General features: G+C 42.0%; 2 protein-coding genes and 1 pseudogene across 2 annotated transcripts; all 3 read left to right on the top strand.

The window, feature by feature from the left end:
• The first annotated feature begins 99,183 nt into the window (after positions 1-99,183).
• LOC128568766 (ribosomal protein L18-like) lies at positions 99,184-99,706 on the top strand (annotated as a pseudogene).
• A 12,804-nt stretch (positions 99,707-112,510) lies between these two features.
• Positions 112,511-265,078, top strand: TRPC7 (transient receptor potential cation channel subfamily C member 7). The gene is made up of 12 exons (XM_053566632.1): positions 112,511-112,713; positions 120,655-121,432; positions 171,018-171,200; positions 198,956-199,120; positions 208,277-208,493; positions 230,958-231,191; positions 234,652-234,916; positions 249,066-249,261; positions 254,602-254,823; positions 255,459-255,536; positions 262,103-262,178; positions 264,418-265,078. Coding segments are annotated over exons 1-12 (2,586 nt in total). The 5' UTR covers positions 112,511-112,711; the 3' UTR covers positions 264,588-265,078.
• A 17,050-nt stretch (positions 265,079-282,128) lies between these two features.
• On the top strand, positions 282,129-283,796 carry SMIM32 (small integral membrane protein 32). The gene has a single exon (XM_053566962.1). It carries the CDS (start codon positions 282,757-282,759, stop codon positions 283,066-283,068), a length of 312 nt encoding a protein of 103 aa, XP_053422937.1. The 5' UTR covers positions 282,129-282,756; the 3' UTR covers positions 283,069-283,796.
• Positions 283,797-288,358: the final 4,562 nt, after the last annotated feature.

The following is a 288,358-nucleotide window of genomic DNA, read 5'->3' as shown; positions in this document are numbered from 1 at the left end:
TATTTTGTTCTTTTAGAAGACCTTTTTCTCTTTTTAAAATGACAAAGGAGAAGAAAGAAGTAGGGCTAGAAAGCATTTCAAAGCCATCTTGTCAAGTGCTGGCCTGTGTGGGAACATATTTCCAGTTGAGCCATTTTAGACAATAATTTGTTTGGACACGAATGCAAAGGCATTCAAACAGATAGGCAAGTCTGTGTTGCTCCAGACACAAGAGGTGCTAAAATGAAGAATCATGAGATTTTGAGCATGAAACATATGTTAAGTCAAGGCATAAAAACACTAGTTCATTGATTTTTTTTGTTGTTGTTGGGGATTCATTGAGGGTACAAAGAACAAAGTAACACTGATTGCATTTGTTAAGTAAAGTCCCTCTTATAATTATGTCCGGTCCCCAAGAGACCCCCCATGTTAGAGAAAAATACAATTAAATTCAAATGGGGCAGAGGGGGTAGAAGGGAAATAGGAAAGGATAGGGGGGTGGGGGATTTGTAAACTCTAACCTAATGGGTGCAATGTAATTGTGTACTGAACACTCCTGGGCGAAGAGCTCAACTACAGCTGCAAGCTAATCATTTGTACCCTTGTATTAATCTGAAATAAATAAATAATAATTAACAGTGTTATATAAATATCTAATGATGGGGGAAATGAAATAACCCAATAAATTAAAAGGTATATTACCAATCTTTAATAACTATTATATTTATCAAAACAATTATAGCATTTATCGTAGGGTCTTGGAATTAAAACATTTTCTTTATTTTGTTTATTTTCTATTTTCTGTAATGAATCTGTATTATACATTGTACTTGTGGCAGTAAGACATTAAAAGTATAATACAAGAAAAACATTTTCCTCCTCTCTCTGCCTCTCAAGTGAAAACCACACAACAGTACCTAAAATTCCCAAAAAGTTTTTTATTCTGTATAACATTCCATTGATTAAATCACACAAAAGGTCAGTAGAAAATTCCCTGGTCATTGTTAGTTTATGTTTAATTTAGTTTAGACAAAACAAAAATTCAAAGAAGAATATAAATTGAAAGAAAGCCTCAGAATGTAAATGGTACAAAGGAGTAGATGTTTTCATTTGTATTAAGAAATAGTATTTCAGAGGTCAATTAGAATTTTTGGTGCTATGGGAAAACATAATATGACATGATCAAAAAGCACCCTCTATGGTTGTCTAGGACTCAAAGTCCCTCCCCGCTGAATGATGCCTTCAGAGTTGAGTGAGACACATGGCTGCGAAGATCCCCGTTAAGATGTCAAGCTACTATTGGGGGAGGATCACTTGCTCAAGCCAATGAAATCAATGGTGTAGCACCAATAGCCATCTCTTTTTATGAGTTGATGTCAAGCTCACTGTCTTACTCAGCTCAGATTGCTATAACAAAATCCCATATACTGAGTGGCTTAAACAATGAAAATTTATCTCTCACAGTTCTGGAGGGTGGGAAGTCTAGGATCAAGGTTCAGACAGATTCAGTGTCTAGTGAAGTGAAGCCCTCTTCCTGGTTTGCAAATGGCCACCCTTTCACCATATCCTCACATGGCAGAGGGGGCTCTGATATCTTCCTTATCTTATAAGGGCACTAATTCCATCATTGGGCCACACCCACATGACTTCATCTAAACCTAATTATATCCCAAAGGCCCACCTTCAATTATCATCATTGGGGGTTAGAATTTCAACACATGAGTGGGGCAGGGCTGGAGGGGGCACAAACATTCAGTGCACACGACTCATTCTTGCATTTTGCTCAATTCTAGCCAGTTGGAGATGCCAATATGACTCTGAGGACAAGAGGGATGAATTGTGAAAGCACAGCAGGTACAGGACAAAGCCCAGGGTATGGAGCTAACTGGGGCATAGCAGAGACTAGGGTGATGTGTTGGGAAGGAAGACACTTCCAGAAAAAAACAGAAGGTAGGAGCACTGTCTTAGGACCCTCCAGGTGCAAGGCACTTCTTCCTCTATTATTTGTTCCAAGCCTCACACAATTGCTGTGACCTGGAAATGGTCCACATTTTACCCATGAGAAAAAAGAGGCTCAGGCAAATTAAGTCACATAGCTAAGAAGTGGGGAGATTGATTTTAGAACCCAGAGCTGGCTGGTCCAAAGCTAGTGCTCTTTCCATTTAATTATGTAAATTGCTGGAATTTAATTTCTATGAAAGCAGGGATCTTTGTTTTGGTCACTGATGTATTCCAAGCATCTAGAATAGTTCTATACACAATAATGAGTGTTCAGAAAGTATTTGTTGAATAAATGAATAAATGAATTAATCAAGACAAAACTACAAGTTGCATGGAAATATCAAAAGTCTCACATCTTTTTTCTTGAGCTGAGTTTTCACAGACATTGCAGACTAAGCCCATTAAAATTGGGTTAGCTGTCTTAGCTTATAAGGAGTTCAGAGTGACAAAGCACATGTCTCAATATCGTTCACAAATATAATTAATTGCTAAAAGATGAAATGGCTAGAGAAATATCCATTCTAGTTTTGGGGGGTGATTCCCAGCTGACAGCAACAACGTGCCGCCCCTGCATGTTCCTTGTCTCCTGAGGCTGCCCCTTCAGACCTTCACCTCAGTGCAGCTGCCCACTGGGACAGGAGAACTGCCAAGCTGAGTTATGACCAGGGCAGGATGGCACTAGCTGACGCAGCCAACTCAATGTCTTCTTCTTTTGCAGCTGGCTTTACACTTTTTATTTCAACTCTGTCCTTGAATACAATGCAAGCAAAGTGGTTTAACGTTTTAGTCAGTCTCCAATTCAGCACATTCCCAATTCAATTTAAATGATGCCAAACAGCATTTATAGTCATCTCACATAGGCGGTGGCTCTGAGTAGTTTCATTAGAAATCCTTCCCCATGCAATTTCTGTTGAAGAATTTCTTTTAAATCCCCACTCAAGGGCTGTAGAAAAGACCAGAATTGGCTAAACTCCGATAGATTTGCTCTTATACGTGGGTGTCTAGGACAGGGCTAGATTTCTCAACCTGTGTACATTTGTGTTGGTACCTAGAATCAACACCAAGAGCAAATTTTCTTTAAGCCAATGGTAGCAAAATTACAATGTAACTTTGAACAGAGTATTTGAACTCTGTAAGGTTCAATAGTTGTAAGTGTTAAAGGAAATCATGTGGTGTCTGGAGCCTCCTGTCACAGGAGCAAGCATCAAGACCCTGCGAGGCCCAGCGGCTTCCTCCAGTCCCACTGTGGGAGAAAAGCTATTCTGGGATCAGTTCAGTCCCTAACTGTATGCTCACTTCCCATCTTGTCACACCTGCTATATACTTCCCAATTTAGATGGGAATTAGAGTACATTTTATATCATATATGGGCAATAAGTTTAGTCCAAAAAGCCAACCTAGTATTTTTCTAAAGAAAGAACAATATACAAAAATATTAAAAATGATTTATAGTCTTTTATTCTCAGGATGTTGAGATACTTCATTTCCCTTTTGCATTATTTTGTTGGTCATAATATGATCCTGGAATATAATTATTGCTTGCATTATTCATTGACTAATAATTTATTCTTGGTTCAAAAAGTAGGTGCATAGAACATATTTTAAAATTTTCCTACAGGAAAAAAGTTGCAATTAAAAAAAATTAAATAAATATTCCCAAACTTGGTACTGCATTAAGGTAAATTCGTACTGCCAGATATTTTAGTAAATATTTAGACTCAGTTAAAATATTATTTCAATAGATTCATAGGAAATGCCTAATATTTAATAATAAAGAGACTCTATTATGGGCTATTCACTTTTCTTGATGTGCAACTACATTGCGGAATTCCCAAATAAATTTTCCAATTACTCACCATTTGAAATCACTAGAAATACTCAAGGAACACGGGAACAAGCCAGATGCCAAGGAGCCTTACAACTTAGACCACCTCTCCTGGCCCCTAACCAATCCTGGTAATAGTTCAAACCATTGTCTAAATATTAGACATTTGATTCTCTAAATTGTGTTTCCCACTTGATGCCAGTGCCAATCTGGGCCAGCAGCGGAGTGTATGCATCATGACTTTCTCACTGTGACTGCTGTCACAATATTAATAAGCATATAGGATGTGCCAACACCTTGGTTTAGGTATATGAAGTGCACCACATCGTGTTATCCCCAATGAGTAGCCTATTCTGGACATGCTGTAGAAGGGTTTCCAGCATCTCTGATAATTCTCAGATCAATGAGGCACCAGGCAGGATGTATTCCACCCCCTCTACCCACCCTGGTGCAAGGACTGCATACTGGATAAATTCATCAGAAATGGTACTTGCAGGAAGTAAATGTGATCATTTGCTAGAACCCTGGAAATCAGCAAAGCTTCCTAAAAATCCTTCAGCATTTAGAAAAAATAACAAGTTACTTGTAAACTAAAAGGAAATATCATCCTTCTACTGTGCACAAATGCTATTGTCTATCACTGGTAGGGAATAGGAAGGCCTTATGCTACATAAAAGATGTTCTTATGTTCTTACCTTGCTTCAATGTGAAGCCCAGCATGGTATGTTTTGACCACAGGAGTTTTCCCCCTTGCCTTTTCTCACTGGCAGGGAAGAGATGAAGTTCTTTAGAAAAATGTAGTGCTGAGATCCTCTTGGTACATTAAGGTGAAATGTCTTATTGAATTTACAACTTTATAAAACCTGGATTATAGTGTGAGTACTACCTAGTCCCTCCCTGATCCATCTTCCTGGAGAAGCACAACATTTTTCCTGGCCGTTTCAAAAGTCTGCTGGTTTGCCTCCAATCTAATTTGGAAGCAATGATTGCAAACAATCAGTAAAAATTGGGCCTTTGTGATTCTGGGTCCAGCCACACAGCCATAACTCACTTTGGCAGCACAGCATTCATCAAATGGAAGCTTGTGGAAGGGTGGCCATTAATCTCCACAGGGCTTCCCTTTCCATAAATTTTCAATCCTGGCACTAATGCCTAGGATCAGGATATGGTATGCAGCCAGCTGGAACTCCCAGACTAATCCCTGCAGGGTGGATATACATTAGGTCCCTTGGTAAAATATCACTCCCTACAACAATGGAATAAAATATTACCAAGCAGAAGCTATAAATTTTATGTAATTTAACAAATACGTTATGATTTCCTACTGGCTTTACTTGACTACATATTAGATCTGTGAACATTTGGGAAAATTCCCAAGCCTCAGTTTCTTCATCTTTTATGAGTTTACTCATATATTATCTTTTCATAAGGTACTTGTGAGAGTCAAGATCAGAATGAATATAATAGAGGTCCAACAGTGCTAAGGGAATTTCAGTCTAGCACAAAGCTCATTAACACCTAATTAACATTCCAGACATCCAGCTGAGACACCAGAAAGTCTGAGCCTGAGGAGTACTGACTCCACTCTAAAGTAAGGCATACTCTAGGTTCACATTAATAAAGCCTAACACCATACCCATGGCCTGACAAGATCTGGAAAGGGAGACAAAGTTTGGGGACTGGGTCCCATCAAGTCAGAGTGCTAAGGAAACAACTCAGGCTTACCACAGACCCATCAAAAAGAAAGCATAACACTAACTCCACACAGGTGGAAAGTGCTCAGTCAGTAAGTGAACTGCCCATCAGAACAAAATTAACACTCTTCAGAGGAAGATAACAGACTCTTGAGTTTCTTAAATATATAACTGTCAATATCTAGTATGCAATCAAAAATTACTAGAGAGAGAGAAAGAAGAGAAAATGAAAATATGTGACCATACTCAAGAAAAGAGCCATCAAGAAGAACCAACTCTAGATGCTGCATTCAGCAGAGAAAGATGTTAAAGCATTTATGACAAATATGTTTAAAGAATTAAATGAAAGTATATTTAAAGAAATATTTCCTTCATGAATGAACAAGTAGGAAATCTCACTAGAGAAATAAAACTTAGACAAAATCTCCAAAGAACTTAGAACTAAAAAGTATACTATTCAAATGAATTTTTTACTAAATGAGCTTAACAGTATAATGGCAATGGAAGGGGAAAAAAAGACTCAGTTAACTGGAAGACAGAGTAATAAAAATTACTCAATTTGAAGAACAAGGAAAGAAAACGAGAGAAAAGTGATCACAGATTCAGGGCCCTGTGAAAAATCATCTAATTTATGGATAATATGGGCAGTGAAAACAAGACAGAAAAAATATTTTAAGGAGTAATAGCTGAAATATGCCCAAATGCAATTTAAAAATAAAGTTATAGAAATGAGGAGCCCATAAAACCCCAAGAGGTTTAAATACAACAACAAATCACATCTAGGTACATTAGAATAGAAATACTACAGACAAAATATAAGGAGAAAATATTGAAAGCAGCCAGAGGTAGAGGCATAAAAACATGCATAAAGGAAAAAAAAATGGAATGATTACTAACTTCTCAGAAATAACAGAATGCATAAATAAAGTAGTGAAAAAAAAATAAAAATCAACTCAGAATTTCAAAATTCTATATCTAGCTAAAATAATCTTTCATTAAAATAAGAGTAATGGGTGGTGCCTGTGACTCAAAGGAGTAGTGATCCAGCCCCATATACCAGAGGTGGTGGGTTCAAACCCAGCCCTGGCCAAAAACTGCAAAAATAAAATAAAATACAAGTAAGATAAAGATGTTTCCGGGAAATGGAAACACAGAATTCAACACCAGCCAACCTGTACAGCAGGAACCACTAACCCTGAAGGATGTTCTTCACACCAAAAGGAAACTTGGAAACACAGGAAAGAAAGAAAAAACAAAAGAAAACCAAAAACGGTCAATGGATGTATAAAATGAAAAGCTATAATTGCTTTTCTTCTAATAATTTCTTTACAAGACAGCTATTTAAAGCAAAAAAGTAAAAAAAGGAACATTGTAAAGTAAGGTTTATAACATATTAATAGAAATAGACAAGATGACAATAATACTTAAAAGCACAATGGTGTTAGCAAAGGGAATTACTGTGGTAAGGTTACGACATTTATGAAGTGGGAAATGGGAAATCAGACATGTCAGGTGAAGTATGAAGTAGAAAATGTGAGACATCAGGTGTGAATTGTGAAGTGGTTCTATCCTGGCTGCAAATAAATAATAATGACAAATCAAAAATGCATACTATAATCCTTATGACAATTGCAAAAAACTAAAAGTAAAAATAAAAAAAGATATAGTACCTAAACAGAAAAAATAAAATGGAATTTTTAAAGTATTCAAAAGAAAGAAACAAAAAGAGCAATGTGGTAATAAAAAAAAAAACAAAAACAAGGAACAAGTGGGAACAAGTTAAACAATCTTAACAAAAACAATGTAGAATGTAAACAAATACTTTAATGAAAACATAGAATTGTCAGATTGGCTTAAAAAGTCATAGTGCATGCACTTTCAAAAGACATACATAGATTGAAAGTAAAAGGATCGAAAATGCCATGCAAATAAATAGTGAACATAAGAAAGTTAGAATACCGGCCGGAGGATTAAAGATGGCGGCCAAGTAACAGCTTCCCTGCAACTGGGAACAGCGAGTCTGGGGAGACAAGACTCCAGGCATCTCTGGCCGGTGGGATCTGCCTATAATCATCCCTTTGAGGATACAGGGAGCCAGCAAGAGACTTCTAGACCCCAAGAGGAGGACAAAAACAGTGGAAAACTGGGCCAGTGGTTGCATGTGCTCAATCGACCTAATCACGCTGGCAACCGTAAGCACAAGCAGCAGTGAGACTGCAAACCGGAAAGGCCTTACCTGTGAACTGTTTCGGTGTTCTTGGACTTGGCACTCAGTTGAACTGCCTTGGGGAGAGCTTGAGCAGGACTGTGGAGAGCTTTGGGCATTGTCTGGAGCCCCAGACTGAGCCACCGAGCTGGGCGCATGAAGCCATTGTGAAAGAACTGCCCCGGCAAGATCCGCCCTCAGGGTCTCAGAGCAAGGATTGGGCGAGTCAAAGTAACCTACTGACTGAGCAGCCTAAAGGCGGGGACTGAGCTGCCTTACAGCCTTAATCCTTAGGGGCAGAGTGAGACAGTTTTGGCACACTGGAGCCTTGGGCTGTTGCCCTGGGTAGAGTGCCGTGATGTCACAGCTCATAGCAACCTCAAATTCCTAAACTTGGTGCCCCCCAGACCTCCATAAGAGCTGTGCAGCGACCCCCGACCCGTGACCTGCATCCACCAGGCCTCCACATTCCCTGACCAGGAACTGCGGGAGCCACGCAACCCTGCATCCTCCCTCCTGTGTCCTCCCAGCTTCCACACTAGCCCGTTCATCTGGACAGGGACTCTGGTAGCTGCGTGCCCTTTGGAGCCCTCCCTGCCTCTGCGCAGAACTCTTCTCCTGGCCAGAGACTGCTGGAGCCTTGGGCTCTCTGTGCCAAAGTCACTGGGCGCCTGGCACTCCCACAACTGTGCACATCACTGCCAGCCCTGTTGCTGGATCCGGGTATGTTACAAACTGGAGCTTCTTCTGCAACCAGAACTCCCTAGCTAGAGCAGCCCCAGAGGAACTACACGGGGTCACTCCCTACAAAGATCCAGCAACAATAGAGTCATCCCGCTGTGGTCTAATCTTGGAGTGACACCTCCCCAACTCTGAGGACAGCCAGAGGCAATGGTGAAAAACAATCATGAGGTGAAATCAACAGAAAAACTCTGGCAATATGAATAATCAGAGTAGATCAACTCCCCCAAGGATCAATGGGGCAGAAACAGCACAAGACCCCATGCACAAACAAATAGCTGAGATGTCAGAAATTGAATTCAGGATCTGGATAGCAAATAAGATCGAATTAGAATTCCAAAAGTTATCTCAAGAATTCAACGGATTCAAAGACCAAATGACCAAAGATTTCGACACATTGAGACAAGAAGTTGCATCCCACAGAGATCTGAGAAACACAGTAGAATCCCTCAGTAACAGAATGGAGCAAGCAAGAGAAAGGATTTCTGACACTGAAGACAAAGCTTTCGAATGCTCCCAAACCCTCAAAGAAGAAGAGAAATGGAGAGCAAAAACAGACCACTCTCTCAGAGAGCTTTCAGATAATTTGAAGAAAACCAATATTCATCTTATAGGGATCCCCGAAAGTGACGAAGTGGCTTCACAAGGCACAGAGTCTCTTCTCCATGAGATTATGAAGGAGAGCTTTCCAGACATGCCAAGAGATTCCAAAATTCAGATAGCAGACGTTTCAGAACTCCAGCATGACTCAACCCAAATAAGACATCCCCCAGACACATCATAATCAATTTCACTAAAGTTAATATGAAGGAGAAAATTCTGAAAGCTGCCAGACGAAAGAAAACCATTACCTACAAGGGGAAGAATATCAGAATAACTGCAGATCTCTCTGCTGAAACCTTTCAAGCCAGAAGAGGATGGTCATCAATTTTTAATCTCCTAAAACAAAATAACTTTCAACCCAGGATCCTATACCCAGCTAAACTGAGCTTCATTTATGATGGAGAAATTAAATACTTCAACGACATTCACATGTTGAAGAAATTTGCCACAACTAAACCAGCTCTCCAGGACATTCTTAGACCTATCCTCCATAAAGACCAGCGTAATTCTCCACCACAAAAGTAAACCCACCCAAAAAAATTTGATCAAATTCCAACTTCCACAGTCACAAAAGGATTAAAAATGTCCGCTGGTCTCTCCAAAGGCTTATCAATACTCTCAATTAATGTGAATGGTTTAAATTGTCCTCTAAAGAGGCATAGGTTGGCGGACTGGATACAAAAACTCAAGCCAGATATCTGCTGCATCCAAGAATCACATCTTACATTAAAAGACAGATATAGACTCAAGGTGAAGGGATGGTCATCTATATTCCAGGCAAATGGAAAGCAGAAAAAAGCAGGCATTGAAATCCTGTTCGCAGACGCAATAGGCTTTAAAACAACCAAAATAAGGATAAGGATGGACACTTCATATTTGTTTAAGATAATACTCAATATGATGAGATCACAATTATTAATATTTATGCACCCAACCACAATGCACCTCAATTTATAAGAGAAACTCTAACAGACATGAGCAACTTGATTTCCTCCACTTCCATAGTAGTTGGAGATTTTAACACCCCTTTAGCAGTGCTGGATAGATCCTCCAAAAAGAAGCTAAGCAAAGAAATTTTAGATTTAAACTCAACCATTCAACATCTGGACTTAACAGACATCTACAGAACATTTCGTCCCAAAAAAACTGAATACACATTCTTCTCATCAGCCCACGGAACATACTCCAAAATCGACCACATCCTAGGCCACAAATCTAACCTCAGCAAATTTTAAAAAATAGAAATTATTCCTTGCATCTTCTCAGACCATCATGGAATAAAAGTTGAACTAAATAACAACAGGAACCTGCATACCCATACAAAAACATGGAAGCTAAACAACCCTATGCTGAAGGATACATGGGTTATAGATGAGATTAAGAAAGAAATCACCAAATTTTTGGAACAAAACAACAATCAAGACACAAATTACCAGAACCTCTGGGATACTGCAAAGGCAGTCCTAAGAGGGAAATTTATAGCATGGCAAGCCTTCCTCAACAAAATGGAAAGAGAGGAAGTCAATAACTTAATGGAACATCTCAAGCAACTGGAGAAAGAAGAACACTTCAACCCCAAACGCAGCAGAAGAAAAGAAATAACCAACATCAGAGCAGAATTAAATGAAATTGAAAACAAAAGAATTATACAACAGATCAATAAATCCAAAAGCTGGTTTTTTGAAAAGATCAATAAAATAGATAAACCTTTGGCCAACCTAACCAGGAAAAAAAGTAAAATCTCTAATTTCATCAATCATAAATGGTAATGATGAAATAACAACAGACCCCTCAGAAATTCAAAACATCCTTAACGAATACTACAAGAAACTCTACTCTCACAAATATGAAAATCTGAAAGAAATCGACCAATACCTGGAAGCACGCCACCTACCAAGACTTAGCCAGAACAAAGTGGAAATGTTGAACAGGCCTATATCAAGTTCTGAAATAGCATCAACTATACAAAATCTCCCTAAAAAGAAAAGCCCAGGACCAGACGGCTTTATGTCAGAATTCCACCAAACATTTAAAGAAGAACTAGTACCTATACTACTAAACCTCTACCAAAATATAGAAAAAGAAGGAATATTACCCAGCACATTCTATGAAGCAAACATCACCTTGATCCCCAAACCAGGGAAAGACCCAACAAGAAAACAAAACTATAGACCAATATCACTAATGAATATAGATGCTAAAATACTCAATAAGATCCTAACAAACAGAATCCAACAACACATCAAAAAAATTATACACCATGACCAAGTCGGATTTATCCCAGGGTCTCAAGGCTGGTTCAATATATGTAAATCTATAAATGTAATTCAACACATAAACAAACTTAAAAATAAACACCATATGATTCTTTCAATTGATGCAGAAAAAGCTTTTGATAATATCCAGCATCCCTTCATGATCAGAGCACTTAAGAAAATTGGTATAGAAGGGACATTTCTTAAACTAATAGAGGCCATCTACGGCAAACCCACAGCCAATATGGTATTGAATGGAGTTAAATTGAAATCATTTCCACTTAGTTCAGGAACCAGGCAAGGTTGCCCATTGTCTCCATTGCTCTTTAACACTGTAATGGAAGTTTTAGCCATTGCAATTAGGGAAGAAAAGGCAATCAAGGGTATCCACATAGGGTCACAAGAGATCAAACTTTCACTCTTCGCAGATAATATGATCATTTATCTGGAAAACACTAAGGATTCTACTACAAAACTTTTAGAAGTGATCAAGGAATACAGTAATGTCTCAGGCTACAAAATCAACACCCATAAATCTGTAGCCTTTATATATACCAACAATTAGTTATATAGGTTGGCCGAACAAACAGTCAAGGACTCTATTCTGTTCACAGTAGTGCCAAAGTAGATGAAATATTTGGGAGTATACCTAACAAAGGACATGAAAGATCTCTACAAAGAGAACTATGAAACTCTAAGAAAAGAAATAGCCGAAGATGTTAACAGATGGAAAAACATACCATGCTCATGGCTGGGAAGAATCAACATTGTTAAAATGTCCATACTGCCCAAAGCAATATATAATTTTAATGCAATTCCTGTTAAAGCTCCATTGTCATACTTTAAAGACCTTGAAAAAAATAATACTTCATTTTATATGGAATCAGAAAAAACCTCGAATAGCCAAAACATTACTGAGAAATAAAAACAAAGCAGGAGGCATCACGCTACCAGACCTGAGACTGTACTATAAATCCATAGTGATCAAAACAGCATGGTACTGACACAAAAGCAGAGAAGTAGATGTCTGGAACAGAATAGAGAACCAAGAGATGGATCCAGCTACTTACCGTTATTTGATCTTTGACAAGCCAATTAAAAACATTCAGTGGGGAAAAGATTCCCTATTTAACAAATGGTGCTGGGTGAACTGGCTGGCAACCTGTAGAAGATTGAAACTGGACCCGCACCTTTCACCATTAACTAAGATAGACTCTCACTGGATAAAAGATTTAAACTTAAGGGCGGCGCCTGTGGCTCAAGGAGTAGGGCACCAGTCCCATACGCTGGAGGTGGCGGGTTCAAACCCAGCCCCGGCCAAAAACCACAAAAAAAAAAAAAAGAGTTTGTTTGGCGGCGCCTGTGGCTCAAGGAGTAGGGCGCCGGTCCCATATGCTGGAGGTGGCGGGTTCAAACCTAGCCCCGGCCAAAAAAAAAAAAAAGATTTAAACTTAAGACATGAAACTATAAAAATACTTGAAGAAAGTGCAGGGAAAACTCTTGAAGGAATCGGCCTGGGTGAATATTTTATGAGGAGGACTCCCCAGGCAATTGAAGCAGTATCAAAAATACACTACTGGGACCTGATCAAACTAAAAAGCTTCTGCACAGCCAAGAACATAGTGAGTAAAGCAAGCAGACAGCCCTCAGAATGGGAGAAAATATTTGCAGGTCATACCTCCAATAAAGGTCTCCAGAATCCACAGAGAACTCAAACGTATTAACAAGAAAAGAACACGTGACCCCATCTCAGGGTGGGCAAGGGACTTGAAGAGAAACTTCTCTAAAGAAGACTGACACAAAATCTATAAACACATGAAAAAAAGCTCATCATCCTTAATCATCAGAGAAATGCAAATCAAAACTACTCTGAGATATCACCTAACCCCAGTAAGAGTAGCCCACATAACAAAATCCCAAAACCAGAAATGTTGGCATGGATGTGGAGGAAAGGGCACACTTCTACACTGCTGGTGGGAATGCCCACTAATACGTTCCTTCTGGAAGGATGTTTGGAGAATACTTAGAGACCTAAAATCAGACCTGCCATTCGATCCTATAATTCCTTTACTAGGTTTATACCCAGAAGACCAAAAGTCACAATATAACCAAGACATCTGTACCAGAATATTTATTGCAGCCCAATTCATAATTGCTAAGTCATGGAAGAAACCCAAGTGCCCATCGACCCACGAATGGACTAGCAAATTGTGGTACATGTATACCATGGAATACTATGCAGCCTTAAAGAAAGATGGAGACTTTACCTCTTTCATGTTTACATGGATGGAGCTGGAACATATTCTTCTTAGCAAAGTATCTCAGGAATGGAAGAAAAAGTATCCAATGTACTCAGCCCTACTATGAAGCTAAATTATAGCTCTCACATGAAGACTATAACCCAACTATAGCACAAGACTATGAGGAAAGGGCCAAGGAAGGGGAAGGGAGGGGGGAGGTTTTGGTGGAGGGAGGGTAATGGGTGAGGCCACATCTATGGTGCATCTTAGAATGGGTACAGGCAATTGCACTAATGTACACAGCTATGATTTAACAATAAAAAAGAATAAAAAAATATAAAAAAATTAAAAAATAAAATAAAATTTGTCAGACTCTCGCAAAAAAAAATAAATAAATAATAAAATAAAAATAAAAATAGATCTGCCATTCAATCCTGTAATTTCTCTACTGGGCATATACCCAGAAGACCAAAAAAAATCACATCATAACAAAGATATTTGTACCAGAATGTTTATTTCAGCCCTATTCATAATTGCTAAGTCATGGAAAAAGCCCAAGTGCCCATCAATCCACGAATGGATTCATAAATTGTGGTATATGTACACCATGGAATATTATGCAGCCTTAAAGAAAGACGGAGACTTTACCTCTTTCATGTTTACACGGATGGAGCTGGAACATACTCTTCTTAGTAAAGTATCTCAAGAATGGAAGAAAAAGTACCCAATGTACTCAGCCCTACTATGAAACTAATTTATGGCTTTCACATGAAAGCTATAACCCAGTTACAACCTAAGAATAGGGGGAAGGGGGAAAGGGAGGGGAGGGAGGGAGGAGGTGGGTAGAGGGAGGGGGATTGGTGGGATTACAACTGTGGTGCATCCTGCGAGGGTACATGTGAAACTTGGTAAATGTGGAATGTAAGTGTCCTGGCACAGTAACTGAGAGAATGCCAGGAAGGCTTGTTAACCAGTGTGATGAAAGTGTGTCAAACGGTCTGTGAAGCTAGTGTATGATGCCCCATGATTATATCAATGTACACAGCTATGATTTAATAAAAAAAAGAAAGTTAGAATACCTATAATAATATAAGAAAAATTCAATATCATGAGTATAGCAAGAGATATGGTAAATTTATACAAGATATGTCATAAGTTATAAGAGATACAATAAAAGGGGCAGTTCATCAAAAGACAAACAATCCTAGACATGTATACATCCCATAACAGAGCATCAAAGTTTATGAAACAAATAGTAATACAATTAAAGGGACAAAAAGAGAAATGAGCAATCACAGAGATTTTATCATCCTCTCAATAACTGACACAAAAGACAAAATATCACTAAGGGTAAAAAAGACAGGAACAATGTTATTTACCAACTTGACTTAACATACAACACCACTCGCAACTACTTGAAAATACGTATTTTTTTCAGGTGCACACATGGAATGTTCACCGAGATAGCCTATAAATTGGGCCAAAAGGTAAATTTCACAAGCCAGGGCCAAGTATGTCCTCAAACCAGTGTGGTGGCAAAGAGCTCTTGGCCTTCTGTGACCTGATATAAGACATTTTACATACATTTTATGATGCATGATTTCTTATACCTTGCATCTGTCCTTGTGTTTTGTAGTTGTTTGTTACATAAAATTTTGTATACCATATTATGTTAAAAAGTAAATGATAATATCATTTTGTACTACAAAAAACAAGTACCTAAATATAAACAAATAAACATTTGGAGAACATTCTCCTAACTATCACAAGAATGGAAAAACAAGCATCACATGTACTCAACACTAATTTGAAACTTGAAGATTAACAACAACGTGCTCACATAAGAGAAAAACTCAATTAAACATAAGAGGAGGGGGGTCGGCAGTGGGTTCCTCCCTGGCAGGAAGAACGTGCAGGTAGATGGCACCCTTCCTGGGTGATGAACACAACCACAACTTAGACTTTACCTGACAAGTGCAAACAGCGTAACCTAATTGCATGGACCTGCATGTTCACTGGAAATTACAAAGAAAATTTTAAACAAAAGTTTTTTTCCTGAAGATTTGGGCCCAAAACATGGGTGTGCATTATACATAGGATTGCAGAATATGTAGCAAAATACGCTAGATACTTCACTCTCAAAGAAGAGGAACATAAACCCCCATTCTTTTTTATTTTATTTTATTTTTTTTTGTAGAGACAGTCTCACTTTATGGCCCTCGGTAGAGTGCCGTGGCCTCACACAGCTCACAGCAACCTCCAACTCCTGGGCTCAAGCGATTCTCTTGCCTCAGCCTCCGGAGCAGCTGGGACTACAGGCGCCCGCCACAACGCCCGGCCATTTTCTGGTTGCAGTTTGTCTGGGACCGGGTTTGAACCCGCCACCCTCGGCATATGGGGCCGGCGCCCTACCGACTGAGCCACAGGTGCCGCCCTAAACCCCCATTCTTTAAGTGTGGGTTGCATACAGCGGTTTTATTTTTAAAAGTACAGTAGGGTAATGGAGAAAAAGAGTAACTTTACAGCGAAGAAACCTGAAATGCACCAGTGAACAAGGTCAATATCTACAATAATAAACCATGTTGACCCTGTGTACACTTCATAACATGAATATAACAATTTACTTCTGTGCTATTCCTTTCAAGAATACATAATCCCAGTCCAATCAAAAGAAAAACATCAGACTACTAAATGTAATCCTGGATTAGATCCTGTAACAAAGGACATTAGGTAAAACTAAGCAAATGTGAGTACATTATGGACTTAGTTAACAATGAAGTATCAAAATTGTTTTAAAGTATGATGTTGATAATGGAGCAAATTAGTTGTGAGGTACACGGAAACTCTCTGTACTATCTCTGCCATAGTTCTGTAAAACTAAAACCGTTCTAAAATAAAACATACATTTTAAAAATGTAATACAATTTATAATTGCATAAACCCCACAAAATTCTTAGAAATAAATTCAACAGAAGACATGTAAGATTTCTACTCTGAAAACTAAACCTCATTTCTGACAAAAATTGACCTATTCAGTCAATCCCAATCAAAATCTTGGCAAGATTTCAAAAAAAATTTCTAGCTGATTTGTCAAAGGTTTATATACAAAGTTAAAGACCAAAGAATTGTTTAAGTATTTTGAAAAAGAAGAATGAAATTAGAGGACTTTCATTATCAGATATCCAAGACTTATTAAAAGCCCTAATAATCATGGGACTGCAGTATTAGTGAATGAACAGGCACACAGATCAGTGGAGCTGCGTAGAGACTGCAGAAATAGACCTACATATATTTGATAAATTACTTTTTTTATATAAGTGCCAAGGTAATTCAATAGGGAAAAAATAGTCTTTTTGTAAAATGGTACTGAAACATTCAGATATTTGTATGGGAAAAAATGAACTTCATGCCATACACAAAAACTAACTCAAAATGATTAATATACCTAAACTTAAAAGCTAAAACTATAAAATTTCCGGAAGAAAACAAGGGACGAAATGCTCATGACTTTCAGGTAGTTGGAAATATTTTAAACAGGATACCAAACATTAATAAGAAGACAATCCAATAAAACATGGGTAGGTTATTTGAAGAAAATACAACAAAAAGGAACATATACAAATGAACAATAAATACATGAAAAGATTTTCCACAAAACGGGGGAAAGCAACTACTACCTCAATGAGAGACCACTACACACCAACTTGAATTGTGATGCCCTAACTCCATCCCTTTTGAGCAAGTGAACCAGACTTACTCCATTTTGTGAGCAGCTTGCCCACCCACTCCCTAACCAAAATAGCCCCTTGAGCAAGGAGCGACCCTGCAAAAATAGGAAGGAATTTTAGCTGACAGCTGCAAAATCCTGTGACAACTGAAAAAAATCTTGTGGAAACCACAATCCTGTCACAAATCTGTCTGGTCTGTCTATGTGCAGTTTTTAGACTCCCGTAAGACCCCTCCCCATAGCTCTAACCTTGCCGATATTAGCTTCTCTAAAAGTCTGCTTAGGCTTGGCCTTCCCATCCCCCGCCAGAAGTGCCATATAAAAACTTTACACCCTCGCTTCAAGGGGGTCAAGAGACTTTATGGCATGAGCCTGCTCTTGACTGGCAGGCCCAATAAAGGACCCTTGCTTAATTTGAACTCAGTGTGCTGGTGTTTCTCTGTAATTCCACTCACAGCGGGTACAACAGAATGACTCCAGTTAAGAAGACTGATAATATCAAGTACCGGCACAGTTATGGAACAACTGGAACTCTCCTGTGTTGCTGGTGGACCCACACATGACACAATCACTTTCAGGAACACTTTGGCTCTCCTTAGCAGGTCACACAGAGACTTACTCTAAGATCCAGCAATCACCTGTTGCTCCACAGTATTGTATCTCCTGCTTTATTTACTGTCTTGGTCTCCTATCCCTTCAAGTTTCTCTTCCTACAATTCTTCTCTTAGGTATTTTACCTAAGAAATGAAAATACATATCCACAAAAAGACTTTTGAAACTACATTTATCGTGGCTTTATTTAAAACAACCTTAACTGGAGGCAATCCAAATGCCCATCAACAGGTGAATGGATAAATAAATTGCAGTTTATAGGTTGAGCAGCCCTAATCTGAAAATCCAAAATACAAACTGTGCCAAAATTTGAATCTTCCCAAAATTTTTGAGAACCAACATGACACCACAGCAGAAAATTCATGTGACTTCGAGTGATGGGCCACAGTCAAAATGCAGGTGCAAAACACACAGTTTATTCAGCATCCCCAAGAGAAAAAGACCTCTCAGCCACTTAAAAAGTCCAGCTAGCAGAATTCCTCCTGATCCCTCAACTGGTCCCTCATTCCTGGTCCCTCAACTGCTTCTGATACTTCTTACCTTAAAAATAGTAATAATAGTAATAATAATAAGTTACAGTGTATAGTAACCTTTTGATTAAAACATGGCATTGCAAGTAGGGACTGAAAGCCTGTCATTATTCATGTGGCTGTTGTTTAGTGGCTGATGCAGGCATTCTGGAGGTGCTACTTGATGCCTAGGTATCCAGAACGTATTATTTTTTCACATTGTTCATGGTATGTCATATATTTTAGGAGTAAGTATTTATGTGTAAGTAAATGCAAGGAAAGGATTGCTCATCAGGAGCACATAAATTCAGAGTCAGGAATAATAATGATGCCAAACAACCACAGATTGCCCACATGGGTGGCTGAGCTAGTGACACCTTTGCTTGTGGTTGGTTCTTCATACCCAAACTTTGTTCCATGCACAAAATTACTTTTAAAAATTATATAAAATTCCCTTCGGTCTTTGTGTATAAGAGGTATATAAAACATAAATGAATTTCAAATTTAGGTTTGAATCCTATTCCCCAAATATCTCATGTATTTGCAAATATTCCAAAATTAGAAAAATTCTAAAATCTGGAATACTTCTTGACCCAAGTATTTCAGGTAAGTGATACTCAACCTGTATTTATGCCATAGAATACTACTCAGCCAAAAAAGAAAAGAAAGAAAGAAAACTACTGATACACACAGCACAGATGACCTCACAAACAGTCTGCTGTGTTAAGAAGAGAGAAGCACAAGTGTCTACATACTGTGATTTCATTTACACCAATCTTTAGCACTGGCAAAATTAATCTCTTAATAATAGATAACAGGTCACTGTTTATCTGTAAGAGAAAAAACCAGTTGACTGCAAAAGACCTGAGGGGACTTCCTGGAACTATTAAAATGTCCTATACTTAACTGGGATGATGAGTCATTGTATGCATTGTTTTCAAAATTTGTACATTGAAAATACATTCATCCTATTGTATATAAAAAACACCTAAAAAGTGATATATCAGTATTTAAAAACTCTACCAGGGGAGAAGTACATGGAAATACCCTCCTATGTCCCCTGTGCTCTGAGAATCCCATACCATGAAGTCAAACACAATCCCTGCCCTCCCTGGCACCACTTGGTAGTGAGCAAACAATTAAACACACGGAGGAAAATGTTCTGATAGGACCTACGTAAGTGTTATGAGAACCCGGGAGAAGACAGCTAACTCTTCCAACAGGAGGTCCTCAAGGGGAGGTGACAACCAGAGCTCTGGAAGAAAACATCCAATATGCTTGGAAGAAAATTACAGGCAGGGGCAAAGGATCAGAGATTGGCATATCTGGTTGGGGAACAAGTTAAAAATGTACACAGTAGAGGTGGCAATGGTAGGGAAACATGGACAAAGACTTGTGGCCAGCCCCCACATCAGATAACGTGGATTTTCCTCTGGAAGCAATGGGGAGGCTTTAACCTAAGAAGAATGTGATCAGATTTCGACTTCCAGAAGCTCATAGTGGGAACTATGGGACATGGGTTAGAGAAAGAGCAAGATGAAAAACCAGAGACCATAAAAGACTAAGACAGTGATGGAGGCAAGCGATGGTAACCAGGAGCAGCAGGTGGATGAGCAGGTGGTAATGGGAGGGGCAGAGCTCAGTATCTGCCAAAATCCCGGATGCAGGTCACAAATTCAAGTTCATTATCTCTCTCAAAATGAAGTGTGTCCTAACATCTCAACTTTCCTCAGCCATTGAAAAACTACCCTGGGACATCCAGTAATAGAGCCATTAAGTGGCACCAGAGCCCCACTGTGACCAGAAAGGAAGGGAGCTCCCCTCAGAACATTAGCTCATTCAAACTTTCCTTTATGCCCACAAACTTGACAAGAATTTCAAAATAGTGGTCACTCCTATGTTCTTGGGTACTGCTTGCCCTTCTACAACATGTTGGATGGGAAATTCTTGCTTCAGACCATGCCACTTGCTTTTTCTTCACAGTGGACTGAAATTCCTATGCACATCATAGTTGTTCCTGAATCTGGACTTGACACCTAAGCTTGACATTCATTTTTCTCCCACATTCCCAGGAGTAGGCTAATTCTTTTTATCCCAATGAGATCCAGATTGCAGAGCTGTACTGCTCTATTTAGCATCTGGTAACAGCTTGGACAAGAGGTTATCCCCTCATGTCATGGCATGTTTAACTACTCTGACAAAAAAACGGAACAATAGATGGGCACTCATTCTCTGAATATTTAGTGTGGATGGAAATAACCCAAATCATCCTTCCAGTGAGAGTTCTGAGAATGAAGAAACAATCTACTACCACTCAAATGGGAAGTGTGGTAATGACTTCACCTCCAAGTTTTGAGTATTCATCCGTCCCAGAAATGACTGAGCCCTGTGATACTGCATTGTGCACTGGGGTCACCAGAGGATAGGACAGCAGAGAGCAGCTCACATGCAGCTGAGCTCTCTGAAGACACCCAGGTGCTCCCCAGCTATTGTGAACTGCGGGGCTGGCTGGGATCCGAGGGCACATGAGGGCAGAGCCTGACAGATGCCCCTGTCACTCAGAGCAGGGAGAGTCTCAGGTCAGAGACTCTGATGTCCTGGTATGTTCCTGAGTGGGAGTAGAAAGAACTTTCTATAATTAGGGAGCTGCAGAAGAGATGAATCGGCGCCCCTGAGGCTCTGAACACCTGGACTTCGGGAGGAGGCCAACAAGAGCACGGACATGCCTTTCCCCCACCTAAGCTGCTTCACCTGTAGAGGGCCCCTCCTTCCCCCTGGGGAGCCTTCCCTCTCTCTCCTTGCTGCCTGCTTACCTACGCAGACTCGGCTCTGTCAGAAACCCCTCCACAAAGCCCTTCCGATAACCCAAGGCAGAGTTAGATACTCCATCCTCAATACTCTTACAATCCTTGAACATCAGGAAGATGGCACTGTACCTGGGCTGAAAGAATGGGTAAGATTCTGGAAATATTGTGCATACCAAATACACACAGGGGCTAGTCACAGCACGAAGTCTTGAAGGGGTGAAAGCAGTCGCCACTTAGTCACTCACGCATTCATTTAACACATAATACGGAGCTCTGACTGGGTGCCCGGGTCAGTGCTCAGCACTGAGGGTGTGGTGGGCTCCCGAGAGGCACAGTGCTGGCCTTCACAGGGAGGTGAACTGGTGAGCAAATCCTGGCCTATCTCATGTGAACACTTGCTTCAGAAAACAGCGACCCACTGCACTGGCAACTGCAGCATCCATGTCATCCTGACCTGCTGGTTCAGTCACAGGAAGGGTTGGGGTTTTATAGCAGAATAATAGCAAAACCCTACAGAGATCCGCATGCAGAAGAGAGAACCACAATGTCTATCCTATTCTTACAGATAAATAAGGCTTTTTCTTCTCTGTTCTTGCTATATGCTGGATAAGAATCTTCTTAAAAAGTGTCTTACTTTGGAGCTAAAAGCAGGGTGTATTTTTCTGGATTCTTTTTCCATTTATTTCCCCACAAAAAGAAATATTTGTTTCTAAAAGAAAAGAAGATCTCCTGATGAATTACGTATCCTCTGGAAATACAGAGCAGCTCAATTATTCTGATTGAGTTGAATGCTGCAGGATGTATCACAGTGGAAATAAAGACCGAATATGATTTCTCTTTGAGAACTAGTCATAAAATCCAGAGAAGATATTTTCACCTCTTCCTATCAATTCCTAGTGTTGGGTGGCTTTGACCTTACCTAATTTCATAAAAGTCTTTCACAGCCTCCTGTTCAATGAGTTATATAGCTTATTAATCTTCAAATAAGTGGACTAAATATAGTTTTCTTTGGGAGGAATATATGTAGCTTTTTGAAATAATGGGTGGTTCCCTGGAGGGTGAGAGAATGGTCAGAGGGGAGTGGCTGTGGAGAAGCCGGACCGTGCACCACTGCTGAGGGTAGAGTTGAGCAGCCCCTGCCAGCCACCAGGCCAGGCGCGGTTTGCGGGCTGTTGGGGAGCCGACAGGAGACCCGCAGCCTTTGTTCAACCCACATTCTGAGAGGTCCTGTTGAACTTTGGCCCTAGGGGGAAACTGCGAGGACCCTGCCTGGTGCAGAGGTGGGCGAGGACCTGGGGAAGCTCCAGTGGGTGGGTCAAGGGCCATGGGAGAAATAAGCCCCGGCTGTCAGAAGACAAGGCCACTTTTCCTCTCCCAGGGAGGAGGGAGAGGTTTAGTGAAAAGAAAAAGGAAAAGATGATACTTAAATAAGCCTCAAAGGGCAAATGGAAGTAAACCAAGTGAAGAGAGTCTATGACATTCCGGAAAAAGAAAGCTGCAGTGCAAAAACGTGGCACGTGAACAGTTCATGTTGCAAACTGTAAGTGTCTCTGGTTGGTCAGTGGAGGCATGAGGAGTGTGGGAAGAAAGGGGCTGGCAGTATTGTGCCCACCTGTTAAACATTACATTTAATTATTGCCAGAACCCAGCCAACAACCAACTTGAGAGTCCTTCTGGGTGAGCCTGAGCAAGTGACTTCACCTCTCTGAGCCTCAGTTTCCTCATCTGTAAAATAGAGGTAATAGCAGCAATAGTAGTCACTGTAAGAGAAAGAGACCTGCTGTCAAAGATTTAAATTCTGGTAAGTACCACGGGTAATTTGCTTGGCCCAATGACTAGTGTAGTGTTAAGCCCTTAAAATGTTATGACTGTCTTCTGTCTTCTGTCTTTTACTTTTGATCACTATTATCAGTATTATTGCTCTTGGCCTTCTCTCAAAAGAGAATGTCCTTCCATTCATTCTCATTTCCTAGGCCTCCCCTCAAAAAGAAGCCCACGTAAAAGCCAATCAGATTGCTCTAGCTTCAATTCATGCCTTCGTGTGAAAATATTGCCTTGTGTGACTATTTCAGTGATAATTAGGAAGCACATTTATTTCCCTTTTAATTGGTAAATTACAGACATCCTATGGGGATAGACATGAACTATATAGAGAGTAAAACTGTTTGTAAAAAAAAAAAACTGACCCGTATAAATTAACAAGAAAATTAAATGAACTGGAAAGAACTTCCTATGTTCCTCCTGAGTTTTAAGGAAATAGTCTGTCAATCTGATATTAACCAAAGTCATAAATAAAATGTTAACAAATGAAACCCAGCACTGAGTTTAAAGACTAAAAACTGATGTCAGTGCCATAATAGTCCCATATTAGGAATGTCTTAATATAACTAATCATATTGATATATGGGGAGATGGAATGAAAATGACTGTTTTGATAATGCCAGAGCAGTTTCTGTTGAGAGGTTGAGACAGAAGCTCTGACTGCAGTGGGTCCAGGTGTGACCCAGAGAAGGAAGTGGAGACAGCAATTGCAGGAGAGTCTTTCAAGACTTGCACAAAGGGACACAGGAAAGAAAAAGATGGGGCGGGAGATAAGAGACAAGGGCACAGGGACAAAGGATATTGTGGGATGTGTGTTTTCAAGGGTCAAATATTAGAACACATCTATTGCCTGTAAGATAGGAGCCAGTGTGGGGGGAATACGTCAATATTGGGAAGGGCTGCGGAGGAGAAGAGCTGGGAAGGGAAAGGAGACAGAAGGGCAGGGAAAAGGAAGAGTAGGGAACTATCCAACTTTCAAGCATTTCATAAGTGGTTAAGAGCACAGAAATGGAGCCAGACTGATGCGTTTGCATCCTCTCTACCTCATTTACTGTCTGTGTGATCTTGAGCAATTTATCTTAACTCTCCTGAACATTTATTTTCTCACCTGTAAAATAAAACTACTAATGGTGCATTCTCATAGAGTTGCTATAACGATTAAATGAATTAATATTTATAAAGTTCTTAGAATAGTATCTGGTAATGTTGGTTAAACAAATAAAATTGATATCTTCTACAATACTAAATAGTACATGGTACTACTGATTCTTATTACTACTAAAGTATTAAAAGATAATATTATATTATATTATTATATATTATTTCTCTCTGGCTGAAATGTATGGAAACAAGGAATTGAGAAGATACCAGAAAATTAGAGAAAGTGAGATCAAGAGTTGCTGATGCAACCAGGTGTAATACTAGCACTTTGGGAGGCTGAGGCAAGAGGATTGCTTAGGCCAGGAGTTTAAGACCAGGCTGATCAGCATAGCAAGATTCTGCCTCTACAAAAAAAAATTTTTTTAATTAACCAGGCATGGTAGGATAGGCCTGTAGTCCCAGCTATTTGGAAGACTGAGGCAGGAGGCTTGCCTGAGCCGGTGAGTTTGAGGCTGTAGTGAGCTATGATCATTGCACTGTACTCCAGCTTGGGCAACAGAGTGAGATGATGTCTCTTTCTTTTTTCTTTTTTTTTTTTTTTGAGAAAGAGGCTCAAGGTGTCACCCTGGGTAGAATGCTATGGTGTCAGAGTTCACAGTAACCTCCAACTCTTGGGCTTAAGTGATCTTCTTGCCTAGTTTTTCTATTTTTAGTAGAGATGGGGATCTCACTTTTGCTCAAACTGGTCTTGAACTTGTGAGCTCAAGCAATCCACCTGCTTTGACCTCCCAGACTCCTAGGATTACAAGTATGAGCCACCTTGCCCAGCCTAGATGATGTCTCTTAAGAAAAAAAAAGAAATCAGGTTTGCTAACACCACCTATAGTCATTGCCAAAAACAGAGCTCCCTAGAGGGTTGAAGACAATGAGTCAAAAAGAAATCCCAATTTTGCTTTCCCCTAGGATCACTATAACTCAACAAGAAGGGTATGGGGGTCAAAGGCAGAGCAGACTAAACCAAGACCCAGAGGTGAGGAGAGAGTGCCTACAAGCAGAGCCAGGAGGCAAAAGAGAGGCCTTCATGTTTTCTTCTATATACTTCCGTATTACTGACTTTGTGGCAATGAACAGTGTGTTAGCATAATATTTAGGTAGTTATAATACCATTGGGGGAACTGAGTAAAGGGTACACAGGAGGGTCTCCCTGTACTACCTCTTACAACTGCACCTGAGTCTGTAAGTACCATAATAGAGATTTCAGTTTACAAAAGAAAGGAAAACAAGATGTGCTTAAAAAAAACAGACATTGCTTTCCTGGCTGTGATTGCAGCCACCACAGCAGAGTGGAGCAGATGGGCACATATTTTATATGTAGAAGTTAAAAGGATGAGAAAGACATAGCCCCTTGTACACATGGTGACACGTCATGGAGAGGCCGGCACTCAGTCCCTCCGCAGCCTGCAGCATACGCTTCGCTTTAGTCTCTTTGCTGGGGTCCACGGTCCTTCAGGGTTTTTCAACCCAGAATCTTGATGTTGTCAGCGTGCCTAGAACTGACGAGCAGTCAGAGGTGGACAAATAGGAGCCAAGTTCATAATACTGACTGTAAACTGTGAGCCAAGTATACAATGAATCCAGGATGACAGCACAGCCTGAATGCTAAGGATACAGGTTTTACTAAGAGGCACGGTTGAGTTCAAATCCTTCTGTTGCCACTGACAAGCTGTGTGGCTTTGGGCAATTTTATTAACCTTTCTGGGCCTCTTTTTCCTTATGGGTAATAATAGGTTACAGTATCACCTAATATTTGGAAGATGAAATATCAGGAGACCTCATGATAAACCTAGTGGATTGAATAAATATTTTGATATCTACTCCTCCCAAAATTTTTGAAGATGACAGTTAAGAAATAAAAGACATATGATATACAAGGTCAAAGAGCACAAAGAGGACAAAGGGGAGGGAGGTGTCAATGATCTTTTGGTATATTGGAAACTGTTGACAGCAGGTAACAAACCAGATGGAACAGAGGAGGTTGAAACCTCAAAGTGTCTATCCAGCCTTCTTTGTAAACTCCAAGTATTAAAAAACTAAAAGGAATTTTAGCAATCAAGACTCACTTTTTTAAATGGGGAGACTAAACCCCAAAGAAGGACTGTGATTAATCCAGGGAGACACAGCAGCGGGTAACTGAGCTGACACAAACCCAAACTTGGCGTTTCAGAGACTTCCCAGCATGCTGTCCAAAGTCAGAAATTTTCTGTTTCTCTGAGTCTGGGGCTCTAGAGACCAGAAAGGGAAAGTGAAAGTTACTGAGATGGGAAGGAAATAAGAAGTCTTGGGGCCCAGGGGGGCCCCAAGGCACCTGTATGACCAAACAATCTTGGCAGTCTGCTTGATTTTTCCAGAAAGCACCTGCAAAGGCCGAGATGGGTGCCCTGCAGAAGACAGCAACATGAAGGAGGCCTCTCTTGATGTATGAAACTGGTGGAGGTTCTGAATGAATATGCAGCTCCTTGAGCCTCAGGTGATAGCACTGCTGGAAACCTGAATGAAGTTCAGCAAATTAATCTCGCATATTTTATGGGTCCTGAATGCACAGCATTTCTGATGTTGATTATTGCTCTGCCAGCACAGAGGGGATTTGTTTTATGATGATTTCAATTACAGATAACTGTTATACCCGGAATCACACATCAGCTGCTTGTAAACCAGAACATAGCATGAACACAGGCTGTCAAAGGCCAAGGGGTGATGAAAAATAGAAAATGTTTGGTTGCTTTCAGGTTTTGTGTGCTTTCCTGCGGCCCTGTCCCTGCTTTGGATTTGGAATGACAAATGGAAAGTGACAGCATTGCTGCTTCGTGCTCTTTCCCGTTTCCCACTGAGAATAACTGGAATTTTAGTGTTATTTGATGTGCAAACTTGGGTGGAGAGAAGTGACCTGGCAATTGTGACACTCTCAAGATGAGTTTTCTCCTGGCTTCTTGTAAGTGACCCATGAGGAGAGCTGTCAGTGATGCCCAGAGACTCCAGGGAGTGCTATGGAGAGACAAAGGTCCTGGAGCTTGCTGGGCTGCCTGGGCAATAAAGGCCTTTTCACTGGTCACGCTTGGGCACCTGAAAGCCAGCCCTCCTCTGCCTAGGCCATTGATGTGTGCTAGCCAAGGACAGTACTCTGAGCATCTCAATGTGAAAGAGACCAGATTTCAATGACAGTTTCATCACTGAGGCCTAGAGCATCACAAGTAGAAAGGAACAGGTGCTAAGCATAACCTCTTGTTTCATTGAGGGGAAACTGAGGCCCAGAGGGGGCCAGGATCCTCCTCAAGGTCACAGGGAATAAGGAGTCTTACCTTGAACTAAACTCTGATCTTAATGTGCCAAGTTCAGAAACCCATTATTTGCATTTTCTAACTGGTTCCTCATACCAGAGTCTCTGAAAAGGCAAAAGGTGTGTGAATTTGTTCCTACCATCACATCTTCCATCTCTTGTATTTGTCACCAAATAGCAGCTATCCCACCCCAAGAACGAGCGCTGGCAGTAAAGAAGAGGGACAGAGAGCCAGCCCTATGACCCTTCAGCATGTGTGAGTGTATGCAACACACTTGTTTTGCTTCACCTACATATGCATAGGTTTGAGATTGTACACATCAGTCCTAACCCCTCTTAACCTTTGTCTTTTTGGTCCGAAGAGTAGTTTCTGCATTCTCCATTCCACAGCCCTGGCAAGAATCCCACATACTAATGTAATCGATTTTTATTTTTTTTTATTTTTTTTATAAAGAAAAATAATATACTGTAGAGATCTGTGGGATTCCCCCTGGAAACCAGGAATCCACATCCTTACCAACCTATGACCATAAATCAAAGTTACTGTTTTTATACCTAAATTATTAGAGCATAAACTCCATTAATATACATTCCTCTAAGAAATTCCCAGTAATTTCTCCAAGCTCTTTCTGTTAGACCCCTTTGTCCAGCCAGACACAGTTGCCTCTTCCTCCTGGTATCTGCTGGTGATGACATCATCACAACTTTGGGGTGAGGACATCATGCTTCCTAATCCCCCATTGCACAGCTGTGATGTTAACAACCAGTACAGGTTTTGGGAAGCATAAGTCTTCCTGAAAAGGAGCTGCATTTTTTTTGGAGCTAACCGTTCTAAAGGCCCTGTGCAGGGCTGTTCTCTCAGCGTGTAGAGAGCAGCTGGCTGGTCCTCCCTCATCTCCCAGCCTGGCTCAGGTGGCAGGGCCCAACTTATTGCTTTCACTGGGATGCTCTTCATGCTTATGGCCTCCCAAACACCTTTTACATATGGCTCCAGATTAAGGACAAAGTCCTTCTACACCTCCCTCCAATGCCAGCAATCTTCCTGCTCTAGAATTAACATCCTTCCATGTTGATGATGGAAACCTCTACCTTCCTCAAGAAGCCACCCAGAGACACACCCTGGAAAAGAAACTCATAGTAGCTGATAGTAAATTTAGTAACATCTTGCCCCTTAGTACAATAAATAACTGCATAATAATTATACCAATGGGCCAATATGCCCTGTCTAAGCTCAACTCTAATCCTTTTCATAAACTGTCCTCCATCCAAAAAAGATGAGTCGAAGCCTGGGTCCCAGCTATCCTTGTCTGGTCCTAGCTCCCTCTTTTGTGATTAGATGCCAGAGTGAGAAGACTAATGTGTTTTTCAAGACCAGGCCTGAGCAGGCCAACCGCAGAGGTAAGAGCAAACCAGAGTTATCCAGAGCAGTTCTCTAATGGAAGGGACACATGGCGAGTTACTTTTTCAGAACAGAGGGCTTAGAATCTCAGCCACTGTTCATACTATTTTTCATATTACATGACTGGATACTTTCTGGGAAGCCCTCATGCTTCTGTTTCATTCTTTGGTACATATGGGAGATTCTCCAAGAAAAATGAAGGTATTATTAACTCCCCTCCTTCTGCATGGCTGAAAGGGTCTCCACTAAAGAGATAGTCCTCCCGGAAACTTAGGAGGATCTATCCACAGGCAAATTACAGTGTTCATTCAGAAATGTTGAAACTTTCTTCAACTCTTTAAATAGCAGAATGACTAGCTTCTAAAAATTGTGTAGTGTCTGCCATACTTTCTGTTAAATTCAGATGACTCTTTCAGTACTGTTCAGATGGCAGTGCCAACGTGGGTGTTTCTAGGTTCCTGTCCACAAGGGGTTTGCTGAAAATGTAGCTATGATTAAAATTAAAAAAAAAAAAAACCAGCAACACAGCATGACCAGGTCTTAAAGTACAGTTTTTGGTAAATTGAAGCATTTAAGGAAAAAATGGTACAATAAACATGATGGCCCAATTTGGCATCAATTCCTTGAAAATGCTTCAACTTTTTCTTTACAAATAGAGAAGCAAACTTATAGCACTAGGTTAGTAGGAGGTAAGAAACTAATATTTTATTACATGGTCAGCCAAAAAGGAGAAAGATGAGGACTCAACAATGCTCCAGACATTAGGAAGGTGCTCAGTTTAAAGGCCCAGGAGAGCTGAATCTCACCATCAGAGCTACACCACCCTGAGATTTGGGCCAAACAGCACCCTATGAGCTCCACATCTGCTTCACCTCAGAACCATTTCCCCTGGGCAGCGCCCCGCTGCTGTGCACACCTGTGGTTCTGAGAGCTCCACTGCCTTGCCCAGACCCTGCCACCACTTCTAAGTGAGGTCCCTGGGTGCTCAAAATAGTAAGCAACTGTAGGTGGGTGGGGGATTTATGTACTCTCAGAGGGGGCTGGAAACAGTTGTCCTCGGTCACCTCTGTTTGGCCCACTTCCAGCTGCCTTCCCCCAACCTAACAGACATGCCAGCATAAGCCTGATGCCTAGTGGGCATTAAGTTTGAGTGCCCCAACCCAAACATATCCACTATCCATACATCCATTCTTTTGGAGAGCTCTTGAATTTCTCAAGCTCCCACGGGTACCTTGTATGTGCAGTCTCAGCCTCAAGGAGTTTAGACTGTAGGAAACACTACAGACAAAACTTCACAAACACCTATTCAAGAAGTATCAAGACATCTCTATGGGAAGCCTTAAGGCTCTACTTAGCACTAGAAGCAGCGACTATCCTGGGCATACAGGTTCACACCTAGCTTCACCCATTTCTTTGTCAAATTTAACTTTGTCCCTTTTTACTGGTGAGGTCTAGATGCCCTTTCATTCCTGCCTGGATTGACCAGGAAATGAGCTGATAGGTATAATCTTTCAATAAAGAAAGTACATATGGGAACATATGTTGTCTCTATAAACCAACAATCTCCATTATAACCATTAAGTGATTATTTCCTATATTTCCTCAAATGCTCCATGGGGAAGCCACCACCAGAAGGGACAGAGTGTGAGGACGGAAATCAGACCTGAGGAAAAGCAAACACTCTCTTCCTTTGCATCTCTGCCAATGTCACTAACTTTATTGATGGCATAATTGGGAAGTTTGGCTTTTCGCCTTTGCTGCCTTGTGAATGAGGAGTGGTTGGGGAGGAGCCATAAAATGTTAACTGCTCCATGTGGTGGCTCAGGGCCAGCTGCCCTGTGCTCCTGCGCTGCATCCATCCACTCAGGCCCTGATGCCACCTGGCAGTGAAGAGGAATAGTAAACTCTGACCTCCTCAAGGCATGGCAGCTCCCATTTGCACAATTAACATTTATAATACATGCCTTATGTTTTTTCCAATGCTCTGGAAGCTCCATTTCCCAGACTGAGAGGCTGAAAGTGCCTCAGTTTCTAAGCATACAGAATGAAGCAGTGGTTGGGCTAACAGTTCCACAAGGACAGCCAACAGTTCCAACAGCCCCATCTGTTGTTACTGCTGAATCCCTAGCCCAGGGCTCAGCCCCTGGCCCTGAGAAGAAGCCCAATAAATAGTCAGTCTCAGCCCTCTAGCTATTGCCTGAAGTTCCCCCCTCAGCTCTAGACCCATGGACACATACAGAGACCCACAGATACCCACGACGCTCAGCCAGACACCCAACAGCACACACAAACAGATGCAGCCTATTCAGCTATCCACACATAAACAGGTGTGCACACACCCTCACAACTCACCCATACTCACATACACAGAGACATCTTTACCTTAATAACAAGACATGGGGATAGATTACCATCACTTCTCTCATGAGTTTGATACTTCACTATGCTGGTGAAAATATAGCAATTTAGGAAGGGGTATGGCATCAGTTTGGGGGGAGGATTTGGGGGAGTTTTTACACATAAAGCACATTGTTTATATTAAGGGATAAGTATATATGCATTCACATGCATAGAAAATGCCTGAGGCAGATGCAGCAAAATGGTAACAGAGACTACCTCTAGGAGGAGGGAAGGGAGGCAAAGATGTAGACAGTCAAGAGATTTCAGTCTCACCTGCACATTAACAGCGTTTTCTAAACAAGTAGTATGTGTTTGTACATCACTTATGTAATCAAAAACCAATTTTTAAAAATACCTTAATTTCTAGTCTATAATAAAGGTACCAAGGCTAGGTGAAAGACATATTGCAGATTATATAAAGGAAGGAGAGAAACTAACATCAGCTGAGTGCCTAACATTTGCCCCCCACCCGATTTTTACAAGTAATTATGGCAGTGATGATGATGGTGTTAACAAATATTATTGAGTTAGAAGTAGCCTTGACTTCAACTGTTTATCTATATTAACCTAATTTAAGCCCTGTTACCTTATGAGATGGGCACTATTTTTTATTTCAGATTCATATGAGGCTACACACAATTAATTAGGTTACATTGTTTGTATTTGTGAGGTGAAGTCCAAGTTGTAGTTATTTCCTTCACCCATGAAGTGCTCCATATACCTGAGCATTGCTTGCTTTGCTGGAGAACTTGTAGCTCCCCCTCTCCTCTTCCCCCTTCTTTTTTTTTATTATTAAATCATAGCTGTGTACATTAATGCGATCATGGGGCACCACCCCTTCTTAAATTCAACTGAGTTTTTCTCTCAAGCAAACACATAATTGTTAATCTACTAGTTTCAATTTAGTATTGTGTATATGTGATGCTTATTTTTCTGTTCCTGTGATACTTTACTTAGGAGAGTGTTCTCCAAATCTATCTAGGTCATTTCAAAAGATACAGGATCTCCATCTTTTTTATAGCTGAGCAGTATTCCATGGTATACATATACCACAGTTTATTAATCCATTCATGTGTTCAAGAGCATTTGGGTTGTTTCCACATTTTTTCAGTTGTGAATTAGGCTGCTGTAAATATCCAAGTGCAAATGTCCTTTTGTCTCTCGGGTTGATACCTAGTCATGAGACTGTAGGACAAAATGTTAGGTCTACTTTTGGTTCTTTGAGGACTCTCCCTGCTTTTTTTCATAAAGGCTGTACTAATAACTTTCAGTCCCGAGTGTTCCCTTCTCTCCACACCCACGCCAGCATCTGCTGCTTTGAGACCTTGTGATGTGGGCCATTCTTACTGGGTTAGGTGATATCTCAAAGTGGTTTTGATTTGCATTTCTCTAATAATTAGAGATGATGAGTATTTTTTCATGTGTTTGCTGGCCATTTGTCTGTCCTCATGAGAAAAGACTTTGTTCGGTTTTTTATTTTTAAATTTATTTCCCATTTGCATTGGAAGAGCCACTGGGGTTTTTCTAGGCCAATCTCATCATTTTAAAGGTCAGAAACCTAAGGCCCACATTGAGCAGGGATGGGGGGTACTGCTTAACCAAATCAGAGATGGTCAGGAATAAATTGGTTCTCTGCTTCTTAAGCTAAATTGTCCTCCTGGAGATGACTTCTCAGCCATTGCACCTACCACGGTTAACCTGGTAACAAAAGGGGCCACCATTTGTTAAGTGTCTTCCACTTACAAAGCACAGAACTGGGCCATTAACACACATTATCTCTAATCTCAATATCAACACTGCAAGGTACATACTGTCATCTCCATCTTAGCACTGAGAAAACAAAGGTTCAGGGAGGCAAAATACTCAAATGAGCCACATAAAATTGACAATATTCATTCATTTTTCTCTGACAAAAGTGGCAAATTAATAATTTTCCAGAGCAGGTAAGGGGCTGAGCCATGTTGTGCCTTCCTTCCCCTCTCTTATAGCTTCTCTGAATCTCCAGCCCAGGTCCCTGGCTCCCCTGGCACCCACACCGGTCTGCCTGCCAGGCCTGCTCTCTCTACTGCCTCACCTTGGCTGACTATGCCCACCCTCTACTCTGCACAAGTAATCTCCATCACTGCTGTCATCTGTCTTTTCTGATCTCAGCTGTCCTTGCTTTGAAACTTTTCCTTTCTCATCAGGTCTCTCAAGTGTCATTCATAAAGACACCTGTGCCCACCACTGACCCTTCCCTGTGCACACTAGCCTCGACAGCTCCTCTCCTCTCTGGGACTGATCCTCATCTTAACTCAGAGCCTCTTAAGCACTTATGCCTCACATTGTTGCAGTTTACTTTGAGCATGGATACTACTAAGGCTTTAAAAATATGTCCACAAATGTTTTAATACTCAGCTTTCAAGAAGTGCAGCTTAGCTCCCCTCCCCTGGAGTGCAGGCTGGACTGAGTAACTGGTTTCCAACAGAGAGAAAACAGCAGTGAAGGTATTCTACTTCTGAGATAAGTCTATAAAAAAATCTACTTCTAATTGTATTCTCTCTTGCTCTGGGAGAAGCAAGACACAGCTCTAAGAGAGGCCCACATGGTGAGGAACTGAAGGCTCTTTCAGATGAATGAGCTGGGAAGGGGGACCTGCATCCCAGTCAACCCTCAGAGATGCCACTTGCCAACAGTTTGACTTGAGAAACTACAGCTACCCAGCTAAGTGGCTCCTGGATTTCTGACCCATAGAAAAACTTTGAGATAATAAATGTTTGTTGTTTTAAGCAGCTAAGTTTGGAGGAATTAAATAAGAGGTCCCCAACTTTCTAGTGCCAGGGACTGTTGACACAGTCACCAGAAGACAATTTTTCCATGGACTGAGAAGGGGATGGGGAGGGCATTAGATTCTCATAAGGAGTGCATAACCTTGATCCATCATGTGCACAGTTTACAGTAAGGTTCACACTTCTATGAGAATCTAATGCCTCCACTGATGTGACAGGAGGAGGAGCTCAGGCAGCGATGTGAACAATGGTGAGTGGCTGTAAATGCAGATAAAGTTTTGCTCACTTGCCTTATGCTCACCTTCTGCTGTGTGGCCCAGTCCTTCACAGGCCATAGAACAATACTGGTTGGGGACTGCAGAATTAAATAACTAACAGGGGCACCTTTGGCTTTACTTGGTGGAAAGAGGCCACTCCCTATTGACACTCACATATTGTATAATAGATAGCATTCTCCCTAATTATTCTCCACACTGCCTCCTTAGCTTAAAAGTGGCATAGAGTGCCCCCTTACCAGTGGCCTTTCTTACCAGGTGCTCATTGCTTCTAAGACCTAAGATAATGGATATTTACACTAATTTGTTTTTAGTACTAGTTAGCTATAAAGCAAACAAACTAATGAAAAGTGAAATAACATTTCCAAAGCTATGATGTTCCTATCTGATAAGAACATAAGCTGCTTCAAAATTACTGACATACATACAGCACCATTCAAAACATCTTACTGCTTTGTTTTTCATCTCTAACTTTGAGCTACAAGATGAGAATTTTCCAATCCACTGGAATGCATACTGACATTAAAAACATGTCAGAGTGGAGACAGAGACAAATGACTTGAATGTCTGAAAAAATTGAGTTTTATTCTCAGGAGCATGCACCTTCCCCTGTGTGGGCAAATTATTTGAAACATTTATGCAGGGGTAAAATCCCACAACTGTGAACGTGTAAGGCCCCTCTGGGTTATTCAGTGGTCATCGAATTCTGCTGAATAGAAGTTGATTTAATGTAAGTGGAGTGTGAAATCATGCTGGGAATTTGGAGGCTTTTACCACCAGAGCACTACTTGACAAGGCAGCTTGTACTTGCTCTAGGCCACTTGAGGTGTGTGTTCCTGGCATTTTCTCTCAGTGCACTTTGCTCTTTTTGTCCCATCCTTCACTTCCACTCCCTCATCTGAGTGTTAAGCACTCCAATCTTTTCAGAAGAGTTAGGGACAAGTTTCACTACTTGTGGCAGGTCTATCACCATGGAACCTGAGGCATTATCCTCTCCTTGTTTGTGGCACATTTAACCAGGTCTTTAAATTGACTTAGAACAATATTGTTTCTAGCCTTTGGAAAACAGACAAGAAAATTATGTTGAGCTTTATAGTTGCTTCACCAACAGCTCATAGTTAATAGCTTTGGTTGTGGGGTACCATCACTCCCCATTCTTGCCAATTTCATCCCCTAGCCCTTGTCTGCCCCCAAGTGAACCACAGCTCACAGTCATCTGCATCTTCAGGAATCCAGGGCACTGGGTGGGAGTTGATGTTAAAGATCTGCTCACCCTTGAAGCTCCCAGGCCTAAATCTCTTCTCACATTAGAAATACACTGAGCACACTGCCTGCCTCAGAAGTTCAGCCTCTCCAGTCTGACAGACCCCAGGTCCACAGCCACTAAGACAGACGGTTATCCTATGAAAGATGTGACATCATCTGAGGTAAGACACAACCAGAGAAGGTCACATGAAGTGGATAAAGCAAACCTTAATTAGAGACAAAAATAAGCCTGTTAAATTTGCTTTTGGAATTGCAGATAAGGGAATTTCAACATACAGCCTGTATGGGCTTCTTCTACTCATCAATCCACTGACTAAATGGATTTATGAAGCAGCCAAATGGAAATGTAATCCGTATTTCAAGAAAGCAAAATTGCTTTCATCCCTCAAATTTGGTGATTTAGTGTCAGCACACATGCTGAAGCATGAAAAAGAGTGAAACAATTTGAGATCAAAGCCTGAAAGCACAGAGATGATGAAAGAAAAAGCAACTGGGCCCTATCAGGGACACCCCTTATCATCCCAACTATTAACCAACTTTAGGATTTAACTATGGGATTTCAGTTTTATTGAAGAGCCCAGTGCGAAATCCCTGCCCTCCGGTGGGAAGGGGAAATATGGTATGGAAGACCCGCTCCCTGGCGCCGCTCTCAGGGGTCGGTGGGGGGAGGGGGAGGCTCCAATGGGGTGAGAGGTGGGATCAGCGGGGGGACTGCCCCCCACCAGTCAGCGACCAGCCACTGCCAGGCGCATTTTTACCGTGGCAGTGTGCTGCGACCGGCTTGGGACAGCTGGGAAGACCCGAGGGCAAAGTGGCTCAGGGCCCCCGTCCTCCCGAGTGTTACAGCCTCCCGCCAGGTCAGTTCCGGGTAGAGCCAGCCAATCCAACAAACACTCCTCTGTTCTCACAGCCTCTGGGCGGGGTCAGTTCCAGGTAAAGCCAACCAATCAGGAACCTCCTAAGTTACCTCAGTCCCTGCGTCAACCAACCCCCCAACTCCACCAGATTTACCTCGGGAAAGTTATCCCTGCATTTTATTTCAACCCAAAATGCAACATGCTGCAGAGTATAAAACCTACCTTCATTTCTACCTCCTGGTCCTCCTCTGCGCAGAGTACTGCCGGAGGCACGGCCCGAGCATATGCTTGAATAAAGTCACTCCTTTGTTTTTACATGTGTGTCTGGTGGTCTCTCAGTGGCAGAATTTGGTCATAACATTGGCGTTTCCACCGAGATCCCCACTTCTGAGACATCACCGCACACGGAGTGCTCCAGGAACCGGCTGGTGAATTATGAGTCTTGGGTGAATGGATGTTTAGTGTCCCGTAACTGTTTTGTTGGGCCTGAGCGGACGCACTGCAGAAGGGTTCCCACGGTGAGTCACGAGAGACGTCGGGTGGATTTTGTATCCACGGAGCCTGGTTTCCTGGAACCGGGGAGGTTGGCTCGGTCTGGTTGTTTGGTTAAAGGCGTCTGAGTGATTAATTAATTAGTGTTTGTGTTTGTCCTGGATGGAATTAAGTGTTCATGTGTCACTTTGGTGATTATTTTCAGCTCTTTGTTGGTGCTCTGCTGGAGGATTGGTGGCGCCCGCTGGCACTCAACCCGGGTAGTGTGTGCAGGTGAGTAGCAGACCTCTATCTTCAGGAGACCTTGGGAGACTTCTCCCCTGAAGAAACTGGGTTATTAACTTTCTTCCTACTCTGTATCTTGGACCCTCACCCACTTGGGGCATTCTTGGCTTGGCACTCATTGTGCTCTTCGTCCTTGTCATTGGTGTTGGGCTTGGTAGCACCCCTCCTTTGGATTGGTCATTCAAGGGACACGTGGCTTTAGTCTGCTTGTATTACCTTTTGGCAGTTTTGTTTGCATTTTTAACCCTGTTTAAAGAATTTTTCACAGATAGGTCTAATTCCTCTGCTCTTCCTTAAAATCTCTTTAATACCTCTCTGCTCTGTTCCTTTGACTAGCCATGGTCCAAACACAGACCACCCCCTTAACCCTCTTCCTCGCCCATTTTGGAGACATTCAGGCCCAGGCCAGTGATTTAGGCCTAGTAATAAAAAGAGGCAAACTTGCCATTTTCTGCCGCAATGAGTGGTCCACCTTCGGCGTTGGGTGGCCGGAGGAAGGAACTTTTGATCTCCCCACTATATACCAAGTGAAAGACATAGTTTACAGGAAGCCAGGCCACCCTGACCAGGTGGCTTATATCACCACCTGGCAGGTTGTGATGGAACAGCCCCACCTCCCCCCCACCCCCGGCCTTGGCTGAAGCCCTTCCTCCCTCCAAGCCCCGCAGTCCTCACTCTGAAGGAGAAACCACGGAAACACCCAACCAAGCTTTCAGCCCCACTTTATCCAGTTCTCCCACCCACCTCTGAGCCTCAGAAGGAAACGCTTCTGTTGAACCCTCCACCATACCAAACCATTGGGGGTGGAGAGGCCGAGGCAGTAGAGGCCGCAGGGGGAGGGGAGGGCCCTAACACAAGGGGAAGAACTCAAAGAGAAAGGGCCCAATGGGCCAGCTCTGAGCCGGACTCAACAGTCCTTCCTCTTTGAGCCATAGGGCCCCCTGATGCACAAGGAAGCCAAAACCGTGTCTATTGGCTGTTCTCAATGAGCCACCTCTATAATTGGAAAATGCAAACATCATCATTCTCAGAGAAGCCTAGTGATTTAATCAATTTGTTAGATTCCATCCTATTCACACATCAGCCTACCTAGGATGATTATAGTCAACTCCTCCAGATCCTCTTTACCACCGAAGAAAGGGAGAGGATCCTGGAGGAGGCTCAGAAGCTAGTCCCCGGGGAGGATGGGACACCTACCTTGGACCCTGAGCATGTTGCTGAGGGATTCTCCTTGTCACATCCCGATTGGAATGATAACACCTCTGAAGGTAAGGAGAGGATCAAAGTTTACTGCCAGGTTCTCATGAAGGGGCTCCGGGCAGCGGCCTAGAAGCCCACAAATTTGGCTAAAGTTAGTCAGATTAAGCAAGGTAAGGAAGAGGCACCTGGCGCATTCCTGGAACGCCTCTTAGAGGTGTACTGGACTTACACCCCCATGAACCCAGATGACCCCAATAACCACTCTGCCGTAATCATGGCCTTTGTTAATCAAGCAGCACCCAACATTCGTCGGAAGCTACAAGGACTAGAGTGCCTGGGGAATAAAACTGTCTCTGAACTTCTGGCGGTGGCAGAAAAGGTGTACAACAACCGGGAGGCACCGGAGGACAGACAGACCAGAACGTTGATTGCTGCTAACAAGAGACACACCCAGGAACTGGCTAAAGTTCTTCTAGCCACCACTGCTGGAGTAGAAAACAGGACACAGAGATGGGCTCAACGGGCTGAAGGTAAGCCGGAGGACCGGGAGGAAAGGAGAGCCCTCCTTGGAAGGGACCAGTGTGCCTATTGCAAGAAAAAGGGGCACTGGATAAATGAGTGCCACTAGTGGTCAGGAAGGCCACGACAGGGCCTGGCCCGAATCCTGGAACTAGGGGAACTGAGTGATTAGGGGAGATGGGGTTCGAAGCCCCTCCCCGAAACCCAGGGTAGCTCTACAAGTGGAGGGGAAACCCATAGAATTCCTGGTGGACACTGGCACTCAGCATTCCATCCTCAAACAGCCTCTCAGAAGCCTATCTAACCATAAGTCATGGGTCCAAGGGGCTACAGGGAATAATCAATATTCATGGACTACTCAAAGGACAGTGGATTTAGGTAACAACCGAGTGTCATACACCTTCATGGTCATTCCTGAGTGCCCCTATCCACTGTTGGGAAGAGACTTGTTAACCAAAACGGGAGCTCATATCCACTTCCAACCTTGGGGAGCTGAGGTCACTCAGGCCGATGGGGAGCCCGTCTGTGTGCTAACAGTTTCACTATCAGATGAGTATCAGCTCCATGAATGTCAGGCAGATCACCCCTGCTCATCCCCTGATTTGGAAGACTGGCTAATCGAGTTCCCAAATGCTTGGGCAGAGACTGGAGAAATGGGTTACACTTCATGCTGCCCTCCAGTGCTGGTGGAACTCAAGGCAGGGGCCCTGCCAATACGGGTAAAACACTATCTTATGCCCCAAGAGGCCCAGGAAGGTATTACACCCCACATAAAGAGACTAAGGCAGTTGGGAGTACCGGTTCCCTGTCAGTCGCCCTGGAATACACCCTTGTTGCCTGTCAAAAAACTGAACTCCAATGATTATCGGCCAGTCCAGGACCTCAGGGAGGTCAATAAGCGGGCAGCTGACATCCACCCAACAGTGCCTAATCCCTATACACTGCTCAGCACTCTACCTCCTACTAGAAAACGGTACACAGTTCTAGACCTAAAAGATGCCTTTTTCTGCCTGCCACTGGTACCTGCACGTCAGCCCATGTTTGCATTTGAGTGGTGTGACTCCGTGGATGGTTTTAACGGATAACTCACTTGGACCCGGTTACCACAGGGCTTCAAGAACTCACCCACCATTTTCGATGAGGCCTTGCACAAGGACCTCAGTGAGTATCAGAGAAATAACCCTAGTATAAGTCTGCTTCAGTATGGTGTGGTGGCAGACAGCCAGGACGAGTGCCATCAAGCCAACCAAAACTTCCTTCAGACCCTTGGGGAGCAGGGGCATTGAGCCTCGGCTAGGAAGACTCAGACCTGTAAAACCCAAGTAACCTATCTCGGTTACAAATTCAAGGGGGGTTGAAGGTGGCTATCAGACTCTAGAAAAGAAACCATCTTAAAAATTCCCAGACCCAAAAACCGGAGGGAAATCAGAGAATTCCTAGGGTCAGCAGAGTTTTGCTGGCTGTGGATCCCAGGGTTTGCTGAAAAGGCAAAACCATTGTACAAGGCCACCCAAGGACAGGAGCCTTTGGTTTGGACTGAGCCAATGACTCAAACTTTTGAGACTATTAAAGCTGACCTCCTGCAAGCCCCAGCTCTGGCTCTCCCTGGCATCACCAAACCCTTTCATCTGTATGTGAACGAGAGGGCGGGAGTAGCAAAAAGGGTCCTAACCCAAGCCCTAGGGCCCTGGAAGTGACTGGTAGCTTACTTATCAAAAAAAATTGGATCCTGTAGCCGCAGGATGGCCACCTTGCATGCGCAGTATAGCTGCCACAGCCTTGTTAGTCAAGGATGTGCACAAACTAACTCTGGGCCAGGACATGACTATAACCACCCCCCATGCCATTGAAGGGGTGGGGTGCTCAAACAGCCACCTGACTGATGGCTGACCAATGCCAGGCTAACTCACTACCAGGCCTTGCTATTAAACCCATCAAAGATCCAGTTTACTTCCAGTGCCACCCTCAACCTGGCTATTTTGCTACCCAACTGGACCTGGCACAGCTGCTCCATGACTGTACTGAGATCCTGAGCCAGGTCCATTGCATCCGAGGCAACCTCCAGGACCACCCCCTACCTCATGCAGATGCCACCTAGTACACGGATGGCAGCAGTTTCATCAAAAATGGCAATAGGTATGCAGGGGCAGCGGTCACAACAGAGACTGAAGTGGTCTGGGCAGAACGTTTGTCCCCCAGCCCGTCGGCCCCAAAAGCAGAACTTATAGCCCTCACCCAAGTCCTCCAGCTAGGGAAGAATAAGCGGCTAAACGTATACGCAGATAGCCACGCTTTTGCCACAGCACATGTGCACAGTGCTTTCTATAAAGAGAGAGGACTGTTAACAGCAGAGGGAAAGACCACCAAGAACAAGCAAGAGGTATTAGACCTAATACAGGCACTCTGGTCCCCAAAAGGATTGGCTATCTTACATTGTTCAGGGCACCAGAAACCTCTAACCCCAGTAGCTAGGGGCAACTGTTATGCAGATGCCACATCTAGGGAAGTAGCCTTAGCACCCGACACCCTAGCCACCTGGGTCCTGATGGCACAACTATCCCCCATACCTGAACCCACCCTGCCTGAGCCCAAATATACCAAAGAAGACCTGACCGCAGCAAGGTACCATTGTGCTACCAGGAAAACAGATGGTACTACACTCCAACTAAAAGACTGATTCTCCCTGACAAACTTGGCCTAAACCTGTTTACCAGATCCACAGCAGCACTCACATGGGCCGGTGGAAAATTGAGGATTTATTGCGCAGAGGCCCCCTCAAGAATTTAATCTCCAGGCCAAAACACAGTCTGTCCCTTCCAAATGCAACACATACAAACTGGTAAACGCTAGGGCCAGCACGGGACTACCCAGCACAAGAGAATGAGGGACTAGGCCTGGGACTTACTGGGTAGATTTTATTGAAATAAAACCTGGAAAGTATGGATATAAATACCTTCTAGTTTTCATAGATCCTTTCTCAGGATGGGTGGAGGCCTACCCCACGAAGACTGAAACTGCCACCGTGCTAAGCAAAAAATTACTGGAAGACATCATCCCCAGGTATGGACTTCCCACTCAGATAGGATCAGACAACGGCCCAGCATTTATCTCCCAAATACAATAAAACTTAGCTTTACTTTTGAATGTTAAATGGAAACTGCATTGTGCATATAAACCCCAGAGTTCAGGACAGGTAGAGAGAATGAATAGAACTTTAAAAGAAACATTAACTAAATTAATCTTAGAAACTGGTGGTAACAGGTAACCTTCCTCCTCTTTGCCCTCTATAGAGTAAGGAATTCCCCCTATACCTTTGGTTTGACTCCTTTTGAAATATTATTTGGTAGACCCCCTCCAATCTTGCCTAATATAAAACCAAAATTGCTAACAGATTTTAATTACCCAGACTTCCGTTTCTCTCTAGACTTACTGTATATTGTTCAGCAACAGATGTGGCCTCAGCTATGGGCTGTGTATGAAAAAGACCCTCCACCTGAGCCGCACAGATATCGACCAAGAGACTGGGTGTATGTCAAGCACCACCACAGAGAAACTCTCGAACCAAGGTGGAAAGGGTCATACGTCATCATCCTGGTTACTCCCACTGCCATCAAAGTAGACAGGATCACTGCGTGGATCCACCACACCCACGTTCGACCTACGGACCCTCATCCAGAAAAAGAAGACTATCAGCCCACTTGGAAGATCCAGCCATCAGAAAAACCACTGAAGCTTAAACTGCAGAGATGCAAGCCCGACAATGCTGCTTCATGCTAATGACTTTATTTTTGCTGCTTGCTATACTCCCTTCTGCCACAGAGAATCCACAGGCCCCGGTCAATGTCACCTGGAGAGTCGTTAAGTGCTATCACAGCCCACATTGTAAACCAGATCTCAGGCCTCTACCTGCACCATACCCGGTGGCTGGCTCTCCAATTTGACTTGTGTGAACTCGCAGCCGGCACCTGGGATGTACATGATCAGGCGATTGGGGGAGCTTGGGTCCCTGGCTGCACCCATCCATCCCAGACAACTGCCCTATGAAACACTTACTTTTATGTCTTCCCCGGAATGGACAGGGGGCGGGATTGGGTAAGAAAGTGTGGAGGCCCCCAGGACTTTTATTATTCTTCATGGGGATGCGAGTCCAGTGGCTGGTTCAACTGGGCCACCCCTGTCAAAACTGATCTCACTCAAGTCCAGAAAAGTGCTGGGTCAACCACTGCTGGGTGGGGAATCACCAGCAGAGGGGGCCTTGGAGGACCATGTACTAGCTCCCAATGTAACTCCCTAACTCTAATTTTCACAGATCAAGGTAAAAAGACCTGCAGGTGGGAGATAGGAAAAACATGGGGATTGAGATTGTACCAGTTTGGATATGACAATGGACTCCTCTTCACTGTCCAAAGATTAGAAAATCCCTTTACAGCTCCCATAACTACACCTGCAGGGCCTAGTTCATCCCTAAATCCAGGACTACAGAGGAACACCCCTAACCCAGAAATTATAACCCCTAAATCAAGAAACCACTGTAACTCCAGTTTCCACCAAAGCAGAGCAGGTCCACTTAATACCCTACAGAAGCAGATCACATCTGGAGATTGCTCCAGAGGTACATACCAAGGTACATACCAAGTCCTGACCGTTTCCCACCCTGACTTTACCCAGGAGTGTTGGCTATACCTCAGCTCCTGACTACCATTTTACCAAGCTGTAGCTCTCAGTGAGATTCCCAGCAAAACTATCCATGTGAGTTCTTGTCAGAAAGGACAGAGAGCCAGGATAACCCTCTAGGAAGTTTTAGGGAAAGGGACTTGTTTAGTCTCCTCAAAATCAACAGTCTCCCCTCTTTTCATGTGCAACAGCACTCAATCAGTTAAGAACAATACCTATTATACCCCAGCACCTGGCACCTGGTGGGCCTGCACAACAGGGTTAACACCCTGCGTACATGGCAGGGTCCTGAACCAGAACCCAGGATATTGTGTCATGGTTCAACTATTAACCACCATAACTTATTATTCAGAGGATCAGGTGGAAAGTGCCTTCTCTTCACCCCCTGTAGACACCTGAGTGAAGTAAGCCATAGGGGCTGCGGCAGCGCTTCTCTCCTCCCAAATGGGGCTAGGAATAGCCGGAGCAACTGGCATAGGGACCTCAGCCCTCATCCTACAGGATAAAAATTACCAGCTACTCAAGACAGCTATTGACTTAGACCTAAAAGGGACAGAAGACTCTATCACCGGATTAGAAGAATCTTTATCCTCCCTAGCAGAAGTAGTGTTACAACATAGAAGAGGGCTCGACCTACTCCTTATGCAGCATTAGGAGAACAATGCTGTTTCTATACCAACCATTCAGGAGTGATAAAAGACTCCACATTCCAACTACGCAGAAGGTTGAGAGACAGGGAACCAGAAAAACAACAGCAGGCTTCCTGGTACAAGTTCATGTTTAATTGGTCCCCATGGTTAACTACCTTAATTTCCACCCTCACTGGCCCTATAGTTCTTCTCCTCCTCTTCCTAACTTTTGGCCCTTGTATCCTCAACAAATTAGTGTCCTTCATCAAAGAACGGTTAATACAGTACAACTCTTAGTTGAAGCACAGCTGGGCCCATAATTAGGCCCAGTCACCCTCAAACTCAAGGGGGAAATGAAGAGCCCAGTGCCGAATCCCCGCCCCTTGGTGGGGCGGGGGAAATGTGGCGTATGGAAGACCCAGTCCCCACTCCCTGGTGCCACTCGCGGGGGTGGAGTTGGCACCCCGCCCACACCCCACGCCCGTGACCAGCCGCTGCTGGACGCATTTCCACCGTGGCCGTGCGCTGCGACTGTCTCCAGGACAGCCGGGAAGGCCCAGTGGGGAAGGTGGCTGGGAGGCCCTGCCCTCCCGAGTGTTACAGCCTCCTGGCGGGTCAGTTCCGGGTAGAGCCAGCCAATCCAACAAACACTCCTTTGTTCTCATAACCTCCGAACTGGGTCAGTTCTGGGTGAAGCCAACCAATCAGGAGCCTCCTAAGTTACCTCAGTCCCTGCATCCATCGACCCCCGCAACTCGCCCAGTTTACCTAGCAAAGTTACTCCCGCATTTTATTTCAACCCAAAATGCATCACGCCAAAGAGTGAACTTACTTTCATTTCCACCTCATGGTCCTCCTCTGCGCAGAGTACTGCCGGAGGCACGGCCGAGCATATGCTTGAATAAAGTCGCTCCTTTGTTTTTACATGTGTGTCTAGTGGTCTCTCAGTGGCGGAATTTGGTCGTAACATTATTACATAACCTCTCTGTGCCTCAGTTTCATTACTTGTAAAATGGAGATATTAATAGAATCTTCCTTATAGTGTGATCTAAGGATTAAATAAGATCGCACGTTAGAAGAATTCCTGGCATTTAGGAAGACCCGATAAATAGCTGCTATTATTACTGATGTTGCTTTTATTATCCTCTCATTTTGCCTCCATAGGCAAATCCACTTTGGAGAATCATGTCATAGTCACAGCGCTGCTGGGTGAGCATAGGCTCTGCACATTAGGGTGGATCCAGTTTGTAATGGGATCAGCCAGGAAGGCCAGGTGGCCCTGCTCTATGTCACAGGAAAGACTCTATCAGTTGGGCCAGGATATTCGGAGTCTCTCTCAGAAAGCTGTTTCTATTCTGGTCAGATGAGTACTCTTTGTGCATCCTTTTGTCTCTCTTTTCTCTGCCATTCTTTCTTTTCTATAAATAAAACATTCTAGAGAGTCTTTCTGAATGGAGAATCACAGCTGATTTCCTCTAGGCCTCCATTTTCCTCTGTTGTGATCAGTTTGCATTAATTGTAGCCATTTTTTCTTAAGAGCTCTCTTACTTCCTAGTCCTTGGTTCCTGGTTCTTCCTACTTCACTTCCTAGTTCTTGCTGGGCACTATTCCCATCCCACCCCCACCAATTTTTATTTTCTTTCTTACTGGCAAATCTTTTGCCAACAAAAATTTTCTGGAAATTGAAAGAATTCAATTTACATATTTCACATATTCTTATACTCTTATTCAATATTCTCTTTTCTGAGTTGGATGAAGGCAATTTGCCCTAAGATTTAGTATTGTTTATCCCTACTTAAAATGAAATGAGAAATAGATCAACCACAGTGACTTAATTCTAAGGAGACTTAAAAAAAAGAAGCCATCATTATATATAATCCTGCTAGAGTTTAGGCGGGTCAGGGGACAATACGGCATAACTACCTAAGGAACCTCGTTTGAGATTAGCAAAAGCAATTGAGAAACACCAGGAATAATAGCTTTAGTTATTTTTTCTAATGATATTTTTCATTACTTTTTTAAACTGCTTTTATAAATAATCAGATGATCCTGAGCCAAATCAGACTGCCATATCAATTGTAGACACAAAAAAAAATCCACTTTCTCTGAAATGTCATTCTAACATAAACTTGGTCAGGGCAAAGGTTTCCGGCTAATACTGAGAAAGATATTTCCACATGCTGAATTCTTCATGCGTGCTGCACCAATAAGTTTATACAACAAACCTTTAAGGTGGGTATTGTGTGAATGAGGCAAAGGTCTATTAATTAATCAGAACTAGTATGACGTAGAGTTGGGGGGTTTTATTTTCTAGCCATAATTCAACTGGAAAAGCAGAGGCCACTCTAGGTACAACAAGTAGAGTAGGATTTAGTAAACAGAACTAAGTTTTAAAAATTAGTGGGAGGGCTGGAGAGCAGATGGGGTCATGGAGCAATCCACAGATGAAGAACATCATGGAATCATCATCCACTCCTTTTCTGACCCATGCTGTTCTGCTGATACCTTCACAGGCACTGCAGACCCCCACTGTTGCCACTGCTGCCAAGGCCAGATGAGAAAGGTCAGTTCTCCCTGTCTGTACCTAAGTGCCCAAGTATTCTCCCATTGGAAGAATCCAGATGAGAACCCTGCTGAAAAGGAAGTCTGGAAAATGAGTTTACAGAGAACTAAGAGGCTGAAATATGGAAGGGAATTCAGGGGCCTCACAAACTTAGATGAGGAAAATAACATTATTACCATTTCACTTGCCTCTTACTGAAATTTAACATACATTTCAACTATGGGTCCCGATAACTATCTACAGAAGAATTAAAAGTACTGTGACATTTTTACCAATAGAAGTCACAGGTGGGCATTAATAAAGAAACAGATATATCACCGCATCACAAATTTATCATTTTATATATTCTCATAGCCAATATCATTGGTTTCTTAAGAAATTTAGGTATATTATTTTAGTCTTTTAAAAGCATTACTCTGAAAGGGAATCCACAGGCTTCACCAGATGCTGAAAGGTCTGTGGCTCAGAAATCTTAATTACCTTTGGCCTAGAAGGGGACTGACACACAGAATCCAGAATATGAACCCCTTCTGTTCAACTTTAGAGTATGGGCTTTAATCATCACCCTTTTCTGGGCTTTGAGAGTTACAGTAATCCTTTTAGGTTTTCTGGATACCATCAAAAACCGGAGTGTTCCCAGCTTGCTTGGCAGTGATGCAGCCTTGGTAATCCCCAGTGAACGTGGCAGGAGCAGTTTTTCATCCAGAAGATCAGCCCTTTCCAGGGGGTGTGAGTGAGGATATCGCCTTTCATCATCTTTAAAGAATTTCTCTCCATTTCCCTACACTTTGCCTTTTTATTTGCAAGGTGTCTATTTCAGTGGCTTCATTAAAACCTCTCTAAACAACATAACTGACTCCTTTCTTCATCAGGCAAAGTAATATGTGCACAGATTAGATGTGCTTAGAAGAAGAAATAAGGGTTATTACAAGATTTTTTTTCCAGTAAATATTCAACTCAATGTCTATGTGTAGTTTTTTTCCTTTCTGACAGGGCTTCTACCTGTGATTATGTTAAAATTTGGATGATCTGTTTGTCCTCATACATCTGAGAATGACAGAACTAGTAGAGACCTCATTTACCAGAGAAAGAAATCAAGAAAAATAGTGTGTATTTAAGAGCTTGATTGTTGTGTCAAATGGTCTTGGGTTTGAATCTTCATTATTTAATACTATTGGTGTGACAGTGGGTTTAAGTCCTAGTTGGAGAGTCAGAGAGTCACTTAATCAAGAGGTCATCACCTATGAAGTTCATCTGATACATAATCACCTTTCAGCATCTGGTGAAGCCTGTGGACTCCCTTTCAGAGTAATGCTTTTAAAAGACTAAAATAATATACATAAGATTTCTTAAGAAAACAATGACATAAAATAAAAAGATATTTTCTTTTTGAAATAATAAATGAGATAAAACATGGGATAAATGAGATAAAACTAGCACATGCAGTGAGTATTATCGGCACAGAGATGAGACTCAAGGTCTAAGGGCCACAGATTCAGGCTTGTTATGCATGTCTTTTTCTGTGCAAAAATCTTCTATGTGACAGATTCCTCTTCTCTAGGACTTATCTGGGCATCTGGTAAATTTCCTGGCCCCTTTCTGGCTTGTGCCTACGGAAGGAAAGGTATATAAACAGCATGTTTATATAATAATCAGGGACCCCATAAGCCAAGATTGCTTCTTCCATCACCAGAAAATGAAAGAATAATAGTGGATCAGCCAAAGACAGACATCAAGGGAGCTTTTAATCTTGTACCTGCTAGTAATCTGATTTTTAGACTCTAAGCTCACTCTGATAAATCGGTTGTTCTCTTTTCACCTCTCTGTCATCCATTTGCAGCGTATGCACAGCCCTGTCTTTGGTTCACATCATAATCACCTTTGGCAAACTCATTTCCAGGTGACTCAACAGACTTCTGAGAGAGGACATGTTTCAAAGTCATTCTGTCATTTACCTGGGGCTCCCTATCCCACCCACTGGGCTGAACTGAGTCAGAGGAAAGCATGTGCTCAGGGATGTCACAGTACAGAGCAGAGAACATGCACATAGGTTGTGACAACATAAAGCCAGGACTGTAGTGGATACACGGCAGGAGATCTGATCTTAGTGAAAGGCAGTCAGAGAGAGCTACCCGACAGAAGGCACGTGCACTGAGGAGCAGTGCAGCAGGGAAAGAGGAGGAAGAAGACATGCGCAACGAGGAAATAGCATATTCCAAGGCCCAGATAAAAGAAGTGAAGTGGGTGGAGAAAATAAAAATTGAAATTAAGAAAATACCAACGAAATTAAGAATATAGACTGAAAGGAGAAATCACCAGAGATGAGGTGCAGAAGTGGGTAGAAGTGTAAAGGACGTTACCTCAGGGAGCTGGACTATTTCCTGAGGGCAAATGGATGCCATCATCAGGCTTTACACAGAGAAAACACCATTCTCAAGAGGAGAGTGGAGGAGAATAATTGTGGCTTCAATCGGAGCCAATTTGGCTTGGGAGCCCAATCTACTAGAGCACTTTGGACATTTATGATGGAGTCAGTCTAAGAAGCCAAATGCCCCAGCACCCTCTCCTCCCACGTAACTCTTAACTCTCTTCTTGCTGCTACTGATCTCTAATGGTTTCAAATGATCGCCTAGTTTGTCATCACATCAGCTCTATCCTTCCCTAGCATCTGCAGTGGTTCCCTGTTACTTGCCAAACATCTGGGCCTGCTTGGCAGATGAGACTTTCCTCTGCCTATTCTCACCCTCTTTTTGAGCCTCTTTTGAGTTCATGAACATCATGTTCTTGCTGAACTGATTGGTTATCTTTTGCTTCTCTGACCTTATTCCTATAGTCCTTTGCCTATAATAAACTCCAGTGCTCTACTTGTGCCATTCTTACCCATTCTTGCTGCATCCGTCCTGCTCTGAACCCACCTTAGCATCAATCTGAACCTCTCCTGGAGCATTTATTACATCCTGTCTTGTATGTGTATTTATGTCCTGGTTTTCTGTCTTTTGGATGAGGACCATTTGGGATCTTCCCTAGACAGAAGAGATACTCCACCAAATTGGAATTTAAATTTTGCGAGGTTATGGAACTTGTGCACATGCAATAAAACCTTACATCTTAGATGAAGAAAGTTTTCTTTCTTTGTTCCTTAATTCCCTGTTTTATGCATCCTCAAGATAGAGCAAGCTATTTCCAGAGTGAAAGGACCATCCTTTTGAGTCTGTAGCATAGCTGAGGAAGCAGTGATGAGCTCTCACTAGCTGCTAGGGTCTGTGTGAAACATAGTAGGGGCCTTCGTGGAGACCACTAGGCTAGGCCTGGTAGCTGGAATGGCCCCCTGAAAATTTATCTCAGTGAGAATGAACCACACAGGAACATGACAGCATTCCCACTGATGGTGCCTCCAATGGACTCCCTGCTGGAGAGATTAACCAGAGGTGGGGCTGGTTTTCTACTGAGTCATCCACAGTCTCCAGAAAGGTCTTGGTTGCTGAAGGTAAGAAACCAAGTAAAGATCTGTTGACTCAGCCTAAGGTGTCAACTATTCTTTGCCCAGGACTCAGGGGTTCTAGGAACATGAGACTTTCAGTGCTAGATCCAGGAAAGTGACAGACAAACCAGGACAAGTTGGTCACCCTAGTTCAGCCCAGTACCATACCAGTGTACCACTCTTTGTGAGGCCCCAGGCTATATACTAAAAAAGTGGAAAAGACATTTACTGCCCTTGAGAATTTCAGAATGTTGTGGAAAAGAGAAACCTGTCACCAAAATAAATCCTGGGACCACCCCCCATGCAGCCTTATCTTGATTAAACGGTGAATTCAAATAAACAAGTGCAACAACTGCTAGTAATTAAAGTGTAATTCTAATCTAGATTTATATCTCTCAAAGAATATCAAAATGGACTCCGGGAATTTCACATTTTTTTAATCTCTTTTTCTTAACTATCTCTGTCCCACTTTGTCCCTGAGGCTCTGGGATCATTCTCACACTCAGCTGCCTCCCCAAGATTTCCTTGGCTCCTACCTTCAAGGGCTCCTCTTTCTTCTCTCTTCCCTAAACATGAAACACTATTTCCCCACCAGGGAGCCTTCCAGGACCGAGCCTTTCCCTGGCCATTCAAGGAAGGTGACAGAGCTCCCAGGAAGTGTAACTCTTTTCTCACCTTCTCACCGTGGCAGCATTTCTTGCAAGAAATTCTTTACCTCATTTCATTCACATAATCAGACCATTTCAAACTGCTCTGCTAAGTGCCGTGATGAGAACAATGTGTGCACAGGGATATGTGTGTGGGGATACGTGCAGCCGCACAGGTGGGCACTTAGCCCAAGAGCAAAGCAGACACTGGGTTGCAGGAACCGGATTTAGGGCTTCTCACAGTTCTGGACCCAAAAGAGTTCTAAATGTGGGGAGGAGGACTTTAAGATTCCATCTATCCAACTCACAAACAAATGAGCTTGAAAACAAAGTGAAATGTATAAACTGAGCCCATGGTGCTCTATTTTTCTGAATGACTCAAGAAAAACACAGCTTCTTAAAGAGAAATCAGGCACAGAGGTAAATAGATCTGCAGAAGATCATCTATTTGGTCACTAGACATGTGGATTAATTCTGTCCTTAAAGAAACACAAGCCCTTGCCACGTATATGCTAGCAAAATATTGGCGGTGGGGGTGGGGTGCATTAAAGTTCATATTTATAACCCAGGGCTCTTTGTCCTTTATGGAACATCACTGTGACCTTGAGGCAGGAGAGGCTAATATGGAGCCGGACTACCAGGGTTTAAATCCACTGGCTGGCTATGAGATCTTGAATAAGTTATTTCACTTCTCCATGCTTCAGTTTCTACCTCCAGAAAGCAAAGACAGTACAATTACCAACTTCATAAGATTACTTAGAAGATTAAATGAGGTAATATCTGCAAAGTGCTTAGAATTGTGTCTGGTACTTAGTGAACATCACATAAGTGTTTGTTAAACAACTTTATCATTTTGAGCACCATTTAATTTTGGTGCTTTGCGGTTAGCACTATTCTAACAATTGTTCCAAATGACAGGCAGTTTAAAATTATCTCTGGCAGACACTGGAGCCAAGATGGTAGACTAGAAGCAGCCTGCATGCTCGACTCTCACAAAGATTGAAAGTGGTGAGCTGATAATCACCTTCAGATCAGTCATCTAAGAAAAAGCATTGTGAATCGAAAGAGAGGTGACAGGACATACCCAGAGTGAAGGAGAAGGAAGACCTGCTCTGTGCTTTGGAGGCACACAGGGAGGATGAGCACAAACAGGGAAGGCACAACAGAGAGAGTCCCAGGGCTCCACGCTCCCCTCACAGTTAAAGCTATCTGAGCTGCGAGAAGGACGCTCCAGTGCAAAAGGCTGCAGGACTGACATAGGGAGCTATCTGGAGATTATGCAGCAGTGTTGCTCTACAGAGAAGGCATAACACAGAATCACTAGTGTGTGAACCCCAGGAATTGTGGCTGGGACCATTTCAAAATCTTAAACACAGACTGCTGCCTCTACCCAGCAATCAAATCCATTGCTGCTAACTCTCAATCACCTCTGCCAGTTGGGGAGGAGGGATCAGGGAGGCCAGACAACTTCACAAATCCCATGGGCAGGAGCTGTACACCCCTACTGCCTCTAAGGGACCTGGAGCCTCCTGTCAACATGGGCGGGGCTGCCCTCCAGCCTGATTCAACTGACAAACCCATCTCCCAAGAACCTGAACAGAGCAGCTCTCAAACTGATGTGGGCTAATAGTCACCACTCGTTACAGGTGTGGGCAAGGCCAAAGGGCTCAAGCCAAAAGGGCCGACAATCTCTGCTGCCCAGGGATTTAACCCAGACAGCTCTCAAGCCTATATGGACCATCAATCACCACCACCCACGGGTGTGAACAGGGCTGAACTCAAGCTAGTACAGCCTGATAATGGCAACTGCTGACAGAACTAGGTGGGGCACTTGCTCACTCTGCAACATGGGGACCACCAGGGACAATGCTGGGGGAACAGCGAAGCTGAGACACAGGAGAGCAGCATTGTCAAACGCTCACAGTGCATCTGTCTATTTCGTATCAGGTCAATCCTCCAGAGTAGGATGCAAGTGTGACATCTAGGGACCTTTCTTTCTTTGCCCTAAGTATGAAAGTTCCCAGCAGAAGAGAACAGGTATACTGTAAGCTTGTAAATACAGAGCTGAGAAAAGAGATTTTGGAAAAGAATCTCAAATAAGAACTCTAGAAATATGAAAAAGCAAGCTGTTTCAATACCTTCAAAGGAACATCTAACAGGACTCCAGTAATGGACCCCAACCTAAAGGAAATTGCCAAAATGTCAGAGATGAAATTCAGAATATAAATGGCAAATAAGATGAACGGGATTGAAAAGAAAGTTGAAAATTAACACAAAGAAGCCATAAAAAGGCATTGGGGTGTAAATGGAAAAATCTGAAAATTCACTAAAGCACTAAATAATATAAGAAAAGATATAACACAATTATAAGAAATTAAAGTCATTTATGGAAGTTCAAAATTCAGTAGACAACTTCAACAACAGTGTAGACCAAACAGAGGAAAGAATTTTAATCTTGAAAACAAGGTTTTTGAATTAAGCCAGTGAGTAAAAGATGAAGAAAAAGAATAAAGAAGAAAAAGCAAGCACTCAGAGAAGTATGCAAAGCAGGACAATATAAGAATTATAGGTATCCCTGAGGGAGAAAAAGAAAAATGAAAAAGCATAGGAAATTTATTCAAAAAACTTACTTAGGAAAATTTCTCTGATTCAGATATCCAGACACAAGAGGGTCATCAGACACTGGGAAGATTCATAGCAAATAGGAAATCACCAAGACACATAATCAGCAACCTGGCCAAAGTCAAAATAAAGCAGAAAATTCTACAAGATGCAAGGTGAAACCAATCACTAACCCACACAGGAACACCCATCAGGCTAAGAAAAGACTTCTCAGCAGAGACCTTACAAACCAGATGGGATTGGACCCTGTTTTTAGTCTTCTTAAACAGAACAACTGCTAGCAACGAGTTTTGTATCCTGAAAAACTAAGTTTCATAAATGATGAAGAAATAGACTTTTGCAGACAAGCAAACACTAAGGAAGTTTGTCATTAATAGTTCTGGAAATAATCAGAACTGCATTATACATGGAACAGAACTATAGGTACCCACCCATATACAAACACCTGAAAGTTAAAGCTTACAGCTCTAATGAAACAATAACACAAGGAAAACAAAATAATAAAGTATTATCAAACACGAGGAACAGAACAGTATCCTACACATTAATACTAACACTGAACGTGAACAGTCTGAATACCCCCACTTAAAAGATACTGACTGGCTGAATGGATGAAAAAACACACCCCAAGTGTGAGCTGTCTCTAAGAAACGTTTAACTCACAAGGACTCACGCAGACTCAAGGTAAGGGGATTGGAAAAAAATTCCACACAAATGGAAACCATAGTCTAGCAGGTATACCCACTGTCATATAAGTTAAAATAGACTTTAATTCGATTACGGTAAACAAAAAAAGACAAAGATAGTCATTATATAATGGAAAAGGGAGCAATTCAACAAGCAGACATAACAACCCTAAATATATATGGACTTTAAACAGGAGCTTCTAAATTCATAAAGCAAATTCTACTAGATTTAAGCAAAGAAATAAACAGTAACATCATAATTGGCAGGGACTTCAACACTCCACTGTCAGAGCTAGACAGATTATTGAAGTAGAAAATCAATAAAGAAATACTGGACTTAAACAGGACTCTAGAACAAATGGGCCTAACAGACATTGACACAGCATTTTACCCCCAAACTACTGAATACACACTTTTCTCATCAGCACATGGAACATTTTTCAAGACTGATGATACTTTAGGCCACAAAACAAGTCTCAGAAAATTCAAAAGAATTAAAATCATACCATGTACCTTCTCAGACCACAGTGAAATAAAACCAGCAGTCAATTCCAAGAGAAACACTCAAATCTGCACAAAGTCATGGAAATCAAACAACCTGCTGCTCAACAATCCTTCGGTCAATGCTGAAATGAAAATAAAAATAAAATTTCCTCAAACTGAATGACAAAGGAGACACAAGCTTTCAAAATATATGGCATATAGCAAAAGTAGTCCTAAGAAGAAAGTGTATAGCCTTCAATGCCTACATCGAAAACACAGATATATCACAACTTAACAACCTAATGTCAAATCTCAAGGAACTAGAAAAGGAAGAATAAACCAAACCCCAAATCAGCAGTAGAAAAGAAACAACAAAGCTCAGAGCAGAACTAAACAAAATGTAAGCAAACAATGCAGAGTATCAAAGAAACAAAAAGATGTTCTTTGAAAACAGAAACAAAATCCATGGATCACTAGCCAGAGTAACCATAAATAGAAGAGAAAGGATTCTAATAAGCTGAATCAAAAATGAAAAAGAGGACATTATATCTGATATCACAGAAATACAAAATATCAGCTGTGATACTATGAAAACTTCTATGCACGCAAACTAGAAAACATAGAGGAAATGGGTAAGTTCCTGGAAAGACATAACCTCTCAAGACTGAATCAGGAAGAAACAGAAATTCTGAACAGACCAATAGAGCAACAAGATGGAAACAGTAATAAAGTATCTATCAGCACAAAAACAAAATAAAACAAAACCGACCAGATTCATAGCCAAATTTTACCTGACCCATAAAGAACAAGTATCTATCATATCAGAAAATATTTCATAACATTGAAAAGGAGGTAATCTTTGATAACTCACTCTCTGAAGCCAGTATTACCCTGATGCCAAAGCCAGGAGAGGACACAAGTGAAAAGGAAAACTCACACCAATACCCATTATTCGATTCTTTGAACATGGATAAAAAAATCTTCCACAAAAATACTAGTAAACAGAATTCAGCAGCATATCAAAAAGAAAATTCACCATGAAGGATGTTCTCTAGTTCCATCCAAACTGTTGAAAAAGGCATTATTTCGTCTTTTTTGTGGCTGAGGAGTGCTCCATGTATATTTATACCACATTTTATAAATCCACTCCTGAATTGATGGGCACATGGATTGATTCCACATCTTTGCAATTGTAAATTGTGCCACAATAAACATTCAAATACAGGTGACTTTTTGATAGAATGACTTCTTTTTCTTTGGGTAGATACCCAGTAATGGAATTGCTGGATCCAATGGGAGATCTGCTTTTAGTTCTTTGAGAAATCTCCATACTGTTTTTATAGAGGTTGTATTAATTTGCAGTCCCAACAACAGTGTATAAGCATTCCTGTCTCTCTGCACCCATGCCAGTATCTCTTGTTTTTGAACTTTTTATATAAAAGCCATTCTAACAGGAATAAGATGATATCTCACTGTGGTTTTAACCCTTTCCAATCCAATTTTTCTGCCACCTGCATACTCCTCAGATCTTAGATTACTTGTAATTGCCCTGGAGTTTTAGAAGAGAAAAACATAAATATGAAATGTAAAATAATTGAAGCAGTCACCAGGGTGCAGTCCAGGCTTCCCCTTGCATGTCTCACAGTAGAAAATGGTTTCTACTCTTCTACCTTTCTAATTTCTTCTGCTGCAAATAACAACATCCTTTGTTGATTTTTTTTCATTTTGCATTATAAAATTCATCTTCCCATTTGCCTTTCCACAGCGTCAGAAGATGATTATCTTCCCTTCTTTCTTGAATTTCTTTTCCTCACATTGCTCACAAACTGAATGATGAGATTTCTCTTGTAAGAAAGGTGTGTCTGCACTTTTTCTCCACTCTCCTTACCTAATGAGTAATGTATGCAGCTGTTCACAACTGCAACTACCATCATCCAGAAGTATAATTTTTTCTACCATTTGTAGAACCTAGTTGTAAATCTGTAACATCCACAGTACTGATCAGCTTTGTCCACTCTTCCCATAAACTTTATATATTCTAAAATAACTACTGGTTCATCCAATTAAATAGGCTGTTTCTTCCTATAACCAGTGATCAGCCAGGTTTGAGGGCCAAAGAATGCACTCAGCATTGTCACTAACCTCTTTTCATGGAATGAGAGGCACATCATTTTCATATCACATTGACAGGCACATAATTCATATTCCTGAAGTTTATTCTCTGTCATATCACTTGGAAATCCTTCCTAGAAGTCATAATTGTTCTTGTTATATGTATTTTCATTTTATACAATTCCCAGGCAAGTTGAGGGCTTGCTTAGAACCTGTCAGTGTAGATGTGAGAGCCTGAACCACTCGTACGTGTTTGCAAAACTTGTGCCAAATGAATTACTATTCAAGACATAAATGGCAAATCAGGATGAGTAAGACTTTCTGTTGTTGTCTTGCAGAAATAGGGAATGTGAAAAAACACTTAACCATTTTCTGAATCATACGAGCAAAGAATTCACAGGCCCCACTTTGTGAACAAATGCAAAATAACAACAATAACAAAACACATCAGACGTCTTCCAACACCACAGTGGAACAGGAAAATCATTATATTGGATTTAGACAAGGTCCAATATAAGATCAGAAAGGGTTAATTTGCATTTTCCTGATGATTAGTTTTTTTCAAGCATTTTTTTTTTCATGTGCTTGTTGGCCATTTGTCTACCTTCTTTTGAAAGCTTCTGTTTATGTCTTTTGCCCACTTTTTAATGGGGCAAAAGTTTGTTGAGGGGTATTTTTGCTGATTTGCTTGAGTTCTTTGTAGATCCTGGTTATTCACCCCTTATCAGATATACAGCCTGTGAATACTCACCCCCATTTTGTAGGTTATCCATTTGCTTTCTTGATTCTTTCCTTAGCTGTGCAAAAGCTTCTTAGTTTAATTAAATCCTTTTCATTTATTTTTGTTGTTGCTATGATTACCATTGGGGTCTTAGTTATAAATAGTTTGCCTAGGCCAATATCTAGAAGAGTTTTCCTACATTTCCCTCTAGAATTCTTATGGTTTCTTGCCTTACATTTAATTCTTTTATCCATCTTGAATTGATTTTTGTGAGAAGCAGGGGTCCTATTTCATTCTTCTGTTTGTGGCTATCCAGTTTTTCCAGCACCATTTATTGAATAGGGCCTCTTTTCCCCCAGTGTATGCTGTTTTGTCGAAGGTCAATTGCCTGTAGGTAGATGGTTTTATATCTGTGTTCTCTATTTTGTTCAATCGGTTTTTATCTCTATTTTTGTACCAATAGCATACTATTTTGATTACTACACCCTTGTAGTATTGTGAAGTCTGGTAATATGATGCTTCCAAATTTATTCTTTTTGCTTAAGATTGCTTTGGTTCCTCAGGTTCTTTTCTAGTTTCAAACTAAGCATAGAAGTACATTGATATTTTAATAGGGAATGCAGTGAATCTGTGAATCACTCTGGATACTATGACATTTTAACAATGTTGATTCTGCCAATCCATGAGCATGACGTGTTTTTCCATTTCTTTTTGTCCTCTGCAATTTTTTTCCTCAGTGTTTTGTAGTTCTCCTTGGCTAAATTTACACTTACCTGGTGCAATGCATATATTTTGGGTGAAGGGCACACTTACATGTTAGACTTAAAATGACCAAAACAAATTAAAAATTAAAACAAAATTACAATTATAAAACAAATTTAAAATGTGTGTACCCTGTAATGTTCTGAAATTAAAAAATAAAATATGAGATACCGTCTTACCCTGTCAGAATGGCTATTATTATAAAGTCAAAAAACAATAGATGTTGACATGCACACAGAGAGAAAGGAACACTTATACACTGTTGGTGGTACTACAAATTAGTAAATACTCTATAGAAAACAGTATGGGAATTCCTCAAAGAAATAAATGCAGACTTACCATTGATTCAGTAATCCCACTGCTGAGTATATACCCAAAGGAAATGAAGCCATTTTATCAAAAAGATACCTGCCCTTGAATGTTTATTTCATCACCATTCACAACTGCAAAGACGTGGAATTAACCTAAGTCCCCATCAATTCACTATTGGGTCAAGAAAATGTGAGATACACATATACACATACATAGAGTACTGCTCAGCTATGAAAAAGAATGAAATAATGTCTTTTACAGTAACTTGGATGGAACTGGAGACCATTATCCTTAGTGAAGTATCTCAGGAATGGAAAAACAACCACTACATGTACACTAAACTCCCCATTATCCAGAACTCAAGATCTCGCATAAAACCCAGCCAAGAAAAGAAAAAAAAAAATCATAGTTTAACACACTGCACCTTGCTGTCAGTAAGCCAACACTTTGTGCAACAGTCCTACAGCTCCCATGTCTTACAGAATATTAAACAAATATGGTAGTGGAGTTGAAAAGTGTATTGGCTACCATTTAACTAAAATTGTACATTGCATTTACAAATATGTGTATAATACAGTAAAACGGTGTTACAGTAAGTGAATTTTGTCTTTATTTGTCTTAATTTACTTTTAATCTGTATAAGTCAATGTTAATATCAAGTTGATACAGAGTTTATGGTATGGTATGTTATAGCATGGGGTATAGAATTAGTTAGGCTTATTTTTTTTTCTTTTTTGCAGTTTTTGGCTGGGGCCGGGTTTGAACCCACCATCTCCAGTATATGGGGCCAGCACCCTGCTCCTTTGAGCCACAGGCGCCGCCCAGGCTTATTTTTAATAGTAATTCTCAAGCAACAGGAAACTGTATTTATCTGGACTCTACCAATCCCCCTGGGTGCTGAGTAACGGGGAGCATACTGTACCTTCTAATAACTGGGAGCTAAACAATGGGCATACACAGGCACACAGGGATGTAAAGGATATTGGAAACCAAGAAGGGGTGAGGGGAGGAAGAGGTGAAGGGTAAACACTTACCTATCAGGTACAATGAACACTGTTCTGGTGATGAACACACTAAAAGCCCCCAACAAATGCGTTATGTGTTAATGTAACAAAAACATTTGTACTCCCTTAATATTTTGAAATTAAGAAAAATAAAGTGAGGAAGACACTCAGCCGACTGTAGTAAGCATCTCTTACCATTTGTCTTGCTAATGAACATGTATTTATATTGTAAGTTAAAAGAAATTAATAGATAAACAAAAATAAAATTATCTCTGGCTGTAAGCCAAGGAACTGAGACTCAGAGAGGAAAGAAACTCATCCAGATCATATGGCTGATAATTGGCAAAGCCAGGAGCTACTCTCAGGCCCATCTGACTTCCAAGCCTGTGCCCATTCTCTGTGGCCATCCTCACCTTCCACCCCAAGTTTTGGAGAACTATGTTTGGAGAATTTTTCTAAGTCCCTACCTCCCCTCAGGTTCCTCAGAAACCTGAGGCTGTGTCTCACATGAACCTCTGGAAGTTGCAGAGGAGAGACACAGCCATGGGGCTGACCAGCCTCCACCTGGCTCCTTGCTGGCAGGGTTTCAAGCTGGTCCCCCATCAGCATAAGCCCCTATTGGTATGTCCATGTGAGAGCAGTGTCATTCTTGTTGAAATAATCTGCTCCCTTCCAGCCACCTTGCTAATTATTCACAAAAGTGCCTCCCTGGTAAAGCACTCAGTATCCCCATTGCCAAGTGACCAAGAGAACCTTAGGTTCTTTGAACCTTCCCCATCTAGCCAGCCCTCATCCCCAGAGGAGGGATTCTATTTCTGACCCTGAGGGCAGCTCCAAGGAGAAGCTGGAACCAGGACAAAGGACAGAATGATTTCCCAATCTAACACCACAGCTGTGTCTGAGGATCAATAATAAGAATAGTAAATATAATAATGAATATAATAGTAATGATAATAGAAAGAGGAATTAACATGAATTGCAGGACCTAAAGCGACTTGCACACATACAGTATATACTACACATGCCTGTCACCACTGTCCCATGCGTCAGAATAAACAAAGGACAACACAACATGTCTTGTTATATTCCTAGGCATCTCCCAGAAAGTTATGGGCAGAAACCCTCTTCCTCAGGTTGTCCCCAAACCTACCTTGATGGTAATCCATGCCCTCTTTAGAACACATCCTCCCTAGAACTTATCCCCGAGAGTCCTGGGACCCTTTCTAAAGGAACAGCCCAGTGCTTATTTCTCTTGCCTTCCCTCCAACTCTCCTCCACCAACCCAGAAAATCTTTTATGGAACAAGATAAAAAAATCTGATTCAGATGTCTCGACCCTGAGTCCCTTAGAGGCAAAGAGTTTTGGAATCCCAAATTCCTAAATGTTTAGAATCCAAAGGACTTTTCTTTCAAATTGTTCTCTGCACATTGAGTTTTCAAACATATTTTGAAACTCAAAAGCCAAGATTTAATTCCTATATCTCTCTGAGCTCTGCTGTAACAACTCTTCCCTGAGGCAAAGAATGTCTCAAGGTCTAGTTTGAATAGGGAATGTGCCATAGGACAGCAAAAAAAAAGAAAGAAAGAAAAGAAAAAATAGAAAGAGTGGCAAGCACATGGAAATGGTATCCCACTCCTTCTGTCAACCCCCCTGATTCTCTGACGGACCAAGCTCTCAGAAAACAATTGCAGTATTTCATATGTCTCACTCATGCTTACTATGTGCTCAATGAAGGTTGGGAATAAATGAAACATGATTTATTTCTGTTCACCGTGTTTGGAATTTCAAAGAACAAACAGTGCAATAGACTATTAAATGGGGTTTGGATTGTTAAAATCTTCAGACAAATTAAATCCAACAGAGTTTAACCGAGCAAAGAATAATTCACAAATCAGGCATCCCCAAGCCAGAACAGGTTCAGAGGGGCTGCTACACGATTAGATAATATTCAAGGACAGAAAAAGGAAAGTGATGCACAGAAGACGGAAGTGAGGTACAGGAACAGCCGGAAGGGTTACAGCTTGGCGTTTGCCTTATTTAAACAGTTTGAACAGATGGCTGCCTGTGATTGACCAAAACTCTGCAACTGGTACAAAAGTAGAAGACAGTCTGTTTATACAACAGGTTTGGTTACAGTTCACTATGTATGAGAAAACACTAGGCAGAACTTAAAATATGAAAGGAGGCAGTTTTAGGCTGAGCTTAATTTACAGATATGAATAATACAAAGGGAGGAAATCTCCCTAGAAAAGCTGTTAGAATGGGGAAGACAATTGAGTGAACATTCTTGATTCTTCTGCATGCTTTTTTTCTTTCTTTTTTTTTTTTTTTAGATAGAGTCTTACTCTCTCTTCTGGGCTGGAGTGGAGTAGTGTCCTCACAGCTCACTGAAACCTCAAACTCCCAGACAGAAGCTATGTCCTATCTCTGCCTCTGAAGCAGCTGGGATTACACACACATGCCACCACTCCTGGGTATTTTTTGTAGGAAATAGGGGTCTCACTCTTGCTCAGGATGCTCTTAAACTTCTGGCCTTCAAGTGATCCTCCCACCTGGGACTTCCAAAGTGCTAGGGATTACAGACATGAACCACTACTCCAAGCTTGCATGACAATTTTTTAAAAAGCATTTATTGAGCATTTACTATGGGTTATACACTGTAGATGCTTTATATATATTATCTCATTTAATTTCCATCTTAGAAAGGGGGGAAAAAAAGAATTTCCCAGTTTATAAGACTTCCTAGTGTTTGGGAGCTACTTTTCTCACTGAGATGGGAGGTGTTCTTTGCCCATAGAATGGCTACTACTGTCAAAAGCTCAGCAGCTCAAGTGGAGTAAGACAGGAGACATGGGAAGTTGCAGGAGCTCAGCATGTTTTTAGCATCTTTGCTACTGACTTCATTAGATCTGCAAGAGGAAAACCTGGGAACATATTTGTCCTTTCATTTCATGCTTTGTGTGATCAACTCTTGTGCTGAAATAAATTCATGGAAGTTAATATAGGGAAGCTGGTAATAATTTCAGGAAGGCTCTTGGAAATCTCATATTGCATTTGCTGTGAGGCTTGTAATTTGACTTTCGATCAACACAGCTGAAATACATAGCATAAAATTTTTATAGCAAAAGGAAAATGTGTGTGCGAAGACTAACCTCCTTTATGAGTTTATTATTTATTTTTAAAAGGAAAAATACCGCAATATAAATCACAGGTGCACTGTTCCTCATGTTCTGACTGGAGCATGTAGATAACTGTGCTCTCTAAAACAAAATGTGCTCATTTATTCAGATTTATCCTAAAGCTACTGCTGTTCAGCTGTATTGTCAAATTGGAAACTAAGGAAGAGGCAATTTGGTGCTGGGAAATAACTGCCCAGAAATGAGTCAAAAAAGACTCAAGTTCAAGCCAGGACTCTCTCCCTCCTCACTTGCATAGTCACTTAGTGACCCGAACTTTTCTTTTCACCTCTTCCTTGGGTATAATAATATCAATCCTACATACAGCACATGGTCGCTGTCAGGACCAAATCAACTGATACATGTGACAGTTTTGTGCACTGTAAAATGCCACGCCCTTGTGAAAGGAGAGAAGCGGCCCTATCAGGCTTGTGTTTCCTATCCCTCCTGTGGGAATGATGAGAGTAACAGCCAACACGTCCATGTGCTCTCCAAATACCAGTATTGCTGTTGAGTGGTGAGCCTCAAACAACTCAATGTGACAGGTACTTGTTATTATTCCCATCTTATAGGTAAGGAAACTGAGTCGTGGAAGGCTGTCACTTGTCCAAATTCACTAACTATAATGCTGTGATTCTAACTCGGGCATCTGGCTCCAGAATCTCTCTTCTCCATATTCTTGGTATAGATGCCTTCCAACCACTTGCAGCCTCCCCTCAGATATCCTTGTTCATTGATCTACTGTAAGGCCACATTTCTTGGGCCATCAAATAGCTATGAGAAGAAGATCTCTCTGGAACAGGGCCTGCCTTGGGATCTAGTGCCACTACCCCACTCAGAATTGTATTCACAGATCCTATGGAGATACGACTTCTCCACGCTGGTCCTCTCTCTGCCCTCTGAGGCCATGCAGAACAAGGTGAGTCCCTTTCACATGGGAACAGTTCAGATCCTGAAAATAATCCTCAAATCCCCTGTGAGCTTTCTTTAAAGACTGAACATTCCAGTCCCTTTAATTTATTCCATGGGTGGATTTTTCCAGATGTTCACCAACCATGTCTGTGTTTCTCTGATGACTCCTGATATTGGGTTGTTGACAATTAATCATATGAACAAACACAGAGGCAGTCTGTCCAGGGCAGAGTCCAGGTCTGTTCACAACACACCACCAACACTTCTGAAATACATGCTTGACTTTCACGTATCACTGTACCTATTTGAGCTCAGCTTCCCCTTAAGCCTCTATGGTTTGGAAGCTCTTTCAGGTAGAGAACAACTTTCCAAACTGAGGAAGGCTCAGCCAACTTCCATCAACGAGAGGTTGATTATTGTTTATAAATTATCTCCCTTCCCACCCCCCCATAACAGTTCTCCTCATTATCCTTCCTTTAGGCCTCCTTTCTAAAGTTTCTCTAATCATTTATTCATTCAACAAATATTTATGGAGACTCCACTAAATAAGGGCCACTCCAGAAACTGGGGTCAAAAAATATTAGTTCTGAAGAAGGTGGAGATCCACTATTTATTATTTATTGTTGTTGCTGTTTTGTAACATTCAACAAGTTGAAAGGTTTTGGGTTTTTTTTGTTTTTTTGTTTTTTATTGTTAGGATTCATTGAGGGTACAAGAAACCAGGTTACACTAGCTAAAGTCCCTCTTATACTCGAGACACCCCACTTCTCTCCCTCCTTTCCTCTCTCTGCTCTTCTTTCTCCCATCCCTCTCCCTCCTTCTCTCTCTCTGCTCTCCCTTTTCCCCCATCCCCACTGTGTACTAGGTCATTAATTGTCCTCATACCAAAATTGAGTACATAGGATTCATGCTTCTCTGTACTTGTGATGCTTTACTAAGAATAATGTGTTCTACTTCCATCCAGGTTACCACAAACAATGTAAAGTCTCCATCTTTCTTAATGGCTGAATAGTATGCCATGGTATACATATACCACAGCTTGTTAATCCATTGGGTTGGTGGGCATTTAGACTGTTTCCACATTTTGGCAATTATAAAATTGAGCTGCAATAAACAGTCTACTGCAAATGTCCTTGTGGTAAAACGATTTTTTTCCTTCTGGGTAGATGCCCAGTAATGGGATTACAGGATCAAATGGGAGATCTAGCTTGAGTTCTTTGAGGGTTCTCCATACTTCCTTCCAAAAAGGTTGTATTGGTTTGCAGTCCCACCAGCAGTGTAAAAGTGTTCCCTTTTCTCCACATCCATGCCAGCACTTGCAGTTTTGAGATTTTGTGATGTGGGCCGATCTCACTGGGGTTAGATGATATCTCAGGGTAGTTTTTGATTTGCATTTCTCCAATAATTAGGGATGATGAACATTTTTTCATATGTTTGTTAGCCATTCATCTGTCTTCTTTAGAGAAGGTTCTATTCATCTCTCTTGCCCATTAATATATGGTATTGTTGGCTTTTTTCATATGGATTAATTTGAGTTCTCTATAGATCCTATTTATCAAGCTTTTGTCTGATTCAAAATATGAAAATATCCTTTCCCATTGTGTAGGTTGTCTCTTTGCTTTGGTTGTTGTCTCCTTAGCTGTACAGAAGCTTTTCAGTTTAATTAAGTCCCACTTGTTTATTTTTGTTGTTGTTGCAATTACCATGGAAGTCTTCTTCATAAAGTCTTTTCCCAGGCTGATATCTTCAAGCGTTTTTCCTATGCTTTCTTTGAGGATTTTTATCATTTTATGCCTTAAATTTATCCACCTGGAATCAATTTTTGTGAGTGGAGAAGGTGTGGTTCCAGTTTCAGTATTTTACATGTGGATATCCAGTTCTCCAGCACCATTTATTGAATAGGGATTCGTTACTCCAGTGTATGTTTTTGTTGGGTTTATTGAAGGTTAGGTGGCTTGAAGGTTTTAGTTTCATTTCCTGGTTTTCTATTCAATTCCAAATGTCTATGTCTCTATTTTTGTGATAGTACCATGCTGTTTTGACGACTATGGCTTTGTAGTACAGCCTAAAGTCTGGATGCTGATGCCACTGGCTTTGTTTTTATTACTAAGAACTGCCTTAGCTATACAGGGTTTTTTATGGTTCCATACAAAATGAAGAATTATTGAAGGTACACTGTTGGTATTTTAATAAGGATGGCATTGAATCAGTAGATTGCTTTAGGAAGTATTTTACATGACTGGTATGGTGTGAGTGTGGTATGTTCTTCCATTTGTTAATATCCTCTGCTATTTCTTTTTTTAGGGTTTCATAATTTTCTTTACAGAGGTCCTTCACCTTCTTTATTAGGTATATTCCTAGGTATTTCATTTTCTTTGAAGCTATGGTGAAGGGAGTTGTGTCCTTAATTAGCCTCTCATCTTGGATGTTATTGACATACAAAGGCAACTGACTTATGGACATTGATTTTATATCCTGAGACATTACTATATTTTTTGATGATTTCCAGGAGTCTTGTGGTTGAGTCTTTGGGGTTTTCAAAGTATAAGATCATATCATCAGCAAAGAGGGAGAGTTTGACCTCTTCTGCTCCCATTTAGATGCCCTTTGTTTCCTTCTCTTGCCTGATTGTATTGGCTAGAACTTCCAGCACTACGTTGATAAGTAGTGGCAATAGATGACAACCTTGTCTGGTTCCAGTTCTAAACATAAAAGGTTTCAGTTTTACTCCATTCATTAAAATATTACCTGTGGGTTTGTAACAGATAGCTTCCATCAGTTTAAGAAATGTGCCACCTATGCCTATACTCTTCAGTGTTCTGCTTAGAAAAGGATACTGGTAGAAATTATGCATGGCACCCGCCCAGACCTCTGTAAGAGCTAAGCCAGGATCCGTGACCCTTGATCGGCGCCTGCTCGGATCTCCATAAGAGCTGTGCCACAACCCGCAACCTGTGTCCGCCTTGATCCCAGGAAGAGCAGGGCCGCGACACGCAACCTGCAACGTGCACCTGCTGGGCAGTCGCACACCCCGACCAGGAACTCAGGGAACCACGCAACCCCGTGTCCTCCTTCCTGTACCCTCCCTGCCTCCACACCTGGCGCTAGTCTGGCCAGGGACTCTGGTAGCTGCATGCCCTCCGGAGCACTCCCTGCCTCTGCCTGGAGCCCTTCTCCTGGCCAGAGACTGCTGGAGCCTTGGGCCCTCTGTGCTAAAGTCACTGGGTGCCAGGCACTCCCAGAACCATGTGCACCACCCCTGACGCTGTTGCTGGATCCGGGTGTGTCACACTCCGGAGCTGCTCTCACAACCAGAACTCCCTGGCTGGGACAGCCCCAGAGGAGCTACACAGGGTCACTCCCTAAAAAGACCCAGCAACAATAGAGTGATCCCACTGGGGTCTAATCTTGGAGAGACACCTCCCCAACTCGGAGGACAGCCAGAGGCAACGGTGGAAAACAATCATGAGGGGAAATCAACGGAAATACTCTGGCAACATGAATAATCAGAGTAGATCAACTTCACCAAGGAACAATGGGGAAGACACAGCACAAGATCCCATGCACAAACAAATAGCTGAGATGTCAGAAATCGAATTCAGAATCTGGATAGCAAATAAGATCGAATTAGAATTCCAAGCAGTAACCCAAAAGATGTCTCAAGAATTCAATGAATTCAAAGACCAAATGACCAAAGATTTTGACACATTGAGACAAGAAGTTGCAGCCCTCAAAGATCTGAGAAACACAGTAAAATCCCTCAGTAACAGAATGAAACAAGCAGAAGAAAGCATTTCTGACATCGAAGACAAAGCTTTCGAACGCTACCAAACTCTCAAAGAGGAAGAGAAATGGAGGGCAAAAACAGATCACTCTCTCAGAGAGCTCTGGGATAATTCGAAGAAAACCAATATTTGTCTTATAGGAATCCCAAAAGTGATGAAGTGGCTTCACAAGGCACAGAGTCTCTTCTCCATGACATTATGAAAGAAAACTTTCCAGACATCCCAAGAGATTCTGAAATTCAGATAGCAGACAGTTTCAGAACTCCAGCATGACTCAACTCAAATAAGACATCCCCCAGACACATCATAATCAATTTCACTATAGTTAATATGAAGGAGAAAATTCTGAAAGCAGTCAGACGAAAGAAAACCATCACCTACAAGGGCAAGAATATTAGAATAACTGCAGATCTCTCTGCTAAAACCTTTCAAGCTAGAGAAGAGGATGGTCATCAACTTTTAATCTCCTAAAACAAAATAACTTTCAACTCAGGATGCTATACTCAGCTAAACTGAGTTTCATTTATGATGGAGAAATTAAATACTTCAATGGCATTCACATGTTGAAGAAATTTGCCATAACTAAACCAGCTCTCCAGGATATTCTCAGACCTATCCTCCATAAAGACCAGTGTAACCCTCCACCACAAAAGTAAACCCACCCAGAAAATTTTGATCAAATTCCAACTTCCACAGTCACAAAAGGATTAAAAATGTCCACTGGACTCTTGAAAGGCTTATCAATATTCTCAATTAATGTGAATGGTTTCAATTGTCCTATAAAGAGGCATAGGTTGGCTGACTGGATACAAAAACTCAAGGCAGATATCTGCTGCATACAAGAATCTCATCTTATATTAAAAGACAAATATTGACTCAAGGTGAAGGGATGGTCACCTATACTCGAGGCAAATGGAAATCAGAAAAATGCAGGCATTGCAATTCTATTTGCATATGCAATAGGCTTTAAACCAACCAAAATAAGGAAGGATAAGGATGGACACTTCATATTTGTTAAAGGTAATACTCAATATGATGAGATTTCAATTATTAATATTTATGCACCCAACCAGAATGCACCTCAATTTATAAGAGAAACTCTAATAGACATGAGCAACTTGATTTCCTCCAGTTCCATAGTAGTTGGAGATTTTAACACCTCCTTAGTAGTGCTGGAAAAATCATCCAAAAAGAAGCTAAACAAAGAAATTTTGTTTTTTTATTATTTTTTTTTATTAAATCATAGCTGTGTACATTGATATATTCATGGGGCATCATCAACATCTGGACTTAACATACATCTACAGAACAAAACTGAATACACATTCTTCTCATCAGCCCATGGAACATACTCCAAAATCAACCACATCCTAGCCCACAAACCTAACCTCAGCAAATTTAAAAAAATAGAAATTATTCCTTGCATCTTCTCAGACCATCATGGAGTAAAAGTTGAACTCAATAACAACAGGAATCTGCATACCCATACAAAAACATGAAAGCTAAATACCCTTATACTGAAGGATAGATGGGTTATAGACAAGATTAAAAAGGAAATCATCAAATTTTTTAAACAAAACAACAATGAAGACACAAATTATCAGAACCTCTGGGATACTGCAAAGGCAGTCCTAAGAGGGAAATTTATAGCATTGCAAGCCTTCCTCAAAAAAACGGAAAGAGAGGAAGTTGATAACTTAATGGGACATCTCAAGCAACTGGAGAAGGAAGAACATTCCAACACCAAACCCAGCAGAAGAAAAGAAATAACCAAAATCAGAGCAGAATTACATGAAATTGAAAACAAAAGAATTATACAACAGATCAATAAATCCAAAAGCTGGTTTCTTGAAAAGATCAATAAAATCGATAAACCTTTGGCTAACCTAACCAGGAAAAAAAAAACAGTAAAATCTCTAATTTCATCAATCAGAAATGGTAAAAATGAAATAACAATAGACCCGTCAGAAATTCAAAAAATCCTTAACAGAATATTACAAGAAACTTTACTCTCAGAAATATAAAAATCTGAAAGAAATTGACCAATACTTGGAAGTACAACACCTACCAAGACTTAGCCAGAATGAAGTGGAAACGTTGAACAGGCCTATATCAAGTTCTGAAATGCATCAACTATACAAAATCTTCCTAAAAAGAAAAGCCCAGGACAGGATGACTTTACATCAGAATTCTACCAAACCTTTAAAGAAGAACTAGTACCTATATTACTAAACCTCTTTCAAAATACAGAAAAAGAAGGAATACTACCCAACACATTCTATGAAGCAAACATCACCTTGATCCCTAAACCAGGGAAAGACCCAACAAGAAAAGAAAATTATAGACCAATATCACTAATGAACATTGATGCAAAAATACTCAGTAAGATCCTAACAAACAGAATCCAACAACACATCAAAAAAATTATACACCATGACCAAGTGGGATTTATCCCAAGGTTTCAAGGCTGGTTTAATATACGTAAATCTATAAATGTAATTCAGCACATAAACAAACTAAAAAAAATAAAGACCATATGATTCTCTCAATTGATGCAGAAAAAGCTTTTGATAATATCCAGCATCCCTTCATGATCAGAACACTTAACAAAATTGGTATAAATTGGACATTTCTTAAACTAATAGAGGTCATCAACAGCAAACTCACAGCCAATATTGTATTGAATGGAGTTAAATTGAAATATTTTCCACTTAGATCAGGAACCAGGCAAGGTTGCCTATTGTCTCCATTGCTCTTTGATGTTGTAATGGAAGTTTTAGCCATTGCAATTAGGGAAGAAAAGGCAATCAAGGGTATCCACATAGGGTCAGAAGAGATCAAACTTTCACTCTTCACAGATGACATGATCGTATATCTGGAAAACACCAGGGATTCTACTACAAAACTTTCAGAAGTGATCATGGAATACAGCAATGTCTCAGGCTACAAAATCAACACCCATAAATCTGTAGCCTTTATATATCCCAACAATAGCCAAGCCGAAAAACAGTCAAGGACTCTATTCCTTTCACAGTAGTACCAAAGAAGATGAAATATTTGGGAGTTTATCTAACAAAGGACATGAAAGATTTCTATAAAGAGAACTATGAAACTTTAAGAAAAGAAATAGCTGAAGATGTTAACAAATGGAAAAACATACCATGCTCATGGCTGGGAAGAATCAACATTGTTAAAATGTCTATACTACCCAAAGCAATATATAATTTTAATGCAATTCCTATTAAAGCTCCATTGTCATATTTCAAAGATCTTGAAAAACTAATACTTCATTTTATATGAAATCAGAAAAAAAACTCGATTAGCCAAACCATTACTCAGAAATAAAAACAAAGCAGGAGGAATCACACTACCAGACCTGAGACTGTACTATAAATCGATAGTGATCAAACAGCATGGTACTGGCACAAAAACAGAGAAGTAGATGTCTGGAACAGAATAGAGAACCAAGAGATGGATCCAGCTACTAACCGTTATTTGATCTTGGACAAGCCAATTAAAAACATTCAGTGAGGAAAAGATTCCCTATTTAACAAATGGTGCTGGGTGAATTGGCTGGCGATCTGTAAAAGACTGAAACTGGACCCACACCTTTCACCATTAACTCAGAAACACTCCCACTGGATAAAAGATTTAAACTTAAGACATGAAACTATAAAAAGTACATTGAAGAAAGTGCAGGGAAAACTCTTGAAGGAATCAGCCTGGGTGAATATTTTATGAGGAGGACTCCCCAGGCAATCGAAGCAGTATCAAAAATACATTACTGGGACCTGATCAAACTAAAAAGCTTCTGCATAGCCAAGAACATAGTAAGTAAAGCAAGCAGACAGCCCTCAGAATGGGAGATAATATTTGCAGGTTATACCTCTGATAAAGGTTTAATAACCAGAATCCACAGAGAACTCAAACATATTAGCAAGAAAAGAACAAATGATCCCATCTCAGGGTGGGCAGAGGACTTGAAGAGAAACTTCTCTAAAGAAGACAGACACACAATCTACAAATACACGAAAAAAGCTCATCATCCTTAATCATCAGAGAAATGCAAATCAAAACTACTTTGAGATATCACCTAACCCCAGTAAGAGTAACCCACATAACAAAATCCCAAAACCAGAGATGTTGGCATGGACGTGGAGAAAAGGCCACACTTCTACACTGCTGGCGGGAATGCACACTAATATGTTCCTTTTGGAAGGATGTTTGGAGAATACTTAGAGATCTAAAAATAGACCTGCCATTCGATCCTATAATTCCTTTACTAGGTATATACCCAGAAGCCCAAAAATCACAATATAACAAAGACATCTGTACCAGAATGTTTATTGCAGCCCAATTTATAATTGCAAAGTCATGGAAGAAGCCCAAGTGCCCATCGACCCACGAATGCATTAGCAAATTGTGGTACATGTATATCATGGAATATTATGCAGCCTTAAAGAAAGATGGAGACTTTACCTCTTTATGTTTACATGGATGGAGCTGGAACATATTCTTCTTAGCAAAGTATCTGAAGAATGGAAGAAAAAGTATCCAACGTACTCAGCCTTAACTTTGAAGCTAATTTATACCTTTCATATGAAGGCTATAACCCAACTATAGCACAGAATATGGAGATAGGGCCAAGGGAGGGGAAGGGGGGGGGAGGTTAGGGTGGATGGAGGGCAATAGGTGGGTCCACACCTATGGTGCATCTTAGAATGGGTACAGGTGAAACCTACTAAATGCAGAATACAAATGTCTACACACAATAACTAAGAAAATGCCATGAAGGCTATGTTGAACAGTTTGATGAGAATATTTCAGATTATATATGAAAGCAGCACATTCTACCACTTGATTGCACTAATGTACACAGCTATGATTTAACAATAAAAAATAAATATATAAAAGAAAAAAAGAAAAGAATGCTGGATTTTATTGAATACTTTTTCTGCATCTATTGAGAGGATCATACGGTCTTTTTTTTTGCTTCTGTTGATATGGTGAATAATGTTTATGGACTTGCGTATGTTAAACCAGCCTTGCATCCCTGGGATGAAACCTACTTGACCATGAGGTATGACTTTTTTGATGATGAGCTGTAGTCTCTTGGCTAGGATTTTGTTGAGAATTTTTGCATCTATATTCATTACTGAAATTGATCTGAAGTTCTCCTTTTTAGTGGCGTCTTTTTCTGGTTTTGGTATCAGGTGATGTTTGCTTATAGAACATATTGGGGAAGATTCCTTCCTCCTCAATTTTTTGGAATAATTTTTGCAGTAGGGAAATAAGCTCTTCTTTGAAAGTTTGATAGAATTCTGGTATGAAGCCATCTGGACCATGGCATTTTTGTGTGTTTTTTATGGTGTTATAGGATATCATATTGCTCAGACTAATTAAGGTCTGTTTCAAGAATCTGGGAGCATTTAAGTTGGATGCATAAATATTTAGAATTGAAACGTCTTCTTGTTGTATTTTCCCTTGACCAATATAAAGTGTCCATCTTTGTCTTTTTTGACTTTAAATCCATTTGTATCTGGAAACAAGATCGCAACCCCTCTTTTCTTCTGAATTCCATTCACCTGAAAATTTTTCTTCCAACTCTTAACTTCGAGTTTTAATTTGTCTTTTGAGGCTAGGTGTGTTTCCTGCAGACAGAAGATGGATGGCTTGTGTTGTTTGATTCAATCAGCCAGTCTATGTCTCTTCAGTGGGGAAGCAAAGCCATTATCATTTATTGAGATAATTGATAAGTGTGGTAGCGTTCTATTCATCTTATTTTGTGAAAGCCCATTGCTTAGTTTTATCTTTTGCATCATTGTAGAAGCTAGGTGCTGTTCTTTAATTTCTAGGTGCTTACTTGCTGGTGGTCCATTGTGATGGTCCGTGTGTAGAACACAGGTTGAATTATTTCCTGTAGAGCTGGTCTTATTGTGGCAAATTTCCTGAATGTTTGCATATCAGTAAAAGATTTGATTTCTCCATCAATTTTAAAGCTTAGCTTAGTGGGATATAGAATTCTAGGCTGGAAATTGTTTTGTTTAAGTAGATTAAAAATAGATGAACATTGTCTTCTGGCTTGAAAGCTTTAATTAGAGAAGTCTGCAGTCACCATGATGGATTTGCTCCTGTAGGTTAATTGGCGCTTACTCCTGGCAGCTTGAAGAATCTTTTCATTTGTCTTGACTTTGAACAGGCTCATCACAATGTGTCTTGGAGAAGCTCTATTTGAGTTGAGGCAACCTGGGGTCCAATATCCCTCTGAAAGGAGCGTGTCAGAATCTTTGGTGATATTTGGGAAATTTTCACTTATAATATTCTCTGGTATGCCTTCCAATCCTCTGGGGCATTATTCTTCCCCTTCTGGGATACCTATAACTCATATGTTTGAATGCTTCATAAAGTCCCATAATTCTGTCAGTGAACATTCTGCTTTCTCTCTTTAATGATCTGAGTTATCTCAAGAGTTTTATCCTCTACCTCTGATATTCTTTCTTCTGCATGGTCTAACCTGTTGTTGTTACTTTCTATTGAATCTTTAAGTTCCCTAATTGACTGCTTTAATTCCTTTAGCTGTGCCATATCCTTTCTATATTCTTCATATTGTTCATCTCTCATTTGATTCTGTTTTTGGATTTCCTTTTGGTTATTTTCCATTTTCTCAGCAATGTCCTTCATTGTTTTCATCATCTTTATTTTAAATTCCCCTTCTGTCATTTCTAACATTTCATTATAGGTGAAATCCTCTGCAGTAGCTACCTCACAGTCCCTTAGCAGGGTAGCTCTGGACTGGTTTTTCATGTTGCCAGGATTTTTCTGCTGATTCTTCTTCATGAGTATTTTCTTTTATCTGTTTCCTTGCCCTAATTTTCCTTTCACTTCCTCTTGCTCTTTAAGTTACCATGCCTCTTGGCTAAGGCTTTCATGAGTCCTTTTGGTATGGGACTAAAAGGATGAGAAGACTGAAGAACAAGAAGGGGAAAAAGATTTACAAAAAAGAAAAAAAGAGAAAGGAGAGGGGGTGAATAAAAGGTAATATTGACAAAAAGAAGAGAGGCATAGAAAGAGGAGTAATAAAAGTATATAGTAGGGTACTTGGAGCCATACCTTAAACCCCCACCACCACCTCTACGGATGCTGGGTTGAGTGGTTCCCTTGAAGTCAACAGCTCTTTGGCAGCCTGAGCAGAACAGTATACCCCACCTCCACCCAATAGAGAGGAAAGACAAAAATACTATAAATCAAACCAAACCAAACAAACAGAAAACCTTACAGGTTAAAATTGGGGGGGGAGGGCAAATAATAGGGACAGAAACACTAGCAAAAATGAAGTTCTTCTTACTAAAGAAGGCAACAATGGAATCCACTACTTATGCACTGAAGAATTGCTATAGATTTAATTTATTCAGACTGCCTCTTTGCTTGTCACAGATGTAATCTACCTTTACTTATAAGGAGTGCTCAATAAGAACTTGCCGAATTTAAATAAAGGTGTACATATGTATGACAGGCATGTATCTGATGAGTCATACGGTTTCCAAACTCCTGTTGCACAGAAGGTCATGAGAGATACACCCACCTTACTTTGTGGGCCCTACATTTGTGTATGCCTCTTCCACCTGCACTAAGAGAGTAACAAATCAGGTAGCTTTCAAAGAAATACCTAAATAAAGAAAACCATTTGTTGATTTTTATCAAGGACATCTTTTACTCTGATTTAGTTGTTGACTTCGGGGAGATGTTCAGTACCCAATGGTTCATTTTAATAATAATTTTTTTAGATGAAGGGTTTTCTTCAATACCTTTTGTGTTAATAACAATTTTCTGTAGAACAAATTATTTAACTCTCAGCCAAGAACAAAGAGCAGAGTTGTTGTGATGTCAGTCTATAGTCTTAAGGAGTTATTCACAAACAAATCATTCTTTTAAGCTTTTAATAGAGCATCCTTCTCCTTTTACTACTATAATACTTATCTATCACTGTATCACATACAACCTCACAATTCAGTGGCTTGAAAATAACAGCCATTGCTCCCAATTCTGGGCACTGTCTGGTTTCAGTGTGTATGGCTTGTGTTTGCTCCACATGGACTCAACTGAGAAAATGCCGTTAGCAAGAGAAGATCCCAGAGAGCCTCATTCATGCACTGGGGAGCTCAGTGAGGCAGCTGGCTGGACTCCAGAGGCTCTAATATGGATAAAACTCAGGAAGGCAGAGACAAAGTACCAGAAGCCAGGTCCGCCAAGAAGACAGAGCTCTTTAAACTGAGTAAATGGAAGGGGAAGGAAGAATCCTTGGGAAACATTCCCACAACTGCTGCCAAATCTAGAAGTCTGTGCTTGCTGGTATAAGGGCCCAGATAAGTGAAACTGTGCCAGTCTTTGAGGAGCATAGGAATGGAACACAGTGAACAGAGCTCAGGCCTTGAGTTGGGGTGGCATCTCAGGAGGCCACTGACCATGAAGAGGAAGAAGCAGAAGGCTGAAGTGTGGCCTCCGGAGAGGAAGGGCAGGCTAGAGGACACAAACGTGTTCTCAGCAAGAATATAGTAATTGGGCCAGGTGCACCTATAATCCTAGTGCTCTGGCAGGCTGAAGCAGGAGGATTGCTTGAGTTCAGAAGTTCCAGACCAGCCTGAGCAAAAGTGAGACCCACTTTAGTAGTTTTAAGAATAATAAATAAAAATTAAAATTAAAAAAAAAAATAGCCAGGTATGGTGGTGGGTGCCTGTAGTCCAGCCACTTGGGAGACTGAAGCAGGAGGATGCTTGAGCCCAGGAGTTAGAAGTTGCTGTGGGCAAGGCTGATGTCTCCACACTCTAGCCGGGAACAACAGAGTGAGACTATGTCTCAGAATAAAGGAATACAGTAAGTGCATGCAGGAGACTGCCTTGGGCTCAGCCAAGAATTTCGAATGACAGAGCCATGTCTCATATGCCCATTTCCCATGACCACTAGTGAAAACCTTCCACAATCTGGCTCCAATTTACCTTACAGGATCATCCCCAAAACTAGAACTGCATGGAATAAAGGTACTTATGAGTAGTAAGGAAGTTAGTATACACATGAAATTCTAACTTAGAGCCTGGTCCACAGTTTCCACCTAGTAAATGTTCTGTTTCTACTGCCATGTGCAGTCATTCAGTTGTGCACTGCTCAGAGTTGCTCAGCAGCTCCAAACCGTGTTCCCATTAAGCATGTGTATCCCCAGGAGCACTATTTTCTCATTTCCCCAAACCACTGTATATAAGGGCTCTAAATTACATCCTAAAATTGCATTAGAATTAATTGAAAAAAGTATCCAATGTACTCAGTACTACCGTGAAACCAATTTATAATAACTCACACTTGCATATGAAAAATGAAACACAACTTTAGGCTATGATGAAGGAGGGAAGGGGAATGGGAGAGATTGGGAAGGGGTGGGAGGGATAGTAGGGGATCGTAGTGGGACCACAACTATGGAGCACATTGCAAGTACAAGTTGGTTCTATCATGTGTAGAACACAAATGTCCTAATGCTATAATTGGTAAATGAGATGAAAGCTGTGCTTATTAGTATGATGTAAGCACTCCAATTTGTACAAATAATCAACACACTGAAATGGGCATAAATGTATTTATGATCTACGTACAAAAGACTTAATAAAATAAATAATTAAAAAAATTATGCTCAGCTTAGTGTGTGACAATGATTATGTTCAATAAATGGTTATTGTTATTGTTTTATTATTGTTGCTAATGATATTTAAGCTCTAATCTTCACTTTCTTGTGAAACTGGTTTACCCATTGCTGCTAGACATGGAGTGTGCAAGGGCCACCCAGGTTTTTGCTCAGTCCATCTACCCTGTTTCCCTGAAAATAAGACATCCTCCGAAAATAAGACCTACTTACAGGAAAGCTAAGACGTCCTCTGAAAATAAGACCTAGTGCATCTTTGGGAGCACACCGTAAAATAAGACATTATTTTAGGGGAAACAGGGTAGTGTACCTTCTGACTGCCTTTTGGGTGGTTGAAGGCTTTCCCTGGCTCCAGTTCCCTCTTCGGTTCCTGCATCCTCTGTAAATCCTCTGACAACTCCCACATTCCACTTTTGAACCTCTAGAGCATTCAAATTGTCAACATAATTCACTTGGCAATTAGTCAGGTTTAATCCAGGTTCTGTCTTGTCACAGCTCCCATATGTAGTTAAACCAACTGATGATGCCAAACTGTCCTTGTACTTCTCTTGCTGTTTATGCACCCTCCAACTTTTGAATGTTGAGGTACTATAGCTCCTAGCTCAGTCCTGGCACCTAGCCTTCTCCAGGAGAATTTGGAGAATCACATGAAATATGGTAGTGAGTTGAGAGTTAAAAGGCTATGAAAGGTGCCTATGGAAGGTACTGGGATAATTATGAAAAAGTCTGCAAAAAGAGAACCAGCATATTAATTGATGAAAATATCCATTTCAGGGTGTGGACAAAGCCTAAGTCAGTGGCTCATGCCTTTGTGTTGCTCATATTCCAGGCTACTCCAAAATGAAACACAACATCTGGGAAAGCCCCTGTGATCTTCACAGTGCAGCTCTAAGGAGCACCTTGTTAGCCAAGGGAGCACAGGAGCCTCAGGCCTGACTTAGTGATAGTATTGAAATTGAGGAGACATAATCAATAGAGCGAATAGATACCCTATAGAATGGGAGAAAATATTTACATGCTATACATCTGATAAAGGGCCAATCAGAAAAAAAAAATCAAACAACCTCATAAAAAAGTGGGTAAAAGATATGAACAGAAGCTTTTCAAAAGAAGATAGACCAATGGCCAATAAACATATGAAAAAATGCTTAACATCTCTAATCATCAGGGAAATGCAAATCAAAACCACAAGAAGATATCATCTAACTCCAAGGAGATTGGCTTTATCAAAAAGTTTCAAAACAACAAATGCTGGCATCGATTTGGAGAGATAGGAACACTTATACACTGTTGGCGGGACTGCAAACTAGTACAATCTCTATGGAAAGTCGTAAGGAGATACCTCAAAGAACTACCTTTTTTTCTTTTTGCAGTTTTTGGCTGGGACTGGTTTTGAACCTTCCACCTCTGGTATATGGGACCGGCACCCTACTCCTTGGAGCCACAGGCACTGCCCAAAACTACCTTTTGATCCAGCAATTCCACTATTGGATATTTACCCAAAGGAGAAAAAGCTATTTTATTAAAAACACTTATACATACATACTCGAATGTTTATTAGAGCACAATTCATAATCGCAAAGATGTGGAATCAACCCAAGTGCCCATCAATACATGTGTGGATTAATAATCGTTGCCCATGAATACAATGGAGTACTACTCAGCCATTTAAATAAAACGGTGCCTTTTATAACAACTTGGATAGAACTGAAGACCATCTCCCTAAGTGAAGTATTGCTAAGAATGAAAAAAAAAAAAAAAGACCACCACATATACTCAGCATTAAATTAGAACAAATTTGATCAACACTCATGTGCACATATGAGAGTAAAACTCAACAGAAAGCAGGCAGGTGGGATGGGGCAGGAGGCGACAGGCAAAGTCACACCTAACGGCTATCTATAATGCACACTACCTGGTTGAGGGGCATATTTATAACTTTAATTCAAACTGTATTAAAGCAATTTATACAGCCAAAACATTTGTACTCCAGTAATATTCTAAAATTTAAAAGACGAAAGTAAACAAAAAACAAAAAAGAAAGAAAGAAATTTAGAAGAGATGAGCACTCTCTCCACACCTTGTGCTCCTCTCTCTCACCTAGAACCCTATTCATTGAATAAGTACACATCAACTTCTGGCAAAGTACAGAAGAGGACATGGGACCAAGAGAAATGAGTTACAGACCTTGAGCACAAGAGGCTCAAGATCTGCTGGGGAGATCTTCACACACAAACAGTAGATTCTTGATCAAGCAGCACAAAGTACCAGAATCCTGCCTACATCGGGTGCCCAATGTTGCTGAGGGCAGAGAGGAGACAGGCAGTCCTGTTGGACCCCCACTCCACTATTTATCCCCTCACCAACAAATCATTTCCCACCTCCAAGACTCACTGTAATCCCAACTCCTTCCAGAGCTTTTTCTGGATTCTCCAGCCATAGGAATCACTCCCCTGTTCAGATCACTAAACCCTGTAGGCCAATTCCAAACTATGGATGTTTCCAAAACCTCACCAAGGTTTGCTTCTAATTTCATAAGATGCTAAAGTGCTTGTGGGCCAAGTCGTGCCACCAAAAAACCCAGTTTCAAATATTTATGTTCATCAAAGTTGCCACATCAATTGACCATATCATCATAATGAATGGTATAAATATGATCATGAGAGAAATCTGTATCAACGAAAGGCCACTTTTTTTTCTTCAGATAGGACCCCTTTCTGTCACCCAGGCTGGAGAGCAATAGCACAATCATAGCTCACTGCAGCCTCAAACTCCTGGGGTAAATCAAATGATCCTCCCACCTCAGCCTCCTGAGTAGCCAGGATTACAGGTGCGAGCCTCGGAGCCCAACAAAAGGCCACTGTTTTTTTACAGTGTGAGATCTTGTTTGAAAATGAGTACCACTGCCAATAGCAAAACAAAACAAAATATAAGTTTGAAAAAACTGCTCTTTATCACAATTAACCATGAAGGTCCTGAAGAATTTCTGGTAGTGTTGTCTAGCATTTTCAATATATCATGATTGATAGTATTAATTATTCATTGTGGTGGGTTTTTTTTTTTTTTTACTATTCTGGGAATTAGATTCAATTCCAGAAGAAGCAGGGAGCTGAAGCTGTAAGTTCTGTCATTATAAGAGAGAAGTTCCAGCCCTTCTATCTTTTCTCTGATTTCAGGAATTGGACTTAATCATTTCAGAAGAGTGTATGCAAAAGGTGGAGAAAGTATTGACATTGTTTCCTAAACTTTTACAGAGCTAATGCTCATCTGCTGCACTCCCCTCATCCATCCTGATACTGATAAATTTGTCACCGATGTTTCACCTCCTGGTTTACACAGTGCTTCATCAAGCTGGTGTTTCAGGTCTCCTCCGCCTAAGGAGCCTGCAGTATCTTGTCGGGTTTGTGGAGGCCGAGTTGAAGACTGTTGGGATTGTGTGCCATCCAGATTCTTCCAGTGGTAGAGATCAGCTCCATGGGTTGCCATGTTCTTCCTCAGGTATATTTCAAAATGCTTAACACCAGAAATTGTTTCAGTTAATGGTTAAACTACTAAAAGGTAATTTAGCATAGAGGATAAGCACATTCTGGAATTAGACTAATCTTTATTGCTAGTTTTTCTATTGACTTACAGCATGATCTTGGGAAAATGATTTAACCTCTTTGAGATCCTGATTCTGCCTTAAAAAATAAAAAATAAAACCTGTACCTGCCTCTTAGGAATCTTGAAGATTAAATAAGACAACATATGTAAAACATTCATAGAGAGGATTTGGCACTCAATAAATGTTACCCATTATTTTTAATCAATGAAGTTTATACATGCTCCCATGGGTAAAACCAGTCATTTCTTCAGAGGAGATTCTCAGGATTCAGTGGTGATTTTTCTCTCCCTCCCTCCCTTCCTCTCTCCCTCACTTCCTCTTTCCTTCTTTCCTTCATCTCTTCCATTTTGTAAAGTATAAGGACTTAGACATCATGCCTTGGGTCCAAAAATGTCAAGATGCTGAATAGTAAGCAGACACAAACCTTAGAATCAGAGAGAAAGATGTAGGTCAGAGCCTAGTTTAACCAGAAATTATGTAATCATGGACAAGTTGCTTAATCTCTAACAGTCTTGTTTTTCCCTTCTGTAAATGGCACAGGTAATGTATGCCTTTGTGAACTGTTATCAGGATTAAGTTGAAATATGTAAAGCACGAAAGCTAGATTTTCTTTTTTTTTTTTTTTTTTTGTGGTTTTTGGCCAGGGCTAGGTTTGAACCCGCCACCTCCGGCATATGGGACCGGCGCCCTACTCCTTGAGCCACAGGCGCTGCCCACGAAAGCTAGATTTTCTTTTTCCTGTGTGACACTAACCAAAATAACCTCTGAACATCAATTTCTTCACAAATATTTGAATTAAAATAATCTCTAGGGTTTTTTAATATTCTTATCAAGTCATAATTGATATATGATGAACTGTATCTATTTAAAGTCTACAATTTCATAAGTTTTGAAATAAGTGTCTACTTATAAAACCGTCACTACAGTCAGGACAATGAACATGTGTCCATCCCCCCAAACTGCTTTCTGTCTCTCTGCAATCCTTCTCTCCTGCCCCTCTGCACTCTACCAACCACCCATGAATTCAGGTAACCATTGACTTGATTTCTGTCTTTTAGATAAATGCATCCATATAGCATGTACTCTATTTTTATCTGGCTTTCTTCACTTGGCATCATTATTTTAAGAGTCATCATAATGCATATCCATAGTTTATTATTTTTATTGCTAAATGGCATTCACTGTATCAATATAGCATTGTATATCTATTGGCCTATTGGCTATTTGGGTTGTTTTCAATTTGAGGCTATTCCAAATAAAGCTGCTTTAAGCATTTGAATGTAAGTCTTTGTACATACCTATGCTTTCATTCCCCTCATGTAAACACAGAGTGCTTCACTGGGGTATCATCAGGGAAGGCTTCCTCTTCAGCGTTGTGTCCTGGGGGACTCAGAAAGAGGCCAGCTGTGCTAGAGACCAGGCAGCCCAGAAAAGTTAGGGTTCTACCATCAGAATCCTGGCACAGGCAGGGCCAGCCCTGGCCCCTCACACCAGCTTCCCAGGAAGGAAGCCCATCAGGTTCTCAGTGGAGTAGCTATGAAAATGGGAGGATGTGGGGATGAGGGAGGGTTGGGAGGGGACAACTAGGGGAGGTCAGGCGCTCAGGTCATCCAGACCACTCTCACTTGCTGCCTGGGCTCATTCCCTGCCTTCTGTGCAGGGGCCGGCTCCACACCTCATGCCTCTGACAAGAGAAGGATGAGTCATTGCACAGCCACTTCTGCCCTCCTTTTGCCAAGGTCCCAGTGCTAGGGATCACATGATTGTCAGTGGCATGACCCGCTTCCAAGATGGTGAGGGTGGTAGTATCTGGCGCACTCAGCTGGTCAAGCTGGAGGCTCCCACAGCTGTGGTGCCTGCCCAGTGAAGGCACAGTCAGGGAGGAGGGTACCACAGTGAGGACACCATTACCATATTCCAGGGTATTATCTTGCATGTGGATATCATTATTGCTTTCTAGAGCCACCCTTTTAACACATAAAAGTGTATAAAAGACTTAAAACATGTATAGAGATGGAAAATTAGTACTATCCATGTATAATGCACATCCACATTTTCCCTCAAAACTTTGAACAAAAAAGTATGTATTATACACGGCAAAATATGGTAATCAGTGTGTAGTTGTATTTCATTGTGGTCTTCATTTGCATTTCCCTAATGATTAATCATATTGAGCAGCTTTTCAAACGCTTGTTTGACATCCATGTGTTTTCTTCATTGGAATATATGATCAAATCTTTTGCCCAAGTTTTCAGTGAATTATATTCTATTTTTGAGTTTTCAGAATTCTTCGCATATTCTGAATATAAGCCCTTTATCAGATACAGGTTTTGGAAATATATTTTTCTCAGACTATTGCCTGTCCTTTCATTCTCTTACAGTGGTTTTCAAAGAGTAGAAGTTTTAATTTTGGTGAAGTCCAATTATCATTTTTTTCTTTTATGGATCATGTTTTTGGTGTCATATGTAACACATGTTTGCTTAATCCAAAGTCATAAAGATTTTGTCTATATTTTCTCCTAGAAGTCTTATAAATTTAGTTTTCATTTTAGGTCTATGATTCATTTTTGAGCTAATTTTTCCACGTGGTATGAGATAAGACCAAAGTTGTTTTTAATGTTTTCTTTTGTTTCGTACATAGATTGTTCTAGCACTGTTTGTTGAAAAGACTACTGTTTCTCCACTGAATTGCCTTCGCACTTTTGTCAAAAATAAGTTCTCAATATATGTGGGGATCTATTTCTAGATTCTCTGTTCTGTTCCATTTTTCTATTTGTCTATCTGTGCATCACTAGCATATGGTATTAATTATAGTAGTTTTATACTAAGTTTTGAAAATAAATATGTACATTCCACTGGATTTTCTGTAAGATGGCGATGTTATCTATGAACAAAGACAGTTGTACTTCTTTTTTTCCGGTATGGATCCCTTCACGTATTTTTCTTGCCTGTTTACACTCACTAGAACATTCAGCCACATGTTGAAAAGATGTGATAAAAACGGACAATCTTGTCTTATTCCTGTCATTAGGAAGAAAGTTTTGAGTTTTCCACCATTGAGTATTTGATGGCTGTAGAGTTTTTGCAGTTACCCTTTCAGATGAGAAAGTTGTGCTCTATTTCTACTTTCATGAAAGCTTTTATCAAGAATAGATTTTAGATTATATCAAATGCTTTTTGATCATGTCATTTTTTAGTTTTAGTTTGTGAATATACTAGATTATGTTGAATTTTGAGCATTAAACTCTCCTTGAATTCCTGGAATAAAGCCCTCTTGGGTCATGTGTATTACTCTTCTTATATATAGGGTGACCATTAATTTACAACTTTTTAAATTGCACATGAACTTTATGGTCACCATGTATTGGTGGCTAACAATTGGCTAAATTTTTATTTTAAATTCTTACTTCTATTTTCATAATAGGTAATCAGTCTGTAGTTTTCTTTTCTTTTAATGACTTCTGGTTTTTCTATCAGGTTAATGTTGGTTTCATAAAAACAGAAAATGTTCCTCTTCAATTTTCTGTAAGAGTTTGTGTAAAACTGGTTTCATTTTTTTCCCCTTAATTAAATATTTGATAGAATTCACCAGAAAGTCATTGAACATTGACTTTTCTTTATATGAAAATTTTTTGCTAAAAATTCTGGGTTATTAAAGTTATCTGTTTCTTCTTAAATAAAGATTAGTAATTTGAGTCTTTCAAGTAATTTGTCTAGTTCATCTATGTTGTCCATTTATAGGCATAGAGTTACTAATAATATTCTATAGGTTCTGTGGTGATGTCAGGTCTCTCATTCCTGATGTTGGTAATCTGTGTTTTCTCTCCCCACCTTCATCAGTCTGATTACAGATTTAATTTTATCGATTGCCTCAAAATACAAACTTTTTATTTCATTTTGATTTTTTGCTGTTACTTTTTCCTTTTAATTTCAGTGATTCCTGCATCAAACTTTCTTATTTCCTTTCTTCTCCATTCTTTAATTTTCTTTTATTTTTCTATTTTTTTAAGGTGATAGATGAAGTCATTGATTTTTGAGTTTTTTTTTCTAATATAGGTGCTTAGTTCTATACATAGCACTATAATATTTAGCAGCATCCAACAAATTCTAATACATTGTTTTTTTTTTATTTATTTCAGATGCTTTCTATTTTCCTTTGTATTTCTTCCTGATCCATGTATTATTTAGAAGTATGTTATTTAGTTTACAAACATTGAGTTATTTACAAACATTGAGTATTTTTTTCTGTTATTGATTTCTAATTTAATTTTACTGTGATTATTGAAATACGTTCAAATTTATCGAGACTTGTTTTATGGCCCAGTATGTAGTTTATCTTGCTAAATGTTATTGTGTGCACTTGAAAAAAATGTGTATTCCAGTAACACTGAGAAATGAGCTGTATAAATATCAATCGTGTTGGTTGTAGGGTTGTTTAAGGCTACCAGACCTTGATGTGTTTCCTACTTGTTCTATCAGTTATTGAGTGGGAGTATTAAAATCTCTGACTACACTTATGCTTCTGTTTATTTCCCCCCTTGCAATTCTATAAGTTTTTGTTTTATGTAATTTGAAACTATATTATTAGGTACATAAACAATTAGGATGTTGTGTTCTCTTGGTGTCTATAAATTACCTTCTTTCCTGCTGATAACACTCTTTTCTCTGAAATATATTTTTTCTGACATTAATATTACCTCTCTGGCAAGTTGGTATGCCAAACAGAATTTATTCTATCTAAGATGTCTCAAAAATGCTTCCTCAGACTAGCTAAATTTGAATAATTCTCAGGTTGATGTATTCTAGGGGCTAGCCTTTTAAAAGAATTTTAGAGTACACTAAAAGAATCCTAAAGCAAAATGAGAAGAAGGATGAGGAGAAAGAAAAGGAAAAGAGAGGAAAGGGGGAAAGAGAAGAGAATGAGGAGGAGGAACGGAAAGAGAAGAAGGAGAAAAGAGAAGAGAAGGGGAGGGAAGGGGAGGGAAGGGGAGGGAAGGGGAGGGAAGGGGAGGGAAGGCCAGGCCAAACATTCAGGCTTAAGACCACATTCTAAAATCTTGGTTTTGCGCATGTAACTTCAGAATATATCTGCTATCATTCTTGGGTTTTTTTCACAAGTCCACATTCAGTTCTTTAGATATGCTGAAAATTATTTTTTAGATGTTCAGTTTTCTATTGAGTTTTAGGGAGGAGTTATTTATCCTAGGATAGCTGAAATAAGGAAAGAATTTTAAAACTACCTTTACCATGGTAAGTTATCATACAGATTGGCATGGAAATAACAGAGCTAGGTCTAAAGGAGATGAAAAATAATTACGTTACTAAACTATAGATTTTCGACAGGCATGGTGTCCCACCCCTGTAATCCCAGCACTCCAGAAGGTGGGAGGACTTCTTGAGGACAGGAGTTTGAGACAAGCCTGGGCAATACAGCAAGACCTCAGGTCTACAAAAAAATTTTTAAATTAGCAGGCACATGCTTTTAGTCCCAGTTACTCGAAAGGCTGAGGCAGGAGGATGACTTGAGTCCAGGAGTTTGAGGCTACTGTAAGCTATGATTATACCACTAACTATACTCCAAACAAAGCGATGGAATGAGATCCTGTCTCTAAAAAAAAAGAAAAGAAAAAATTATAGATCTTTTTTATGTCCTTTATGAGCAAAAGAAACAAAGTAATAAACAAAAAAGAACTCTAGAAGGGTTTCATGAAGCTCCCATTCTTGTCTGTTGGCAGATACAGCAGCTGAACTTGGGCAAAATGACATGATTTTGGCAAAGCATTAAATCCTGAAACAGGCAGAATAAATATGGATGGCAGGGAGTGACTTCTTTGACACCATTAATGCAGATAGGCCTCTTCCTACTACAAATTCATAGAAATGCTTAGCAAAGCATTCTTTACAAAAGGTAAAATTCATTCATTAGGATCCTTAACATGTTCTTTTGAGGATGTTTTTGGCAACTATGGTTTGTGCCCCTTTTTGCTGCATGAAAAATGATTATAGTGTTAAATTCTTACAACTTTAGAAACTTACTACAACTTTAATTCAACTTTTTGCTGGTTTCTGTTATTCTATTTAATGGTACTTAATGATTTTCCCAAAAAACAAAGTAATAGAGTTCATGATCATTATATTATACTTATTGTTTTCTTGAATTGAAGTAATAGCATCAGAGTTTCCCAAACTAGGTTTGATGAGCTATTAATAGTTTTAGAGAAGAGTTATTTTTTTCATACTAATTCTTTGTCAAAGATATATATTACAAGTATCTTCTCTCATTTCCTTGGTGTTTGTCACTTTGTAACAGTTTTTGATGAACAAAAAGTTTTAAAATTACAGTAGCCAAATATAACAATCTTTTCTTTGTATTTTGGGATTTTTTTGCTACCATTTTAAGAAATCTTTTCCTGCCTCCAATTATAATATATTTTCCTATTTTGTCTTCTAAAATGTTATTGTTTGAACTTTCATAATTTTGATTGGACTTTAAGAAGGAATTCAAATATATACATATATATTTGGGGTTTTTGTTTGTTTGTTTGAGATAGAGTTTCATTATGTCGCCCTCGGTAGAGTGCTGTGGCATCACAGTTCACAGCAACCTCAAATTCTTGGGCTTAAGTGATTCTCTTGCCTCAGTCTCCCAAGTAGCTGAGACTACAGGCACCTGCCACAACACCCAGCTATTTTTTTGTTGTAGTTGCCATTGTTGTTTGGCAAGGCCTGGGCTGGGTTCAAACCTGCCAGCCCATGTATGTGGCTGGCGCCATAACTGCTGAGCTACAGGCACCAAGCCACAACCATATTTTTAATACATAAATGACCCCAGTACATTTACTTATTGAATAGCATGCCTTTTCCCCCTGGATCTACAATACCAACTTTATTCGAAATTAAGCTTCCATGTATATGTTATCTATTTTTATTTAGATCCATTGGCCCATTTTCTATCCATATGCCAATGCCTCATTACTTATTCCTTATAACTTTAAAAGAAATCTTGATATCTTCTAGAAAATCCCCTCCACCATATTTCTTCCCTTGAGAAGTTTTGGCTATCACCAGCCTTTTGTTGTCCTATGCAGAATAGAACTTAGTTAGAATTACCTTGGTTCCCCAAACCAACCAAAATATACTCCCCACATGCAGAGACACAATGAATATGCTTTTAATGTATATTATTAGTTAAGCTTCATAAAGACAGATAAAAAAATAGAATACTAACAGATGATATGACAATATTAAATTATACCAAGGCAAAATATATCTTTAGAGATAAAATAGGGGCTTACTTAGTGATGAAAGAAAAGTTTCACCCAGGATACATGCAGCTACACAGTCTCAAAATGTATACTAAAAATTAGTAGAAGTGAGAGGATAGATTGATCCAGCATCATTGTGGGATAATTTAACACACTTCTCTCAGAAACTAACAGGTCGAGCAGGCAAAAAAAAAAAAAAATGAGGCAGTAAAAGATAAGAACAACAAAATAAACAATATTGATCCAACCGACACTTCCTACAAACAGAGTAAACATTCTTTCAAGCACACGTTGATAATTCACAAAAATTGACAAAGTTCTAAACCATGAAAGAAGCTTCAATCAAGCAATCAATACCAAATGCTGAATTTTGTAACTACAAGGCAATAAAATTAGAAATCAATGGTGAATTAACAGCTTTTAAAAGTCTATACATACAGCTCTCAGAATTTTTCACAGCTTGCCATGTTTTGGAAAGATACCTTCTTGCTTAAGATGACCTCTTCCTTAAGAATGAAAAAAGACTTAACTCAAGTTAAGCTAAAGCTAAAGCTAAAGACTTAGCTCAAGTAGGCTGCTGAGTCAAGCAGACCCCAGTGGGAATTCCAGCTCCATTACTTAGGGCCATGGAACCTTAAACAAGTGGCATAGGCTTTCAGTGGCACTGTGTGCCCACACTTAGGCTGGAAAGTACCCTTCTCACATGGCCGTATGAAGAGTAACTGAGTAAGACACAGCTCTTGCCAGAGAGCACGACCACATAGATAAATTTAATGTTTGGTATTTGTAGATTTATTTTTTATTTCATTTATTTTTTATTTACTTAATTTCGCATTACTTTTATTATCATCATATTTGCTTCTCAACCTCACAAAGTGAATTTCTCATAGGTTTTCTATACTAGTATCCTTTTTCGAATCTGAATCCCTGATTTAGTTTCAAAGATAGCGTTATAATAGAAGTGGCTAAGCAAAGTAACTTCCTACTAGTTCCTTCTATTTGGGTTCTCTGAACATTTGTGCCTCCTAACAGATTCCTTTCCCAATTTCTATGTTTAAAACATCCAAAGAGGTCATTCAAATTTGGCCAAGAAATTGAATGGACTAATGATCTTCTTTTAGTGCCCTTGTAATTTCTTCCTTGAAATCTTCTGAAGTCTTTTATGGATGTGTGGAAGCTGTGGATACCTTGAATGCTGATGGACTAGAAACAAAGTGCCTTGGGTTAGAAATCCAGCTGTGTCTCACTGAGTCACCTATGGCTCTAAAGAAGTCTGTCTAGCAGGGCAGGTCCTGTTGCACCAAGGAAATGCTGAGCACCACTGGAGGGCAAAGGAAATATGAAATAGCATTTCCGCGGGCTGGCTGGGACCCTGGGCTCCTCCTCTCACCCTCCGTTCAGCCCTCACAGTGCCCAATGGGAAGGGGAGAGGAAAAGAGCTGCTTTATGGAACAAAGTATAAAGAAATGGTAAGTGTTGAATAAAGTCAAATTAGTAGGAATCATGGAGAAAAGAGGGCTGTGGGAACTTGAAAGGCAGTTACCTGTCATGAAGGCGTACCTCTGGCAGTAATGCCAGAGAGACACAGGTCAAGTCCCCAAACACATGCCACCTGGGGAACAGTTACAACCTAATGTACATGTTCATATAATATAATATAGTTTGCCTGGTAAAAATCACATCCTCAAAGATTTAGTGATACCTTGTACTGGGATGTGATCATTATTTTCTTCTTATTTTGTTCTGTGTCTGTCTTGTGTTATACCATACCCATGTGCTACTTCTAGCATCACAGGCTGAAGCCAAACTATGGAAGGTCATGAAGGCCAAATTTAAACACTGTAATTGCCTGTAGTTCATTCTCCCATCTAGTATCAAGAACTCACTGGGGAAAGAGATTGTGTCTAATTTGTGGTTTTATCCCTGTCTTATGCCTAGAACAGGATCTGGGCTTAAAGAGTGTTCTGAGAATGTCTGCCCAAGAGAATGAAGGACTGCATGAATATGTGGGTGAAGGCAGAAGTGAAGAGGAACTTGGATTTGATGAGCAAGAAGGCTCAGAAGCAGAAGCACAGTGTGATGAGAAAAATGCAAACAACATTTCAGATGAGCAGCAACAGTGGGATGTCACCAAAAGCACTGTATTTTTTCTCCTTCTGTCTCCCTCTATTTTTTTCCTTTTTATAATTTTATTGACATATAATTGACTTGAACTGTAAGTATTCAAATCCAACAATTTGACAGGTTTAACACATGTACACACTCATTTAATCATCACCACAACCAACAAAGTTAAGATGTCCATGACCTCTTAACGTTTCTCTCCCTCTTCCCATTTAATAGGCTTTGAGATGTGGATCTGTATGCAGGTTTATCCAGGAGCACTCTCAGGAACACTGGTGAAGAAGTGAGGGCAGCAGGACTGGAGAGAAGGAAGAGCCGGGGTTGAACTGTGAAGCTGTGATGCACACACAGGGATCCAAGCAAGCATAGAGCAGCCCCCAGGGAGCACTAGACGTGGCCCCACATTGACATAAAGAAGCTCAGCCTTTGTACCTGCAAGTCTACCAAGCATGGGAGACCGATATTCCCAGAAGAACCTCAGCTTGGCAGAGCCCCCAGACCCAGGCAATTCCTGAGGAGGAACACAGCTATGAACCTCAGCAGGCAACACTCCAGCAGCCCTTGGAATAAATACCTATACATACATCTGAAGAGAGATGGGTGGAGCACCACAGCATCCTCCTCCAGGGTCAAGTCACAGGGCCCAATGGTAGACAGATATGCTCCCAGCCCTTACCGAGTAGGGAAATAAAGTTTCTCTTTATAAAGAAGAATCCAGTCCAACCAAATCAAAGTTTCTGCCTACGTTGTGTCATGTACTACATTTTACATCTATTACCTCATCATCACAATCACCCCATTACGCCCCATTGCAGTAGAGCAGGCAGCTGAGGCACAGGGAGGCCAGGTAATTGCCCAAGGTCACATCATTAGCAAGCTCAGAGCCAACAATCAAAACTCCAGGCAGTCTGGTCCTGTTTTCAGCTACTATAATCTGCTACCATCTCTGAGCTTGCATTTCCACTCACAATCTGTATTCTATTTTATATTATATATGTTATCTTTTAAAAGGTACTATTTTTGCATTGCATTCAAAATGTGAAAATCACTGCCATCTGCACATCTACAAACTGATTTTATAAATCACTCAATGCCTATAGCAGAAATTATCAAAGTAACGTTTGTAAAGTTACATGATATTTTGTTGCTACATTAGGAAAGGTTGTCATTATAGCTTGTAATTATTGATGAAGGGAAAACACCATCCTACAATTAGTCTGACTCTAAGGAGTTTGAAATAGGGAAAAAATATATATACAAAAATATATATGTGTATATATACAAAAATAATGTGAATAGGGAAAAAATATATATGTGTATATATACAAAATAATGTGAATATTTTTGTATGTGAATATATATATATATATATATAGAGAGAGAGAGAGAGAGAGAGAGAGAGAGAGAGAGACATATACATATTCCACCAGGAAAGAGAACTTGAAGGCCCAGGTACAGAGCCTCATTACTTATAAACCAGGAAAAGGTCATCACTTACTGAATTATCCTAGTGCCTGAGATGCCAAGCTTGAGCTATGCAGGTACTCCAGTCAAACTCATCATTGTATCTGACAATCTCTGTTCAATCAGAGAAGCAAAACCACTAAAGCACATCAGATGTGTTAAGAGATGCATTATAGGGATTTAACCTCACACAATTGATGGAGTTGGTCAATTAGTCTATGGGAAGCCATTCCACCAGTTCACAGACAAGGTCATCAGGAAGAGAAGATGGATGTGAAATAGGGGAACCAAGGAAAAACAGGAACCTGTGAGGATGAGTTAGAAAGGTCTAGTACTACTTCTGTGGAGGAATCCTGCAGGGGAAGCTGGTGCCCGTCATCACAGAGCTAAGCACACATCTGGTGCAAGAGTCAGAGAAGCTGCAGGCAGAAATGCAGAGGAACTGCAGGTGAGCTGCAAGGTTGGCTACGACATGGCCTTGTGCTGCAGGCTGCAGTAGCACTTCATGCCTGGACCTTCCAGGCATCAAGAATACGGCTGCTGCTTCACTGCCATCCGAACATCTATAAAATGCCTCTTAAGGCCCAACTGACTTAGAATTCTGCAGGGAAAGAAATTCTGAGAATGTCATTTTAGTTAAGGTGACCCAATACAAAGCTGTTACCCCTACTCTTGAGAGTAGATCTAGCACAAGAAAGAAGTGACCAGATCTTCTGCCTAAGAAAAGCACCTTAAATCTGCTTAAAGTAGCCGTTGATATCATATGGGCAGGGACTCGGGTTTTTTCAAAGAAATAGTGACCAGCACTTTTTTCACTGCTTTACATCCACTACCTTGTTAACTCTTAAGGTTACTACTATGATTATGATTCCTATTTTAGAAGTAACTTCATTGAAGCTTACAAAGAAGGTGACCAGCTTGCTCAAAGCCACACGGGAACTTTCAAATCTGAGACCCAGCTCTCTGAGTCTACAACTCCTGCCTCTCACCAATTTTTCTCTGGTGTTAGCGACAAAATGATAAGTTAACAAATAATAATAAGTAAAAATTAATTAAACTAAAAGAAGTGTGATCATTCTTTTGATCACAAAACCTAAGTGTTCCTCTGTCTCTGTTATTGAAAATCTTCTCAATTATCACCTTTTATGAAAATCTGGGAAGAGCTAGAGTGTCCTTCACTGCATTGATGTAGCCCTACTTTTTTTCCTGAGTAGACAGAGAGAGAGAGAGAGAAAGAGAGAGAGACCTAGGGAATTAGATCTGGAAGGGAACCTACAGATGTTCTACTCCAATAAACAAATAAGGAAGGAGTTAAGACAACAGAAAGTCCGGGAAGAAACTGAGAGAGGTGGATCACTGTTCTAAACAAGGTAATATTTGTCAAAATGAAAGTGGAAAGAAAAAAAGGCACATAGGCAGAAGGAAAGTACACGTGCATTGTCAAAAAGAAAGAAGGGCTTGTCTAGAGTCAGGAGCAAATAAAGGGCAAATCGGGAATTGTAGTAAGGGCTAGACACAAGTTGCACATCACTCAACCAAACCTCTGTCAACCTGCATTGTCACGGGCAAGAGGGGCCCCAGCTTGACTAAAACCTTAGACAAGTTTCTCCCTGGTTCTATTCTCCCACCTTCCCCTTTCTTAGAGCATTTACTTTAGAAAACTGGTCATTGTAAATCCTTTCTCTGCTCCTTGAGATGTAAATCTTTTTAAAAGCCTCTAATCAGTTTTACAACCCTAGAATGTCTTACGTAAGGACCTGGGAGCCATCTCTTTGAAATGTAAATATTCTCCTACTTAGTATGGTTTGACCTACGTTTTTCCAACTTTATGATGGTGGGAAAGCAATTAGAAATTGCACTTCAAGTACCAATACACTATTCTGTTTCTCACCTTCAGTACAGGATGCAATAAATTACATGAGATATTCAACACTTTATTATAAAATAAGCTTTGCACTAGCTCATTTTGCACAACTGTAAGTGTTCTGAGCACATTTAAAGCATTATAGGTTAAGCTAAGATGTGTAGTAGGTTAGGTGTTTAAATGCATTTTTGACATGATGTTTTTAACTTACAGTGGGTTTGTTAGAACCAACCCCATTGTAAATCAGAGAGCATCTGTATCAAGGGAATATTGAGAGGTCAAAGACAAAAATAAAAATTATCCCAAGACGCAAAACAAAAGGAAAGGGGAATTCAGGTTCTGTGTGGGCAACATTGACTTTTATTTCCATCCCAGTGAACAGGAGGTGAGTTCCAGAAAGAAATCAGCATGTGGGTAACGGTGGATGAGGGTTTTAAACATCAAAAGGGTGAGGGGTTGACATATCCCCTCTCCAGGATGGGACATCCCTTGGAAGGGTGGGGGTTGATTCATTTGGGAGGGGTTCCTACATTTGACTCTATCAATAACACTGATACAGGATTCCCCCATTCAGAGATAGAAAGGAAGCCCCCCATTCTCTAGACCCAGGTGAGCTCAGAAATCAGACCCCCATTTCCAGGCACAAACAGGCTGCCTTTCTAAAGAATAGTACCATAAATAATCACACTTTTTATCTAGGTTCACCAATTGTTTACACTTTGCCTCCCTCCCATTTGAAAATAACTTGTAAAGGTCATGCCTAAATACATCCCCCTAAATACTTCACCATCCATCTCCAAAGAGGAAGGACATTTCTTACATAAATACATTTTCATACCTAAAATATTCAATATTATCTGAAATATTTATATTTCTATCTGTTCAACTTTTCCCCAAACGCCTTTTATTCCTTTTTGTTTTCTGATCTAATACCCATTCAAGGTTCATATCCTTCTCGTGATTGTTCTGCCTCTTTTGTCTCTTTAAATCTAGGCGAATCTGTGTGTTTTTGTGTGTTGTCTTGTTTTTATGACTTTGACTGTGGTAAAGACTCCAGCCCAGTTATCCTACACAATAAATCAGATTCTAGATAAGTCTGTTATTTTCCTCAGTATTAGAGTCAGGTTTCCCAATAACTACAGAACACACATTCTTTTCAAATATACATACAGCATTCACCAGGATAGGCCGTATGAAAACTACAAAACAAGTATCAAAAATGTCCAAGGACTGCAACCTTCCAGAGGATGTCCTCTGACCACATTAGTATTAAATTAGAAATTAACAGTAATAAGGTACCAAGAAAATCTCCAGATATTTAAAAAATAAGCAACACATCCTAACAATCCATAGGCCAAATAAGAATTTACAGGAAATAATGGAAGATAAACTGAAAGATACTAGAAACAGGGTGGTGCCTGTGGCTCAAGGAGTAGGGCGCCAGTCCCATATGCCGGAGGTGGCGGGTTCAAACCTAGCCCTGGCCAAAAACCAAAAAAAAAAAAAAAATGAAAGATACTAGAAACACAACATCTCAGAATTGTGGCGTGCAACAAAGCACAGTGTAAAGGAAAATTCTAAACTTTGAATACTTACAGTAGAAAAAAGAAAAGTCTTAAATCAATAACCTTAGCTACAAGTGAAGCCCAAAGTAAAGAGAATTTTTAAAATAACAAATATAACTAGAAATTGGTGTGAACAGAAATTCATTAATGTGTGGATCTATCCATTGTAAAAGTAAATTTTTCCTTTCACCCCAAATGAAACCAAACGAGAGAAAAATCAATAGACAAAATTATTTGAAAAATGTATAAAAGTTCCCTGAGACTGATCAAGAAGAAATAATAAAGATATATATCAATAAAAAAAGGTACACCGCTGAAAAAGCTCCTTGTTAATGATGAGAACATTATGCCAATAAATTTGACTACTCAAATGAAATGAACAAATTCCTCAAACACCACATTTTACCAAAACTGATCCCAAATTTAGATTAAGCATTTTTTTTAGCAAATATACTATTTAGATGATGTTTTACATTTCTTACTGTATTATTTCAGGAGGCAAATAATTAGATTAGGTTTGATTACTTGATAAAGCTGTGGGCCATCAAATCTACCCCAAATAATCTTTGGGTTGATACTTTGAGATCACATAAATATGCTGTTCCAACAATCTTTTACCCAGTGGTTTCAGCATGCATCAATCATCTTTCTTTGAATCAATTATTACACTAGGGTTGAAAAATGCTGACTTTCTAACTGTATTATTACATCCACATTCATTAGCTAGCATTCTTCTATAAAAAGAACTTCCCTTCTCCTTCATTTCATCACTAGAAAATCATGAATTGAGTTTTTACTCAATATGTTATAATCAATTATCATCATTCTTTTTGATGTGTAACTTATCCCAAGACAGCTTTTGTATTTTTCTTTTTAATGAACCCATTAGTCTTTGGGCACTTGCTAGCTTTCTGACATGAGATTTTTCAGGCTTACCTTGTAAATTCCCTGCTCTGGGTCTAAAAGTAGCTGTTTCTCTAAGGAGTACTTTGGTGGTGATTGGTATTTAGAAATCCAACTATGCTTGTTGTTATTGAATTGGCATTGCCTCAGCAGGCAGAGCTAGGAAGTGTGTCTCTGTTATTTATCTATTCATATATCTACATGTGGTGGTCTCATTCTAATACTTCTGGTTAAAATACAACCCTGTGTAGTTGTCTTTACCTGTGAAAGTTAAAACTACGAATCCCCAAAACATCAATATATATACACATTTGTTTTATCCTATTAAATACATCAAATAGTTTTAGAAGTATACCTCCAATACTACTACCAAGAACAAATCTGCAAAATAAATGTCAATATTTCTTTGTAATTCTTTTTGACCTTACAATATATTCTATTTAGGTTACTTAATTTTTTTCTTTCTATGATTATCATCAATTTGACATGCAGTTAGATTATTTTTTCTGTTTATATTCAAGCTTAGTATCTGCCTTTTTATATTTTATTGTATTTTTAAATATTTAAAATGTTTACATGGTTCAAAATTAAAACTATTTAAAAAACAGTCTGCCAGGAGAAATCTCACATATATCCCTCTACCCTCTATGCCACCCTTACATATCCTGCAGGTAAATATGGTCATTAACTTCTGGTTTATATTTCCTGTTTCATTTTGTAAGAATAAGCAATGTCACCTTCTTTCTTGCACGATAGATAGCCTCTTATATGCACTTCATTGAGACTTGCTTTATTTCATTAAACAATATATCCTGAATTCATAGAGAGCTTCCTCATTCTTTGTCTTCAGCCACTTTGTACACCATTGTGTGGAATGCCATACTTAATTCAACCATTCTCCTTTGAGTGATCATTTAGATTTGTGGCAATATTTTATTATTACAAATTATTCCTTAATAAATAACCTTACATATATGCTGGTTCATATTTGTGGATGTGTGTCTTCAGGGAAAATTTCTAGAAGTGGACTTTCTGGGTCAAAGAGTAAATGCATACATGGTTTCATCAGATGTTGTCAAATCCCCTCTAGAGCAATTGTATCCTTTTGCATTCCCACCAGAAATGTATGGAAGTATGTGAATTTCCACAGCTTTGGCAAGGGTGTTATCTAGATTTTAAACTTTTTGCCAATCTGGTAGGTGAGAAATGGTTTCCCAAAAATGTTCTAATTTGTATTTTGTTATAATTAAAGTTGAATATTTTTTATTGTATTTGAGGGCCATTTTCATTTCTTTTTTAGAACTGTTTAGGATTTTTGTCCATTTTATAATATTTGGCAATTTTATTTTGATTTTTAAGAATATTTTGGTGAGAAAATTGTCCTTAACCATGGTGTAAGTCTCCAGATTTGTCACCAGTCTTTTGATTTTACATGTGGTGTTTGCCATATACACATATTTTCATTATTTTTATGTAATTGATATTATCAATCTTTTCTTATTTCCAGATTTTGGATTATAATTGGAAGATTTCTCCATTCCCAGGTCAAGAGAGAAATTACCCAGGTTTTCCTTTAGTCCTTAAAGGTGTTATTTTTTACATTTAGATCTCTGATCTATTGGATTTATTCCTGTGATTGGCACAAAATATAAACTATTTTGTTTTCAAATGAAACCCAGTTTTGCCAACATTATTTGTTTTTAAATATCCATATTTTCTAAGACAGATGTAATTTGGGCATGAGATAGTTGCATGAGGACAAATGAGCTGAGAAACCAAACAGGGAGCAATGAGGTAGCTAAAATGTTAGGAGCAACAGGAAACTACTTTCACCTATTGGCTCAAGTATCAAAGGGAGAAGAAAATACTCCCCTTGTCCTTGGTTTGAGGCAAACAAGCAAATGCTAACATCATGGTAGTCTATCCAATGAGATCTGAAGGCATCAAGGAGCTACAGTTGCTATCTAGAGAGGGAGGTATAGAAATGCCTCCTTTCCTCCTGCCCACCAATCTCTCACCAAGGATTCCCACTGACAAATCCCAGATGGAAGCCCACTGATAGGGGAGCCTGAAATACACATCCTATAAAGTTTGGCCTCCTTACAAAATAGAACAGAGATGACAAGAGAGGGAATTTCTCTGAAGGAACAGAATTCAACAACAACAACAAAAAAGAAAATGTAAAGAGTTCTTTATCCTTTCATTAAAACAAATTCCAAGAAGACATATCATATAACTTATTAACACTCTAGTAGCCATGCAAATCTTCTCCACATCATTCTAAAGTGAGCACATGACTTTACATCTTTTGTATTTACCTGGATGGATTTGGAGAACACCCTCTTAAGTAAAGTATCACAAGAATGGAAAAGCAAGCATCCAATGTACTCAATACTAATATGAAACTACCCTGTTTCCCCGAAAATAAGACAGTGTCTTATTTTAAGGTGTGCTCCCAAAGATGCGCTAGGTCTTATTTTCAGGGGACGTCTTATTTTTCCTTTAAGTAGGTCTTATTTTTGGAGGATGACTTATTTTCAGGGAAACAGGGTAGCAGATGAACAGGCCCACAGTGGAAGAAAAACACAGTTGTATTAAAAAGGGGGAGAGGAGTGGGAAGGGGGCTTGGAAAGCTCTCACCTAATAGGTACAATGTAGGGGTCTCTGACACACCTCCTGGGAAAAGGGCTCAACTACAACTTGAATTTTAACTAACAAATGGAAACAATGTAACCTAATTGTATGTTCCTTTATATTAATTCAAAATAAGTAGATTTTTTGAAAAAGGTTATCTATTGGCTTCAAGATAGACTCTAAATCAGTCTTCTTATTAGTTCAAACCATCTGTCTTGAAAACAATCTGAATCAGTAAGATTTCTGTTACGTGTGTGTTTTATATAAAGAAGGACCAAGGAAATCAAGTGTGTAGAAATGGATCTAGGAAGACTTAAAAAATAGAATTAGTCCTGTAGAAACTAGAGCATCCAAAAGACTAAGGTTAAGATCAAACTAAAAACAATTGAATAAAAGAATTAAATTACCCTTCAAAACAAACAAAATTGAATAAAAAGAAGCAAAAATAAAAAGCCACATACAATGAATACAGGAGTTTAGATACTCAAAGGAAGTATAAGTTTCTCTTTCACCCTTAGAACTTCTTTAAGTGCTGCATTTAAATGTAATTATTTTAGAAATAGAGCTCTTGGCCGAGGGTGTCACTCTCAATGGGAGTCGATATTCGCCACAAGAAGGACCGAAAGGTTCGTCGCAAGGAGCCCAAGAGCAGGACATTTACCTAAGGCTGTTGGTCCAGCTGTCCAGGTTTCTGGCCAGACAAACCAACTCTACCTTCAACCCGTTTGTGCTGAAGAGGTTGTTTCTGAGTCACACCAATCAGCCACCAGTGTCTCTTTCCCGGATGATCCGGAAGATGAACCTTCCTGGCTGGGAAAACATAGCAGATGATGTGCTGGTTCAGGAAGTGCCCAGATTGAAGGTGTGTGCTTTGCACGTGAGCAGCCAGGCCCACACCTGTATCCTCAAGGCTGGGGGCAAGATCCTCACCTTCCACCAGCTGACCCTGGACTCCCCAAGGGCCATGACACTGTCCTGCTTTCCGGTCCTCGCAAGGGCTGAGAGGTGTACCAGCATTTCGGCAAGGCCCATACTGAACCGTATGTCTGTTCCAAGGGCTGGAAATTCCAGAGAGCCAGAGGCCAACGGGCCAGCCCAGGCTATAAAAACTAACTCTGGAAAGCAGAAAGAGGGACGGAGGGAGGGGGGTGGGGCCTTGGTGTGTGTCACACTTTATGGGAGCAAGACATGATTGCAAGAGGGACTTTACCTAACAAATGCAATCAGTGTAACCTGGCTTATTGTACCCTCAATGAATCCCCAACAATAAAAAAAAAAAAAAAAAAACTAACCCTGGAACCTACTGTTTAAAAAAAAAAAAAGAAATAGAGTTCTAATAAATCAAACATTCTATTTTATACATACGAAATCCATTACACTAATTATCCATACATCCTAATCTAGTAAAATCTAAAAATAATCCCAGTTTTGAATGTTCTCTAGTTGATATGTAAGATATAAAAGAAATAGTTTAATTTTTTAAAGGAATAATTTATTCCCAGAATTGGCCCAATGAGACAAGTTCATTGTAAGGAAACCAGTAACGTATCTAGTAAATCATTTAGAAAACCAGTAACGTACCTAGTAAATATTTAGAAAAAATATTTTACTAATTCACAATTCAGTTATTCAAGAAAACATTTCTCCAGTTGGAGGTTTCTTTGGTGCTTCATTTATTTCTTCTTCTTTTATTTCCTTCCTTATTCTACATGTCCACGTCGTCTTCCGCACTGAATAATGTCACCATTTTAGGGAAGGAGAATTAAAAGAGGAATACGTCAGATCAAGCAAAAACATCCTGGTGCACAGGATGAAATAAATAAAAATAGTATGCGGGACACTATTAGTCATTTCTGTTCTGCACACACCATCTCCAATAAAACCATCTTCACCAAACACCCTTGGATAATTGGTTCCAATGACTAATACATACTCACTGACCCAGAGCTTAAGCAGTGTGAGTGACAAACAATAAACCTGCTTAGGATAATGTGATTGATTATAACTCCACCTGAAATAAATGTAACAAACGGCAATGGCAATGAGCCATCTAGTTAACCACGCAGCACAATTATAATTGTTAAAGTTGTTCATTTCATTACACAGTGTCCTTCTTCTGAATTTTTTTTTTCTGCTCTTGGGATGAGGAATTGTCCTTCACATGGTCACAAAGTTACCACTGGTCACTTGGCTTGTTTCATTTTATTTTGGCGACTGGAAAACGTGGAGCCTATCTATATCCAGTGGATAGGACTCAGGGAGATATATGCATGTTGGCTAAAGCAAGTAATTTTGTCTCTATCCTTATTGTTTCCCTACTCTTTTTTTACCTATTTCTAATTTGCTTTAAATTTTACATATCCCTATCAGCCATCTCTTGCAGGTTGAGGAATCCAGAAACAATGCAGAGATGGAGTTTGGAGTACAAGATGTTTATTTGTAATCAATACTGCTGAAGAGAAAAGCAAGGAAATGAGACTGGACAGAGGGAGAATGTAGGTCTGATCAACCTTTTGCCAACCTAGCAGGGTGCCCATGAAGAGGGTCAGGCCCAAATGCCCAGCATTACTACCCTTCACTCAGTCACCAGGCACAGGCTGCCCCAGCAGAATGTGACCTCAGGCAAGCTAAGTCTCTAGAACTGAGGCTGACTCTGAAGGAGCTGAAACATGGAGACCACTCTGCTGATGATACTACCTTCACTGGGCAACAAGTCCTTCCACGAGTGGGAAGCCAGGTAGTACTTCTATGAGTCTACAACAGACCTCCTCCTCTCCTGCTTAGATCCACATCTCCATATGGAAGGGACAACCAGCTCCTCCAGATGTCTGGTATATCTCTTTCCAGTGGATCTTAGAAGAGAGACGTCAGTGGGATTGATTAACTGCCATGACTAAAGCTGAAGTGCACCTCAGTGTCGCACCTGATACTCCTTGTCTCCTTCCTTCACTAGGCATTTTAGATTCCATGAGTCCTCAACCACCCCTTCAGCTGGCCTGTCTGCTTACTTGTCAGGGTGACTCAGACCTTCAGTCCTAAAGACCTGTGTCACTGGTCACCATGCTCTATGGCTGGAGTCACTGTACCAGTTGATTTACAGGCACAATTAGGAGAGGGAGTACTAAGACAGGCCAAAGTGGATCAGTTGAATTCTACTTTTGTTCCTCCCACCTCTACTGATCAGAGTCAGTTCAGTTACTTGCCAAGATGGTGATTCCTCTTCCTGCCTTTGGTTCCTGGACTTGTCATTTGGTGGGACTTTTGTTGTATCCCCTTGAGAAAGTGGAACCTCTTTGGAGACTAGGACCTCTAACCCAGCAGAACCCAAAGTTATGGGGGGGGGAAAACCACAATACCATCAGTGAGTCATTGAGAGTGATGGTAAGTGGGGCTACTACTCTTCTCACCCCTTAATTCCTATGTCCATGTATTCTTCCTATTGAGGATGAAACACCACAAGAAGATCAGTCATTGAATACATATACTGCATTCTAGAGGATGGGACCCCAACTGTGTAGAGTATTGCCTCTGAGTCTACAATGCTCTATCAGGCTAGCAATTTCTGAGCAAAGCAGTATGTGTTCTGACTCATAAATTCCATGGTTATAGGTCCTTTTGAAAACCTTCTTTGCTATAAAATGGGTCCCTTGGTCTGATGCAGTGTTGTGCAGGATCCCATACCAGTGAATCAGTGAATCAAATACTCTTGATAGTAGTGAAAATTGAGATCATGTGGCAGGAAAGGCAAACTCATACTAGGAAAGCATGTCCATTCTTGCGAGACATCTAAGAATAAACCACTACCCCTTCTAAGGATGAAATGAGCCCAATGTAGTAAACCTGCCACCTAGAGGCTGCTTGGTCTTAAGTACTGGTGTCATATGAACATTGGGCTCTGTTGCTGGCATATTAAATATTCAGCAGTGACCATAGCTAGATAAGCCTTGGAAAGTGGAAATCCAGGTTGTCGGGTCATGCAATTCCATCATCATTGCTATCATCCTTTATGCATCCATTTTACCAGCACTGAGGTGGCAGATAACAGGCTTGTCATCTGCATAGGTCACTTAGTCTGCTTGGTTGTTTTGTATCACTTCCACAGTATATGCTGGCCGGTGGGTACTGACAAGTGATACAATAATCCTCACAATTGGGATCCATTTCCATATGGCTATTCACATGCTTCTACCACACCTTCTTCTCAGCAGTGTTACATTCTTTCTCTTTCCAGGCCCCTGATCAGCTGGCCAGGACATTCATCACTATCCAGGAGTTTGCATATATTTAACCTCAGGCTAGTTCTTCCCATGCAAGGGAGATAATCAGGTCTACCTCTGTGCATTGGGAGAATTTCCTTTGCTTTTGAAGGCCATCTTCGAATGAGATAGTAAGGCAGCTTCTGTTCATTTTGTACTTGTATTTAAATGCTAAGCCAACCTATCTGTACACCAAAGTCAGAAGTTTTTCTTCTCCTTACTTGGTATATTAAATTCTCTACATAACCGTAGGTATGACATAAGGGAGAAACAAATAGTGGTGGATTCTGTGGGAACTGGAGCCACCTGCTCATGCTTTAGCAGCTTGCTTGGGCTCTCTGGTCAACTCAGCACTCAGTCTTAGATGCACAACTTCCATTTTACACTTAACCTTATAACTTGGTGAATCTGACAGGACCCAGACCATAGTAGTTCAGAGATATGAGGACCCAGACCATAGTAGTTCATAGACACGGTCGCTTAGTTTCTCATACACAAGTTATATAATTCTCCACTGCAAATGACATGGCTGTGCTCCAGACCCCAAAGGCCCACCCTGTCATTCTTTCAGAGGGACTTGATGCAAACTATACATGGCATCTTTAGCCAATCACTGATCTGTCAGATTATATGGCCCAAGCAGCAGGTCTGATTACAGCTTAGCCTAGTCCTCTTGGAGTCTTTTCCTGCTCTTGGCTCCACTTAAAACTGGGAACAATTTCATGATTCCTGAAATATGGGTTGGAACAGAATCTCTGAGTATATAATTAGCTAACTACAGAACCCAAAGAGGACCAACAATCATTGGGTTTCTTTCTTTGGGTAAGAGACCACAAGACACACTAATTTGTCTTTTACTTTGGAGGTGATATACAAGCATGCTCCTGATTCCTTGACTCCTATAAATTTTATATTTGGCAAATTCATGTATCTCCTTTGAAGATTTTATCCCCTAACCTCTAGAGCAGTGATTTTCAACTGGTCTGACATGAGAGGATCTTAGGTATGCCACAAAAATTTTTAAAGATCATTCATTAAATTGTTTTTTGAAGAAGTTCAAAGCATATTAAGTATATTCTTTTTTTACTCTTTTGTTTTAATCAACATAATTTCAGTGTGCTACAGAAGTTTAACTATGGATTCAAGTGTACCATGAGATAAAAAAGGGTGAAAAACACTGCTTTGGAGTATATGTGTCTTAGTAAGACCTCCAGCATGCTAACCTCGTGCTCATCTGGCCCAACCAACATAATATCATCAATGTAATAAATCAATGTAAGGTTCTGCAGTATGCTCAGGCAGTCCAGATCTCTTCGTACACTATTATGACAGTAGGCAGGACAGTTAACAAAAGCCCTTGAGCAAAACCAAAAATATATTCTGTTATCCATTCCATGTGAATATTAATAAAATCTGTCTGATTCTCTTTCATGATTGGGACATAAAATGTATTTTCCAAACAATAAGAACATACCTAAGTCCTACTAATATACCCAAAGATTAGATACTACATCTAGTATGTAGGTGTGATCAGAGCTACTATTTGCTTGAACATGAAGTAATCATCCCAAAGCCTTTGGTTTTTGCAACACCAGACTGACCAATTAAATGGAGGCACCTTGGGGACTACCACCTCCGTATCCTTTAAATTCTTAAAACTACCATTAATCTCCACCACTTTACTCCTCTGGGATAACATATTATTTTTAATTTGCTATCTTGCCTGGAGGTGTGGAGGTAGTTTCAGAGCCTCCCACTTGGTTTTCATTGCTGTGATAGTTCTTACCCTATGTGACTAGGACTCAACATGCAGGAACTACCAACTGCCAATATGCCAAACACACTTAATATGCTAGGAGCAAAAAAACGACCACCAGATTGGTTCATGTGCTCAGTGGACCTTCTGAGCTCAACCTTTGCCAAAACTCCATTTATTACCTGGTCACTATATACCATCATCTATCAAGAAGGTCATGATAAAGCTTTGGGTCTCTGGATATTAATGTCATACCCTGAGTATAATAGATACCCCAAAGCCTGGACATTCCCCTTTCTCTCTTTCCCAGGACAGAATAACTCAAAGGCCACAGGACACTTTGGGAAATGTCTAGGGTTCTTTCTGTTGGGAATTAATCCACCTCGTCAATCAGTTCCAGGTCTGAAAACTTGATTAGATTCAAAAACTTGGCAAGGGATCATGACTTTTTTAATAGACCATATTTTTAGAGAAATTTTGGGTTCATGGCAAAATTGAATGGAAAATCTACAGAGTTCTCCCGTACCTCCTACATCCTATATGCACAGCCTCCCAGCATCAACATTACACATCACAATGGTACAGTCCTTACCAACAATGAATCTACATTGACACATCATCATCACCCAAGGTCCACAGTTTATGTTAGGGCTTACACTAGGGTGTTGCACATTCTATAGGCTTTGACAAATGTACAGTATAATGCTATGTATCCATCATGAATTATACTATTATACAGAAGAGTTGCACTGCCCTAAACATTCTCTGTGTTGTGCCTATTAATCCCTCCCTTCCCCCATCTCCTAGAAATCACTGACCTTTTTACTGTCTTCATAGTTTGCCTTTTCCAGAATGTCATATGGTTGGAATCACACAGTATGTAACCTTTTCAGATTGGCTTTTATGTTTAGTAATATGCATTTATGGCCTGGAATCACAACTTTTTATTGGAATAAACATGTTCAGCTTACTAGTCTTCTTTCTTGGTTTTTCTATGGGCACAAACTGAACAGTATCCCAGTCACCTACCTATCTATTTTGTCCCCAGGTATGCCATGTTCTATTAACCATTTCCCTAATTCTGTGGGTTATACTCTCTTTGACTGGCCCTCCGATTTGCTGGTCTCTACAATAATTACAAAAGTTGATTTAGGGTGTTCAAGCACCTCCACCCAGCCTTTATTGTTTCAGGGTTCTGTCATGGCCATTGCTATCAGTGAACCAAGCTCTATAACAGACTGTCTCACTGTCGGCCGTGATGTATAGAGTAGAAAAATCACTGAAAGTTTAAGTGAGTCTGGTGCCCTCTACCCAGTGCCTTTCTTATGTGTTTGGTAAAAGATGTGTTCTCTGGGTCCTATGAATTCCATCACTCATGAGCCTGTTAATCAGCTGGGAGATAGTGGTTATATTGATTCTATCATCCCCACATCCATAAGCTTTTTATTCCCTTCCTTAATCTTTTGACATAAAAGTTCTGTTATTTCAACTTTGTGTAATGTGGAATCATTGAATTTCTCATGTTTCCAGGGACTATCTTATTAGTGCATTTACACCATCCCCTTGGATCCTTGCTAGGGTATTAAATCCTGCAATTCAAGAAAATTTTGCCAAATCAATAACTCTTTACTACCCAATATTTATTTCAGGCTTCCTTGATCCAGCATCCTCAGAATCCAGATACATACATTCTCCCCTAGCTCTCTCTAATACATGTTGGCTGGTTCTATAGTTCATTTGGGGAATTGTCTCTTACCTGCTACAGTCAGGATCAGAACGTCCTCTACTGTACAGTAGGTCTATGGATAATGGATATCAATATCAACTCAGACACTGCAGATAACTTAGTTAACAGCCTTGTGGGCAGGAGGGAAGGTGGTAGGTGTGCTGAGCAGGAACATGGTACTTCCTGGGGGTGAGGCCTTTATAATTTCTTCCAGTGCCAGGTGATAGGAACTAGTTCTTAGTAGGGATGGATGAGCCATGTCTTCAGGGTCAGCGGGTTCAGAGGTACAACTGACCCTTGAACAACATGGGTTTGAACTGCCCAAATCCACTTACATGTGGATTTTTCAATATAAACAGGGATCAAAAATACAGTATTCACAGGATGTGAAACTTGAGTATACCAAGGGCTGACTTTTCCTACATCTGAATGTAGATTCTGCAGGGTCAACCCCAGGACTTAAGTACACACAGATTTTGGTATATGAAGAGGTCCTAGAATCAATCCCCCATGTATACTGAGAGAGGACTGTACAGTTAACCCTTGAATAACATGGGTTTGAACTGCACAGATCCTCTTATATGTGGATTTTGGTTTTAAACCAAATACAGATTGAAAATACAGTATTCACAGAATGTTAATCACATATACAGAGGAACATCTTTTCCTATACGTGAGTTCCACAGAACTGACTGTGGGGCTTAAGTATGTGCAGATTTGGATATGCCTGGAATATGCCCACATATACTGAAGGCCAACTATATATGGGAGACAAAAATCTTCTCAGACATTCATGTAGATACCCTCATTTCATCAGTGTTCTGGATTTTCCCAAACAAGGTGCTAGCGACATGTCAAACTTACCTTGGTTGGGCATTTAGTCATCTGTGAAATTCAGTCACTGTGAATACGACTTCCCAGGCTTAGACCTTGACTTTCTCTGCTCTCCCACTAGAGATGATAAGAGCTTCTTTGTATGTATCTAGGAGGTCCTCCAGCTTTTAAACCTAAACTCCAATTATATATTATGCACCCTCAGCTACTCAACTTTCTGTTGGACATCAGTGGCTTCTAAGATTGCTATCCAATGATACTATGTTTTTAATTATGATTTCTCTTATAGATTTCAAAGGCATGATATCTCACACTTAACAATGCATTCTCTTTCCCCACTACCACCTCCCAATTCATCTCAGAAGACATTTTAACAACTGGACCAACAACTTGTTCCACAGACCATCTGTGCTCCATCTATGCCCAGTGATGGGATGCTCAATGCAAGATAGTGATCTAGCTTCAAAGCCTCATCTTATCACTTACCTTTTTAATCCATCCCTGGCACCAATTAATGCAGGTTAGATTCTCCAGAAGTAGATACTAATATAGAGTTTAAGGTGAAATCTATTTGTTAGGGATCCACATTTATGAAAGGAAGATGGAGGAACCAGGACTGGGCAGAAAAATAAATCAAACTATGATAATTTGACCAACAGAGAAGCAAGACCTAGAATGAGTATTGCTCATAAGAGTATCCCTGAAATGACCTGTATTTTCCTACCTTGTTGAATCACAAGGTATATAAAATCTGCTCCAGGAATGGTGTGGCCTCAGGTAACGCAACTCTTTGTTGCTGAAGCAGACCTTGAAAGACATGACAGCTGGATCTATCAAGTCCTTTATTTAAGGAGGATATCTATGCCAATTACACCATCTTAAATCATTTTCAAGGCAGGACATATATGTCTTAGTCTGTTTCTTGCTGCTATAACAGAATACCATGGAATAAGTAATTTATAAAGAAAAGAGATTTATTTGACTTACAGGTCTGAAGGCTGGGAAATCCAAGATCAATCTGCCACATCTAATTAGAGCCTTCTTGTTGTTGTGTCATAAGATGGCAAGAAGCATCACATGGCAGGGGTCATCCCTTGGTGAAAGGCAAAGGAACAAGCAAGCAAGTGAGACAGAGAGAGAAAAGGGGAACTTAAGTCCTGTAATAACTAACCCACTTCCACTATAACTGCATTAATCCATCAGTGAGGGCTACATGCTCATAGCCTAATCATTCTTAAAGGTCCAACATACCATCACAATGGCAATCAAACTTCAACATAAGATTTGCAGAGAAAATTTAAAACATAGTGATAGGCAAATATTTTGTATTAGTTTCTGAATGCTTTTAAAGAACTCTTTAATAGTTATAGGCCAATTACAGCTTATATAAATCCTATGAGAGCACAACCATTTAAATCCACAAAGTTACAGCCCAACTGAAAGATAATTTTCCATAAAACATATAAATATCAATAGATTTGAATTAATATCATTCTTATCAGCACATTGAGACACAGAGCTATTTCCAGTCACTCCCCACCTGTTTGTGAATAAAGACACAACTTTTTGTCAATTGAGAGTAGTCTAGAGCACAGGGAATTTTGCCAAATCTTGTGCTCACTCTGTAGAAGCTTTGCAGTGATGCTGCCATCAATCAGGATGAGAGAGATCTCCTATTTTTTTGGACATGGGCTCAACACAGTGGCTACTAGCAATTTCAACCAGAATATTTTTCTCTGTGGAAACTGATTTATATCAATTGATTTGCATCAATTTCTTAAGTCTAAAGTCTAACAAATCTGCTTAATATACTTCTATCTAAGAGAAAGAGCCTGTTCAGTCTAGTAACCATGCAATGTTGCATACATATTCTGAGAGGGAATAAAAGAGAGAATGAGTGTCTCAAAGCATTCATTTATTTGAAAATGATCTGTATACTATGGCTGCAGTTTCTAAAACAACTTAGTCATCCAACAGACAAAAGCAGTGTTTCCTCAAAGTTTGATTTATGAATTACATGCATCAGAATCATCTGAGGTTTTTAAAGGAAAAAATGCAAACTTTTCTGGGGAGGAATCACTAGGAATTTGTATTTTCATATTTTTAACATGCTGGCTAGGTAATGGAATACAGAAAGTCTGAGAACGACAGAGCAATAGCATGCTCACTGTTCAGCCACAAAGTGAGCTGGCAGGCAACAGTGAGAGCTGGCATATGCTGAGCTGTGACTGTGGGCCAAGCACTGCCCCAAGCTCCTGGGTTGTCTCATTTCATCCTCACTATAACTCTAAAAGTAAGGACCTATTGTTACTTTCATCTTACAGGAGATCAAACTGAGAGACACATTTGAAGAATGGAAGATTTGGAGTTAAAATACAAGAATTTTGACTAGAAGCTATACACACTCTTCACAACCACTAAACTCTTATGTGAGCATATGACCAGGAAAACCAAAGCTTGCCCCCTTACCCAGGAACCTTAGACATTTCCTAACTTTGAGCATGTTCTGAACTTTCACTGTTGATGGTGAAGTCCTAATTACTTCTGTATTTACATATTGAAAATGATAATTTTATGGACGTAATATCGTTCAAATTATAAGTATTTGCCCCCATTGAACGAAATGTCTGAATAATATCCTCTGGAAGTGATAAAGCACTCTAATAATGAGGACCCAGAGCATCAGATCCTTCATAAAATATCATCTTATCCTACCATTTTTGAAGAGCTATCAGGCCTGATACTGACCTGTCTTCAATTAATTAGTATATCAACAAAATAATTAGCTCATTTCCCCCAACTCTCTCTCTCATCTATAAAAATTATATTATATATACTCTATTATATCTATATTATATATAATGGTTATACTAATATATTATAATAAATATAAAATGTGAGAGAGAAAGCATGATAATTTTTAAAATGTTTGATTTTTAATTAGCACATCATAAGTACAAACAAGAATATAAAAATATGCTTTTGGCTATTTTATTTATTTATTTATTTATTTTTTAGAGACAGCATCTCACTTGATCGCCCTCGGTAGAGTGCTATTGTGTCACAGCTCACAGCAACCTCCAACTCCTGGGCTTAGGCAATTCTCTTGCCTCAGGCTCCTGAGAAACTGGGATTACAGGCACCCACCACAACACCCTGCTATTTTTTTGTTATTGTTGCAGTTTGGCCGGAGCTGGGTTCGAACCTGCCACCCTCAGTATATGGGGCCGGCGCCCTACTCACTGAGCCACAGGTGCCACCCTCTCTTGGCTATTTATTAAAAACAGAAATTAATAAGACTTCATATCCATCATTATCAACACAACGAAGTATTCTTTAAAAAGTATTGCATAATTAAGAGTATGTTAGTCTATACTGATTCCTTAATCATGATGATGAAGAACCCAATCAAAAGGATATTATCACTTGTCAGAGAGAAGCTCCTAACTTTGTAGTTGTGGAAGACATTTCCACTGCCTTTGCATTATACCATGTATTTTGTTCTGCCCTTCAGTGTAATCCTAAAGAGCTCTTAATTCAATAACATGTTATTCAAATGAGGTAACCCTACTTATTTCTGGTTCTAATAAAAATTTAAATTTCCTTACCCTTCAAGACTATCAACTTTTTAAAATAAAAAGTCTCAATTTTATAAAAATTTCTTTTTAGAAAGGTATTTTGTCCAACAAAGCACAATCATCAATCTTGAAACTCTTGTGTGGAGACTTTCAGGAATAACATGAATCAGTTGTCAATTATTTTTCAAGAATTTTGACTATTGAACCACCTTAACTTCTTTTGAGCAAGGAAAGAAGATATGATATTCAAATTTATTATGCATACCTTAAAAATGCCAATTCTTTTGGGCTCTTTGAATGTTATTTCAATTGATTATCATCACAACAATTTGTAAAAGGCATTATTAACCCCATTATTATCCATCATTTATGAAGAGACTGAAGTTCAGTGAGGTTAAGTTATTATGTTCAAGGTTACACAGTAAATAAATGAATCAAAAATCCCAGATCTCTTCTCATACACTGAGAAGAAATTACTGGCAGTATATTAATGAAGTAATGCAATCTGATTGGAATAAAACAAGAATGGCAAAATGCAAAACACATTGTAAGCCAATTCTTTAATCCTAAATATTACATTGCACACAGCAACAGTCTTTACAGAATGTCAGTTAATAATCCATGAATTGGTTTAAAAACATAAGCACTTTGATTTATTGTTTAGCAAACCACGTAGATCCTGGAAGCAATCGTGGTTTTTTTTATATAGGCAATGTTTCAGTTAAGGAGGTTTCTCTTCAATGATTTCATCAAAATACCTCAGTGTTTAAGAATCACAGACTCAGACTATTTGGTAAAATGGCAATTGGTAAGCGTGGGGACTATTGGGGAAATGGATTTTTGTATTAGGAATTTGCCTGTGGCTCAGTCGGTAGGGCTCCGGCCCCATATACCGAGGGTGGCGGGTTCAAACCCGGCCCCGGCCAAACTGCAACCACAAAATAGCCGGGCGTTGTGGCGGGCGCCTGTAGTCCCAGCTACTCGGGAGGCTGAGGCAAGAGAATCCCTTAAGCCCAGGAGTTGGAGATTGCTGTGAGCTGTGTGACGCCACGGCACTCTACCGAGGGCCATAAAGTGAGACTCTGTCTCTACAAAAAAAAAAAAAAATGGAAAGTTACAAATGAAAGCTAGTCCTTTTAAAGACTTGTTACTAACATCAGAGTTAATCTGTATCACTGACCTCTTCCTGATCCTGAAGCATGCTAAAAGATCATGAAACAAAAGGGTAAGGTTAGAAGAAGCATCACTCACAGAAGACAAAATGGGGCATGTCCTTAAGGCTTATTAAAGGAAAATACTTCTGTCACTCTTCGCACTTTTCTGGTTTTAGTTTTCTTCTCAATTCCCTCCCTCTGTAAACATACAGACACAACAGGTAGGAAACCAGCTCATTCCTCGTTTTTATTTATTCAAACCAATGACTATTCTGCTTCAGGAGCCAGAACACGCTGCATTATATAACCAAGGGGTGTGTGTGTGTGTGTGTGTGTGTGTGAGAGAGAGAGAGAGAGAGGGAGAGAGAGAGAATGTGTTGAGTGCTATTCTGGGACAGAGGAGGGGGCAGGTAGAAATCCTCAAGGGCTGTGGTAGGAACGCAGAGTTGCTACTTCGCTTTCAAAGCTACAGTCTGGGAGAGGGGGGTGGGGACTATACCAACCCGTCACCACACTGCATGCCACTCTCACACACAGATGCCTCTCCGTCATGTTCTCTGGAAAATTTCCTCCAGATTAGAAAAAGGACGGTAACACGGGTTACCGTGAAGGCGAGTTTTTACCACTGCAGCACAAAGAACAGCGGAGCGCTCCTTCACATCATTGGAACTCCACTCACTCGACCTGCTCTATACTTCAGCACCACGGAGAGCGGCACAGCCTTGGCTACCACCCATGGGGAGCCACATTCCCTCGACTCAGCACCCGATCCCGGTCATCTAGAGAAGGGACAAGCCTGCGTATTTTATTCTCAATGTAAGCAGCTATGATTCTTTCATATTGATTTTTTCAGTAGTGATTGCGCTCTCACTGAGATATGGCATTGAACTTTTATTTATTAGCCCTCTTTCTCTAGTGCACTGCTTAGATTTTTAGATGTAAGTCTGGATCTGAGATCTGTCTCATTTGTTGAGTTGGTAAAGGGATATTTTTTCTTTTATTAACGTCTAAGTTTACAAAGCCATTTGGAAATAGACAACCCATCCTGGTAGCCTAGTCCTTTTGTGTTGGAGTAGTATAGTTATATTCTTAGAAGACAGTACATGTGTTGTCTCTTACTCCCCTTTACTACTGAGAGCTTTCTAATTTGGTGTTTTTGTGGTTTTATTTATCTCAATAAATAAACGTGGGGGTAAGAAGAGGAAGAGAGCTATATTCTAATAAGAAGTCACCATTAAAGAACTACAGGTGGCAAAAAAAGAGATTGTCATTTTTCCTTTTATCTTATTGAAAATATGGCAGAAGCTATAGATCTACTTTAGATATCTATTTCAAAATAATAAATATGCTCTTAATAAAAGAAGTGCAATCTAGGCAGTTTTGACGTGAGCTTTAAAACTCTGAATCACAGAATGTCCCCTTTAAGTTTGAAGTTGTAAATTCAATTATGTGTGATTGAGTAGACACAAACAAAATGCTACTGCCATTAATTGTAATTTAAAGATTTAATGGATTTAGGGTAGATTTGAAAAAGGCAGTAATGATTGACCCTGTCTGGTGGCACTCAGTGTATTTTTGCCTCAGAATGCCACCTGCTGGTAGGTCCTGTTTCTGAAGCACTGGGCACATCATATTTATGAATGAACTCACATTAAATCTAGAATATTCATTATGGATATGATGCAAACCTGCCCTCCAACATCTCTTTACCAATGACATTAATTTAATTATGTAACAACTTACCAAGGTTCTGTGTCACAATTACACTTTCATAAACATTTATTTCTAAATGCTCCTAAGCTTAGGGGCATGTAGACTAGATAACTCCTTTAGGCAGTAATTAACCCAGAAAAAGATTAGGACTGTGTGAAGCCTCATTGAGGCTAATTGCAGTATGCATGTGGTATCTGAGATGAGAGCTACCAGGAGCTCTTCCTTAGTAAAAGCAATCAGCATTTTCCTCCAGGTAAATATTCAGCATGTTCCCTTTTTTAGTACTGTCATTTCACACTTTAAGAGCTTCTCTTACTTTCTTGGTAGTAGATGTTGTTTTCAGACTCTTATCACAGATCAATGAAACCATTAAAAAAGTTCATTCCAAAACATTTTTCAAAAAATATAACTATTACAACTTGTTGTTTCAGCTCTATCTGGAACTATACATAATGAAATACAAACATGCAGTTCCATAATTTCCCAGTTTTAAATAGGCAAGCAAAGATTTTAAAATAGGAATAAAAGAAGAAGCATACACAAAGCACTAGGTGTATTTGGATAACTAATACATAGGGAAGGTTAAAAATCCTGAGAATAACCTCTTCTCTAAATGATATTATTTGGTGGAAAATAAATTACTTACTAATAGAATCATTTATTCACATTCGGATTCTATTTCATAGTGTAATATGCAGTGGAAAAACTATCCCACATTAGCAAGAAAATATATCTTAATATAATATATTTTAATGAGTAGCAGAGGGATACTTTTCTTGTTTATGGTACAATCTGACTGGTAAGACATATGAACTCATATATATTATGAGGCAACTGGGTATATGTTTTTCTTTTCCTTAAAATAAATATATGTTGTATATGCAAATTATTGCCACTGACAAGTATGAACCTGAATGCACTAGATCCACAATAAATATAATTAGAGTAAACTAAAATGGAGTTAATACTATCCAATGCCACTGGAGCACTTGCTAGGCACTGGTAAGTTATTGATATGCGCTATCTCACCTCAACTTCAACAGAATAAAAAAAGGGGATACTCAGAAATAAGTTAGATGTCTTTGGAAACATGTAAAAATTGTCAGGAATATTATGAAGTAATGAGAATGTCTTAATTTTCTTCCCCAGTCACTCAGGGGACTTAATATGCCCTGTGGTATTAGCTGTTTCATCTAGAAATATATGGACTATCATTTAGAGTAGAGCTAATTGGTAATTGATTTTATTTGGGACTCTTACTTTAAAAGTTTTCAGTTTTAATTAGGACTCTTAGCATATCTTAAAAGTTTTCAGTCACAAACAAGAAAGAATAGTTATAAGATTATATCATTCCTAGATTTTGTAAGAAGGAAGGTATGGGTATAAATATTAATGGCTGTATTTTACGGTCTTCTTAAATGACCAACCTGGATTCAAGTATTTAAGTATCGATTAAGTTATTTGACCATGCACCATGCGGCAGGTCATCAGAAGTGCTGAGTGCCAGGTACATATGCCGTATAAATAAGCAATTCCCTTGCCCTCAAGGATCCTGCATTCTAATAGAAAAACTTAATGAGTCAAAGAAACTTAGATAAAAAATGCAAGAGGAAGATGAATGGCATACCAGCCAAAAGCAGGAACTTTGAAATGAGACAGACAGGCTCTTCATAGGGGGTCCACATCTCACAAGCTGTGTAGCTTGAGAAAAGTGGTTCACTTATTTGAGCCTCATCTCATCATCTGTTAAATGGGAAAGACAGCAGCACCTAATATCACATAGTAGTTTGTGAGAATGTAAAATGGCAATGTATATTCTCAAATTCACCTTGTTCTCTATACATTTCTAATCATCTTTGCCTGATGATTTGTATACTTACCTTCTCTGATGTTTATGTTCATATTTATAATTCATTCATCATTCCATTGTTATTTGCCTTGACAGTGTCCAGCATTATTATGTTAAGTACATATTACATTAAATTCCTCTTCATATGTTATTTGAATAAAGAAATAGAATCCATAACACATGTGAAGTATTCAGCATGGTGGCTGGCACATGGTTAATGTGTAACAAATGCTAGTCATTATAATTAAATAGTCATTTAGAACAATAGTTACGCTTATCGCATGATTATTTAAAGCAATAATTCATATAAAGCATTTAGTGCATTGTTTGGCATATGTTAACTATCAGTATTATCTAGTCATCTAGAAAAACAGCTAGGTTGAGTATGCAGTGTAGAGTAAAATGTAAGCCAGTTCAAATAAGTATGTATTTAAGTGTACTGATACATGAGATTTGGATCATTATTTACATGGACATTTTATAGACGGCTTTATGGTAACCAGGGAATTTAAGAAACATTATTTAATCTTCACTGTGGTCCTGAGGAACATGAAAGATGGGTTTCACCATATTGGTGAGAAAACTGAAACCTCAGAATACATGCTCTTAGGAGAAGATGGCCAGACCAGAGCTGGATTTTCCTGGGTGTTTGATGTGACTCCTGGATTTGGATTGGTTCTATGTCCAGTTGGGCAATATTACACACTGAATTGATTCCAGAGTTGGAAAATCTCCACAGAGACCTTCAAAGCAGTAGCAATTTTAGAAAAAAGACAACAAATACTCTAAAAAGATATTTTGATTAAATGGCCTTTTCCTCATCAGTAATTAACTACAATCTCTGTCTCCAAAAACCCTTAAGTGTATCAGCACACTTGAATACATACTCATTTTCAGCTGGAGTTAGGGTGTAAGATTCATACTTTTCATGGATCACTGACATCTGGCTTCCTTCAGACTGGCTGATGCATCCGTAAGAGCAGCCTGATAAAAATAGCAGCTGAAGGATCAAGAGGGAGTTTAATAATCAGTCCTGCTCTCATATATGGTTTTGTTTCCACTGGAACCCTCCTTCTCAATGACATCAAATGTCAATGTATGCATTTCTGAAAAATGAAAAACACAGTATCTTAATTGAGGTGTTTGAGGAGTTTGATCACTCATTATCTCAATAATATATGCAAATAAAAATGCATTTGCCTTCAAGGTTCATTTTTAAGAAAAATACTAAAATAAGGGCAATCAAATACCAATTGCCTTTTAGGGAGAATCATTTTGCTCATTACTGGTCCTAAAACTGTGATAAGATCATGAGAGTCCAGAGGGCAACATGTCCGATTCACGAGTGTGAGTTCTGGCCACCACCTATTGTAGGTCACATGACCTTATACTTTTACACACCACTTTTTGTGGATTCTTCCCAACATATGTGTATGAATGTTTATGATATTAATGATAAATGGCAAGGATATTGTGGCTGAATTTATTCATAAGTGTATAAATGTTTTAAAAACATCATTAGACAGATATCAGGGCAAGGGAGAATCAGAGCCAATAAGAAGCTCAGAGTGAGGTTAAAAGGCCTCCATCAATATCTGTGGCTCCAGAATCTGCTGTGAAGCTCCTCACATTGGAAGCAATCCCACTGAGTAGCACATGCCATTATATGCTGGTAAACATTCATGACTTGAAGGCTAAGGCTTCATTTATAATGCCAGGTTCTGCTAGGAAAGGAACAGAGTTAATTCTGTAAGCATCCAAATGTGCTTCAAAGTCCAGGTCTTAAAGGCTATGAAAGAGAGGCTTGTTTATTTCTTACTACATCTGGGTATCTACTTTCAAGGTCATTCAGAAAAATGCATGTCAAATTGTGAGGACATATTAACTCCTGACAAGTACTAGCCAGACACATAAATTTTTTTGATAAAACATAATTATTATAGAAACATCTAGATTTATATACGATGCTCTACTTGTGTCAAGAAATTACTGGTCTTAAGGTTTAGTCTTTTTACTTCAACTACTTCAGTTTCTTCACCTAAAAGATCTTAAGACTAATACCTTGCATTTAATGTTTTTCTTTGTTTTTTAATGAGTGGAATTGGAAAAGGATGATTGAATATCCTTTAAGTTTATAGGCTGTGGTGTCTATGTTATTCATAGGCACTGAATTTAGATTAAGTACTTACGTGTTCCTTGTGAAATGTTTCTCTGCTCTGACTTGGTTCAGTAGTTATTAAATTTCCCTTGAGTTAATCTCTTCATGGCTTGTTGCTGTGTAATAGTTGGGTACCCTTGACCTTGACCCTATTTTCTCTTGTGAGTAGATCTCTAATGGAAAAATGACATGGAATCAAGCTAGAGTGCCTGCTTCTCCTAGAACAGCTGCTGTTTCATATCTGACACACTGCTCAGATGCTCTTGAGTAGAAACTGCTTTTTCTCAGGTTGAATTGTGATGGCTAAGTCCAGAGAAGTGCTTTTTAGAGGGGTTGAAGTCTATCATAGGAGAGGCTGAGTAATTCCAAAAGAAATATGATTAGTCTTTTGTGGGCTCAACTTCCACGTATGTGTCTGTCCAAATGACAGTCCTTAAAACTGAGTTCATTACATCCTCTGAAACAAGTCCTTTGGGAATATAAATAAAGGAGCTGCTTAGCTTTCAACTCAGTCACCTCTCTCCTTCTGAAAAACTTATAATAATAAATGCCCGCACACTATTTGTGAATGCTTCTCTCCTGGAAAGGCTTCTGTGGGATTCCCAATCCATAGTCTGCCTTTGGCACATACGAGCGAACTCTCTCCCTGAAATGATGGCATTGTTGAAAGAAATGGGCTCAGAAGGAGCTCATGAACTTGAATTCTCACCATCTGTTCCCCAGCAATCTTTTATCAAAGTGCACTTTTAAAAAGTGGTTGGCAGTTCAGATGCTCTTCCTAAAGGAGTGCCAAGCTCTCTATTAGGATGTATCACCCACAGTTGCCTTTTGAGGGAGTTGCCCATAATTATTCTTTTCAGTTTTTGCAGATGATGAAGCTGCTGCATTGTACAGTTTAGCAGCTTTTCCCAAGGGGAATGTGACTCAGCTCTAGGCAAGACTGGAGTTCTAAGCTCTGATCTCTATTCTTTACTTTATATCAGAGATAGAGCCCCCAAGAGCTAAGACTAAAGGGGTTTAAATAGGTCAAAGGTAAAATAAGCAGAAAACTAGATGGATCTCAAAATTTAAAACTTCACAAGGCTGACTGATATGACTTATTAAACCTCAAAACACTGGGGTTAATTTAAAAGCTTGCCTCTGTGATCACTTTTGTTTGTTTTTTAAAATGTCTTAAGTGAAATGCTGAGTATTGTTTATGCATGGAGAAATAACCAGTAACAAAAGGACAATTTCTGGAACCATAGAAAATAGTTTAAAAAACAAATCCCGGAATCCTATGTACTCAATTTTGATATGAGGACAATTAATGACAATTAAGGTCATGGTGGGGGTGGGGGAAGGGGAGAGCAAAGAGAGAAAGAAGGAGGGAGGGGTGGGGAAAGGAAGAGCAGAGAGAGGGAGGGGGTGGGGCCTTGGTGTGTGCCACACCTTTTGGGGGCAAGACATGACTGCAAGAGGGATTTTACCTAACAAATGCAATCAGTATAACCTGGCTTATTGTACCCTCAATGAATCCCCAACAATAAAAAAAAAAAATCCCTAAGTACATACTTGTTGGAGCAGATACTCTTTTGTTAAAATGTATGTCATTCTAATATTATTTAAATAATGTGAGTAGATTAGAAAAGGAGAATAGAAAATAGAGGAAGGACCAACTGGAAAATCAGAAAAATTTAAGACGTTCAGTTTGGTAGAGGATTAGGAAACATCTGGTCTACCTCCTCTGTTTCACAGTTATCTGAAACCTAGAATCTGGAGACCTGCTCAAGATCTCAAGCCTAGTTGGAGGTAGAACATCATGACTTGAGCTCAAATTACACATAGTTGTTATTCTCTCTACTATGGTATTTTAAAACCTTGCAAACTGAAGTTAGGTATCTTGTCCAAAGTCACAAGACTGGCCAATGGTAGAACCAGGATTCCTTTTCCAGATCTTCAGACTTCAAAGTATGTTGTTCAGCTGCCTTGCTCTGAGTTACCTTCATCTGTGATGAGGAGAATAATAGTGGCTTCCTGATAGGTTTGATGCAAGTTACTGTCTGTGATGGTCTTGGTATAGTGCCTGGCATATAAAAGGTGTCCAGCACTATTATTAGTAGTGTTAACCTCTACCCTATGCCACAATGGAAAGAGCAACAATTTAGAAGTGAATCCAGCTTATAAGCTGACCTATTTCTTCCATCCCTGTAAAAATCCAGGCTCAATCCTAGGAAGCTGAGACTGAATTCTCTTGGGGGGGGGGCGGGGGGGAGCTTTAGTGGCCTTCAGCAAGTGGCAATGACTCTAGTCCAGTTCCCTGCCACATCTTGCCCTATCGTGGGTGCTTAGACTGTCTGGGGACCAGAAAGCACAGTCCACATAGCACAGAATGTGGAAACGGATGTGTGTGGCTTCACTTGCAGCCTGTAGCTGTTTTGCCCCAGTGTGGCAGCTCCTTGGGTGCAGATGCATCAGAACCAAAGGTAGCAATACCTGCAGTGGCCAACTCCACGGGCAAACCTTCGGAAAACTGTGCGTAAAAAGAGACAGAAAGAGATGGGAAAATACCAACTGAGTGCTTTCTACATGCACCTTACCCTAAATAATCCTCCTAGGGACCCCATGGCACACAAAATTATCCATGTTGCACAGGTAAAAAAAAAAAAAATTCATAGAGGTTAAAGGATTTGCCTAACTTTATACCAACAGAAATAAACCCACAACCCCTGCCTGTTTCAGCAAGCCACCACGCCAAGCTCCCACAGCTAGCTCAGCTTTCCCTCGGCCACAGCCACTCTTCAGCTCTGCCACCGTTCCTCCGCCTAGAACTGTACAGGCCACACAACTAAGCCAGGGTTCCCCCACTCGGAAAAAACAGTTGTGTAATCCAATCAGTCTTGATCTCAGGGATTAAGACAATGATTTCTAATAAGATTTCATAATTTCTCATAGATTCCAAGCATGATACTCTCTTTGCTTCTCAACCATTTTTGTTTGCTCTGCCCCTAGGGAATCTGCGAAAGTAACCAAGCATCTTTGCCTTGTTGCCCCACAGGTTGGGGAGCAGCACCTTCAAAAACATGCAGCGCCGGCACACGACGTTGAGGGAGAAGGGCCGCCGCCAGGCCACGCGGGGGCCCGCCTACATGTTCAACGCCAAGGGCACCAGCCTGACGCCCGAGGAGGAGCGCTTCCTGGACTCGGCGGAATACGGCAACATCCCAGTGGTCCGGAAGATGCTGGAGGAGTCCAAGACCCTCAACTTCAACTGCGTGGACTACATGGGGCAGAACGCGCTGCAGCTGGCTGTGGGCAACGAGCACCTGGAGGTCACAGAGCTGCTGCTCAAGAAGGAGAACCTGGCGCGGGTGGGAGACGCGCTGCTGCTGGCCATCAGCAAAGGCTACGTGCGCATCGTGGAAGCCATCCTCAGCCACCCGGCCTTCGCGCAGGGCCAGCGCCTGACGCTCAGCCCGCTGGAGCAGGAGCTGCGCGACGATGACTTCTACGCCTATGATGAGGACGGCACGCGCTTCTCCCACGACATCACGCCCATCATCCTGGCGGCCCACTGCCAGGAGTACGAGATCGTGCACATCCTGCTGCTCAAGGGCGCGCGCATCGAGCGGCCCCACGACTACTTCTGCAAGTGTTCCGAGTGCACCGAGAAGCAGCGGAAAGACTCCTTCAGCCACTCGCGATCGCGCATGAACGCCTACAAAGGATTGGCCAGCGCCGCCTACCTGTCCCTGTCCAGCGAAGACCCTGTCCTCACTGCCCTGGAGCTAAGCAACGAGTTAGCCAGACTAGCCAACATTGAGACTGAATTCAAGGTAATTCCCACTCTCCACCCCGGGCAGGTTGCCAAGGGGGTCCTGAAATGCATGTCCGGTAACCAAGTGGGTTGTCTCCCTCCTAAGGAAGGGCAAAAGCCTCAGGGCCTTGCTGTGCAAGCTCGGGGGGAACAGGAGGGACTCGTGTCACCTGTCAGGCCCCCGAGGGAGGGCCAGGGGGAAAAGCAGCCCAATGGGTGGAATATTTTAAACTACATGTGTGTGGTAAGACATGACTCAAGCACAACCACTCAGTAAAAGACGAGCAACGTGCAGGCAGAAGTATATCGTGGCTCTGGTGTAAATGCCTCAGCTGGGCCCTAGGGAGCTGAGGCATTTCCAGGATACCCAACAACCTTGGGTTTTTTCCTAGTCCAAGGCTTAGACTCCTCAATTGTTTCACATACATGGATTTGATTTGTCTTGTTCACTTCTCTATCCCATCCTGGACTGCAGGACAGTCTCAGTCTAACAGCAAACTGTTGCTTTTATACTACCAATGGGCTGACATGAAGGTACATGAAAATAGAAACAAAGTTGCCTGTGTTCAGTGTAGCCTATCTCCCCCAAAGATGGGCCCTGGGGAAAGCTCTGGAATTCAGTCACCCTGAGAGCACCATAACTCACCAGGCCTGCCCAAGGGATGAAAATTCATTTTTGAAGTCCATTATTCAATGATGTTCCTGTGCTTTTAACACTCTCCCTGAAAGAAAACATTAGAGCTAATGTAGGAAATTCTTTGATATGATGTTTAATAATAACAAGATAAAATATTTAGTGGGCACTTATTGTGTACCAAGTACTAATTGCCTTACCTATAAGATCTTAGTTCCTTAAACATCTGTGTTTATATGAGGGCACAAAAGTAAAGAGAGATCATTCATCTAGTAAGTAATAAAACCATTGTTCTAAACTAGGCACCCACACCCCAAAGCCAGCTCTTAGCCTGTATGGGAAATTGAGGGCTAAGGCCTTAATTGTACACTGAGTTTCTTAGAATTCCACTTGTTTTTATCTGAAAATGAAAGGATTCCTCACTGTAGAAGGTGTGGCTGGAATAGTAGGAGTCACAACTGGGCTTGTTATTTCTCCTCCTGCCATTTGATCGGATGTGCTAGATGCCATGAAGTATCATACACTGACAATTGAGCTGAGAAAATGTCACCTGCAAGTGAAAAGTTCATTATCTAGACAAGATGCCAGTGCAAGAACTGCCCCTAAAGGATACATTTGAGTAACCAAGGATGGGTATCAACTCACAGCAAGGGAGGGCCCCAAGGCCATGTTCAGGGAGCCCTCAGCAGAGGAGATGAATTTGCATTGGGCCTTTGAGCAGGAAGCATTGGATCATGGAAAGAGCGGTAGGCATTTGGGGGAAGCAATGAAGATGAGGCCCAGCATGGCCTAGAGGAAGGAGGAGACAGGTGGGAAGCTCCCTTGTGACAGGAGTCCAGACCTCCTGTAGGCATACAGGAGGAATGCTGAAGAGCTGGGCCAGGAGGAGCTCTCAAAGGACAATGCGCATCCGGCTGAGCACTTTGAATCTGATCCTGTCAGAAATGGGTAGCCCTGGAGAGTTGGTGGTTAGGGGGCTAAGTTATGAAAACTAGAGTTAGGGCAGTTACTTGACTAATAGATAAGATGAACTGGAGAATTTGGAGGGTGAGGCTAATGAGAAGGACGATTAAGTTGTGCATATGTGAGGCAGTGGAGCTCTCTCTGTTGTAAAAGGCTCTTGCCACAAGCCAGGGACAGAAAGTCCAGGCTGACAGGAAGTTGAAAGGCACCACAAATTGTGACTAAAGATCCTTTAATTAAGTTAATTTTATTCCATTTGTTGCTCCATCTAAAATCCATCCACTGAATTAGAGCCACTTCCCTAAATCCCACATTGTTTACGGCCTCATCTGAAAAACTTAATGGATGTGGATATTACCCCCCAAAGCTCTCAAGGAATGTAGCTATTGCCTTTTCTTCTTCGTCGTCTTCTTTTTTTTTTTTTTTTCTGTACAATAAACCTCACCTCCCAACATTATGGTCAAATATCTTCCAAGGAAGGTTGTTTGAACTTTGCTTGCTCCTCAACTGTTAGGCCAATTCTGCAATTCGTTTCCAAATGGCCGAAGAAAGAAAGAAAAAAAAAAAAGAAAGGAAGGAAAAAGACTTAAGCAAAAGAAAAAAAAGAAAAAGAATGGGGGGATCAGATTATCTGGATAATTGCACAATTCTCTACTTACCTCAACATATGGAAGCATGCCAGCCTTACTAAGTAAAACAATGCTAGACTAACATTTGGAAATACATCTGAGCCATTTGTTTTCTATATTGAAACCTAAAGTCTGGCATATTTCGGCATATGTGATATCTAAAATTGGAAAATTGTTGAAAGCATCTACTATGATATTTTGATTTAAAAAGTAAATCACGAAAATTGTGAACAATTAAGAACACTACTAACATGATGAGCAATCCTTTCTACAATGCAGTGATTTACTCAGAGTGAGAGTCAGCATCAATACATTTGCTAGCTATTAACATCCCCCTAGTTACCTTTGTTTGAAGTAATGTCTTTCAAGTTGTCAACAAATGGCACATTATAAATTAACATAACTGTTCCTTCAGAACTTTATTTCTTATTCAACTATCCTTGCATGTGCATTCCTGACATTATAAATCTCAGAGAAGACAGCGGCTTAGCAGGAGAGAAGTCAAATTGTAATAAAAGAATAAACACACTCCTTATGAGTCTGTTCTGCTTTTAAGGGACTGCACATTGCTGCTTGCAGTCACATATTATGAAGATAACCTGATGCCATCAATTGTGTAAAAACCCATCAGCTCCTCACTGGAAATGTTATATATCATCCTCCGCATCCTCTAAAATGCTCATTCTGGGAGAGACTCTTCCAAACTAGAAATCATCATTAAAAACTTGGATTCAGTTGCCTAAGCTATTGTTTTCAGAACCATTTGAATTTATTACCAGAATAGGGTCTGGTCATTAATAAGGAGTACAGCCAATGTCAAGGTCTCCAGTAAATTATGACAGAGTCAAATGCCTTATTTTTGGTAGAGAAATTATACAAGGATTTGTGTGTGTGTGTGTGTTTCTCTAATCTTTCTGGGTCTAGAAAGATACTAAAACTCAGTGTGCTCACTAGATCTTCCCAGTCCCTCGAATGGTGCCCAGTAAACTATTAATAGTAAGCATTCCAAAAATACCTGAAGAAGGAAATGAAGGAAATCCTAAAAAGGTAATAATTTTAACAGAGGAAGCAAGTAATTCCTTTTATCTATGGTTGAAACTTTTCCCAAATGTAATGAATTTAATAGAGGCATTTGATAGATATGGTAAAATGCGGAAGCTCTAAAGAAGGGTGCAAGCTGGCTGAGGGTACAAAGCCCACACAGTAAACAGGTGTGGACCAAGCACATGCTGCTCTCACGGCACATGGTGGGCAAAGTGTCTTCTTGGTCTTACCCACAGTACCTAAAATGAGGTCTGGGAGCACTGCCAACAAATAACATGTTAGTTGATTGGTTTATCTATGTAATAGGAGCTAGACGTTGATTTATCTGTGTAATAGGAGCTAGACACCTTCCCCATAAAGGGAAGACTGGTGTAAACTAGATTATTCAGAGGTGCTTCATCCAGATGATACAGGATTTCTTTGTGTAGAGACACCTGGAGCATCAAGGAAAAATAAAGGATCCATCTAACTCATTTCAGTTACAGCTCCTGCCACGGAGAACACGAGGAGGTCTCTGCAGCTCTGAATTAGCCTGCTGGGTTTTCTTCCCTGGTCATCTTTCTGATAAAATGGCTTAGGATCCTCTTTATTTTGTTGGTACCCTTTATTTGCTTCCCAGTCAAATTCTTGGACATTTGTCTAAGTCTGTTGTTTGTCTATGGAGCTGTTATTTCAAGATGATTAGAGAAGTTAAGTCTTCTTTCAACTCAGTATTATGGAAGCAGTAATGCTGTGTGGGGCAGGGCGGGGATGAGGAAAGAAGGGATAAGAAAGGAATAGTGCAGAGTGAGGTATAAGTTGGAAGGAAAGAGAAAGCAGGATAGGATGGAGGTATCCTTCTTGCTCTCTCATTCTTTGCTTAAATTTAAAAGCAGCTAACTTTCCCAAATCAGGAACCATGGAAGCCCACAAACACTGTATCTCTCAGTTATTTAACAATTATTCATTATGAAGAATAGCAAAGCTACAATTGAAAAGGCTCTTCCTATTGACAAAATGTTAGCATTTAGGCTGCCAATTGTGCTTCACTCACCAGTGATTTATCTTTAGAGACCTCAAAGGGGAAGAAGGGGGCAAGAACACTAAAGCTATAACTTCAACCTGCTTAAAAATGTTAATGACCTTTCTGTTTCTCAATGGGTTGTTAACCACATGTATTATGAAAAATAGAAGATGAATTATGTATCAATGTTTGTGCTGTCATTTTAAAGCCCATAAAAAACTCTCTGGGCTTAAAATACTACAAATTAAAAATGCAAATAATGATATGTCAGGCCAATTTGCCACCTGCTAAGATCTCTAGTGAGATACTATTGTGGAAGGTAAAGATATTAAGATGACATTTGTAATCTGCTTGCAAACTTATCAAAATGGAAAAGGAAAGAGGAAAGGAGAAGGAGTGATTGTGTGTTGGGTTGTCAGGGCTTAGGGCACATTTGAACCGTGGCTGTCTGCAGTCAGGAAGACAGTAAGCTTGAGAAAAGGTGTAGCCTATGCCAGAGACAGTACCAAAGACTAAATAAGCCTGTTGCCTCTGTCTCCAGTGTTTGTACCAGTTGCCTACATGCTCTGAATATTTTTTAGGATTTTTAAATTTTATAGACCAACACCCTGAGAAAATACAATTCCTCAAAGTTTGAAAGCTTAGCTGGTAGTGTAAACAAATTCCTGCTTAACATGCAGGAAATGACTTGAAAACTCTTTTCCATTGGGAAAATATTTTTTAAGTGGTGAAGACTACAGGTATTAAAAGAAAGTTTTGTGTGGTGTGTGCATGCATGTGGGGTGTGTGTGTAAAGAGAATCTGGCAGAGAAGTCTTCAAAGCACTTGTTTACATGGTCAGCCTACATATCCTTAGGTTCTGCATCTGTGGATTCAACCAACTTTGCACTGAAAATAATCAAAATAAATAATAATACAATGATAACAAATAATACTAATAAAAAATAGTAAAACAAGTATTTCCCTAGCATTTACATTGTATTAAGTGTTATAAGTAATCTAGAGATTATTTAAAGTACATGGGCAGATCTGTGTAGGTTCTTTGCAAATATCATGTCATCTTATATAAGGGACTTGCAGATCCATGGATGTTTATATGGAGGAGGTCTGGAACCAGTCCCCAAGGATGACTTGTATACCAATTCAGTTCCCTCCCAGGGATCTGACTTTGTCACTCTAGCCCTGTGTGTGAGGAATTAATGATGCAGAATGTGAGCAGAGGAAAGATTACAGATGCCAGGTGATGAGCTGGTGGGACTGCACTCAGTAAGCAAGTGCAGCTGAGTGTAGTCAGAGCAAGTGTCCTTTTCCACAGGTCCACACTGGGGCAGTGGTCTAGGCCCCACAACTGAGAACATGACCCAGGGACCAGCTTATTTTAGGAAAAGGGACAAAGGTGACTTTTGCCCATGTTAGCTTTGCCTTTTTCTATTGTTCTGCCTTAGTGTCAGGGGAGCACTCTTGCCAGAGCACTCACTAATGAGTCATCACAAAAAAAAGGAGCTAATTAATATGTTCTTTAATGACAGCTTTTCATTGGGTCACAAATAATGCCTGAAATTAGATTACGTGCCTCTTCAAGGATGTGAGCCAAGAATATCAGAGGGACAGTATATGTTGGATGACAGGTATTTGTGGTTTGGGGAGTGGATAGAAGAGTCACTTTGTGCCTAGGGCAGCAAAACTTAGATCCTGGAGTCAGATTGACTGGGTCAATCTCCTACCAATCATATAATCTTGGGAATCTCTTGGAAGTTAGTTTTCTTGATTGAAAAATTGAGGATGAGGTTACGGCACCTGTAGCACAGTGGTTATGGTGCCAGCCACATACACCAACGCTGGCAGGTTTGAACACGGCCCGGGCCAAATAAAGAACAATGACAACTGCAACAAAAAAAATAGCCAGGTGTTGTGGCGGGCACCTGTAGTCTCAGCTACCTGGGAGGCTGAGACAAGAGAATCTCTTAAGCCCAAGAGTTTGAGGTTGCCGTGAGCTGTGACATCATAGCACTCTACCAAGGGTGACATAGTGAGACTATCTCAAAAAAAAAAAAAAAGAAAGAAAGAAAGAAAATTTGAGGATGAGATATGGTCATGTGTCACTTAATGAAAATACCTCCTGAGAAGAGCATGTTGGATAGTTTTGTCACTGTGTGAACATCAGCATGTGCTTACACAGACCTGGAAGGTGCAGTCCACTGCCCATCCAAGCTGTAAGGTATAGCTTATTGTTCCTCTGATTTGTGCACCTAAACTCCTCCAAAGATAGATAAGGTACAGTAAAAATATGGTATAAAAGATAAAAAATGGTACACCTAAATAGGGCAGCTCCATTATAATCTTATAGAACCGCCATTATATACATGTCCATCATGTATCAAAATGTCATTATGTGGCCCCATGACTGTACTTCAGTTGTAACTTGTCAAAAATTGACAAGTTTTGTTGTTTGTTTTCTCTATCCAAATATTTTCTCTTACCCTCTCCTGTCCATTTCTACAAGTGATATCACTATCCACCAAATTGCTAAGAACCTTTCTATACCTTATCCCGGCACATACATTATTAGGTACTTGGTAAATATTAGATCATCAAATAAATAGATGAATGGGTGAATGAATTAATAAATAATGATGTCTCTGGTTGTTGGTGAGCATTAAATGAAATCAAGAATATGTAATTGTTTGAAGAAAACATGACATAAGTAAGTACTAATAATCTTTCACCAGAGATATCAGTGAAGAGTTTCCCAAAGCCCACTCGATTTTCAGTGCCACAGCTTAAATTTCCTCCCAATAAACACAGCTTAAATTTCAGTACCTTCTCAATTCAGAGGATCTTCCTGAATTCTGCTAACTTCCTACCCCCTCAGCAGATCTTTCCAGAACAAGAAAAAGTGTAGCCTGTACATGTGAGCTTCGTGGTTAAAAATAGGCCAAGAGAGTATTTTCTAATTAGAAAAAATGCAGACCACTAAAACTGAATAAGCTTGGAGTGCTGCTAACATATTGCTGTGAAAAGAAGCGATGTGGGCTGGAAAGATAGAGAAGCAAAAGAGGAGGAGGGAGGAAATGGGCAGGCAGAGCTCCTGCCAAATACAGACAGAGATTATTTTTTGAAAAGTATCTCTGTGGAAAAGATTCATCACTACACACCAAAAAATCATTTCCTACACAAGTGCAACTATCAGTCAGAACTATCAGAGATACGGAGAAAATAGAGTTCTTTGAGAATATTAGCCAATGAGTAGTAGCACAAATTAAATCAAATGGAAATGCAGAGATTTTTCTCTGAAAAATTTACAATGTTATATAAATTAATCATAGTAGGGTAGCATTAATCAAATATAGACAGGGTCTATAAACTTACAAATATCAGCACTGATTACAGAGATTTCTGAAAATTCATCATTTATGCAACTAACACTTATTATGTCTATAGTCTGAGCAAGAATCTGGGTTAGGTGCTGAGATAAAATAAACAAGATAAAGTTCCCGCCCTCAAAGAGGTTATTGTCTAGTGGAGGACACAGGCATTCTGCATATAATCATACATTACAAATCATGCTAGGAAGTATAATTTTCAGAACTGACTTAATTGGGAAGTTGACAGTGTGTGTTTAAAGATTTCTCAGTGGAGGCAATGTTTAAACTGAAATCCAGCAGTATAAAAGAGACAAACAATTGGAAATGAGAAAGAGGATTCCAGGCACAGAATACTCATGAAATAGCCCAGTGTACAGAAGGATAAAGACAAGCCCACTCAGAAAGGTGTGAGTAGAATGGGATGGGTTTATTGTAGGCAGTAAATGGGAGAAGTGGCAGGTAATACAGATGCTAAAGAAGAGGACCTCAGCCATGGCCTTACTACTGGTGGCCGTGTAAGAAGATGGACTTCACTGTAAAGTGAATGGAGAGCCATTGGAAGCTTTCAGCAAATACATGAGTGACTGCTGTAGAAAATGTATTAAAGAGCACAAGAATGAGGAGAGCTAGAAGACTTATGTAAGAAGATGAGATCCTCCTGAGAAAGGGGTGAGTGGCACCTGAGCCTAGAAGGACTAGTGCACCTCAGCTAGTGGGTAATTCACTACAGGTGGAGCCATAGCAGTCAGAGAAGGTGGCTAGCTTCTGACTGCCTCCGGGACAGTTTTCTTATATCAAAGCCTTCCAGGACTCTGCTTCTGTTTACCTCTGGGACCTCTTAATACCGCACAGTAGTGACCCAGGCAATGGAGAAGATCAGCTCTTTAACTTCTCCTCCATGGCAGAAGCCCAGTGGAGTAGGAGGAGGGCAGGAGAGTGATGTACACTCTAGTTTTTTACCCTGACCTTTGGAGGTAGAAGAGAGTATGTTTCAGGCTTTGCTAAATTGTTCATTGCAAAGCAGAAATACTAGGAAGTGGGTTCAGAGATTATAACCCTAGAATGAAAAGAATTTCTTTGAATATTTTTATAATTTTATTCAAAATATTAAGGTTATAGAAATGTTTTTACTATGTGGATATCTTGTATAATGCTTATGTCAAAGCTTTTGGTATGCCCATCATCAGATTAGCATTCATTGTACCCAGTAGGTAAGTTTTTCCCCACACCTATCCTCCTGCTCTCCCCCTTCTTGGTTTCCCATCCCCTTAATACCACTGTGTACCCATGTGTATCCATCTGTTAGCTCCCACTCACTAGTGAGAACATGGTATTTGGTTTCCCATTTCTAAGATACCTCACTTAGCATAATGGTCTCCAGTTCCCTTCACATCACTGCAAATAACCTATTTCATTCTCTTTTATGGCTGAGTAGTACTCTATGGTGTACACACACATATACAAGGTGACCATAAAGCTCATTTGTAATTTAAAATAGTGTGCAATTTAAAATTACACACAGTCTTTAAGGCCACCCTGTATATCTCCCACATTTGCTTAATCCACTATTAAATTGAAGGGCACTAAGGCTGCTTTTGTATCTTTGCCATTATTACATGAACTCAGATAAACATTCAAATGCAAGGGTCTTTTTGATAAAATGGCTTCCTTTGTTTAGATACCCAGCAGTGGGATTGCTGGATCTAATAGTAGGTCTACATTTATTTCTTTGAGGAATCTCTATATTGTTATCCGTAGACATTGTACTATATAATTTGCTGTCTCACCAATAGTATATAAGCATTCCTTTCTCTCTGCATCCATGCCAGCATTTATTGGGTTTTGACTAGCCATTCTAATAGGGTTAAGGTAGTTTTAATTTGTGTTTCCCTAGTGATTAATTATGTTGAGCATTTTTTCATGTTTCTTTGCCATTTTTCTACCTTTTCTCAAAAAAACCTCTGTTCATGTCTTTTGCCCACTTCTTATGGGGTTGTTTGATTTTCTCTTGCTGATTTGTTTGAGTTCTTTGTAGATTCTGAATATTAGTCCTTTGTCAGATATACAGTTTGTAAATATTTTCTCCCATTCTGTAATTTATCTTTTCACTCTGTTGGTTATTTCTTATGCTGTGCAGAAGCTTTTTATTTTAATTAAGTCTCATTTATTTACTTTTGTAGTTGCTATATTTGCCTTTTGAGGCTTAGTCATAAATTCTTTGCCTAGGCCAATGTCTAAAAGAGTTTTTCCTACATTTTCTTCCATAATCTTTATGGTTTCATGCATTGTATTCAACTGTTTAGTCTATCTTGAATTTTTTTATATATATAGTGAGAAATAGGGATCCTGTTTCATTCTTCTGTACATGGTTATCCAATTTCCTTGCACCATTTATTAAAAAGGGTGTCTTTTCCCCAGTGTATGTTGTTTTCTGCTTCATTGAAGATCAGTTGGTTGTAAGTAGTTAGTTTTATTTCTGGATTTCCCATTTTTTTCCATTGGTCTATGTCTACACTTTTATACGAGTACCATGCTATTTTGGTTACAATAGCCACTAGCCTCATAGTATAATTTGAAATCATCTAATGTGATGCCTCCAAATGTGTTCTTACTGCTTTTACCAGATTCTGAAGATGACTTTCCTTCTGTTGACTATATGGATCCAATAAGTTATTCATTTAAGTAAAGGAAAATGGCTAAATCTTATCTATGATTTTGTTAAACTGAAGCTTGTTTTAGCATAAATAAAGGCATGAAGTAGACTGCCTCTTCTCTTTCCTCCTTCTTCCCTTCTTGGGACTATGGATGATGAGAATGCCATGCCAGGAAAAGACTAGATGAAAGCAAGGCTTTTCTGAGCATCTAAAAATCCACCTTAGTGGATACCCAGTAAAGTCTAAGTGGATGTATTGGTTTCTAAGCGCTGCCATAACAAAGTACCCCAAAATTGCTGACTTAAAAACAGAACGTCATTCTCTAACATTACTAAGGGCTAGAAACCCAAAATCATGCTCTCTTTGAAGGCTTTAGGTGAGGGTCCTTCCTTGCCTCTTCCTGATTTCTGGTGGCTTCACCAGGCCTTGGCTTGTTGGTGCACTGCTCTAATCTCTGTCTGTTATCACATGGTAACTTCCTATGTGGTTCTATGTTTTTTTTTTTATAAGGATGCTAGTCATTTGGATTAAGGGCCCACTGTATTCCAGGAGGACTTCATCTTAACTAATTATACCTGCAATTACCCTATTTTCAGAGAAGATCATATTCTGAAGTTCCAAGAAAGACATGCACTGGAACTAGGGACACTATTCAACTCAGTATAGTGGAGAAGCACCAGGCTGAGATGAATTGGGAAAGGCTGAGACCAGGAATCCAGGCAGATGCTCAGAGTAGGGCAGGGTAGGCCAGAGGTCATTTATCCTAGGAAGCTAAAGACAGTCCTAACTAGGAGACCAACATGGGGGAAACAGTAGAGATTCTTGACCAAGGCACAAACTGAGCCAGAGATATGGTTCATCCGTGGAAGTATGTGTACATACATGTACATATGCGTGTGTGTGTGTGTGTGTGTGTGTTGTTTGAGGGAACCAGGGCAGATAAGAGGTGGGAGAGCAGCTGACAGACCAGTGGAAGAAAACTTGCTATTGAGGGTACCACCCTCTCTCAAGTGTTGAATTTGAGGATAATAAAAATAAAACACTACTAATTGTATAATTTTTAGAAAATATAGAAAAATAGAGCAAACATAAATGCCACCATAAATCTCACCATCTAAAAATAATTCATATTCTGGTATGTTTCCTGATCCCTGCACCCCAAATACAAAAATTTAAATGAATACTATTACTCAGCTAATGGAACAATTATCAATATATTTTTGTTGCCCTTCATACTTAATCCCTATTTCCATTCTTCTCTCTTTCACTACCAAAGTCTACCCCCTTCATTGTATTTAATGTACTTAGATATGTAGGTATAGGTGCATCGTTCATTTAAGAAACATACAATTTATATCTACTATGTTCTCAAAGTTCTAGAGTCTAGGCTGGGAATACTCAAAAGACCATCAAAACTCTGTAAATCTGCCCTCATAGAGTTTGTATTCTAGTGGAAACTAGGGAAAAATGTTATCATTGTTGTTGTTGTTGTATGTGTGTTAAATTCATTGCTTCTGTGTGCTGCCTAGGATCCCATTCTCCTACATTACAATCTTTCACTTAGTCATTCCCAATGGATAACCAGGCCACTTCTAACTTTGTGTTACCAAAAAGGAGGCTGCAAAGAATATCCCTACACATCTACAGTCCTATCTGAACATTCTTGTATTCCAGACTCAGGAAGTAATACTCAGACTACATCCCAGAGGCCTGCCTTAGTCTAGGCTCCCTTGTGGCCTTTGGTGTGCCACATGCTACCTTCAGGTATTTTCCTGCTTTATAATATTTGCCAGTATGAGGACTGTAAAGTCATTTTAATTTGCATTTCTATAATTGCTAGTGAGGCTGTTTGGCCATGTGGGTTTCTCCTTTCTGTGAATTGCCTCCTCTGGTTCTCCCTTTACCTTTTTTAAAATTTTCATATTAATATGAGGGTACAAATGATTAGATTATAATGTTTGTATTTGTTAGGTAAAGTCCCTGTTGTAGCTGTGTCCCATACCCAGAAGGTGTGCCACATACCCTTACATTGTGCCCACTAGGTGGGAGCACCCCAATCCCCCTCCCTCTTATCCTCTGCCCCACTCTCCCTTCTCCTCCCCACAACTTGAATTGAATTGAGTTTTTCTCCTGTGTGGGCATCTATTAGATCATAGGCTGGCTTCATGTTAGCCTTGAGTACATTGGATACTTTACTAAAGAGAATGTTTTCCGAGTCTATCCAGGTTAATACAAAAGATGCAAAGTCTTCATATTTTTTATGGCTGAATGGTATTCCATGGTATACATATACTACAGTTTATTAATCCTTTCATGGGTTGACGGGCACTTGAATTGATTCCACATCTTGGCGATTATAAACTGAGCTGCAATAAAAGTCTAGTGCAAATGTTCTAACCATAAAATGATTTTTTTTCTTCTGAGTGGATACCTAGTAATGGGATTGCAAGATCAACTGGAAGGTCTATTTTGAGTTCTTTGAGGATGCTCTTTCCATAGAAGAGCATACTTCTTTCCATAGAAGCTGTATTAGTTTTCACTTCCACCAACAGTGTGAAAGTGTTCCCTTCTCTCCACAACTGTACCAGCATCTGCAGCTTTGGGACTTCATGACATGGGCTCTTTTCACTGGGTTTAGATTTCACCTCCATCTTAACAGGATTTATGTCTTGGAGCATTTAAAATGTTCTTTTGCAAGGGTACCTTCTACAACCTAAATACTAGGTCCTTTTCCATTCCAGATATTGCAAATATCTCCTCCCATTGTGCCACTCCTCTGCACAGTAGCAAAAGGGAGTAAGACCTTTCCTCACCCATTACAAGGGGCATTATTGACCCTGCTATCACAAAAGGCAGGGTAACCAGAAAAAGGCATAACAGATTTATTTAACAAAGTTTTACATGACATGGGAGACTTCATAAATGGAGACCCAAAGACCCAGGGAAAAATGTCTATTTTATTTACACTTAGGTTTGATGAAGAATAGACAGTCATATAGAAATGTCATCGGACGAAAAAATGTGATCTAATTGTAATAGATGGGAGCAGAGGGTGGCAGGGAACCTAGCCTGTTTGTTCAGATTCTTCTTGGCCTCTCTGTGTAATATCCCTTGCCCCCTTGGATAGGGCAGGTCTCCTGGAGAATGAGGTTGTTATAAGCAACTTTCAGGCAAGTAGGTCAGAGAAATTCTTCACGTCCACCTCTCACACAGAGAGGAGGGGGAAGGTCAGAATTACCTCCATGCTTCTGAGGCCCTCTCAGTTCCCTTCAGTTCAAAGTATTTTGGGTGGTGTTTTCAGATCCTAAACAACTGTTAACTTTCCTGTTGCCCTTTGTTGAGCTTAAACCTGTATTTTTGAAATGGTTTGTGCAAGAAGAATGAGGACCAAAGACCCCATGCTTGGCAAAGAAAAGCACCCCCAGAAAAGGAGGAAAATTAAAAAGTAAGCTGAGTGAGTTGGAACAAAGAAAAGTCAGATAGTTTACATTTAAGCTAGTCATTGCTAGCAAGGTTCCTGCCTTTTCTGAAATTCTAGCCTTTTGTGGAGCTTACAAACACCCCTGGCTGGATCTGTGAGCCCTGTGACGAAAAATGGCCATAGAAAAGACTATGGCAAAGACCTAGAAAGTACATTAATTGAGTGGTTTCCTGCCTAGTAAACAGGCAAAGCAGATACCCATTGTGGAGATTTGCATTTGCCTGGGACAGAAATCAAGGGAGTAGTTCAGGCCCAGAGATATGGGCAGAAGAGCTTTTATCCCCTATCGCAGAGGAAGATCCTCTGTGGTGGTGATGGGAGGAAAATTCCTCCCTCCCACTGATTCCTCAGAAGAGATGAATGCCAGTGATGTTTTACTCCATGGGGAACTAGCAGAGTTTAACATCTCCCTTGAAATCTGTGTGTGTGATCTCAAGTGGGAGGCTCTCCAATAAAAGGCTCAAATTTCAGATTTCTCAAGCCTACTCAGACCCTTAAATAATAACACTAGGAGCTTATACACTCAGTCAGAGAAACTGCTGGTGTCTTTGTTCCCTCCCTCATCTTACCTTCTGGGCAAACATACTTAAATAAAAGCAGAGTGGAGCAAATACTCTGGGCCATTGCTGGTATCCTACAAATGGGCAATGATGCCTGTATTCCCCCCTTTAATTCTATTCTGTGTCTCATGTCTCTTTCTTTGCTGTCGTTTCCAACTTTTTATTTCTTCAGCCGGTCACCACCAGTTCCACAGGTCTTAGAGGACCCTGCCCCTGGGGATGCATATTCAGTCTTATTAAGAAATCCTTCCCCACCCAAGCTCATGAAGATATTCTTCTATGTTATACTCTATTTTCTTCTTCTATTATCTTCATAGAGTTACCATTCACAAAGCTGTATGGGAGTTTACTTTTATATGAAGAATAAGTTTTTATCAATTTACATTTCACCATAAGGTGAGTTAGTTTCTCATTATCATCTGTTAACTAACCTAACTTTTCCCTAATAATCCTCAATGCCACTTCTATCATACACAAGTTCCCAAATACACATATTTCTGTTTTGGAGCTTTCTATTCCATTCCAGTGTTCCATCTAACTATTTCTCCATTCATTCCTCCACACTTTTATTCCTAGTACTTTGTTTTATGAGCTGTTACCAAAATCTAGTCATTTTTTTCTGGGCATAGATTTTTTTTTTTGTTTTGTTCTGTTATAATACCATATAAGTAATTTGGAATCCTGCTTTTCTCACTGAATATTGTAACTTTGACATTTACCCCATCTCATGTCAACACTTTATAAACATCAGTTCCTGGGAAGTTTATAATCATCATTAATAAAACTAAACCTCTGACAATGCAGTGAGGTCCCACCATAGGGCAACTTCCATGGCCCAGTAAAAGGAAAGAGTGGGCCCCAGGGACTGAGGCAAGGTCATGTCTTACGGGGTAGAGGCAGGTTTCCTGAGCCTTGGCCAGAGAGAGAAAGATGATGAGATGATGCTTGGATCCAGTCTTGGTTTCCAGAGATCACCTTAAGCTATTTATCTCCAAAACAAAACCCACTGCTCCCAGAGGCTAGTGACAATTCATTTAGAAGAAAGAATGATGTTTTCATTTTTTGAGTGCCTCCTTTTCTTACATACCCAGAAGTTGGCATCCCTGAAAAGAATTAAAAGACAGATCCCTGAGATCCTTGATGCTCTGCAGATGGCCCTGTAGGCTGGCTGGGAACAGAGGGAGGCATGTAAGCTCACATCTACTCACCAGCCCAGACTGTGGGTGGACCCTGTGGGAAGGAGGCAGCTTTCTGGGCAGGTTACCCAACAGAGTTTTGACCATACACTAATGAGATCAGATATATTTAAAAGACACTTAAGAGGCCCATGGAAATCACACATTAGTGGTTAAAAAAAAAAAAAAGGAAGTAGTGTGGTGGTGGGGTGGGGAAATCCAGGAGGATGTGAATAAATTACCTGAAGGGGTATTATGAAAAAAATGATGAGGGCTGTTTTCTATATTTCTTGTGGATCAAGAGGGAGCTGAAACTAAAAATTAATGATAAGAGGGCTAAGATCAGATATTTGTTGTTAAAATGACATCAGCAACATGACCCAGATATGCTTAACCTATTTCAAGTGAATGGAGCTAAAATGTAGACAATAACTAAACAGTAATACCCTGTTTCCCCAAAAATAAGACAGTGTCTTATTTTAAGATGTGCTCCCAAAGATGCACTAGGTCTTATTTTCAGGGGACGTCTTATCTTTCCTGTAAGTAGGTCTTATTTTCAGAGGATGTCTTATTTTCGGAGAAACAGGGTAATAATGTGAGGTCCCACATCGATGCAGGCTCTGTACTTGATACAAGAGCTCCTTGTCAGATGCAGGAGCTGAGCTGGGAGCAGTCAACGTTTGGTTTCTCCTTGAGGATTACCCAAATAGTGAGTGACATACAGAAATAAGGAACAAATAAAGAAATCACTCATCTTCTTTTCAGATTGTTAGTGTAAGAAATATATCCTTCAGTAACAGAGTGGAGCAAGCAGAAGAAAGGATTTCTGACATTGAAGACAAAGCTTTTGAACTCTCCCAAACTCTCAAAGACGAAGAGAAATGGAGAGCGAAAATGGATCATTCTCTCAGACAGCTCTGGGATCATTTGAAGAAAGCTAATAGCCACCTCATTGTAATCCCTGGAAGTGATGAAGTGGCCTCGCAAGGCACAGAGGCCCTTCTCCATGAAATTATGAAAGAGAATTTTCCAGACATGCCAAGAGATTCTGAGATTCAGATAGCAGACAATTTCAGAACCCTAGCACAACTCAACCCGAATAAGACATCCACCAGGCATATCATAATTAACTTCAGTAGTGTTATAGTGTTAATATGAAAGAGAAAATTCTGAAAACAGCCAGACATAAGAAATCTATTACCTACAAAGGGAAGAATATTAGAATGACTGCAGATCTCTCTGTTGAAACTTTCCAAGCCAGAAGAGGATGGTCATCGAATTTTAGTCTCCTAAAACAAAATAACTTTCAACCCCAGATCCTGTATCCAGCTAAACTGAGAATGATGCAGAAATTATGATGGAGAAATTAAATACTTTAATGACATTCATATGTTGAAGAAATTTGCCATAACCAAACCAGCTCTTCAGGATATTCTCAGACCTATTCTCCATAATGACCAGCCCAAACCTCTACCACAAAAGTAAACTCACTCAGAAACTTTTGATCAAATTCCAACTTCCACAGTGGTGAAAGGATTAAAAATGTCCACTGGACTTTTGAAAAACTCGATACCCAAAATTTTACCAGACTTATCAATATTCTCCATTAATGTGAACAGCTTAAACTGTCCTCTAAAGAGGCACAGGTTAGCTGACTGAATACAAAAACTCAGGCCAGATGTTTGCTGCATGCAAGAGTCACATCTTACCTTAAAAGATAAATATAGACTCAGGGTGAAAGGATGGTCGTCCATATATCAGGCAAATGGTAATCAGAAAAAAGCAGGTGTTGCAATTCTATTTGCACATACAATAGGCTTTAAACCAACAAAAGTAAGGAAGGATAAGAATGGTTACTTCATATTTGTTAAGGGTAATAATCAATATGATGAGATTTCAATTATTAATATTTATGCACCCAATCAGAATGCACCTCAATTTATAAGAGAAACTCTAACAGACATGAGCAACTTGATTTCCTCCAGCTCCATAATCGTCAGAGATTTCAACACTCCTTTGGCAGTGTTGGATTGATCCTCCAATAAGAAGCTGAGCAAAGAAATCTTAGATTTAAACCTAACCATCCAACATTTGGATTTAGCAGACATCTAAAGAACATTTCATCCCAACAAAACTGAATACACATACTTCTCATCAGCCCACAGAACATACTCCAAAATCAATCACATCCTAGGTCACAAGTCTAACCTCAGTAAATTTAAAGGAATAGAAATTATTCCTTGCATCTTCTCGGACCACCATGGAATAAAAGTTGAGCTCAGTAACAACAGGAATCTGCAAACTCGTACAAAAACATGGAAGTTAAATAACCTTATGCTGAATGATAGCTGGGTCATAGATGAGATTAAGAAGGAAATTGCCAAATTTTTGTAAAAGTTAACAACTCAATGAGACATCTCAAGGAACAGGAAAAGGAAGAACATTTCCAAGCCCGGTAGAAAAAAAGAAATAACCAAAATTAGAGCAGAATTAAATGAAATTGAAAACAAAGAATTATACAACAGATCAATAAATCAAAAAGTTGGTTTTTTGAAAAGGTCAATAAAATAGATAAACCTTTGGCTAAACTAACCAGGAAAAAAAGAGTAAAATCTGTAATTTCATCAATCAGAAATGATAAAGAAAATAACAACAGACTCCTCAGAAATTCAAAAACTCCTTAATGAATATTACAGGAAACTTTATTCTCAGAAATATGAAAATCTAAAGGAAATCGACCAATACTCGGAAGCACGTCACCTTCCAAGACTTAGCCAGAATCAAGTGGAAACATTGAACAGGCCCATACCAAGTTCTGAAATAGAATCAACTATATAAAATCTCCCTAAAAAGAAAAGCCTGGGACCAGATGGCTTCACGTCAGAATTCTACCAAACCTTTAAAGGGGAACTAGTACCTATATTACTCAATCTGTTCCAAAATATAAAAAAAGAAGGAAGAGAACCCAACACGTTCTATGAAGCAAACATCACCCTGATCCCCAAACCAGGAAAAGACCCAACAAGAAAAAAAATTATAGACACATATCACTAATGAATATAGATGCAAAAATACTCAACAAGATCCTAACAAACAGAATCCAGCAACACATCAAACAAATTATACATCAAGACCAAGTCGGTTTTATCCCAGGGTCTCATAATTCAATATACATAAATCTATAAGTATAATTCAGCACATAAACAAATTATAAAACAAAGACCATATGATTCTCTCAATTGATGCAGAAAAAGCTTTTGATAATAGCCAGCATCCCTTCATGATAAGAACACTTAAGAAAATTGGTATAGAAGGGACATTTCTTAAACTGATAGAGGCCATCAACAGCAAACCCACAGCCAATATAGTATTGAATGGAGTTAAATTGAAATCATTTCCACTCAGATCAGGAACCAGACAAGGCTGCCCATTGTCTCCACTGCTCTTTCACATTGTAATAGAAGTTTTAGCCATTGCAATTAGGGAACAAAAGGTGATCAATGGTATTCATATAGGGTCAGAAGAGATCAAACTTTCGCTCTTCGCAGATGATATGATTGTATATCTGGAAAACACCAGGGATTCTACTACAAAACTCATAGAAGTGATCAAGGAAGGAAAAATAAAACACACACCACATAAACAAAAATAAAAAAAAGAAGTGATAAAGGAATACAGCAGCGTCTCAGGTTACAAAATCAACATTCATAAATCAGTAGCCTTTATATATACCAACAATAGTCAAGCTGAAAAAATAGTTAAGGACTCTATTCCATTCACAGTAGTGCCAAAGAAAATGAAATATTTGAGAATTTATTTAACAAAAGATACGAAAGATCTCTATAAAGAGAACTATGAAACTCTAAGAAAAGAAATAGCTGAAAATGTTATCAAATGGAAAAACATACCATGCTCATGGCTGGGAAGAATCAACATTGTTAAAATGTCCATTCTACCCAAAGCAATATACGATTTTAATGCAATCCCTATTAAAGCTCCACTGTCATACTTTAAAGATCTTGAAAAAATAATACTTCGTTTTATATGGAATCAGAAAAAAAACTCAAATAGCCAAGACATTACTCAGAAATAAAAACAAAGCAGGAGTAATCATGCTACCGGACCTCAGACTGTACTATAAATCAATAGTGATCAAAATAGCATGGTACTGGCACAAAAACAGAGAGGTAGATGTATGGAACAGAATAAAGAACCAAGAGATGAACCCAACTACTTACCATTATTTGATCTTTGACAAGCTGGCTAGCAACCTGTAGAAGATTGAAACTGGACCCACACCTTTCACCATTAACTAAGATAGACTCTCACTGGATTAAAGATTTAAACTTAAGACGTGAAACTATAAAAATACTAGAAGAGGGTGCAGGGAAAACCCTTAAAGAAATCTGTCTGGGCGAGTATTTTATGAGGAGGACCTCCCAGGCAATTGAAGCAGCTTCAAAAATACACTACTGGGACCTGATCAAACTAAAAAGCTTCTGCACAGCCAAGAACACAGTAAGTAAAGCAAGCAGACAGCCCTCAAATGGGAGAAGATATTTGCAGGTCATGTCTCCAACAAAGGTTTAATAACCAGAATCCACAGAGAACTCAAACGTACAAGCAAAAAAAGAACAAGTGATCCCATCGCAGGCTGGGCAAAGGACTTGAAGAGAAACTTCTCTGAAGAAGACAGGTGCACGGCTTACAGACATATGAAAAAATGCTCTCATCCTTTATCATCAGAGAAATGCAAATTAAAACTACTTTGAGATATCCTCTAACTCCAGTAAGATTAGCCCATATCACAAAATCCCAAGACCAGAGATGTTGGCGTGGATGCGGAGAAAAGGGAACACTTCTACACTGCTGGTGGGAATGCAAATTAATACATTCCTTTTGGAAAGATGTTTGGAGAACACTTAGAGATCTAAAAATAGATCTGCCATTCAATCCTATAATTCCTCTACTAGGTATATACCCAGAAGACCAAAAATCACATCATAACAAAGATACTTCTACCAGAATGTTTATTGCAGCCCAATTCATAATTGCTAAGTCATGGAAAAAGCCCAAGTGCCCATCGATCCACGAATGGATTAATAAATTGTGGTATACATACACCATGGAATATTATGCAGCCTTAAAGAAAGATGGAGACTTTACCTCTTTCATGTTTACATGGATGGAGCCAGAACATATTCTTCTTAGTAAAGTATCTCAAGAATGGAAGAAAAAGTATCCAATGTACTCAGCCCTACTATGAAACTAATTTATGGCTTTCACATGAAAGCTATAACCCAGTTATAACCTAAGAATATGGGGAAAGGGGAAAGGGAGAGGAGGAGGGGGAGGATGGGCAGAGGGAGGGTGATTGGTGGGATTACACCTGCAGTGCATCTTACAAGGGTGCATGTGAAACCTAGTAAATGTAGAATATAAATGTCTTAACACAATAACTAAGAAAATGCCAGGAATGCTATGTTAACCAGTGTGATGAAAATGTGTCAAACGGTCTATAGAACCAGTGTATGGTGCCCCATCTTCGCATTGATGTACACAGCTGTAATTTAATAAATAAAAAAGAAATATATAATGTAAAATATTCAAATAAGACCCAAGAACACACAGCAAGAAGTGTCTTCCTTAACACTCATCTTTGCCCTAATCTTAGTTCCCAGACTTGATCCTATTAATAATTTTATATGTGAGCATAAATTTTTAATTAATTATACATAGGCATGTGTACATGTGTATATGTAAACATATGTATGTATGTATGGTGTTACTTTTTGTCTTAAATGTGTGAAAATATACCCCACACTTAGTTCCCAATTTGCTTTCTTCACTTAATAATAAAATCTGGCAGAAATGTCTTTACGTATAAACATTTCCAAGTCTACCTCTTTCTCTTGAGTAGCCATGGAGTATGACTTATGTATTATTCCCCACTGATGCCTATTAGGTTAGTTCTAGTATTCTGTTTTAATAAATAGTTTCTGCATTGAACATCCTCAAACGTATATATGTACAACTTTGTGCACTTCTATGAGGATATCTGTAGGCAGAACTCTTCGAAACAAAATTGCTAGGTCAAAGATGATGGGCTTAAATGTTCTTCAATTATGTTAGGCAGAAAGTGAGAGAATCTATTTTTCTCAGTCCTTTGCCCACAGTGATTATTATTGAACTTTTTAAATTGCTGATTGCATAAGTGAAAAATAATATCTCAATGCTATTTTAATTTGAATTCATTTTATTAGTATGGATAAATAATTAATGTTTATTTATATTTTTTCCTGTGAATTGCCTACTGGTGTTTTTTGTCAATTTTTTAGTCTCATACGCCATTTTTTGTTGTTATTGTTGGTAAGAATTATGTTTTTTAAAAAGAAATTAGGGGGGCGGCGCCTGTGGCTCAGTCCGTAGGGCGCCGGCCCCATATACCGAGGGTGGCGGGTTCAAACCCGGCCCCGGCTGAACTGCAACAACAACAAAAAAATAGCCAGACGTTGTGGCGGGCGCCTGTAGTCCCAGCTACTCGGGAGACTGAGGCAGGAGAATCGCTTCAGCCCAGGAGTTGGAGGTTGCTGTGAGCTGTGTGAGGCCACGGCACTCTACCGAGGGCCATAAAGTGAAACTCTGTCTCTACAAAAAAAAGAAAAAAAAAGTTTCAACAGTACTATGTGGTTGTTTTCAGTGTGTGTGTGTATGGGTAAACCCAGTAAGTACATTTATATGTACCTAATCTCTGTGAATCAGTTCTCGGGGTATAACTATAGTACATACTCAGTGAGGTTGTGAGAGGTGAATGAAATTAACACTTTTAAAATGCTTGCAACAGTGATGACACACACACACAAAAAAAAAGAAATTAGGGCCAGGTATGGTGGCTCATGCCTATAATACTAGTACTCTGGGAAGCCGAGGTGTGAGGATCGCTTGAGCTCAGAAGTTTAAGACCAGCCTGAGTGAGAGTGAGACCCATATCTCCTAAAAAACAAACAAACAAACAAAAAGCTGGGTGTTGTAGCAGACACTTATAGTCCCAGCTACTTGGAAAGCTGAGGCAGGAGAATCACTTGAACCCATAAGTTTGAGGTTGCTGTGAGCTAGACTGATCCCATGGCACTCTAGCCTGGACAACAGAGGGAGACTCTGTTGGAAAGAAAAGGGGGCGGGGGGCAAGATGGCAGACCAGAAGAATTCTTTCAGCTGAGCTCTTCTAGACCACTGGGGAAAAGGAGAGAACTCAGCCATAGCTGGCATAGGAACCTTACGCAGAGGTAGCTCAGACAGCACAGAGAAGAAGTGGTGAGCTGGATATAGCGTATGATCTGTAGTAGTAGAAATCTGACAAATTAGGCAAGTGATTGCCACCTGCTGGGATAGGCTTCTCCCCCCCCCCCACCCCCCCAGAGGTCTGGGACAGGAGGAAGCCTTTCTGGAGTTTATAGAAGCTGTGTGTTGAGTGGAAAGCTAGGAAGAGTGGGGCAGACTCGAACAATATACAGCAACCAGATTTGAATACCAGTTGGAGTGAATTTACCATAGGTTTGGTGGCTGACCAGGCAGCCGTATTGAGTATGTCTCGGTGACCAGGAGGCTGCCATTGTAGGAAGGTTGTGAGAAGGTCTAAGCATAGGCCTAATGCACGACTGTCTTAATTTCAAAAAAGTTTAGGGAAGAGGAAACAATATTTTAATTAACCTGAAAAAAATCAGAAGCAAGAGTTTATTCCTCTAAATGGTACCTCTCCTAGAACTGAAAATTTAGAAACCAGATTTTAAGCATAGTGTTGGGTCTATTCTTCACCCAAAGCAAATATTTGAGGAATGTAATTGTGGTAATCAAATTCTGGAGATTACTTGAGGGAACCAAATAGTTTGAAGCCTTGTGGCTTGAAGCCTTTTTGTTTCTCCCAGAAATGGCCTAAGTTACCAGTAATAAAACATCATAAAGGAAGATCCTTTGGAGTAGTACCATGATAGGGCCTTTCAGGTGGGCCTTCATAAACACAGAGTAGAAGGAAAAGGCATTGAGTTAGGAGACTCAGATTCTACCAAGAGCTGCTGTGTGACCTTGGCTTAGTCATTCCACTGTTCTGTAGCTTTTCTTCCTCATTCAGAAAGGTAAGTGCTTGGACTAAAGAATCTCTTGATAACTCCTCACTTCTCTAGCCTTTTCTGCTTCTCATTTCTACAGAACATTTTCATAAACAACACCTAACTGGAGATTCAAGAAAAGATTATTATTGTTCTTGAGTAAACAGACTGAAAGTGGTTAAAATATTTATCAGCAAAGGGTACTCTTCTTTCTGGTTGCCAGATACTGTAGTAGATACTCAGACTACAAGTGGGAGTAAGCTTCAGGCCTTATCCTCAAAGCAAGGTAGGAGCTGGAGTGTAAAGGGATCTTTACAATGTGATAGACTATGTGCAAAGTGCCATGAGATTTCAGAGAAGAGAGCATCAGACTATCTTTCAACGTAAGAGAAGGCTTCATAGAAGAGATGATATTTTGAAGTGGTTCTTGGAGGATGAGTAAGAGTTTGGCAATCAAGAAAAGAAAAAAAGGTGGATGAATGAGCACAAACAGGCTCAGTGCCTTTGGTGGAGAAGAGTGGAGCTTATGGGCATTAATGTTAGTTAAGCATGATGATAATAATGCTTGAGTTTTATCTTCCAGCTTTTCAAGAAAGGGAATGATGGCTTGATATCTGAGTAGAAGACAGGACTATTGTTGGTAAACATACCAAGCAGTATGCTGGTGCAAAAGTCTAGACACTGATGATGACTTAAATTAAGATAATTATTATGGTTATAGGGTATAGGAGTCAGACTTAAAAGATACTTTGGGTCAGAATCTAAAGGCCTTGGTAACTAACTGGCAAAGAGACAAAGATAAACCCAGGATTCTGGAGGCTGAGGAGATAGAGACTTTTCCTAAAGCAGAAAGCAGAAGATCAGGTTTGGGTGTCAGGAGGAAGACCCATATGCTCAGTTTGTGGCATACAAATTGGAAGTGTCTGCAGGACTTACTTGGTGTAGATGGCCACTTGGCAGTTGAACATTCAAATTCGCTCCTTATAAGGTTGAGGTTGGAGGTAAGAGTCTGGGAATCATCAGCACAAAGGTGACAGTTGAAGCTGTAGAGATCAACAACATCATGCCAAACCCTCAAATCATGTCTCTTCATTTGGATATCAGTCCTACTTTCTTGTTATCCAGTCGTTCACTGGATAAATAACTCAAAGCAAAACACTTGAATTTGATTTTTCTGATTATATTTAAATGTATTTAAATGTAATCATTTACTCGTCTTTTACCTATATCTTTTGGGACTTCTAGAAAGTCACTAAAGTCACCTATGCACAATATAATGAGCCTTTAACAGTAAGATTTGGTTTGAAGACCATCTTTTAGAGCCAAGTTACCCCCTCATGGCTCCTGGACCAATTCCCCAGCAAGCACATGCCGGCACTTGTATAAGATACTTGAATCAGAGTATATGTATTAAGTCATTTTATGCAACATTTATGAAGTCCTATAATGTGGCATACCCCAGGCTGGAACATACAAATGAATGAAGAAGATTAGTTAAGTACTAAAGTAATAAAAATACAGAAATTGCTTTGATAGGGCATGGGCCCTGAGGATAAAATACAGTGGGATGAAATGGAGATATAGGAAAGCAATCCTGGGGTTACCTACCACCTGGTCTTGAGAAAAAGTAGGGTTCTTAGAGGTGACAAAGAGGGTATCAGCCCAGGCTTGGGAACACAATGGAGAGAGGCACCACAGTGAAATGTGTGGCATGCTGGTTAAACAGAGAAATTACAGGTACTAATTTGCCTAACTTGGGTTTTGGTTTATAATTAGCAGAACTCTACATTTTTTTTAATGCGATGTTGCCATCTGGCTATTAGCCCCTCTTAGTCAGTAGCATTTTCAGCAATCACAAGCAATTTTTTAAAATTTACTTCTATACATATGGTTCTCTTTAATTACTCGAAAAAAAAACTCATGCACTTTTCTCATTCTGAATGTATAATCAGGTGAGTCATGACATAATCGTTCAGAAGGACATGTTATCCGGTGATGCCAATTCCTAGTTAATGTCTCTCTGAAGTGTTTCCACAATACACAGTTAGTATGAATAAGATGTATGGGCCGCATTTTCTCTGAACCTCTTTTTGGATCTTCTTTAATTTTTTAAAAATGATCCAAGTTGCCAGATATCAAGTAGAGAAGACAGCAAACCTGGCCCAGAGAGTACTGAGGGTGAGTACCTCTTTCTAACACTGGAATTTTAGACTTGATCCAAAGGAAAATAGTCAGACTTAAACACTATAACATACCCCAAACTTTATTCTGATTATATTGGTAGTGGGTCTGTAGGAAATAAATTTGTATATAAGAAGGAAAGAAAATCATCTACAATTCCACTAGACATTAACATGTTAGGGGAATTCATTCTAGTGTTTGATGTTCCAAGCATGTCATATATTGAGCTCTCCCCTTTATTCTGTACCTTAAATCCTGCTAGTACTAAAACTCGCATGTTTCTCCAATCTATTTCTATCCCTGCATCCTTACACCACTGCACTTGACCAGATAGTTACAACAGACCCTACCTGCTTCTTCTATCATTAGGCAATAACACTCTGAAATACTGAGGCTGTTCCAGAAGAATAGTGCCTAGCTATAAATCAGACCACGACATTCTCCCACTAAAAAGGACAAAGGAGGCCCCTCAACTACCTATGGGCTGAAATCCAAGCTCCTTACAGGGAATACAAAACACTCCCTGATTCCGCTCCTGTTTCCTTCTCCAGATTCATCTCCCGCCACCCTCTGCTCTACTTGCACAGTTCCCTGTATATTCATGGGTTGTATTTCTTGTGCCTCTGTGCCTTTACTAGTGCTGCGTCCTCGCCTTGGAATGCCTTTGTTCCATCTCTTGAACTGGGTAACTGATTTATCCTTCAGGGCTCAGCAACATCCCTGACTTTCAGGCAACATCCCTGACTACCCAGGCAGGGCTAAAAGCCCGTCTCTGATGCTGATGTCCTGAAGCTCAAACACTACCTCCACCTTTCATCATGGCAAGGCTGTGTAAACTCAACAGTCTACACAGTGAGCAGTTATTTTCATGTTTGTAAGTCTAAGAGCCAGTGGAAGAGACTGGTCTACATACACATCTCATTCCAGGACCTGAGGTGCGTAGGTAGTAGCTACTTAGGATACACTCTTCTCTCGGCAGCTGTCAGAGGCCACACACAGGCCAAGGGGATGTGCATGATGCTTTGTAAGACCTGAGCTTCACACATCATTTACACCCATATTTAATTGGCTAGAGTAAATTCTGTGACCAATCCCAACATCAATGGGGAACGAAGTATATTCTTCTCATACAAACAGAGAGGCAGAGAAGAAATATCTGCTAAACAATTATCTAACCTAGCCTACTGCTTGTTTTATAAATGCTAACTCTATCTTTCTCATGACTAAGGCTAAAACCTCACATTCATTCTTGTCTCTTTTCCTTTTCTGTTTTCTTACTTCATGTCTATCAATCAATCCTCTTGGCTCCGTCTTTCAAAGACATCAGAATGTCATGTTCCTCCTCTCCTTGACTATTTGCCTCTCCAGTTCCAGCCATCTCTGGGTAATTGCAGCAGCCTCCACATTGGTCTTCCTGCTTTTGCTTTTTCCCCTTGCAAGTGATTCTTTCCCAGAAGCTACAGGGACCCTCTTAGACCATCAATCAGATCATGCCAACTTTGCCTCTGGAACCCTCCAGTGTCTCCCCATCTCGCCAGAGGAAAAGCTGCAGTCCTGAGCGGGGCCTGTTGGGCTGTGACCCTCTATCCCCTGCTGCCCCCTGGCCTCATTTCTCCTGCTTTCTTCTCATCCACTGTGCCCTATATCAGACCTCCCACCTATTCCTCAAAACCCGGATGCTTTCCCTCTCCTGGCATTCTGTTCTTCCCTTTGTTTGCACTAGAGACCCTCTGTCTCTTTCCTCATAATTCTGCATAAGTTTCTCCCTCACCTTCTTCAACTCTATTCAAAATCACCTCCTCAAGGAATTCCTACCCCACCATCTATATAAAACAGCTCTCTCCTCTCTGCAGTTCCCACTCCCCCAGTAAAATACAAACTCCACCAGGGTAAGGACTGTCTCTTTGGCTTATGGCTGTGTCACACAGACTCAGAGTGGGTACCTGGTGAATATTTGCTAAATGAATGACTAGCTCTCACCACATATAATGACCAGCTCGTGTGTGGTCTCCCCCAAAGGCGAGCAGCAATCTCAGCTTATTCCTCCTTGCATCTCCAGCGCAGCCCACAGCTCTGGCACACAGGGGCTCAGTAAGCACATGCTGAACTGGGTGGAACATCTTCACAAGGAAGGATCCCTGGAAACCACCCAAGCTTTTAAGCTAATAGACTCGCAAAGTTTCTGCAGCATACCAATTGGGTTTATTTGGAAGGAAATATTTTCCCAGGAATTACTATGAGGCAGGATGTAAAGAAAGTTAGGTCTAATTTGTACAAAAGGGGAGCCCCTCCTGCCACCTCACTATAGGACCTCCACTGTCTACCTCTCCCTCTGGGCTGTCAGCTTCCTGATGGGCCCCTTTCTGCCTCGCCCTCCATCGTACCTCCAGGGCTCCAGCACAGTGCTCAGCACTCCTGAGATGCTCTATTTGTTTTTTGTTGATTAAATGAATAAATGAATGCCTATGTGAGGTCTTCCAAGAGCCAACCCATGGGCTAAAGTGGCTCAGATGTGCTTTGTGGATGAAAGCTTTGAAAGGGCCCAGGAGGAGGAAGTTTTCAATTCAGCACCACTGTGCAGCCATTGTGTTTGCTTTGGCTCCAACAGAGCAAAGGGACCCACAAAGTGTGCTTACAAAATGCTAGCGCACCGAGAACAGCAGTCCCCAAGCAGCTCTCTTTGGAATTTAGCTGGCACAAGCCAGGCTACTTCATCCCGCCAAACTCTGTTCCTCTGTGTACTTGAGGAATGAGCTAGAAGGTTCCCCAAGCCACTGTAAACCCTCTGCTTACCCATCACCATAACTTCTCACCATGAAGACAGCAATGTTGGATAGAGCTGGGAGACCCATGACAGAATAGAAATCAACCACCTGGTAAGAGCCCTGAGACCAGAAAGGATGTGAAGTGGTGAGCAGACTGGTGCTTTGGTAAGAGGCTTAGGGTGTTGGGAGTAAGAGGAATGCCCTAGCCCATTAGGAACAACTTCTACTCTGACTTTCTGATCGTCAACACACCTGCTAGGAACTTAAGAGTATGGGGTGAACTCAGCTCCCTGAGCTCAGCCAGTCTCACATCCCTGGGCTACTGCTGGCTGTGAAAACCAGGAAGCAGCTTTACTTAAAGTTTAACAACAGGCCCTCACCTTTCTTTTTCTTTTCCCAGGAAAGACCTTGAATGCCCCTCCCACTCCTGCTTTTGAGGATATGTTCAGGGTTTTAGAGCATGTACCATGGCAATTGCTATTTTTATCAAATGAGTACTTACCAGTGTTAGGATCACAAACTTTGGAGCCAGCCCCATGTGAGTTCAGATTGCAGCTGCCTCTGAAGTCTTTGGGCCTCAGCTCCTCTGTCTGCAAAACAGAAATAATGATGACATGTACTTCCTAAGTTCCATGAGAATTCAATGAGCTAAATACAGTAGAACCTCAGTAAGTTGACCACCCCTGGGACTAAAAAACTGGTCAACATACAGAGGTCATCAACATAAGAAACTAGGCCTATTGTACTGATATGTACATGTGATACATGTCTGATCTATGAAAACTAGGTCAAATTAACGAAGTGGTCAGTGTAGGGAGGAGGTCAACTATGGAGGTTATACTATATATGAAGTGCTCAGCCCAAGGCCCAGCACATAGTAAGCATTCAGTGAATGATAATAGTAGCAATAGTCTTATCTTTTATTTATTTATTTATTGGAGACACAGTCTCACTTTATTGCCTTCAGTAGAGTGCTGTGGGGTCATAGCTCACAGCAACCTCAAACTCTTGGGCTCAAGCAATTTTCTTGCCTCGGCCTCCTAAGTAGCTAAGTCTACAGGCACCTGCCACAGTGCCTGGCTATTTTTGGAGACAAGGTCTCTTGCTGGTTTAGGCTGGTCTTGAACCTGTAAACTCAGGCAATCCACCCGCCTTGGCCTCCCAGAGTGCTAGGATTACAGGTGTGAGCTACTGCGCCAATAGTCATATCTTTTAATATTGTCTCCCATTCTAGTGGCAGCACAGACCAATCAATCAGTCATGCTTTGGCCACCTCCATGTGGGAACAGGGTAGGAAGGGTACTGCTTCCATTTAAGTGAACCACAAGGGTCCTGAGGGTCCCTCTTCTTCTTTCTGGGGGGGACAGTAGGTTAACTTTTTTAAATTCAGATTAATATGAAGATACAAACAAGTAGAGTCCCTATTATAGTTGTGTTCCCCACCCAAGAGGTGTGCTATATACCCTAACAGGGTGCCCATGAAGTGGGAGCACACCAATCCTCCTCTCTCCCTTTCCTTCATTCCCCTTCCCCCCAACTTGAATTGAACTGAGTTTTTCTCTTATGTGGGAGTGTATTAGATCATCTACTGGCTTCACATTGGTATTGAATATATTGGATATTTGCTTTTCCATTCCTTGGTTACTTTACTAAGAAGAGTGTGTTTCAACCTCATCCAGGTTAATACTAAAGATGTAAAGTCCCCCATCCTTTTAGGGCTGAATAGTATTCCATGATATATACGTGTGTGTGTGTGTGTGTGTGTGTGTGTATCCCTAAATAGATATATTCATGGAATACTATCCTAAGTTGATAGGCATTTAAGGATGCTTCCTCCACATCTTGCATTTGTAAATTGAACTGCAATAAACAATCTAGATCAAATGATACTTTTTCTTTCAGGTAGATGCCTAGTAATGGGATTGCAGGATCAAATGGGAGGTCTAATTTGAGTTCTTTGAACATTCTCCATACTTCTTTCCATAGAGATTATATTAGTTTGCAGTCCCACTAACAGTGTAAACGTGTTCCCTTATCTGCAAATCCATGCCAGCATCTGCAGCTTTGGGACTTTGTGATCTGGGCCATTCCGTCTAGGGTTAGGTGATATCTAGGGTGGTTCTGATTTGCATTTCTCTGATGATCAGAGATGACCAGCATGTTATCCTAAGTCTGTTAGCCATTTGTTTGTCTTTCTCAGAGAAGATACTGTTCATGTCTTTGTCCTTCTTTCAACTCACATGTCCAGATTGATTTCCTGAGTCATAGCTTGGAACAAGTACTCTGCCATGAAGCACTGACCTGTGGTTGATGGAGTGATATGTGAGTGTGAGAGAGAGAGGGAGAGACAGAAGGAGAGAGGGGGGGGGAAGGAGACACAGAGAGAAAGGTAGGAAAAAGAACCTGAGAGCTTCCCAGGGAAGCTAGGTGGCTATGAGGATGGGCCAAAGTGTACATAGACAGACCTGTCCCTTAGTTTTGGCTTACTGTAGTTCCACCAGGAAAAGCAGAAACTTAAGAAGAGGCTATTCCTGGAGCTCCAGAGGACAGAACCAAGCAGCATGGTTGATATGGATAAGGATGTGCAGAGAGTTGCACGTAAACCCCTCTGAGGATATATAAACATATTCGTCTTTATTTAAATATGAGAAATTCATGTCTCTTGGCCATTGATATATGAGATTGTTGGCTTTTTTCATGTGGATTAATTTGAGTTCTCTATAGATCCTAGTTATCAAGCTTTTGTCTGATTGAAAATATGCAAATATCCTTTCCCAATGTGTAGGTTGTCTCTTTGCTTTGGTTATTGTCTCCTTAGCTGTACAGAAGTTTTTCAGTTTAATGAAGTCCCATTTGTTTATTTTTGTTGTTGTTGCAATTGCCACGGCAGTCTTCTTCATGAAGTCTTTCCCCAGGCCAATATCTTCCAGTGTTTTTCCTATGCTTTCTTGGAGGATTTTTATTGTTTCATGCCTTAAATTTAAGTCCTTTATCCATTTTGAATCAATTTTTGTGAGTGGGGAAAGGTGTGGGTCCAGTTTCAGTCTTTTACATGTAAACATTCAGTTCTCCCAACACCATTTATTAAATAGGGAGTCTTTCCCCCAAGGTATGTTCTTGTTTGCTTTATCGAAGATTAGGTGGTTGTAAGATGTTAGTTTCATTTCTTGATTTTCAATTCGATTCCAAGTGTCTATGTCTCTGTTTTTGTGCCAGTACCATGCTGTCTTGACCACTATGGCTTTGTAGTACAGACTAAAATCTGGTATGCTGATGCCCCCAGCTTTATTTTTATTACTAAGAACTGCCTTAGCTATACGGGGTTTTCCGGTTCCATACAAAACGCAGAATCATTTTTTCCAAATCTTGAAAGTACAATGTTGGTATTTTGATAGGAATGGCATTGAATAGGTAGATTGCTTTGGGAAGTATAGACATTTTAACAATGTTGATTCTTCCCATCCATGAGCATGGTATGTTCTTCCATTTGTTAATATCCTCTGCTATTTCCTTTCTGAGGATTTCATAATTTTCTTTATAGAGGTCCTTCACCTCCTTTGTTAGGTATATTCCTAGGTATTTCATTTTCTTTGAAACTATGGTGAAGGGAGTTGTGTCCTTAATTAGCTTCTCATCTTGACTCTTATTGGTGTATACAAAGGCTACTGACTTGTGGACATTGATTTTATATCCTGAAACATTACTGTATTTTTTGATGACTTCTAGGAGTCTTGTGGTTGAGTCTTTGGGGTTCTCTAAGTATAAGATCATGTCGTCAGCAAAGAGGGAGAGTTTGACCTCCTCTGCTCCCATTTGGATTCCCTTTATTTCCTTGTCTTGCCTAATTGTATTGACTAGAACTTCCAGCACTATGTTGAATAGTAAAGGTGACAGAGGGCAAGCTTGTCTGGTTCCAGTTCTAAGAGGAAAAGCTTTCAGTTTTACTCCATTTAGTAAAATATTAGCTGTGGGTCTGTCATAGATAGCTTCAATCAGTTTTAGAAATGTGCCACCTATGCCTATACTCTTCAGTGTTATAATTAGAAAAGGATGCTGGATTTTATCAAATGCTTTTTCTGCATCTATTGAGAGGATCATGTGATCTTTATTTTTGCCTCTGTTAATACAGTGGATAACATAACTTGCGTATGTTAAACCAGCCTTGCATCCCTGGCATGAAGCCTACTTGATCATGATGAATGACTTTTTTGATGATAGCTATAATCTATTGGCTAGGATTTTGTTGAGAATTTTTGCATCTATATTCATGAGTGAGATTGGTCTGAAAGTCTCCTTTTTGTTTGGGTCTTTTCCTGGTTTTGGTATCAGGGTGATGTTTGCTTCATAGAATGTGTTGGGGAAGATTCCTTCTTCCTCAATTTTTTGGAATAATTTCTGCAGTACAGGAAGAAGCTCTTCCTTGAAGGTTTGATAGAATTCTGGAGTGAAGCCATCTGGACCAGGGCATATTTTGGTTGGAAGCTTTTTTATTGTTTCTTTCATCTCAGTGCTTGAAATTTATCTGTTCAGGAGCTCTATTTCTTCCTGCCTAAGTCTGGGGAGAGGGTGTGATTCCAAATATTGACCCATTTCCTTCACATTGTCAAATTTCTGGGCATAGAGTTTCTGGTAGTATTCAGAGATGATCTCTTGTATCTCGGTGGGATCAGTTGTTATTTCCCCTTTATCATTTCTGATTGACATTACTAGAGATTTTACTTTTCTATTTCTCGTTAGTCTGGCCAGTGGTTTATCTATTTTATTTATTTTTTCAAAAAACCAACTCCTTGTTTCATTAATTTTCTGAATGATTCTTTTGTTTTCAATTTCATTGATCTCTGATTTGATTTTGGATATTTCTTTTCTTCTACTGAGTTTAGGCTTAGATTGTTCTTCTTTTTCCAATTCCATAAGATGGCTTGTGAATTGCTGATGCGCTCTCTTTCTGTTTTTCAAATGTAGGCATCTAAAGCAATGAATTTTCCTCGCAAAACTGCTTTTGCAGTATCCCACAGGTTTTGGTAGCTTGTGTCTTCATTGTTGTTATGCTCAAGGAAGTTAATGATTTCCTGTTTTATTTCCAAGAGACATGAATAGAACCTTCTCTAAAGATGACAGACGAATGGCTAACAAACACATGAAAAAATGTTCATCATCTCTTTATATTAGAGAAATGCAAATCAAAACAACCCTGAGATATCATCTAACCCCAGTGAGAATAGCCCACATCACAAAATCTCAAAACTGCAGATGCTGGCGTGGATGTGGAGAGAAGGGAACACTTTTACACTGCTGGTGGGACTGCAAACTAGTACAACCTTTCTGGAAGGAAGTATGGAGAACCTCAAAGCACTCAAGCTAGACCTCCCATTTGATCCTGCAATCCCATTACTGGGCATCTACCCAGAAGGAAAAAAATCCTCTTATCATAAGGACACTTGTACTAGACTGTTTATTGCAGCTCAATTTACAATCGCCAAAATGTAGAAACAGCCTAAATGCCCACCAACCCAGGAATGGATTAATGAGCTGTGGTATATGTACACCATGGAAAACTATTCAGCTATTAAAAAAAATGGAGACTTCACATCCTTCGTATTAACCTGGATGGAAATGGAAGACATTATTCTTAGTAAAGCATCACAAGAATGGAGAAGCATGAATCCTATGTACTCAATTTTGATTATGAGGACAATTAATGACAATTAAGGTTATGGGGGGGAGGAAAAGCAGAAAGAGGGATGGAGGGAGGGAGTGGGGCCTTGGTGTGTGTCACACTTTATGGGGGCAAGACATGATTGCAAGAGGGACTTTACCTAACAATTGCAATCAGTGTAACCTGGCTTATTGTACCCTCAATGAATCCCCAACAATAAAAAAAAAAAGAAAAAGAAAAATGACACCTCTCAAAAACCACTGTGGTTTCTAAGCACATGTCTGAATAGTATGCAATGAATTTCCAGTTATTTAATGATAGTATATAATATATAAGAAAACTATCTCCACTTTTCAATATTTCAGTGTAGGTCATCCTTTCTTTATTCCTCTTTAGGGAAGGATTGGACTGTCTGGTTGATTTTGAAGGAATTTAAGTAAAATCACATGGCCTTATACTCATTTTATTGTTGGGAAAGGATGTGCCGCAGAACAAATAAACTCAGATTATGTCTCCTGAAAAAAAAATAAAAATAAAAAAAATAAATATGAGAAATTATGTAAAATACCACAAACACTGTACAGAATCTACCCACACACCCATGCTGTTGTTAAAGTCGGCTGACATCCATTACAGTGCACACAAGAACCTTTACACTTAAAAAAAAAAAAAAAAACTTTACACTTGCCCACCCCTCTTCCTAGCATGTCCATGCTTTGCAACCTCCTCTCCTCATACCTGCCTCACCCCTGCTCACTGCTACTCATCCTCAGGCCTCATTTTGCAATCTGCCTCCTTTTGGAAGCCCCCTGATTAGAGATTTAGGTAGCATGCCCAACCCTTGTCTCAAGGCACTCACATCAGCCATGGTCCTCATCCGGCTTCTTGTATTTTTCTCTGGCAAGAGCTTTAGCCCCTAAAGGGCAAAGACTTTGTTTTGTTTAAGTCTGCGTTCCTAGTGCCTGAGTGGGTAGTCAAATATACTTGCTGAAGTAGTGGACATAATGCCTGGATTGCTAATAAAATACCTGAGTTGCTTCTTGAAAGACTGCCTCTGTCCTCAGGCAAGCCATTGAATCCAATAGAGAAGACTTGTTAAAAAACCAACAAGCAGAGCTATGCAGTACTTCTGGGACATCATAAATGTCATGTCAGTGTGCTAAGAAGCCCCTCACAGTGTCAGTAGCTGCCAATTAAGTAAACCAAAACACAGGTTGGAAACCAAAGTGCCAGCAGAGGCCTGTCAGCACTGCCTGGCTAAGGAAGGTGATGCCTGGTCGCCTGCAGATGTGGTGCTCAGCGTCCAGGGGACGCTGCCCCAGGCCCCAGGCTCCACGCTCTTGCCCTGCTGTCTGCAACTCCCACCTGGGGATCCTGAACCCAATGAGGCATTTACCAGCTTTGTTAGATGAGGTGCTCAAAGATCAACCCCAGATAGACAAATTATCCATGTACATTCTCTCTACCTTCCTATACGCCTCAGATCATCATAATATTGGCTACTACTTGTCATACACTGTGTGAAGCACCTTATGTGGCTTATCTTTTTCAGTTCACCCAAAAACAATAGCTCTCTAAAGTGGATGCATTATCATCATCATAATGCGGATGAATCTGGAGCACACACAGAGACCAATATGCACCGGAAATCACACAGCCAGTGTGCAGCAGGGCTGGGATTCAAGGCCAAGCACCAAACACCAGGCATCCTTCTCATGCAAACACTGATCAGGCCTGTGATAAAAACTTCTAAATTCATCCATGACACACACACACACATCTTTCCCAAAGTTAAAAGTACTTAGGACACAAAAGACCCCTTTGGAAAATGCACGGAGTATGTTTGGGATTAGTAAAGGAAAGCCTCCCGCAGACAGCAAATGAAGTCAGAGAGTCAGTGGATAACCAGTGGCAGAACTGGAGAGTCAGACCTTTCAGGGAAGCATTGGGGCAAGGAGCCAGCCTTATCCCACTTTACAGCAGAGCCCTGAACTATGAAGACTGAGGAGTTGCCTAAATCCCCCTGAGAAAGCTGAGGCGAGAAATGCCATGTCTTGTGTACTGAACTGGAACGCCTTCTTTGGGTCTGTACTGGAGACTAAATGCTGAAGGCTATTTGTCCTGACGATCCTTTAGAGCACGGGCTTATTGATAGGGTGAAGGTTAATGAAACAATGACTAACATGCATGAAAGCTAAAATGTAGACTGAAGCTCTTCAATTTCCATCTGCAATAATGAGAACCAGGCTCAGGTTCTTACCCAGCATTTCACATCCATTAATTATTTCAGCGATTCCAGTTACAATTAATAAGAAGTCTGCCATCTGTGTTAAACTGGACCATTCAGAGTTTTCTTGCCCACCGACTGAGTGGGGGAGGTGTGGAAGGAACACATGGGGCAGGATCAGCTATGAAGGCCTGTGCTAGTGAGCGGGTACTGAGAGGGACCTGCGGGCCTGGCCGCCCTGCCACACATGCTCCTGCCCTCCCCTGGGGGTAATTAGGCATTGCAGTCCCTGGTGTATCCTCAGCACAGGGAACATGTCTCCTAGGCTGCCCTCCGCACCTGCGCTCAGTTCTTCACACCCATTACTCCATCCTCATACGACCCTTGTCTTCTCCAGATTCCCTCCCACTTCACCCTCTGGATGTCACCTTGTCACTGACCCTTCCTCGAGAGACGCAGTGCCTTCTTCATCCTAAAGACAGCACCCTTGGTAGCTCAGAGATGGGGTGGGCATTCTTTTTTTTTTGTTTTGTTTTTGTTTTTGTGGTTTTTGGCCAGAGCTAGGTTTGAACCCGCGACCTCCAGCATATGGGACCGGCGCCCTACTCCTTGAGCCACAGGCACCGCCTGAGGGGTGGGCATTCTTCTTGCTGCTCTTTGCCACTTCCAGGCCTTTCTCCTCCTCTCCTGCTGAAGAACATCCCATCTTTGAACCACATTTTACCAGACTTTATCCTCCATTATCCCTCATTGTTGCACTCTGGAACAATGTCATGCTTTTAGTCACTGCTGTTTAGATTCTTCAATATAGACAATCGTCCTTCCAATGCCCCAGTTCAGTTTCACAGACTCATCTTGGCAAGTGGTCTTATCCTCCACCTCACCTTAGTCACCATGAGCCTACCTGAGCCTACACTAGCCACAATCAATAAATGCAAACTTTCCCTAATCTAATCATTACACATCACACTCTCTAAATACCAGCTCTTATTTTTTTCCATCTCCCTTGAATACCAAAACTCTTTCCATCTTTTGCCTCCCTCCAGAACTTTCAACTCACTAATTAAACCATCTTTTCATTTCCCCTCTCCCCCTCAAATCTTGTCTTCCCTTCATACCAGCTTCAATTCCATAAACTATCATTATAATCACTCCCTCATGTGCACCTCTACTCTTCTGCCCCTCTCTTGATTTGTTACACTCTATCAAAAACACAACCCTAGTAATTCTAATTCTCTATCTATCGTGCTGGCACTCTAGAAGGTGAATGTGGTCAGAAAAAAAACAACCACATTAATTGGTCTCATTTTAAATTTATGACCACAAACCTCAAATGGGCTCTTCTAGTTCCCCAGAAATCATATGCTATCTCACTAATCTAGTCATTCTTACGTTCTCCTAAAAACTATCTCTGACTTTTCCTTCTCAAACTCCCACCACCTTATCCCCTATTCGAACTTTCAATTAATAATTTTTATTCCTATTTCACGGAAAAAAATAAAAGCAATAGGAAGAAAATGTCTACAGATTCCCACCATCAATGCATCCACCTTCTATCATCCTCACCTACATACTAAACTTTCCTCCTGTTACTGTAGAGAAACATATGCAATTCTACATAAATTTATTCCTCCACTTACATATGGCCTTCGATCTTCTCTCCTATATGCTACTGAACTACCTGATTAATATAATGATATATTGATTCCACATTATGAGCATCATAATTACCTCCTGGAAAATTCCCGAGCATAAAAATGTGATGGTTTTTCCCATAAAGAAAAGGAAGGGAGAGAGGAAGGGAAGGAGGACACGAGGGAGAAAGCAAGCTTGTCTTGACCCAACTTCTCACATCGGCTATTCATCCATTGCTATGTTCTCTTTTATGATAACACTCCTCAGAAGAGCTATCTACATCCCTGGCTTCAGCACCTCTCCTCCCATTCTCCTTTAATCCTTTTCAGTCATGCCTCCACTCTCCCTCCACTCTTGCTCTGTTAAGGTGACCAATGACCTCCAATTCAATAAATCAATGGTCAATTCTTAGTCCTTTTCTTTAGGGGCAAGAAAATGCTATCAATTTTATAGAATAGTTGTGACTAATGAAATATTAAAAAGTTCAAAACACTATTTTATTGTAAACTGTTAGTGCAATCCTTTCTTTAAAAACTCAGCCTAAATGTATGTCAAAAGTAGAAACATCTCCTAGGTTTGCAGCATGCACACATGTTTCTTTATCTCCATTTGTATTTCAGTTGGAGCTTTCAATAAATATTCCTTCCCCATAACTAGGTCCTTGAGGGAAGGAGAGTGGGGGAGTGGACTTGAAAATCACTCTCCTTGGGCCGCGTCTGTGGCTCAGTGAGTAGGGCGCCGGCCCCATATGCCGAGGGTGGCGGGTTCAAACCCAGCCCCGGCCGAACTGCAACAAAAAAATAGCCGGGCGTTGTGGTGGGTGCCTGTAGTCCCAGCTGCTCAGGAGGCTGAGGCAAGAGAATCATGTAAGCCCAAGAGCTGGAGGTTGCTGTGAGCCGTGTGACGCCACGGCACTCTACCGAGGGCAGTAAAGTGAGACTCGGTCTCTACAAAAAAAAAAAAAAAGAAAAAGAAAATCACTCTCCTTTTTAATCTAATTTCTAAGGTCTCCATTGAGGAATGAGTGTTAATTATCCTGTATTGTGTAGATGTCTCCACGGCATCAGTTTGAGAAATTCATTTAACTTTTGACCGATCAGGGTAATGAGCTTCTCTTTCTTGAAAAAGTCAGAGAGTTGAGGTTTTAAATCAAAGTCAAACAAACTAATAATTTCCTGAAATTGATGCATTCAAAACAATAGCCTGAGCGCCAAAAGTTCAAATGTCAACATATATTGTTAATGGTTGGTTGGAATTGTCCTCTGTGTTAAGGCTAACAATTCACCTTAGTAATAAATGAACTTGTGAGATTCATGGACCAAAAGGAAAGGGGGGAAATTCTAGGCTAGCAGAGAACTAAAGAATCTCAGTTAACATTTGTGTTGAGCAGAAGACAAGAAATAAATAGTGGATGAACTGCTCAATGTACTGACTACATAAAAAAACTCTGAGCCAATAATTTTAAGTTGAAAGCCAAAAAAAATTTATTGGCAAGATTTTTTTTCCAAGAAACAATGCTTTGTAAATCTTTAAATCAATGGAAAAGTATTTTTCTGAGCATTTTATCAGTCATCTTAATAAATGCATCTGAGTTAGGTGTTTATTCAAAGTCAGCAATCCATATTTTCAAATAACATATTTATCTATGTAGAAAAGTTCAAAGAGTCTGAAAAGCACAAATAAATAAGTTTAGCAAGGTCACAGGATATTATAGCAGTACACAAAAATCAATCATATTTTATATACAATAATAAACAATTAAAAACACAAAAAATTAATATGTCCAACAGCTACAGAAATGAAATACTTAAATATAAATCTTATAAAATGTATATAGAATCTGTATGTTGGAAGCTATAAAACAGTAATGAAAGAAATCAAAGAACACCAAATAAAGATAGATATCATGTTCATGGTTTAGAGAATTCAACAGAGTTAAGATGTTAATACCCCCCTAAAATGATCTATATATTTAACAAAATTCCAATAAAAATCCCAGAAGAATATCTTGTAGATATACATAAATTTATTCTTAAATTTATATGAAAAAGAAAGGAATCAGAAAAGCCAAAATCATTTGAAAAAGAAAGGCAAAGTTGGAAGACTCAGAGTACATAGTTTTAAGACAATGTAAAGCTACAAAAAGATAGTGGGTATTAGTGAAAGTAGATCAAGAAACAGAATAGAGAGCACAGAAATATACTCATACAAATATGGCCAATAATTTTTGATAGTTGTACAAAAGCAAATGAACATCCACATGCAATAAAAGATACCTCAACCTATACCTCACAAACCTTTACAAACATGAATACAAAACAAGTCACAGACCCACATGTAAAGCCTAAACTACAAAAATGTAGAAGAAAACATAGAAGGACACATTTATGACATTGTTTTAAGAAAATATCTTAATTGTGACATCAAAAGCATAACTATATAAGAAAATGATACATTGGATATTACCAAAATTTAAAAAATCTGCTCTTTGGAAGACTGTTAAGAGAATGAGAAGATAAGCTATAGATGGAGAGAAATATTTACTAGCCCTCTCTCTTAAAAAGAAATTGTATCCAGAATATAGAAGGACCTCTCAAAACCCAATAATAAGAAAATACCTCAATTTTTTTTAAATGGGTAAAGGATTTGAATATACACTCCATTAAAGGATGATAAAAAAGATGCAAATAAGCTTGGAAAAGATGTTCAACAGCACTAGCTATGAGGGAATGCAAATGAAAACCACAATAAGATACAATAACACAGAAAAGAAACTGACAATACCAAGTGCTAATGAGAATATCAAGCAACTGGAACTCTCATCACTTGTTGGCAGGCTGCAAAATGGTATAGCCACACCAAAAACAAATTGGTAGTTTCCTACAAAGTTAAACATGCACTGGTCATATACTCAGCAATCCCACTGCCAGGCATTTACCTCAAAGAATAAAAACAAAAAATCACACAAAAATTTGTACATGGATATTTATGCAGCTTTATTCTTAATTGCCAAAATCTGGGAATAACCAAACGTCCTTCAGTGAGTGAGTGGATAAACAAACTGGTAATCTATACAGTGGATATGAAATAGAACTATTGATGCATGCCAAAATATGGATGGATCTCAAAGGGATTATGCTGAGAGAAAGAAGCCAGCCTCAAGAGGTAATATATTAAATGATTCTGTTTATGAAATATTCTGGTAGAGCCAAAACCTGAGGGTCTCTTTCCATGCCCAGCATAGCCACAGCTTATGATCCCAAGAAGCACTCAAGGGTGTAGCGCTCAAGAGCATTGAATGCTGGTGTGCTCACTCTTCATCTGTCCATCGTCCCCAAAAGCCAAGGATAGCTCCACCTCATCACTTTTCCAGTGAGACTAGCCTATATCACAAAATCCCAAGACCAGAGATGTTGGCATGGATGTGGAGAAAAGGGAACACTTTTGCACTGTTGGTGGGAATGCAAATTAATACATTCCTTTTGGAAAGAGATATGGAGAACACTTAGAGATCTAAAAATAGATCTGCCATTCAATCCTGTAATCCCCCTACTGGGCATATACCCAGAAGACCAAAAATCACACCATAACAAAGATATTTGTATCAGAATATTTATTGCAGCCCTATTCATAATTGCTAAGTCATGGAAAAAGCCCAAGTGCCCATCGATCCACGAATGGATCAATAAATTGTGGTATATGTACACCATGGAATATTATGCAGCCTTAAAGAAAGATGGAGACTTTACCTCTTTCATGTTTACATGGATGGAGCTGGAACATATTCTTCTTAGTAAAGTGTCTCAAGAATGGAAGAAAAAGTACCCAATGTACTCACCCTTATTATGAAACTAATGTAGGACCTTCACATGAAAGCTATATCCCAGTTATAACCTAAGAATAGGGAGAAGGGAGAAAGGGGAAAGGGAGGGGAGGGAGGGGGGAGGGAGGGGGAAGGAGGGGGATTAATGGGATTACACCTGCGGTGCATCTTACAAGGGTATATGTGAATCCTAGTAAATGTGGAATGTAAAGGTCTTAGCAAAATAACTAAGAAAATGCTACAAAAGCTATGTTAACTAATGTGATGAAAATGTGTCAAACGATCTATGAACCAAGTGTATGGTGCCCCACGATCATACTAATGTACACAGCTATGGTTTAATAAAAAAAAAAAAATCACTTTTCTAAAGAAAGGACTTAAGCATGCTGTAACAGCAGATGAACTGCGCATAATGGTTTGGTGACATGGCTAGGAAGGTCTACACTCATAGAACTTACTCTGCCAGTTTCTGAATGTCATCAACATTGACAAAATCAAAGAGAACTTCCATCTGATCCATGGTATAAAGGGTTGCTTTGATGTTTATCATGTTACTCCTCAGGAAGTCGTATATAAGTTATGCAGAGTGAAAAAGAACTTTGCAGGCACAAAAGGAATCCCTCATCTGAAAAGCCACTAAATCTATCCACCCCCTTGATTGCCTCAGCAAGGTGAACAACACCATCTCAGATTTGGAGACAGGTGAGGTTACAGATTTCAACACATTCAGCCCTGGTAACCTGTGTGTGGTGACTGGGTGTAGTAACCTGGGAAGGACTGGTGTGATCACCAGAGAGGAAGAGAAGTAGACAGATCCATGGTATATTTTTGATGTACAAGTCTAATCTGGAGTGCAAGAAAGAGAAGAATCTAGGTTTTTTCAGTATTTTTTGTTCTCCACCTCTCCATGGGCCAGTCTTGCTCCCATTCCAATAATTAAAAACCATAAAGGGCAAGAGGTCAGGAGTTTGAAATCAATGGTTGAAATGAGGTGCTAACAATAATAAAAATTTGCCATTTATAAACTCTACTTTATTGTAAACTTTTATTTTTTGTTATTTATATTATTTATTATAATATTAACTATCTTAAGCATATATTATTATATTATATATATCATAATATTGTAATATTAACTATTTTAAGCATTTAAACTTCAGGTCTTTCTAACTTCAAAATCAGTATCCTATACAATCTATCAAGGACTCATATATCCATATGCCTAACTACCCTTTGTTTTCCCCAGGTTGGTTGAAAGTCATCTCCAGTTGAGCCTCTAGATTTTAGGGTGTGCTAAGGAGAAAGAAACATGCTGGTCACCAAGCAGCAACAGGATGAGAAAGATAAGAACAGATTTGGGTTAGACCAACTGCTTTGAATCTTGGCTCTACTATTTTTTTTTTCTGGTTTGACTTTATTGGTATATATAGTATTCAGGACATTTGAAAACAAGTTCATTGGTCTTAACTATGCTCAAATATATATACTCTTGCTATAAAATTTGACTCACATTAATGTACACAGCTATGATCTAATACTAATAAAAAAAAAACTTTCAACAATAAATTCTGAACGTAGTCTAGCCCCTCCACAATTTAACAACAGTGAAGGAAGTACTTATTTTTGGAATACTTAGGCTCTACTATTTAGTAGCTATGCCATCTTCATGGATGGAAGCAAGTTCATTGTTCCAACTCATTTAACATTTTTACTGAATGCCTACCATATTCCAGGTAATGTTCTAGGATGTTAGGATAAACTTGTAAACAAAACAGAGAAAACATGTGCCCTCAAGAAGCTTTTATATTCTAGTGGGGGGACACATACAATATAAAAAGAAGTAAAATATATAGTATATCAGGTGGTCATAAGTGCTATGAAGAAAATAAAACCAAAACAAACAACGACAACAAAAAAAAGCAGGGAAGGGTAATAGGGAGTGGAAGAAGGGCATAGTTGTTCTAAAGACAGGAAGGCTGCTCTGAAAGTGACATTTGAGCAAAGATTCCTCCAGAAGACCTGAGTTTATGTAGGTATCTGGGAAAAGAGCATTCCAAGCAAAGAGAATAGCCAATGTAGAGGTCTGGTCCATACCACATGTTTTGGAAGAATAGCAGGGGTTCCATAGTAGCTGGAGTAGATCTCGAAGGACAAAACCAGGAAAAATAAAATCAAGAAGATGATGGGATAAGTAGAGGCTAATCTGGGCCAGTGTAATGAGGAGAATGGGGAGCCACTGGAAGATGTGAGCAGAGTAGTACCATAATCTGCCTATTTTTTCTAAGTATTCATCTCTTTGATGTATTGAGAATAGACATTAAGGGACAAGGACAGATTCAGGAAGGACAGTGAGGAATTCCTTGGGTTAGTCCAAGCAAGAGATAGCGATGGTTTAGGCCAAGATAGAAACAGTGGAATTGGTGAAGAGAGTTCAGAATATGGATATATTTGGCAAGCGGACCTGGAAGTATTTGCTACCAAATTATATGTGGGTTAAATCCAAGATATTTTTGTCTGAAACAATGGAAAGAATGGGGAATATTAAACAAGGTAGAGAAGACAAGATCCAAAATTCTTAGACATCCAAGTGGAGATATTAAGTTGGCAATTAGATACAGAGTCTTGAATTCAGAGCAGAAGTCTGGGTTAAGGATATAAATTTTAGATGCATCAGTAGCAAATAGGTGAAATCCATGACACTAAAAAAGGTCAATAAAGAGTGTAAATAGATTAGAGAAGAATTACAAAGACTGGACACGTCTTTGAGGTATTCTAAAACTAAGATACGAGGGAGATGAGAATGAATCAATAAAGAATGCAAAAAGTAGCCATTCAGGAAAAAAATACACACACTTACACACAGAAAGGTTTGTTATTCTGGAAGCCACGTGAAGGATGCATATCAAAGAGAAGAAAATAATCAACTATCTCAAAGAACTTGGCCCATTATATAAGATGAGGACTGAGAATCAGCCATTGAATTCTGCAACATGAAAGTCATTTATGACCTTAACAAAAATAGTCACAGTGGAGGCAGTGGGTGTGTGAGAACCTTATTGAATGAGACAAGAAAGAGTGCGAGGAGGACAATTGGAGACAATAAGCATAGACAATTCTATTGAGGGGTTCTGCTATAAAATTGAAGAGAAATTTGAAGTAGCAATTGAAGGTGAAAGGGGGGTCAAGAGAAATTTATTTTTAAAACAATAGAAATAACAGCAAGTTTGTATGATGAGCCAATAGAGAAAGGAGAAATTGACAATTCAAGAGAGAAAAAGAAAGATGGCAAGAGCCAAGCCCTTGAGTAAGAGGTTGGTATCCAGCACACAAGGCGAAGAGCTGGCCTTAGAGAGGGGCAGGAGCAGTTTGACCACAGTAGGGAGAGGTACACAGAGCCCAGGAGCACAGATACAAGCAGAAAGATGTTCATGACAGTACAAGCTTGTGCAGCTTCTCCTCTGATGCCTTCTATAGGAAGCAAGGTCCTTAATTGAGAGTTTGGAGGACAAGGAAGTGTTAGAATATTGAGAAGAGGAGAAGGTATGAAAGGCTTGTTTAGGAGAGTGGGAGAGCCAATTGCCCAGGAGCACCGAGAACTCCTTGAATTTTCAGCAGGACTGATCCAGGGTAGTTGCATGTTCTCAGCATATTTACCATGCAGAGTCAAGACCAGTTGGTGGAGAATTAGAGTCAACCAAAGTTGGGCTCTTATCCAGGGAGGACAGTGAAATAAGAGGAGGGCAAGAGAGTTGCTGATATGTGCCAGAATGACTATAGTCATTGACCATGAAATAGAAGCTCTGCGAGGAGGAAGACCGTAGCCTTTGGAGCATGAAAACCAGTGTAAAAGAGGTATAGTCAATGGCTTCAGATCTGGTGTTATCAAAGGATTGCTGAAGTTGGGAACCTATGGAAGTGAGCTAGACATGTAGGAGGTTGTTGTTGGAGGCAGGGAGACTTAAAATTGGGGTCGTGCAGGATCTGCAGTTATTGGGAATAACTAAGAAAGTAAGTGATTGGGTATAGGTTGAGGATAAGGTTGTCAGAATAGGGGCTGTCATGGAAGTGAAAGGGCAGGGCAATGTGAGGGTAATCTTCCAGGAGATTTAAAGTACCAAGAAGGACAACAGTGTAAGGTTGGAAAAGTGACAGTGAGACAGGAGCTGCAATCTCTGAGACAGATAAGAGAGTGACCCAGGGATCAGTGACTAATAGGAGAAAGAGAATTTTGTTTGTTACTTTATCCCTCTGAGTTTCAGTTTCCCCATTTGCAAGTTGGAAAATGGTAACAGTCCCTCCATCTTGGGGTTTTTATAAGGACTAAGTGAGACCATGCCGGTAGAATGCCTGTCACCCACTGGGACTGGCAGACATTGGTGTTTAGGAATATTTTAAAAATGTTAAAAGATCACCTGTGGCGTCTTCGTATATATGAAGGTTTAACAATTAGGCTTGCAAACTTGCCACAGTGCACAGACTGATAAAAACATTGCAAAAATTCATCAAATGGAGTGTCAAAATCGTTGGCTTACTGTGAAATGCATAGCAGACCAAGTAAACATCAATAGAGAAACAGGAAAGTCTTAACTGGAAATCTTGTCATGAAAAAGGTGTGTGCAAAAACGGGCTCCTGAATCACAATGCACCAGCTCACATGGCACTGTCTGTGAAAGAGTTTTTAGCCAGTAAACAAATAACAGTTCTGGAACACCCTCCCTACTCACCAGATCTGGCCTCCAAGGACTTTTATTTTTTACCTGAAGATAAAGGAAGTATTGAAAGGGAGACATTTTGCTGACATAAAAAGTAACATGACAATAACTCTGACAGCTGTTCCAGAAAAAGAGCTCCAAAATTGCTTTGAAGGGTGAACTAAGCGCACACATCAATGCATAGCTTCTTAAGGGGAGTACTTCAAAGGTGACCATAGTGATATTCAGCAAGGAGGAATGTAGCACTTTTTCTGGGATGAGTTTGCAAACTTAATTATCAGACCTTATATCTCAGCTACCTCTAACTACAGTGAGGTTACGTCTTGGAAGGCTCACTGAGCTCAGGGTTAACCCAGTAAATCATAATCATCATAATTCCCCAAACATGTTCACTGTGGTTCTCTCTGTTACCATCCGTGTTCATGTCATCCCTGTCTTCCTGGCAAGTTTGGGTTCTCTCTATCCCCTCCAGCCATCTGTAGACACCAGAAGGCTTATTGCCTTCCTGCTCGGGTGTCTAATGCAGAAGGCAGAATGCAAATTACCTGCTTTGGCTGCCCTAGTGCCTCGCCTTTGGATGGCAGGCTGGCTGAAAGAGCCCAGGGAAGTGACAGTTTCTAATGAAGTGGCTCCTTCTGTTCAGAACTGTGCCGAACTCAGACATGTGCAGAGGCTCTGGGCAGTATAGCCTGACATGCTCCTAACACAGGGAGCCTGGGCCAAGAACGGGGCCAAGCCCTTCCTGAAGTGTCCACGCCTTCACCTTTCAGGCAGAAGTTTCCCACCAAGAGATGAAGTCTGGTCTAGCCAACAGAGCAGTATCTGCTGTATCGGTACAATCACAAACATTCAAAGAGCCTCATTGTTCTCAGAAAAGGTGCAGTCAAGTTGAGGAGTGCATGCCAGCTCTATGCCAGGTGCCAGAACCTAGGACCCTCACTCCAAGTGTCTTACTTGAATTTTTCCCCATGACAATCTGCCTGAGCTGAGTGATCATTTTTCTACATGGAATTTCCAAAACTCCCTACTTCTGCCTAAATTACATATACAAAAATGAAAGGTAGCCACTCTTGTCTGAAAATATTTTCTTAATCCTTTTCCTACCAAACAAATATTGACTTGCTTCTTTCTCTAATGCAAAGTGACATTTTGATGCAGCAACCCTGGAAAGAAACAGGAATCATTAATTTAGAAAAATGGCTGTGCTTCTGCAGTTTGCCAGGCTCCCACCTATTTGCTGAGGAATCCGGGTTCTGGAAAAGCAGCACTACACTCCTATTTGCCAACCACTGTTTACCAGTCTCCGGCTGTTGATGGTGATTAACACCGAGAGTGACATTTGGCTTGTGTGTAGTTTCTAAATAGACTCATTTCAAGTAAGAAACCAACAAGAAGGCCTCTGGGGAAAAATATTTTGGGGGAGTAGTGGTGTGAGCCTGATATCAAAAACTCTTTTGTCATGTAGCACCTAGAAATTTGTAACATTTCAGATATTATTTGCTATGAAAAAATGTGATGATTTTTCTTCTGTGAATTTTCAGGGGTTTATATACAAATAAAATTCAATATCAGCCCATTTTAAAAGCCAAAGATTGAAAAATTATGCATGTCTTTCATCTTATACCCAATTTCTGGACCTAGCAATTGACCTAATGGTAAAAGATCCATGTTTGATAAATAATACAGTACAGTCCTACCTGAATATTTCTTATTCACCTTGTGTTATTAATATAACTTACATCTTAATTAAAACAACATTATACATGCACGCAATACATGTACATTTCTCTAAATTACAATAACTCAACTAATTATTCTTACAAGTGTTAAAGTTGGGGTAGTGTTTAGGGATTTTATTTTTAAATATAAAATATTCTCTGCAAAATAAAAAAAAAAAAAAAAAAAAAAACTCTTTTGTCCAACATTTTGGATCATTACCTGGAATTTAAGTGGTCTGTCTGGGAGAGAGAGAAGTTGGCATGTTATTAGGAAATGAAGCCAGCCTTTCAAAGATATTCATAAAGATATACCTGGGGGAAAAGAGAGAAGTCCAGGGGCAACTAGACTTATTAAAAATGGGGACGGGGCCTTGGTGTGTGCCACACCTTCTGGGGGCAAGACATGATTGCAAGAGGGACTTTACCTAACAAATGCAATCAGTGTAACCTGGCTTATTGTATCCTCAATGAATCCCCAACAATAAAAAATAAATAAATAAATAACACAACTACAACAAAAAGGTCAAGGGCTAAAGATGTTTACTTACCAGGCAGGTAATTTAAGGAGCCATGATTTGCGATACAAAGGATTTGTAGTAAGAAAAAGGATACTGTTAGATTTAAATTACATTTGATTTTTAAATTCATTATTTTACAAGCAGATTTTCTGGCATATAACAAAAAGAACACCTGTGTATATTTTCCTCCCATTTTGAGAATATCAGCTGTATCTCTCCAATAAACTTTCTGTGTGGAGCAGTCACCATTATAGGCAGGTGGTAAATGAGTGAAGTGTTATTTCCATCAGCCTTAAAAGTTCATGTTCTTGTTATTCCTTCCTCAGAATTGACTCATTGGATATAGAGAAGTGCTCCTTTGAAAGAACCCAGGATGGGCAGTGGCAGTGGTGTTAGTGGCTTCTGAAGCACTTAGAGAGCAAGGTGAAAAGACAGGTTCTTGGGCCCCATCCCCAGGTATTCTGACTCAGTCTGGGGTGGGTCCCAGGAATCTGAAACTGTAGCATACACCCAAGGTGACTCTGGTGCAGGTGGCTCATGGACCATACCTTGACAAATGCTGGCTTGGAGAATGTGTCTTCTAGATTGTATATCAAGAGAAACTGCCCTGCCTTCTGGATCCAGCAAATCCCCTGGTGCCCCTGTGCTCTAGAAGCTCACACGTGGTAGATGGCTGCTGATGTACATTGCTGTGCTGGGCAAGCCTATCTGTGGGGCTCAGTGTGACATAGCCCTGATTTCTCTCTATTCTGTCAGAACGATTACAGGAAATTATCTATGCAATGCAAGGATTTTGTGGTGGGAGTGCTGGACCTCTGCCGAGACACAGAAGAGGTAGAAGCAATTTTAAATGGTGATGTGAACTTCCAAGTCTGGTCCGACCACCACCGTCCGAGTCTGAGCCGGATCAAACTCGCCATTAAATACGAAGTCAAGAAGGTAAGCTTTCCCACCACTCCTAGCCTTCCTACCTTGCCTCTCCTCACAGGGCTGCCAGCTCAATTTGTGCTCATGTATATTTTATGCTCCTGCAAGGTGACTGTGATGACATCCATATTGTCTCTAGACAGAGAGCTTTCAGCCTTGTAGGGTGGCTCAGATGCCCTCTCACCCCCAGCCTCTACCCCCAGCCCACCAGGAGAGACAGCAGAATCGCGAGCATTAGTCCATGAGCCTGGAGACTAGAAAAGGAAATCTTCAGCCTCCAACTCATTGGCAGGGACACTGTCACAATGAGGGCACCCATCATTTAGCAGGCCAATTCCCAAGTCTTCACGAGGAACATACAACTCAGGTCTTCTGGTAGCATTTATCGTGCTGCCTCTGTGTGCCTGAAACTGGTTGTGTAGAAAATGTTTTACTATAGAAGATTCATGGGATCCATGATCCTAGGAGGCTTAGAGGAATTTCACTCCAAAGGTATATGAAAGCCCTTGGTAGCAATCCTAAGTAGATTTCCCAAGTGAGTAAGCTCATCCGACTTCCTAAATAGGCATCAGGCTGTCTTTAATGGCATTGTCATCAGTAGCCCTCAGACCTGCAGGGGCTGCTGAGATTGAGATCCTGTGGTGCAAAGTCAATTATATTTTCATCTTGGATGTACTCTTGACTCTTTAGAATCTGGTCTTTTGTTAAATGACGTCACTGTCCCGATGAAAACTGGGGAGTTCCAGAGATCCTGTGGATCTGTGTTTAAATATCAGTGTGCTTTCATGTAAGCAAGGCAGCTGATCAGTCTTTGAGGGGCTTTTTTTTTTTTTTCACATAATCAAAACTTAATGGTATTTTTAATGCTCCCAAACTGACCTCTGGACATTTCTCCTCTTCCCTGATTATCTTAATTTATGTGTGTCTTAATTTGTGCCTTTAACAATTGCGTATATCTGTGGAATTCATCCACAGAGAGCTTTCAAGTTTGATAAAATCTTCCTGCCCTTTTATTTTAATAATAATCACAAATTTTAAGAAAAATAGCTTTTCCTAAACCTCTGAATCCCAAAGATAAAACTGATGAACCATGAGAAAGGTGGCCATAAAGACTGATACTAGAAAGCATACAGTTGTCGAGGGTTGAGGAGAAATTGGGGGGCAGTTTTGAGTACAGTACAATCCTATTTACTTAGCTCAGGGAAACTCATTTTTTAGCCCAACTCAAGAGCTCACTGAGGCTTTTTTGCCAAAGCATAGCAACCACCTACCTCCTGAAGTTGCTGAGATGGCTATGCCCTTGAGTTCAAACAAACCCTGCTGTGAAGGATGCTTGGCGCTGGTAAAGGTGAGCTGGAGTAACCAGAACTATAAACATTTCTTCCTTCCCCAAGTCAGATCATCCTCCTACCTCCCAGCACAGGCTGAAGGTAAAGATATATAAAAAAAAAAATTTTTAAGAAGGTAATGGGAATTTACAAATTTACATTCACAGGTTGGTCTACTTAAGAACAATTCCAACACTCTCTAGTGTGTAGGCACTCACCATTCTTCTGGAACCCAAATTCCAATCTCTTAGCAAAATTGTCATTGAGTATAGAGTCACTCAGGTCAAAAGTCTGAGTTACATGTTCCCTCTCCTTGTTAATTACCAAGCACAAAATGCCCCTGATAATGAATGAGAGAAAAAGGAAGCCCTCCATGAACAGGATGGCTTAGGTCAAGATAAAAAGGTTTCATGAGGGAAATTGTCAGCTCTAGTAGTATTTACCAGTCAAAGGAGTCATAAAGGCCTCAGAAAACATCCATCATGAACGTCAAGTTTCTCTACAAGCCATAGGTAGGAAAATGATAAATGGCCTGCATAAAATGCCAACCTGGCTCACTTCTAAGACCCCCAATGGATAAATTACCTCAAACCATATATACCATCATGCAACAGCAGAAAGACTCATAGCTTTTCTTGACATTTATTCTTTGTGAATTACCAGTGAAAATACTTAATATTAAAAAGTCTTGTTGATATTATAATAGGCTTCCATTTTTAATTTATGAACTTTAGCATGATTGCATGAGCACAATCTAACCCTGGGTATTTGAGTTATGAAATTAATAGCACCATGGCCTATTTACAAATACATTGTCTTTTACACCTGAGAGGGAGAGAGAGAGAGAAAGAGAGAGAAAATCTTGAGGCTAGAATATAAAACCATAAAACATTCCTAAGTCTCTGTCCACATGTAAAATCAAGCCATTAATTGAGAGATTAAAGCAGAATAATTTTTTTTGGCAGTTCCATGGGCTGCTAATAGAATTTACCTTAAAAAAAAAAAAAAAAGAAAGAAAAAAGGTTTGTGTTCAAATAAATTTGGAGACCTTATGTTAAACAGAGTCAAACAGATTTCTTTGATTAAAGACATAGAGCCTTTAACATACATCACTAATCTAACAGAAGAAGAGCACTCTATGTGTTATTGAACACAGAACTCTATTTCTCATGGTGAAACTAGTTTTCCATGTGTCAGTCTTTGGGAAACTAACACAGAATCAGCCTGCATGCCTATCAAACGCCTGGATCTGAATGAAGTAGGTGCTGCTCGTGGCTGGATCACGTCTTCTGTCTGAAAATCTGCCTTTCCTCAGGTACCGCCCTGATGTCTTGGTATCCTGGCTGAGTCACAACACCAGCCTCCCTTAGATGAAGATAAGCTCCCCAGCGTGGCACAAGGGAACACCTGGTAAAGGGGAAAGAATCTGAAACTGGGTGTCAGGAGACCAGATTTCTAGCCACGATGTGGTCTTGGGCAAGTAATTGAAGCTCTCAGCCTCACTCCCCATTTGCAGAATGCACATATCCGCTTTCGCTGTACAGTTTTTGGTGCACCTGCAAATGAACTGGTATGAGAGGAAATGCTGCTGAGACCGCAAGCCTCTGCGGCTCCCAGGGGAAGTACCACTGAGGCTGTTCAGCGAGGACCCCCTTTCTGGGGCCTCTGGGGCTTCATCTATTCCCAGAGACATTATCTAGCTTGTCCTTTGTTATTGCCCCAGAAAATACTAGAAATGTTCCCCTGGGCAAGGACATCATCCATAGAGCCTAAAATCCCTCCTGAAAAGACCAAAAACCTTGTGAGGACATGGTTGTTCTCTATGACTTCTGCCTTAAGAGGGTAACTCAGCCTCCCCAATACCCCAGGTGGGTGTGTCATTTGAAATGTCAACCATGGTGTTGGAGATATGGCTAAGAGCGGGCACACTGAGGCAGTCGTAGGTCCACCCACTTATTAATGGGTCACTTAAGCAAGTCACTTAGCCTCTGTGTCTCAATTCCCTCATCAGTAAATCTGGGATAACAATGCCTCTTTTGCAGGGTTATGATGACAATCAAATGTTATAAAGTATACATGTTCCAAATATCCCCAGGCCTCAGCAGCCCAAGGGTACAAATACACACTTTGCCCTGGCTTACAGTCAAGGTGCACATTACTTCAGGACATCTCCGTCCATCCCACCCCTTCCAGGCCACGGTTCCTTCAGAAGCTAAGCTGGCCGCATGAAAAAGCAGGGATAAGACTCTCTGCCCCCACGCTGAGTCACATCTAAGCTCCGGAGGACTATGCTTGTGCTCCACAGCTAAAGAAACCATCCCTCCAGCTTTGGCTGTAGCCCCTCTATCTACACCTACCCCTCCAGGGCATTTTGAGTAATAGACACCCTGCTGTCTTCTCCATCTTTCTCACTCTCTGTCCCCTTGGAATCATAGGCCTCTTCCTGTGTATCAACTCTAAATGCTTAGGGGATTACTAGCCCTACCACCTGGAAGAACTAACGAGTCTCTGAATCCCAGTTCAGGCCCAACTGGGTGTCCTGAAGGGAAATAGAGTGCTGGTGGCTGGTCACCGCTCAGTGACTGGCACAAAGAACCAGAACCATCCTAGGTGTTCTATTCAACTTGTCCAATGGAAGACGCTCTCCTGTCCTTCCCTCTCCTTCCTTGTTATCACTTCTTCATCTCTGCTCTTTCAGGGATGATCTTTTATCTTCCTTCCCCTACATCATGTCTTTCCCCTTCGTGATGCCAGACTGCCTTACTGGGGCACAGGTGCACCACCTATTCACTAGACCTCCGTGTCAACAGTCCTCTGGGCACACTGCCAAAGGAGAACAGGGCTAAGAGACCCAGAAAACCCTGGTTTGAATGACAGAGACCTTATCTCTTCCTGTAAAGGAGACAGAGCCTCATTTGAACATCACTAAGCAAAAGCCTGCTACTGAAAAAAAGGAAAAGTAAAATGAAAACTACCTGAATATTTTTTCCAAAATATATGACTCCCACCATCTGTCATCAGATAGTTTGGCACCATCACCAGATTATTTTAATTTATGTGTGTCTTAATGTGTGCTTCTAACAGCTCTGTATGTCCATGGAATTCATCCACAGAGAGCTTTCTAACTGAGGAGATCCCCATTCTCCTCAAAAAGCAGCTTCCAGACCCCAGAGCTTCAGAGGGGCCCACTCCTGGCTCTGCCAAGCTTCCTGGGTTATTCCTGACTCAGAAAGCTGCTCTCACATGAAATAAAGGCCTGGGACAGGACCGTGGGGAGACAGGAAAGCATCAAATGGCAGGGAGGGCCCTCACTAGCCCTCACTCAGTAACATAGACCCCTCTTTCTTCACACTTTCATGTTAAGAAAACAGCATGCCCTGTGATTTTTATCCATTTACTAACAGATGAGCTCATACTTTCTCTGCAAGTGAAAGAATGAGGAAAGTTAACCACACCTGGAATTTCAGGAGTGCCCTCTGAGGTGATAAGGGCATTTTCCAGCAGAGGGAACACATTCAAAGCACCTTTAAAGGCCCTGTGGCGAGAAGAATCATGGCCGTGGTGTAGAAGAGGAAGTGAAAGAAGGTGAACACTCCTCCTTAGGACAAGGGGGGGGGGGTCTAAAGCAGACGGCCCCACCATGCACCCCGCCATCACAGAAGGCCCAGGAAGGACAATCCTGACACGTGTTTGAAAGAAGAGAAAATAGGGCTGTTTGTCAGATAGCACTAATTAGTACCACAGGAGAAAAGCTGAGGGAATTCATACTCAGAGTTTCAACTTCTCTATAAACAGAAAGCAGAATTGCTCTCTAAGAAAGTAAAACAGTGTGTGGGGGAAGTCTATGCCAGAAGACAGAGATTAAGTGTGACCTCCCCTCCCCCAGCTAAGACTGGGGTTTGTAAATCACTTAGCAACAGCCTACATTTTTAATAAAAATGGGAGATCTCCACAAAGGAAGGTGACAATTTAGGCCAGTGTCCTTCATAAATCTCAGTTCCCTCCTGTCAACTTCATTTTAAGATTCTTTCATAGAGCTGGGGCCAAAAGTGCACAAAATGTGCCCACAGGGAATAGCACCAAGGCAAGGTGCCCTCAGAGAAGAATGCCAAAGAGGGCGAGGACAGTTCAGAGGAAAGGGAGGTGGGGATCATTTCCACACGCAGCACCGCCAGATCTAGGGTGGGCCAGCGCCTCTAACCCCATCAGAAGTCTCTTTGTTGCTTTCTTCCAAAAATGACCATCTAGTGCACATTTTACAGTCGTGCCAGAAAAGGGCCCATTTTTCTACCTAGAAAATTTGCTAGGAGAAAAAATAGAACTTGTCAGGTGGCAGTGGAGTGTTATGGCTGGGAAGCTGACTGTTCAATTTATCTCTTCCTAGACATGTGGCTTTAAAAAAGGTACTCAATCCGCTGGCCTGCAGGGACACCCCCTCCCCCACTCCAGACACACCAGACACTTCTGCCTGAATATGTGTCAGAGAGAGAATGAAGCCCCGGGCAATAGATGCACGAGTGGCCGACATCCTCCCCCCGTGTGGTGACCAGGAGCAGGAACACCAAAGACAGGGCAATGGCCCCTCCTGGGCTCTGTTTCATTTCCTCTGTCTGCACAAAGCATAGGCAGGGCCAGTGAGAAAAGGGGACCTGGGGACAGCAGGGCTTTCTAGAGGACGTCTGAAAGGCCAGTTAGACGCTCACATGCTCTGAGCAGACATTCTCACACTGTGTTTTCCTGCTGAGGCATCGTTTTAACAGATGCTCAGAGTTAAGGAGATCAGAGTTGTCACAAACACAGTCTGGTCAGCCAGGCACTACCCCAAACTATGCCATGGGATGTCCAGTGGCCACCAAATGCTGTTGGAATCCATTGGTGTCAAAGGCATCAATCATCCTCCTCTTTGGGAATTCCTCCGAGCACTCCCATGGCTCTATCCTGGCCACATGGCACAAAAGTGATCAATATCCACTAACCTCCTGACTCAGAACTATCTTTCACATGAGGAAGTTAGGAAGTTTTGTTTTTCTTAAGCAGCAAATCTTAAGAAAAGAAGGAATAATCTCAGTATGTATCTATACATGTAAATATGAACCATGATTCCTTTTCTGCCTCGAAAAACTTCCAGGAGAAAAAAAATAAAACCTCTGGGCAGCAGTATAGTGCTGTAGCCAGGAGCCTGACTGCCTGTGTTCAAGTCTGAGGTCTTTCACTTATTAGACATGAGGCTTTAGGCAAGTTATTTAATCTCTTGGCCTCAGTATTCTTGTCCACATAATGGGAACAAATTATAGTACCTACCAAATAATAAGTCAGTGTTTATTAACACACATAATGTACCCAGAACATGGTAAGCACATAATAAATTAGCTAATGGAAGCTCTCTGCCATATTGATTTTATAAGCAGAACTACCCTTAATACTAAATCATCATTTTTCAACTTCAGCACTATTAATATCTTGGGATAGAAAATTTCCTGCTGGGGGGACTTGCCTATACATTATAGGATAGTAGCTGCATCCCTAGCTTCTACTCAGTACCACCCTCCTCCCAACCTGTGTCAACCAAAAATGTCTCCAGATACTGTGCCCAGTGCTCCTTAGGGATGAGGGCACAAAACAATTCCCTATTGAGAACTTCTGGACTAGTTTTTGGAATCTAAGTCCTAATCCCTTAACTGTAAGCCTATGATTGCAGGGACTGGAATTGTCCAAGGATGCATTACATCACTCTAGATCAGAGGCTCCCAACCTCAGCTACATAATGAAACAGCTGGGTGCCTTGTAAAAAACACCAATGCCAAAAACGAATATTACATGATCTCTCTTATATATGGAATCTAATAAAGCTGAACTAACAGAAGTAGAGAGCACAGCGATGGTTACTAGAGCCTGAGGGTTGAAGAGTGTGGGAATGGGGAGTTGCTGATCAAAGGGTACAAAATTTTAGAGAGGTGAAAAGAATAGATTTTGAGATTTACTGTACACTGGGGTGACTATAGTCAATAATAATATATATTTCAAAATAACCTAGAGTAAATTTCAATATCTCACCATAAAAAATGCTAGGTGAGGTGATGGATATATCAATTAGTTTGATCTAATCACAACATATTATATACATATATCAAAACATCATACTGTACCCCATAAATGCATATATATGACTATGATTTGCCAAAAAAAATCCAATGCCTGTGCCCCAACCACAGAGTTTCTAATACAATCTGTTTGTGTGCAAGAATTATTGGTGTCTTTTAAGGGCTCTCTGATGATTCTAAATTTTGTAAAGATGGAGCCCCTAGAGGGCGGTACCTGTGGCTCAAAGGAGTAGGGCGCCAGTCCCATATGCCGGAGGTGGCAGATTCAAACCCAGCCCCAGACAGAAAACAAAAACAAAAACGATGGAGCCCTTAGAAACTGGAACTTGTCCTGGTCATCTTGGTCTCTGAAGGCCAAGGTCTGGTCAGTGTGCACCTGGTGACAGACAATGTCCCAATGAGTAAATGAATAGACAGCATGTTCAGTGGGAAGCTGGAGGTTTTAATGCTTCTCTAAACACCTGTAATTACCCCTTATTATTAAAAATCTAAATAAAGAACCCAGAGGATGTTCCAGCTAGCTCCAGAGTGTGAGCCTTCTCCATTCCCTCCATTGCCAACCCTGTGCCCATTTTGAGTTTGTAACTCTAAAAAAGAGCTCTTACTACCCAGGGAAGCCTAGCATTGGTTCTGGCCTGACAGTCTTAGGGACTAAGCAGAGAGGTGAGTGGCTCCCAGGGTGGCCCTGAACAGTCAGGGAAAGACAGAGACGCCTTTACCTCTAGAGCGAAGCTCAGATCACAGAGTGCTCCCTCCACTCACTAGCCTGAGGAGCTGCCCCAAACCCCACACCCTGCCTGGCTCGGCTTCACAGGGCAGGAGTTGTACAGAACGCCTGGTACCACCTCTGTGCCCTTCCTCAGGCACACTGTAAATCATCTGACACGAAGTTCCCTAGTGGGCAGCTACTACTGTGAATCTGCAAAAGAGGTTTCACATCTTCACAGTAACGGCTATCACAACAGGACAGAAAACTGTTGCCTTTTTGCTATTTTTCTGTGCTGCTTTTTGTTCAGCTCTTTCAATAAATAGTTATAAAAAAAAGAATAATCCTGTAAAGCATTTTTCTTCCTGGTTATCATGTTTCCAAAGTGGTATAGCCTTAGCTTGTGTAGCTGTCATTACATTGATTGTGCGCTGTGTTTGCTGAGATAGTCAGTCTGATTATTATATTCTGATTTAGAGGTTAACAAGAAGTGAGAGATTTGACAGCTTTCAAGGGAGGAAAATAAATCCCCTAATCCCCCCAAGAAATAGATGCAAATCAGATGTATTTACTAAGCCAAAGTGGAAAGAACAACAAGAGCCATTTTCAAATTGTCACTTTTATCCCAAAGTCAAAGACATCTCAGAAATTACAGTCCCCCAAGGACCTGTGACTAACTCCCATAATTAAGTTAAAGACCAACTACACATTTCTGTCTCATTATTTCTGTACTAACTGCTCATATATGGATTCAGAGTTTTAATGAACATTTGATCTTTCATATATTCCTCCCGTGGTGTACCACAATCCATTATTCTTTTATTAACATTCATCTGCCCAAGGTCACTTGCAAATTTTCTTGATAGAAGCGGAGTTTTGTTAAGTATAATTGTAGATGAAAATTTTTGCTTAAAAGGATGCTTTATGTAATCCAAGCCAAAGTCATACCTTGCCTGGATGATTATGAAAGTATCTCAGTGGCCTATGTACCTCTTTCCTCTCCTTTCCCCCTCCTCCTCCACACACACACAAGTCAGAGAATTTTTTAATTTTTTATGTCATGCCCCCATTTAAATCTTCCACCTAAGAAAGAACAAGCCAAGCGCAGTCTTTGCCCTTAGAGAGCTAATAATCATCACCACTGCTACAAGTAGAGCCTGAAACAAGGATTCATGAGCAAATGATTTATTAAAAGCATGAACTCAGGAGAAACTTACATTAAAGGGGCAACGTGGGATGGGGCAGAAGAAGAAATTAAGCTAAGAGGTAGTTTTGGAGAAATCTAATCTCAGTTTATCTTGTAAAAAGCCTTGGAGTGCAAGCAACAGCAGAGTAGCACCATGCTAAGACGAGGGACAGGCCTTTTGCACATCAGTCAGTCACTAGTTGCAGACCTCCCTAAGAGGAGAGCATCACCTCGTAGGCATTTCTGGGCAAAGTGGTCCCCAGTGGCTCAGGGGAATTTCTGGACAAGAGTGTATCCGCGAGCCCTGAGCAGTCAATACCCCAGCGTCTGGGTCTGTGAGCACCTTCTTTGTAAGGAAGATTTTGACAGGACACCAGTATCTCCTTGTTTGTAAAACACTTAAAATCCAACTATTAACCATGGCCTACATGTGCTACAGGACGTGGCCCAGGCCTTCCTTCCTCACTCACCTCCCACCTCACAGCAAGCTCCCTCCTGCTCTCTGATCTCCAGCTGCACCCCCTGCCTCTGTTCCTTGAATACTCCATGCTGTTTCCCACCCAGGGAAATTGCTCAGCCCTTTCCTCCAACCTCTGCTGGCCGGATCTGCAGTGTTCAAGATGTGGGTCAATTGTCTGCTTCTCAGAGGGGCCTTCAGAGTACCTTGTCTGAAAGTAGTCACCATGCTATTCCCTCCCTCGTCAGCCCCTCCACCCCAGGGCCCTCTTTTGTACTACCTTTTATTTCTTTTGTTTATTGTCTGTTCCCCTCAATACAGTAAACTCTGTGTTGTATCCCTAACCTAGAGCACAGCCAGGCAAGCTGAAGATCCTCAAAACTATTTCTTGAACAAGTGAACTGGATAAATTAATGAATGTACGGGGCCTGACTTTTCTGCCCATATTTGTTTTTCTGAAATACAAGAAAATCTCACATTTAAGGAGAGATGCACTCCCAAACGCTGCTGAAACTCACAGGGAGACTCTTGAGGCTCTAAGTGAGATCAATGGGACCGTGACTCAAGGTGCACTCCCAGCTTAGGCCTCATTCATCTCCTTCTTGAGCTCCTACAACCACTGTCACTGAACCCATGGAATCTCAGAACATGGCAGACAGCCTTATTTTACTTAAAAACAGCAACAACAAAGTTGTTTGCATATAAAATACTATTTAATTAATAACATTAGTAATAATTTCATCTATGAATTGCATTTGAAGAAATTAAAATCTTTTTATAAAAAAGTATACTTATAATAATATATTGGCATAAAAGTATACTTATTACAGAAGTATAAGTCTCACAAATTAATCCTTTTATAGTTATTACATACTTATTAGTATACTTGTATTGCATTTTTATAGTAAGTCCAGGCAGTCCCCAGATTATAAACGAGACAGGTTCTATAGGTTTGTTCTTCAGTTGAATGTGTATGTAAGTTAGAACAGGTACATTTACTTATGACCTATACCCTCCATGTGTAAGTGCAAGTCATACCTCAGTCAGATGTTTGTAACTCAGAGACTTACTGTAATAGCCTCCATTCCTAAGTGCAACTTGTATGTAAGTCGGATGTTTGTAACTCCATAGTAACCCTCTGACGCTCCCCACTGACTGCTTCGCCCGCTCCCTGCCGATGGTGCCAGCAGGTACGCGGAGTTTGGAGGAGGAGGGAGCAGTCATGTAGTGCCTACTGTCAGCTAAAGCTGTGGACAAAATACAGATAAGGAAGACTTAGCTCCTGCTTGTCCTAATGGGTTACGCAGATCCCAATCCAGCTCTTTATCAAACATGTAAGGAAAGATTTACTGAGACCAAAATCATGTGGGAAATTTTCATGAAGGAAGAGGAAGTAGTTTCCGAGTCACTTCTAAAAGGTGGGTCAGATCTCTGAAGAAAAGGGAGAAAAAAACCATTTCAGACAGAGGACGGAGCAGAAGCATAAAGGTGCCATAAGGTTTGGGGACTTAGAGGCCCGGGGTGGAGTTATGGGAAGAGAGGAACCTGAGGAGACTACCTGAAGGGAGAGAACGGGAGCGCAGGGCAGGGGCAAGGACGTCTGGCCGGAGAGGCTGGGCACTGCCTCATTCCATGTGGGACAGGGGCTTCCAGGTTGCATTTGCAGTCTGTATTCCTAATTTTGCTAATTTTACTTATTGTAAAAATATTATGAAAATATTTTAAAAGAAAACAATCATATACCCTCTGTGTCCATTGTTTTCAGTCTTCCATTTCTTTTTTCTATGCAGACATATATTTACATAGGATAGGATATGTAGCTATAGGATAAATGATTGTGATTTGATTGACCGAGACAAGTGTGAGAATATTTCTATGTTTTCTGTAATTATCATTTTGATGCTAACATAAGACTGATCTACTGTTGTTTATATTTTCTCTACTGTTGAGCATTTCTACTTCTAATATATTTCTATCTTATTACTATCTTCATATATAGAGTTCTCTTTCCTACTTTTCCTTAAAATGAATTTTTGAGAATGAATTTACTAGATCAAAGGACAAAAATATTTGCTATGGTTCTTAAAACATATTGCAAAATTACTTTCGCAAAGAGCAATACTAGTTTTCAGTGTCACTACCTGTATAAAACTGAACTGGTTTCATCAATGCATTGCAAGCATTAGATATTATTAGGATTTTCCCCTTAATTTAATAGATGTTAGATACTATCTTACTCATATTTTAAAATGCATTCCTTTAGACTAGACAAATGGGTATTTTTCTATGTACATGTTTCCCCCCACCTCTAGACATCCGCCATACCACACCATGCCCCCAATATCTCTTAGCATTTCCATACTGGAGCCTTAATGTTGACACGCATGATTCTTGTGCAATACAGAACTTTATACACACTTGTGGCCAAATTAGGGGTATGCCATGACTGAAGGTAGTCTTGCTTCAGTAAGACAATTCTAGTGCAAGGTTTGATGGTGTGCACAGGACGGGGAACTAGCTAAATGCTGTGGAGGATTCCAGTAGAAAATAAGGAGGGTCTAAAAGCAATGGCAGTGTTCAAGGAAGGCATAGGTGTCAGCGTTATTTTGGAGTTCAGGGTACAAACTCAGCCTAGATGCTTCTATGAGAGTCTGGCATACCAACCACAGATCAAACTACTCCAGATTCCTACAGGTGAGGGAGAAAATCAGAGGCCATTTAGGATCATGGAGGACTTCACATAGGATGAGGAGAGCACAGAGCTCTAACAGCCTGCAGGAAGCCAGGCCCACAGTGCATAGAGAATGGAAGGGATTAGGGCAGAGGACAGGACAGAAGGATCAAGACTTGAGAGAAACGCTCAAGAAGAAGAAAGGTAGAGGAGTGCTCTGACCATGAGGGCTCAAGATGGGGAGCAAGTCGTCTAAGGTCACATAGCTAGTAAGAAGCCAAGTTGGACCTTGAAACATCCATCTTGTTCCAAAATCTCTGCTCTGAACCCCGTTTTTAACAACCACACTGTATTGGAACCAGTGGGGCTAGCTCTGCCTGCCTAGCAGGCTGCCAGAGCAATTCTCAAGGCCACACAGCGAGGTCCTCAGGGATACCAGGCCTCTCAAAGATCTCCAGCTAGCCCTCCTTATCCAGTTTCCCCAGATTATTTTTAACAAAAGCAACATACTACTTGTTTTCCTAATAAGGACTTTCATTTGATAGGTGAAAAGGAGATATTAAAGCATCGGCTAATTTGGAAGCTGCTTTCAGTGCCCATCAGGCTGAAGTTCAGTGAAATTAAGAGCTATCAGGGAGGATTTACAAAGACAAACTTTCAACCACCAAATCATCAGCTTCAGTTTATGGATCCTCAACTGATAATAAACCACTGCCCAGAAAAAACTGACTTTGTGCTATAGGGGCAGGGGACACACACACATACACATATCATAATTGTAATTTGTCATTGTATTTACAAACACTGCAAAAATATCCTGAAGGTCCTTTCCATGGTTGTTAAGGATTTCTCCTGAGATAATTGACTCCTTCCCAGACAACCAAAGGCCACATGTTTCCAACCTTTCAACATGATGTGGGGAAAAAACTCTGTGTGGTACAGTGGTTAGAATCATGAGCTCTGGCCTGCAACCACTTTCAGCAACCCATCTAAGCTTGCTTTTTCCTCCTCTCTCATGTAGGGATAACAATGTGTGCTTCATAGAGTTCCAGTACATAGTATAATAGCACTAGATAAATGTGGGCTACTAGCACATTACAAACATTCCCTTTCAGGAATTATTGTGGCATACAGCAGACCCTAGTTAGGGGACACATACATATCATCTGGGTGGCTGGCAACGTGGCACAGTCCACTCCACGTTGTTATACTCCACTTCTAGGGGGGAAGTTCTCTATTTGTAATCTTAATCTGCTCTGCCAGAATTATTACTTTATTATTAAAATTTTGTATACATTTATAATCTATATATGTGTATATATAATACTAAATATGTAACTATTAGAGAAACGGGCATAACAACCATGAATTTGCTTCATGACTTTTTGAGAGTAAGAAATCTCATGTCTTAACTGCTAGTTGGTATAAGTAGACATATCTAGATTCAGATCCTGGCCTGTGTGACCTTAGACAAGTTACTTAGCCTCCCCATGCCTCAGTTTCCTCATCTGGAAAATAAAAGCACAGAACTCTCCTGCCCACCTTCTCAGGAGGTAGAAGGCAAATCACCACTCACTCTCCCATGATGAGTCTTCAGCCAAGGAAACAAGAAAGGCTCGTCTCCCATGCGGGCTATTCAGACACCAGCCACACAGCCTCAAGGGAGGAGGGCTTCACGCCTCAGTGAGTAGCAGGCAGCACGTGGATCACAGAGCTTTGGAGGGAAGAAAGACACAGAACAGACTCGCAAGGAAATTAATAAGATTTTGAGAGAGCAATTTCAGAGGAATTCAGGAGCCAGGTTTCAGATGGTCCAAAGGCCATTGGGAAGATCAAGAACACAGGTGAGGGCAGCTCTGATTAGGAGAAAGGCTTCTGGCTCTGAAAAGGGAGAGCACCAGAGGACTAGTATCAGGGCAGGGGGCAGGGAGGCAGCGGGGACTGAGGAAGAAGCTTTTGCCCAACAGGCTCGTGGAGAAGACGACGACATGGAGTTCTGGGGACTGAAAGCTGAACGAGAGGTGTTCAGCTTATCATTTCGCACATAAAATTTAGTGGTTTAGAAAAAATAATCATTTTTTTTTTTTGCTCACAATTTCATATGTCAGGAGATCAGGCAGGGTTCAGCTGGACTCATTTGTTCAGCTGAATTCAACTGATGACCGGGCTGGGATGGGAAATGCCAGAGGGCTGTGTCCACATGGCTGGGGCACCTCCCTGCTTCTTCAGATAGTCTTTCTCCCTCCACTGGATATTTGAAGCTTCCTCACAGCATGGTGGTCTCAAGGCAGTTGACTGTAGCATGGCAGCTAGCTTACAACATGGAGCTTTCCTAGGAGTGAAGCTTAGATTCTGGAAATGTCTAAGGCCTAAACTTGGAAAGTTTTGCGGCATCATTTCTGCCACCTTCCACTGGTCAAAGTAGATCACTGAGAGCTTGTCCAACTTCCAGGGAAAGGATATAGATCTACCTCTCAATGGGAAATTATCAAGATCACGTTTCAGAACATGTGGGGTGGAAGATGTTGTCACCACCTTTGGAAATGCCATCTAGCCCAGGAGAAGAGAAGAGTTAGAATTCCTACTTGAAGGGGCACATTGTGGAGTAAAGGAGATAAGCTGTGGACTTTATTTATGAATTAATTCATTTAAAGAATATTTGTTGAAACCCAACTATGTATTAGACACTGTTCACATACTACAGCTATAATGTAGTAAAAAATAATAAAATAAAACAGTCCTAGCTCTTATAGAGCTTTTGTTCTAGTACAGTGACAGACAAGAAATGCTTAACAAACTCTGGTGGTTGCCAAGTGATACAAGATAAAGCAGGGTTTGAGCAAGAGGAAAGGACTGAGTAGGAGGCAGACAGAAAGCTTCTGCTTTGGACAGGGTCAAGGAAGGTCTTGGTGAGTTTCAGGAATAGTGTGGAGGCCTGTAGGGCTGGATCACAGCAAGCAAAGGGTCTCGTGGCAGCATGTGAAATAGGTAAGAACTGGATTATCAAAAGGCTTATCAACATGAAAAGAAATGTGAATACTTTTCTCTAAGCACAGTAAGCAGCCATTCATCCAGCCTCTTGTCTAGCTGAATGAGGCTCAATGCTCTATAGGAAGCATCCTCATTGGCCAAATAGTGCTCCCGCTTTTGAAGAAGTGGGGTGCAGGTCGGAGTGCAGAGATTATAAAAGCCACTATCAGCCTTGCACCCTCTGACTCATCCATCCTCAGGCCACTGGGCTTCCTTTCCAAATCCTCACAACCTGAGGGTAGTATCTTTACTACAGGCGTGACATTATAGTGACTAGAAACCATCTAAATTTGGTCTGGAAAAAAAATGTAAAAAGAATTCTACATAACTCCAGATGGCTTTGTGAATTAAATTAAACCCACACTGGCCCAGGAACCATCCCAATCACAATTACATTATTGATAATTAACATTTAAAGAGGCTGCAAACAGAATACTGGACATTGTAATATATTATCATTGTCTCCTGATTCAAGTTCCATGAATCACGTGCCCCTGGATCCTTTTAAGACTGTCTGATGCTGTAATTTAAATGGAGGATGTTGTTCTGCTCTTTAATATGTGGGCGCATGGTGGGGGTAGGAGTGAGGGCAAATACGTACATACAAAAACCTACATTATGGGAATCTGAACATATATCTAAAAATAACAGTCTACTATAACTCCTCCTAGCTCCCAAGGCACCTGCTTTTTCAAGCCTTGCCTAGTCTTCATCTTAGCTTGCCTCCCATGACTCTTCAGGGCCTGCCATCTCCCAGCACTCCCCAGTGATCCAGCCACTCTGCGCTACCTCCACCTCTTTGACATAGAGGCTCTGAGGCTTCAGTTACAATACACACAATATGCTAAGTTTTGGGGGGTTTTTTTGGTTGCAGTTCAGCCGGGACCGGGTTTGAACCCGCCACCCTCAGTATATGGGGCCAGCGCCTTACCGACTGAGCCACAGGCACCACCCATATGCTAAGCTCTTAATCTATACCCTTTACTCTGCCAAGTGCTGTCCATATACTCATCCAGAGCACCGTCAGTCTTGTCATCCCAACTTCTCAGACAAAACAGATGCAGCTCAGAAATGAAGTCACTTGCTCAATCTCACACAGCCAGCCATAGGCAAAGGCAACCAGCGGCAGCCAACCCACAGCCCACAGGTCATCTGTGGATTATATCAGGATTTTTTGGCTTATCTGTGGTAACAGATATCACAAAAATCACACACAGACCTTTTTTATTTTATTTTACTTTTTTTTTTTTTGCTCATCAGCTTTCATTAGTGTTTGTGTATCGAATGTGTGACCCAAGACAATTCTTCTTGCAACGTGATACAGAGAAACCAAAAGACTAGACATGCCTGAAAGATCTATCTGACTCAAGGGCCCAGCATGCCCTACCCTATCCTCTCAGTGGCCTGGGTATAACATTCATGACTCAGCACAAAAATCTCTTACCCCAGCAAGCCATTCCTTATCATCCCTCCACTTCTCAGCCTAGGCTGGGTGCCTCTCCTCTGCTATTCCATGGCACCCTGATCAACCCCTGTACAGCACTGCCTGGGCTACACTGAATTTGCCTATTTAGCTCTCTCTCTGCCTGGACTTTCAGGGCCAGGAGAGCAAGGGCATTATCTTCAACCTTTATGTTCCTGGTAACTGGCTCAAAAGATATTATCTGAATGAATGAATAAATAACATAGATAGATGGACAGATACATTTGAGTTCAGGTAGATATGATTTAAATAGATCATAATTAATTCTTCATGGGCCTCAGTTTTGACTTCTGAAGAATACGAAGATGCTAAAAGAAAAAGAGATTTTTATTTGCCATAGGTTGATAAAAACCAGCATTCAAATATAACCAAAATTGATTCAGCCCATGATTTTATATATATATATCATGGCATGGAGGTTGGCCCCTGAATGACAAAGAGGACTAATGACTATCACAAGTGCCCAGAGGACCTTTGCACTAGATGCTGATTATTCATATCCTTGTTTGATAACTAAGAACAGGGAACCAGAAGTCTCCTGCATGACCAGAACATGCCTTCACCAGAAATAATGTTTCCCAATATTTGGGATGTGGTGAATTTTCACATTTTTTGGAGAAGTGAAGAAAGCAATTGGAGTTGTCCAAACTGAAAGCCTTGGGTGGCAAAGGAGGGAGAGATAGCACAAAGAAAAAGAAGCCAACATTTACTAAGTGTCTTGCTTAAATATGTTCTTTGGTATTTTAGAGAGAGCTAAATAGGCAAATTCAGCAAAGCCCAAAGAACAGGTTCTTTGTCCAAGTAACAATGTTTCTTAAAGTGTAGGAATGGGCAGGGTGACAATGGATTTAGGAGATGCCCATTAAAAGTGATTTGAGCACTCTGTGGGGGAGAAATGATAGTGATAATTGGAGGAGAGGAAATGTTCATTGACAGGCACAGGGCCCAAAACCACATGGAAAAGAACCAGAATTCCACCTATACAGGTCTAACTATTGATTAGGTTGGTACTGGGAGATGAAAGAACATAAAATAAGGTTAATTTTTAAGGTAATACGAGAAAAAAATTCCCCCAAAATTTGGGAGAATGAACAGTTTCTGAGCTCAGGAGAAGGTGGTCCTTGCACCCTCTTCGGTCTCTCTCCCCATTAGCCAAGATAAGCAATGTGCAGGGAGCTAAGAGTACTGGTTCAGGATTTTACACTTCTCTCCATCTTGATTTAGTGGGAGGCTAACTCACTAGAGAAAATGAAATAAGACAAGTAATTCTCCTCTTGGGATCATCAAAAGCAGAATCACACAACAGGCCTGAACCACAGGAAGGAAATACTGTGAAGGCATTACTTCACCCTGGGCATTACTCCCAGCAATGCTTTGGGGAGACCGCCCTTTGGAAAAGAATGGGAATGAGGAAGAGAAAGCATTTCTCAGGTAAATAGATGGAGATCTGGAGACAGAAGCACTGGAGAGCAAGTGGCTGCCTTTGTAGAGAAAGTAGGTATCCCACACACCGAGGAGGCATCACAGTCCAGAGGAATTCAGCACTTAGCACCATGTGGACCCCTCTGGCCCATCCACAGGATGAACTGTAGGAAGATGTTTTCCCTTGAGGGCAGAGCAGAGGCAGAGAATTCATCATGCTCAATAACAGCACGGATTAGGGCAGGAGGTTTTGGTGCAAGCAGGCCACGGATGGGAGAGCGGATCATGGGACAGCCAGAGCAGGGCTCCAGAGAAGCAGCAGCAGCTGTGGCCAAGTGCTGGACTGGCCTGCCTGGGCTCGCTCCGAGAGGAAAGACAAGGGAGCTGCCACCGTGCATTTGCTACATTCAGTGACACATAAAGTGACTTGAGTAAGATATCTGATCAAATGGGAATACATAGAAGGAGGCTATCATAAAATACTCTTCTGCCATCCAGCCTGAAAAGACTCAACATCGAGCTTTCCAAGAGCAGGGGCCTTGACCATCTTACTCAACTGTGTCCTCTATGCCTAATGGTGCTTGGCAGCTAGTATCAACAGGCATTTAACATATGTGTGATAGATGGATGAATGGATGGATGGCTGTCTACCTATGGGACTGGGTTTAAGTCACCAGCTACCAAGGTCTGGGACATTTGAATTATACTCATGTTATTTCTATTCCTTGAACCAATGACTATGCCACTATTTCAGCATTTATGTTTTACCATACGAAAATTCTGGTAAGAGCAACATTTTCTAATTGAAAATTATGGGACTGGGTTTGAGTCACCAGCTACCAAGGTCTGGGACATTGGAATTATACTCATGTTATTTCTATTCCTTGAACCAATGACTATGCCACTATTTCAGCATTTATGTTTTACAATACGAAAATTCTGGTAAGAGCAACATTTTCTAATTGAAAATTCAAAGATTAAAATTTAAAATAATGGGGCGGTGCCTGTGGCTCAGTCGGTAAGGCGCCGGCCCCATATACCGAGGGTGGCGGGTTCAAACCCAGCCCCGGCCAAACTGCAACCAAAAAATATCCGGGCGTTGTGGCGGGCGCCTCTAGTCCTAGCTACTCGGGAGGCTGAGGCAAGAGAATCACTTAAGCCCAGGAATTGGAGGTTGCTGTGAGCTGTGTGAGGCCACGGCACTCTACCGAGGGCCATAAAGTGAGACTCTGTCTCTACAAAAAAAAAAAAAAAATTTAAAATAATGACTCTAAATTTTGAGTATATTTTAAATATAAAACTGTGTCTACAAATAAAAGCATCAAGTAAAATTTAATATGGGCAAAATATGTTATATAAATATCAGCATGATAATATAAATTCACAGGAAATTAAATTAATTTTAAAGTGTTATTTTAAAATAATTATATATAAATAAAATATAAAATGTGATTTTAAAAAGTGTATAAAATATATCACTGCTGAGTTATATGCACATTTCTCAAAGAAATTAAGAAAATTTAGAATCACAAAGAAATAGTTATAATTAGCCCCAAATATTTCCCTGTGATTCTTTCATCTACTTGCCACTGACCAAATATTTTATTTGATAATATGAGGAAATCTTTTTGAAAACTGTATGACCTCTTCAACCATCATAGCCCCATCAACCTAGGACTGCTATTTTCGTATTGGTTGGAGGCTGTGGCTTATATTTGAAGAAAGCATTCCCACTCTATTTTTGCTTCTTTCATTTAATTAAATACAGATACAGATCGCATGTAGATTTCTTCTAACAATATCAGGACCTCAATATCTTTGGGTGTATGTTCTCCTTGTTAGTAAAGTCTCTGAACTATTAGTAAAAATTATTCTTGTAAGAAAAACTTTGCTTTATCGATAAACAAGTTTCATTCCCTACTTTAATACTGTGAAAAGTAGATGATACTCTAAGTGATCACATCTTTGGTCGGTAAAAACATTTTAATACATGATACATGATTTATATTTCTGACTTTTCAGAAATAAAATATTATACCAAACAGAAAGCAGTTATTTGGGTACTTAAAATTGTACCACAAACCGAAAACTAGAATTGCATTTTCTGAACTTATGAAACCTCCCTTGATTAGTCATGCGTATGGTCATTTCACATGTGGAGAAAGCGAGGCCTGGGAAGCTAAGCTACTTGGTTCCTCACTAGTCAGGGGTAGCCCAGGACTAGATCTAGACATGTTCTCAACGCCTGAATCTTTGTACCCTGTTCCCCACCAATGAAGTCTACAGAATCATGGAATAAATTTGAGAACACATCCAGTTAGAACTCAGGCTCAGGGAAGTGTCTAGAACTGCTACTCTTCTGAGTAGGATGTCAGAGCCAGATAGAACTTGGCAAGGGACCTGATCTAATTAGTTCCTTTACCAAAGCAACTTTTTGAGTGGACTCTGCACTTTTCAAGGCTATAAATCTGGGCATAGGTGGCCTCCACATTAACCTAGTTTCTGGCACAGGGGGTGACCATGCAGTTGGGCTATCATCGAATCAGTTGCTGCCACTCTCATCTTGACGTGGAAGAAACGACAACTCACTCCTCTTAAGAGGATGAAGTGGTCAAGAAAACTGGCTACAAGCCCTTCCCTGTATGTATTCCTGACTTTTTTCACCACTGGGACTTGGCTGACCAACAAGCAGAAGGGCAGAGAGAGAAGAGAGCTCTAACAGCAACTTGAATAGCGAGGTTCTCTGGCCTTTGTGGGCTTGAGGAAATCACCATGATCCCTTATACTCTGGTGTGTCTGTCTGATTTTAAATCTACCTTGTGGAAACATGATAGTTCAAAACATTCTCTTTGAAGTCATACTGACCTGGATTCAAGCCCAGCCCCTGTTGTAATCACCTTTGTGCTTAATTGCAGGCAAGTTACTTAATCTCTTTGTATCTTAAGCCCCCTTATTTAAAATAGGGATATAACAAAACCTACCTCAAAGAACTGATGTGAAGGTTAAATAATATTAATGCCTGTTAAGTGTAGGGCCTGACACAGTATAGGTACCCAGCAGATATTAGCTATTCCTTATTATTGTAACTATTACTACATATTTTCTGAATTGATGTCAGTTTACAGCGGTACACGGCATGTATAGAAATTAAAATAATTGCCATCTAATCCAAGAGATAATCCTCAAACCCTATTTTAGACTCATGTTTCAATCTTCTCCTACATGAGATGACAAATGTCTGGTTTAGTTTTCATCCGTTCTCCCTGTCTGCCTTTTAGTAAAGATGTGAACACAGTTAAGTGTTCATCAGACCCTGAGCAATTAGAGGATTCACTATATTTAGAAATTATTCTGGGATGATGAGTCACAGAGAAAATTGTGAAACAAATCTTAGAGGATTCAGAAGAGCATACAGTTTATCAATCACTCAACAGAAGTTTGGTGAACACCTATTATATGTAAAACATAAGGCTACCCACTCTTAGGGATACACAGACGGTTGGTTCCCTCATAAAGATTAATAATATCAAAAAATGTCAGATATAGACACAAGAATATAGCTATTTACCATTTGATCCATGAACTATGATTGGCAAGTGAGTGGGCCACAAAATAAGACCTGCAGAGTCTAAGGCATCTCTGGGGCCTGAGGGACTTGGTACAATTTAGAGGTGGAGAGGAATTTGGGTCTTGAAGGCTGCTGATGAATTGAACCGGAGAGGCATGAGATGGACCTTCTTTGAGCACAGACAAGAGATGACTACATAAGTCATGTTTACCTACAGCGGCTAGGCTAGAGGGCAAGGCTCAGGAAGGGGAGTCACTGAAAATAATCCAAAAAGACTGGCGAGAAACAGCTTCCACTTCTCTGGTTCAGGTTAGGGCACAGCCCTGGGTGAGGTAGACAGAGTCGCTGCCCAGGTATGGATAGTGGCCTCTTTGTGACACTGTGAAAGAGCAGAGGCAGTCATCTGGAGCCAGCTGGAAGCTGACTCTGAGCCTTCAATGCGACACTGGCCATGATACCTAGACTGGAGACCAAGCCGCCTCTTCAGCAGCCTCTGGGCTGACTTCTGTGAAAGGACATTGGATGAGTACTAGAAAACCACAGCATGTACCCCCACTTCCTGGGAGGCAGCCTGGCCTCCTGCCTTCACTCCAGGTCTCAGGATATGGCTTGCCTCCAGCTCTCTGGGAGAGGTCCAGAACCACTGCACTCCTGAGACTGAGGCATAGACAGGTTCATGAATGACTTTCTTCATCAAAAAAGAAAATGACTTTCTTCTTTCTTTGGTAAGAGAGATGCTGAGTCCCAGGTACAGTCCTCAAAACAACCCATCAGTCCTCAAAACAAAGGCTCAGTTGAGGGCCTTTGTACAAGTAATCCCTGTTGGTCTAGAAAACTGGAGGTTTGCTTATGGAGAAGTGGAAGAGAGTTCTTGTGTTCTGCTGTCCCTGAAAACAGGAACAGAGCGCTGTCTTTAAGTATAACAGAGCAGCCATTCAATCCTATGATTCCTTTACTAGGTTTATACCCAGAAGACTAAAAATCACAATATAACAAAGACATCTGTACCAGAATGTTCATTGCAGCCCAATTCATAATTGCTAAGTCATGGAAGAAGTCCAAGTGCCCATCAACCCATGAATGGACTAGCAAATTGTGGTACATGTATATCATGGAATATTATGCAGCCTTAAAGAAAGATGGAGACTTTACCTCGTTCATGTTTACATGGATGAAGCTGGAACATATTCTTCTTAGCAAAGTATCTCGGGAATGGAAGAAAAAGAATCCAATGTACTCAGTCCTACTATAAAGCTAAATTATAGCTTTCACATGAAGGCTATAACCCAACTATAGCACAAGACTATGAGGAAAGGGCCAAGGAAGGGGAAGGGAGGGGGGAGGTTAGAGTGGAGGGAGGGTAATGGGTGGGGCCACACCTACAGTGCATCTTAGAATGGGTACAGGCGAAACTTACTAAAGGCAGAATACAAATGTCTACATACAATAACTAAGAAAATGCCATGAAGGCTACGTTGAACAGTTTGATGAGAATATTTCAGATCGTATATGAAACCAGCACATTGTACCCCTTGATTGCACTAATGTACACAGCTATGATTTAACAATTAAAAAAAAAAAAAAGAATAACAGAGCAAACTGTTACCGAACTGAACAGGTGATACCAAATACCTGTGGGAATGACAAGCCTTCAAAGGTGCCATCTCCTCTTGCTGCCCAGTAGACTTGTACAATGGCTCAGCAAGCAGCTGCCTGGCAGCACCCTCAGCTGTAGAAATAAACAAGTGGCATGCCAGGCTTGTCTGGGGTCCAGGGTGGACAAGTGGAAGAGGAGGCAGGAGAAGCTGGAATCGAGGAACAGACATCCTACAGGCCTCCAAATGGAATCTCCCAGCAATGAGGGAGGTGTCCGCCAGACGCTCAGGTGGTCAGAAGGTGAAAACTTGTAAAAGCAGTACTGTGAAAAGGGGAGGGGAAGTGAAGAGCAGTTTGCCTGGGCAGGGCATGTGACATGAAGAGCCCCCAGTCCCCTGAGCTGAGTTCCGATCCCTGCCCCCCTCCTTGGCTGATACCATGATGGTATAAACTTTATCTGGTAAGCTCTTTGAATTTCTGGTTCAATTGCCACTAAGAATTAAGGAAATTGTTGTTATTGTTTTCCAATCTCCTGGCACTTCTACACTGACAATAAATTCAGCGGAAGCATAAATTCAGTCATTTAGCTGTTTATCATGTGTTCTGGAAGGCAAGCAAACTCTCATCCTCTGGCACCCATGTGCCTCTTCCAGATGTGGTGACATGGCCAGAAGTGCTGGGAATCTGCCAGTTGATGGGGACAAGGAGGAAGGAAGGCCACTGTGGTACTGTGACTGGCACCAGGTTTGCAGTCTGAAAGCAGAGAACTTCTAGCTTGCCGCTTACTCATTTAAATAGCACCCACTCAAAAGTGCCATACTAATGAGCACAGGAGCCCTTCGGGAGGAGTGTCCTCTCTAGCAGGGGATGACACAAATACAAAAACATAACTGTGATAAAAAGGAGAGACTAAGAATGACCCACGAGGAAAGAAGTTCTCACCTCAGCAGGCAGGGTAAGCCTTTCCAGGACAGGGAATCTGGTCTGAGTGCCCTCTCGTCTCTCCATGCAATGTGACTCTTAGCTCCCTCCCTCTCCCAGATTGCTGGACAGTCCATCCCGGTTACAGATGTACTTTAATTTATATTCTCTTAAAAGGCTGCTCAGCCTCACAAAAACCTTGTAACAGAGTCTTAGCTCCAGCCATTACAAACTCTGTTATGGAGAGTGTGAATCATGTTGTTGGAAAATCAAACTGATATCAGTTCTTCCCTTGAATTTTCCTAAAAGTGTGCCATGTTCTAGGCAGGAATAACCTGGGCAAAGCTCTCAGTGACATCCATCCTTTGATCATTCCATTTCTTGGTGAGCTACATGCTGAAGAAAGCAAGCCCAAGACAACACACATTTTCTGAGTTCCCATTCTATTCTAGCTGTAAGCTTTTTCCATTGGTTCCTCTGACCCTGCTTTTGAAAATCCTCCTTGCACCCTGAGTTCTTCCTGCCTTTGTTCCTTGGCCTGGTGCCCTTTTGGTTAGAGTTTTCTTTGTGTCCTGTTGGCATGTTTCATTTGCTACTCTCATCTTCCTCGGGTCAAGGATGGTGTTTTCTGTGCTTCACAATCACAGTGGAAAAAAATCCTTTGATACACGTTGAATTGTATGTCATGCAGTTGTCCCTCATGGCCTAGCACAAGTACAGAAAAGTGCCTATATAAAGGTAAACACCAATTTGGTCCAGGACTATAAGCTGCTGTCACCTTTCCCGGATCATTATGCCATACAACCTATCTATAAATACAGAGCATGTTTGAAGCCAGGTTGCTTTATTATGTGGGAATAAATACACCTGTGGAAATTAGCAAAGGTCTAACCAGAGGAAGACAGATTGAGTCAAAGAGGACTCAATCCCTAAATTTTTGTTGAGGTGAAGGTCTTCTTCTGAGGCAAGCAAGGGAGAGGGGGAACAGTCCCCACTGTGTTCTCTCTCAGAACTTCCACCCTTCTGGCTCTCTGTCCAACCTGTTACGATGACTTGTCTGCAAAGAGGCTGCAGAAGCAGCGTGGGATGGCTCTCCCAGATATAGACCAAGCAGCTAATGACGGGACTGTGACAAGAACACTTCCAGAGCAGTTACAGCGAGGAGCCACAGGAAGTCATCTTCTGTTTCATGGGCATAGGTCCTGCCCTCTAATCAGACTGTGAGTCTCCAGAGCAGAGCCCTTTCAGCACCCATAAAAGACCAACCATTGAAAACCAAACTGCCCACACTCACCGTCCATCCACTCTGGGACCTGTGCTATGAGTAGAACCCAAGAGTTACTGAAACACCCACATGGTTTTCTGTTCCCACCTCCTGGCCTAGAGGTTCCTCCCTGGGTTGAGGAGAATCTGTTGCTCTCATTCTTGGAGGAAAAGACCACAATGGTTGCTAAAAACCCAATAATATTACAAAAAAGCTTCATTTGTTTCTAGAAGTCAAGCAATAATATTGTCAGGGGCTGCAAGGCCACATAAACGAAGCATCTGGCCGCTACCTGAGTTCCCAGAAACTGGAAATAAGAACATGTTGCCATCTGCATTGAGAATTTTAAAACGGCTCTATTCATATTGTTCTTATATTTATATTATTCTTACAATGAAAAGGGAACATTTCATATTTCCTGGGAATCACTGCTCATGTCCCCTTAATACCCAAGAAGGCAAATGGGATGAAAATTGTCACATTCTGTTCCAAGGTAATCAGTTGAAAAGCCACCCCTTCGAAAAATACAGTCTAGCTTCTCTAGTGCATGGGCCCTAATGCTCCTGGGGCACATGGGTGCCCCCTGTAGGGCCAGAGCACAAGCTTGTCCAATACAAATAATGGCTTCCTCCTGTCACAGGGGAAACTATAGGCTAATAAGTATTATTTTCTCAAATTTAAACTTTATTCCCAGAAATTTTACTTAAATATTTCCTATAAATATTAAATATAGTTTCCACTGGCCAGGAGTCAGGGTATACTAACAAGTAGTCAAGTAGCACCTACCGTTTGCAGAAAAGAAATGTTTTGATGGGGACAACTCAAGCCCACATGCTGGATCAAGGAGAAAAAGAAAGATTTTGTCTATGAATATAGGAGAGAGTCTCAGGGACCACATGGGCAGAGCAGAGCTGGGCCCTGGAGAGCATTAGACGGTAGCTCAGCCTCTTTCTGCACATCTTTAGCCCCCTTCTGTCTTTTAACTGACTCATTTTTCTGCCTAGTCCACTAAGGAGAAGATTCCTGCCCAGATCTCCAAGGTTACATGTTAAGTCCCCACTAAATACAGAGACACCTTCTCTTAATCCGAATACCAAATACCCAGAAGAGAAAACCTGATGGGCCCAATTCAGGTCAGGGTTCCAGCCCTAGTCCAATAAGCTACATCAAAAGGGGGTGGGGGGAAAGGGCAAGGCCATACAACAAAAAATGGCCATAAGAGGTCCATCCTGTAACTTAGCCATCAGGGCAGGATGGTTCAAAGAAAGGGAGGTGGTGGCAAGAAGGGTGCATGATGTTCTGGAAGGAAGCTGCTGCATGGGAGAGCCAAGGTGTCAGTGCCCCAGCATGCCACAAAAACTCAATGGATCCAAGCTGGACACACTGAGATCTAGTGAGAAAATACCGAGGACTTTTAACAAGTTCTCTAGAAACACTCTGGGCATTTTTCTTTCAACTACATAGGAAAACCTTTCTACAGTGTATTATTTATCCTCCAAGAAAATATGATAGGCTCCTTTTTACTGATGAAAATATTAAGGGTCAAAGCCGTTAAGTAGCTGTCTCAAGGTCACCCAGCTAGTAAACTGAACAACAAGCCCATGTCTAATTTCCAACCACATTCATGTTCCTTCCACTCCTCTGTGTTGCTTCCCAAATGAAGTCTGCCCAGAGACAGGGCTCCCTGCTCAGCTGAACAGCCTGGATGAGATGCAAGCATTTATCTAAAAGTTAACCGTCATGTTTTGTGCCTGAGACTTCTCCAGGCCCTCAGTTTGTAAAGCACTAGTTCAGCCAGTCCTGTGTGAACTGTGGCCCCAGCACAAAGCTCCCCGGCATCCCCAGAAGTCCCTCACCTCGCAATCCCTGGCAAGTACCTGGCCAAGATGCTGTGGCTCTAACCCTCAGGCAGCCCCTCAGGTAAACCATGTCAGCCCCAAGCAACTCCTAGGTTATACTACGTATGCTGTTCAAGTGCTATCGATGCCATTTTCCTGTTTGCGTTTTGTTTTTGTTTTTGTTTTGTTTTTACAGTTCGTTGCTCATCCTAACTGTCAGCAGCAATTGCTTACCATGTGGTATGAAAATCTCTCAGGCTTACGTCAACAGTCTATCGCTGTGAAATTCCTGGCTGTCTTTGGAGTCTCCATAGGCCTTCCTTTTCTCGCCATAGCCTATTGGATTGCTCCGTGCAGCAAGGTACAGACTGCTTAAGGTGCATGTCGTTTGCGGTTATTTCTTCTCCCTTCTTAGCATGACCTGAAGTCCATTTTGTTCAGATCAGCAGCTGATCTTTCCCTGCATTTATAGATAATAGTCCTGTGATACTCAGCAAAAGGAGAAAACCACATAAGAGGGAAAATATTAAGACTTGTTCTTTTTAATCATCTTTTTTCAGAGAGAGAGAAATGATAAAATGAGAAATTTTAAACATTAAGAGGCATGATTTCAAAGGATCAATAATGGAAGAGAGAGAGAATAAAGGCACTTTTCCTTCTCTAATTACTCTGTGTCCTAAGCATGTCCTCTAAACCCTCAGTGTAATAATTAGTCATGATGATAGGGATAGCCAATACCCGAATGCTTTCTCTTTTCCCTTTTCAGGGATTATCTCATTTCACAGCCTCAATCCCACTGTGACATCTATACTTCATCAAGTAGATGTAGGACTAACTAGACTCCAGTGAGAGATGGAGATGAGAGATAGAGATAGAGATGAGAACTAACTAGACTCCAGTGCAGTTCATGCTGTCGCCCTGCAGGCCCACTGCGACATCTTTCCAGTTTCCCTGACCTTGTTTTGGGGGTCCTGGCCCACATGGGCAGCTAATTAGCCTACAAAAAGAGAAAAGGCAAAGGAAAGAGAGAAGAGCTTGAATGGTGCTGTGCTGGGCTCTTTCCCAGAGGGGGAGTGTCATATGTCCACTGGTACCAGAAAGAGTGGAACCCACAGGTGTCGCACTGCCCCTCTGCCTGTTCACCATCCCACAGCCCCACCATTTGGGGTGGTCACAGAAAACACCAGGACTCCAGCTTCAGGTGAAAGTTAGCACCTGTAAGACCAAGCCATGCAAAAATTTTGAAATATGTGTCCTAGGTCTAAGATTGTCATTAATGATTCCAAAGCTGCATTTACCTAGTGATGTATTAAAAAGGAATTAAGCGTAGGTAATCAACATTCAGTAAAAGAAATGTGACTGCAGGAAGATTAGTTCCACAGCAAATTTGATCAGGGAATACAGTTAATAAAAGTGTCACCAGTGAACCCAGCCTCTCGTCAACTCCATTTAGGGGGAACTCATACCAGAATGATGGGCCTGCCCAGATAAGGCCACGTGAGCAGGCAGGCAATGAGCCGACTGCCTCAGTGTAGGTGCAGGGATACAGGGAAGAGGTCAGGACTCAAAACCCTTCTTCTGGAGAACAGTATTAAAAATGAAAGCCTGCATGCTAATATTCACAGTGTTCGACCTTACACCTTTTGAGGATTTTGTTTCTACGGCAATCTATCATGCCAGAGACTTTTAAATCAGAATTCCCCAAATAACATATGTATAAGGGAAGGCATTTTTTTCCTGTCCTTCATTATAAGCTGAAGAAAAGCACAGTGAGTAAAAACATTAACCAGATTTAAAGCTGCATTGAAGATGTCATTGATTTTAAGCACGTTTGACGCTGGAATTTTCTCATCTGCACCCCCCACTGGATCCTTGCCTGCACCCCAGCTTCAGTGGATAGGGATGCTTGCCTCCACTCTCTTAGCCCCCACATTCTAGGGTGTTCAATCATTAAAATAACAGCAACACTGTAGAGAAAATGCTGCCAAGCCTCACTTTTGCTACAAAGCTAAATTTGACAGCTTTCGGAGACCTGGTACTAGCCAATACCATCAAATTGGTTTGCCTCCGCCTGCCTGGTGGCATGGGAAAAGATTCAGAAAGAGATGACATGCCAGTTGCTGACTAAAGTTTTAGGATTTTTCGCAGGTCTGAGGAGCAGAATCTTGACAGATATGCAAATGTGATATCATAAAAATGTATTTGGTTACAGGAGGGAATTCTAGAATATCTTGAGCCCAGTAAATTCAGGAAGCTTATAATACCATTAGGCATAGGGGTCAGACCTATAATAGTCTTCTGAAACGTTCTAGAGGAAATGACTGCAGGAAAGTTTGGTCCACAACTGGGGCTTCCTCTCCTCTGTTCAGATACTTGTCTGATTGACATTGGTGCTTCCTGAACCTCCAATAATACTAAAAAATTAAAATACTCAAGACAAAAATGAAATGATCATTAAACCACTTGTCACTTTTGTACACTTTCTAGATTCCAAGTCTGAGCTCAATGCAATGAAGGATATGTCAATAACTGAGTGACAAGTCTTAGTCTGTGGCATGAGATGACTCTTAGAGGCACCACTCATTAGAAGGAAAGATTCCTTCGTTAAAGAGCTTGTTGAACTTGCTCTGAGGCAGCCAGAGGACAGATGAAAAAGGCAAGACACGTCAGTATTCCTTTCACCATTTAGAAAGAAATCTTTTCAAGTATGGCAGAGATATTAATGGGGATTACAGAGAGGTCACATCTGCCATGTGACAAAATCAGCCCTCTCTAAGGGCTTCTAATGCCCATAATATCACGTCCTCCCCAGAGGAGGGCCTGGTAGAAGAGTCTATTAATAGGTTAGTATCTTCCTCCAAGGGGTCACTACCTTTGTATCTGTCTATATCTGAAAAGCCACGAAAAGCCAATGCAATTCCAGAGAAGAGCCTTTACGTTCTAATAACATCAATATACTTTTTTTCTAAGAATTTAGACATTCTTTTATAAATGTACCGGCAGTCACTGGGTTACAAATGAGAGAAGTTTGTTCTTAAGTTGAATTTGTATGTAAGTTGGAATGGTGCATTTACCTATTACCCAGAATAGCCTCCATTCATAAGGGCAAGTCATGCATCAGCCAAATGTTTGTAAATAGGGGACTTATTGTAATAGCCTCTGTTTGTGGGTTGTATGTAGGTTGGATGTTTATAACTCAGAGACTGCCTATATTTGTAAAATGTCACTGCCACGCTCATCAACTGACTAATGTCCATCAAAGTCTACCAAACGGTGAGATTTCTGTCTTTAAACTCAATGGTGCATTCATTTCCTGACAGTTGCCAGACTAGTTTGGGGACTATTAGGAACATCACAGTCAATTGATTATCCTGCCAATATGACCTCATTATTTCTTTCCTACTGAATTCCAAAGGCTGTCAATTCCATTCTTATATTCTAAGTTTCTGAAGGTACCTAAGAAAAGACAGTTAAATAAGAAAATTATAAGGCTAAAAGGTGTCGACAGAAGTTCAGCTTGCTAATATGTTGGTTGAAGAGGGTAACCAAGTCACAAATGGGGATATACGATGATAAATGCAGGCATGGAACATGGGAGAGGTTACCTCAGGGTCAAGAAAAACAGCAGTGGTTGTATAATTTCTCACTGTCATCACCAGTGTGGTTGAAGTCAGCAGCCCACAAGGAGACTGGTGAGTTCTTATCCACATGGACGCACAGACGTTAGATCTTTTCCTAGAGGGTTCTTTATCCTCTCAACAAGGGCTCCAATGTTAAAGGGCCTTTACGGCTGATTAGGCTCTTGTCCATCCTTTACTGTCCCATTCTGATCCATAATTTAGACTGTTCAAAACTTCAGAACTAGAAAAAAAAAAAAAAGTCATCCTCAAAGGTTCAAACAGTGTTAAAGCAGGTGGAAAAGGCCAAAAGTCAGCATTATGAAAATGCTGAGGAACTGTGCAAGTTTTAATTATGAAAGTGTGAAAGGAGAAACCAACTTCCTGCATTTCCCGTTAACTTGCACTGTTTAATTATCCTTAAAATTAGCCCCGGGACTCAGGCAAGGAGAACTGTAAGTAACATTAGAACTGAACCTGATACTTTTAGTGTGCAGTTTATCAATTCACACTGCCACGTGACTCTCACTTGCAGAAATATCACAGTGTCAGTTGTTACCCTGTCCAATGTTCCAAACAGCAGCATCTGGTGAGGAAGGGGTCAGTAAGCCAGTCCCTTTAGAAGATCTCTGCTTTGCTTTACCAAAGCTTAAATGGTCTGAAACAGGAGTCCTCAAACCACATGGTCCAGGGGCGGACAGGACAGGACAGTGCCTCCAAAGGCCTCTGTTTATCTCTACCAGAGAGCTACACTAGATTAAAGAAAATCATGATGAAACTTTTGAAGTATTGGCTTGGAGGGGAAATGTGTGCCAGGAAATAAAGACTTGAGGTTTTTATTTTACAAATCTTTCTGCTACTACATCCAAAAGGACAGCCCAGCACCTGTCCTCCTGCTGGGACAAGATTAAATCCTGACTTACCCAGTGCCAGAAGCCGGTCACTTTCATAGGGAGAGTCATCTGAACCCTATAACATTCCTCCCAATCTCTCCATCTATCTCCCACTCACCACAGTTTGTAACCTGTGTCTCCCCCACTAGAAAATCAGCAACTTTGAAGGGAGGGGCCAACTCTTCTAGCTTGTTTTCTCTCCGTCCCTCCATGCCCTGCATCGGCTTACAGATAGTACCCCACACAGGCTCGTGGCAGACATACACAAAGGGCTCTGTGTGGGGCCACCTTTGTGTCAAGTACTTTTTAAGTTTCCCCTTCAGGGATTTTCCCTTAGCAGAATTCCCTGAGACCCTCCAGTGCCACATATTGAGTATTTCCTATATGCCAGGCACTGTTCTAACTGCTTTGCACATTTTTTTTTTTGCTTTGTACATATTAAATAATTCATTGCTTACATAAACCCTATGCAACAGGTACCATTTTTATTCCCATGTTATAAAAGAAACTGAAGCACTAATAGATTTAGTAACTTGTCCCCCAAAACCCTGTGATATAAACGTAAGGTCTCTGGTTCCATATACCTGCTTTTGATCATTAAGTGCACATATGCACACACTCCTATCTAGTTATACAAGCACCATTACAACCTTCTATGCCTAATGTAAACATCTTAGCTGCTAACCAACCTTGAAATGGACTTTATTCAGAGTTGACAAGACTTTTTTTTTTTTTTTAGGTTTTGTTTTTTTTTTATTGTTGGGGATTCATTGAGGGTACAATAAGCCTGGTTACACTGATTGCATTTGTTAGGTAAAGTCCCTCTTGAAATCATGTCTTGCCCCCAGAAGGTGTGGCACAAACCAAGACGACTTTATGACTTTTCTACCCCTTAGAACAAACTCTACTCCTTCTTTCATTAGAAGCCCTACCTTATAAATCCCTCTATAGTTCAGCACCTCATCAACCCCCAGGATAAAGTGCGGATTAATAGCATAATATGAGAACACTCCAATTAGAGCCACCTGGTAAACACACACACACACACACACACACACACACACACACGCACACAGTGGAAAAAAGGAAGATTCCTGAGCTCTAGTTTAGCCATTTGGAGGGAGTATCTTGAGGAATGTGCCACTAAGTTAGCCAGAACCTCTCCAACATTTGAGAACAACTTATTCTTAAAGATGTACATATTTCTGGGTGGCACCTGTGGCTCAGTCGGTAAGGTGCCGGCCCCCTACACCGAGGGTGGCGGGTTCAAACCCGGCCCTGGCTGAACTGCAACAAAACAATAGCTGGGCGTTGTGTCGGGCGCCTGTAGTCCCAGCTACTCGGGAGGCTGAGGCAAGAGAATCACTTAAGCCCAGGAGTTGGAGGTTGCTGTGAGTTGTGTGATGCCACGGCACTCTACCAAGGGTGATAAAGTGAGACTCTGTCTCTACAAAATTAAAAAAAAAAAAAAAAGATGTACATATTTCTTTTTTGGAATGATTGATGCAAGTTTGACTTCATTCAGCTCTCCAATTTTTTTTAAAGGACTCTCACTCTGTTGCCCGTGGTGTAACCTAGCTCATAGCAACCTCACACTCCTGGGTTCAAGCAATCCTTCTGCCTCAGCCTCCCTATGGCTGGGACTATAGACACTTGCCACATGCCTGGCTAATTTTCATTTTTTAGCAGAGATGGGGTCTTGCTCTTGCTCAGACTCATCTCAACTTCCTGAGCTTAAGCAATCTTCCCACAGTGGCCTCTCAGAGTGCTAGGATTACAGGCATGAGCCACCACACCCGGCCCAGCTTTCTATCTTGTAAACTGAGTCCTTGCTTATGACCATTAGCACCTGGATGTGAGGGTAGCGTTTGGTGAGGGAGACTCTAATAGTACAAGACTAGGAAGCAATTCTTTGTGTGCTCTACCACAGTCACAGCTATAGGCTTACCTTATCAGGAAATGAGGACCCAACAGCCCAGAGGGTCCCGTTTAGGTGCTTATACATGTGGTTAGGGCTAAAGGCCCAGTGGCACAGAACACAGAATTGTGCCAGCCAGTAAAAGCAGGTCCCCACCACTGAGGGCCCAGGAATGTAATTTAGAGCTAATTCAGGGGCACTACTTAGTTACTTTCACATTCATATGTCCATCAGTCAAAGAATAGTGGCCAGGATGTTTGGGGTGAGCCAGAAACCTAGACTACAAACTTGGATTTCCTGACCTGCCCTCAGCTCACAAGGTCTATCAATGACAAGGTGCTTAGCCCATGTGTTCTGACTCCCCAGTTCTGCGCTCTAGGCAGAGTGGGCTCAGGCCCCCCACCTCCTGAAGCTACACCATCTCTTTTTACACCTTACCCAGCTTTAATGATTCTACAACTAAGATGTAGGCACATATTGGTTGACTTTTATTCTTTATTTTGGCTCATTTGGAAGCCTTGTGGAAGTTTTCCCCAAGTGGAATTAGCTTCAAAAATTATCCTTAAGTCAAATAGGGAATTTCATAAATAAAGAAAAGAAACAGAAAGCCACTGAAGTTACTGGATCTCATTTGACTTTTATCAAGGTTTTACCAGATGAAAACATGCAAACTCAGAAGAATAAGAAAGAGCATAAATTCCTAACCTCACTTTTCCTCCCTGTGACCTAGATCAAGTGGGAACTGAGCATAGGATAATCTTCCAAGTCACTGAAGGGCATTATCAGGATTTTTTATTATAGTTTACAATAAAAATAATAATTTTTCAGAGTCATGCTCTCCCAGAGATAACAACTTGAAGGAGGAAACAGAAGATTAAATTTCTCAAAGTAGGTCTTCTAGGGGAATTCTAAGGCCAGCTTAGGTGCAGTTACATGACAATTCCAGCACCTGTGTGCCTCCTCTGGATGAGAAGATGGAGAGGTGCACTCCAGTCCTCATCCAGGTGGTCACCAGAAGATAGTATGTAGAGCCCACAGATAAAGGATTGGGGAAAACGGGCCAACAATCCTCTAAGGGTTGAGTTTCCCATCTTTTTCTGACATTCCTGTGCCCCTACTGGGATGCATAAGATCTGGTATCCCTTGCCCTCTCCTCAGCTTCCCCTCTCCCCACGCTCCACGATTCTCCCTGTGGTCATTCTCTACCACGTGCTCATCTCTCATCAGCACGTCAGTCAGGACATGGGGACAAGAAAGTGTGAAGACAACTTCCTGGATACACCAATATCCCAAAGTCCTTGTTGGGAAATGGGGCCCCAAGATGCCAACACGGTTAGCTAAAATGTTGAAAAATTCAAACTAGCTATTTGGCGGTATATAAAGCAAAACAAGATATGGTTTAATTCAGCTTTACTGAATTTATGTGAGATATTTATTTGCCCTTACATTTTATCTCTGCATTCTGAAATTAGCCCATCTTCCCAGTGCCAAAATAATAATCTACAATCCCTAATTTTGTGAATAATAAAGTTAAACATGATATAGACGTGTTGTTATATTTGTGGGCCTATAAATATCAGATAACTATCTCTTTACATTTCTGAAGTTATTCTAGTGTCATATGAAAATACACAGGTGAATACAGATTAATTCTAACACAATCAGAGAGTCCCAATGTCCAGATCTGAGACGTAGGTTTTTTAAAAAGACAAAAACTAGCACTTCTGTATTACAAAAGATGGGTTCTGTGGCATCAGAATCATAATAAATGATGATTTATTCTAATAACTAGAATAATTAAAGTAGATGATTACCATACTAAAGCACATTAAAAAAACATTACCAAGCCATCTGATTTATAAATCTTATGTTGAACACAGTCATAATTAGGGAAATTTTACCTAGAGAAACCCCTGTACTTTACCTTCTGTTGAACCGATACTCTAACTCCTGGGTGCCATTTCACTCCAGGACTCCTGAATGAGACAGAATGTGAATGTCAAGCAGTAGTCACTAGTTACAATAGAGTATCTACCCTTGAAAAGCAACAGAGATTCCGAAAAGATTTTCCTTTTTGCTCTTGTCTTATTGTCTTACCTGGATAAAGGGTAAGGCTTGGTGTTTAGGTGATGATGATGGCAGTGATGTGGAAGAGTCTTAAGTAAGCTCAACTAACTAAGGATCAGCAAGCATTCAATGTACAGCTCCCAAATCAGTCCTCAAAGATCCAAGTAGCCTTCAGACCGGATGCCGTCAGATGGAAATGTAACCAGTACTTACTCCTTAATGGGACAGCTTTTGAACCATTTCAGGTTCCTATGGAATAATTATACAAATTAACTATTCACATATAAAAGGAAAAACCTCAATCAATTTTATAGTAGTATCGCAGAGGCTATGTTCTATAAAGGTGCTACAATAAAATTAGAACTTTCTAAGGTGTGGGAGGCGGTAGGGGAATCCTATATGCCTGGAAACTAAATAATCTCTGAGTTTAAAACACACTCAAAAGATAAAATTATGTAATATTTATAACTAAATATCAGCGAAAATGCTACAAGTCAAAATGTAGAGGAACATAGCTAAAAATAGTACCTAGAGGGAGAGGGGTATAGCTTTATGTATATTCATCAAGAGATAAGAAAGATTAAAAATAATACTCTAAGTATAGCCCAAGTACAGATGAAACAGCAACAGAGCATACCCAAAATGTATTTTTTTAATTGTGAACTTTTTCAGACATTATTTTTCCCAGATCTGAAGGGATAAAATTCCTATCCATGTGGTGAGGTGTACCAGTGCCATCAGATGTGACATGATGATATGTCAATGTGTCCCATTAATTCCTCTCAGCCTCTCTCACTAAGGCTTCTAAAAGGAAAAAACTGAAGTCGGTGGAAAACACATTTGATCAGTCAACATCTCACATAAAAATACAAGACAGATGTCTGGGTTTAGTTAGCTGTTTCTGTCTGAGATGTAGGGTTCTCTGGTTGAATTCTAGAGAAAGTCATGTTTTAAAGACTCGCATCCACCTAGAGCTGCCAGTTTAACACACCGTGTACTCATTTCACACATTTTGTCTCCAGCTAGGACGAACCCTGAGGAGCCCTTTCATGAAGTTTGTAGCCCATGCAGTTTCTTTTACAATTTTCTTGGGATTGTTAGTTGTGAATGCTTCAGACCGATTTGAAGGCATTAAAACCCTGCCAAATGAAACTTTCACAGACTACCCAAAACAGATCTTCAGAGTGAAAACCACACAGTTCTCCTGGACAGAAATGCTCATCATGAAGTGGGTCTTAGGTAAGAAGTCACTCTGTCTTTCATTTTCTCCTCCTCTAATTATAAGAGTACATTATTGTATTATCTGACTTCTGAGTGTCTCCCTCTCATCTTTAGCAGCTCCTGCCAGACAAAACGGTAAGCTTGTGATCAAGAAGAAAGCCTAAGTCACCTTCTGTATATTTGATGCTATATAAGATGCACAGACTTGTAATACAAATCTTAATTTTAAAAGAAAATCCTTGGGGGGGAAATTCATTAAATACATGCATCGAATATTGATTATACATGTGTTGAAAGTTGTTTCACATGGGAAACATTATTTTGATCGTTAAATATAATATACTGGAATCCTTAGGAAATGAAGTTCTGTTTCTAAAAAGGGGATAAAATTTTGTTCTCACTAAATACTGATCTAGAGTAGAACTGTGATAATAAATATAAATCTAAAAGTTAGAAAAGTAACATGTTATCGTTATTTGTATAAATGAGTGTACTAAAAGGCTGTGAAATTCCCCTTTGTAGTAATATTTTGTGCTGCCAAAGCCTGCCAAGGAAAAAGTATTTCCAATTTCCTCCTTGATTAAGAATGGCTATCTGTCTTTTACCCAATTCATAAGAACTATTACTAGCGGGAATAAGCAAAATAAAACTGTAAGTGACTAAAAGTGAACATGGAAAAAGGTGTTACAGATTTTTCTAACACTGAAAACTGCAAAATTTATTGGTAAAAATCGGTCTTGGGAGAAAAAATATTAGAAATTGAAAAGGCCATAATCAATGTCATTGTGTATACACAAAACCCTATTGATAAATTTTAAGATTTACATCAAAATATGTAAATTTGATAGGAATATTTTGAGTAAAACTAAAGGTTTAAAGGCCTGAAACATTGTATGCAATATTAAGATTTGATCAATTAATTAAATTGTCTTACCAGCGTTCACCCCAGATTTTTGCTTCTTAACAAAAATTAAGTATTGGTATAATTTTCATTACATTTATGTTCTCAAACACTGAATCAAAATGTATTCAGGGTCAAAATATCTGTGCCATCAATCAAAAAAATCACAAATACTTAGAAAGATAAACCAACACATGGCCTATGCTAATTAAATAATATAGCTTAAAAGATCTGCAAGAGTTGAACCACTACAGAGCATCCTATGGATGCCCAAACCAAGAACAACTGGGAAAATGATCTCCAAGTTGGATCTCTAAATAGGCAGAGGGAGATAAGAATTGTTTCACCCAAAAGGCAGAGGTAGGACAGCATACCATGCTTCCCAGGGACTTTTAATTAACCAGAAAGCCTGTGACCAAGGGCTCATTTAATAGAGTTGCTGGCACTAAATCTGGGAAGGTATATAGAAGTCTATTCAATTTAAAATATATCCCATTTCTCCTTAGTATATCCCCCATGGTCTAACTAAATTAAACACTTTAACATTAGGCATTTAAATAAATCTCACATGTTGGGTTTATGAATAAAAAATTAAAGTATTTACAGCATCAATTACCTACCCACCCCCTTTTCCCACCTGGAACCAAGGTAGAAGTCTCCAGTAAATGCAACCATATTTTATACCTTAAACAGGTATAACTCCTAATGTTAACAGCAACATGAACCATGATTTCCTCCTGAGTTCATGGAAATTTTCACTGATTAATTTCCAGTTGTTTAAGATAAAAGAAGGATTCTATTTTTTCTTACTTAGATAATTTTTTTCAAAATTTTTTTACTTTTTATGAAAATGCAACAATCAAAAGAGAATAATGAACTCTGATGGACCTATTTCTCATCTTCAACGATTTGCAATTCATGGCCAATCTTTGTTTCATCTATACTTCCCTGCTTCTCTTCTCCCTAGCCTTGAATTATTTTGAAACAAACTCTAAATATCATAAAATTTCATCTGTATACATTTTTATATGTATCACTAAAAGGTAAGAAGGTAAAATCTCTTTAGTCTTTATTTCTTGTTTTAAATCTTTCCTTTCTGTGCTTCACATTCACTTTTTTTGTTGTTGCTCTTTTTGTTTGTTTTTCTCTTCCTGTGATGTCTATGATTTTAATTCCAATCAGTAAATTTTTCATTTCAGATATTGTGTTTTCAATCCTTGAAACTTTCTTTGATTATCTTTTTTTTTTTTTTTTGGAGAGACAGAGTCTCACGGTACCGCCCTCGGGTAGAGTGCTGTGGCGTCACACGGCTCACAGCAACCTCTAACTCTTGAGCTTACGCGATTCTCTTGCCTCAGCCTCCCGAGCAGCTGGGACTACAGGTGCCCGCCACAACGTCCGGCTATTTTTCTGTTGCAGTTTGGCCGGGGCTGGGTCCAAACCCGCCACCCTTGGCATATGGGGCCAGCAACCTACTCACTGAGCCACAGGCGCCGCCCTGATTATCTTTTATATCTCCCATTTCCTTCCTCACCATGTTTGTATTTGCCCTTAAATCCTTGAAAATGTTGAGTGTATACACACACACACATATGTAAATAGTAACTTTGGAAATGTTGACTCTTAATTCCATCATCTCTGTTATTTGCAGGTTGATTTCTGTTGATTAATCTTTCTCCTGGTGATGAATCATATTTTCCTACATCTTGGCATGTTCAGTAATTTCTGATTGAATGATTAACACTTTACATGTTATGTTGTTGAGCATCTGGGTTATGTTATCTTCCTTTAAGAATTTTGGCTTTATCCTGACAGATTGTTATGTTACTGGCAAATCAGTCTGATCCTTTTCAAACTTTCTTTTTTTTTCTTTTTTTTTTTTTGGAGACAGAGTCTCATTTTGTCGCCCTCAGTAAAGTGCTGTGGTGCCATAGCTCACAACAACCTCAAACTCTTGGGTTCAAGTGATCCTCTTGCCTCAGCCTCCCAAGTAGCAGGGACTACAGGAGCCAGCCCTACCCCAGCTATTTTTAGAGACAAGGTCTCACTCTGGCTCAGGTTGGTCTCAGACCTGTGAGTTCAGGCAAACAACTCACCTCAGCCTCGCAGAGTGCAAGGATTATAGGCGTAAGCCACTGTGCCCACCTTTTCAAACTTTCTTAGAGTAAATCTGAAGAGGCTTTACCATTAAGTCTATTTATCTTTGTACATAGTACTATAGATACACACTTTGGGGTATCTACTGAATGCCTGGAGTAATCAACATGAATTACCAACTCTGGATGGTCAGAGCTAAATCAATTCTGGATGAGCTATGGAAATTTTCAGTTTACCACTATCCAGTTGTTGTAAAGTTTCACTCTATATGTGTTCATGGCTTAGCATATAACAAACATTCAAAAGAAACTCTATTTAAATTAAATTTCTGGAGTCTTTTGTTTGTTTAGTTTTCAGTCTTTTTATTTGTTTTTTGCATAGTACTCTTCCCTCTGGAGCTGTGCCACACAACATTGATTAATCTCAACCTTCCTAAACTCTTCCCAATCTCTGTCTCTTAAACTCAGTGAGACTGACTGCCATGCTTCTGAGATCCCTCTCCATGCACTGTAAACTGAAATGTATCTTCAGACAAAAAGATACATTTGGTGGTCATATGACTTAGCTCACTTTTTTTACTTAGGGATCACAGTCTTGTGCTGCCTGTTTCCAATACCTTAAAATAGTTCTATTTTTCCTTTCTTTTCTTTTTTTCCCTGTTTGTTACTCTATCATGGCTAATAACAGAAATCAGAACACTTTTTCTAAGCCAGGAAAACATTATAAAGCCTAAAAGAATTCAGTAATTTCTTAATATCTTCAAATATCCAGTCAATAACCAAATTTACTTGATGGAAAGAGGTAAACTGAATAAATATCCACATGACTTATTTCCCATCTTCCTTCAGGTCTCTGTTCAAATTTGACCTTACCAGAGCAGTTGAGCAGTTAAGAGCAGGCCCTCTTACCCCTCTATTGGAATACAGTGAAAAGCCTGGATTCAGGAGCAAGATGGACATGTTCAAAGAGACACCATGGCAGGAGTAGATGAATAGGAGGAGAGAAGTAGAGATGAGGTTAGAGCAAGTAGTCTTTGGAGAGTTTTGAGCACAGAAATGACAACATATAAATTCATTTTGTAAAGGGTCACTGGCTGCTGTGTAGAGAACAGATGATTGTGAGGTAACAGCTGAAGCAAGGAGACTGTGTGGCAATGATTCACACAGGAACTGGTTGGTTAGAAGTGGTAGATTGTTGAATCTGTGATGCAGAAATCAAATAGTTTACTGATATGCAAATGTCGAGGAAATCTGCCATAACTAGACGAGATCTACAGGAAGGATTCAGATCCATTCTTCATACTGATCAGCACAGTGGTCCATCATGAAAGTGAACACAACCAGAAATTAAAGAGCAAAGCCTGGCTTCCACAATGGTGCAAGGGAAAAAAACATAAGCTCTTGCCGGGCGTTGTGGCGGGCGCCTGTAGTCCCAGCTACTCGGGAGCTGAGGCAAGAGAATCGCTTAAGCCCAGGAGTTGGAGGTTGCTGTGAGCTGTGTGAGGCCACAGCACTCTACCAAGGGCCATAAAGTGAGACTCTGTCTCTACAAAAAAAAAAAACATAAGCTCTGGACCTCTGAAAAATGAGATGACCAAAACTCCACCATACCTATCAATTCTCTCAATAAATGTGAGTGGCTTGAACTCCCCACTAAAGAGGCACTGGATACAAAAGCTCAAGCCCCAAGATTTGTTGTCTCCCAGAAACAAATTTAACCTCTAAGGATAAAACAAGACTCAGAGAGGGTAGGTCAAGCACTGAAATTACATCAATACAAAACCTTCCAAGAAAGAAAAGCCCTGAACTAGAAGGTTTCATACCAGAATTCTACCACACCTTCCAAGAGGAACTAGTACCTATATTGCATAACCTATTTTAAAACATAGAGAAGGAAGGAATCCTCCCTAACACATTCTACAAAGCAAATATCACACTGCTTCCAAAACAGGAAAGGACACAACAAAAAAAGAAAACTATAGGCCAATATTATTAATAAATACTGATGTAAAAATATTCAATAAGATCCTAGCAAATACAATGCAGCAACACATTAAAAAAATTATACATCAAGAGGCGGAGCAAGATGGCGGCCGAGTAACAGCTTCCTTGCATCTGGGCACCGTGAGTCTGGGGAGATAGGACTCCCCTAGAGTCCTAGGGGAGGACTCCAGAGGCCTCTCTGGCTGGTGGGATCTGCCTATCATCACTCCTATGAGGATACAGGGAGTCAGCGAGAGACTTCTGGACCCCAAAGGGAGGACTAAAACAGTGGAAAACCGGCAAGTGGTTGCATGTGTTCAATCTGTCTAAACCTGCCCGCAACTGTAAGTTCAGTAGCAGCCAGACTGCAAACCAGAAAGGCCTTACCTGTGAACTGTTTTGGTGTCCTTGGACTTGGCACTGAGTTGAACTGCCTTGGGGAGGGCCTGAGCGGGAGTGCGGAGAACTTTGGCCGTTGTCTAGGGCCCCAGTCTGAGCCGCTAAGCCAGACGGAGCTAATAGTGTTTGGCGCTGGGTCACACGGAACCATTGTCAGTGATCTGCCCCAGCAAGCTCCGCCCTCAGGGTCGCAGAGCTAGAAACGGGTGGGAGCTGGTAACCCAGCAACCAAGTAGCCTAAGGGTGGGGTCTGAGCCGCCTTGCAGCCCTAACCCTCAGGGGCAGAGTGAGACCGGTCTTGGCACACTGGGTAAGTGGATAGCCACTTCAGCAGTGATTCCAGCGAGAAAGCGGGGATAGCTTCTGCTCAGCAAGTTTACAAGTTCAAAGTGCCTTTTAAGTGGGCTGAAGAGAGATTTAGGGTGTCTACCTGCTGGGGTTTGAGAAATCAGCAGCCTCCAGTCATATCAGAACTGTGATTAACATCTCGTACCCCAGAAGACCACGTGTTGCCCAGACAATATTCAATAACATATACAACCTGCTTTGTTTTTGGTTGTGTATTTTTTTCTTTTTTTTTGTTTGGTTGGTTTTTTTTTGTTTCTTTTGACGTTGTTGATGTTATTTTGTTTTTTAATTTCAATCATTTCCATACAGATCCCTTTTTCTTTCTCAATTTTTCTAGTTTAACTATAATTTCCCATTGCTGCCTTTTTTAATAACTAGAACTTCATTTTTGCTAGTGTTTCTACCACTATCATTTGGTTTTTCACCCAATTTTATCCCCGAAAAGTTTTCTGTTTGCTTGTTTTGGTTTGATCTATAGCATTTTTGTCTTTCCTCTCTACTTGGTGGAGGTGGGGTACTGTGTCTGATCAGGTTAGCAAAGAGCTGCTGACCTCAAGGGAACCACCCAACTGGGCACCCCCAGAAGGTGGGGTTTTTTAAGGTTGTGTCAAAGTACCCTACTGTACACATATATTGCCCTGTCTCCCTCTTTCTGTGCCTCTCTTCTTTTTGTCAATATTCCTTATACACACCCCCTCTCCTTTCTCTATCTTTCTTTCTTTTCTTATCACTCAGTCCTCCTTTCTTTCATCCCTTTTTTTCTCTTCAACCTTCTCACCCTTCTGGTCCTGTAACCCTTAGTCCACAGGCACAAGAACTTAAAGATCAAGAGGAAGTGAAAGGAAAATTAGGGCAAGGAAACAGATAAAAGAAATGACTCATAAGGAAGAATCAGCAGAAAACTCCAGGCAACATGAAGAACCAGTCTAGAACAACCCCACGAAGGGACCATGAGGTAGCTACTGCAGAGGATTCCACCTATACAGAAATGTTAGGAATGACAGAAAGGGAATTTAGAATACACATGTTGAAAACAATGAAAGAAATGATGGAAACAATGAAGGAAATTGCTAATAAAGTGGAAAATAACCAAAAAGGAAATCCAAAAACAGAATCAAATAAGAGATGAATGATATGAAGACTATAAAAAGGATATAGCAGACCTGAAGGAACTGAAACAGTTAATTAGGGAACTTAAAGATGCAATGGAAAGTATCAGCAACAGGTTAGACCATGCAGAAGAAAGAATTTCAGAGGTAGAAGACAAAGTTCTTGAGATAACTCAGACAGTAAAAGAGGCAGAAAAGAAGAGAGAGAAAGCAGAACGTTCACTGTCAGAATTATGGGACTTTATGAAGCGTTCCAACATACGAGTTATAGGAATTCCAGAAGGGGAAGAAGAATGCCCCAGAGGAATGGAAGCCATACTAGAGAATATTATAAAAGAAAATTTCCCAAACATCACCAAAGATTCTGACACACTGCTTTCAGAGGGATATCAGACCCCAGGTCACCTCAATTCTAACCGAGCTTCTCCAAGACACATTGTGATGAACCTGTCCAAAGTCAAGACAAAAGAAAAGATTCTGCAAGCTGCCAGGAGTAAGCGCCAGTTGACCTACAGGGGCAAATCTATCAGACTGACCGCAGACTTCTCTAATGAAACTTTCCAAGCAAGAAGACAATGGTCATCTACCTTTAATCTACTGAAACAGAACAATTTCCAGCCCAGAATTCTGTACCCTGCTAAGCTAAGCTTCAAAATTGACAGAGAAATCAAATCATTTATGGATATACAAACATTGCGGAAATTCGCCACAACAAGACCAGCTCTACAGGAAATACTTCAACCTATTCTGCACACTGACCACCACAATGGATCAGCAGCAAAGTAAGAACTCAGAAATCAAAGGACAGAACCTAACCTCCACACTGATGCAAAAGATAAAACTAACAATGGACTCTCACCAAATAAGACGAATAGAATACTACCACACTTATCAATTATCTCAATAAATGTTAATGGCTTGAATTCCCCACTGAAGAGACATAGATTGGCTGACTGGATTAAAAAAACACAAGCCATCCATTTGCTGTCTGCAAGAAATACACCTGGCTTCAGAAGACAAATTCAAGCTCCGAGTCAAGGGTTGGAAGACAATTTTTCAGGCAAACGGAATTCAGAAGAAAAGAGGAGTTGCAATCTTATTTTCAGATACATGTGGATTTAAAGCAACCAAAGTCAAAAAAGACAAAGATGGCCACTTTATATTGGTCAAGGGAAAACTACAACAAGAAGACATTTCAATTCTAAATATTTATGCACCCAATTTAAATGCTCCCAGATTCTTGAAGCAGACCTTACTCAGTCTGAGCAATATGATATCTGATAATACCATCATAACAGGGGACTTTAACACTCCTCTTACAGAGCTGGACAGATCCTGTAAACAGAAATTAAACAAAGATATAAGAGATTTAAATGAGAACCTAGAACAACTGTGCTTGATAGACGCATATAGAACACTCCACCCCAAAGATAAAGAATATACATTCTTCTCATCACCCCATGGAACATTCTCCAAAATTGATCATATCCTGGGACACAAAACAAATATCAACAGAATCAAAAGAATTGAAATTTTACCTTGGATCTTCTCAGACCATAAGGCACTAAAGGTGGAACTCACCTCTAACAAAAATGCTCAACCCCACCCAAAGGCATGGAAATTAAACAATCTTCTGTTGAATAACAGATGGGTGAAGGAAGAAATAAAACAGGAAATCATTAACTTCCTTGAGCATAACAACAATGAAGACACAAGCTACCAAAACCTGTGGGATACTGCAAAAGCAGTTTTGAGAGGAAAATTCATCGCTTTAGATGCCTACATTCGAAAAACAGAAAGAGAGCACATCAACAATCTCACAAGAGATCTTATGGAATTGGAAAAAGAAGAACAATCTAAGCCTAAACTCAGTAGAAGAAAAGAAATATCCAAAATCAAATCAGAGATCAATGAAATTGAAAACAAAAGAATCATTCAGAAAATTAATGAAACAAGGAGTTGGTTTTTTGAAAAAATAAATAAAATAGATAAACCACTGGCCAGACTAACTAGAAATAGAAAAGTAAAATCTCTAGTAACCTCAATCAGAAACGATAAAGGGGAAATAACAACTGATCCCACAGAGGTACAAGAGATCATCTCTGAATACTACCAGAAACTCTATGCCCAGAAATTTGACAATGTGAAGGAAATGGATCAATATTTGGAATCACACCCTCTCCCTAGACTTAGCCAGGAAGAAATAGGCCTCCTGAACAGACCAATTTCAAGCACTGAGATCAAAGAAACAATAAAAAAGCTTCCAACCAAAAAATGCCCTGGTCCAGATGGCTTCACTCCAGAATTCTATCAAACCTTCAAGGAAGAGCTTATTCCTGTACTGCAGAAATTATTCCAAAAAACTGAGGAAGAAGGAATCTTCCCCAACACATTCTATGAAGCAAACATCACCCTGATACCAAAACCAGGAAAAGACCCAAACAAAAAGGAGAATTTCAGACCAATCTCACTCATGAATATAGATGCAAAAATTCTCAACAAAATCCTAGCCAATAGATTATAGCTTATCATCAAAAAAGTCATTCATCATGATCAAGTAGGCTTCATCCCAGGGATGCAAGGCTGGTTTAACATACGCAAGTCCATAAACGTTATCCACTGTATTAACAGAGGCAAAAATAAAGATCACATGATCCTCTCAATAGATGCAGAAAAAGCATTTGATAAAATCCAGCATCCTTTTCTAATTAGAACACTGAAGAGTATAGGCATAGGTGGCACATTTCTAAAACTGATTGAAGCTATCTATGACAAACCCACAGCCAATATTTTACTGAATGGAGTAAAACTGAAAGCTTTTCCTTTTAGAACTGGAACCAGACAAGGTTGTCCTCTGTCACCTTTACTATTCAACATAGTGCTGGAAGTTCTAGCCAATACAATTAGGCAAGACAAGGAAATAAAGGGAATCCAAATGGGAGCAGAGGAGGTCAAACTCTTCCTCTTTGCTGATGACATGATCTTATACTTAGAGAACCCCAAAGACTCCTAGAAGTCATCAAAAAAATACAGTAATGTTTCAGGATATAAAATCAATGTCCACAAGTCAGTAGCCTTTGTATACACCAATAACAGTCAAGATGAGAAGCTAATTAAGGACGCAACTCCCTTCACCATAGTTTCAAAGAAAATGAAATACCTAGGAATATACCTAATGAAGGAGGTGAAGGACCTCTATAAAGAAAACTATGAAATCCTCAGAAAGGAAATAGTAGAGGATATTAACAAATGGAAGAACATACCATGCTCATGGATGGGAAGAATCAACATTGTTAAAATGTCTATACTTCCCAAAGCAATCTACCTATTCAATGCCATTCCTATCAAAGTACCTACACCGTACTTTCAAGATTTGGAAAAAATGATTCTGCGTTTTGTATGGAACCGGAAAAAAACCCGTATAGCTAAGGCAGTTCTCTGTAACAAAAATAAAGCTGGGGGCATCAGCATACCAGATTTTAGTCTGTACTACAAAGCCATAGTGGTCAAGACAGCATGGTACTGGCACAAAAACAGAGACATAGACACTTGGAATCGAATTGAAAACCAAGAAATGAAACTAACATCTTACAACCACCTAATCTTCGATAAACCAAACAAGAACTTACCTTGGGGGAAAGACTCCCTATTCAATAAATGGTGTTGGGAGAACTGGATGTCTACATGTAAAAGACTGAAACTGGACCCACACCTTTCCCCACTCACAAAAATTGATTCAAGATGGATAAAGGACTTAAATTTCAGGCATGAAACAATAAAAATCCTCAAAGAAAGCATAGGAAAAACACTGGAAGATATTGGCCTGGGGGAAGACTTCATGAAGAAGATTGCTACCATGGCAATTGCAACAACAACAAAAATAAACAAATGAGACTTCATTAAACTGAAAAGCTTCTGTGCAGCTAAGGAGACAATAACCAAAGCAAAGAGACAACCTACACAATGGGAAAGGATATTTGCATATTTTCAATCAGACAAAAGCTTGATAACTAGGATCTATGGAGAACTCAAATTAATCCACATGAAAAAAGCCAACAATCCCATAGATCAATGGGCAAGAGACATGAATAGAACTTTCTCTAAAGATGACAGACGAATGGCTAACAAACACATGAAAAAATGTTCATCATCTCTATATATTAGAGAAATGCAAATCAAAACAACCCTGAGATATCATCTAACCCCAATGAGAATGGCCCACATCACAAAATCTCAAAACTGCAGATGCTGGCGTGGATGTGGAGAGAAGGGAACACTTTTACATTGCTGGTGGGACTGCAAACTAGTACAACCTTTCTGGAAGGAAGTATGGAGAAACCTCAAAGCACTCAAGCTAGACCTCCCATTTGATCCTGCAATCCCATTACTGGGCATCTACCCAGAAGGAAAAAAATCCTTTTATCATAAGGACACTTGTACTATAGACTGTTTATTGCAGCTCAATTTACAATCGCCAAAATGTGGAAACAGCCTGAATGCCCACCAACCCAGGAATGGATTAACAAGCTGTGGTATATGTATACCATGGAATACTATTCAGCCATTAAAAAAAATGGAGACTTTACATCCTTCGTATTAACCTGGATGGACGTGGAAGACATTATTCTTAGTAAAGCATCACAAGAATGGAGAAGCATGAATCCTATGCACTCAATCTTGATATGAGGACAATTAATGACAATTAAGGTTATGGGGGGGGAGCAGAAAGAGGGATGGAGGGAGGGGGGTGGGGCCTTAGTGTGTGTCACACTTTATGGGGGCAAGACATGATTGCAAGAGGAACTTTACCTAACAATTGCAATCAGTGTAACTGGCTTATTGTACCCTCAATGAATCCCCAACAATAAAAAAAAAAAAGGAAGAAAAAAATAAATAAATAAAATGTAAAGATATCTGGTAGTCAAGAGACTGAGGACCGTTTAGTCAAAGTTTCAATCATATTGCTGTTATAACACCTACCTAACTGCAGTTGTAAAGGAAAGAGAGTAAATTCCTTTTTATTTGGGGGGGAGGGGACAGATATTTTAATAATGATTTTGATAACAGTTAATTTTGGAGCAGGGACACTATTCAGGGCAGAACAGGCCTGAATGTTCTGTGAGGGAACTAGGCCAAATGGCTTCTAAATTTTCCCTGTAATCTAAAAAGTTTAAAATTCTACTGTCACTGATTCTATGATCATATTCTACAGCAGTGGGGCTTTTTCCATTGTTAAAATAGAATCATTTATCTAAAATAAACTGCTCTGGTTGCGTTAAAAAAAAAAAAAAATTATACATCATAATCAAGTGGGTTTTATCCCAGGGATGCAAGGTTGGCTCAACATAATTAAATCTATAAATGTAATTCACCACATAAATAAAATCAAAAACAAAGACTACATGATTCTCTCAATTGATGCAGAAAAGGCTTGTGACAATATCCAGCATCATTTTTTGATAAAAACACTTATGAAAATAGGCTTAGGTAGGACATTTCTTAAACTGATAGAGGCTGTCTATGGTAAACCCACAGCCAATAATATCATTGAGAATGATATTACAATAGAGTAAAAGTCAAAGCATTTCCACTCAGATCTGGAACTAAACAAGGATGCCCATTGTCACCACTGCTACTCAACATGGTGCTGGAACTATGCCTCCTAGCCATCACAATCAGGCAAGAGAAGGAGATCAAGGTATTAAAATGGGGACAGAGGAGGTCAAAATCTCGCTCTTTGCAGATGACACGATCTTATACCTGGAAAACCCCAGTGACTTAACTATAAAGCTCTTAGATATGATCAAGGAATATAATAATGTCTTGGGATACAAAATCAATGTCTACAAATCAGTAGCCTTCATATATCCCAATAACAGTCAAGTTGAGAATAAAATCAAAGGCACAATACCTTTTACAGTAGCCCCAAAGAAGATGAAATACCTGGGAATATATCTAACAAAGGACATGAAAGATCTCTATAAAGAGAATTATGAAACCCTCAGAAAAGAAATAGCAATAGCTGGGCGTTGTGGCGGGCGCCTGTAGTCCCAGCTACTTAAGAGGCTGAGGCAAGAGAATTGCTTAAGCCCAGCAGTTGGAGGTTGCTGTGAGCTGTGATGTCACAGCACTCTACCCAGGGTGACAGCTTGAGGCTCTGTCTCAAAAAAAAAAAAAAAGAAAGAAAGAAAAAGAAAAGAAAAGAAAGAAAGAAATAGCAGAAGATATTAACAAATGGGAGAACATACCGGGCTCGTGGCTGAAAGAATCAACATGGTTAAAATGTCCACAGTACCGAAATTGATCTACAGTTTTAATATAATCCCCATCAAAGCACCAACATCATACTTTGAAGAACTTGAAAAAATATTACTTCATTTCATAAGGAACCAGAAAAAACTCGAAATAGCCAATACAATTCTTAGAAATAAAAGCAAACCTAGAGGCATCATGTCATCAGACTTCAGGTTATAAGTCTATAGTGATCAAAACAGCATGGTACTAGCACAAAAATAGAGACATAGCTCTATGGAATAGAATAGAGCACCTAGAGATGAACCCAGCCCCATATCACCATCTGATTTTTGATAAACCAAATAAAAGCATGCACGGGGGCAGGGGTCCTCAAACTTTTTAAACAGGAGACCAGTTCAGTGTCCCTCAGACTGTTGGAGGGCTGGACTATAGTTTAAAAAAAAGCTGTGAACAAATTCCTATGCACACTACACATATCTTATTTTGAAGTAAAAAAACAAAATGGGAACAAATACAATCACTCCGCTTCATGTGGCCTGCGGGCCATAGTTTGAGGACCCCTGCATGACTGGGGAAAATAATTCCTATTTAATAAATGGTGCTGGGAGAACTGGGTAGCCTATATAGAAGACTGAAACTGGACCCACATCTCTCACCAACGACGAAAATTGACTCTGGCTGGATAAAAGATGCAAATTTAAGACATGAAACAATAAAAATTCTAAAAGAGAGTGTGGGGAAAATGTTTGACAAAATTGGCCCAGGAAAAGATTTTATGAAGAAGACCCCTTTGGCAATTGCAGCAACACCAAAAATAAATAAATGGGATATGATCAAGCTAAAAAGCTTCTGTACTGCTTAAGGTACCACAACTAAAGCAAACAGCCTTGGGAATGGGAGAAGATATTTGCATGCTACATGATAACTAGAATTTACAGAAAACTCAAATTAATCAACAAGAAAATAGCAAACAACCCCAGTATGGAAAAGACTTTAAATAGAAACATCTCTGAAAATGACAGATGAATGGCCAACAAACACAATAATGCTCATTGTCCCTAATCACCAGAGAAATGCAAATCAACAATACTCTCAGATATCACCCAATTCCAGTAAGAAAGTCCCAAAACTGCAGATGCTGGTGTGGATGACTTGAGAAGGGAACACTTTTCTACTGCTGGTGGGACTGCAAACAAATTCAATCTCTATGGAAAGAAGTATGGAGAATTTTCAAAGAACTAAAAGTTAACCTTCCTTTTGATCCCACAATCCCATTACTAGGTATCTACCCAGAAGAACAAAAATCATTTTACCACAAGGACACCTGCACCAGAATGTTTACTGAAGCTCAAGTCACAATTGCCAAGACATGGAAGCAACCCAGTGCCCACCTACCCTTTAATGGATTAACAAATTATGGCTTATGTACCCCATGGAGTACTACTCATCCATAAGAAAAGATGTGTTTCCTGGATGGAGTTGAAACACACTCTTCTTACTAAAGTATCTCAAGAATCGAAAAAAAATCCAATGTACTCAATACTAATATGAAACCAATATACAAACAACTACACACCCATATGAAAGAAAAAACACAAATATAGTCTAGCAAGGGGGAGGGGAGAGGAGATGGAGAGGAGAAGGGAGGTTGACAGGCAGGATCTCACCTAAAGGCACAATTGTGAGGGTGTTCAGCACGCCCCCTGGGTGAAGGGCTCAACTACAACTTGAACTTTAACTTAGAACTGAGAACAATGTAACCTAAACATCTGTACCCTCATAATAATTTGTAATAAACAAAGAAGTGGCAGATGGTGATTGTATTTTGAAGGTAAAATTAAATATTTACTATTGGACTGTACATGGAATGTGAGAGTCGAGAACAATTCCAAGTGTTTTAGTTCAAGCAATGGCATCATAGAAAGCCACATTAGTATGTGAGTTTCTTCATATGTAAAGGGAGGATAATCACAGTAGCTTTAGTGTTTATCAAGTGCTTAGCACAGGGCCTGGAACCTAGAAGATGCTCAATAACTGTCAACTACTATAATTAGAAAAGAGGAGGACGAGGAGGAAGAGGAGGTTTTGTCAGGAAATTTTTTAATCTATTAATGTCATCTTCCTGCCTAGAAAACAAATGAGCCCTGAATGTATCTGAGGCCCATATCCAGTGCAAAGAACCTGCCACTAAGATAGTGTTTTGGTGTTGGAGCTTGTGAATTCAGAGCTTCTGGGCACAGCCTCCCTCCAGTGAGTGCACAGAACACTCATGTCCCAGACCGGACATGGAAGTTGGCCTCAGAGAACAGATACACTGGCTGTCCTGGGGGCCATGACCATTTAAGGAATATGCATACTTAAGTGTCACAGGTCTTTGAAGAGGGAGCCCTTCAGACACCCTGTGAGGTGGGACTAGAGTGAACTTCCTTTGAACTGTCAGCTCCATCACCACACCCTGCAGGCCTTTACTTAGAACCTGCCTACAGGAAGCTATTCATTTCCCCTGAGGCTTCCTGGCACTTCCCAACCTTTTTCCCTGCCAAACACCCTCCTTAATTATCAGTGACCTTGTCCTCTGGGCTCGAGGCATCCCCAGTGAAGAAAATTTTGCCTGAAGGAGGCTCAAATGCTCAGCATTCATATCCCTTGAGTCCCTGGGCTTTGAACACTCCTCTAATTGACATTCTAGAAGCAAAAGACGAGGCTCAGCTTGCATATAAAATACTGAACTACCCTTGGCACAGTGGAAGCAGAAGGCCTAATTTCACTCACTAAAGTACTTAATTTCACACATTTCTTTTTTCATTAAGCATTACTGCTGCTCAAACCCTTGGGCCCATGTTACTTTTACCTATAGCCTTGGAATAATTTAAAATCAGTCCGGGTGAGTTAATATTTAAATCTAGGAAGACTGATTCAGAATTTGACCATGGAGGAAGTGACCTATAATGCCCAATAAGGAGCCACTAAGCAGGTCAGAAAAGTCAGTTTTCTGTAAATAATTTGCATATCAGATCCAGAGAGCCCCTAGTGCTGGAAGTTACCCCCAAGCCCCTCTTCATTCAATTTAAAAATATGACAGAATACGAGGTCCACAGCAAAATAAGGGACTTATTCAAACTCATACTGCCAGAAAGTAGCTGACCAAGAACCTGAACCCAGGACTTCCTAAATTAAAACCTATGATTCTCCTAGTGCCCAGCTTTGTTCCACTAAGAAATAGAATTTTAATTTGGAGTCAGAAGAAAGAAACAAACATTATTTTTTTCCAGATGGCAATGGTTTTTCTAATAACATTTTTAAATACCTATTGAACTGGCATAGATGAAATTATTACTTCACTGAATTATTACACAAATTTTAATAGAGGATTCTCGAAACAAGGGATTGTTAAAGTAAAAAACTGAGCAGTATCTTGTAAACAGATCTGCAATATATTTGAATATTTCCTACCGTGGGGACTCCATTTTGATTAAGACAAGCAAATCTTCATCAAAGCTATGACTTTTCTCTAAATAGCTGCTTTCAAGTTACTTTTCTCCTAAGAAAAACGTTTCAATTCCTTTTATTTGATGGGCCATTTTCATCAGAAAAGAAAAAAATCTGATAAAACACTCCCTGGACAGAGTCCCAGAGGAGTGAAAGTGATTGGTTTGTCCCAAATCAAATGTGCCCAAATGCGGCCCTATGACCAAGTCAGCCATTCTCTGGCCAGGGCAGAGCCCTCATGACTGTCTGCTCACAGCATCGCCTTTGACTCCAGGCTAGATCCTCAAACCATTATATTATAACGTGGGCATCTATCAGTGTGCTGGATTTAAGGTCTAGGGAAAAGAAAGAAGGGAACACAAGCAGATGGCTGGGGGTGGAATTATTGGAGAACTGGAGGATGGACTTGTTTTTCTGAGCATAGGATGTATGGAGATGGTGGAAGATCATGAAAAGGCCTGACAGCCTAGCTTTAGAGTCTGAACTTTATCTTGAGATTATGAGGAATACACTGCAGGTGTCTGCAGAGGAAAGTGATATGACCTATGTATTATGAGGTAAGAGGACAGAGTTGAAAATTGAAAGGGCAGATGGATCTGACAGTTCACCAGAGGAAGATGTGCAGAAGTGATTGAGCCCTGGAGACAGCCAGAAAAGTCAGCGGAACAAGAGCAGGAGGGCTGGCAACAGTGGCACACAGTGAGGGTGGAAGGGATGGGGAGGCTGGCTTGGGTGTGTGGTATTTTTGCTACTGGCAGGACATCCACTAACAGCAGTCTCTCTGTACCGTGGGAATATTTTCTTTAAGGAAAAATAGGAAGATATTTACATGTGAGACATTTGCAAGGGGAAGAAAGACAAAGCTTCAGGGCTAAATGCCCTTACTCAAGATCGGAGGGAAGAATGAGAATGCTGCGAAACTTATAAAGCTGCAACCTTTTATGAGTGTGAGCAGAGGGAGAAAAGCAACAAAGAAAATTGAGGATGAGCAACGGGAGAGGCAGGAGGTACATGAAAAGGCAGGCCGACGTGTCGATGCACAGGGATGGCCATCACTGTTGACTTTGGGGGGACATGTGACCTGGACCTGTTTCACTTGCTGACCAGCTAGTGATTCTTTTGCTACTATAATCCTCCTAAATATGCAAGTTAAGTCTTTCCCAGGTCTGAGTAGCCATAAGGCCCTTTGATGCCATTTACAAATGTTCAAGAGGCTGTTCTATACATTAACTGATCTGAACCCAATTTCATTTCCTAGACAACCAGAGAAGGATTAGTGGTCAAGAGGATGGACTCAGAGGCAGACCTCTGCCTTCAAATCCCAGATCTCCTGCTTCCTACCTGGGCACATCACACCTTCTGTGCCTCTGTTTCATTAGCTGTAAAATGGGATAATAGAAAATACTTCATACAACTGGTGCAAAGATTTAAGGGAGTGTGTCATATGCATATGTGTGTGTGTGTGTGTGTATATATATGGCAGTCAGAGCCTAGCACATAGTAGATGCTCAAATTGTACTTGAGTTAAGTTTTAATATAGACATACCTAGGCGATACTGCAGATTCAGTACCAGCCCACCTCAGTGAAGCCAATATCACAATAAAGTCACATGAATTTTTTAGTCTCCTAGTACATATAAAAGATGTGTTTCACATATATATAATGTACAACAGCATTATGTCAAAAAAAAGCACATACCTTAATTTTAAAAATACTTCCCTGCTAAAAAATGATTCTTGCCTCAGTGATGAGGGCTGCTGAATGAATGAACGGGGTGGTGGTTGCTGAACTTTGGGGTGACTGTGGCAATTTCTTAAAATAAAAACAACAATAATGTTTGCCACAACGATTAACTCTTTTTCTCACAAAAGACTTCCCTGAAGGATGAGATGTTGTTTGATAGCATTTTACGCACAGAACTTCTTTCAAACAATTTTCTCAACCCTGTCATTGCTTTATCAACTGATTTTATGAAATATTTTTAATTCTTTGTCATTTCCACAATGTTCACAGCCTCTTCAACAGAAGTATATTCCATCTCAAGAAACTATTTTCTTTTTTCATCTGTAAAAAGCAACTACTCATCCACTGAAATTTTATCATTGGATTTAAGCACTTCAGCACATCTTTGGGCTCCACTTCTTATTCTAGTTCTCTTGTTATTTCTTCCCATTCTGCAGTTATTTCCTCCACTAAAGTCCTGAACCTCTCAAAGTCATCCAGGAGGGTTAGAATCAACTTCTGCCATTTAATGTTGATATTCTGACCTTTAATCTTGATGTTTAGAGGAGTCCCATGAATCACGAATGTTACTAATGTCATCAGGAATGGGGAATCCTTTCTAGTAGGTTTTCAATTTACTTTGCCCAGATCCATCATTATCTATGGCAGCTACAACCTTATGAAATGTATTTCTTAATACATTTCCACACAAGAAAAATAATTTTTCCCCATTGAGGCCATAGTGTTCGATTAGGTCAAAACAGGTCAAGCAACATGTGTGTTATATATGCTTCATGAGGCCCTGTGCTCAAAACTAACATAAGTTAAATACAACTCACATGGCAGTTAATGTATTAAATAAGAAGACATGAAAGTAAAAATGACTCCTTGATCCATGAGCTACAGAATAGAAGTTGTGTTAACAGGCAGGAAAACGACATTAATCTCCTTGTCTATCTCCATCAGAGCTGTTGGGTGACCAAGAGCATTGTCCAGGAACAGTAATGTGTTAAAAGGTATCTTTTTCTTGTGTAGTTATCTCAACAGCAGGCTTAGAATATTCAGTGAACCATGCTACAAACAGATGGGTTATTATCAAGGCTTTGCTGTTCCATTTCTAGACCACAGACAGAGCAGAGTTAGCAAAATTCTTAAGGGTCCTAAGATAGGGAAGTGGTAAATGAGCATTGGCTTCAACTTAAAGTTACCAGCTGCATTAGCCCCTAACGAGAGTCAGACTGTCCACTGAAGCTTTGAAACCAAGCACTGATCTATCCTCTGTGGCTATTAAAGTCATAGATGCCACCTTCCTCAAAGACAGTTATGTTTCAGAAAACTGTTTAGTGTGGTCACCTTCATCCATTATCTGAGCTGGGTCTTCTGAATGACTTGCTGCAGTTTCTCCATCAGCACCTGCATCTTTGCCTTATACTTTTATGTTCTGAAGACAGCTTCTTTTCTTTTTTTTTGCAGTTTCTGGCCAGGGCTGGGCCTGAACCCGCCACCTCCGGCATACGGGGCCGGCGCCCCACCCCTTTGAGCCACAGGCGCCGCCCTGACAGCTTCTTTTCTTAAACCTTACTACCCAACCTCTGCTAGCTTCAAAATTTCTTCTGCAACTTCCTCATTTCTCTTAGCTGTTACAGAACTGAAGAAAATTTAGGGCTCTGCGTTGGCTTAGGATTTGGCATAAGGGAATATTGTGGCTGGTTTGACCTATCCAGACCACTAAACCTCTCTATATATCAGCAATAAGCCTATGTCACTTTCTTATCATTCATGAGTTCACTGCAGTAGCACTTTTCATTTCCTTCCAAGAATGTCTCCTTTGCATTCACAACTTGGCTGTTTGGCACAAGAGGCCTAGCTTTCTGCATATCTCAGCTTTTAACTTGCCTTCCTCACTAAGCTTAATCATTTCTAGCTGTTGCCTTAAAGTGAGAAATGTGTGATTCTTCCCTTCACTTAAACACTTGAGAAGCCATTGCAGGATTATTAATTGGACTCAATTCCGTATTTTTGACTCAGGAACCAGGGAGTTCCCAGAAGGTCTGAGGAGGGAGCGGGGGGGGGGGGGGGGGTAGAGAAAGAGAAAAAGAAAAAGAAAGAGTGCTAGGAAAATGGCCAGTCAGGACACACACATTTACCAATTAACTCACTGTCTTCTATGGGTGCTGTTTGTAGTGCCTCAAAATAATTAAAATAGTAAAATCAAAGATCACTGATCACAAATTGCCATAACAGATATAACAAGAAATATTGTGAGAATTACCAAAATGTGACACAAAGACACAAACTGAGCATATGCTGTGAGAAAAAAAAAAACACCAATAAACCTGCTCAATGCACAGTTACCACAAACTTTCAATTCACAAAAAAAAACACAGTATCTGAGAAACGCAATAAGGTAAAGTGCAATTTAACAAGTTGTGCCTGTAATTTAAACTGAGTTTTAATAATCAGTAAATACATATATATAATATATATTAGGTAATACATATGTTAATTAGCTCAACTTAACCATTCCCCAATGTATATGTGTTTCAAAATATCATGTTGTATGTGATAAATATATATAATTATTTCTCAATCAAACATAAATAATTAAAATATTTTCTAAAGATGAATTTGAATCTAAAAAAAAATATTGAATAGCACTCACTATTCAATAAAAATACAGCGAAAACTACAACTATGAGCCACATACATAACTTTAAATTTCTAGAAGCCATACCATAAAGACAAACAGGTAAAATTAATTAACAATATATTTTACTTAACCTAACACATCCAAAATGTTATCACTGCAATATCTACCTGATGTAACAAAAATTATTAATGAGGTATCTTATTCTTTTTTTGTAGTAAGTCTGAAATCTGATGTGTCTTTGACACTTACAGTGGTTAGTTCAATCTGTACTAACCACCTTTCAAATACACAGTATCCACACTTGACTGGTGGCTATGGTATTGGACAGCGCAGTTCTAAAAGGATACACATTAAACTATTAGCTCAGGCCACATCAAACAGTGCCCACGGAAGACAGTGAACTTAATTGGTAAATGTGCCATATTCTGACTGGCCCTTTTTCCAGTACTCTCTCTCCTGGGATTTCCCTGTTCCCTGAGTCTAAGGGCTGGCTTAGGAAGGGTGGGGAAACTAGCAACATGTTGTTTATATTCTTCTTTGTTGTCTAATACTTAACAATGAAAACACATGTCTTTAAAACCCAATAAATTATGAGTAAGAAAAAAATCTAATAACCCAAAACTAATGTCATTGAAACAGTATGGAAATACAGAGGAAAGCATTTTAATCTGGGGGTTAGAAAACATGTTCTAAGTCGTATGTGGGACTGTCAGAAAGCTCTTTCCCTTTCGTGGGCCTCAGTTTCCTTGATTCCTTAAGGCCTCCTAGTTCTTAAAGTATGGAAGTATGGAACTATATTTGTCCTATTGTCTCCAAGAATCTATCAATGAATGAGAACTCTCTCCTCACTTCCAGAGATGGTGTGTTTTTGAGTTCAGGGACAAGGAAAGTGTTTTCTCCCAGTCTCAACATCTCCTTCAATCTAGACCTGTCTTGGAAGACACGTTTCTGCCTGCCTCTGGCTACCAACATTCCCAGCAACTAAGAGTTTATTTTTACATTTGTACCCTGCTTCCCTCTGTGGCCTCAGGTAGTCACAAACTGAAAGAACCGAAAATTGAACCCGAGTTTGTTGTGATATATGTATACCATTCAGCCTTCAAAAACAAAAAGAAGAAGAAGGTGACTTTTACATCTTTTGTATTAACCTGGGTGGAGCCGAAACAAATTCTTCTCAGTATAGTGTCACAAGAATGGAAAAGCAAATACCCAACGTGTTCAATACTTATAAGAAGCCAGTAGTCAATCTAATATTGGCCCACAAAAGAAAAAAACTCAATTCAATTCAAGTTGGAGGGAGGGAGTAAGAGGGAGAGGGAAAGACAGGAGGGGAGGAGGAATCGTGTGCTCCCACTTAATGGGCACCATGTAAGGGCGTATGGCAAACCTTCCGGTGCAGGACACAACTACAAGAGGGACTCTACCTAACAAATGCAAACATTGTAACTTAGTTGTTTGTACCCTCACATTAACCTGTAGTCAAAACAAAAAAAAAGAAAAGTGAACCCAGCCTTCTCCCTCTCCCGCAGGAATGATTTGGTCGGAATGCAAGGAAATCTGGGAGGAGGGGCCGCGGGAGTACGTGCTGCACCTGTGGAACCTGCTGGATTTCGGGATGCTGTCCATCTTCGTGGCCTCTTTCACAGCACGATTCATGGCCTTCCTGAAGGCCAGCGAGGCGCAGCTGTACGTGGACCAGCACGTGCAGGACGACACACTGCACAACGTCTCGCTGCCGCCGGAAGTGGCGTACTTCACGTATGGTGAGTGGTGAGCGCTGCCCCCTTCCGCTTCCGGATGTGGCCCGGCCCGGCCTTGCCGGGTGGCTGGTTCCGCCCCTGGTGGTTTGTAGCTTGCAGACCAGGTCGTTTTCTTCTGCCAATGCAGAGCCCTCCGTCTCCCTCAGCAAAGTCCTAGTTCCTGTGGTGCAATCAGCTGAATAGAACGTGAAATTAGTGACTTACAGAAATGAATCTTTTTTGTGTTAGATTGGATGAGCTTGTTTTGGAAAGGCTCCTGGGGTATTTCTGTAGTTTTTAGTGTTTGAGTTTGTTGATGTTACTGTTCTAAGAAACAGCTTGGTTTTGATGTGGATTCAAGAGCAATGAAGGAATATGCACGTACTGAAGAATTTCTCTTCTATATCAGATACCTCTGGTTTGTGCAAAGATAGACTTTGCTTACCCAGTTCTTTGTGGCAAGATAGGTTCTTAGGAGATACCTCAGTTCTTTCAAACTACAAGGCCATACAGTTTGAGGTAGTAGATTGAGACTTTAGGAATAATAGTTATAATATCCATTTACTGAGGACTTACTGTGTGCCAGGGACTGTGTAGCCTTATAACACATATAAATTCTCATTTTTGCAACAGCCCTGCAAAAGAGGGGTTTTTTGTTGTTGTTTGTCTGGTTTTATCCCTATTTTATACATGAAGAAACAGGTTTTCCTGGCAGGGTTCATAATGTTTCCAGAAATACATGATTGTCTAGCAGGGAATTCTGCCCCAATGTGAACTGAAAATCATGCCGCATGGCATAGTGGTTATATCAGCCAAGTTATGGAGTAAGAGAGACCTGTCAAATCTGTAGCTTACTGTGAGACCCTGTTCACTGAACTTTTCAGAGCCTCCATTTTCCTCATATGTAAAATAAGGATAATATTACCAATGTCAAAAGGTTGTTTTGAGGGTTAAATAACTCATATGAAGAGTTTGGCAATATGGTCTCAAAATTGTAAATGCTCACTAAATGTAAACAGTTTTTATCACTACTACTTTTTGGGTCATTTTTTTGCTCAAACACGGTACTTTCTGTATTGAAAGAGAAAGATGAGGGAGCAAAGGAACAGTGGATATCTGTTGTTACCAGTAAAAAGTAGCAGAATATTTAGTAAACATTTGTTAATGGCAGCTGCTGTATCTGAAGAGTTTGAGTGTCACATGTTCCTGTTAGACCAAGCCAGATGGCTCCATGACTACAGAATCTTTATGGTCAGGTGCAGCAATGATCTGTAGAGAGTTGGCCACTTAATGCAAAAGTGGAGTTGTTGCCCATTGTTTCAATGTAATGTTATGTGTAAAGGTGGTAGAGAAATCCCCATTGGAAAAGGAGAGTCTTGTAGTATTTCAAATCATTTTCGCACTTACTCCCACCATTTTTTGGTTTAGCAAATTTAGACTTTCTTAAAGCAATATGGCCTTGGATATTGTCCCATCAGGGCTGCTCAGTGTTCATCCACAAAACATGAGAGAATGTTAATACTGCATTAGGTACTTAAAGCCATGATTCAGGCTGCAGTATTGTCCACTTGTGATTTCTCTTTTTTTATGGATTGTATTAAGGTCTCACCCAATTCCGAGCATAGTACATTATTTCCTTTGTTTTTGTGATTTACCCTGGGCCCTTGGAAATCTTAAATTTCTGTGGTCAATTGTGTTCCAGTTGCAGGGGAAGAGAGCCCTCTTGTGGCCAGATAGTGGCTCCTTCACCTTCGGAGCACCAAATAGGGAGATCCCAATTTTTTAGGTTATAATAGGGCAATTTTTCTCAAGGAAACAGCTCCATGGAGAAAACCCCTTTGTCTGAATCACCACAGTGCCCTTTGCTTTACAACTATAACAACTACTTGAAAGCCAGTCCAAGTATAATATTTTTCAATAAAAGTCCTGTCCTGGTCAGGACTTTTCAATAAAAGTCCTTAGTATTTGACAGCTAATCTATCCTAATAGAATATAGGATTAGCCTTTATGGTTGTGGTTAAGGTTGAAGATGATAAATTAGTGGCTTAAGAAAAAAGAAATTCCTTTTTGGTGACTTTTTAATAGAAGAAGTCATGCCCAATTTTATTTTATCCAAATGTTTTGTTTATCCATAGAAGGTGACAGATATATTAGAAAACACATAATTTATTTGCTTGCTTATCTTTCATGGACTTCTAAAGTAAGACCTTGATGAGAACATAGTCTATAATGTTATCGTATTTCCAAATGTAATGCTATGTAGAATTTTTATTTGAAACTTTATGGCCTTGTTCTCTTTCTGCTGTCTGTAATTGTTTAACAGAGTCTAACTTTAAAAAGAAAGAACAAAATTCTTTCTCTTCTACTCCCCACCCTTTGGAGTGCCAGGAATTGCAATGTAATATCCTTTCTATCTGCATTTACTGGGCTCTGAAAAGGACCCCATACCTCAAATCCAAACTTTAAAATGGCAATAATGGTATCTACAGGGCTATAGTAAAAATTACAGCTAATGTAAGTGTAAGGGTTAATTTAGGTTTCTCAATGTTTCTCAATTAAAATTTCACTTAGCATTTCTCTACAGGGACACAATTTTTCTGCAGGGCAGTTTTCATGGTATAGTTCTGTCTAGAAAGAACATTGCAGAACATTAGCATCCTTAGTAACATTCTGACCCAGTCACCGTGATAACCAGAGGTGCCCCCACACTTCCCGCATGAGGAACTTGTGGTTAAGAGTCCATTCAGCCATTTAACATTGATCAGTACATGCTGTGTGCCAGACCCTGTGCTAAGCACTTTACATACGTGATTCCATTTCATCTTCACCACAGTCTTTAAATTCCCAATTTAAAGGTGATGAAAATGGGGCGGTGCCTGTGGCTCAAAAGGAGTAGGGTGCCAGCCCCATATGCCAGAGGTGGCGGGTTCAAACCCAGCCCCGGCCAAAAAACTGCAATAAATAAATAAATAAATAAATAAAAATAAAAATAAATAAAGGTGAGGAAAATGAGGCTCAAAAAGTTTAGTTTACTTGTTCAGAGTCATATGGCAAATGAAAAGGTCACATTCAACCTCAGGTCTCTCTAACTCCACCCTCTCATGCATCCTCCCGGTGAGTGGGACAGAATAACAAACGGTGACAGGTGCCACAACAGGCAGGTACATGGAGACTAGGGAAGCACAGAGAAGAGGGGACCTATTCCACCGGTGGGAGTCATAGAAGGCTTCCTGAAAGAGGGAGTGCCTGGGCAAAGCCTGGAAGGATGATTGGGAATGGGTCAGAAATTAAGTGAGGGAAGGATGTTCCAGGCAGATGGTCCAGCACTTTCTAAAAGGAAGGGTGGTATCTTCTGTGTATTGGGATTAACTTAAAGACAATGAACAGCAAGTGATATGCTTGGAGACCTCTAAGAATGTCTAACTGGTTTGTCTTCCAGGATGGATCCTATCCCCAGTGAGTAACCCAGATTGTTTTCTTTTAGCCAGGGACAAGTGGTGGCCTTCAGACCCTCAGATCATATCGGAAGGGCTATACGCGATAGCTGTCGTGCTAAGCTTCTCCCGCATTGCATACATCCTGCCAGCCAACGAGAGTTTTGGGCCCCTGCAGATCTCCCTAGGGAGAACTGTGAAAGATATCTTCAAGTTTATGGTCATTTTCATCATGGTATTTGTGGCCTTCATGATTGGAATGTTCAACCTCTACTCTTACTACCGAGGTGCAAAGTACAACCCAGCGTTTACAACGTGAGTATCGCAGGGCTCTCCCCAAGGGTCTCTCTGGGCTTCCTGGGTATCCTTGGGAGCCTCTTGAGGGCAACTTCTTGCAGAGACTCAGGTTACATTGGTATTTCTCAAGGTTCAAGGCAACTATTCAAGGATGGCTTAGAGTTCAGGTTCTGGAGTTGGCCAGAAGAGCTGGGTAAAATCCTCACTTAGCCACTTATGTTCTCTGTGGCCATGAATATATTCCTTAACTTTTCTGAGTCTTCATTTCTACATTTTAAAGATGGGGCTAATAATAGTACCTGCTTTATAGGAATAATGTGAAGATCCAGTGAGATAATATAACTCATATAGTAAATTCTCAATAAATGGGAAAATGTATTATTACTGATTGTCTTAGCCTGTGTTACCTAGAAAACAGAAATCTGTGCAAAACTTGCATGCCAACAATTTATTAGAGCCAGGGAAAGAAGATTGAAGGAAAAAGGAAAGTGCAGAATAGAAGGACAGTAAGCAAGTCCAAGGTGCTGCTGCAAGGGAAGTACATGAAGAAAGAGGGGGAAGCCTGCGCAGCAGCTGCCTGGGCCCCACCTCCCACAATACACAGCCTGCGCATGGTGAACCTCTCCAGGGAGCCTGCATGGAAGCTCAGAATAGCCCATCAGGCTGGAATAGAGGAGTTATCAGCCGGATCTGTCCATCTGCCATCTCTATTAGTTACTCCACAGGCCACTAACTCACCTGCACTTCCAGGGTAGCCCGGGGAAGCCATACCACACGGCATGGGAGGCAGGTTGTGAGTGGGCACAGGTCAGCTGCTCTGCTTGCCTGGCCGGGCATCGATGCCTGGGCTCCACGCAGGTCCTGCAGCATCCTGTGCCTCTGCAGCAGGAGGGAAGGACTGCTCGAGAAGAGGCAAGAGGCGTGTGGCCTGAGTGTGAGCCAAGGCACTGATCTCAGGGTCCAGTAGGAGCTGCTGTGGCCACTTCAGCCACAGAGCAGGCATAGCAACACCACGGCATGTGCCACCCTTCACTAGGAAGGTGGTGACTCCCAAGCCCATGTCTACAAAGACCCAAAGCTCCTCCTCTCAGGGGTTGGGTGGAGACGCCAAGCAATCTCTTTGAGGGAAACCATCAGTAGCACTGAGCAGGGTCCAGTGGAAGAGTCTAGCAGAACTGAATGTACATCTTGACATACGCATATACTGGCTGGTGACCTTAAGCCATGTCACTCAATTTATCTAATCCTCTATGTTCTCGTCTGTGAAATAAAATGCGATTTCTCCCCTTATTCACACATGCCTTCTGGGATAAATGAGGTAGTTTATAGGAAATGCCAGAAACACAGAAGCATTTTCAGTCCCAGTCCTTCCCCAGACCCACCCAGCTCCAGAACTTCTTGCCTCCAACCAGCTCCTGCCTAGAGCATTGAAAGAAGGAGAATTAGGTCTCTAGTCACATGCACAGCAGCTGGGACCAACAGGGCTAAGCCTTTCCTGACCCTTGTTCCCAGGAAGCCCCGAGTGGCCTGGAATTTACATTTTCCAGCTAGTGGAGATGGCTTGGAGCCTCAGCCATGCAGGCTCCCTGAGCAATTCCCAGTTTTCAGCGAAGCTGCCTTTACCCTTCTTCTGAAACAATCTTCCACCAAGAAAAGATGCTTGTCTCTAAGAGCCAAGAGCAGTGAACCCCATGCCTCTCAGCTCAGAATCATGGACAGGGCTGCCTCATTTACCTGGGGTAGAAGCCTGATGGAGGTGGAACCCTGCTGCTGCTGAACCATGGAAGTTGTCACTGTCTGAGACAAAGAAGTTGTTTATGTGTCACAGAGAACAGGAGCCAAGCCAGTGCTCAGAACTGCCCTGAGGGGTGCCTGGCTCTGCCTCAGCCCACAGGCTTTGTGGGAGCCTCAACACCTGGAGGCAGACAGACTAGATTTCAGCCTGGGCTCTGCCTCTCACTGATTTTGTGGCCTTGGACAAGTGCTTAGATCCCCTGGGCCTTAATTTCCTCACCTCTGAAATGAGAATACTAAGAGAGCCAACTTCACAGCACTGTTGTAAGGCTCCAAATAGAAGAAATAGAATCAAATGCAGTGTCTGGCATACAATGAGCCTCTAATAAACAGTAGTGATGACAACAGAGATGGTGACTAAGGGGGGGCGGGAGGATAAATTGCAAGAAAAGACCCTGGGTACTGATTTGGCACTGTAGGACCCTTCTGGGCAGTGGCCTAGCTTACAAACTATACCAGCTCAGGCCAAGCACATTATTGGATCAGTTGGACTACTTTATATCACTCCAGCACTCAGTGATGGACTGTTGAAGGAATGGAATAAGCTTGAATCACACAAGAGCAAATTTGCCTGGGATTTGCTAGAGGCAAAACTAAATGTACCCACTCAGCATGGGATACATCAGTTATTGAACACAGAGAGGATATCAGCCAATAAACACAGGCTCTTACCCTCCATGGTCAGGCCCTTGTGTCTCTCCTGTGTTCCCAGTCTAGCGCAGTGCCTTACACAGAGTATTTGCTCACTAAATGCTTCGTGAACAAGAATAAGGAAATAAACAGGAGAAACAAAGCAAGAGTCAAGGCTTTCGAGTGAACAACAGACTGGGCACCTGACAACATGGACTTCGGCCCATTCCTACTGCCCTAGGGTATTCTGTGCCGTCCGCTTCCCTCTCCTTACAGGGGACAGTATCACAGGCCCATAATCCCTCCAAAGGTCAGTGCCATGACATACAAGAAAATGAAAAAGTCATAAATCAGAGCAGGGCTGACGAGGCTGCAGATCTCACTGAATATGGCACAGGTCTTTGGGATACAGAAGATTCCTAGAGAAAGGCAAAGGCAGGAGAAAGGCGCAAAACCATCAGCTTGTCCTGTGAGCTATAAACTGAAGGAAGACTTTCCAAGTGTGAAGGACCCAACCAAAGGGGGCCCCAGGCCTTCCGGACTGGGGAAGGGGAAAAGGGGGAGGCAGCAAGCACAGTGAAGAGAGGACACGATTTTTATCGCCTTGGCAGTTCCTGAAATGGGAGATGTAGCTGTGAATAGGATTTGATTGAACAGGAAAACAGTCAATAGAGCAGTGAAGTAGAGAGAAGAATGGATTTTTGTAAATGTCATATACCTTTTGACTACTCTCTGGAGCATGTCACCCCAAAAGATTGTCTTTGATAAAAAAGCCATGCAAGGATAAAGAGGCTCATGCCTTAGGGGACTCAAGGCTACTCAAGGCCTGCCATGCTGATGAAGAAGTCTGACCTCCACTCAGGTGAATGTTTGCTACAGGGCAGCCCATCCTCAGGCCTCACTGCCCAGCTTAGGATCTTCCCTTTGGCCCTCCCACAGGTGAGTATTCTCCTTTCCGTGGAATTGTGTGGCCTTGCGTATAAGGTTGGACAGGAGTCCCTTCATCTGTTTCTATAGGCTCAGATGACCCAATCCTACAGAAGGGAAACTTGGGTTGAAGCACACTGCAATTATCCCACTAACCCCACTTTGACACCCCAAACCCCATTCCTGCCATGTTCAAGGGAAGCTTGGGTTCCTAAAGCCTTTCCTCCTTGAAACTGAGCTGCTGTGAACTGAAAGGGGGCTTTCTCATATGAGCCCTGCTCACCCTAGGGCAGGGGTCCTCAAACTGCGGCCTGTGGGCCACATGAGGTGGTGTGATTGTGTTTCTTCCCGTTGTGTTTTTTTACTTCAAAATAAGATATGTGCAGTGTACATAGGAATTTATTCATAGTTTTTTCTTTTAAACTATAGTCCAGCCCTCCAACAGTCTGAGGGACAATGAATTGGCCCCCTGTTTAAAAAGTTTGAGGACGCCTGCCCTAGGGATATGGTCTTGGGCCAGCTCACAAAAGTCTGCCCCACCTGAGTTCTACCATGTTATATTGCTGTCCCAAAGGTGGGGGGAGCAACATATTCTGGGACCAAAGGGAAGAAAAAGAGAAGGAAAATTTCTCTGCTAGCTGCAGCCCCAACCCTCACAGGTACCCTACTTTATCTCCCAGTGTGTTCCAATTCCAGAATCTCTCCTTCCTACTCCCAAATTCTTTTCTCAATCCAGCAGGCCTTAGTGAAGGGGGCCAAGGTGTAGGCAAACAGCCTAAACTGAGTGACATCAGTGGTTCTCAAACCACATCAGAATCACCTGCGAAGGTGGCTAAATTTGGGACTTCCCATGCCCCACATCTGAGATAGTTTAATCACAGTAGTTGAGGGTAGGGCCCAGAAATCAGCATTAGCAAGCCATGGGGGGACTTAGATACAGGTGATCTAGGACACAGGGTGAGAAATGTTGACCTGATCCAACTTCACCATTGCACGGATAGGGAGACAGAAGCCACTCTCAGATTTGTGGGCTTGAGAAGCAAAGAGCTTGTTGACCTAAGGGAGTATCTTATTGGTAGGATTTCAGGCCTGCCAAAAATCCTGGGCAGACAGCAATTTTTCTTTTTTTTTTTTTTTTTGTAGAGACAGAGTCTCACTTTATGGCCCTCGGTAGAGTGCCGTGGCCTCACACAGCTCACTGCAACCTCCAACTCCTGGGCTTAAGCGATTCTCTTGCCTCAGCCTCCCGAGTAGCTGGGACTACAGGCGCCCGCCACAACGCCCAGCTATTCTTTTGGTTGCAGTTTGGCCGGGGCCGGGTTTGAACCCGCCACCCTTGGTATATGGGGCCAGCGCCTTACCGACTGAGCCACAGGCACCACCCGGGCAGACAGCAATCTTTTAAGCACAAACCACTGGGTAGATAGCCAGATCCAGCAGGAGCAAACCCTAGAGTCAGGTCCTATGAGCGGTTCATAATTTGTCACCCACCTTCCACTTCAAAGTCATAGATTCTCTCTGGGTTGTTTTGCGCAGCCACTTCTGGCTCAGGGCTGGTCCGAGGGGAGGAGCAGGGGCACTGGGGGGGAAGCCCAGGCCTGTCTGGACATGACAGATAGTACACCTGCAGGCAGCTCATTACCTCCAAGAGCTTCTGTTAGAAACTGCAAATGACTGAGGGCAAGGTTCAGACAAGGATTATGTTCACAGAGTAAAAAATTGAAGTATCTCCAGACGTGAGTAAGAAAATGGAGAGAAAAATCATCCAAGACTACATGTCCTTTAAGACAGTTTTTAACAAATGTTCTTAGTTCAGATTATTAGGAATTTTGGTTTGGGGAATATATTTTTATTTTATCATGGAAGTCAGCAGACAAAAAGGATTTGCTTATTTTGGAGATTTGTTTTATAGCCTACTTTGCTGAAATACACATATTCTGTAAAGCTAGAACTTTCTGCTTAGAGATTGTATGGAAACCTTTGAATTCTAGTACTCTGATTACAGTGATAGAAAAAGAGGGGGGGAAGATCCTTGTCTTTAGATGAAATACAGCTGGGTGAGAACGCACAGAAACAGGGTGCCTGCCTCACCCTCTGGCTGGTGACCATTAATGCAACAGTATGCAGAGAATGGGATGTGAAGGCCGCTCCAGTACAACCCCCAGTGGGCTCCTGGTCTCCCCTTTGGGTGAATGTGGCCTTCCCCACTTGATTCTGATTGGAGATTAATTATAAGTTCCGTGCCTCCAAAGACAAGCTCATCTTTTCCAAAGGCTGTTGTGGACAGCTTCATAGCATAGCTGAGTTGAGACTTTTCTAATCAAAATAATACCTCTCTTAAGGTTGTTCTGTCTCCTCGGGAATTATTTTAATGGAAGGAGTCAGCAATGCTAGGTAAAATTAGAAGCTTCTATTTTCCATTGCACTTAATGGGAAATTTCCACACTCTATAAGGGTGAGATTCCTATACCCACCAGGAGCAGGAGGCACTGATTCAGCCCTGCCCAGCATGTCCTGGCCATAGAAAAGCCAGCTTCCCCTTCCAGCCATGGGCAGGAAAGATGAGGGAGATGAGGCTTAAGGTCCTCTCGGAGTCAGTAATGGGCAGGCAGAATAATCATAATAAAAAAATACTCACGGGGCGGCACCAGTGGCTCAGTCGGTAAGGCGCCGGCCCCATATACCGAGGGTGACGGGTTCAAACCCGGCCCTGACCAAACTGCAACCAAAAAATAGCCGGGCATTGTGGCGGGTGCCTGTAGTCCCAGCTACTCGGGAGGCTGAGGCAAGAGAATCGCTTAAGCCCAGGAGTTGGAGGTTGCTGTGAGCTGTGTGAGGCCACGGCACTCTACCGAGGGCAATAAAGTGAAACTTTGTCTCTACAAAAAAATAAATAAATAAATACTCATGGTTCCAGACATGGCGGCTCCACTACGTGGTATGTTCTCTGGGCAGCCACCAGGGCCTCTGCCACCCACGCCAGGACTCATGGGCCAGGCTGTGCTTCTTCAGGCAGCACCAGGTGTGCCCACACCTTCAATTAGTACCTTGATGAACGAGTTGGAATCATCTTTCAAGGCTTGTTTTGCTTCTCTGGTGAGTCAAGACTATGTCAATGGCACTGACCAGGAAGAAATTTTAACCCATGTTGATCAGCGTATCCAGAAATTTCTGGATATTGCAAGACAAAAAGGATTTTTTTTCTACAAAAAAGATTGCAGTTATCTGTCCAGAAACCAGAGCAAGTTACCAAAAAGGATGTCTCCGAGCTGAGGAATGAATTACAGGGGAAAGGCACACTAGTCCAGAAGCACTTGACAGCAGGTGCTGGAGGACATCAATGTGCCACACAAAAAGCCAGCCAGCCTCCCTCAGAGCTCCCTGGCCTGCCTGGAACAGGCATCGGCCACTATCCCTGCACCTCTGAAGTTGACCTGAGGGAGAGTGCAAGCAGCCTCCAACAGCTGGCTACACACTTCTTTTGGACATGGGTGGCATTTTTGAAGAACTCTTTGCCAGAGAATGGTTGATTTCAGTTTTATGCTCCCACTTAAAAATTTTCCACTATTAATTTTCTGGAATACTTTTTGAAATGCTTGTGGCTTGAGTAGCCAAGTGAATGTGTTTTAGCAAAGCTTAGATGTGATTGTCATGATACATACAGATCGTTTTTTATGAGTTTGTTAGGGTTTTTTGTTTGGGGGGGGAGGCTTTTTTAATTTTTATGTGACTTTCCAATTCCTCAAATGTGCTTCCAGTTGTTAAGCAAATTTGTTTGAGCTGAGGGAAAAGACAATTAAATAGTCTGAGAATGGAGGATGAGGCTTTTGTCTGGGGGTCCTTTATGATAATTACCCCATAATGGTATGGTAGAAAAATAAGTAAATTTGCTGTGTGTCAACGTTGAACTACCTCCAGAAGAGGAATGTAATGCACCATGTCCGTCATGCTCCCAGGGCTCTCAGAACAAGGAGATTGTAAATAGGAAGAGGATCGAAACGCCCCAGGGTAGGGTAGTGATGTCACAGTGCCATCCCTAGGCCAATGCTGACGCTTTTGGGGGGTAAGTTTATACTTTGTGTGGTGTTTATTTACTTTTCTTGATGGGGAGGGATGCAGCAGGTGCAGTGATGTGCTGAGCTGTGTTATGTTCTGCAGTATCGAGGCCGTGTAAGTGACCGGCAGACGGTGTCTCAGTGCCCTGGCAGTTGGGGCATAAAGCTTACTCCCATTGTCTCTTTGTTTTGAGTTTTTGAGTTTTTTTGTTTTTTTGTTTTTTGAGACAAAGTCTCAAGCTGTCACTCTGAGTAGAGTGCTGTGACGTCATAGCTCACAGCAACTTCAAACTCTTGGGCTCAAGCGATTCTCGTGCTTCAGCCTCCTAAGTAGCTGGGACGACAGGCGCCCACCACAATGCCCAGCTGTGTTTTGAGTTTTTGTCATGTCACTTTGTTTTGCATTTTGGGAGGGGAGATATTTTCCATTTGGGATGATTATTGCTAATGCATTTGATTCCAGAGGACTGGGGTCTCAGAGTGTAGGGTGGGGTGCAGAGTGGTCCTTGCCTACGTCCATAAAGAGCTTATGACGCCTCTGCGTTGGGGAAGATGCTCTGCTCTCCTGCTGGTTTCACAGGCCACCTCAGCTAGCATGTTCTGTCTCTTGTTGGGTGAGGTTTTCCTGAATTTTATCTATTCCCTAATTAAACTACATCCCTTTACCCAAACAAAGGCTTCACTGTCTTCTGAACAGGTAGCACGTCTGCAGCTCCATGTTGTGGGTCCCTTTATTTTCTCCAGCCTTGAAGGTCCTGCTCACACACGTTGACATCCAGTTCCTGGTCTGGCCCGGCTGCCACCTGCTCCCTGCAGCCTCCCAGTACCCTTTCTGCTGTGTCCCCAGGGCACAGGACTTAGGTCTATCTAACCAAGCCCTTGCTTGGTTCTCCCTTGTGGGTTAGTGGCTTTGCCCCGTCTCTGCCCCTCACTGCACTGTATGCCCATGAGAATCAGGAACTATTTCCTTTCAATAGACAGAGACCATACGTTATTTCTCTTTTGTACGTGCTACTTAGTTTTTGTTTGTGTGTATATGTGGCGTCTGGCACATGGACCTACGATTACCAGCCTGAGTCTAAAGAATTCCTCAGTTGGCGTGGGTAGGTTAAACAAAGCTATTTTATTTTTTTTCCTTTATTGAGACAAGGTCTCGCTCTGTTGCCTGGCTGGAGTGCAGTGGCATCGCTTTTTCACAGCTCACTGCAGTCTCAGGCTGGGCTCAAGCTTCCCGCCTCAGCCTCCTAAGTAGCTGGGCCCACAGGTGCCAACCACCACATCTGACCAAACTAAGCTTTCAAAAGCTCCCATTATATGACCTCAGGGTTGTTAACCTGGTCCTCTCATGGTGATTAGAAACTCTGATTGACATTTTAAATTGTTTTATGAAAAACCTAAGTAACTGAATTAAAGGCATTCTTTCAAAGGAGTTCTTGGTGAAAGATTGGGAACTATTCTATTTGGTGCTTAGCAAAAATATTTTGAATTAATGATTATCTGAACCAGGGAACAGGGAGTCAAAATGTACATCAGAGATTCATTCATTCATTCATTTGTTCAACAGACATTGAACTTACTAAGCACCTATTGTATGCCTGGCTCATGACCAGGTTTGCATTTTTAATGACAAAGACACCACAGCAGTGACCCCCAAGAGCTCCCAGGCTATGGGGATATAGTGTGACCCGTAGTGTAAATGAACCCAGACTCTGTACATCTCAGTCCTGTAGGCAGACTCTTCTACTTCCAGACTGTCTAAAGCAAGCCTCTCTTTTAGGACCCAATATAAAACCAAGAGGTGATTCAGAGGCCAGAACCTTGCAGGGGGGAGGTTCCGACTTCTTCGGGCATTTGACCTTCCTGGAGCCCAGGCCAACTGCTTTTGGTCTCTGGATCTGGGCGTCAGAGAAACGTGGCTCTCTAACCAGATCATGACCCATTCCAAACACCTTCTTCCATCATCCCGGCGAGGACGGCAGGCGTGCATTATTCCTCCCTCAGCGGAACTCTAGCACAGGTGCCAGCTATTGTCATCTGAACCTGAGAAACAGCCTCTTGAGATCTGATCCTCCTGCTTAATTTCAGCCTGCTGTGTGCTGGTTTGGGTGGGTAATGAGCTGAACTGTTCTGTTGGGGGTTGGGGATGGGGGTGGGTGGGAGGGGAGTCAGCCCTGGCATTCTGAAGAAGCAGCAATTTCCATAACAGTCGCCCTAAACCTTTTCCTTGTTGATCAGTTTGTTCCCTGAGGCCCATATACAACCGCCTCTTCAGGCAACCTGTTATTAAAGCCCCATTATCCAGGCGAGACAGACCTGGGAGAGGACTGATTACCTTGTCCCTGCTTTGTGCATGACAAGTCAGCCCCAACCTTCCCTCACTCCCACACCCCCGCCTAGAAAGAGGAGGGTGAATCATGGTCTATTCAGCGTCACTCACAGGCACTTTTCCTCCTTCCCTTCATTAGGAGCACTTCTTATGCCGGGGCGGCCTATTGACTGAACTTCAGCCCCTGCCACTGCAAGCCCAGAGTCAATTATAAAAAGACAGCAGGGGCTGGAGAAATCAGAAAGAGGATTTGCATGAAATCAAGGGTTTGTGATGATCTTTGCAGATAGGGAGGAAAATGAAGCTTGTTCAGAAAATAAGCAGCTGAATCCTGCACTGCATTCAGCCCTGGGTGGAAGCACCTGAGGGGCTGAGGGGGCTCCAGGCCCACTCAGGTGAACAGAGCATCCTTGCATACAGCCTTCCAGCATTCTTTTACTTTATTAGACTTACTTTTAGACTGGGACCTCCCGAAGGACATTTGTCCTGGACACCATTGTGTCCTCGTCACCTGGTACAGTGACTGACACATAGTTGGGCCTGGAGTTCAGTAAATAAATGAATCAAAACAACAGCTACTGTTTATTGGACTCTTGCTGTATATTTCCCATGGGCTGCTCATTTAATGTTCATTGCAACCGAACAAGAAAGCACCATTACACCTGTTTCACAGATAGGTAAACTGAGACTCAAATAGGCTTTGTAAAATGCCCACACCCACACAGCCATCACATGGCATGGCTGGGATTTGAACCCAGGCTTACACCTTGGACTTCCTTACTCCACCAGCTCTCTCTGCAGAGCCTCCTGTGAAGGAATCCCAGGGCAAACTCTGTAGCTGCCAGGGTGGGTGGGAGGAGGATGTGGAGGCCATCCCTATCACCGATTTAGCCTTGAGACTCCCTAGTTTACATCAGAGGCTTTTGGTGAGGCAAGTGGCTTTGTGGTAAATACCAACTAAGCTAAGTCCAAAATATTTTCTTCCTGAGGGCCTGCCCTACTCCTCCCCAATGACTGGCTTTCTGTTCCTTGTCCTAGGTTCCAGAGCTCCTGAAAATTGTGGGTGATGATTAATACATGACCCAGGGTGCAGCATAACTTCATGGGACAGTAAGGCCAGTTTCGATGCCCAAGCCCTTTCCAACCTTCTCCCTGAGAATATATTAGTATAGGCTTCCAAAGGTCAGGTGACTCCCATTCAGGGCAGTCTTCATGGGACAGTAAGGCCAGTTTCAATCCCCCAGCCCTTTCCAACCTTCTCCCTGAGAATATATTAGTATAGGCTTCCAAAGGTCAGGTGACTCCCCTTCAGGGCAGTGAAGCCAAGTTTCATGTATTTCCTGCTGTATTAAAACAGCAGGTAACACTAGTGTGGCATCTCAGGTTAATCATGGCGCTCTTATCACCATAGAAAGTATCAAGTTTTCATTGAAGTTGTTTTCCCTTTTTCTTTCTACTAGGAAGTCTTCCATTTTCATATAATTTTTTGTAAGGAGGACATCATCCAGTACCTGCCCTATGTTTGCAAATACAAATCCTTTCCTCAGTCTTCTGCCTTATACACAGATTTTACATATTATATTTTTAATGCACTCAAGTAAGTTTTGAATAGCCAGATTTTGTAGTTTCTGAAACTTTCTCCAGCCCAAGATTATAGGATAAGTGCTCGTCAAGACTTTATTCTAGTTTTTTGATTCACATAACTTTTTAACATTTAACTCTACAATTCCACTTATAATTTATTTAGTTATGTGGTTTGAGCTATGGATAAAATATAGTATTGCTTATAATACAGCCCAGATAATTCAGCATAACCCAGCCCGTAAGAGCCTCTGTAACAAAAAGAAAAGAAACAGCAACAAAATTACTCTATTTAGTTAATCCACTGAATGTTCATATTAAGAGGGGTGGGTACAAAGGAAAGACCCAAGAGACCCACATGGTAAATCTAGCTAGATTAGGTGATTCAAGTCAATAGACCCACCGTTCTTTAAAGGAGGACTTTACTACCTCACTCGTTTTGCCCTATAAAGAGGGAAAGCAAGGGCCACAGAAGTTCTCCTTTAACAGCATAGAGGAGATTGTTAGACACGGTGGCTATTCAAAACTTACTTGTGTGCATTAAAAACATAATATGTAAAAATATATGTATAAGGCATCCTTACTTTGGCTAAGACCCCATCCAGCCGGACAGGTGTGGCTGGTTATTACTCCAGGGCTGGTGGCTTCCACTCTGAAAATCCTAATGAGTTTGAGCCTCTTGTAGAGTCTCCTGGAGATCATGGCCAAATCCAAGTCCAGAGATTAATCCTTAAACTATAAAATAGAAATAAAACAGATGTGCAGTAATAAAGACTGAAAGATAGACAACCAATGGAACAGATCATCATTTCAAGCCAGTTAATTATTCTCTGCTGGGGGGGTCAGATAAAGTCAGGACTAAGGCAAATGTTTAGAGATTTGTAAATATTCTTTCACTGGAATACATACTGCTTAATGGGCAGCTCCGCCTCCTTCAGATTGTTAACACAGAATGCCAAAGTGAAGGAATCAAGGATGCATCAGCGTTCAATGGCAAATGAGAAAAAAACGCATGCTATATGTAGGCTCATTTTCCCTAATCAAAGTTCAGAAGGTTTTCCCTGGATGTGTTCGGTAATTATTTGCTTCATTTGGACACGTATCAGCCAAAAGTTTGTGGGGTGTTCCAAAGTAAAAAAGGAAAGGCAAATTTGGGTAAAACATCTCTCAGCAGCAAACAACTGTTTCTTAGGTGGTTCATGGCAGGTGCACAACCCTGGACTGTGTGGCCACCCCCTGCCTCAGACAGCATCCTCTGGTTTTCACCTGATCTTGCAGGGAGGGAAGATGGCGTCCTACTGTTTCCAGTTTGATATTTGAGGCTCACGCAGTGGCTTTGGGTACTCCTTGCCGCTCTTCTCTTCTACAAGGCTGACAACCAAAAGATTGTTTCATAGCAGAGACAACACCTCAGTGAATCATGTCACATGGTGGATAGCATCTCGCATAAGGAAACAGTTTTCCTGCTCCCAGAATAGCATCAGGAGCCAAAGCTCCATGATAATGGCTTGATACCTAGTCATGACTTCTACACCCCCAACTCAGTTCCTTCTCGCCAACACTAAAATGAATTAAATGTTCCAAACTCACAGGTTTAAAAGAAACCAAAAACAAACAGTGACAACCCAAACCCACTTCAAATATCAGTTTTTCAGACTCTGGGGTGCACAAGGAACAAGACAAACCACTGGCTACACACACACAAGCACACACACACAACTACACTCAGAGAGCTGTAAATTCATGCGTGTCAAGAGGGATTTTTAGCCCAAGTGACGAGTACTAGTATTTTTGTACTTCTTGTCAAATAAATACCAATCCTTGAGAAATGCTGATTTTTTTTTTTTTTTGAGATCTAGCTAATCCTGGCCATTTGTGGGTGAGTGTTGAAAACCTGAAATGTTAAAGAGAAGAAAAAAAGTACTTTCTCATAATGGCATCAAAAATCTGGATGCAAACTAAAGGAACTGCACTTAACCATTCAATTGTTGCCAGATGCATCTGTGTGGTCTAAACCACCCAGCCAAACCCCAGCTCTCTGATCGGATTCTATGCCATCAACCCGAGACAGAGTCATGGCCATAAAGTATGGATTATAGAGTGTGCTTGAGACTTATTCTTAAAATCACTGTATTTCAGTAACATCACAGTCTCCAAAGGGTCAAAGAGCAGTTTCCTAAAAACAAGATCTTACCTGGATTTCCCTTAAAGCACATGCAGCATCTCCCTAGGGAGCTGCAAGGGGAGGTTTGCACAGCTGCCTGGTGAATTTGAACCACCTGGAACCACCACCTTCCCCACTCCAGTTTAGAGAACTTAATACATGTGGCTGGCCTTGACAGAGGCAAATGAGCCCAGGACAGAGGTGGTCATGAGGCTTGAGTGAGCTCTGTGCCGAGTGCCAGGCACCAAAGGTGCCAGCTCCATGTGTGGACACACCTGCTTCCCTGGGGTGCTGCCACAGTTCCCCTTCATGTGACACTGTGGACTCTGAAAAAAGCTGCTTAGTAGTCCACTACAGGAAGCCTGTGCTTGCTGAGGCTAATAATGTGCAAGAACAAACATTTGCCCTGGCGTTTAATTTTAAATGTTTAATTACAGCAAGATAAAAAATGATACCACAGCCAGGAGTCCCAATAAATGGATTGAATGAAAAAAAAAAAAAAAAGAAAGCACCTGCCATGTATAATATTCTTTCAAAGTCTTCCTAGAGATCTGAATATTGCATTTTTCCAGAAGGTAGGCACCACCAACCAGCCCCAGCCCTAGCCCCACTCCATTAGGCAATGACAACTTTCATTGAAAATCTGTGAGCTAATGCAAACTGTGTGAAAAACCATCTGTTTCCTTGTAGGGTTGAAGAAAGTTTTAAAACTTTATTTTGGTCCATATTCGGCTTATCTGAAGTCATCTCGGTGGTGCTGAAATATGACCACAAATTCATTGAGAACATTGGCTACGTTCTCTACGGTGTTTACAACGTCACCATGGTGGTAGTGCTGCTCAATATGCTAATAGCCATGATCAACAACTCCTATCAGGAAATCGAGGTAAGGCCAGTTCCTTGAAAATGCTTTCTCCCTTGGTCAAATTTACATTGCTGTTTCAGCAAGAAGAGTAGTGACATGAGGAATGCTTGTGTTATCAAACGTGCAGCCAGAACAACGAACCCCAGGCCTTCTTCCTGGCTGCTTCGAAAGAGCTGGTCAATCTGCTACATGGCCTCACCAGCCCCACCACACAAAATGGCCCAACAATAGCAGAAAGAGTTGGGCTCATGAGCGTTCTTTCACATGTGTCAGACTCTCAGGACATCATGCAGGTGACCCAGGGCAACCAGAATGACTTTCAGCCCACAGTCCCCTTTGCCTCTTGTCATTTGTTAAGTACCTACTGTGTGCTAAACCTATGCTGGGCAATGATGGTAGAGTTCCTGCCCTCCAGGAACTCACTGTCTACCTGGTGAGCAAAGAAAATGGGGCAGTCAACAAATCACAATGCCCAGAGGCCAGTACAGCCAGGTGCTTGGGGCTCAAAGCAAAGACAGTGACCAACCACAGGTGCAGGGAGCTTCCAAAGGTGAGGCTTGAAGACCATTTAAGATGAGAGCAAGTTTGCCAGATAAAGGAGTCGAGAGAATGTATTAGGAGGCAATTTATTTATCAAAATGTAAAACACACAAACCATAAACTATTGATTGTAGCCTTGTTTTGAATAGCAAGAAATTAAAAACAAACTAAATAAGCATTAATAGGAATCTAGGCCAGGTGTGGTGACTCATGCCTATAATCCTAGCACTTCCAGGGTCTGAGGCTACAGGATTACTTGAGACCAGCAGTTCAAGAGTTCAAGACCAATGTGGACAACACAGTGAGACCTCCCCATCTCTAATTTTTATTTATTTATTTTTTTTACTTAGCCAGGCATAGTGGCACATGCCTATAGTCCCAGGTACTGGGAAGGCTGAGGCTATAGGCTCTCTTGAGCCCAGGAGTTGAGGCCACAGTGAGCTATGATCTCACTACTGCATTCTAACCTGGGCAACAGAGCAAAATCCTATCTATTAATAAAAAAATCTAGCTAAATAGATTATGATGCATATGAACAATGGGATAATATAAATTTTTTAATTTTAATTTTTTACTTTTATTCTATATTTTATTTTATTTCTATTTCAGGTTATTGATATACCAGGTCATAATTTTTGAAATTGTTAGGTAGAGTTCCTCCTGGGATAATGTAAAATTTTACTAAAAAGGATGAAGAAGTTCTCTATGTGCTGATGGGGAAAGACTACCAAGTTATAGTGTTAGGAATAAACAAATCAAGTTGTAGAACAATTCATATAGTGTACTGTCTCTTGTGTAAGAGAGAAAGAAAAGGGGATTCATTTGTGATTGTATAAGTATTTGAAAAAGAACAAACTTCCACAAGAAAGGTATCACAGGGGCAGTTGTGGAGAAGTGGAGGTGACAGCATGGTGGGTGGAATCCTTTTCTTTTTATCCTTTTTAGGCTTTATAAGTCATGCTACTGTTTTCCCTATTAAAAAGTTAAATAAGCTAAAACATAAAACAAAATAAAAAGCACTGACCCATTGACTCAACAAGTCCAATTCTAGGAATAGATCCATATACGAATATGCTTTTACATAAATGTTCATTAAAGAAAAAAACTTCAAAGTAGCCCATCAACATCAGAATGTTTAGATAAACTGTGATATAGTCACACTTCAGATTAATTTATAGACTACTGTGTACATACTGAGAAAGACTTTTTTGTACTAACAGGGAAAAATCCCCAAGATATTATCAAGTAAATGTAAGTTGTAGAAAATCACATCTAGGTAAACCTCATTTACATAACAATAGCAGTGGAAATACACAGAAAGAAAAGGCAGAGCAAAGGAACTCCCAGGAGGCCGCCCCACTCTGGACCAGGGCCCTCTGTGTGGAAGGGAGTGAGAGGAGAGAGGGGATTTCAAAGGGGACTTCCACATTTCCTTGATGCACCTCTGTCCTTAAATTACAAAACATTTGTGTATTTCTCATGTAGAAAAAAAATTAAGATCCCTGTGTACTAGTTTGCTGAGCCTTTCATTAAAAACACCGCAGACTGTGTGCCTTAAGCATCAGGAATGAATTTGCTCATCCTCTCGAGGCTAAAAGTCCAAGATCAACAGGTGGGTTTCTCCTGAGGCCTCTCTGTTTAGCTTACAGGGGCCACCTTCTGCTGTGTCCTCACCTGTCCTTCCCACCAAGGTCCCAAGCTCTCTGACTTCTTTTGACCTTACTCACCCCTTTAAAGGCTCCATCTCCAAACACAGTCACGTTCTAAGGTACTGTGGGGTAAAGCTTCAACACTGAATATGAGGGGAAAACACTTTAGCCCTGAACGCCCCGCCACAAAGAGCACTCTGAGCAGTGGGACCAGCATGTGCCAAGACAGGACGGGGTAAACCGTGGTGTGTCTGGCAAGCAAGAGAGCTGATGGAGCCGGGGAAAGTGGCAGGAGGTGAGGGAGAGGTGAGCTGGCCGTGTAGCCCAGCTGCCCACCCTCCACCCCCAGGAAAATGAGCACTTCATGGATGGACAAATAACATTCGTATTTTAGTGCATTTTACGTATTTGGTCACCTATATGGGATAATGAGCTGTAGGTCATGAGTCTTCCATGGCCTTCTGGGCCTGTTTCCCCACACATAAGGGAAACCCAGATGGAGCCTGGTGCGTGCAGTGGTCTCTGTATCATTCCCCACCCCAGGAAGTCTGCCACATCCTGGGCTCTGCACAGGGCCCCTGCAGCCTCCCTGGACCATGGGAAGTGCTACTGGAAAATGCCAGGTGTGCCCAGTCATGGTGAGCTGTGAAGTCAATATCTATAAGTCTTCCCATGAGAATGCCGATTTTTTGGTCCATAGACCTTGAGCACCTACTAACTAAATTCACAGACTTGCCTGCGCCTGCCGCCCTCCCGCAGCCTCTGCATGTGCCCTGCTGGGCAGGCGAGGTCATCTCCAGCCAGGCAGCCACCACTGCCTCTCTTCCCTCCCGTGCGGGAGTGCCACTGCACATTACCCCTCCCTCTCTACCTAAGCCTTCCCGTCAGCATTTAAATAAGTCTCTTGATCTTTAAAGGAAAAAAACAAAGTAACTATAAAAAATCCTCCCTCTATCTCACTTTCCAGCTCTCACCCGCTTTCTCCCCTGCTCCCTCCTGCCTGGCCTCCTCTGCTGGTTAACGCCTACTGATTCTCCACCCCCACCCTACCCTCCCGCAATTGATCTGGTTAAGAACTGCTCACTCCTTGGATCTTAATTCAAATACCAGTTTGAGTTAATCAGTGCAGCCTTCCCTGACCCTCCCCCCACCACCAGGTCCCAGATCTTCCCATAGCCCTTAGTGCACCTCTAGGTAAAAGATGGGCCAACTTGCTGTTTAAAATACTCATGTCATTGGCCAGACTGTGTGTTCTACCAGGGCATGGACTGTCATGCCCAAGCCCTCCCTAACACATGCCAGGCACATAGTAGGTGCTAGATCAATGCTTATCAAATGACTAAAGGTTGACCACTAGGCCTGTGCTAGGCTAGGAGGTGAAAATAGTGTTTATTGTGAATGTATGTGTCTTCTCTGCATTTAGGAGGTAGGTATTACCCCACTTGTACAGAGGAGGAAACTAAGGCCCAGAGTGACTAAGTCATCCGCATAGCTACACAGTTCTTGAGGAGTAGAGCCAGGATGTGGATGGAGGCAGGCTCCAGAACTCCGTGCTCTTCCTGTGGCACCATCTTTCTTCTCAGGTAGAGGTGGCCAGGAGGAGCCTTGCCCTCAAAACCTTCCAATCTAGAAGACTTGTAGAGGAAGTCCCCAAGTAGACCAGGCAGGCCTAGTGTCAATCCTCAACAAAAGCAAACCAAGTGGTCACACTGGCTGGTGCATCCCAGCGGCTTCACACCCCCCCTGCAGGGCTCTTGACCCTCAGGGTGTGCCCCCAGCTATGGAAAGAGGAAGCCACCCTTAGGAGCACACACACGCTGCCACCCTCAGGGCTGCTCTGCGGGCAAGTTATCTCAAGACTCTTGCCTCCAGCCACACAGCTGATGAGGGCGTTTGAGCCCAGAACTGTCTGATTCCACATCCCAGGCCTCTTTCCTGGCCTCAACCTGACCCCTAGGATAGAGGTCTGAGGAGCTGGCTATAGAAAAGTGGGCTGCCTCTCAGGGACCCACTCAGCACTCTCTAGCATGGACATGAGCTCAGGAGGATCACAGAATTAAATCTAACCCGTGGGATCCACCCAAGAGGAGAACATGACTGGCTTACTTCCTATAAACCACAGTCATCTTGAATTACATAGGCCAGACATCTTAACATCTTCCCTGGCTGCACTTTAATAACAAATAGACTTTTTTTTTTTGAGACACAGTTTCATTCCATTGCCCTGGAGTAGAGTGCTATGGTATCATAGCTCACAACAACCTCAAACTCTGGGCTCAAGGGATCTTTCTGCCTCAGCCTCCCAAGTAGCTGGGACTGCAGGAGCCTGCCATAATGCCTGGCTAATTTTTCCATTTATGGTAGAGACAGGGTCTCACTCTTGCTCAGGCTGGTCTTTAACTCCTGAGCTCAGGCAGTCCACCCACCTCGGTCTTCCAGAGTGCTAGGATTACAGGTGTGAACCACGGTGGCCTGCTAGAAATAGACTTTCTAATAAATAACACCATGTTGTCCAATATGCTAGTCAATAGGCATATGTGCATATCAAGCACTTCAAATGTAGCGAGTCCAAATTGAGAGGTGCTGTAAGTGTAAAATTCATGCTGTATTTTAGTATGAAAGGAGTACAGTAAGCTATCACAGTATCATTTTATAATGACTACATATTGAACTGATGACACTTTAGATTTATTGAATTCAATAAAATATGTCCCTGAAATTAATTTCACCTGTTCCCTTTTACTTTTTATAATGGGACTAGTAGAAAATTTAAACTTCCCTGTGGGGCTCCCCTTTGTGGTCCACACTGTATTTCTATTGGGCAGCACTTCTCTGAAAGATTAATAAAAACCTTAACGCAGTGGTGGTTAATGATCAGCTGGCAGAGGTAGAAAAATTAACAGATAACCAGATTAAGGGGCAGTGAGGAAAATGCTTTGGTTAATTGCTTGTGGAGAATGTTAGTGAACATACCCAGTGGAGAAAAAAGGAGGTTGGCGTGAACTGGCTGCGGTGATGAATCCCGAGGAGTTAGATGGAGAGAGAGAGAACGTCCACAAAGTCCTGCTTAGAAATCTGTTCCCAGGATTTGCAGGCTGTACCTCTGCTGCTCAGGTGGAGCTCCCTTGTTAAATCATGGCCTTTGATGAAGGGTTGTTTCCCTCGTTCGCAGGAGGATGCAGACGTGGAATGGAAATTTGCCCGAGCAAAACTCTGGCTGTCTTACTTTGACGAAGGAAGAACTCTACCTGCTCCCTTTAACCTAGTGCCAAGTCCTAAATCATTTTATTATCTCATAATGAGAATCAAGATGTGCCTCATAAAACTCTGCAAATCTAAGGCCAAAAGCTGTGAAAATGACCTTGAAATGGGCATGCTGAATTCCAAATTCAGGGTAGGTAGCATGTGGTTTATGGGGCAAGAGAAGCCAACAGGTGGGCAGAAGAATTTGAGTGCATTTGGCTCAGATGCCTGCTCTATGACAGGGGGAGCCAGGAGCTGGGAGGGGCCGCTGCATTTTAGCATCGGTTGGGCACATCTGCAAAGCTCCATCGCCGACAGAGGCTGCTTGTGGGTCCCATCCTGCAGTTCCTTGGAACTGCTGGGGACTTAGCAAGCTGCCTGGCTCAGCTGTGACCCCAGAAAGGAGAACTCCTAAGTGGACTTGGAAGTGGAATAGCTTTTCCCAGAAAGTATCTGGAAGATGATCTCTGAGTAAAAGGTCCCCTGCCCGCTATCCGCCCCTCCTGGAGACTGTCAATCTTTATTATCATATTAAAACCTCTAAGGAGTCCTGGAGGCAAGGCACTCACATAATTTTAACTCGAGTTGACCAAGCGATATTCTGTAACCATGTTAACATCCGGCAGAACTAACCTTCCTGGGAAGAGTGCTCTAGGAAGTCAAGCAGCAGTGGGTAAACAGACCTTCAGAAGGTCCGCATGGGGACAGCAGGTGTGGGCTTACAGCTGAATTCCTACCACGTGTGTCAGTGTGTATATATGTACTTTCCTCCCCCACCCCCAGAAGACTCGCTACCAGGCTGGCATGAGGAATTCTGAAAACCTGACAGCAAATAACACTTTCAGCAAACCCACCAGATATCAGGTAAACACCCCTTTCCCAAGCGGCAAAGGTAGATGCCACAAAGGCATGGATTTGGTCCCATAATTGTGTCATCCCTCCCAGACAATGGCTTCATTCCTTCCTTTATTGAACATTTTTTGAGTGCCTCCTGTATGCCGGGCAAGGTGCTGCTGACTAGGGATACAGACATGGCTCCTACCTTCGTGGCAACGTGAGCCTAGGGAGAGAGAGAGAATGAACAGGTAAATACACAGAGAAATGTATGATTTCAAATTAATAACAGTGCCAAGAAGAAAACAATGGGGCTCAAAAACAGAAAAAATACGGAGTCCCTGCTTAATCAAACATGGTTATCAGAGAGGGAGGACAGTTAGCCAGACCTCAGAGAAGACAGGCAGCCTGCCCTTCCAGGCAGAGGAAGAGCATCATCAAAGGCTGCAGGGGGGAAGGTGGGTGGGTCCGTAATAGCTTAGCCCCAGCCAGCAGGGGAGAGCAGAGAGAGATGAGGTCCGAAGGGAGTCAGGGCCAGCCCCCATCAGGGTGTGGACTGTATCCTTTCTAAGCTGTCTAGGAAGATAGGGGAAGGGATAACTTTGCAAGGGGGAGTAGAGATGATAGAATTGTATCCCTGCTTTAAGAAGACCACCCAACTGCCATCATGAGAGGAGACGAGTAGGGATAAGAGTGGAAGCAGGGAGGCCAGTGAGGAGGACATGACAGTCACTCAGGTAGAAGGGACAGTGGCTTGGATTGGGTGTGAGTGGGCGAAGGACGAAAGCAGAGAGGCAGTGTGTGTTCCAGATGTATAACCAACAAGATCCGGTGCCAGGGTGCCTATGAGGGAGGGGACGCAGCACCTAGTGTGACTCCCAGGTGTGTGTCATAAGCAACCAGTTTGGGCTCGGGATCTTCAGAGAGCATCTGACCTAAGACTGACAGCCTGCTAAGTCTGTTGTTATGAAAATGAGAAGACGACCTTTTATGCTGCAATCCTCACATTGCTTTTGGAAATGAACGCCAAATCTCTGTGTCAGTTTGAGTCAGCTCCTGAGCCAGTGATAAATAGTATCTACAGATTATTGATTACGAAGCACAGGCCATTCTTTTCCTGCCTTCCACCTCTCTGTGATCAGCAGTTTTATCCCTGCTGGATCATTTCTTATCATATATGATAAGCTGTCCCAAGCATTCCTTTGAGCGCAGATGAAAGGTCCCTGGTGCCACCTTCCCAAAGGGAGTATTACAGACCTAGTATCTCCAGACTTAGGCCTCTAATTGAATCTTTCCAGCCACATTTCAGAAGCCAGATATGTAGTTAGGACTATTTAATTATACAATTAAGAAACATCTCATCCCTCAAAGAGCTTATAGTTTTATCAGATGACACAGGCTAAAAATTGGCAATGGGCAAATCTGCATTTAATTGTGCACAAAATTGGTACTAACCAATTTGATCTGCTTTAAGCTATTTTACAAGCCAAATTAGTGGTCAGTAGCAGAATTTCTATTTCTTGGCTTCTCAGAGGGAAGAATAGATTATCTCTGTCACAGAAAACAGAAATCCCTGATGGGTTAGGGCCAGGAAGCAACTCCTGAAATAGAGAAAGGCTGAGTGTGTGTGTCTCCGTCCTGACCCAGAACCAACCCTCTGTGAAGGAGGCTGTCTTCAAAGGCAGTTTCAGTCCTGTGCCTGTCTTCCACCCTCATCAGCTGCTTTCCCTTTGCCTTAAATCTCCCTGTGACTTCCTGCTCTGATTACAGAGATTTTTTTTTTTTTTTTTTTTTGCAGCTTCAGGCTACTGATGGCTTTGGAAAGCTTTGCTCACCTTGTATTTTGTGAATTCACAGCTAAAAGCCTGGGGCTATTTATTCAAATAATTGTCACAGAAAGGAAGATAGAAAAACTGGCTAGTAGGCCTCAGAGTGAAAGAGCTGGGAGCACCCTGCTTTACATGCTAGCCCTTCACTCAACCTGCTTGGCAAAGTCTTGGCATCTTCCTGAGCCATCATCTGCTCATGTTGGGAGTAAACCTTGATAGGATACCAAAAGACAGCTGGGGACAGGCTGCACACTAGCCCAGGGCAGCCAGTCTCATCATGTGCCTGGGAGAGGGGTGCTATGCATGCCCCATTTCACAGATGAGGGAACTGAGCCTCGGGGGCTGAGGCTGCACAGCTGGACGCTCTCTTACCACATCACACTGCCCCAGCACCTTCCCAGGGCTGCACCAGAGCCTTCCTCTTCCTCAGGACCTGCCTTGTCTGTGTCTGACAGCCACTAGGAAGGGATCTATCTGAGCCCTCCAAGCCCATAGGGAGAGGACACTTGCACACATCTGCTGGCGGCAGGCCAGGCGGAAGGACAGATGGAAGCAGGTATCTGACGACAGCTCCTCTATTTCCTAGGCCCACTCTGACCTTCCAAGTTGCATTACTTTCCTCCCAAAGCAGCGTCCAAGTGCAGAAAGCATGAGGAGCCTGATAACTCCCTCTCTCTCACCATCCAAGCCCCATGGAGACCTGCCGTCTCCCCAGCACATGCTCCATCAGCCTCTCACACTGCCCTGGTCCTGAGAAACCCCAGCGTTCCCAAGAGGACAAACACACACACAATTAGTTATTAAGCTTGTTGCCTTTTTTCTCTTCATTGGATCTCTTAATTGTTAGAATTTCAGGTGTTTATTTTAACCTTGTCAGTCGTTCCACTTTTTCAAGCCCTTTCCAGTAAGACAGTCCTTCAGACTTCAGAGGCTGTCCGTGCTTTCCATAGGCTCCAGTTTTTATTACTGTTTGCTATTGCAACATCTTCTCCAATCTGGGCTCTGTGGACATGAAACCAAACATGGGACAAAAGCACAGTATTGGTGAGATAGCTGAAGTTCTCCTCCTCAGAGCTCCCTCTGACTGGTTCAAGGTCCCATGTGTCCACTTATCAGGGCAGGGGGTCCACGGACCCGTATACTCACTCCCTAAGAGGTAATCTCTTCATGGGCAAAGCAACCAGACCATATCCCAAATAAACCATAGGGTCGAGGCACAACCCATTGTTCAAATAAGCCCCACTGATTGTGTTGCAATAACCCCCAAAGCCAGTGGGAACCTTCTTTTTCACTTTCTAGATGGCTTTTACTGCAGAAATCAAAGCAAATAAGATAAACAACTTGCCGCTGGTTATTTCTTTTGTTCTGGTGCCTCATAAACTCTAGTTTAACTCCTTCTAGATCGGATTTGTCCACTCGCTTCCAAGTGGCCTCCCATCTCTGTTTCCTGGGCAGCAATGCCGCTTCCCTCTGGACTCACTGGCTGGCCATCTCCAGCAGGCAGTGTGTGCTCTGTCCTTGTCTGTGCCCTCAGCTGCCCAGGCTGCCCAGAAAGAAGTGTCTCTCCCGTGGAAAGATTTTCTATATTCCCCTCCACCACCACCAGGCAGAGCCCATCTGGGCCCTCAGCGTCTGGGCTGGGGGGACTGTGTGCCTCCCTCCCTGGATGTGGGTCTCCACCTGACAACCATCCCTCACCTTGTGCATCCATTTCCATTCACTTGAGTGTGGTTTTTGCCTGAGTAACAGTGCTAAATATACTCATCTCCTCTACCTGCTAAATGTATGGGGACAGGGTGGAGAGTTGCCACCACTAGGGACATATTAACTTGGGGAAAGCTTATTATCTCCATGAAGAGAAAGGACTCTGAAAGATAGCAAGGCAGTATCACAAACTCATCACAAAGGAACATGCTTTCCCCCCATATAGTAAAGGAAGAGACACTTTTGGTGTCTTTTCTGGAAATAGATTTCCTCTGGGGCATCCATGTTAAATAGAGCTTTGTGGCATTTCCCCAACCATTTTAGACTTTCTGGTGACAAGACTGGCTCTTGCAGATGCCAAGTTGTCTGACCTGCACGTACAGAAGGGAAGCTAAGTCCCCACAAGGGAGTGAAGTCTCTAGAACTGGCAGGTAGTCTCACTGCCCGTCCTGAAGGTCCCTGTCACTCCTGGGAGTGATGTGGAGGTGAGGAGGAAGGTCTCAGGGCCCCAAATATCTGCAGTGCTCGTCCGATTCTGCTTCCACATGAAGCCTTTATAATCCTGTGCATGATGAGGGCTGAAACGCAAATCCTTGCTTTTCTACCCTTTGAGCCCTAGGTCTACACCACCCTTAGTGCAGGTCACACATGCCAGTGGGACAAGAGTTTTCATGCCAATGCCAGACCAGTGGCCCTCTTACCAGGGGTAGCCCTGGATGAGGTCATCTGTCCTCTGAAATTCACTGGGGCTTCCTCCAGAGACTTGGCACCCAGAAGTGGCCCCAAACCCTTCAACTACTGGAACCCAGTTTCCTGCATTGTAGTTCCTGAACCATCTGGTACTTAACCTTTTTCTGAATGAAGCTCCAATAAAGCCCCAGCTTTGGTTTCTATGAGGTTAAATCTCAGATCTTCCACTTCCTGGCTGAGTGGCCTTGGAGAAGTCGCTTTGCTCTCCCCTTGTCCTCATCTGCAAACGAAGGACAACACTTACCTCTCCGAGTTTCCAGGAGGACTCAGTGAGATCATTTTTGCCAAAAAGTTTATAAACAATCCTGGTCCATAAGAAACACTCAGTATGCTTATTTCTTTTCTTTTTCATCCTTTCTCCCTTCTTCTTTGAAGCTACTATTCTTTGAAGGAGGTTCTGCAAATAGGTTCTCACCTATTCAAACAAGTGGGATTTGAGGAGCGTTTTGTCTAATAGTGAACAGACCCCAGGGGATGTTTTAAGTACACAGTGTGCACAGGACAGAGTATGGCTGCGGCTGGGCCTACGCAAGGATTTTTCTAAGCACCATTTCACTTGCAGTCTCTGGCCGATCACTTTACATAAATATTAAGGTTCTTTAATTGACAGATCCAGAAACTGAGGAACCCATTAATTCTTTTTTTTTTTTTGCAGTTTTTGGCCAGGGCTGGGCTTGAACCTGCCACCTCTAGCATATGGAACCAGCGCCCTACTCCTTTGAGCCACAAGCGCTGCCCGGAACCCATAATTCTTAAGGTTTGCCTTGAAAAGGCAACAAATTGTAACTAGATCCCTTTAACCTGCGTCAATCTAAATGTTTGCAGTAGAAGAATACTTCTAAATTTCTTATTCAGTAAGAATGACAGATACCTAGGTATGGGGGGGTGATTGTTTTGTTACTTTTTTGTTTTTTCATGAGAACTAGTTCAGGAAACAAAAGTTTTTGTTTTGTTTTTTCAATTCAAAGTGATAGGGTGTTATTGAGTCTCACAGAAAGATAACCTGCCTTGTTGACTAGGAGAACTGAAGGCAGCGCTGTAGTTTAACCATGACTGTGACAGGACACAGGCCTCTCTGAGAAAGCACAGCAGAAAGGCAGCTTGCTAATTAGCTGGTTGGTTTGAAATTAGATCACAACTCAAGCCACAGGGTCAACCAGGGCTGAGGGGGAGCATGCTGGCTGAATGGGCTGGTTCAGGTGAAGTCCTGGAATCACAGGCCAGGGGATGCCTCTTTAGCAAGGTCTTTGCCATGAGAGGTGTGGAGAAAACGTTTGTTGATGATAATGATTCAATTGTCCAGCCCTTGGCATCCAGTTCGCTTCCTATTTACTTGCAAGACGCTTTTCCTGAGTCCACATAGTCAGAATTTAGCAACCTGCTTGATGTCACACAGAGAAGCCAGGGAAAGAATTCAGGTCCCTCTGGGTTCCTTCAGTCTAAAAAATCGCTGTCTGCTTGGTCCTCAGATGCCAGCAGGTGAGCAAGTGGCAGGAAGGGAGGGGGCAGCAGGGACATCCCTTCCCCCTGTCCGGGCTGCTCATCTCTAACAGATTCAGAAGTCCCAACCACCAGAGTATTTTTAAATCCTGTGATTTCGCAGGAACCCTGGAATGACTAGCTGGCAACATCCAAAGTTCACCTCCTGCAGTCTTTCCTACACTTGGCTCTATTCTTGGTGTCTCCTAAGTCTTTATTCATGCCTCACTTGCTTAAAGAATACAGTATCTGCATAATAAACGGAGCAGTGGGGGCCAAATCCTTCCTCTCCAGTGTGACTCTGGCAGCACAGTGTCAGGCCTGTGGGATTTCATGGAAAGTGACATCTCTGCAGAACCTGTGGAGGCCCAGTTATACTCGCGCCTGCTTCTGATAGGAATTTTCCAGTGTAAAATGTCCTTGTCCTCCAAGCCTAGTCCTGACTTCTGCACTAAGCAGGTGTTGTCTCATGAAGGGCACACCAATCACTGTCCCCTCCGAGGGAGGCGGTTCCACCTGGGCTGGCCTGCTAAGCCTTCCCAGGCCTTCCTCCGTGAAGTAGACCTGAGGGCCAGGGCAGAGTAAGGCCCATACTCCGTGGATCTGCCTGCTTGGCTCAGCTTCCTGGCATTGAGAAGTGTCCTTCTAACATTCTGGGGTTGGGTCAGGTGGACACTGAATCCTGGAGGGAGGTTAAACAGAGGCAGGGCACCCCTGCCGAGAGAGGCACAGGGTGTGGAGGGACCCTGGGAGGGAGGAGGTCAGACGACAGTGTGCGGGCTACCTCCACACTAGGCCGGGCCCGTCTGATCCCTGTCTTGCTACACATTCCAGAAAATCATGAAACGGCTCATAAAAAGATACGTCCTGAAGGCCCAGGTGGACAGAGAAAACGACGAAGTCAATGAAGGTAAGAGATCTCTGCCGTAGTGCCCCAAACAGCTTGAGGTCTGCGGGCTGGAAGTCAGATGTGGGTCTCAGAGTGCTGGGATCGTGGTGCCGTCAGGGCTCTGGCTTCCTTTCTGCAGGCTCTAGGGCTTTCTGGATCATTCAGGTGTCAGCAGAATCCATGTACCTGTCCATGGGGCAGGGGATTGCAGGCCTATCTCCCTCTCCCTGCTGGCCACAGCTCTAGCCTGGGGGCTGCCCCCACGTCTGAGCAGTTAGCTTCCCCGTTGCAGAGCAGCAGCAGGCAGCGGACCCAGGCTGCCCCCTCTTTTGTCTTTTGTCATCCCGTCTCTCTGACCCACTCCTTTGCCTTCATCCTCCATTCTTAAGGCCTCATGTGACCAATCTAGGTTCTGCCAGAATAATCCAGAACAATCTCCCTATTTTAAAGTCAGTTATGAGCAACCTTAATTCCATCTGCCACCTCAGTTCCATGTAACACCACCATATTCACTGAGCATTAGGCTGTGGACATGTTGGGAGTGAGGGACATTATTTTGCCTACCACAGCGATGATGGCCTTGAGGTGACCTCATGTCCCTTGAGTTCAAGATGGTTCTGGATTCCGGTGCCATACTTGCTGAGTGGGCACACAGCATGGGCAGACTGCACACCGCAGTCTGAGTCTGCTGGTGCTCACTTCCAGCTTCCTCTCCCACCTCACTTCTAGGTTCTCAGGTCTGACAATTGCCAGTGTTTCTTGAGCGTCCCCTGCCTCCAAACCAGTCATTAAAACTGCAGTTCCCAGACCCCACCCAGACCTAAGAAATCAGCATGGGGGTTGAGGGTTGGGCAACTGCATTTAGAAAACAGCACCAAGCAGCACCAAGTGACTCTGAGGCACCCTGAAGTTTACAAACTATGTTATTTTTGCTGTCTGAGCTACTTTCCAGTCTATTTTAAGTGGTTACTCTTCAGTGAAAAGCAAATTACTTTATACCAGGTAATTAACCTTCACAAGACATAGAGGATAAATATTTGCTACCAAGACCCAGCTAAGTTCATGAATAAAATCTCTAAGACTCCCTTGTTCTTGGGCCCCAGGAGGCTGCCCAAAGAGCCTGGTCATTGAGTGACCATCTGCTTCATCCCAGAGCCACCTGAAGCTCAACAGTGACCAAACTGCTGCCTGGGCTGACAGTATGTAGGGGGTGAGCAGTGGACCATCTACCCACCCCTACTTGTAGGTCTCAATCATGCAACTGGCAGGTGTCAAGGCAGCCAGCCTCAAGAAGTACTTAACTGTGATTGAGGTGAATACAATTCATTATAGGAGGTGGGGCTACTCAGGTGTCATGCCACTTAAATCACACCATGAAGCAGGCTCAATAGAGCATCTGATGAAAAGAAAATAGCAGGTGTATACACTTGTCAAAACAGATCCAACATGCCTTTCAGGTCTCTGCGTTTTATGTATGTAAGCATACCTTAAAAACAGATGTGTCCACAAGCAGTGGACTCCCATATAAGTCAAGTCCAGTAGCTACAGTATCAGAAAAGATCTTTTGATTCCCCTTTGTGGTTAATACAAAGATTCCCACAGCCCAGACCCATTGGACTTCTAAGCATGTGGTTCTCAGTAGAAAGAAAAAGTGAAAGTTCCCACTTGGTGATCTCTTATTATGGAAGGAGGCGGTGGCAGCCATTGTTGCAGCTTGCATCAGCGAAAGGGGACAGTGCTTGCCTGGGCTGAGCAGACCCTGCTCGGATAGCTGGCTCACTTGTGGGAGGCCAGCCAGCTCCATGGCTGCATCTGTTGTGCTGAGCCATTTTCTTCAGGCTCTTGGGAGTTTCTCTTTTCTATAGATAACAACAGAACAAAACATGGAGCACCATGAAAATAGATGTTCCAGTTAGTGGGGTGTTACTCAGAGCCTTAAAAATCTGCTTAGAATGACTCCGAGACCAACATTCTAACAATCGTTATATAAAATAGGTGCTAGGCACAATTCACAGCCCTGACCTTAACGCTCCCTTCAAACACCTAACAGAGAGGCTTTGGGGGAATGGGAAGAGAAGGGCTTTAAATGGATGACTGTGTCCTTTGGTTGTGGGGAGCTGGGTGGTTATCATTCCCATTGCCTCACCTCCATCCCTGATGGGCCAGCCAGGGCCCAGGGCTCTGCTAGAAGGATGTACACCCCACATGCATGGGGACCTCTGCCTGCTCATACTCAGCAAAATCTCATCCATCCTTGCAGGTGAACTGAAAGAAATCAAGCAAGATATCTCCAGCCTGCGCTACGAGCTTCTTGAAGAGAAGTCTCAAGCTACCGGTGAGCTGGCAGACCTGATCCAACAGCTCAGTGAGAAATTTGGAAAGAACTTAAACAAAGATCACTTGAGGGTGAACAAAGGCAAAGACATTTAGCAACCCGAGTTGGCATCTGTGACTTCTACCAGCATTCCAAGGCCAGATTGGATGCCCTGGCCCACAGCCCCGAGGGGGAGGGTCCCAGCCCACTCCTCTAGGACACAAAGGGGATCTACTGGCTCAGTTTCTAGCTAGCAGCATGGCTGACATCTCTAGCCCAGTGCTGCCTGGACCAAGAATTATATCAAGGCTGTTGGGTAAGTGAAGGTACCCTAGGACGGGGGGAGAAAGTGCTCCCTGAAACATGTGAGACCTTTGGTCCAGCTATGGTGAAATACGTCCCTGCCGCCAGAGCAGGAAAGGGCCATCTTGGATGGGCACTAGTGCCCTCCTGCTGCACGTGGGCCCGCAGCTCGGGCTGTGCCCTGGGAAGACAAACCACCTCATCCGAGCCCTTTCTCACTCCCTCCCCGCCACCCCCCCACACACACATCCAAACAGAACCCGGAGGTGACCTGTGAGCTATTCTTAAGTGCCAGACGAGAACACAGATAGCCTAACAGCAAAATAGTTCTATTTGTTTATATTTAAAAAAAAAAAAGTTTAAAAATCCTAAAATCAAAAACTGTACTGTAGGTAGCACTGTTTAGAGAACAATAACAAAATCCAAATGATGTATTTTTACCTTTATTATCTTGTATTTACTATTTTTACCTAAATGGAAAGAAATAAAATTACCTCATAATAGCCTGGGAGTCTTTTGTGGATGTCCCGCTGAGGTCGTCCTGCACCCTGCCTGGAAATGGCCCTGGGAGCTCACAGCCTAGAGATGCTGTGGGAGGAAAGGTACCAACACCCTGGGAGCCAGGCAGCCAGCACCCCCAAGAAGATATTGGCTTTAGCCGTCTCCTGCAAGTCCCTTCTCCTGTCCCCTGACCTAGTGAAACCCACCTCGCCAAGCTCAGGAAAGAGGCAAAGCAAATGGAGAAGTGGGAAGTTTCCTCCCAGGGCACTCTGGAGCTTTCCCGGCGTGAGTGGGGAGGGTAAAGGGCCAGGAATGGGGCCTAAGTGTGAGTGGGACGAACCGCCACCAGAGGGCGCCCCATCCTAAACAATGCCCGTTCTCAGCAGGTTAGGAAAGATGTCGCTGGATTCCAGAAGGCCCTCTGGTCCCCGTGAAAATAGTAGCAGTGCTGTCTGGATGTATGGAGCACTTCCTGTGTACAGGGCACTGTGGTCAGGGCTTTGCATGCATCGATCCACTAAATCCTAACAGCAACACTGTGAGGAGGGTGAGGGTTGCAGATGTTCTGGAAGGGGGGGAAAATAAATAGGCATCTACGTTTGTGCATGTATTTATGTGTACAGACAGAGAGGAGGCCTGTGTTTCCCAAAATACATTATTTCTTCAGGGGACCATATTTTTACTTCACTCAGCTATGAGAAATCAGAAGATCAGATGAGGTGATAAACCGAAGCCAAGTTGGTGCTGACGTTGAGGGCAGGGCTATGGCTGACTACAAGGTTGGACCCTACCGACAGCAGGCCACAGACACTCAGCGCAGCCAGTTGATGTTATAACAAATTCAGGCCCAGTTTTCCTCCCAGTTTCTGAAAAAAGAAAAAGTCACCATTTGTTGGGTCCCTGGCAGTCAAGATAGGTGACAAGGGATGCGTTGTGGCTCTCCACCTGGGTCTTCCCACCTAGTGCTCCACCCAGACAGAAGTCGAGGTGTCTGGTGGGAACTTGGGCACACTGCATGGGCAGAGGGGGCTTTACAGACACTGGCTCTGGCCAGGAGTTTTTTACCTGGAATCTGTGTGGGGAACCACAGATGGGTTTTAAAGACACTACAAGACCTGAGGTGCATCTGTGATGTGTGTGTGTGTCTTTGTGCTGGTGCCGAGTTCTGGAGGGAATGCCTGCAGCTCTTCTCAAAGAGCCACCCATGACCCCCAGCCCTGCAGATGACAAGTGACTTTATTCAGCAGATGTTTACGCAGCCCCTTTCCAAGCACTGGGGATGAGCCCTATGTATCCGGTGGGGCTCCTTTTGAAACCCACACTTTGAAAAAGGATACTGAAGTTCTTCGTAGGAAGAGCAATTAATTAGTCCAAGGGACAAATTACCAACCCTTGTGGAAGATTGCCTTTCAGTTCTCCCAGTTATCTTCATCAGAATGCTAACAAACATTGTGAGATGCATTATTCAATTTCCCTATCTGCCTTTTCCTTTTAAACCTAAGTTTCAAATCTACTCCTTACAGAGATAAAACCAGTCCCACTAAATAATTAAAAACCGGGGGAAAAAAAGCTAGCACCATCCATTATGCTTTTAATGCCATGTCTGGGAGGTCAGGGTGGTCCAGGCAAAGATCCACGGCTGCCAGGTGGCTGTGGGAAGGGCAGGGGAAGCCCCTTCTTTGGCAGAGAACTGCAGGAGAGGCCGGGAACTGAGGGCTGGCAGAGCTGCGGGAACAGGGCAAGAGCTCAGTGACTTTCCAGGCACTAACAATCCCTCGCTTGCCCATCTCCTGGGCCCATGTTGAACTCTCCAGGCAGAGGAAGCCATGCTTGGAGAAACCCAACAGGAAAGGGAGGAATAGAACCTGAGGGGGGCTCAAGGAAGAGCAGGGAGGAGAAAGGGCCCAAGCCCTTCCCGAATGTTCAGACAATCGGTGAGATGTGCCCACTTCCCAGGCTTCTGTCCGTCCTCTGCAGCTCTGCACGCTGGCCAGAGCTCTGTTCGCAGCTTGAGTGCAGCGTTTAGTGTCTCTCTCCACAGGTCCTAGGGAAGCTCCATGAGGGCTGGGTTGGTTTCATGTCCCACTGAGGACTGGCACAGAGCCAAAGAGTAGTCACTTAGTGACATACTGCTGGGCCCTTCTAGTGCTGTTCCTTCAGACACCATCAGACCCTAAAAACCTCACTGAGTGTGCAGAAAACACCAGCCATTCCCTGCTACCCCTCGGCCCGTTCTCCTTCTAGTCACAGCCTAGGAGGCCTTTCACCCAGCATGGCACACTCCTTCTACTGCCTGTGCCACTCGGAGCAGCAGCCCCTGTCCAGGCCTCTTGGGTAACCAGTGGTTATGCAGCGAGTTTGCCAGTGACTTGTCACATCCAGTGGCTCCCAACAGGACTCACAAATTATAGTGACAGTTCACACTTCTCAGGCAAAAACCCCCAATTAGTCCCCAGAACTGCTGCTAAAGGATGCATGCTCACACAGTCGAGAAAGCACAGCGGTCGCCTCTGCCCATCAAAGATCATCCACTTCCCTCCGGCAAGGTCCAGAGAAAAAACACTGGCCAACACCAGCCAGACTGGGGAGATGCCCTAACGCAGCCCAACTCTGCAAGAGCTCCTCGAGGGGCCGGTCGGGGGTTGGGGGAGGGCTGTGACCAGACACCGTCACAGGGAGGCAGAGACACCTCACCTGGCTCAGGAGCACTAGGAATTTGGTTAGAAATGAGTGGCCATTAACGTGCATGTAAAGTGCAGAGTTTGAAGGCCCCAGAGGCCGCAGGCCGGAGGCGCTTCCATCTGCCGAGCAGGCAGGCAGGCCTCCACGCTGTGTATCCCAACGAATCCTGCAGCCTTTGAAGGATGAAAATACTAGAGGGAAGGGACTCCAAGAGAGACACAGCTGTTAACTGACTTACACTAGTCAACCGGGCAGTGAAGCCACTTCGACCCCACTCTCCCCGGCACCGCAGGAGCTGGCTAACCCAAACTCACAGCAGTCCTGGGAGCTAGGCTGGGTGGCACGGTAGAGACACCTGCTGATTTTCAGACTGGGATTTCTCCTTTGCTTCCACAATGCCGTCAGGCAGCTAGAACATCCTAAGCCCTCTGCTTCAGGGGAGGGACAGCAAGCAGAGAAAGATAAAGGCATGCGGGGTGCTTGTTTCCTGAGGCTGGGTATTTATTTATTTATTTATTTTTGAGGCAGAGTCTCAACTCTCTTGCCCTGGGTAGAGTGCTCACAGCACCTCAAACTCTTGGGCTGGAGCAATCCTCCTGCTTCACCTCCCAAGAAGCTGGGACTACAGGCACCTGCCACAATGCCCCACTAATTTTTCTCTCTCTTTTTTTTTTTTTTGAGACAAAGTCACACTTTGTCACCCTAGGTAGAGTGCCATGGTGTCATAGCTCACAGCAACCTCCAACTCTTGGGCTCACATGATTCTCTTACCTCAACCTCCCTAGTAGCTGGGACTATAGGCGCCTGCCACAATGCCCGGCTATTTGTTTGTTTTAGCAGGCATGGGTTGGGTTCAAACCCACCAACCCTGGTGCATGTGACCGGAGCCCTAACCACTGAGCTACGAGCACCTGGTCTAATTTTTCTATTTTTAGTAGCGACAGGAACTCGCTCTGGCTCAGGCTGGTCTCAAACTCCTGAGCTCAAGCAATCTACCCGCCTGCCTTGGCTCCCAGAGTGCTAGGATTACGAATGTGAGCTGCCACGGCCAGCCTGAGGGCTGGGTCTTTAGAAAAGAGAGAGATGTGAGAGAAGAATAAAAAATTTTGAGAGAAATGGTGACTGGAACATGGGCTCTCCCCTCCTGAGACTGGAAAGGGGGGTGGAGGCCAGATCGTGGGAGCAGAGTGGTCAGGATGCGGCAGGGAGGGCCAGACCCCAGTGGGAGATAGCAGTGAGGGCCGAGGCACTGCCTGGCCTGACCTAGAATGAGCAGGGATCAGCCCAGCTACTCCCCTGCACCTGGAAGGGAAGGGAGGAGGTGGCGAGAGTCCAATACTCCTCTGAGTACCCCTCTGAGGCAGAGGCAAAAGGTCCTCTCCTTAGAGAAGGTTGAAAAAGTCCTGATTGCAGGGCCTCAGAGGGTCTGAGTCAGAAATAACTGGGCCAGCAGAGCCCACTGTGCAGTGACCAGAGAAGCCCACATGTCCCATGGTGGCTGACATGACACCCCCAGGTCAGCAGCCCCTACCCTACCCGACAGATGAGAAGCACATGGGGAAGAAGAAATCAAAATAAGCAATTAAATATGTCAAATAAAAAATTTATGAGACACTTTTAGGTGTCTGAGGGCAGGTCCAGACCTCGTAGGTAGACTACACCTCTAACTTTGCCACTGCCATCTCCACTGCCCAGTAATGGCGCATATTTAGGAATAAAGCAGGGAGGCGGCACCCAGGCTTTGTATTGGCTATGACCCTTCTTTGGCTGGTGTCACAGCTTACCCTACCCCAGACACAGACTAGCGCCTCACAGCCAACCAGAATGCCCAGTCCCGCCACCACCACCAGTAGCTGACAGCAGACCCAAGCAGGGCCAATCGTAGTCTTTCCCTGAGTTTTATGTCTGGGTGGCCACTGGGAAAGGAGGGCTGCTGAACAGAAGAATGTGAACCTGGGCCACCAGTAGACATCTCTCTGCCACATGTGGGGGGCTGTCTGCAGACAAAGAGAAGGAAAGATGAGAGAGAGAGGGAAGGGGAGGGAGGAGATAGGGGAGGAGGAAGAAGACAGAAAGAGAAGGGGTGTCACGATGAGGGCCTGGGCAGAGCCCATCCCTAATGCCCTGCTTCCTACAGCTCTTGCTCAGCTCTGTGATCTGTTCCAGAAGCCTTCTCAGCTTCACTCCAATAAATCTCATTTTCCTTTAAGCTAATTAGTACTTAATTAGTATTAGTACTTCGGTCAATCTGTCCTTCTGTCCTTCTGAATTCAGAAATGGTGCTGTAATGTCCTTTCCCCACCCTTCCCCTGGGGCTGATTTTGAATGTCAACAGAGAGTGAGGGCCTGAAACGGCTGGGATTGTTTTTCCGGAGATGTGGTCAGATTCTGCGCAAGGAGCGAGGGCCAGAAGCTGGTGAAACTGTTCCAGAGAGGATCCTCACAGTTGTGGGGCACAACAGGGCTGCTCTGGGTCACAAGGCTTGTCTGCACCCTGGGACTGGGAAGAAGAATCTTTCCACTCTGCCTGGCCTCCAGCTGTGGAAACGTTGGGCATTTCTGTGATGAACAGTAGCCCCAGCCAGGCATCTCTCACCACCTATGGAGGCAGGGCAGAGGGGACAAGGCAGATGCCAAGGTGACCACGGCTGTTACCTTTGCTTGTGGGGCCACCCTTGGAGACTCCAGAAGCACAGCAGACACTGTGATAATGACCAGCTTCTGGCTGGTGGGGCTGTCTCTATAAACAGGAGCTATAGAGCCTCATGTTGAAGTAGGTAAGGCTGGTGAAGGGGACTATTCGAGTTCCATACATACAAGTGGGTATCGGAGCTGGGCACTTCTGCTTTCCAGGAGCAGAGGTCATTGAGAGCAGCAGGAGTCCTGGCAGCTGTGTGACTGACTCAGAGCCTTTGCAGATTGGTGATGCTTGGCGGGGAGCAGAGTGACTGCCCCAGAACTGAACAGGGTCAGTCACTGAGAGAGGAAGTGACTCTTTGAATCATCTCAATGCTAGAACAGAACAGAGCCCCAGGGTTTCGTGGGCAGCTCAAGTCAATCACAGAATGAACACCCAGCAAAACAGAGCCCCTGGTGCCTTCCTGGTCTGCATGGCCAGACTAGCTGCCCCCAGAGCGTGAGCCCTGCTGAAGGTGAACGTTCTGTCAGGAGCCCAGGCGGGTTTTTCAGACACATCATCGTGTAAAGACACTCAGAGCATTAGCATGTCTGTCACAGGCAGTGGGAACAGAAGGGGTGTTCTGTGCCTCAGCAAAGGCCACAAGGATGTCTCTTCATGATATTTCTCCTTCAAAGACACAGATGTTTCTACTGTGTTCCAGGACTTCTGTCCCCAAGCTCCAGGGAAATGTTCCTGTCGTGCTGAGGCTGCAGGATAGGATGGTATAGATCAGCATTCTAGTCACTCTGGACAGATTCTCCATTTTTCTCCCAGAGGGTAGAAATACCATTTTTCTGATTCTTAAAGATCTTGCAGTCTGTCCTCCCCCTGCATTCACAGGACATGAAAGATTCAGCCTGAGGTGAAACATAAGGGACGCTTTCTGGGAAAGGGAGCAAATGGTTTCAGACAAGAACACGTTCATGTGAGCAAACCAAGGGAACCGTCACTCCCTATGCCCACTCACAGGGTCACAGGCCAGGTGCCCGGGTGACTCTGAAGACACCAAAAGTGTGCCCAAGCCCACTCTCAGGGGCTGCTGGTCACCCCTGGTGCTCTGTCTAGCACATGGGCCATGACTGAATGGGGTCTGGAGGGGAGGGCCAAGCCCCAGGAACTCAGGCACAAAGGAAGAAGGGCAGGGGAGAGGGACCCCGTACTTACCCCCACAGGAGTCCACTGGACAGCAGAGACCTGGAGGCAACCCAAAGAAATGTGGAGATGCCTATGGCCTTCATGGACAACGGGATTCCCAGGGGCCCGTTGGAAGCTGCCACCAGAAACCAAAGAGTAAGAGACAGGGTTGCAAGATGCCATTCCACTGCCTCCTAGGGCCCTGGGCCCTGTGAACTGGATTGGGTGTGGGTGCCAATGAACAGAATTGACTAGGAGGAATGCCCTTGGCTAGGCAACAAGTTATAGAAGCACCGTCCCTGGTAGGCAGCCTGGGGAGAGAGGAGATTCTCTGCTGTCCTCGGATTTCTGCTACAGAATCCTCCAGGATACATATTGCTAATGTAGATCCACAGACGGAGGGTGGAGCCCAGGGACCTCTATTTTAAGATGCTCTCAGGTCAACCATATTTGAATACTACCAACACAGAGGTCCCCTGGCTAGATGGCACAACGATCAGGTCACCTGACTGGTGGGTAGTGGGAATGGGATTGCACCACGAATATGTTCAGTGCTCAGGCTAGTTCTCTGCTCTTCACTGAGCTAGAGCTGATCCAGTTTGGGAAGGATCTGTAAGGTTTGGGCCTGCTGAAAGTACAGGAAACAGCATTGGCAGTGCCAAGGAAAAAATAAAGACAAATATCTCTCTCCCAACCTTTCCTGTGCTGCATAGCCATTGTTAAGCAGCAGCATCTCCGTGACAACTTGTAGTAAAGGGACAGTAACCACTAAAAAGGCTTTGGGGTACTTGCATTCTCCAGGGATGGTCTAGTTTGGATTTTGTCTCCTGTTTCTTGTAGGCAAGGCAATGTCATTCTTGCACTGGGCCATGAGCAGGGTCACCTCCCCCTCTGTCCCAGAATCTGGATATTCACCTGGAGTCAGCAGAGCCCTGAGACAGACAACCTGCCCTGGTGGGGACAGCAAGGTTCCAGGGTGTCCTGGCATTAGACCACCCGGGGGGAGGTGGGCCGCATCCAACCTCACGCAGGCAGGTTCTGCCCACAGGGTGGCAGGAAGAAGCCAGGCAGAGTCAGTGCGTGTGTGCGTGTGTGTGTGTGTGTGTGTGTTAGAGAGAGAGAATGAGAAGAGGACCCTCTTCTTCCCACCACAACCAGAGGCAGAGGGCCAGGTGCACACAGGGCAGGGAGGGAGAGCGAGACATCATCACCCTTTCCTACTCTTTGTCACTGAGACTGAGCCGCTTCCAATCTGTACCAGGAGGAAATGTGCGGCTTAAGTGCATTCGTAATTAGCCCCAGGTAATTCACTCTTTAATAATCAGCATGTTTCTCCCAGCAGCCCACTAAACCTCCCCTCCTGCCTCCCTGGTTCTATTTTCAGCCCTGTCCCCTTGTAGGTGGGGATTCCTTAAAGGGGCCAGGTTGTGTCAGCTTTTTCCTTTCTTTCCAAATGGTCCTACCGGGGCCTAAGGGTGATTCAGAGTGAGGGTGTAAGCAAGGGTTCAGAAGGCCCAGAGAAGACAATGTCGGGAAAGGCGCTATTTCGGGAGCCTAGACAGTGAACAAGACCAGCCCACTCACCTCCGGCTTGGTACAGACCGGCCAGGACCCCTCCCACCTGGGAGAGGAAAGACCATCCCTTCCATCCTGGCTCTCTTGCAAGTGGGTGCAGAGAGGATAGAAAATTATCCCCTGTGAAGTTATTGTCACTGTCATCCAGGACTCCCAATTGGGCCCTCAGCCTCCCTTTCCTCCAAGCCCAGGGCCACGTCTCAGCTAGGGCCCAGACCTCTGCTGTCCTCTGGAGGCTTGAGGGGACCTGAGGGGTTGAAGGAGTCAAGATGGATGAGACACTCAAGGAACAAGAGCCGGGAGAGAGAGAGGGAGCGGGGAGAACTAAAAATGCAAATTACTTTTTCTGTTTTGTTTTATACTGTTTTTAGAAAAATATTATTCTCATTACACAAGTAAACCATGGTAACTGCAGCAATTTTCAAAACCCTCAGCATGCAAAAAAGAAGAAAATGAAAATCGCCCTTAATCCAGCCACCTGGAGGTAATTATTAGGAGGTATTTACTTGTGGTTTTCTTTGCATATTAATAAATCTTAATCCACAACCTCAAGTGGGTAAGAAATGTAAGATTAAGTTTCTATTAGGCAGTCTCTGTTAGGAACACCACCCCTTCCCCCACGATCTCTCCGAGGTGGTAGAAATCTCAGCCCGGTTCTGAGTCCCCACACCCACTTTCCTGGCACTGTGCGAAATTCTGTAGGTTTAAGGCAGGCGGTCATCCCATCCGCAGAGTTCTCTCTCTCTCTCTCTCTCCATGCGTCTTAGTGTCCACTGAGCCTGCACTGACCTGTCTTCTTCCTAAAGGTCAGTCCTATTGTCATTGCTGCAAGGCCTCTCACTCTCGATGGAAAGGCATCATCAGAACACCGTCCGTCTCTTTCATGCCTTTCCAGGAGCACTGACTCAGAAGCTCCTCTGTGTCCAAACCATGCTAAAGCTGGAGGCAGCTCCCAGGGGCCCCTCAGCGCATCCTGCACACCTCCATGAGCTGCAGGAATCGTCCTGTCACCTCACGCTCAGGGGGTCTGGGGGAGCCATTGACACTCCGAGGGATATTTACTGATGTCCTTCCGTATTCTGATCCCATAAACTATCTGGGTCTCCGTAATCTTTTTCACGGCAGAGAAACTTTTTGCCCTCTCTCAGAGACCCACCCACATCGAAGGTCTCCTTGTGAACCCACCAATTTTCCTCTCCTGCTCTAGTGTGCCTCAAGAGCAGGGAGATTTCTCTCTAACTTCAGGGATGGGGACAAATTTGCAGTTATGAAGGGCTGCCGTGTAAGGCTGAGCAATGTGTGCACTGAACCAATGTACCCCACTAAAAGGTGGGGGTGTGGCAGAAGGCTAAAGAAAAGGACAGGTTTTTACAATTCGCCCAGATTTGCCATGTGTGCTAGTCACAGCCCCGCTTTCCTCATGCCTTTTTCCAAATCTCACACCCAGGCCTAGACTTTAGATACAGTGATTTAGATACCTTCCTAATGCCGCAACCCTCATGTTGTGCTGACCCCCAACCATAAAATTATTTTCATTGCTACTTCATAACTGTAATTTTGCTACTGTTATGAATCATCATGTAAATATCTAATATGCAGGAGACCTCCAAAGGGGTTGCGACCCACAGGTTGAGAACCGCAGCTTTAGAAGCTCAAAAGCCAATAATTTGACTCCTTTGTTAGCTGAGTTCTACAATGTCCTCCCTTCTCTAAAGCAATTGATGTTGAGCCATCTTCCTTGTCTGGTTGCAAAGAAGGATCACAGGTGTCCAGAAATGCAGGGGGATGCCTTGGCTAATGCTTGATGCACACAAAGGCACTTGGCCATTGTCGCTCCGAATGCTAACTTTGAATATTTGGGGTTGGAGCCAAAACCTGAATTTTAAGAAGCATGTCCAGTGATTCTGAAGGGGTTAAGGGAGAGAGGCCTAGGAGGAGAAACTGAGACCAGTTTCTGGAAAGTGGCACCCCCAGTCCTTCAGCTGCATTGAATTGCTGTGCGTAAGATTGCTTTTCTCGCCTGGGTGAGTGAATTCAAGGCCGGGAGGTCTAAGATGGATGGTGGCTTGTCATATCTTGAAATGCCCTGAACACCTCCAAGCTTTGTTTTCCCTATTTAGTTCCAGCTGAGATACTGAGACTGTGTGCCCATGATGAAGCCCAGTGCCTTTCTCTGGAACAGTCATCTTAAAGGCTTCCTCAAAGAAGGAACCAAGTGACTCCAAGTCATCTGGCCCCCTCCTCCCATCTACTAGACACAAACCTTCAGGAAGCCTCCTAAGGGGTCTTGGGGGAACCCCTTCCCCAGCAGGACTGGGATGCAGGGAACCCCACGTGCCTGCCCAGAGGGGCCTTCCAGAATGCAGACAACCTCACGTCTGACATGGGAGCCCGAGAGGAGCAGCACGTTGAATTTCTATCGCCTCAGCATAAAATGGCAATGCTAATGTAGTTTCCAATTTAGGTTTTAAAATGCCACTTAAAGGACAGCTTCAGTTCTCTCACTTAAAACTTTTTTTAAATAAGCACATTTCCTCATGAATCAGGCCATGGGCGTATTTGTCCCTCTGTCCCTGTCAGGAACCGACAGAGCAAAAGAGATCATCCTTCTCAGAGTTTTGGTGGCCAGGGTGCAGCAATTTTGGTCAGGGGAGCTTTCTCCGCCCTACCCTACACCCATGGTCCCTTCTGCCTCTGAGCAACTAGCCACCACCCGCCACACCCCATGGAGAAGATGCCACTGCCCAGTGGCAGAGGGACAGCCCCGGGAGAAACGGGGCTGCCCAGACAGTGGACAGGGCAAGGTTTGGACCAGCGGGGTGGCTGGCTCTAGAGAAGAACTTATCCAAAAAAAAAAAAAAAAATTGAGATCTCTAACAGTTTTATGGACAAGAAGCTAACTTGTTGGGTATCTTAAACTTTAGAAGGAAAAGAAAACATAATTTCAAACCTAAAGAAAACATAATTTCAAACCTCCTGAATTTTATAAAATTGGCTTTTCTTCCTCTTTCTAACCAAGGGTGAAAATTCTTCCGTACATTTTCGGCAGATACAAGGGCATAAAGAGAAAGTGTTGCTAGAAAGATGTCTCTCCTATCCCAGCCTCCCATTAATTGGGGAGGTGACCTCAGAATTTGTGCCCACGAGGACAGGGTCTGCAGAAGGTCAGGCCAGCTAACAGGGGCCCTGTAAAGAAGGCAGAGTTTCTTCTAGAGAATCCAGTTTGTAAGCTTGAACTGGTCTTTGGGGAGAGGTGGGCTGGGCAGGAGAGGGTGCCTGTCCTTGCAGGGCCAGGGCTCAGGAGAGGAAAGACAGGTCTCTAACCACCTGCCCCGGTTGCAGCTCAGGAGCACACTCTGCAGCTGGGGGCCCAAGCCTGCACCTGGACCTCGCTGCCTGTCTGCATTTCTGGGTCTGAAGACTCCTGGCTCCCAGCTTCCTAGCAGGTAAACCTCACAGGGACAGGGACCTGAGGCCCCGAGCCAGACTGCCAGGTGCCCCTGAGCCTGTCTACTGATCCCATGCAACAGTCTTGTCCCCGATCCCCCTGTTCCTTCCCACGTATGCTGGCTCTGTCCCAGCTTTTGTCTACTGCCTTGTTCCTGGCCAGAGCTGTGCCCTGTTTCTTAACATGCTGTGACTCTACTCATGACTCTACCCCAACACCCCTAGGGCAGTCCAGGCAGCAGGAGGACTACAATTTCGCCACCATGCCAACCTCTTCTTTCCCAGAGAAGACTAAGTGACCAGGCCCAGGAGTGACAATCAGTCTGGTATCACCCCCCAGCAGCCTGAATGCCTTGTGTCACTGTAACCCACTTGGCTGGAGGTCACATAGCTAAAGGGACCCAGAAAGGCAAGCAAGGTCACAAGTCATGGGGACCACAGAAAATGATGCTGAGGCACTAACCAGTGAATGGTGAGACATGGTCTCCCAAAATGGCACCCCACTCACCAGCCTGGTGAATCCTGAAACTCTCTTTCTCCATCCCACCATCTGACCTCACCAGAGACCTGCAGGCTGATGGAACAAGCTGGAGATGCCTTGTCTGGGACAGGAGACTAAGCCCTTTGGGGTGTTTTCTCCTTGCAGAATTCTCTGCCCCTCACGGTCCAGCCACTTTGAAAGCCTTGGCATGACCATTCGCCAAGGCTCCCATTGCTCACTCTCACGACAGCTTCATTTCAGAGCCTGGGCTTGGGCTACTTGCTATTTAGTTCTTTTTTTTTTTAAAATTAAATCATAGCTGTGTACATTAATGCAATCATGGGGTACAATGTGCTGATTTTATATACAATTTAAAATATTTTCATCGAACTGGTTAACATAGCCTTCACGGCCATTCTATAAAGTAACCGTAAGTTACCAACCACTATGGTTTCCAAAGACACTTGAAAAAAAAAACAAGGAAGGGAAGGAAGGAGGAGGGAGGGAGGAAGGGAGGAAGGAAGGAAGGAAAGAAGGGAAAGAAGTAAGGAAAAAATTATTGCCTGAGAGTAATGGTTAAAAAAACAACGTCCTGCAAATAAGAGCTCTGCCAGCTTTTATAGAGGAAGCGGCCCTTCCAGCCCTTCTACTCTGCAGTACGCTTCCTGGGAAAACGGACTCCAGCAGCAAGAAACTCCAACCTTCACACAGCAACTTTTCACCCTTGGTCTTCACCCCCAGCTTCTGCATGACGTTGAGTGGTTTAATAATAATTCCCCTGGCATGTGGAAGAAACAGAAATAGCTCCACCAAGCACCAGAGACCGACGCGGCACAGTTTATGAAATCCCAGGGCTCGAATGCTCCCAGTCTCCTAAGTTTCCATTAAACAGCTGCCAAATGGCTTTCTTAAGGCAGGACAGGCACCCTTGCCTTGCCTCTCTGCAGACAGGTCATTGGGGAAGGAACGTGTGTCAGTCAACAACTATGTAATGGGAAAGAGGTCACCCCGAGGTCCTAGCCCTATGACCTCAGCCTGTCAAAGCCAACCCCTGAGCCCCTTTTCAATAATCTTTTCCAAAGACTTAAATGTATGGGTACACAAAGCTCCCTTAATGGATGGCCGCTCTGGCTTATATAAAAAGCTGTGTAAACTTCATCTCTGCATTTACTCAGTACTAGGCTTGTTTAATTTCCTGCCCAGGGATGTTCAGGGAACGTGACTCTCTGGGTTCTGGACATCTTTCAGAAAAGAAGCAGTGCTCTCCCCACTTGGGGATAGAAGGGCCCTCCAAAGAGGACAAAAATATCTCCTCCAACTTTACCAAAAGGGAGGGCACTTTGACCACACTCCCTTTGTTGAGTTTCTCATTAGAAAAAGCAGCTTGAGACTAGTGGCCAAGACAGGCCACAGAGTTGAAGGCTTTCCTGCACTGAACTGTGTGACCTTGGCAAGTGACACTACTTCTTGGGGTTCTATCTTCCTCCTTGGGAAAATGGGGGGCAGGAGGGAGGATAGCAGTGCCTATCACAGGTTACTATAGGGAGAAATAGTAATGCTGAATTCCCAGCTCAGTGTTCATCTTGTGGTCGGAGGGCCATGATTGGAAGCTGCTAGAACCACTCTGGCCTGTGTCACTTAACCCCTACGAAATGCAGTATGGCATGCAGAGAATTGGTTGGGGAGAGGGAAGCAGCAGTGCTGGGGACCCAGGTTCAGAGCCTTCCCCACCCCCAGCACTGGCCCTGCAGGAACCCTCTGTTGACATGAAACCTTTGCAGACTCCCTGCTACACACCCTTCCTGGATGAATACAGCATGTTTTCAGATCAAGACCAGAAACCACCTGCCATCACCCCTTATTTTTAGCCCAAAGGGGTCTGGAGCCAGGGCTTCTTAACTGAGCTGCCCAAGTGGTGGTCAGAAGGCCCCGCCTGAGCTTGCTTACACCTGGTGACGGGTTAGATCTGAGAGGAAGCAAGCTATGTCACTCTCCACACAGGCCCCAGGAGGAAATGCCAGGCCCCGCCCTAAACCGAGCTACATGAGTCCTACATTCAAGCTTTACCAGGACCCAAGAAGTTACTGCCAGCAGGGGCTTCACCTGGGTGAAACCCCCTTACTCCATCCCACACATGGAGCTGGTAGGGCTGTGCTGGTTTCACAATATGTCCTCTAAGATACTGCTGGCTATGAAAAGTGCTGTCCAAAATAGATCAGGTCTTTAGAGAAAGGGACTCCTACCTCTCTCCTGAGTGGCCCTCTGCCACTGCTGCTGCTGCATCACTGGCACGTGATGGCTGTCCTGTGCTAACACAGATAAGCCCTGGCCCCTCTCAGAGCCAGGCTTCCCATCTGGAAAATGTAACGTTGTCCTAGCAGCAGCCAAGCACAATGACCCAGGGTCCTGTGTCCTTGGAGAACACTGGGAAGCTCCTTGGACCAAGATGGGCTCTGTGATGGAGACTGGGTAAATTGCCAGGACTGAGTCCTGTCAGGTCCTGCCCTCCAGACAGCCCCTCCCTCCTAGCCCAGGGAGGCCCCAACTGTCCTATCTGTGAGACCAAGTGGAAAACACTGAAGAGGGACCCTGGGTACTTTTGCACCTCATTTGGCAGACTCTGTAGAGTCAGGACTTGGGATCACAACCTCAAAGTTGAACAAAAGGCTTGCAGAGGTGTCTCATAGGGATGAGCTCTGGCAAAGGTCTGCCTTGCACACTGGGTTGTTCTTCTTATCCTTGGGGCAGGTATGAGGTAAGGTGAAGAGGGGAGAAAAGCTCATCTTTCCCCCAGTTAATTCAACCAAGTCACCAAGCCCTCCCCACATCCTGCACACCTTGATGGAGGAAGAGGAGGGAGGAGAAAGACACAGATGTGACTTAGCTGATCCTGTGAGGGTCTCAGACCAGGGATGAGACAACAGTGCCGGGATGGGGAAGAGCGGGAAGCATGTAGGGGCAAGACAAAAGCAGGCCTCTGCTCCCTGCCCTGCACTCCAAGCCCTGAGCACTGGAGGCCTCTGCTCCCTGCCCTGCACTCCAAGCCCTGAGCTCTGGAGGCCTCTGCTCCCTGCCCTGAGCTCTGGAGGCCTCTGCTCCCTGCCCTGCACTCCAAGCCCTGAGCTCTGGAGGCCTCTGCTCCCTGCCCTGCACTCCAAGCCCTGAGCTCTGGAGGCCTCTGCTCCCTGCCCTGCACTCCAAGCCCTGAGCTCTGGAGGCCTCTGCTCCCTGCCCTGCACTCCAAGCCCTGAGCTCTGGAGGCCTCTGCTCCCTGCCCTGCACTCCAAGCCCTGAGCTCTGGAGGCCTCTGCTCCCTGCCCTGCACTCCAAGCCCTGAGCTCTGGAGGCCTCTGCTCCCTGCCCTGAGCTCTGGAGGCCTCTGCTCCCTGCTCTGCCCTCCAAGCCCTGAGCACTGGAGGCCTCTGCTCCCTGCCCTGCACTCCAAGCCCTGAGCACTGGAGACCTCTGCTCCCTGCCCTGCACTCCAAGCCCTGAGCTCTGGAGGCCTCTGCTCCCTGCCCTGCACTCCAAGCCCTGAGCTCTGGAGGCCTCTGCTCCCTGCCCTGCACTCCAAGCCCTGAGCTCTGGAGGCCTCTGCTCCCTGCCCTGCACTCCAAGCCCTGAGCTCTGGAGACCTCTGCTCCCTGCCCTGCACTCTAAGCCCTGAGCTCTGGAGGCCTCTGCTCCCTGCCCTGAGCTCTGGAGGCCTCTGCTCCCTGCTCTGCCCTCCAAGCCCTGAGCACTGGAGGCCTCTGCTCCCTGCCCTGCCCTCCAAGCCCTGAGCACTGGAGGCCTCTGCTCCCTGCCCTGCACTCCAAGCCCTGAGCACTGGAGGCCTCTGCTCCCTGCCCTGCACTCCAAGCCCTGAGCACTGGAGGCCTCTGCTCCCTGCCCTGCACTCCAAGCCCTGAGCACTGGAGGCCTGGGCTCCCTGCTCTGCACTCACAGCCCTGAGCTCTGGAGGCCTCTGCTCCCTGCCCTGCCTTGAGTGCAGGTAGCCCCATCAGTTCTGTGCCTGTGCTTCTCACTCACCTCCTCCTAATTCTGGCCCTGCCAGATGGAGACACTTGGGAAGCTAGCTGCTTCTTGAGGAGAAGCTTCCCATTCTAGTTTGGAAATTTGGAAGGCTTCTCAGAAGCCTTCCAGGTTTGGACTCCTGGAAAATGAGACCTCTCCCAGCTGACTGCCCCACTTCGTCCCAGCCACCAAGCCTTTCCAGGGCTGCCCAGGGTAGGTGGGCCACTGCCAGTACCATGTCCTCCTCCTGTCCCCTGTGTCTGAGCAGAGCTGGCAAAGGGGAGCTAAGCAAACACGGTCATGGGCAGTGGGTGGGGTGGCGGTGGGATGGATGCATATGTACCACCAGGACACATCTGGAGAGGACACTGGACCCGCCAACCAGCCCCAGGTTGACCATGCTTGTCTTTTCCCAGGGCCTTCCCTGGAGGCAGTGTGCCCTGCCCGTGCTATCCAGCAGCCAGCGAGTGCTGTGAGCAAAACAGGCCATGCCTGGAGGGAGACCGCCAAGAAGAATGAAGCAGCTGTCAGTGCTGGGCTGAGCCTCCTTCTGAGTCGGTTTGCTCACCGCAGCTGTCTGTGCCTGTTATGTGTGTGGCTCTGTTCACAGGTCTGTAACTGTGTCTTTGTCTGTCAGTCTTTCTGTGACCCTGTGTCTCTTTCTTTTTGTCCCCCACCCCCTCTCTGTATGTCCCTCTGTCCCTGAGTGATGTGAGGCCAGGCCGGGGCAGTCGCAGCCCGTTCTCTCTCACCCTCATTGGTTCGCAGCCGCTCCGGGAGGCAGCTGCCGCCAGTCCCGCCCCCTCCGCACCCCGCCTGGGACGGAGCGCGCTCTGAGCCTCCTCAGAGCTCAGTCTCCCGCTCCAGAGAGGAGCGAGTAGGAACAAGCTTGCCGCACACCGGGCGTCTGGACAGGGACCCAAGCCTGCAGGACTGCTCTGAGACACTGCGGTGGCAGCCGCACCGGAGGACGCAGAGGACTCCCGGACCACCCGCTGTCCGTGCACTCTGCGACTAGGCGCTGAGCGAGGACCCCGGGTTGCGGCCGCACTCGCTGGACATCTCTTCCGCTGCTGCAGCCCAGAGGCGCCCTGGTGCCCGGGGCTTACCGGAGCTGGGGTTCGAGCTGAAAGGGTGGCCCGAAAGCCGTGAGACCAGTCCGTAACGCTAGACCTCTGTCCAGGTGGCGACGGCGAGAAACAGGGACAGCCCGAGGGGCGCGGGCACGGAGCTGTCCAGCTCCAAGCGCTGGGGTCCGCCGCCCGGAGGGAAAAGCAGCTGAGCGCGGAGACTGGGGAGCCGACGCGTCCCTGTGTCTCTGCAGCTCCACTGGCCCGAAGGCACCGACTCCCGGTCAGTTGCGCGCAGCAGGGCGGGAGGGACGCGCCATGGAGGCGCCGGGTGGCGCCGGTCTCCGCCAGGCAAAGTGAGGTGGTCCGGCCGGAGTCGGCGGGACCCGCGGGCCATGTACGGAGACCTATTCAACGCCACGGGCGGCCCGGAGGCGGCGGTAGGCAGCGCTCTGGCCCCGGGAGCCACGGTCAAGGCGGAGGGCGCTTTGCCACTGGAGCTGGCCACCGCGCGCGGCATGCGGGACGGCGCGGCCACTAAGCCGGACTTGCCCACCTACCTGCTGCTCTTCTTCCTGCTGCTGCTCTCCGTGGCGCTAGTGGTCCTCTTCATCGGCTGCCAGCTGCGCCACTCGGCCTTCGCCGCGCTGCCCCACGACCGCTCGCTGCGCGACGCCCGCGCGCCATGGAAGACGCGGCCGGTGTAGCGTTGGACTGAGTCAGGGTCGCCGGGCACCCTGTCCTGGTCCCGCCAAGAGCTGTCACAAGCCAAGCAGGGTGGGCTTGAGGCTGTGGGTCGCTGGCCCTTGAGAACGCTGCGCCCTGACCCCAAATTCCTTCCCGACCTAGAGCGAGATCCGGAGAGTCAAAGGGGACTGAGGTGTTGGGAGGCTGCGTAGGGTCTCGATCCTGTACTTGGAAGTACCATGATTCTTATCCCCGGGCCGTGTCTGTCTTTTCCTGGTCAGCACGTCAAGTTGGGGAAACCTCCCTGAAAGACGACGCGCCAGCCGGGGGCCAGCCCGAGAACAAGAGCCTCGCGCGGCGCCCTCTGACTTCCTTACTCTGTACACAGAAGGGGCAGGCAGGGAGATCGCCCAACTGGCCGGGAGCTGCCTTCTGGACTCCTGGTTCTGTGGCTGCCTCCCCAGGGCTGCTACTGCCTCTCCTGCTCCTTGGCAACAAGGAACCCAGTCGGATCCCTACGTGAATTCAGCTGGACTTTGGAATGATGGCCCTTAGGGGCCGCATCCCTCCAGGAAAATGATGGGCTGCCGGTTTCAGTGGGGCCGTCCAGGCCCAAGGACCCAGTTCCCTCTGCGGGCATGGGCAGTGGGGGGCGGTGGAGAGGCGAAGGGTCCCACCTGAAGCCCCCTGTGGTGGGGGATCCACATCTCTCATCGCCACAGGCCACATTTCTACAATAAAAACTCACTGAATTAGACTCAATGCGGAAAAAGGTCTGATCATTGTTTGCGCGGCTTTGGAAAAGGGGATGAGGGCAGGTTGATCCCCAGCAGGATGAGACCCAAGCACAGAGCCACCTGCTTCCCTGATGGGCCAAGGGCAGTTGGAGATACTTCCTCCTCTCCAGCTTTTCCCCAGGGTCGGTGAGTTCCTCACTGTGGGAAGTTTTTTTCAAGGCTGTCTTGAGGGAAAACTGCTGCCCTGCCTGCTGAATAAATTCCCTAACGGGGAATAAATTCCCTAACAGGGCTGCATGGGGACCCTCTCTGCAGGGCAGCTCCCTTCATCTGGCCTCCCCTTTGCTCTCAGAGCCTCCCTGGGTCTGAAACCTCCAAAGAGCCATCCCAGAACAAGAACCATCTGGTGAAGGAAGAGCCTGGAGGTCTGGTGATGGGGCCACTGCTCAGCCCTTCTTCCAAAAGCAGGTGGGAGGCCAGCTCTGGATAACACCACAGGAAAGAAACGAATAAAGCCAGCTAGGGGAAAATGATTTCAAAGAACTGGAGAGGGTATACAGAAAGTTTGTGACAGTCTTGATCAAAGTTAACCTAATTCTAGGGAGTCTTTTCTTTAGGGGTTTAGAGTAGTTGCAGGAGTCACCTAGCTCAATGTCACACTAGAGCTTTGAGAAGGTTCGACTAAAAAAGAACTTGACAGTTTATCTAATCCAGTCATTCTAAACCATGTAGAGGTCACTTAGGCTTTGAGAATCTGAAGGAAGCAAAGGACTCTTGCCCCCAGCCAAATGCATACAGGCATGAAATTCTGTATTTCTAAGGGTTGTCAGACACTAAACTGGTTCCCACGGCCAAACTGAGGCTCAGGGCTCGAGTCCCAGCCCAAACTACCACTTTTCAGCCAGCGCCTCAGATTCTCTCCCAGTTCCTATCCCAGGAGGGAGTAGAGAGGGGACACAGAAACCGGGAAACCTCTCTGGGCTTGATTACCCAGGGCTCCCAGAACTAACAGCAGCCGATTCTATGATCGCCTCACAGAGCATTTTAAATCTTTGGAAATGTAGCCAAACCTCTCCAGCCTACAGTAAGGATAACCCTGCTAATCTGCACAAAGCTGGGTCGCAGAGAGGACCAGATGAGAACAAGAAACACACGCCCATCGCCCTTGGTCAGGGCAGTTGTGGGGAGTGGAAACCAAATGTAGAGGCAGGGTATTCATTCCCTCACCGTGTGCCCAGCTGCCAGATCTGAAGGCTGCATGCAGTGTGGTCAGAAGCACAAGCTGTGGAGTCCAACTGTCTAGCTTTCAATCCCAGATCCACCTCTCACTAGCTATGTGACCTTGTACAAATGATCTGAGCCTGTTTCCTCATCAGTAAAATGGGTGTTTTATCACCTACCCTAAGGTTGAATAATAAACAGTATGAACAATGTAACATGCACCCAAATGTTCACCGTTTTTATACCTGTGCTATAGACTTGAGGCAGCACCGCATGAAGAAGCTGATCCACCAGAGAGATGTGCTCTCACCAGGGCCCACTCTTCTGTGATCACAAGCAAATGCAAGGACCAGGCAGTCATTCCAGGGGAAAACATGAATGGATGACTCACAAGTCACCTGTAGTTCCTGGACCGAAATCAGCTATTGCCATAGTGATCCAGGAGGCCCTTGAGACCCTTCATTAAAATATTGGTTCGGACCAGGCACTTGTAATCCTAGCCCTCTAGGAAGCCAAGGCAGGTGGATCGCCTGAGCTCAGGAGTTTGAGACCAGCCTGAACAAGAGTGAAGCCTCCCATCTCTACTAAAAGTAGAAAAACTAGCAGGCACCTGTAGTCCCAGCTACTCAGGAAGCTGAGGCAAGGTGGTCACTCAAGCCCAAGAGTTTGAGGTTTCTGTGAGCGATGATGCCATGGTACTCTAACCAGGGCAAGAGAGACTCTCTCTCAAAAAAAAAAAAAAAAAGATATCGGTACAAGCCATTAAGAAATTAAAGCCAAAAAGGGCTAAGATGGACACAGCTTAGAAAGTATCATTCTGACATTTCTTTTGGGTTGCAGTGGCCTCTGTCGCCTAAGCCAAAGGTTTGGTCACTTCAAATGAATGGATACTCCTGGAATAAATTTCAGGATAATTGAGCCTATAGTAGATTGGAATCTAGAAAGCAAGCAGGGTTGGTGATACTTACTACTCACCAGCACTGTGAACCTGAGTAAATTGGTTCCCTCTTCTGACCCAACCTCAGATTTTTCTCTGGGCAGCAGGGATGTGGCCTATTTCATGTTTGCCCTCTACTTACATGTAGAGTAAGTGGACTCTAATGTAGTAATTGGATATTTAGATGGTGTATGAACCAAATGCATTAGTCCTACCAAAATTCATCTGTTGAAGCCCTAATTCTCAGAGTGGCTGTATGTGGCTTAAGTAAAAGTACATGGAATCATAAGACTGGGACCCCATCTGACAGGATTAGTGTCAGCTGGAACCTTGATCTTGGATCCTAGCTTATGCAGAAAATAAATTTCTGTTGTTTAAGCCACCAGTCCATAGTATTTTGTTAGGGCAGCCCAAGCTAAGACAGATGGACTTCTGGGAGGCAGATCTGTACACACATCCTCCCACTCTTTACTATCCCACCAGTTCCACGGTGCTTCGGGACCTCCTTTGGAGAGTGGCGTGTGGCAGGCTAACAACAGGAATAGATATACGCGAACCTCTGCCCTAACCAACCACTAGGAGGGAGCTGGCCAGAGGATTGAGAAAAATACATTTTGATGTAGGTTGAGGAGATGGAGACTGGGGTGGTGAGGTGGTTGCAGATATCAGGAACCAGATAGAGGCATCACAGTGGTGACCAAGAGCCCGAGCCGCGAAGCTAGTGACCTAAGCTTCCTCTTCTACTCTATGGATTGATCACACTTCTGAGTTTCCAATAGCTTCAATTTCCTCATCTGTGAAATCGAGATAATAGTAGTACCACTGTTTTGGATTTTCACCACTGAGTGAGACATTCTGAGTAGTGTTTAGCACGTGTTGGAGATGTAGGAAATGCTATCATTAACCAAAGTGACAATTCGAGTAGTACTTGCAGCAGTACAAAGAGCAACTGCTTCTGTGCATGACGTGCAGTCCTTTTTCAGGTAATTATCACAAAACAATAAAGAGGTCTGCACCGAGTTGCAGGGCAGCCTTCTGTCTTTTCCAATTCTGCACTTATCTGCCTAAACTACTCGTCCACTCTCACAGCTTCGGTCGCGTTTCATGCTCTCTCCATTCTATTCCTGAGCCCCCTCAACACCACCATCTGGGTATTACAGGAAACTTGAAACTAAACAAGCTTTAAAACTCATCAACTTTCTGTCTAAATTAGATCCTCCTCAGTCTTTTCCATCTCCATAGACAGTGCCAGCATGTGGTTACCCAAAGTAATAGAAAGCAGGATGGTCATTCTGACCCCAGACTCATCTTCACCCCCTCACGTGCCACCCATCCTCACCTCCTAGACACCACTTTGCTCCATCCACTCCCCTTCACCTCCACCATCACCACCCTCAGGAAAAGCCCTACATCCACTTTTGTCTCTCAGTGCACACATCTACTCTGATGGCCTCTTCTAGCTCTTAGGATTAAAAACAAAACCCTAACAAGGCCTAGAATCATCTAGCACCAGAGCCTCATCTCTTCACACTTCTCTTGTACTCTGGATTCGAGTCACAGTGGCCTTTCAATTCCTAAGGTCCTTCTGCCTACACTGTCTCTCCTCCTTCCACTGGCTGATGCCTTTTCATCCCTCAAGTCTCAATTTGAATCTTTCTTCCCCATTAAGGATTTATCAGAGTCCTAAAATAAGATTAATTATTCTCTCATAGTCCCAAATCATCTACCTCCCTAATTACAGCTATTAAACAGCTGTGTCTCTTCCCACTACGAACAGGTAAGTTGTATGGGGTCAGCTACATCTGCTTTGTTCATTGCTATTTTCCCAATGCTCAGCACAGTTTTAAACACAAAATAAACACTCAATAAATATTTATTGAATGAAGTATAGTGGGAAAACCATGCTACAGGTTAAGGTAAATTTGCCTGTGCATTCTCATGTTACCTCCTTAAGCTAAAATTTTATCAGATAAAATTCTGAGTCCAACTTTCCTTTATTGATTGGTCCTCCAACTGCCCAGATTCCTGGGGGGTGGGGGATAATCCACAAAATGTTAGCAACTAACATTTGTCTCCATCCATGCAACACCTCAATTATTCTTCTATCTCCTGCAGAGACTCAATAACATGCAATTTTAAAGTCTGTACCTTTAGTTATTTCTGCTTGAATTACTTCTTTTCTTGCAGAAAAGCACAGATTGTTGCAGTATCATTCATATGCCTTCTGAGTTGCCTTGAATAAGAATAGGTTAAACCACTAACTATTTCACACACCAACTTCCTTATGTCTTCCTAAACTACTTGCTAGTAAAGCTAAAATTTTAATTCCTTTTTTTCCCCTCACCCCTTTGTCTGCTTTTCATGCTTTATTTTTTTTTTCTCTTAGAACTTACAATTCTGCACTTTCTGCCTAAA

Source organism: Nycticebus coucang, chromosome 17 (assembly GCF_027406575.1).
Source record: "Nycticebus coucang isolate mNycCou1 chromosome 17, mNycCou1.pri, whole genome shotgun sequence".
Classification (NCBI taxonomy): Eukaryota; Metazoa; Chordata; class Mammalia; order Primates; family Lorisidae; genus Nycticebus; species Nycticebus coucang.
This window is presented reverse-complemented; position numbering and strand designations above follow the sequence as displayed.

Excerpts from the sequence above, each read along its gene's own strand:
- SMIM32 (XM_053566962.1), top strand. The coding sequence starts at position 282,757 with ATGTACGGAGACCTATTCAACGCCACGGGCGGCCCGGAGGCGGCGGTA.
- TRPC7 (XM_053566632.1), top strand. Across the intron at positions 208,494-230,957 it reads CATCATGAAGTGGGTCTTAG|GAATGATTTGGTCGGAATGC; the intron begins GTAAGAAGTCAC and ends CCTCTCCCGCAG. Across the intron at positions 249,262-254,601 it reads ACTCCTATCAGGAAATCGAG|GAGGATGCAGACGTGGAATG; the intron begins GTAAGGCCAGTT and ends CCTCGTTCGCAG.